The 274,275-nt window shown below is 48.2% G+C and overlaps 1 protein-coding gene across 3 annotated transcripts; it reads right to left on the reverse strand.

The window, feature by feature from the left end:
* Window positions 1-7,196: 7,196 nt before the first annotated feature.
* On the reverse strand, window positions 7,197-213,403 carry NTRK3 (neurotrophic receptor tyrosine kinase 3). 3 transcript variants are annotated; one of them, XM_066328292.1, is made up of 18 exons: window positions 212,815-213,403; window positions 180,111-180,185; window positions 178,628-178,699; window positions 160,055-160,123; window positions 152,729-152,886; window positions 150,336-150,478; window positions 149,603-149,744; window positions 147,210-147,506; window positions 143,829-143,852; window positions 142,962-143,032; window positions 141,120-141,222; window positions 99,800-99,988; window positions 48,841-48,971; window positions 44,335-44,507; window positions 39,368-39,611; window positions 28,378-28,452; window positions 10,970-11,128; window positions 7,197-8,124 (listed from the first exon to the last, which is right to left on the reverse strand). In XM_066328292.1, the coding sequence occupies exons 1-18, from the start codon at window positions 213,060-213,062 to the stop codon at window positions 7,939-7,941; spliced, it is 2,559 nt and encodes an 852-aa protein (XP_066184389.1). In that variant the 5' UTR covers window positions 213,063-213,403; the 3' UTR covers window positions 7,197-7,938. The 3 variants fall into 3 exon arrangements, with proteins under 3 accessions (XP_066184389.1, XP_066184391.1, XP_066184392.1); XM_066328294.1 differs by lacking the exon at window positions 28,378-28,452; XM_066328295.1 differs by lacking the exons at window positions 7,197-8,124; window positions 10,970-11,128; window positions 28,378-28,452; ... (1 more) ...; window positions 44,335-44,507; window positions 48,841-48,971 and adding an exon at window positions 74,271-75,736.
* Window positions 213,404-274,275: the final 60,872 nt, after the last annotated feature.

Here is a 274,275-nt window from a genome sequence, read left to right on the forward strand (position 1 = left end):
ATAACCTTGGGTAGCCTTTTCAGCTGTATTCTGATTGGGGGTAATAAATGTTAGTTTCAAGGAATCTTCCTGATGGGTCGAATTACAGAAATGTCACAATTCCTTCTGAAGATGAGGAGAAACTGAAGATGTGTCACCTCTTCACAGGATGTCCAAAATCTTTGGCAAATACAATGGCAAGCCTACTATGAAGAGCAGTGTGTGAGAGACAGGATGGGCTCTGAAAGAGATTTCTAGAAGTACTATTGGGGTTTTGACCTTAGGGTTAGTGGCTGATCTCTTCAGCACCTGATAGCTTTTCTCTTGCCTAGAACCTCCTGCAGGTGACTGCAGAGCAATGTCTGAGTAGGAAAATAAGGGTGTGAATAAGTAGGTGTGGCAAAAACACAAAAAGAAACCTTCCCTTCCTTTTCTATATTTTTCTATATGTGCTAGTGTTTTTTTTTTTTTTTTTTTCACAAAATGAATCTCAGAGATGCATCTTAAGAACCACAGACAGTATTGTCTCTGCCAGCACAAAAGTGAGGAAGCTGCTCTTTTCCTGCCTGGGAAATCCCACTGCTCAATCTCCTCTTACAGCTAAAGAGAGAAGGACTTGAAGTCAGGCCTATGCTTTCAACTTATCAGCAGGAGCATTCATTTCCAGAGCCAAGGGCCTTCTTTGGCAATGTCCTCTGAGTTGCAGTGAGTTAAGTGTGTGAACTTCTTTAATTCACGCAATTTGGTTTGGTAGGCAGCGTACATTGCGTGCCTGTGTGCTGGTGAGTAGGACTGGATGCCACCATCTCACATCAGCTGGGAGTTTGTCTGCCATTTACATCACATCTGATCAGAGCTTTGTGTTTAGGGATTGTACGTCCTGGAGTTAATCAGTGCAAGCAGCTAATTGCCACTAGTTAACTAGTGCCTTTTAATTAGGACTGTACTGCTGGCTGGATACATGAAGGGAGCTGTTTGTCACTGGCAAAAATTTCAGCCTTGTGATGTAAACCTCTTTGGGGAATTAGAAGAAAAATAAATACAGGCTGGAACTATTGTCACTTTAGCACAGCAGATAATCAGTTTCAGCAGAACTGGCCTGGATGAGGTTGGAGTCACGCTTTGCTGGGGTCAAAAATGATAGTGGCTGCTCCCCAACCCTTCCTCCTGTGCAGAAGGGTGGGACACTGTGGGCTTCAGCTGGGATTTACAGGAGATACCCCCCATGCATTACAATGAGCTTTGCTGTAAAATTCACTGCACAGAGGTTAATCTAGATGTCAACACTGCCTGACAGCAGTGAAATTACTCCGGGGCAGTGCTCCTTCTGAAGTCTTAATATAACAGTCAATTCCATCCTGCCTGCAGGAAATGAAAGTTTTCTGCTTTGTGTGCGGAATCATCCGGCGCCAATTTTCTCACTGTTTGAAGTCCAAACTGTTTGTGGTCTTGGGATTCACCTCACATTAAGACTTTCACTTCATTTAAAAACTCTGCTAGTCAAGTCCTGAGAACTGCAAGGACAGGAGCTGCACAGGGAGAAAAAGAAGAAGGCATAGAGGGAGAAATCTGATCTCACCTACCACTGGAATCAAGCAGTTTCACCAGTCCTCTGCACTCAGGAAGGGGAGGGAATATAGAAACTCAGTTATCTGAGTATCAAGAAGCAAAAACTGGAGAGGCTGGAAGCCAGCAGAGAGCAAGAGAAAGCATGCAAGAAGACATTTGGACCTCCCAGAGCTATGATTTTCTTTAGAGGCATTTCAGCCCTTCCCTGCTGGGACCTTGTCCTAAGCAGCCAGTAGTTCAGCAGTTAAACTCTCCCTCAGATCAACTGCTCCAGTTTCCAGCAGTGGGATCAGTCACTTGTGCTGGGAGGGAGAGCAGTTCCTGTGGAGGACTCCTGACAGTGTGGGAAAGCGATGGTTAGATTTGTAATGCCTCTTTTCCCCTTGAAGAGATGCTAAAATTGTGGGACTAGCAGAATAGAGGGGGAACAATGGTCATTCCTTTCGTTTGCAAAGAGCTGTAGGATTGGGTCTGTGAGAAACCCAAGGCACGAAAATGAAGCAAACCTACCAGCTTACTTAACTGTTGGGGCAAGTTGAAATATTTTGTCCTTCCTTCTCTTCAGTCTCTTGTCTCTTTACTCAGTTCAGTATTTCAAAATTGAAAGCAATAGGACTCCAATCTCTTCTCTCAGGGAGTGGTTTCATGGCTCAGTGTTGCATTGGAAAGGAAAATGAGGCACAGGAGAGATGGAATGCTTCTCCATTCCTCCCAGAGCAGCAACTGACGTCTCTGCCTGTGTCATTTATGACACTGCCAGCCAGAACAGATGTTTTGAAAACACCTACTTCCTCCAGGCTTGAAACTCAATATCTCTACTTTCAAGGACAGCAGCAAAGGGAAAGGAAATTTTAGAATTTAGCAGCTATGTAAACATTAAATGGGTGCCGATGTAAGAGATGCCTTGGTGCAGGAGTGGAGAAGGTACCTCAGAGTTCAGCAAGTCTATCTACTCCTGAAAAGCAGTGCTGAGAGGGGAATTTTCTTCTATTTTTGGTACTCATGGAGATAGCACCATTATGCCAAGGCTCCATGAGTCCACCATCCATCAGAAAGCCACTAAATGTGAATGGAGAGCAAAAACTTTTAGGTTGCACCAAGAAACACCTGTGCCTGTGAGTCTCATAGCAGAGGAGCCCTGTTTATGTCCAGAGCCTTCCAGGTATCAGGGGAGCCACCACAGCGTGGTATCACAGCCAGGATCTCATTTATTCCCCTTGCTTATTCTCATCATTGCCTTACAGCAAGGGAACACACCTAGAGCTGTTACAAAAACACCGAGTACAAGCCGTGGCTGTAGTGCTTCAGCTGATTCCTGGGCAGATCAGGAAAGGATGTAGATACTCCCTGGGGAGGGAGGAAATTAGAAAGATTTAAAAAAAACTTCTTAAGATGATATGCTGAAGAAAATACTTTCTTCACACAGACAAATGAATGCTGATCAAATGCTCCAAACTACCTCTGGGTTTGGGGGCTTGTGGTGACTGTGTCGGCATGACTGTGCAACACTGTGTCTTCAACCCATATCCTGAACTAAGGAAACCTATACATTTGAGTTCTGGGAAATAAGAGCCCTTCACATTAAAAGAAACAGCTGATACAGTATTATACCTCTGTCTGTGCCCCTGAAACAGCATAACTTTTCAGACCTTGTTTTAGTTGCATTTTCTTACAGGAAAAAAATCACAGAAAAGCACAAAGCCTAGTGATTTTGTTTCCTACTTGCATAAATGATCCCTTGACTTTATTGGTTTCTGCCTCCTTTCTAAACCAGTATTTGCCCAGCCTCATAGCTAACTTTTGCTGGAGTTGCAGTACGTTGCTATTTTCTTTTGGTTTTGCTTGTATCCATTGTGCTACTTAAACTTCTACACCACACTCCTCAACTCTTGATTTCCCAACCCAAGATACTCAGTTGCTTTTTAAAACCAGCCTTTCCCTTTCCTTGGCTCTTTTATTGCTCCACATATTTTCTTACCTTGTTCCACCCACTCCTGGGGGCAAGCAAACAGCTCAAAACTAACGATGTCTCTCAAGCAAGCAGCCTCTTTAAAGGCATTCCATAGTTTTCACATTTGTCTGGGCAGACAGTTCCCAGAGTCACCAGTCTGCAATTCAACGCTCTGCAGACCCAAGGATAGGCAGTTCAGACTTTTTCAGCCCCCAAAACCAATGCACTGAGGGACATCTAAAAAGGCCAGATGGGCAAGTCATGCAGGAGACAGGATGAACTTTCAGTCTGGCAGATCTGTGCACTTCTTCTCTTTGCTACATTTCAGCTTCTGTCTTGCAACCTGGCAGACTGGGGTGAAAGGAAAAATAATGGCAGGAGAAAACAAACCAGGTTACTGATGAGACCCTGAGGCTGGAGCCACATTCACTGCCTGCAGTTTGCAGCCCTGGCACAAAATTTCCGCCTGTACCATGCACCAAAATAGCACCTTCACTTCCAAGAAAGCATCACTTCAGTGACACCCTTGGATGACTGTTGGTGCAAACAATTTTAATTTTTAGGGAGCAACATGCAGCTCAGACAGGGAAGACCCCACAGTCCCTTCTCAGCTGTGCTCAGACTGGTGTTCCTTCCACCTCCCTCTTGAGAAAACTGCAGATGGAAGAGGATGAGTGGTGGGAAGATCTGCCTGGGATATACTGGGAATTTGCCTGGCTTGCCCCAGAGCTGGGTGAGACATGTTGGTGCTCCCAGGCAGCAGGGATAGCTCTGCTCTGTGTAGAGGCAGGACATAGGGAAGTGTCTCTCTGAGAAATAAAGAAACATGAACTCATTTTTCTTTGACTCCAAACACTCAGATGTTGATACTCTGCAAGAGTTTCCCCCAAAATCTGCTTTTCTTCCCCTCACACACAGCCCCATCACAGACCCCCTCTTCCTAAAGGGAAGATCACCAGTCCATGATGATGGGAAGCTCTCTTCTGCTCCAGGAAAGGTGCTTCTGGAAATGAGGTCTCAGGGTGTTCATCAGGAATGCAGCACAGCTGCTTTCCCTCTTCCCCTCCAAAACTGTCATGCCAAAAAGGGATGCAGCAGTTTCTATCATGTCTTTGAACACAAAACAATCTTCTCCTTGCTCCCAACAAATCTCCATCCAACAATGACAGGCCAAGGGGGCCAGAGCAGCAACAGAACAGATGTCACAGCACGGAACTGCAGCTTATCCAGCTCTTCTGAGCAACAGTTCACAACTCTAAAAAAAGGACCTTTCTCCAAGGCAGTCACTGCACGTGGTGGGGCTAACAGCAAAGCAGCCAGAGCCTGAGCATTGGTCTCAGCCACTTACCATCTTCTGGGGATCCATAAACTCCTCTTACACCTAATCCTAAGAATGCAGCGTCAAGGCTTGGTGTCACACTTGGCTCCTGAGCTCACCTCGATCTTGTGACAGTACAAAGAGGTGGTGAAAGGGACAGGGTGGTGGTGCTGGGGAGGAGGGGAAGGAGGAAAGACATGAGGAAGGGAGGATGTAACCGCTGTGCAGCTGTGATGAGGGAATCTCATCAGAACCAGTGTCTGTAGGTGTCTTCATTGTGTAAAAGCCCATGATATTGGCCAAAAAAGAAATGAGAGAACGGGAGTGAGAGAAGTGGACAAAATTGTGGCCTTGCACAACCTGGCGCAATGCCTGGGAGCCACAAGAGCCAGAAGCCACTTGGGGTAAGAGACAGGCCACCCCAGGAAAGGGTTTTCTTCTGGAGATGCTGGACAATTAATAGCCATTGCTTGTTCTCTCCCTGTGCTGAATCTCCAATTCTTTCAGCCAAAGCAGCCTGCACAAAAAGGGAGCCAGGTTGGGGTCAGCAGCCTTTTAACCAGTCTTTTCCCCTTTCAAATTGGACCTAAGTAGGCAGGATATCCTCTCCCAAAAGAGCAAGATCCTGCTATGGAGAGGCAGCATGGTACAGAGTTCCAGTATGTGGACTCCTGGTGCTGGCCCCATGGTGTCTGGCCATGCCATCCTTGGTGGTGCTGTGAGCACCTGGTGCCTGCTCAGTGGCAGTCTGTCCAGGCCCCACTGGCAGGAGTCTGTCCCACTAGCCCAGATATCTCTAACAGGCAGAGGCAAGTTGTGCCCTTACTTCCACATGGCTACTGTCACCCACCATCTCCCACTCCAGGCTCTCACTGCTCATTATGCAAGCACAGAATAAACCCACAGCTGCTGTTTCCACCACAGTCCTCCTTTAGCAGTGTCCACAGTCTCTGTCTGAAGCCATCAGACAGGTCCTGACAGTGCTATGAGTGAGAGATATTGATTGTCAGGAGATATGGGGAATGGGGAGAGGATGCAAGATTCTCCCTTTCAGTGCAAGCCAGAACCAGTTACCTAGCTCCCCTTGCATCCTGGACATGAACATTACTCTGGCCATGGGGAAGGAGCCAAGATCCCTTCTCTGTCCCCTCTTCCCCATCTGCATTGCCTTCCACAAGTGCCACATCCGAGCAGGCTATTTTTGTGCTGGCAGTTGTTGCCTTCTCAAAATTGCCTTGACAATGCCTGTGCCGCCCGCTCCCTGCCTCCTGAGAGCAGCTGCCAAGCTGAGGCTCTCCCTCATCCTCCATTATCCATATGAAAAAAAAAAAAAAAAAAAAAAAGGCCCAGAAAGGTTTTGTATTCTCAGCCCAGTCCGTTCAGGCAGGATTCAGCATCTGAGTGAGTGTTTCCCCAGGTCGGGATAATTTTCCGCTCCGGGGAGATCGGCCGCGGTGAGGATGCTGCTGTCTCTCCCTCCCTGTCCCCAGCACCCCCTGTTGCTGCCTGTCAGGCCTTTCTCCTCATTGAGATGCAAGGCTGGCCGCTGTGGCCATCCGCTGAGCCGTCTGCTCCTGAAGGCACCTTCCCCTCCTTCCCCCCTCCTCCCGGGGCTGCCTGTGGAGCTATTCTTCAGCCTCTGCATTTCACAACAGCTCAAAGGCAGATGCATCAATCCTTTCAGGGGATGGGGACGTGAGGAGAATGGCAAGGGAGCTGCAGGCAGGTGTTGGTAGGTTCCCAGCCATCTCACAAGCCTGGTCCCCCTCCCTGTCCCCCGCTGGCTTGTGCCTGAGGCTTGGGCTGAGGCATGGGGCAGGAATGGGGAAGGGGAGAGGATGAGGGGGAAGAGCTCTGGGATGCGCTGCCCGCACAGACATGCCCAGCAGGGTGGCAGGCATGTTCCCAGCTGTCTGCACCCTGTGGCCTTTCCCCCATGAGGAGAGCAAGGGTCCAACCCTGCTCACCACAAGTTTACACCGGGGGCCAATTTGGCCCTGGCGCAGACAGCTGAGGGCAGGGGAACAACCCCATGGCCACCAACAGCCACAGGGCCGGGGAGGAGCGGGGCTGTTCCTCCTTCCCAAAGCGACGCCTGCACTGGACGCCCTGGGTGAGCAGCACTCCTGTCCCACACCCTGCAATGGGCTGGGGATGACTCGGGACCGGGTGCCCAGGAGCCCCCTGGACTCTCCCAGCGCTGGCAGCAGCCGGCACGGGGCAGAGGAGCGCTGGGCAGGAGGCTGCGGCCTGCGGGAGGGCCGCCGCTTCCCGGGGTGTGTTTTACCCGTAGGTGCCACAATCCTGTGACTGTGTGTTCGAAAGCCTTGAGTCTATACATTTAAGAATCGGCAAATTAGAAAAAATTGTCCTGAAATGTTGGAGGGAGGAAAAAGACAGGAAGGCAGAAAGGGATGAGGAGGGACTAAGAGGAAGGGGTTGGTAAAAGAGAGTTCATCCAGGGGCACTGCCCTGGCTTTGTGCCCATCACCTGCGGGCTGGCAAGGAGGGAGCGAGGCAAGGACGAAAAGGGAGGACTGATTTCACACATTCAGTGCATATCATACAACCAGGGCAAGGCTTTCTTCCTGGGGCTCCTACCCAGGGTGGCATCACTGCCACAGCCAGTCTAGAGCCCTGCCCAGCAGCCCAAACCGTACTCACAGCAGGGTTACATTTCACTGCTCGATTGCTCGGGGGAAAGATACCTTCTCCTTTCTTTCTATTTTTTTTCCTTTTTAATTATATATATATTTTTAAGTACTTTTTCGCCCCTTTTTTTTTTTGTTTCTTTTTTTCTTTTTTTTTTTTTTTTTTATATATAGTCTCACAATTTTCTGTAACAGCAGCTTCTTTCTGTATTGGTGTGGAAGTTATATAGAGAGAGATATCTATAAATATATATAAGCCAAAACTGCCTTACAGGTTGTTGTTCTGTGGGATTTTTTGTTGGTTTGCTTTTTGTTTTGCTTTTCTTTTTGTTTTCAGTGTTGTATGTGTAGCAGGCACTTGAGTTTATATGAAGATGTTTGCTTGGGAGCCGAGGGACAAAGGGTTGGGGAGGGGGAGAGGGAAGGAAGGACGGGAGGAAGGAGCAGGGACTTCCAACAAGTGGCCACTGCTAGCCAAGGATGTCCAGGTAGATTGGTGTGGCCTTGCCCAGAGCATGGAGGATCTTGTAGATCTCCTTGATGTTGAGCCGTTGCTGAGGTTCCCTCTGCCAGCAGCCCAACATGATGTCATAAACCTCCTTGGGGCAGACTCGGGGCCTTTCCAAAACTCGGCCTTGGGTAATGCACTCAATGACCTAAAAGAGAGAAAGAAAAGAAACACTGAACACCAGCTGGGCAGTTTATGGAGGATGTCCTGTCCCTGATGCTGCTTTGCTGATGTGGCACCATTCAGTGAATGAGAGCACTGAGAAGCCAAATCTCAGACCTGGACAACCTCAGTGCTCACCTCTTTGTTGCTAATGATAATTTTACTGTGAAAAGTTTGTCTCCAGCTGCAGTTTTTCAGATCTCAAAAACCTTCCCTGTTTGGCACCTACCTACCTCAACACACTCTCCCAAAGAGGAGGTCACAAGCAAATGAAATAGGTTTTAATTTATGATGTCAGTTTTTCCTGCTAAATGAAGAAGGAAAAAAAGTCTTAAAATCCCTAAAGTACAGTAATATTTTGCACAGCTGAAATTATATTTTTCTTGTCTGGAAACCAGGAGTCCTTTCCACTGCAAAGCCCAGGAGAGGTTTATAAGGAAGAGTTCAAAGCATCATTTCCTACATACTGCTCCTCTTTCTGACATAGAAAAGTGACTAAAAGAATGAAATTTCATGTCAAATCACATCTGTGAAGGAGAAAAAAAATTTACAATGCTATCCCTCTGTTTTGGGTCAGATCGATGCTACTAATGAGAAAAATGTGGGGTCCTGGATAACAGTAAAGTCTCTTCGGAGTGATGCCATTGGAAAGGACTCCCCTAAGGGTCTCTTTGTGTATTGTCTACTGGAGGAATGAATGAAAAGAGAAAGGAAATATGAGTTTCCAGAGAGCTGCTATTACTGCCTGGCCTCCTTGGTTGGGGTTGATGAGTCCCAGCATTGCGGCCTGCCACGCTCTGCAGATAAACACCAGTCCCAAGCAGTGTGTTGAGGGAAGCCACCCAGCAAGAGGTGTTTGGAGTTTATCATTTATGAATAGTAATGGTCCCACCACGCAGCTCAAGGGATACTTATCACTGTGCTGTTTGCATATAAATACAGAGGGGAGAGATTAGGACCCGCTGAAAGAGAGGAGAGTGAGACACAGCATGAAGAGAAGCCTGCATTACCACAGAGCTGCTGGCTGCTCACTGTGGGGAGGAGGTGAGTTATATTCATGTCAAGACATCCTGGACATGCACAGGAGCCCTGTGCTGGGCTCTTTCTCTCCAGAGCAAAGAAAAGGCAAAGAGAGAAGTTAATGGATTGACTGAGTGGTGCCCTGCCTTGTTCCTCTTCTCAGAGACGGTTTCTCCCAGCCTTGGAAAAACCTGCTGAAAATGTTGTGGGAGTATGAAGCCATGCAGGTGGCACAGGAGGGAGTGGGCATCCCAGCCCTGCCAACACCCAGCAGGGGTGATGCTAGGCCAGCCTGCTGCTTGCTCCTGGCCCAGTCCTGGCAGCCAGGAGCCTGGCACAGCCTCATTGACCTGTCCCTCCATGGGTTCTGCCTCTCCACAGGGCTCTGGCACTGCATCTGGGCTGCCACAGGGACTTGCTCTGATGCCACACCATCCAGGAGCTGGTGGAGGTGTCAGTCCTCAGCAGCTACATGGGTTATACCCATCCCTCCACAAACTGTGAAAAATGAAACTGATGAGAGCTGATGTGGCTCCCTCCCACCAGGATACTGTGGTCAGCAGGCAGAAAGAAGTGAATACACCAATAGGTAAGGGAAGGATGATACTTTATCCCAGGGATAGTAGCAGACCAATACACCCTTAAGATTAAGGGTGGCTATTTTCAGCCCTACTGCTCCGCAAAGGAAACTGAGGTAGAATGCATGGGCAAAGCTGAGCTGTCACACTCCAGTGTGCCTACTGCCCGTGTTCAAGCTCCACGTGCTCATTTGTGTGTGTTTGTATTTACCCTCGCAGGGAAATGCAAGAGCAGCTCATTAAATAGCTTGACAAATAACTTCTGTCTCTGTCAATTCCATTGTTTGTGCCTCTAAAATGTTTGCGTGTGCTACTTTGGGATATACAGTCAGGCCCCATTGAGCACCCGAATGGGCAAGTATTAGAGCTGTAAAGCAACACCTTGGATTTGCCATCTCTGCAACTCACTTAATTAAGGGATCTGTATCCAGAAAGCAGAAAATGCACATTTTTCATTACAAAAGGTGAAATTTCTGAAATCCATTAGATGCACAGTAGGATAAAAATGTTCAAGGTTCCCACACACTGCTATGTCAATGCATCTTTTTCCTCTTCTATAATACCTCCTGCTATTCCAAGCAAAAATCTTCCAATGCGTTTCTGCTGATGTGCCTCAAACCTCAGCAGTGACACCCTGCTAATCCCAGCCAGCCTTCCCTCAACATTTTTACACTCAGCCCTGTCCTGATGGGCTGCAACTTTTGCTAGTCAAAGAAATAACAAGGGCAAACTATCTCCATGGGTTCCACTCTCACTGGACTGGGGAAAACTATATTATAGACATCCCAATGGCAAAAAACCCCAAGGAAATGTCTCACATGCAATACAACAGGCTTAAAACAATTTCTCACAAACTGGAGCCTGCAGTAAGAGCTTTAGCTACAAAAGGAGAAACCAGGGGAAATTCAAGGCATGACTTCGATCCCAGTAGTAATTTGGGTATCCCCAGTTCTGGCAGCACCCTGAGAGTTTATGAGATATGACAGATATGTCAGGAACTTAGCAGCAAGGGGCTGAGGATTAGCCAGTACATGGATTTGGCAGAACACTTCGATTCCTACAGGCCTCAGTTTTCCCAGCCCTTAAACTGAGATAATGACACTTATCCTATGGCTTCACCATGGGAGTGCCAAGGAGGGGACCATTCATGTAGGAATTTCATTGCAAACAACCTGGAAAGGAGAGAAGGCAAAAAATACAGTTTTCAGCTGAGGTGTCTCATCACTATTGTACCTCTGTGTTTGAGAGCTGGAACCAGGGCTGCTTCCCATATGTGAAGATCTCCCAGAGGATCACCCCGAAGCTCCAGACGTCACTCTCTGTTGTGAATTTCCTGTACATGATGCTCTCCGGGGGCATCCAGCGGATAGGCAGCATGGTGTGTCCTCCAACCTGGGTGAGAACAAAGGCACAGGGAAATCTGAGGGGTGATGGTCCTGAAGGGGTCATAGAGTGAGATCATTGAGTCAAGTTCTTGGCCCTATGCAGGACACCCCAATAATCACATCCTGTGCCTGAGAGCATTGTCCAAACGCTCCTTGAGCTCTGCCAGGCTCGGAGCTGTGAGAACTTCCCAGTGGATCCCATTCCAGTGCCTGAGCACCCCACACCACATCAGCCCTGACATGATGTGCACAAAATTAGGGCCTCCCTTTGAACTACAGCAACGAGGAGCTGTTCCAAAAAGCTGGGCTGCCTCCAGCCTCCCCTACCACTCACAGATTTACCACCAATCCCACCAGGTTAACGAGACACACAGGGAGTGAAATGTATCAAGATAAATTCCATCCTCTCCAACCAAAATGGGCTGGTAAGGCAATCAGATGTAAAATGCCAAGAACATACTCCAGCCCTACAGTCTGGTGAACCTGGACACAGAGCAAGAGCGGTCAGCAAAGCTTTTTAGGGCCTCAATACTCTGAGGGACCCACCAGAGATACAGTATGAGAGCTGGCAATCTTCAGAAAGGTTCTCTAAAAGCCATGCTCAGGCATCTGTGCATCACCTAATTGCATGAAAGGTCACAAAAACGTGCTACAGAGCTTTTCAGAGTGCTTTCCATATGTAAATGACTGCAGGACCACACTGCAAAAGGTAGTCAGTAGGTAAAGAACAGATTTTACAGGCAGGGATATACCCATCACTAAATGGAGGAGGGAAAGCCAGCCCCTTTGGAGAGTTTGAAACTTGAAGAGCCCACAGGTTAATAAAACTGGGGTATGCCAAGCCAGGGAAAGGCACTTCCTCATGTCAGAGTCAGCCCTTCTGTAAGGCACATGAATCCAGCAGGTACACAGGAGGCTTGCAGGATACATGCGAACAGTTCCAAAACAGATGGATTTACCTTTGGATTCACTAGAGATTCCTAAACAAGTTTCTCTGAGCAGGACAAGTTTTTTCTGTTCTGTTCTTCTGCACAAGAAACTCCATCTGTGGGGAAATAGCTAATTGCTATGACCAACCAGTGCTGGAAGCAGCAGGGCTGCAAGTCTCCACACTTGTTTCTGCTGAGGGTAAAGTGTCGGAGGCTTAGCAGTGATGAGAAAAGTGCTTTTGTGGAGCTGCTTGGAAGACTGCTTGTCTCATTAGGGACACCAAAAAAGCAGTGCTAATAACTTTGTAGCACTGCAGCTGAATCAAACAGAAATCTTTCTGGTCCTACAAAGGATGAGAGGAGAAGGTATCTGCTATGCAGGATTCCAGCATATGTGTGCCCATTCCAAATAATGAGATTGTTGTGCTCGCTCGGACGAAAACATTTCTTTTGCAAACATAAAGCTCTCCTCTGAGCTGCCAGTTTTTCCACAGGTTTCTTTGACTGATTAAAGCAGAACTAGTGTGGGGAAGGGTCAGTACAGGGACACTGCAGTGCCTGGAAGCAAGAGGGAGGTGTGTTGGAATGGAGTGTGAAAGGGGTAGGATGCTCAGCTGGCTTTCTGCACGGAGAGGTTCAGATTTCTGTGGGGTTTGACAGAATTCGGACTCAGGTTTGCAGTATTGTATTCAAAGGGCTGCAGACCAGCCCCTTCCCTTACTCTGAAACAGACCCTCCCTCAAAAAAGAGGATTTTTAAAAGTCTCAGGAAGATCTTTCTTTCCTGAGTGCAGATGCTTGAAGATAAAAAGCTCATTGCAGCTCCACACCTCCTGTTTAGAGGCAGCTTGGATGGCGTGTTCACAGCTTGCTGCTCTGAACTCCCAAGAATGTTCTGCCGAAATGGAAATGGAAATGTGCTTTTCTTTGTTTGTTCCTTCGAAACCCTGGCTGCAAATTTAGCCCTTCCCTACATTCCCATCTTTTACAAGTTGCTTCCCCTTCTTGCAAAGGGCTCTGAGGAAACGTTATAAGCAGAACAGGACATACATCAAAGTTGCTTGTTGCAAAAACTCTTTTGTGCTAATGCTTATTTTATTCTCCTTTAAGTAGCACTAACTCTTCAGTTTTCCAGCAATCTTAAAATGATTACTTGTTGAAAAGCTCTCTGCATTTGCAATATCCTGAATCTTGCAGGATCATTTGGGATTACAGGTAGTACAATGTACTAGGCACAGTTAACTCCCTTTTGAACAGGTCTTAGAGCAGTTGAGAATGTGTGAACCAGGCTCTCAGCTTACACAGACACTGTCACAGCAGCGCTGCTTGAATGGGAGGGTCCTGATTTACACCACTCCAGGATCTGGCCCTGAAAGCAAAGCAGAGAAGCCAGTGGTGCCATCTCAGTTCTAATAAGCTAAAATAAAGTCAAGGTCTTTGGTCTCCTCTAGACACATCCTCGTGAAGATCTGCCAGCAAAATGACATACACAGTCAAGAGCTCTCCCAAGGATGTGACAACACAACCTTGGCTTAGCTCATAGGTTGAAGTTCAGGAACAGCCAAAACATTCCTCCCAGCCATGTGAGACATGGCTTTTACTACAAAATAATGTGGTAATAACTAATAATCGAATTAATTTGCGAACAAAATTCAAACAACCAATACCCAGAAATTTGTAGATCCCAAAACACGGCCCAGCTATGCTCAGAGATGAAGTGTTTCTTGCAGAGGCATCCTTTGCATCTCAAACAAGGTGCCACATTTTTGACAGCAAAGATTTAGCCTTGCACTTACCAGTCATAAGCAGAACAGGCATCAGTTAAACTCTACCATAAACCCACTCCAATATCTAACCCAGCACGTAAGGCTGACTATTGCACTTTAAAGGATTGCCTTTGACTATCCCTTACTGCTTCCCTTGCAAACTGATTAGGATTAAAATTCCCATTTCACAGATGAGAAAACAGATGCAGGAAGGCAAGGAAAGGCCCTGCTCTGAAGCTGTGCAGGAAGTGAACACCAAGTCCTCCTGGTCTGCAGTCAGCCATAACCTGTTATTTGATGATGTAGCAAAATGATTTAGAGCTGAGCACAGAGGGATTGTGCAAGTGATGCCACAGGAAGCAGAGTGTGTCCAGGGTGACAGAAATCCTTTGCATAACATGTAGTGATTGTGAGCTGTGTTCTGCCACTGTAGACTGGCACGTGATTCCCACAGCCACATACTTGTTTTACAGGACCAGCCATTGCCAGAAGCATAAAAGCAAAATGATGCTATTAAATCAGGCTGAAAAATAGGGTGCTGTTTTCTTCTTTTGCAAAGCCAGCTTATAAGGCATATCCTTGGCTTTGGAAAGAATCATTATCATGCCCTTAGGGAGAAGGTGAAAGTTTATTTCTGCCTCTGCTTGCTCAGAGCTGGGTCTAGCAGGTTTCAGAAGTAAGTGTCCATGCAGGACTGGTGTTTGTTAAGAGCATGTTACTTCTGAGATGTCTCTAAAACAGCCATGTCATCTTCCCACACCATCTTCTCCATTTCTCTTGGGAGCTAGGGATGGGAGAGCCCTGCTAACAGGTAAAATCATCTTCCCCAAGGGTAAAATGCCCTGATACAGTGGCATGACAACATCTCTCCTGGAGACACTCCACAGCTTGGAAGAGGGCTCTGCTTGCAAGCAAATAAGACAAGTAAATCCTCTTCTGCTCCCCTCTTTAAATCCTATGATGCTGCCAAGCTTGCCCTTTCCCCTCGTTATTTTAATGCTTCACAGACCTGCAGACTGGCCTCTTTATCCCATTGCCATGGCTGTCTAGCTTTGTTTGACATTTTTAGCTAACTTTCTCTCCCTAGATCAGCTCCCCATACCCACACTGACATGTTATTCCCTCTGCTCTGCTCTTTTCATTCACAATGCTATCCTGGTAATAAATAGAGCAATCAGTGCACATCCTCTGAGCAGCCAAAGTTTTCTTCCTCTCCATTTCAAGATCACAGTATCACCTACTCGATTCCATCCCTTTCTAGTGGATGCTCCCAAGGGTATGATTTGATCCACAGCCCTGTGTTTCTGATACTCCAGGCCACCTGGCCCCTGCTCTAAAGCCTCATTACACATCCAAGCCCCTGGACTTCCAAGATAGCCAGCCACTCCCTCTGAGCAGCTTATTGCTGGATTAGATATGAACCTCGGGGAGCTGGGGGAGGTTCATGAAAGGCCAGCATTAATGGCCATTAGGGAGAGAGATAATTACTTAATGCTAGTACAGCACTTTGAGGATGTAAAGCTATATAAGTGCTATGTACAAGTAGTATTATAAGGCTTGAGGTTTGTCTGCTACCAAGGAAAGCTGGTGTCTGGGGGAAAAGTTCTCCTTGTCCCAGCTTTCTGAATGACATCCAGCTGATTAGGAAAGGAAAAGATGACATGTTATCCCCCGGTGAGTCTGACAGTACAGCAGCAGGTACTGAAGCAGCAGTGCTCAGTACAGACTGTAAAATAAATCCACAGTTTGGGCCACCAGCAGAGATAACCTGGAAATCAAAACCTGAGTAGGGCTGAAAATTCATGCAAATTTGGGACTGGTGGGAATACAGATACTAGCACATGAAAGGCAGCTTTTGGTGGGAAGCGCTGTTTTTCCCCTTCCCAGCTCACATACCAGCACTAGGGCTGTAGCCCAAAGCTGCATTCAAAGGGGAACCACTGAGCCATCTTTTTTATATCCACAGCTGGAAGACACCTCCATGGATCTCAGCTCAAAATGGGATTTGGTCTCCAGCATACTCTTAGGCTTTGTCTTATTTTTCTTTTTGTGCAGTTTCCTTTGCAATGTTGAAATAAAAAACAAATGAAGCAAAGAAACCCAATACAAACCAAAACAAAACAAGTAAACAAAACCAAAAAAAACCCCAAACCCAGTGTTTTTGTTTCCCTTGGTCATTTGACATTTGCTTTCCAAGGTCATTTGACATCTTTCATCCTGTTTCTGGCACACTGATGGAGCTTCTGCTCCTGACTTGGGAACACCACAAGAACCACTGTAGGTGTCTTTGTATCGTGCAGCATTGTTTGAACTTCCCGTTTTTGTGCAGAAGAGGAGACCTTTGAGTTTGTAGAGAATCACATTGCAGTAGTTGAGACCTTGGCACCACTCCTCTCCAGGAAATTCCACTCAGCACTCAATCTCCTCAATCTAGTGATAAGACACACATTCTCTGATTGTCATCTCTGTTCCTGCTGCTGTAGGGAGGGGTGACCTGGAATCTTCTTCCATTGCAGACCTAGATGCCATCCCAGGCTAGACCACACCAAATCATATATCCTTTAGAGCTCAGCACTAGGGGTGGGTGATCCAGCAATGAGCCTTCCCCTGGCAGCCAGCTGTAAGTCTCCATCAGGACATGCTGATTCCTGCTGCAGGCAGGATGTGTTGTTAATTCAGCAGCTCTGGACAGCTTTGTGTGAATAAGAGCCACAGGTGGCTCTCAGGGTCATCTGAGAGGATGTAAGGACAAAAAAAAAAAAAAAAAAAAAAAAAAAAAAAAGGCAATGAAAGCAAGAAGGAGGAAAAGCTGCTCTGTTTGGCTAAGTTGAGCTCTTGGAGAACAACAAACAAAACTGCTGTAGATTGTGAGTCAATGTTTGTCAGTTCAGGTTGGGGCACAAGGAGATGACTTCTCAGGGTGATGCAAAGAGCAGCACATGCTCCTGGCTGGGGATCCAGGAGGAGACACTCATTCCTTGCCTTCAGCCTGCATCCAGCTGCACTGAGAAATTTTTCAGATGTGCCAGTATTTTGTCCCTGTGAGTCCTGACAGATTCCTGGGCACCTTTTACAAAGCAGAGGGATTAACTCTGACATGTCAGACAGAGCTGAGCTTTGCTGCACCTTAGCTGTCCCCACTTCATGGTTTCAACTGTCACCTTAGTAGGCTCTTAAGTACCCAAGGAGTTTAGATCAGAGGTTGCTGAATTTAACTGCAAATTATGACTGGATGTGATTCCCAAGTGCTTTATCTGTAATTTCCTTTCAGCTTATCCAGGAAGAAAGGTCCTAGCTAAATCTGAGACTGCACCATTGCCAGAATTACCCTGGCCTCCAAAAATCCCCAAGGTGTTTTCCTGATGGAAAAGCACTATGAGTTATGGCTGCGCCAGCCCACGGGCTGAGCATCTTCTAAGTGATTCAAAAGCCATCACAGCCCTGTCCTTGCCTTCACCTCTTGTGCCTTTGCAGTCACTGCTGCCATAGCCAGTGCTGAACGTGAGATTAAACAGTCAGCAAACAACAAAAAAACTCCCATCAAACTTTTCAACTTGACTGTGTCCTCTCCATGCTCCACTCCCCGGGAAGAGCCGGTGTGATCCTCTCACAGTTCTCACTGGCTACACCAACCATCTCCTCCATTGCAGGCGCTGGCAGTGCCATAGCAAAAGGCTGGCTGCTTGCCTCCCTGTATGCTAGATAACCAAAGACACCTCACAGCCGTTTTCTAGGGATTTTTGAGATTTACAGAACGCACAAAGCAACCTGGAGTTGCTTCTCCTACTTGCGTGGAGCTGTGCTGGCTGTGCCAGTGTGCCCAAGGAAAGGGACATGCTCCCTGCCTGCTGCTAGAGAGGAGAAGATTGGATTTACCCAGAGAGAACATGGGAAAAGGAACCAAATGTCCCTGCCATGAGGTGATGTAAGGAGCCAGATGGACTTGTTCAGGAGCAGGAAACACTGACCAGGCAGGGTTAATGTGAAACTGAGAAAGGGGTGAGAGCTTCCTGCTGTCAGTAGGACTGTTTGGCAAGGGACTGTTTGTTCCCCCTAGATGCACATACTGTGTTTAAACATGAGTCTAAAAATAAAACCTGCCATTGACATTGTTTTTCCTTACTTCATTTAACAATCTAGTTGCTTTATGACCTGTAATTCTGAATCACGTTGAATCAAGCGGTGTAATTTGCAAGCAGGGCCAGCGGCCTTTCCCCCCCTACCCCTCATCTCTGCTCCACTGAGTGTGTTTTAATCCCACGGTTTTCAGCATTCCTAATGAGCCATTAACAACCTGCCAATTACTTATGCAAATGAGGGAGGGCAGGCATGGAGGGGTGGCTGTAGCTAGAGGTAAATTCTGCTACCTCAAAACGGTCTGAGATAAATCACTGCTGCTCTAAGAGCTGCCTGTGCCCAAGAGTCCTCTCAGCCATATTATCTACTGTCTAAAAATGCCAGAGGTAATGCAGAGGATGGCTAAGACAAGGGAAACAGAGGAGAAATTGCACATATATTTTTAATTATGTTTGCCAATAATCTGCTTGGTGTGCACCTTACTACAACTCATTCTTCACCTTTTCTTCCCAAAATTCAAAGCAGCTGCACTCCCTGCTTGGAAACATCTGCACAGTCAGCCTGCAGAGGAATGGCCAGTTCTATGTTCATCTGAGTAAAAGCTCCAGAAGCCAAGATCTCCAACACCAGGATACAAACTGTAAGGAAAACCCCACTCTTGTTCAGCTGCAGGGCTGGGGGAGCAGAGGACCTGTAGTTTCCAAAATATGTAGTAAAGAGATCAGTGAGGGCACCACCAGCTCCTAGATGTCCTAAAACTCTTCTCCTAAAGAGTGCTGCTAGACCCTTCCAAGGTGGAGGAGGGTGACCAGCCTGATTCCCTGGGCCACCTACTGAGAGCTTCTTGTGGCCCAGAAGGACACAGCCCCACACTAGGAACTCAGAGAGCAAAGTGAAGTGCTGGGGAAGGACTCCGGTCAGCTTCCCAGGAGACCTGGAGTTCCCTGCCCAGCTGTGGGTGGGCACTCGGCAGCTGTGGGTCTGTGTGTGCAGGTGGTGGCCTCTGAAGTCCTCTGCATTGTGGGAACAACATGATGGGCACACATCACAGCCAAACAAAAGCTACCTTTCTCATGGTCACTGCCCAGATAACAGCAGAGGCTGGGAATGCCACTAAATCTATTCAAACTACAGCCTCAGACAGTTTGTCAGGCACCTTAGAGATTTACCAGTTGTCTCCACAAGGCTGGAGAGCCTTCCATCAGAAAACACTTTGTTAGGAGAAGCCTGCTCAGACATGTAGTACCCATGAGACAATGCAGCTCTCTGCTGGTTCCAGCTTTAAAGGGGATCTGGAGTCTGCAAAGACTGCTTGTGCCAACAGAAACTGTCCATGAATGATCTGCATTATCATTTTTCTGGTAATGCTACAAAAGTGTTCAATAGCTCAAAGGCTAATCAGATAGAAGTTAAATTAAACCATCATGATGCAAGAAACACGTCCATCAGGATTCTGTTCTTTTGGTGATGCTGAGAATGAAAATCAACCCAGTTTCTGGCTTTGGGAAGGAGGAAAAATATTTGCCCAATAAATCTTAACCTGGCGGTATAAAAGCCAAGTCTGAAAATGGCCTGAGAATTGTAGCTTAGGAAATAGCAGCAATAAAGAACCTGCATGTGTGATCACTCCATGCCGAAATGCTTTCAGATGGGTATCTCATCATTTCCCTTTCCATCATGTCTCTCTCTCTGTCCTGCCAGTGCCTCCCCTCTGGGTTCCCAACATTCCTCTTTGTCTGCAGCCAAAGCCATTCCTGACTGAGGACTACACAAGATGTAGATAAGGCTCCATTACTTCTGGATACTGGATAATCAGTTCAACTGCCTTAGCATTAATCATGATAATATTCAAAATTCATTAGGCTAGATTGTTTGGAAATCTATTTCTTGTTAATGTCAGATTCGCTGAGCATCGGCCTGGCAGCATACAGACAGAAAACTGATACAAGCCAGGGCATGCCACCTCTCTGTGGAAGCATTCCCTTTTTTTATGTGCAGCTAGACTGTGATGAGGCAGCTCCTGCCTGCTTTGTGTTTTGTGAATCTTGTCAAGAGCTGTAGAACACCATGAGCACACCATGCTGCCAGTTTGTTGATCAAGGGACAGCTCCAAAAATATATAGCTGCATATACAGTATACAGTTAATAATATATACAACATATACATGGGAGATTTTAAGGGATAAGGCTAGACACTCAGATCTGCATCCACAAATCTTAATGATTTTGTATCTAAAACCTGGACAAGCAATCCAGAAACTTCTATGTACAAGCGTGATATGGAGGTACAAAAATAGAAAGTATTTTATAAATTAAAAACTGTTCCTTGCTTTCCTGAAAACTTACAGCACTTCAGATAAAGCATGGAGCCTTACTGCTTTACCAAGATGAAAATCTTTCAGGAATAAAACAACTGGATCATTTCTTGTAGCCAGTTTTGTGAAGCAGTTGAGAGTTCCTCCAAACAGTGCACTTCCCAATGGTCTATTTGGCCTGTTTAAGCATTTTGGGTATTGTTGCTTTCTCTCAGGTGTGGGTTCCCACCCTCTTGTTGAATAAAGGTTTCTCAGCAGGGAAACATCACAGAAATATAGGCTAACATCAGAAGATACATAGGCTTTCTCTCCTAATGAAGGCAGCGCAGGCACAGATGGCATCTCAGATAAACACGCTGAAAGCCGTGTTAGAATAAAGAGCTCATCATTGGAGGCTGCAGTGTCACACCTACTAATGATGTGATTAAACTCATCTGGGCCAGTGGGAAAGCTGTGCCAGCTCTGGCACTGCTGAATGAAACGCTGCATTTCATGGCAGGGCAAACCCCAACCTGCACCCTCACCCTCCATCAGTCAGAACACTGCGGAGACACACTGGGGATAGTGATGGTCAAGGCTAAACTTCCTGAGACCTAAACTAAGGGAAGTTGTCATGGACATTTCCTTTCTGTGCCTGCCTCAAGAATCCCTGTCCAAAGCTGGTGTGGCAAGCAGGGGAGAGGCTGCAGATGGTGACAACAGCCCAAAAGGAACAGGCACAGGAGAGAACAGTGACAGCATCTGTCTGGGCCTCACTGCCATGGGGGAGCAGCAGTGGCACCAGGAAGAGGAAGAAATAAAACCAGCAATAGCCAAAATAGTGACATGCAGATGGTGAGGCTGGGGTTGGGCTGCAGGATTCTGCTGGAAAGCAAGTTAAATTTTAAAAAATTTGAAGGAATCAAGATTTGCATTCTCTTCTCTATTTTCCAGCTAAGACTTTCTGTGCATTGAAGTTCCCTCCATTCCCTATCAAGTTGTCTGGATGCCCTTGAGTAAGACAGAGCTGCTGCAGTCCCATGAATTTCAACCACTGCGTTAAAATTCTTCCTCCCTACTTTTTATAGCCAAGAGCATAAATAAATAAGCAAACCCACAAACACAGGAACCTGGTTCCCAGATGCCATTAGAGCCCTCGAGCACTAAGTGGCCACCACAGATATCACCATTTGCCTTCTGCTCCCCTTCCTGCAGCCAGGCAGAGCCTCTACCCCAACCAGCCCCGCTGGGGCCATTGCACAAACCCAGCACCTGGTCGGACACATCTGACTGGCTTTGCCCTAAGAAAGGACTGCTCCAAGACAGTCAGCTCTCAAAACAGGCCAATTTTCCTAGAAGAATCTCTAGCCACCAGCTCTCCATTAAGGTTAGCCACAAGCGGAAGGACGGAAGGAGAAAGTGAGTCTGAAAAACCACTAATGTTCTGCAGTGTCAGGAAGGATGAATGACCCCTGCAGACATATGCTGACCAGACAGTCCTCAATTATGTCACTGCTGGAGCATCTACTTCAAGGATAAACGTGAGTACAGATGCTGGGCTTAAAGCTGTGGTGCTTTTGCTCCCCTGGATAAGCCACTCTGGGCCAGGAGCGTTAGGGGTGTGCACCGTGCAGTCTGGACCACTTCACAAGGGGAGAGAAGAGCTGAAAAAAACCCCATTAAATTTCATTCTTCTCCCTTTCCTTTGTGAGAGCAGGCCCTAAAGGATTTGCTAAGGTATTGATGGGTGCCAATCCATATATCCCAGAGAACAACCCACAGCCTCCCTCAGGAAATCACAAACAAATCTTGTCTACACGATGGAAATTTCCTGCTCACCACACTGATTTTCCCCCACTCTCATCCTCACCACATTATCCTTGTGCTAACTTCTGTATATTTCTCTCAACATTTTCTAACCTTCAAGCTCACAACTTTGTAAATATTTGCAATCAGGTAGCACATCTCCCCGCTCTGGTCATTCTTTAGACAAATTATTTACATACAGCCCTTTCTGTCCTCATTAATCAATGGCTGCACACTGTCTTTGTTTCTGCCTCACCTCTTCAGAAGCTGTTGACTGAACGGATGCTCCTTGTGGGGCTGCATTGGGGACATGTGACTATGTAATAAAAGGGTATTTAAACTGATGACTGCTGTAGAGACACATACTTTGCTGTTTAACATGAGTTCTTTACATGGAGGGCCTCAGAACAGCATTTGTTTCACTGGCGCATTGAAAGCCAGAAATTCTAGGGAGCTGCCACCAAAAAGAGACTGTGCTTGGCTTGAAGAGGACATGGTTTATAAAGACAAAATGTAACGTGGCCCGGGGCGGGCACAATCTCACTTTACAGCACTACTTGCTGTATATTGATCAGAATGGGCTTGGTGCTTTATTAGCCACTCAAGAGATGCAATGAGCTGCCACTGGAATTTGTGCTTGATAATCAAAGGCATTTATCATTCTTCCAAATGTTCTGTGAGTAGGTATTTGATTTGGGTGCACATGAGAAATGGAGGAGAGAAATCTGGAGCAAGAGGCATTGCCCTGATCCACTGCAGCATCATCTGTAGCTCCATGGACACCATCCCATGGGATGGTCAGGGACATGAACAGGGTTTCTGGCTCAGCAGAGCCCTTCACCAGTGGCAAAGCTGTCCCTAGTGACACTTGAAGAGCAAAAGCCTTTTGCCATTCAGCTGCCTGGCACATGGAGTTCCCTCACAGCCCTCCTTTCTGTTTTGGCTTTCCTGCATTTCCTAGACAAACTGGTCTGGTTTTTTTTTCGCTCCCTTTCTCTGACAGGTACAGGCGGCCTTGCTACCCTCTCATTGCACCTCCCCCAGCTTGAATTTTAAACTATTTAACAGCTTTAAATGCACCTAATGAGGCTTCAGCCTGCACTTTGCTGCCATCCCTCTGCTTGTCTGGCACCAGGAAGAAGAGAGGTTTGGAAGCCTATCGCAGACTTCTCTGCGTTGGAGGTCTAATTACACACTAACTGGTGACCTTGTAAGTACAGGGTAATCTGCTGTGTAATACCAGGGTAAATGATCCCAGTACTCCTGTCTTCTCCACTGCAGCCTTCCACAGAGATGGAAATACAGCCAGTTAAATGGTAATTAATCTTTGAACCATCTGACACTCACCCAAGGTGGTGAGGAATGCCCAGCAGAAGCCCACGGGCTCTGTGCAGGACAAGGGACTCAGGAGCCACTGCTCTGGGAGTGGCAGTGTCACCTGGCCAAAGCAGGGACTAACTTGTCACCTGGCCTGGGAATGGGCTGCTTTCTTAGAGCTGGAGGCAGCTGTCTCTTGCCTGTTAGGCAGCCGTTATTTGGAGACACAAATGCAGAATCATCTGCAGAGGGAAGGGGCACCACGGGCATGTGGATCCCTGAGGGGAGCGGGCACCTGTGCTGTCAGTGGAAGCAGGATGGAGCCAGCTCAGCCATGATGAGGATGAGCTGCCTGCAGCACTTCCCTACCCTCACTGCAAGGGAGGTGGGTGTGAAGAGCACCACCACTTTCCTCTGAAACCATCCCAACCAGCCAGGCACAGACCCAGGAATCCACCCTGCAAAACTCCACGAAAATCAGCTAAGAGATCCATTTTCTCCCTCCCCACTGTGAGATACATTTCATTCCCTCCCATGCTAACAACCTGCTGCCCTGGGGCTGGGGGCTGTCTGCCTGACCCCTGCTATCTTCATGGCAACAAAATATATTTGCATTCATTTCAGGCCCACTGACATCATTCCCTCTGAAGACCTGCAGTTTTTTATGGTAAGCACAGTAATGATTTTCAGATTATAGACTAATAAAATATTTTAATTTGTTCAGCACATTAAGGTGGGCACTATATGATTATTATGACATTTAAATAGTGCTTTAAAAAAAAAGAAAAAGGAAGGTGACAAGGTCTGCTTGTATTTCTTTTCCAAGCATGAGCACTGAAATAGAAACTTAAAATCCCACATGTGGGTACCGAGATCAGCTCTGATACCTCCCCTCTGTGCCTGTTTCACTTGAATACCTGCCAAGTTAAATAAGCAAACATGGGATTGCAGTGTCCTAGTTCCAAACCTGGTTTTGGCAAAGGAGCCCTCCTCAGTCACTCTGGCCATGCTCTGCAGCAGTGGCCTGAGGTAAGCACCATCTCCATGTGCCATCAGGTCACAGCTCGGCTGGGTCATCACACCTGATGGGTGACACTGAGCTTTTACACTTGAGCCTGTACTCACCAACTTCTCCCCTCTGTCCATTCATTGTGTATTAAGATGAACTAAGTGGACAAATCATGGGTTTAGAGCATCCCATCATTTTCATGGCATGTGACATACTCTGCAGACTGCTGCAGCCACCACTTTCCTCTGCCTGGGCAGCACTAGCATGGTCTGGAGTCAGTCAGACTGCACTGGATAATGCAGGGGCATTTTGAGGGGGGAAAGTTGCCCTTGAAGCACCATGGGTTGGTATGGCTGACAGCTCTGGAATTCCTTTCCTAATGTGCAAAACAGGATAATGACAATCTGCCTTTGAAAGTGTGAAGACCAGGCTGGATGAGGCTTTGAGCAAACTGGTCCAGTGGAAGGCATCCCTGCCCATGGCAGGGGAAGGGGACAAGATGTCTCTAATGTCCCTTTCAATCCAAACAATTCCATCATTCTGTGAATGCTTCTGTGAATTTCTCAAAAATGCTGCTCAGGTAATGGCTTTTACAGTGAAGCTATAAATGGCAGGGAAAAGCCTGTCAGCAAAAGGAAAAAAAAACAACTAGCCAAATGTTTAGCTCAGCATTAGTTATACCTGGCAAGAAAGACAGAGGGTTACACAATGAGCATGATGGCGAAGAATAGCAAAAAGTTTCCTTTGTTCTGTGAGTACTTTTGCTTTGTTCCTCACCTGGCTCGCTCAGGCTTAACGGCAGGTGATTACATGGAGTCTGTTCTACAAGGCAGGGGCAGGAGTGAGCTCAGCCTCCCCACCATCATCACCTGACCTTGCACATTCCCTTTTGCAACCTCAGCATTTTTTTGTGACGAGGATTTCTGGGTGGTTATTTTAATAAAACTGTGTTAAATTTCTTGCTCCTATGCCAGGTACCTGCTGTTTAACAAATGGGCCATGACTAAGCATAGACTGGAAATCAGAGGCAGCTACAATTTAAAGCAATGAGATTCTGGGACTGTCTTCTTCCCCTTAGGAGCACATTTGATAGTGGTGCTTGATTATGAAAAGGATAAATCTGATGTGATTGATGCAACAGGGGATTGGATTTGATAATCCAGGGAATCCCTTCCAGATCTCTTTGCTCCTAATGAAGTAATTTTTCAAAGGAGTGTTTAAGGGTGTGGTGGGGATGCAGTGCTCTGCTGATGGCAAACAGTGGTGAAGGGTGTAGGTACCTGGTGATGGTTAGTGGGTCTCCACCCCCAGATTTAACCAATTCTCATCAACAAGAGGGTGGAGCAGTTCTCTTTCCTGGTTCTACCAATCGTGAGCAAACCAGGCAGAGTGGGTGCAAGGATCCTACCTGCTTCCTTCTTTTCATTTTCCAACCACTGAGGACTCCCAAAATTCATTCCTTGTCAATCAATACCTCAGATGTCTCATCTCACAGACTCTCAACATATTCCTAAGGTACTTACCTGTTTCACAACACTGTAATGACTGTCTCCCTTAAAATCTTATTTTCACGTGAATCTCCTTGGTGAGCATGAGCGGAGATCACTCTTTAACAATGGCAAATAGAGGCACAGGAGAACTAATGGAATTTCCTATGGTGGCAGAGGACATCAGCAACAGGGAAGGGACCTGCAGCACAGTCCAGGTCTGGGATGTCACTGCTGGACTCTTCTCCCTGCACCTGGCTCTGCTCTCCCTTTCAAAATAGGCATAGCAGAGCACAAAGCAGTTTTCAGCCAAAGCATTCACTGATCTGATATTCCCATCCTTTGTCAGGCACTGGGGGCTGAGCTTGGGGTTTTTGAAGGTACAGGGCAAGGTTTTTTCAGAAGTGATGTCCAGGGAAAGTGATAATGTTCTTTTTTTCCCCTGAGTAGTTTTAATTCTTTAATTCTTACTTTCTAATAAGATAAAATGCTGTAATTTCTGCAGGATCAAATGGTGCAGGATAAGCTAAAGGAGTTTACTAATTAACAGGCTTTTAGAGCTGGGAAAAAAATAATAAAAAAGGAACAGGGTGGTAGATAATAGCTATGAATACTGCCCCAGCATCACCTGCCATGACACTGTAGCCAAGGGGAGGCTGTCATGTTTGTGCAGGGCATGGCATTCTGATAGCGAATGAAAATGATAAATGAGAGAGTTAAGGCTTTCTCTCTCCAAAATGTGGTTATTCACAGACGTGCTACATTTCTCCAGGGCCTGATCCTGCAAGTAATACCAGGTGTAGCACTTCTGTGCTCCTCTGGCTTCCCCAGGGATTGCTTGGAGCCGTGAGTGCTAGGCCCAGTGGCAAATGGTTGCAAGATCAGATTCATAGTGTGCCAAGCATTTTGAATGAAAAGAGCTATAAAGAAGTCACATATTATTATGTCACATTGCAAAGGTCAACCCCAGTATCTGTTCTGTCATAAGGACATGATTCAAAGGCAACAAAATAGTGTCAGGGCACAGGGGAAAATAATTTTTTTAAAACTGCCTTCAGGGCCAAGGATACAAAATTACATCAGTGCTTAGAACTAAATTCCCATCCACACCCCACAATTCAATTTTGGCTCAGGAAGGCATAAGCGTAACAAAATCACCTTTCAGTGGCAAATCTTATCTGCTGACATATCTCCTGCAAAATCAGCAATATCTAAACTCACACTCCCATTTGGTTCTGGCAACAGTCAGGAAGAGCCAGAACCTTGCCCTGTCACAGACCCCAGGAAGGATTTCTGTAGGGATTCTCTGGAGCAGGAGGAGTGGAGCTGACACTGGCGTGGGACAGCTCATCCTGCATTGCCTGGCCAGGAGCAAACAGCTCCCTCACAGTGCCACAGGGAGGCTGGGGAAACTGGACCCAGGGGATTTGTCACAGTCACGCCTACTTTGCAAATATTTATGCCCATCTCTGGGACTGCTGGCACAGGGAGGCTGTTGGGAAATAAGGTGTGGAAGCCATCACTTTCCTGCCTTAAACTATGAGGGATCATAGCTGCTCTGTGCAGTGTCTTAGGGTGGATTAGCTCCATCGTCTTCCAAAATGGACTCAAGCAAAGACTCCTTAACTGTCTGGATCAACAGAGCATTTCATTGTGTGCCAGCAGAAAAATCCAACAGGACAACCAAGTTAGATGTTTGCTGCTCTCTCAGGCTCCTGCAGCTCAGCCTCAGCAGCCCCGCAGCTTCCTGGAGGAGGCTTGTGACCTCTGGGGACACTGAGCTGAAGATCCTGCAGTGAGCACCACAGGATGCTGGCTTTGCTCTGGGAGGGAAGGCAGGGTGAACAGAGGTGTCACCAACCCCCGGCAGGTTCACACAGCCCACCTGGCTCCCATCAGCCACACCCTTGGCAGAACCAAACTCCTCTGCTCTGTCAGAGCTTCCAACTCACAGCAGCCCCCCAACCCCTGGCCAGGGGATGGGAGCAGCAGTGGGAAGTATTGGGTGATATCCACTCAGTCACAGCTGCAGACACTTGGTCAGACACCCAGAGTGTGTCCAGACCAGCACACAAAAGGCATCAGGGCTGGCATGTGACAATCCAACCACTGAGATGGTCTGGCCCATGCCAGTTTAACTGTGCAAGCAGCTCTTGAGAGAACAACACAGGTCAGGGACAGTCCCAGTGAGTAGTGCAAGTGCCACCCTGCTTGGAGGCATGGGGTAGTTTAGCTGCACAGACACAAACCATGACCATGCTGTCCTTGGTGCCATCAGAGGCCAAGGACAGCCCACACTGTCCACTAGTGCAGACACAGCCTGGACACCCACAGAAGAAGGTGGCACTGAGGACTTTGGCATTCATCCCATGTTATCTCACCATCCAGAGAAGCCCCAGAGAGTGGCTATAGCAGAAACGTGTGCAGTTCCCATCACAGACAAGAGCCCCTTCACTGCCAAATGCACAAGACCCGACCTATTCCCAAATCCACAGAACCCCAGGTGTCGTTTCATGCCCAAGCAGCACCAGTCCCCCGTTTCCAGCTGCCCCAGGGCTGGGGATCCACTCACTGTTGCAGCTGCCGACGGTGCCAGTCTCTGTCGCTGCCACGCTGCGCTGAGCTGGCCCTTCAGACGCGGCCCTTCCTGACAGTGAGCGGGGAAAACAAGGGGAGGAGACAAACAAAAGAGAAGGGAAGGGTGAGAGAGGGAGGGAGGAAGGGATGGGGGGGATGAAGCAAAGGGACAAGGGAAAGGGGGTGTCTTTAACTGAACCAAAAGTCTTTCGCTGGCTGCAACATCCCAACACTACACAGCCTTTGCTGTGAGGGCACGGCACAGGTGAGACCCTCTGGCCCCTGTGACCACCACCTCACACCCCACACAATCACCTGCACCAGTGCAGAGAGAGGGTGGGCTGGCAAGAGTCAAGGGGGACTCAGCCTCCTGGAACTTCTCTTTGGACTGTGATGCCACATAGAATGGTCACATAGAACGTCATCCCTTGAGGGACCCAGAATTCTTCTCCAGGTGAGAGAAATTTTAGGATGCTTGAGGACTTTCTCTGTATCTGGTACTTCAGCATCCTGCTTCTTGCCCATTGCCAGCCCTCCTGGGCACAGTGCAAGGACTCCTCTGCCTCTGCCAGCGGGGTAAGGCCCAGGCCTGATGTCCTCACTGAACAAGCTCAGGCCAGCCAGAGTTAAGGGTTTGGTATTGGCCAAATGTCCCAGTGAAGCACCTCACACATCACTCTACACTGGCCCAAAAGTCTTTGTCCCATCAATACTGTCACAGGTTGAGGAAGAAAATACCTGATCCCACAGCTTCAAATCACCCACAAACCTGCCAGCACTCAAGGTTTAGAAAGGGACAGGGGAAGCAAAATTCTGGGGCAGAAAATACTGCACTACATCTTTCTCTCCATCAAAGTAGGAAAGGTTTGGGGAATGGGAGAGAGGAAAAAGGGTTAGAGATCTCAGTGAGCATGTTAGGAGTGAATGACAGGCATAAAGTCTGCTGACTTTCCAAAGATGTTTGTGTTCCCACTGGGAAAAAATCCCAAGGTGGAAAGGCAGTTGGCAAACACAGTGGTTTGGGATACACTTCTGGCTGTGCTACTGAGGAACTCAGGCTAAGAGCTGCCTGGGGATACTCAAATACCCAAAACATGGCCTCAGGGTGTGTCCATCTGGTCATTGGCCTGGGAACCTGCCCATCCCGCACCAGCAGTGGAAACTGAGCTGCTGCATGTAGCTGGCAGTTCATTCTGCTTGGGGAATTGCCCATTGCATGACTGACTCACCTCCCTCCCCAAAAAGGTGAGGTAGGAATTGTGGGGGGAAAGACTTAGAAAATTGTTTCATGCTGTTTGTTTAAATTGCCTCTGCATTACAGTTGGGAGAAAACAAAAGAAAATTCTATGCATAAAACTGCATCCTAAAGCCAGTTGCGGCAGAGGCACGGATGTTGGAAAGAAGCAGATCAAATGAAGTCATCCAGCAGTGGGGAAAAAACATCAATATAATATAGTGCAGAACAAAGCAAATTCTACCTCAAACACAGAGCTGAAAGGGAAACATCTCCCTCTGTCAGATCTATTAGCATGCATTTATTCCAATAACAAATAACTAACCTGGAGAGTAACCCAAACCTGATTTATTTCTCCATCTAAGTAAATATGTAGAGGCAGCCGAATTTGAGCGTAAAAACCACTGATCTCGTATGGGTTTTTTTTTAAATACGTTGAAAAAAATAGGAGTGAAGTTTCTGCCTTGCTGCCAGGGGATGCTGGCAAAGCATTTGAGCTATAGATATTGTATCTTGTCACTAATGACTGCAGGGAACTAAAAGGGATTTGGATTTTTTAATGCTTCACATTAATTGATAATTTGGTCTCAGAATCCACAGTGGAACAGAGGATTTGCTATATTGGATCTGTCTAGTGGCCCATAAAATCTGGCGTCTTTCCTCAGCGATGCTCAGAAAAATTATCATCCAGCGTCTTTGCTTATAAGGCTTTTGGCCATCCCTGTAAGGAACATACAGGAGAAAGGAGCAGAAGGTCCCCCTGGCCTACACAGCAAATATCTCCAAAACCCTGAAATGTGGCTTTGGCAGAGTTCTCTCAATGTATTTGGGTTTTTGGGGTTTTCTTTTAAGCAAGAAAGAAACCCTTTAACTGTAACCATTCTCAACAGATACACTGCTGCTTTAACTCTTGGTCTCCACAATCCAAATAGAGAGGAGCTGGACTTGTGTTTTCAGAAGGCAGACAGGAGAATGGCTGAGGCCAGGGTGGGGAGATGCCTTCTGCTGAGCAGAACACTATTGATTAGGCAGTATAAAGATTTCCCTCACTAATTCCTTTAGCAATCTTATCATGTGTCGCCCACATAATTGGATGGGGAAGGGAGAGGTGGAATCACTTAAGCGTTCAAAGCTCAACACACACTGAGAAAAGATTCCCATTTCGTGTGCGTGTGTGCAATTTTGTGCATCGTTGCCCCTTGATTGTACATTGAACACGCTCTCTTTGACAGCCGAGCCCTAAACAGCCTGGGTATTAAAGCTGTTTGCAAATAGGGGCTTTTCTCCTGCCTGCTGGGGGGGAGAAGGAGCTCACTGGGGCTGTGAGAGAGGCAGGACTATGAAATTGGGGGGGATCAGGAGGAGAAAGCCTGGAGAAACTCTGACTGTGCAGGAATCAGCAGGAAAAAAGTAGCAGTTTGCTTCCATGCAAGCATCTTAATTAGAGAGGTTGATAATGATATTTGCATTTTAATTTTTTTTTTTTAGGGAGGCCTTCAGTTTGTCATGAATCAAAGCATAATTTATCTATGATCTCATTAAACTGGCTTATAACATCTTTGCCTCCAGTTTCTTTGCTGATCACACCTAGGTTTGGGGGTGCTGCCCACCCTTCCTGATCAATGTGTCACCACACAAATGATCTCTTGGCTGCACCCATGGTAAAGGAGAGCTGAGATCATGGTCCTGTGGGTGGGAAGGCAGGAGGAGGTAGTGGCCAGCTGGGCTGCAGTGAGGAAATGGGTTTATCAACCAGACACGATGAGAGGGGAGGGTTTTATATTTGCACATTCAGGTCTCAATGGACTGTAAGTGGCAGCACTCCTCCCAAAGCATGAACACGAGCTACATGAGCCACACTCCTTCTGGCCCACCTCTGCTGGAATAATGAAGCTGGAATAATATGCTGGCATGAGGTTCTCTACCTTCTCATGCTCTAGCTACAGTTTAAATCAGTTTAAATTTAAATGCAGGTTAAATTTTTACCCACCTTGGTAAAACCCAGAACCATCAGTGCCTCTGATCTACTGTGTACAAAAGCCTCCCTTGTTTCTGGTGAAACCACAGTGAAACACGTTTTGGATGGATCTCCACCATGGGAGAGTCTATCTTGCTCAAAATGAGGCATGGAGCTCTTTTCCCTGCCTGTCACAGCTTTCAGGATAATGGGATGTTCCAAGTGGGGACAGCAGGAGGAAGCGAGCACACTGCATGCAGGCAGCCTCTAGCAGGTGTTGGGAATCACACGTGGACAAAACAAATTAAAACAGGGGAAAGAAAAACAGTTTCATCATCTGGGGAGGGGAAAAACTACTCAAGCATGGATGGGGATAACAAGTTGCTTCTCTTGCCCCTCTAGATCTGTTAGCTGCAGCCAGGGAACACTGAAAATAGAAAAGAGTCCTGCCCTCCACAGTAAAGTTTTATGCAAAGGGAATTGCTTTGAAGGAAAGGGTTCCTGAACTCCCCTGCAGGAAATTTGCTGTTTCAAGTTTTTAGGGCAGAGGTAACAGGCTTGGATAGTTTGTCTGCGTTGAGAAACAACCCCAGCTTGCTGAACTGAAGTGACTCTAACATCTGGGTATGGTGTCACTACCCCAGTGATGGCTCCAGAATTTGATTGGCTACTCCCAGGATTCTCCCCAGATCCCAGGAAAGCAGAGATCAGCCTGGACAGCTTTTAACAGCAGCCAAAGTCCAGCCAGCATGGACAGGGACTGTAAGAATCATCTCGGTTGAATCCAAACTTGTCATATACATCCTCTGGTGTTTTAGGTCAGGAAATACTGAACAACAAACAATTCCTCCCTGTTTGGGTACATCTTTGGCCTCTGCAAATGGAAGGCTAAAAGCCATCAGGAAGCTAAAATGAAAGGCTTTGAACTCCCAGCCCTCTGGATCTCAGCCTTATGTTTGGGAGAAATTAAAAGCCTCAATTCAAATGCCTGGGAATAGGGGCTGAGCTTTGATTGAAAGATCCTAAGTTTGATGAGCTCTCAGTAGGTATGTGAGGGTTTGGGGGAAACACATGGATTCAGCTGGAGGTCAGTGTTTAGGTGAATATTGAGACTGTATTAAACTAAAATTCTGAGCCAAATGACTTGCAATGACAGCAGCAACATACCCCAAGCAGGAGAAGAGGTGAACGTGGAGGTCAAGTACCAGAACAGGGAGTTTTTATTTCCCAAAAACAAACCGCTCTTTTGTGCCTGTGCTTCAAAGAAGATGTCACCAGATTGTGAGAGCTCTTCACCTGCCACATCCCTCTCATTACTGGAATGAAATAAATGGCAACAGCATGAAAACAGCAACTCAAGCAGGAGAACAACAGGTAGACATTGAGAAAAAGGGGAGGGAGAAAACAGGGTGCGGATGCAGGTCTTGACAGGGTGGAGAATTAGGGCAATTACCGTTTCTGAGTAAATGCCAGGAATACAGCACAACCTAATTTCCCCAATTAATTCTTCTGCACTTGAGCTGCTTTGTGTGAAGGGCTCTTAAGGTTTCAAACAGGAGAAAAAAAAAAAAAAGAAAAAAAGGCTCAACATTTGTTTTTCCCTCAGTGTAGAAATGGGGAAGTGTTGAGGCAAAGTGTCTGGCTAAAACACAAGATGATGCTGTTACATCTTCCTTTCAGGAGATAAGGAGCTGTGCCACAAATTCAATTTGCAGAGGTTTTTATAGGAGCCACAGAGATATCAAAGACCAGCACATTCAATATCACAGTGACTTTTCCTGCACGCAGAGCACACCAGGACAGGCACAGAGACACTTCACCCACACACCCACATTGAGCCATTTCCTCATCTCCCCTCTTTCCAACCCTACTGCAGCCTGGGGGGAATCTGGTTCCTCTGCTCACAAAACCTCAGTCAGAGTAGTTGTGAGGCATCGTGGCATGAGCCATCCACACCTAAAGAGGCACACAGATGTCATCTAGGGGCAATGATGGCAACAAGGACAAGGAAAGAGATAACAAATCAGGGGCTGGGGTGATGGGATACCTGGGATAAACAGATGTTGAGAAGGGAATGTAATACTTTCAAATATAGGCTCTTGCACATAGGAAAACTGTGGCTCTGCTTGACTGGCACATCTGTATCAACCACATGTCCAGGTCACTGTGAGTCTTTTTTGTCCCTACTGTTGTAGATCTGACAAAGCAAGATATAGTTCCAGAATCCCAGCTAAGAAGGAGAAAATTAAAACACTTTTCCCTTCTAAGTCCTCTTCCTAATAGAACATTTATTTATAGATGTGAAACCTTCCCAAAACCTGAGCAGAAAGGATGGAGGGACAGCAGCGCCTCACATTTTCCACCTCAGAGAAGGGTTAGAAGAGGAAAAGTCTGTGCACAGATGCGTCTGCACAGCACTGAGGTGCTGGGAATGGAAGCTGAACATGACACACACGTTGTACCTTCTACATGAGATCCCCCACAACACCCAGCATGGCCAGGGGCTGAGCTTGCCCTGCCCCACCCATCAGCTCTGAACTGAGCCTGAGGACACTGTCAAGGGGCACAGCCTGGCTCATTCTCTGTCCAGAGCTGACTTATAGCCAGTGTATGCTGGGTCTACGACGAAACCTGAGGGTTTGTTTTCCTTCCCAAAGTGAGGCAGTACCACATCCCAGCTAGAAATTCAGAGGCAGTTTTCCTCCCCTGTGCCTGTTGGCATTTCCCTTAGCAGGTGATGATGGTTCAGAGCCCCAGCACACTCACCACAGGGCTCCATCCTGGTGCCGGCAGGGCTGGGCAGCAGTTCCCCTGTGCTGGGATCCACCTCTCATGCTGCACACACACTGCAGGAGCTGCACAGCAAAACCACACAGAGAGCACCAGGGGGCTGACGGTAGGTGTTGTGCAGCTGATGGATCCACACGAGATCTAAAGGGGCTCTGTCAAGTCTGCACAAAAAGGCAGTTGGGAGAGTAGAGCTGACTCTGCAGAGAGTTCAGAGTGGTGGGAACAGAGCAGCAGTGATGGTATGATTATTTTGGAGCCCTCCATCGAGGAGACTGTGGGTCAGACTAAATCCAGTTTCAATGCAAGGCTTGTCTGTTAGTCTTATCTTGCATGCTGGATGATCCTCCAAAGGAGCACAACCCAGGCAGCTGCTAAATCTCAGTGATCTATTGCACACACCCAAACTTCGCTGGAAAAATAAATGGCTGTATCCATGAGAAAGAAGCCAATCTTGAATGGCAGAGGGAAAGAAAAAAAAAAGGAAGAGATGGTCTAGATAGGAGGTGGTCATCAGGAAGCAACCTTAAATGGATACTGAAAATTATCAAGAATATGGAGCTTTTGCTGGCCATTTTAAAGAAAGAGAAGAAATAAAATGTTTACACAGTAAACCTTCATGCTTCAGAGGAGGAGGGATCCCACACTTTTTAAGGAACACTGACCTAAGGCCAAAGTCATAGCAGAAATGTTTTGGTTCTGATGGTCTGAGGGTGTGAGAGCCAAGGTTCATGGGAAGAGATATTAATCTTTTATTAAACCAACTGATACAACAGAAAATAACAATAAAAAAGAAGAACCCAGAGAGGGTTTGTGCACCTAAAATTCATTCTTTCTCCCCCACTTCCAACAATATCGTGTGTTCTATTAAAAGATATTGCTTCTTCCTGCAAACCTTGTTTCTCCCAATTCCAAAAAATGCTCTGGAGTGGTGAGGACACAGAAACAGGAAGCACTTTTGTCATTATGTATATCTCTGTATTGCTAGAAATAAAAACTTAAAAAACCCACCAAGAAACATTTCCAGAGCCTTTTTCAAATCCTGCATGTTTTTGGTTGCAAAAAACCCCGTTTGTTTGGGGTTTTTTGGGGGGGTTGTTTTGGTTTTGATTTTGTTTTTGTTTTTTGGTTTGGTTTGGTTTGATTTTAGTTTTGGTTTTGATTGTTTTTTTGACAAGCAGGTGTGCTCTGCACGATGAAATGACCAGGAGAACACTCAGGACTGACCTCTGGAAGGATGGAGCTAAATCCCTAGAAGGTCCCAAGCCATGCTCAGGATTTGGAGCAGGATGCCAGAAGAGTAGGACAGGGAAATATCGACAGAGGGATGTCTTAATGAGGTTTAATGTCTACATAAATCCTTCCTCTATTTGGCATGTGTTTTCACTGCTGATGTCCCACCCATGTCAGTACATCACCTTGGGAGTTATTAAGGAGTCTTGACTACAATTTAGGACCATGTTGTCATCTAAAGATGAAGAAATACCACCCTTTCCCTGGACAGCTGCCATGGGATTTTGTTTTGGAACTGAACTACACATTTTGGGGAAAAAACGGAAAATTATCTGGGTATTACTGGAGCTTGGATGGGTCCAGAACCACAGAAGGGTTCTTGGAGCAACCAAACCCCAGTGTGCAGGCTGAAAGAGCAGCTGGGGATTCTGATCTCACCCTGGTGATGCCCCCAGCTCTGGCACTGCCCCACAGCCACCATGACATCCTCCAGGACAGCGCTGGCCAGGCACCCTGTGCCTCACTTGCTGCAGTCTCCATGCCACCCTCAGCTTGGCTGCGGCACAACGTCCCTGACCTGCAGCGTCCCACCACCTGCTGTCACAGTCCTGAGTCATACCTAAAAAAAATCGCCTACTCACATGGGGTTTTTTAGAGAAAACAACAAGGCAAATGAAATCCGCCCAAACCTTTCCTCTCCAGCATGGATATATTCCGTCCCGCCTTCCCACAGAGACCCACACCAAAGATTGCACAGCACGTTACACAACACGGCACAGAAATGCTTCTTCAGCAACCACGCCTTCCCTCTTCTCCCAGGGGCTGGGCTCCTTCTCCCTGAACCCCCAGTTCCTCCACTTCCCTCCGCTTTCCACTCAGGTGCTGTTCCACTTCTCCCCGGCACTCCCACCTCCACAATCATTTTCTGTCCATCCTGCCTTCTGGAAAGGAGGTTAAAAGGTAACAGCTGATGGGATCCCTCTGTGATGCAGGAGGAAAAGGATGCATCTGTTTTTAGGCAGAGCATGGGGAGCTTGCAGAGAAGGGGAACAAGGCTCTCTGCTGTTTTTGTTACGCAAATGTTTGTTTTCTGTATCCAAATGTGTAACAGAAAATTAAGCAGCTCACCTTTGTCAAAGCAGTTTTGCATCCCACAAATGCAGGAGCCAGATGGTGTACTTTCTTTGTCTTAAGAGATTAAAAAATGGGGAAGAAAGGAAATGGCTAGGAATTAATCCCCAGCCTGGAACACGGTAATATATCCACACACTCAGTTACCCAGGCTTGCAGGGCCTGGGCAGGAGCAAACACAGAGACCCAGCAGACTGAGGCCAGTCTACTCGCAGAGAGCTCCAGTCCTGTCACTTTGTGTCAGCTTAGGGGTGGGATTTCTCCCTATTTCCAGAAGATGACAAATTACAGTTTCTCCCAGGGCTGCAGCTTGGACACACTAAGCAATATTTTCTAGAACCAGCTGAAGCAGAACTTTTCTCCAGGTCTCACTGCTGGCAATGGCAGGCTGCCTAAAGGGGAAAGCTGCCATGCACAAACACTGGGAAACAGACTGGGAAACTTCACCAGGCAGATCACAGACGTGACCAGAGACAGCAATGAAGACTTTGAAAGTTAACTCTTCAGCCAAATCTCCAGTTTTCATAGCTGAGACCAAGGAGCCTTTTGGTTCTGCCACTTGAGCTTTGCTCATGTTCTGGGAGGAGTGTGGTTGGACTGTGGCTGGAGGAGGGATGAAGGACACCTGGCTCCTGGAATTCTGCTCTTTGCTGGCCTGGGGAGGCTTCTCAGCTCTGTCACCAATTCCTGCTTTGGCCTCGGGCAAGTGATGTAAACCCTCTGCCCCTCGTGCCACCAGTGCAAATATGGGTAATTGGGACCTTATTTTGCCTGAAATCTTCTTTGGACTTTAAAAGAGATAAAGCCTCCATGAATTAACTTCATGACCAAAAGTTTTAAACATGCTGAAAAGAAGTGTAAACAAAGAAAGGAAAATCAACTAAGAACAAAAGGCTGTGATGGTCTGAAATTCAGCTCTTTCATTGGAAAGTAGGTGATAACTTATTACTGCTTTAGTGATACCTGGCAATTTGTGAATGCAGAGAAAAGTCCACTCCAGAGCCTTACAACACTGCGTGAGACAGCACGGAGCAGTCCTCAGCAAAGCACTTTGCACAGACAGGATGAGGGCTACAGGACACCACCACAGAGAAGACAAAAAACCCCATGACAATAAACTGGCCTATGGAGATCATCTCAGCCCTCCCTCAGTGTGGAGCAATTCCTCCCCTTGCACAGAGAGCCCTTGGTGCTGCAGGAGCACCAGCTGGGCTGGGATTGTCTCCAGCAGTGTGACACTGCCTGTGGTTGGGGCAGGATTAACAGGGCTGAAGGGAAGAAGGCAGGCTAGAACTTGGGTAATCATGTGCTGCTTCTCATCCTCCCTGGGCTCTTCTCTTTCTTACTCATTCCTTCCTGAAGTTTCAGGAGCTATGGGACCACATCACCTCTCTTCCCTCATCACTGCCCAGTCTGCACTCAGACCTTTTCCCAGCATAGGCTTTTCTGCTGCTCAGTAAAGGTTGGTTCCCTCAGTGGTAATTAAAGCCAGCGGCCATCCAGTGTTCTGGCCTGGGAGAGGTGATATGTCTCAGCACAAATCTGATCACGTTTTCCCTCTTCCTCAACACAATAACTGCACTGAGCAGCTATCAAATAATGAAAGCTTCCTGAATCAGATCAAGACAGTAGGCCATCCCTTTCTGGGTAGCTGGGATAAATCATCCTCAAAGCCAAACATACATGTTGTAAGCAGAAATAAATCAGCCCCAGTGCAAGCATCAGGTTAGAAACCATGGCTCCCTAAGCCTGAGAAGCCCTTCCCTGCTGGTGAATGGTCCAGAAACAAACTCTTACACTCCAGTGTGCCCCAAACACTTCTCACATCACACTTCTCCTGTAGCTGGGAAGGGAAACACTTTGTTCCCCCAGGGATGCTGCCATCAGGCAGGCAGGACAGTGCAGACAGGTACAGAGGGAGTGTGCAAGACAAGGAAACAGTGTGAGCACAAATCACAGGAGAAAACGCTGCAAAGGCATTCCTGGCTCATTGAGTCTCTCCCCAGAGACAAGTACAGGATTAGCCTCTACACTAAACCCATGTGTTTTTATCTGGTTGCTTCCTGAACTTCTTTAATGACAGGCTCTCAGCAACCTACCCCTGGCAAATTATTCCATTGTTTAAATGATGACCCTACTGGAAAAAAAAATGTTCTGAGGTCAAACCTAAATTGACTATTATTTCCTCTTCCATATTTTATGCACTTATCAGTCAGTCTTTCCATTGCCTTCTCTCTAGGTCCCTGTATTAAGTTTCTTTGATCTAACACCAGAGGTCACAGCCTGTAGTATTTGTCATCTCTCTAGATTACCTTTAATTTGTCAATGTCTTCAAAAACAAGGAATAAAAATAGGCAGTAAGGATGGAATGATTTCAGAGGCATCCAAAGGCATGTGACTGTATGCTGGGGTATCACTGAGTCTGTGTGTAGGCATTTGCATGGGTGTCTGAACTACTGACAGCATGGCCAGGACTGAACAGGATTAAGGACAGTGGTTTAGGGATGCTTGATCAACTTCTGTGCACATGTTTCAATGAGGTAATATCTACAAGTGAGCCCAAGGGCTCCAAAAAGTGATTTACTGTAACATTTCCTATCTCCCTTTGCTCTGAGCATCAGAGTGCCACTGCAGCTGCCTTACCCTGTAGTAATCAGTGCTGTAGACATCTCTTGACATCCCAAAGTCTCCAATCTTCACCAGTAGGTTGGCTCCAACCAAGCAGTTCCTGGTGGCCAGGTCTCTGTGGACAAAGTGCTGGGAGGCAAGGTACACCATCCCAGAGGCAATCTGGCTGGCAATGTGGAGCATCTGGGATAGCCCCAGCTCCCCTTTGGCTTGTCGAGGCTGCCCATCCACAAGGATCATAGCATCTGGGCCGTGTGCCCTATAGGGAGGAAAAAGCAAAAGAAAGCACAGAGTTGGGTCTCAGAAGTGACCAGGAGGCAGGAATCCCACACAGGCACTGTTCTTGCTGGATGGGGACCAGCCCCCAGCTCTGCACTGTGAGGACAGACACACAGCTCCAGTGGAAAGGAAGAGAGAAAGGTTTAAGAAACAGCAGGAGGTTGAGGGAACATTTGCTGGGTGCCATATATCCTTATTCTGTCCTTGTCTACTGCACACAACCTCTTATGGCCACAGATGGAGACAGACTGCCAGGACAGAGGGACCACTGGCTTGAGGCAGCCTGGACTCTCTGGCAAGACCTCTGCAAAAGTAACGAGCCCTCAGATATTTACGTTTTCTCCAGTTAATTCTTATACTGTTGAAAATGCCACAAAAGCAGAGATATCACCCCAAAGCTTTTTTCTTCCAAAGCTGCCATATTTCTGCTACTTAATCTCTGTATCAATCCCAAACAGCCTCCTCTCTTTTCCCCATATCACCAGCAAACCATCCCTGATCAATACAGCCAGAGATCACAGAAAATGTTTCAGAGGAACATTAGCAGCTTCATCCTTGTAAAACCCCTTTTATGTCCTGAACTGTCCCAGAGGTAACACAGGTACTGTGAACTGTGGCAGCACGAGCACAGGTGCAAAGTTTAGCCCTGGATGTCAGCAGAGCCAGAGAACACCCTGGGCAACAAAAGGAAATATTTTGCTGAGCCAAGTGCATCGTAAATGCAGGACTTTAGGTCAGTCTTATTCCTGTCCTGTCCCTTTTTTGTCTTTGCTATGTGCTGAGCTTTTCTGTCGTGCTCCTTCTGTGACGCTTCTTCCCTGGCAGAGCTCACCCTGTGGTGAAGGTGGACTAACAAAAGCCCTCATATTTAGGGAAGTGCAAGAGATGTTGCTGTGACCTTCCTCCTTGTGACTAACACACGGCACAGCAAATCCTCTGAGGCTTTCATACTGTTCACTTTGAGATGATGCTTGGTGTGTCCTATATGGTACATGTCTTTCTCTCCCTTCTTCTTTGCTTTTCTCCATCCCAAATGGTTATAATCCAGAAGAGAGAATTAGCACATTTATGAGATGAACATAGGATATTGGTACATTTAGTTATGTCAAGAAGGCTATAGAGAATATGAGAAGGGTATGCCCATCTTTTCTTGGGGAAAGGAGTTTAAACAGAGAGGCCATAACATTAGGTGGATTACCTGTTAAAGGAAAGTTGGAGTTTTTCTCCATTCTGAATTGATGGAGGCTTTGATGGGGAAAAAAAAATCACAATTCTGGCTTCCTCTTCTGAAATTCTTCTGTCCCATGACAGTCCAGCTGTGATGCTGCTTCACAGGAAGGTGAACACTAGAACTCCGCAAGTTTTCTAACAAAGCCCATTGCCTGGCTGAGCTAACAGCAAATGGAAACAACTTACTACACGCTGCAGTGGCAATGTGCTGTTGTCCCTAAACTGCTGCTGACCCATGCAGGAATCAGAGGCTGGAAAAGCAGTAACCAAAGGAAAAGGGGGAAATGATGGACACCCTTAGTGGGCAGAGAGAGATGTGGCCACTGCAGACCCCCAGGGATGTTCCCTGGGAAGACATGCCTGTATTTCTCCATGCCAAGACCTTTTCTATCAGTATTTTCTGAGGCAGGACAGCACCATTTCAGCCTGCCCTGGTGCATACAGCAGGGTCTGTTGTGGCACCACCAGCATGGTGGCTTCGGGAGGCACCAGGAGCCATCCCAGCACATGCCACCACTAACCCAGCTGTGCTGATCCTGGTGCTTCCCCTTTCCACACCAGCTAATGTTTCAGGCCACTAAAACTCTCTATTGTCTGGGAAGCACACAAAGGTCTAACAACACTGAGGGGAATTTATTTATTGTGCTTTTCTCTAGGAAACTGGGTCTAAAGTGAGCCTCTTCCATTTTACTGCTTTTCCAATTTCTGCAGTTAAACTTGGAAAAGTCCATCTGAGTGTCTTACAGACTCCCAGTGTCCCTGGCCCCCAGTGTCTGGGAGTCATTGTCTCCTGCTGTGGACTGAGTGAATTATTCCATGATAAAAACTGCTGCTTGCTGAGGGATTCCAAGCAGCTCTGCAGCATTAACCCATCCTGACCCCCTTGCAGCCCCCATTCCCCACCAGCAGATACCTTACCTGACAAAGCCCAAATTCTCTTTCCATATGACCCTTTAGGCATTTTGAGTGCCTCTTTGAAGGGCCTAAGCTCCCATGTCTCCAAAGCCATCTTCCTTTGGGACACAAAGGGGTTTTTCACTGCCTACTACATTCCAGCATGCAGAGAAAGGAGCACGTAGCTCTTTTTCCAAGGCAGCACAGGAAAGAGAAGCTGGCAGCTACATACAGCTGGAAGATGAGAAGCTGCAATCCCAGGGACCACACACCTGGAAAAGTTCCTTTTCCTTCGTGAAGGCCAAAGATAATACAACAAGCTTTCATTTCCAGTGAGACTGGAGATTAATTCCACCAGACATGAGTGTTTCTCAGACAAGTCCCAATAAAAGGTTGGGACATGGGAGTGAGAGTCCATGGCTCCAGCATGATTTCAGCCTCAGGAACACACTGCTGAGTGAAGCAATTCCATCAGGCACTGGCAGTGGGCACAAGACATCTTTCTGAGACACTGAGAGTCTTATTTTTTCCCTATACTCTTTGGGAGGTCAACTAGAGCAGTGAGAGAGGTTGTCCCTCAGCTGTAATATGTGACTCTTCTACGGGAATAAGGTTTCTGGTTCTGCCAGGAAAAAGGATAGGTCAATTTTGAGTTTTCCTTTGTGAAGCACTTGAAGAACAGTATCTCTCACCCTCTTTTTCAGACTGCCTGCCTTTGGTCACAAGGCTGAGGCACTGTCCTTAACACTGCATCACCAATCTGGTCTAAAACATCCTTTCAGCTAGCTTGTGGTTTCATGCTGGTGGCAGAGCTCAATCTGCTGCTGCTGGGAGGTTGCTGAGCCCTTCAGATACCATGAAAGAGGGTCCCAGGTAACCACGGCTGCTCCCCCTTGGATGTGGGTCTGAGGAGCTCTGTAAAGCCAACAGCCTTCACTTGTCATACCTTGACAGAGATGTCTTAGATCCATCCAGAGCTCGGGACAGGGACTGAGCTATAAAATCCTATTCAAACTACCCACAACTATACCAATATGAGGACAGAAATCAATGCAGGAATGTTCCAGCTCACTCACTGCCCTGTGAATGCCCCAAAGAAGCTGGAGTAGGTTGGCACTACTTGGCAGAAAGAAGAAATCTCTAGGATCCTTCCTTATATTCTTCTGGTGTGGGTGATAGCTTAGAACTGAAAACCTCAGGGAAAAACTTGTGTTTCCTGGTCAGAAACTGTGTTGATAGAAAAATACTCAGTGAGTGTATTCCAACCCCAGATCCAGATCTGCTGTGCATGAGATTCTTGCTCCTCCTGCAATCATATTCACACTTAGCAGTCAAAACAGGAAAATATCAAGGGTCCAATTTTCTAAATATTGGGAAATAAAACTACTAATTATTTCAAGAGGTAAGTACCACTCCACTTGCACGTAGGTTTCAGAGTGGAATTTCTGTTTTGTGGCAGAAGAGCACCATAAGCATCCTCCCACAGGTGCTCCCTGGCCCTTGCTGCTGGTGGATACAAAGCACAGAAATTATCTGCCTCAGGCTGATGAAATGGTTCAATGATGATGGGGGGCACTGGGGGCTCTGGCAATTTGCATCTCTCTAGAGACAGAGAAGTTAATTACAGCATTTCTTCAGGCCTTGCCTGACTTCATGAGTAGCCTGGTGCCACAGGTTAGGGATCAGGGATCAGGGATGGACCCCACAGGCACTACCTGAGACTCCTCCAACATTTCTCAGGTCTCTTCTGAATGCAGGAATGAGACTCAGTGACCTGTAAACACCCAGGATACAAATCCGATCAAGGACACCAACGAATTTCTCAAAGGAATATTTTGGTTCTTGTGCTGTTGAAGCAGGAGCTCAGTGGCTGAGGGAGTGATGGCAAGTGTTGTTCCTGCTTCAGCAGGGCATGGCTTTGCTGGGCATGAAGGACTTGGGCTGTTGACAGCTGTGGCTTCGAGTCCTTCCATCCCCACAGGGCAGGGAAGGATCACAGCCATGCTTCCTGAAACTTCAAACTTGCTGAGGTGGGAGAAGAAAACCCTGGTTTCCACGGCTCCTGAGATTACCAAAGAGAAAATGTTGGAATAGGGCTACTAGAGCCCTAAATCTGGTGAGTACCATCATCTCCTCCAAGCTGCCCTTGGAACAACCATCTTTTGTTGGATTATGCCCTTTTCTGACTTAGAGATGGGGTAACTGAGAAGCATTTTAAAAACTTTTATGTCATTTTTAGTCTCATGTGAAGGGTGAGACAATACAGGTGTTATCATTCACACCATTACAATCAGAAGCCAACTATTTCTTAATTACAATACATTATAAGCATTTCTTGGCCTATCAGCTTTTGCTACACAATGCTGTAAACGCCTTAAAGCCAATCATCTAAAATTACCCCTCGTGGGTCCTACTACAGTGCACCTTTCATCGTTCTCTCTACAAATCTACTTCTTACAATCTCTCACTACTCAGCCCACAGAATAACGAGACCACTGGTTCACCGCTGAGCCAGAACAAGTTTCAGCGAGGCTGTGGGGCAGCCCCACAGCTCCTCCCGTGCCCTCATTCCCACACACCTGAGGAATTTGTTGAGGTCACCGTGCTTCATGTACTCGAAGACCATGATGAGCGGGTCGCCGTCGCCGCAGACGCCGTAGAACTTGACGATGTGCTCGTGCTGCAGGTTGGTGAGCAGCTCTGCCTCCCGCTGGAAATCCTTGCGGGCTGCCAAAGTGGGGTCCTTCAGAGCCTGCAGTAAGGGATGCAGACACGCACAGAGTGGGGGAAAAGCCAGAACAAAGCATCTGCAGGGAGCTGGTGAGGAGGGAAGCGGAGAGGAACTGTGGGCCTGAGAGATTTTTCACCTGCAAGCAGCCACTAACTTTTTCCCAAGGAAAAAATCCTCAAAAAAGTTTCTTCTCAAAACAATCTTGGCAAACAACTATCCTTTCTCAAAACAATCTTTTCCCAGGTGGTGTTTTGCTGTTTCTCTAGTTTAACCAATGGGATTAGACAGGTGTCGCTCCTATTCACCGATCATGTTAAGTCTATATCAGAACACCTTATAAAAGCTAGTAAGGGTTAGAAAATAAAACCTTGTTTTTCTATGCTCTTTGCCTTCTGAAATATTTAAAGTCTTTCATGTCCTACAGCGACAAGGAACCACTGGCCCAGGGCTGGTGGCACCACGTTACTGTGTTGTTCCTGTAGTTACTGTCCCAGTGGGTTCCCCCACTCATTTCCTAGGCAGCAGCAAACATGCCTCAGAGGGTAATAGCTTCCAATTATTCCCAGCTTGGGCAGAATTTATACTGGTGACCTAGGGGTGAATGGCTTCATATCTCATTATTATTAAATTCCTGAGCCAGCCAGTCCTTGCTATCTGTCTTTTATTTTGAAATAGCTGACTACACTGCCTTTATTCAGGAGATGGATTTGCCTGGCTGTGCAGTTATTGTGTGGATTTTTCAAACTGCCTCTGAAGAAGGACACTGTCAAGTCTTTTCTCATAATTTTTAAAATCATGTTTTTATACCCTGCTGTTTATAACAGCTCCCCTGGCAGACTGATGCTGAAATCAGTATCCTTATTGAGAATATCTCATCTCCCACAATTTGAGAATGCCACTTTGCCATTGCAAGGCAGCTTGCAGGCTTCAGGTGGTGTGGACCAGCCTGACATTGGAGAGTTGCCATGAAGGTGTTGTTGTGGTTGTAGCTGATGAAACGGAGGATGCTCCAGGGCTGGGTTCTGGCTTGTCTGTGCATTATAGTGCAGTTGCATTGGAGAGTTAGTTTGAAATCAGCTTGTTGTCATTTCAGGGTATCAAGGGAGGGAACGTGATGAAAAAGTTTAAGTCCAGACCATTTGACAAGATGAAATGGCCACAAGAATCAGCACAATCTTTGCAAGCATTTATGAAAATGAAGAGGCTGGTTTTGAGTTGCTGGTTCTGCATCATATTCTCTGCCTCCTCCACATGCCAGGACTGTTTAGGACCAATCCTGGCTTTAACTGTGCAGCCTAACAGGACCTGAAAAGGACTCAAGGAAACTTGTTCCACTTATCCTGTGTTGGTCTGATGTGCACCAGTTCTCCTGTAGTGGTGGGGGACCCTGGGCAGCTCTCCCCTTACCTACACACAAATACACCTGCCACCTTTCCCTGTGCCTTGAATCCCCTCAGGCAGACAGCAGCTGTGGCCTGAGCAGCTGCAGGCTGCAATTTATGTGCAAAAAAGGCTGCTAAATATCAGAAAGCTGTGCATGGAGGATGGGGCCCAGCACTCTGTTACTGCACCCGGGCTGGCCCATGGTGCTGCTGCCTCTAGAGACTCCTGCAGAGAAGGTTCTTTTCCGCTTGGAGCAGACCTGCTGTGAGGTTTTCCCCAAGCCTTAGGACACTGCTTCACCTGATTCTGCCCCCAAACTGCTATTTACATGACATAAATCTGTTTTAATTCTTTGTCCTTTGGGATAGCTTGACTAGAAATATTTAGATGAATGTTAGTTACATGGTGCAGATGGCAAAGCATCCATCCTTATCTCAGGCACCCAATTACTTTTAGTCATTTAATATCTTCATAATGTTGATGCCACCCTATTTTTCCTGCAGGAAAATAGTCCCTTCCCCCATCACTCTTTTCTCCCCCTTTTTCCTGTGGTTGCACATAATATTTCATGCTGCAGTGAGTTTAGGTCTCATCTCCTTCACACACAATCATTTTTATAAGGTGTTAAGATTGTAAGTTTGTTGATATCACACACCAAAAAAAGCGCTATTAACTCCCTCCCCATTTCTAGGTTGCAGAGCCAAGCATTTAGAAATGAGGGAGCTGGAAGGGATAGAGCAGGGAAAGAAGGCCAGGATCAAAGAAAGAGAAGGGATGTCTCAGTAAAATGAATGGAATGCCTCCTAGGAAGATTTCAGGTGGATTTTTTTTCTGACTCCATCACACAATTCCTCCATAACTTCTGTCAAGTCCCAGAGCATCTGCATGTTGCAGCTGTCATCATTGGAAGTGCCAGTTGTTCCAATATTACCTGGAAAATCCCCTTTTATGCAGCATCAGGGCCAGGTCTTCACAAGGACCATGTGTTTATTGCTGCAGCAGGGCTCACTCTGAGTCAGGTACCTGCTGTCCATGGGGCTGGAAAGAGAGGTAGGTGACTCCATCCTTCACCTAAAGCAGATCTCTTCAGCTCAGTTTTCCTGCTTCTGCATCTGCCCTCTGCAAAAGGGGATGATACAAGCCCAGTAACTTGCTGGGAGGTTGTGAAAATGGGTACACTCACATCTAGGGAGGCTCCAGCACAGGAGTGATCCCCACAATGGAGCAGCCACAGAGAAAAGAAAAATAAGGTGTTCAGAGGACATGCCCTGAACACAGCCCCTCCAGCATTTCTAGTACTTGACTTTGTCACCTTAACACTCTGCTGGATATAGTGTTTGTGCACTTCTTAGGATGCTTTTAGAAGCAAGCTGAATAAAACAGGAAGCTTGTCCATGCCTTCACATCAAAACTCAGTTTGTCTGCAGGGCTGCAACCTTTTAAATCTGCTGAAAATCTGAGTCCATTTAAGCAAGCACAGCCCTTTCCTTTGGCCCTGGGAGAGAGTCCCTGAGAGCAGGGCAGAGGCAGGCTCTGGGCTGTAGACTCAGCTGCCCTTAACCATTGTGTCCTGCTACTGCCCTGAGCTGCAGTGACTGGGGAGGTAGTTCCCAGCCTCAGTTGGGGGCATGAGATCTTCAGGAATTGCAGCCAAATCTCAACTTAATATGTAAAGCCTTTATTCCTGTCATTTTCTTTCTTTTTCTTTTTTTTCCCCCCTCAGACTTATAACGTGGCCCAAATTAGAGGGATTTTTTTCCCTGCCACTCCCAGAGCTGGCAGAAAGCCAGATTCCAAGGCCCTGCTCCAGAGCTGGAGCTGTATGATCTTGCAGGATGAAAGGCACTCTGGAGATGTAAGCTCATAGTAGCAATTAACAGAAACAAGTTCGGATGCTCTTTCTGCCTACATACAAATGAAACTCTGAAGAGACTCAAGAGCCAGGCTTGCTGAGGAATGGCTGACACTGATGGGCAGGTACCAACCCTATAATCAAACAATTAATCATGTGGGTGTCTTCATGTCCTCGGCTTTAACCACTATCAGAGGTGAAAGGTTCAATCTTGCACTTTCCTGCTGGAACAAAAGGGGACATCTGAGGGAAAAAAAAAAAATAGGCTGGAGCTGCCAATGATTAGAAAAAGTCACAAGTAACTGGATGCCTCCAGCACTTTGGAGAGAGTGCTGGAACCTTTTTCCCTGTAGAGCATCGGTTCAAACGCAGACCTTGTTCCAAGGAGTTAGGAAGCATGGTTAAATCCAAGGGATTAAACTGTGTCTCTGCCAACTGGTGCCACTTGAGAGGAGAGCACAGTTCTGCACTGAGAGTTCTGCTCTGCCCAGAGCCACACTGATGGGGCACAGCTCCCACGAGGAATATCACAAGGATGCAAGCAGCACAGCACAAGCCAAGCTGAACTCGTGTTGGCTTAAAATACCCAAAACAGGAGCAACCTGTGGCTAGGCAAGCAGGAGCAGAGTGGAGCTGAGCCGAGTTGCTTTGCCCATCTTGCAGCAAATTGATCCCAGAAAATTGGCTCATCATGCTTAGCTTTCATTGCTCATTTTTGCTGAGGCCTTTTTATGTTTCGGCTTCTGCACGTTACACAAAAAGATCAAATCCAGAAGGAGCAGGAGGGCTGCAGTGCCTGCTGGAGGGAGGTCGGTCCACGCTGTGCTGCTGCAGCTGCATGGGAGCTCAGGGCTTCCAGAGCAGCCTCTCCTCCCTGTCTGTCTCCTGGCCGTGTCAGCAGGAAGGAAGGCTTTGGCACTGGTGAGAACAGACAACCTTGAAGCGAAACACTGAAACTTTGTGTGTGACTAAGTGGATTTACCACAATCTCCGGCATCAGATAAATCCCCACCCCTGGCCCCCAGCCCTCCCCTGCTTCCCTTTCCCACACAGGCTCATCCAGTCTTGCTTCACTGGCCAGCCCCTGCCCTACCCTCTGCCATTGCCCTTGGGATTTACCTTCACTGCCACCAGCATTTTGTCATTGGTGGGGCTGAGGTTGTAACACTCGGCCAAGAACACCTTCCCAAAGGCACCTTCTCCCAGCTCCCTCTTCAAAACGATGTCTCTCCTCTTAATATGCTGGACATCTGTTGGAGGGAGGGGAGGAAGAGGGAGAGGGTTGGGGGAAGAATGAATCAGGGTTAATTCAGTGGATGGAAAACAACTAATTCAATTTTCTTGCAAGCTGCAAGGGAACTGAAATTGCTTTGCTAAAATATCGAAAGGGATCTTTTTACCCACCCACTGAACGCAGCCATCTCTGTGATGGAGTTAGTCTCATGCAAAACACCTGCCAGGAAAGTACTTGAGGTTTATCAGTTCTCATGACAAGCTCATGGCAAGCTTGCCCTCGGGTAGAGGAATCTTCGGGGCAAATTTTGCTACAAAGACATGAATCTCTTTGGAATGATCCTGGAAATAATCCATCTCTTGTGAGGTGTAGCAAAGGTCACATCCTCCCAGTGAAAGGCCAGGTGAGATTAGAAGGCCCTGTTGAGTTTTGCATTTCATCTGGGATTAGTTTAAGCTCAAACATGACAGATTTTTGAGGCTGAAGCCTGGCAAGTCAAAGCATTCCTGGGAGGAGGAGGAGCAGTGACCCCCACGCTCCCTAGGGCATTAGCAGGAGCTGGCTGGAAGTGCTGAGTACTGCCCCTCAGCAGGACCCTGGCCCTGCAGCCTCCCCCTACACAACTGTTCCCTCAGAAAGAAGGTCATCCCAGGATACCATCACTGGCACAACAGATGAACTGAACCCATTAGTTTCAATGATCCTTTCCACTGACATTTAGGACAGCGAGGACTGACAGAGAATAGCAGCCAAGGATTCAGGAAGAATCACAGAGCAGTAGCTTTTAATTGACCAGAGGTACAGAGGACAATGAAAATTGGTTTGCTCAGCTGACAGGTCATTTCTAAGGATTAAATTTGCTCAGATACCAGGCACCTACAGGGGCAGAGAAGTGACTATGGAATATCCACTAGACTCTGTGTCATTATTAAATGCCGTGGGTTGCTGGGAGAACTTGCTCTCTTCTGAGGACACTAAGGCACGGCAAACCTCTAAGCACCTTGCTGGCATCACATCATCCCTGGAACTCCTCAGCAATTAAAATAAAGGTTTTTTTATAATTCTTGGAATGAACTGTAGAAGCAGGTAGAGATGCACAGCCACCACAGCATTTTCTGGAGGCACAGCACCCAAAACTTCATCTCTAGGAACTGTCCTTCAGTGTAGTTTTCCACCACCCTTGAGAACTGTGGCAGCACAGACCACCCCCAGCCTCAGCCTGATGGTCATGGCAGAGCAGTGGAGAGCTGTGCACTCTTTTCTAGTGCTCAGTGAGCAAAAGCTGATGTATGACTGGTCTCCGCAAGCATTATGTGGGAAAGTGTCCTCCTTCCACTACCATGGGATGTTCATAACCTTGAATCTGTTTGCTCATAAACTGGACCACTTTTGAGCCTTTTTCATCTCTTCTTTGTGCCACAGGAGCTGTAAAGATATGTGTCCCTTAGATGAGGTGCATTTCCCTTGGGGCACTGCAGATGAAGGAGGTGGAAGTGACTAATTCTGGCGTTCAGACTGGCAGCAGGGATACATGACAATGCCACCAGCTCCTGCCACACAAGCACCTGAGCAGGCACCTGTATCAGCCTGATGGGTTACAACGACATAGGTACCACTTAATGCATCAAAAAACCAATGGAAGACAAGATTCCTGATGGCTTTCATGAAATTAAGTTTTTTAATTAGGAGCTCAGAGGCAGGTTTATGGAGCTGCCATCTCTGGGCCCTTGGCTTGCTTGGGAAGATGGATGCTGCAAGATTGCACAAGCAATGGGCCTTGTAATGAAAAACATCTCTCTGGGAATTCCCCTTGACCTTTCTTAATTGTTCAATAGGCTGAAAACTGTTTCGTACCACTATTAATAATATTAGTAACATTAAGGCACAGGTTGGTATGCACATCCAAAATTACTTTGGTTTTAAACCTGCAGTGACAGCCAGGGAGAACAAATCACATGTGGACTTTACCTTCCCCAGCTGGTTTAGCTGAGTGTTTAAGGAGTACCTTGAGAAATCTCAGATGTAACGCATTGAAATGTAAAGTGACGCACTTGGGTGAGGAAACTCCTAATATAAGAAAAGCCCAAATGGCACCAATTTACTTAATAGAGTAGAGGAAAAGGGGTTTTTCCTCTTTGTCTTGGAAAGCATTTCTATAGCAATCATCACTGAATTACCTTGGTCTTACGGTACTGACACACCATGTTTTTGCATTTTTAGTCTCATGAATAGCAGCAATCAAGAAAGTTGTGAGGAGTGATCTTGTAGTAAGAGGAGCCCAAGGATATTTTTAAAAACTACGTAGCAATTCCAATCGAATTGTCTCATTTGGTGTGAGATGAAGGTAAAAAGGAAACAGTCTCAGAAAAACCAGCAATACTATTTTTACATAAAAAAAGAATTTTTACACTTCTGATGAGTAACACCATGAGAACTGAGGCAAACCTCTCTTTCTAAACTCTCCAGGGTCTTGCCCAAAACTTTCAGCTCCTAATTTTTCTTCCCAACAACATCCTAATAAATTATCAGACATTTCTGAGAATTGGCATCCAAACTGTGTGATTATGTCTACATTATTAAAATAATATCCCATCTGTCTTCAAGACCAGAATTTACAGCTAGTTGTTAAGAGTCACCTGAAAAATTTCAGGGAAAATTTATATGAAGAATTTAATGTGGTATTGTGGCAGACAGAGTCGAATTGAGGGAGAAGCAATACTTTTGCAGTAGTGGACTTGTGTAGCACTGTTGGATTTAAAGTTAACTTGGGTGGTTATAAAAATAAAAGGGTCATGAAGTTAAGTAGTTTGACAGCAACCGGACAATCTTAATGGAGAATCAGAAAAGTACATTTGCTGATCACAATTTCTCTCAACCTCAAATAGCTATAAATTTTGCTTCATAGTATTTTAGGCACAAATAGAATAGTGAGTGAGTTATAACAAATTGCTTTTTCACGTGCTAGAGGCCTAAAATAGTGAAGTTTAGACCAAATTCTTCTCTTCACAGCGAGATCAGCAGCATGATTAATTCTAACCCGCTATAAAACACAGGCTTTAACCATAAAGCAGTGACAAGCCCCCCTGGCATGGTGTGGCCAGCAGCGCTCCTGTGCTCACCTTGCACCTCTGCGCTCGCCCGTCCCGGCCATAACTCATGAGGAAGGCCAAATAGCCATGAAAGATGCTGTGCTGCAAGGGCACCTCAGAGCTTCATCTGCATAAATCTGTTTACCTCCTCCTGGAGGAAGCCGAGCCCTGTCTGATAAACAGCTGGTGTTTATTTGTTTTAGGCAGGCAGTGCTGCGCTAATCTGTCTCGGCTGTGTTGCAGTCAGCCCTGTAGACAAGGTGTATGCAAACTGCCTCTCCCTAAGTACCACTCTTCTTTGGTTTTTTTCCTCCACATGTACTATTAACTTATTAAAACAAGACAACAAGACAATTCATAAGAAGATCCTGTGCAGAAGCCACAGCAAGACCTGACAGGAAAATAAGCAGAATTGACAGCATGATGTGAACTCATTCAAAGCCATGCTGCACCTACAGGAAGGATGTGAGTGCCTGAACACTGAAGTAATTCCACTTTACAATGAAGCATCTTCCAGTCCTTGTTTTGGGATCATTACGTTTTTTCATGGCACAAAAGAAAACTTGGGCAAATTCCCCACCTTCCTTCTTGTCCATCAAGATTTAACACACAGGAAAGGTGTTTCAAACTTTTGCCTTCACTGTTGTTCTGAACAGCCCATTAACCACATCAGAAAACTCCTGACCTGCAGCTGGTTGGAAATGTCCCATAACTTTATCTCAATGATGGCAGCATGAGTTAGAGCATTAACAACAGTGAGTCTGGGACTCAGTTTTACACATGGAGTCCAAAGCAGGAGTTTTCCTTTTCTCCGGAAGAGCCAAGGCAGAAGGGTAGCAGCTTTGGATCTGCAAAAGGATCTTTACCTAACCACCTCTGTACCTTTTGCAGGACAGCTGACTTGATCTGTGCTTAAAGTAAACTTAGTCAGAAAAGTGGCTGTGTGAAACCAGAATCTTCTTCCTCCCCATCTCTTGCTCCCATGTGTCCTTAGTCATGTCTCTTCCTCTCCTTGAGACAAACACCTTCTAGTTCACTTGAACTCAGCACAGCCATGGGATACCAGGGAAGAAAAATAGGGAACAAGATTAATTCTGCTTTTCTCATACATCAATCTACCATGTTCCAATGGGTGACTTCTGCACTGGCCCTTGTGACAGAGCCTGGAAAAATCAGAACTTTTCCACTTACATCACTGATTCAATGATTCTTCTCCCATGTTTTGCTCTCATATTGCAGAGTCTCTCTATCTTATGGCAAGGTCAAGGCAAAAGGACCCCAACTCAACCTCCAAATTCCAGGTAGAGCATATGGAGCTGGTAAGAGACTGTGTGCAATGAAAACACCTTGTTTTGAATAACCACCACTTCTCAATCACATGAGCGGATGTCGGGAAGTTGTATGAGTACATTTCATGAATCTAATTTTCCAATTACTGTCTCATTTCTAAATCAGTCCTGGGCATCAGATGAAGAAGAGATGGGTTCAGTGACAGTGCAAATTCTGCATTTCAAATTCCCATCACAACCAGCATCTTTAAAACCATGGTTTGCTAATACTCTTGAAACCTGGATGCGCATGATTGTGTTTGGACACAGATAACTACAGTGGGAGGAAAATGGACAAATCAATTTCCAAACAGAGTAAACCATGAACAGCGACAGCACTTAAGTTACAGCAAACTGAAAAACTACTAATGCTGGATCATTTACACCAGGTCAATTTCATTTTTTAAATTAATTAATTTCAATTAATTCCTCACATCTTATTTCAAACTCCCAAACAGCAAGCAGTTCATTTTCTTGTATTTCTAGTGGGTTTCCTAACCCTGGATTATTAATTCACAAACAACCTGTAGCTTGGTGGTGGAATAGAGCAAAATTGTAGACATTTCCCCTTTTACTTTTGCTGCCCTCTTTATTGGAAGATTCCTCTTCTCACCTAGAAAAGACCAATATTAATTTTCTATAAATTTTTCTTCTCCCCCCACATGTGACCCTGTTTTCCCTATAGGTAAGTCCTTTCCTGCACCTCTCCATCACCTGCTCCTCCCTCCCTTTGCTTTTTCACATCATGGCATTTCTTCTCTTTTTCTCTTCTCCTCTATTTTTTGCCCCTAATGCTGTTCAAGTCTTGTTTTAAAACTGACTTATTTTAGATCTGTTTCTAGGGTATCCTGATTTGGGTCTGATCCTTTGTAGATATGGTCTTGATTTTCATAAGCTTCTAAAGCCTCATTTGCATCAACAGTGCTTTATAAATGATAACAACAGTGACATTTTTCAGCAGTGGCTGAGTCATTTGCTGTAACAACTAATTTATGCCAAAGAATTGTCTCTTTCCTTTCTACATAAGTTGTCCACAAAAAGGTAGCAAAGTTCTCACTTAGTCAATGTGATTCATTCATTTCTTCCTCGGCGCTGCTGGAATAATTCTTGTGAATAAATGCTGCACAGCTCTGCTGCTCCCCCACAATTAAAATCAAACAAACAAAGCCTACAACTTACACTGCAAATCTTGTCACCACGATATGAAAGTACCAAGCAGAGAGCCCTTCATGTCAGGCAGTCAATTGCAGCCTGGATGGGAACCAAACCTCCCCATGAGTTACCCGATGCACCTGATCAGAGCAGAGCACGTGTACTGGGCAGGACCAGATCAAAAAGTCCTGCCACTGGAGGGCTGGCAAGGCATTCTCTCACAGAGTTGTCTCATAGAGAGAGAAGATAACTCATAGACAGGCTGCACAGAGCCCGAGTCTCTCTCCTCACCTGGTGTAAATCCATCAAAGTCAATGGAGGATATTGATTTCAATCATGGACTGCTGTGAAGTACACGTAAACAAAGGGAGGATCAGTCCCACATGATTTTAAAAAATGGAGACATAAACAGTCTGTTTCTTATCTCTGCCTGGACTTCATGTAGGTAGCCCTTCACTTCTGGTGGCTTCTCTCCCAGCTCTGACATGAGCCACCTCTGGGAAAGGGCCCAGGTACACGTTCCAAAAACTCGGCACAGTGCCCAGACACTGGTTCTTTGCCAAGTTCCTCTGTAAGGCACCCTTCAAGGACTTGGACTCAAAAAAGTCATGATTATAAGCACCAAGCAGTTCTGACACAAATCATAGAGATTTATGTAAAGCATATCTGAATCTTTGGGAACTTGGTGGAGCAACCACAGCCTTCAGCTCAGCTAATGATTGTACTCCTTCATAAAGACTTCAAGAGAAAGCTATTTTATGTTTCTGCAGTTCTTTTCATTTTCTCACCATCCGCTTCATTCCTTGGGAGCAGCACAAGGCATGAGTGCAGATCCCAGGCGGGAAGGAGGCTTTATTGCTCAGCTGACCCAAGCAGACCCAGAGCTAATGCACTACATGCTGCTAAATAGACCTTGGTAAAAAATAACAGGCCTTGACGCATTTAGCTGGACAATCTTGGCAAAAAGAATTATCCAGTTATACCAATCTACACCAGGAGTTAAAGTTCACTGCAATTGAGCTCAGGAAAACAGGAGAGGAGAAACCTCTTCATGCCAGATCTCTGATGCTTTGGAAATACCTGACATACACCATTTCCAAGCATACCTCTGGCAATCAGACATCATCAGCTCCACTGGCTTTTACTGTTGCAGCAGCAGATGGAGAGGAAGCCCTGACCCAAAGAGCTGCCTTTCAGCTTCCAGCTGACTCCAGCCAGCCCTGATCTGAGGGAGAGATGCTGCAGAACAGCCCTCAAGCTCCACAGAGGGGTGTGATTTCCATTTCATCCAGTGATTAGCACCCTCTGAGCTGCAGCACCAGCTCCAAAAGCAGCCACACAGAGACCACTAACAGCAACAGTGCACATGTACTGTGCTCTTGGAGCTGAAGGGAAATAGAAAGGGAGTTTGTGTGTGTAGAAGAGCTGATAGAAAGGCAAAGAACAAGCACCCCTTAAACCAACAACTCATCAGAAGCAAGTCCAGAGCCCATTAGGCAACCTCACCAAAACATCCGGACAACCACCTGGAAGCAGGTGACATTACCTGGTGTGACATATCTGTAAAGTTTAAACCCAAACTAAAGCCAATTCTCATTTAATTCATGAAAAAAAATAGTGAAGTTAGAATGCACTTGGCACCATTCCACAATTACTTTTTAAGTAAAAGCTTCTCTCTCACCTTAAACCACCCGACATTCCTATAAAAACAAAGCCCAACTTTAAGCCCTTCTCATCCATTTCATTACCATAAATCTGAGTACAAACCACTTAGCAATTATTTTGTGAAAAGAGCAATACAAAATGTCCCACATCTACTGGGAGCTGAGCAGTCTCATGGGGAAAGCACAACACTGAATAGTCCTGCAGAACCAACAGTTATCCTGGGGAGATCTAAACAAAAGGAGATAAAGCAAGAGGGAGGATCCTGAGCATCATCCCCAGCCTGACAATGACCAACAGCAAATGAAAGAACCCTTCAGCACATCCATGCCTTATACAGAAGCGGGCTCTTGCCTTTGAGTCAGAATCCATCTCCTCCTCTTCTGCAGATTTATGACTTTCTGGAATTACTCAAGAAAGAGTTCACAGAACAAGACCTTCCCGTGCTTCAACAAGGTAAATCTCTTCACCTGAGTTATTGTCAAAGGTTAAAATGTCCTTCTGCACGGAGACCTTGAAGACTTTACCAAAAGAAACCCAGTGCTCCCAAGGGCCCCTGTGGCTGCCAAGGTTGGGGTTAGGCAGCAGGCAGCTGTAAATGGGTTCCCAGTTGTGCCCCAACCCAATCTCTGCCTCTGCTTAATCTGCTTGTGCTAAGACACATGTCAAGATCCTCTCAGGTTAAAAGATTCACTCTGGTCCCCCTTGCTATTGTCACCTCTACACAGCCTGGGGACAGGTTCACTGCATGCACCAACTCCTCAGCTGGCTCCCAGGGGAGCACAAGACATTACTGATGGGACCAAGACCTTACTAACATTCCAGGCAAAAGACTTAAAAACCATTGAGTGATGCTCAACGTTGTCTGCACTCTCTCAATTTCTGGCTGACACAGGCTGGAAGGATAAACTGCTTTTCCAGCCTCTGCAGCTTCTGTATCCTTAGACATCCAACACCAACTTCTCATCCTGAGAGAACACTTAGGCTCTGCCTTTTGTATACAAGGGACAGCAGACAGCTGGCATCTTTTGAGGATGGAGACTAAGAATATCAAGACACAGGCAGAGGGAGGAAGGCAGTGGGCTGCAGAGGTTATTGCACTGGGTGAAATGCCCAAGAGCCTCATGACAATGTAGCACAAAAGAGATCTTACACAAAGCATTGTCCTCACCAACTCACTGATACACTCCAGCAGCTCTTGGAAACGGGGACTGGGATTCTTGGCAGGGTGGGAGGAAAAGGGAAAGAGAGAGAAGAAGGGAGTCTTTCTGGAGAGCATGTTTTCCTTCCACCAGCCAGGCCCCTAGGTCCCCTGCTGCCAAAGCACTCAGAATAAAACATTAATTCAATACCACACATTTAATTACACATTATTTGAAAGTGAATTTATTTAACAGAGGAAAATAGTCTTCAGAGATCATCTGCCTCCTTCAGACTCATGCGTCTGCAGGGAGGGGGGCTTGGAGAGGAGATAGGAGGCATAATGGTTTGTTGTACATCAGCAGCTATTGCTATTCAGTTCAACCCTCAAAAGAGGAGATTTTAAGGAGATAGAGTTGTGTTTTGCAGCAACTTACCAGCTGATTTGATTTTCCAGCTAGTTTTCACTTGATTGGAAAGTGCTGCTACAGACAGATACCACTTGTCTCTCTGTTTTACTATTTTTCCAAGGGAAAGGAAGGATTACTGGTGGAAGGTTGGAGGGGGATTGGCTGGCCCTCAAGGGACCATGTGATAGTCAGATTTCAGGCTTAAGGCTTTAACAACACAGTAATCAGACACTCAACAGCATCCTATTGCTGAGATGGATAATCACAAGAAAGCGGGAAGTGACCGGGTCTCAGCAGCAGCCTGGCAGCTTGGAGAATGGCTCCCAGCAGGAGCACAGAGGCTTACCTCCCAGCCCCGAGCCACACGGGCTCAGGGCTATGGAATGCCCAACCTGGGAGCTGACTGCACAACTCTGCCTGCTGCAGCAGCCCAGGAGCCTGGCAAGACCTGCTTTCAGCAGCACTGAGCCTCATGTTTCCCCAGCCAGTGCTCCACTGCAGGGATGCCAGCAGACTCTGGGCTCACATTTCCCCAGCCGGTGCTCCAGTGCAGGGATGGCAGCAGATTCTGGGCTCACATTTCCCCAGCCAGTGCTCCACTGCAGGGATGCCAGCAGACTCTGAGCTTCACATTTCCCCAGCCAGTGCTCCACTGCAGGGATGGCAGCAGACTCTGGGCTCACATTTCCCCAGGCAGTGCTCCACTGCAGGGATGGCAGCAGACTCCTGGGCCTGGTGCAGGCAGCAGCCCCTCCATGGCTGAGCTGCTGCAGGGCCAGAAATGAGTTCCTGAGTCCTTCAAAGGAAGGAGTTTGCTCACAGTTAACTCAGCCCAAGCTTTGTCCTCTGGCAGCCCCACAGTGTCCCAGCAGGGAGATGCCACACAGGGCTGGCTTAACTGAGCCACAGGTGCCACATGAGCCTTTCTCCCAGCCCTCATGCCTGCACTGACTCTTCCTCACAGTCCTTAATTTGTAAGCAGCACTGAAAATCTCCCTCATTTATGTGACAGCCTTGATTAGCCTGCATTCCCCCTCACCCCCAGCCGACACAAAAGCGTTCCATCCACCACTGCTCCCTCCAAAACCTACCAGCCGAGCTTAGCCCAGCCAGTATTGACCCCCTACAGCAAGATATGTCTGTGACAGACATGCCGTGATCAGTCAATGCCCTTTTTGGCCTCAGCAGCCAGATCTTGCTGGTGTGATTCCCATCCCAGCCATCAAACCTCGATGCCATGCTGCAGCATGTTTGCACACCCATGCAGATATTGCAGCACAGGGTTCAGGTCACAGCGTTAAGCTTTTTCTTGTAATTTTAATACAACTGTTTCAGTATTGTTCAGTGGCTGCCCTGCTTCACAATTTGAAGGGTTTAACCCACACTATAACTGGTAAAGAATTCCAGATATATTGACCATGTTCTGGAAAATATGTGACTATTAGAAGGGTGGCACTAAAGAAAGAGGTATGGTATGGAAGTGGTTCAGACTAAAACTGTGATTCCCGTTGCAAAGTCCAGAACAAGAACTGACCTCAAAATTGGGTGCAAAATGAAGAAGTATTTTTAGACAAAGTGCAGTTTCCTCCAGATGTGGAAGTGCATAAAGACTTTCAGAAAAATTTGTTGTGACAGAATTCCTGGACCGTCTCAGAGCAGAAAACTTGGTGAAAAGGCCTTGTGTTCTGCATTTTCCAGCTACAGCTCCAGGCAGGTTGGAAATGCTTTTGACTGTTGCTGTCTTCATCATCATCACAAAGAAAAAAAGGAAAAGGACAATCTTGAAAGAAATATAGCATCATCTCTCTTTTTTTGCCTTTTTTTTTGGTGTCTGTAAACTCCAGGTAGTAATATAATTTCTTGCCCCATGCCTAGTCATTTGCCCACCAACAACTTTGCTTGGTGGTCATTAAACGAGTGGCTAATGCAGCCAAACCCATGGAACAAGAATATTCCAGAAGCGAGGCCATATGGAGCAAAAACATGAGGTGTTGAAAGACAGATCTCAGGCTGGAGTTGTGATTTTGTTAGAAAGTCTCTCTCTAGTTTGCCCAGTTTCCATCTCTGCTTCCTTCCCACCTCCTCCTCCGACTCCCTTTCTCGCAGGACCGACACAGGAGGTGTTCTTGTGTCTATGGCTTGATGAGGTGTTCCCTCAGATTCACATTTTCCTAAGACCTCAAATGGGCCTTACTCTGTCTTTGTTTCTGCCTGAGGTTTCCTTAGCTTTCTGCCTGCTTCTTCTGTCTGCACATCCCCTTTTCCATCTCACCAACTCCTCCTGCAGAAGGAAACCCCTGAAGGAGGAGTAATGTGAGACAGCTCTGCCTGCTGGGCTCTAAAATTACTGTGGTTTGGGTGATTTAGCCTATTGTTAAGAGGCAGCAAATGCAGAGAGGGATAAAGAGGAGGAGGATCATACAAAGGAATTACTAATCTGATGGGGAGAGCAGCTGGTCCTCATTTAACCCTCCAGGTCTGTGCATGATTGTGCTCCTTTGGCCTGTGACTGAGTCACAAGTAGAAATGAATTTTGTGCTGTTGCTCCTGTGAAGATGCACACCTAGATAAATCAACTTTTTCTCCAAGATTACCCTTGCTGTAGAATCAAAATGAGGGGGGTAACAGCAGAGCAGCTCTAGATGAGAGAAAGGAGCCCACAAGCACCCTGGGTACATCCTGCAGAAGAGGATCCCTAAGGGCAGCAACTCAGACCTGCATCAGCTCCAAAGCTGTTCCACGGTGGGATCCAACTTGTTCCAGGTGTTGGCTGTGCAGAGGCTCTGGCCAGCCAGCACCACCTTCCTCTCCCCAGCAGAAACAAACCTCTTTGAGCAGTGAGAGGTGAGCCAGATATAGGTCTTCCTTGGGGTAGGCTTCAAAAATCCCTCATCACCAGGAGGTCAGCACTGTTTAAGAGAGCTCTTGTTAGAGCATCCTTCCCTGGTCACTCTGCTTCACTGTGTCCCTGCTGCCTCCTGCCCTTATTGTGGTTATAAAGCAGAATCCATCTTGGGTTATTGTCCCTGACACTCCCAGCATGGGGAGAACACAAGGTGATAAAACAATAGGTATTTGTCCATTTTTCTGTCTGTCATCCTTCAGTGATGTCTCACACCGTTATGAGCCAGATGGTTGGGGTGAATTTTCACAAAATCCAGCACAAATTTCGATGAGTGCAGGAGGGAAGAAAAAAAAAAAAAAAAAAATCCTAGAATCCTCCTACAGTTTTCTCCTGTGGCCAAACATCAGTGTCTGCACCAGAGGAAATATACCCAGTTAATTCTTCCTAAAGGCCCTGGTGAGACTCGAGAAAGCATTCTGCAGTGCTGGTAGCCTCAGAAGACATGATTAATTGCAGATGGTGAAAAGGTGCATGTTCAGCTTTAACTGAACTCTGTTTGAAGACTGGATGATTGTTCAGTTGGTATTCAAGGCACATGGGGAAGGCAGCATATGAGGATCATTAGCTACAAAAGCAAGCTATATATTATGATATATATATTTACATATATCATAATAGATATATGATAATATTGCTTCACAGTCTAAATTTCAATGTGTATTATGAAGTTTTACAGCAAGAACATACTGCTGGTGGAAAGGACCAAAATCAGCAAGATTTCTGGGGAAGGTGGGAAAGAATAATACTGATTTTCAATTACCTGAGGATGCAGAGGCATAAAAAGAACCTCCCAAAACTTCAACAACAATTTGTACTTGAATATACGTGGGTGATGCTGCAGAGACCTGAGTGGGGTATAATGGTGGAAAGATCTTCCATATCTTTAGCTGTTTCTCCTCACTAGAGTAGGACAGGTTGCATTTCATCCAAAAATACCTTGAACAAGACTATGTATGTGGCTTTCCTTATTTACTACCTTAATTGAAGGGCCTGCATCAGATGTTGGGATGGTAACATGGCAAAATGAGGCCACTAATCCAATCCATCAATCTCCCTACAAATCCTGTCTCCTTATTGCAATCTGAGCTTGGACAGTGACCCCAAATTCAGCTTGTATTGAAAAGGTCACCTTGAAGTCTTTTCTTTATCAATCAAGAGTTTAAATCAAGTCTCTTAACCTTTTCTCAGGGCAGAGATTTTTTAAGTAGGTAGTGGGAAAACCTACTCAGATCAATATCTGAGTGCATATGAGGACCCAGAGTTCAAAACTTCACTCAGACTTCTTGCATTTACACAGCCAGGCTGAAATTCTCCTGCAAACAGAGCTCACATCAAGTCATCTGAGGTCTCCAAACTAGAAACTGGGATTGTAGAGAGAGAAGAAAAAAAAAAAATAATGAAGGAATGAATAATTACTGAGCTGTTAAAAATCACATCTTCATTTCTGGAAGGAGTTCAATGAACAAAAAATTCCTATGCCGCCCAGTTTGCTTCATTTATCCTTTCTTAATGCATAGTGCTGTTTCTCTGTGCCATAACTTGCAGTGTCTCTCTCTCTGCTTCTCTTCTCTCTCGAGGGATTCCTCCTTCAAACACATCCCAAATCAGGAGAGGCTCTGGGTGTGTTTGGGACCTTTGGCATAGTCAGTGCTGGTGAAAAATCCCTCAGTCCTTGATGCTACAGCAGGAAGGACTCTGGTTCCTGCCTTCAGCGTTTCCTTCCAGATCATTAGCAGACATCAAGAAAAACACAGGTGATTAACAGTGACTTCCAGAACACATTACCTTCTACCTCTTTCCAATTGGAAACACTTTTAGCAACAACCCTTTCCCGCCTCTTGCTCTTAGGGCAGATTTCTACACAAGTTCTTTGTTTTGTCGATGCATTTGTCAATGTTTTTAGCCCTAGTCATTAATTTCAGATGCTGGTCCTTGTCACATACTTGTGGAACATCTCAGTGTACCATATCCACTGCATTTCCCTCAGAGTGGCAGTGAGCTCTTCAGGAAATGACAACAGATTGGCTGAGTGTGATCTCCCACTCCTTCAAGCCACATTACTTTGGCCTTCACAGAGCATTGCTTTCCAGGTGTTTTTCCACAACATCCTGTAAGAAGATTCCCAACAATTTCCCAGAGCAAACACCAAACTCACTGGTCTGTCTCTTGTCCCCACTGTGTCCACCACTTTCCAACTCTCATCCATCTGCCCAATTTTAAACAGGCAAATTAAAATGTCAGCAAAGAGCTTGGCAAGTTGTGTGCATACCCCCAGGATGTGCCCTCCATTTGTAGAGGATGCTCACCTGGTCCTGTGCCCTTGAACAGCTGGTCACTGATATGAACTCTTCATCCTCCATAAAGTTGAATGCAATTTTGGCAGATGAAAAATATTTAATAGTCCTTCTCTCCTCTTATCACTGATTCAGGCTGGCTTTTGTTCTGTCATCAGCGTAAATTCTCCTTACATCACTCTCAAGATAAACACTTTCTCCTCCATATCCTCTGTACCAGCTCACTGTTTTCCTTAAAGTTCCAAACCCCTCCTTGACGTGAGGCCAGTTTTGTTGTCTCTGAGGTGCTTATGTGCAAAAGGACTTTCCTGCCTGAAATTCACCCTCAGCATGGGTATGGCTGCTCCTTTCCATTCCTCTGTTTTCTCCTGCATTCTTCTTCCTCCCCACCCCTTTCATTGTGATACTTCGGCGGTGCCCATTATGGTCTCAGCCTTTTCCTTAGCCAGCCTGGTGTATGTCAGTCTCATCATCCTGCCTTTTATTATCTTTATTTTTACTAGAGTGAATTTTTAGGGCAGCCTTCCCGACTGTGTCTGAAAGACCTGCATTAAAGCCCAGCCAGCTTTCTTCCACTCATTTTGCATTCCCTGTAAGCCAGCTCTCCAAAAGGCCACTAGTTTTGTGTGGCTGCCCTTTCTGCAGACCCTCCTCAGCACTTCAGCTCCACAGGGAATATAATCACTTCCATTTCAAGTGTATTTATTGCAGTTGCTCAATTTCCTTTAATCTGTCATTTCTCCTTCACCTCCCCCCACGATTGCTTTCTTTTCACTGAGCTCTGAGTGCACTGAGGAGACTTTTCCCTCTGACCCTCTCCGCCCGCTCCAGCCCATCCCTGCCTTGGCTCATGCTGGACACCTTGTGCACTGATTATTGCTCATTACCATGTGGCTTAATGAATGTGCTGGGCCCTTTGCAAACAAATGCATGTGTCACAGACAGCAGCTCCCACTGCTGACCCCTCAGGACTAATTGAGGCAGAGAAGACAACACTTTCAGGCACAAATTGCCTGTATCATCATCATCACTGAGAAGGAAAGAGACCGAGAAACTCCCCAAGGCCTGCCTGAGAGAAGGAAACCTTAACAACAGAGTGCCCATGTCTGCCTGACTCTTGTAAAACAACGTATTTCTGGGCAGGGAGAACAATGTTTTTATGTAGGGGATGCGTGTCCCTCCAGTGACAAGGCTAAGTGCAAAACCACAAGCATCCCTTCAGAGCTGGAGCTGTAACAGGCAGAGAAGCCCCAGCTGACATGAAAACCATCAACCTGCCTCCCTGTATGGAAACTGTGTGAGCACGCACACCGCCCGAGGTTTAATTGGTGTATTAATGTATTAAAGCACTGACACAAACAAACAGGGACTGCCTTCATAAGCTACAAAATCCTTGAGTACATTGTAATTAGCTGGGCTTGTTAAACCACTTAATAAGCAATAGATAGCATGTGTCGGATGCCCCTGCGTCTTGGCTCAGAGGGAAAGACAGGCAATTGCTTATTGTGAATCCTAAGAACTGTTCCCCTGGCATAGAGAACATCTGCCCAGGGCAGGCACAGCTGAGATCAACACCAGAGTCACTCAATACAGCTCCCACTCCTCCCCTCGTGTCCTCTTCCCACCAGGCAACTCCCAGGTTGTGTCAAGGAAAGGTGGGAAGGGCTGGCACTGGGAACCAGCAAGTCATCATCAAGATTCGTGCTGTGCTCACCCTTTTCCCACTCCCTGAAGAGTCCCAGGAAAGGGGAGAAGTCAGCAGGGACACAGCCAAACCAGGCAAGACAACTGTAGAGTTACCCAGCATCCCTGAATGGAAATGGGCAGGCAGTGCTTTAATTTTATCCCAGATCCCAGCTTACTCCCACAGTGCTAGCATCCGTCCATGTGCCCCTGTGCAGTCCAGCTGGCCATCCAGCTCCAAATTTAACTTCCCCCAGCACATCACCACGCACAACTGCAGCTTTCCAAGAGCGGGCAGAGAAGCTCCCTCAAACACCGCCTCCACCCAAGTCCACCACGGGGATTTGCAGCTCTGCAGCTATTCCTAGATCCCAACTGGATTCTTCTTTTCATCTTTGTTCTGCCTCCTATTCTAGTGCTGAACCCCAGGCCTGCTGCCTTGGAGCTTCCTCCGAATGCTGCATTCATCCATTTTTAAAGGTGACCTTCCAACTTTAAAGGAAGTTAGCGAGGCTCACTGTCTTCATTTGCCCTCTCTTTCTTTTCAACCTGCTCTTTATTATGAATTAAAAAGAGGCCTGAAAGGTTTTCTCTCTTAAAAAATAAAAGCTTTTGAAAGAGCACACATTTCTAAATAATTTCTCTCCCAGTTTTTGCAGCAGACATCTTGCATGGCAAGGTGTTTGCTTGCTGCAAACTATCAGCTGCCAGCCCTGATGCTCTGATTCAGCCACTTACCTGACCTTGTGGGGTGCCTGTCACCCCACCACTGGCCACTCTCTCCCTAGTTCTGTCACGGCTGTTTGGCAAAGCAGTGCCCTGAAAGGTTCTGGGTGAAAAATGACTTTTGAGTGAGCAGAGTTAAAAGTGGGGTTATTTTTAACTTGGACAATACCAGATACCCAGGCTAGACTGTGGCCTCAGAAGTTCTTGTGCTGGCACGAATGAAGGGCAGCAAATAAATTAAGTTCTCTTATTTCACTTTACTGCCAAAAGTGCATTTTATGAGTCTTGGGGCCATATAGCGATGGGAAGGGAAGGTGCCTCGAGCCCTAAGCAATAAGATTAGTCTTGCCAATGAATTGGTGACAGTAATTAAAAAGGAAATAGCAAAGCAACATGAGAGTTTCTTGCTGCTGTGGTACAACAGTTTGCCATTTAATCAGGACAAGTAGAACATGAATTTTTACTGTAATACAACTGACATAGGAAAGAAAACCATGATCTTATAAACTGAAAGCTCAACTTCCAGCCCTTCGCTTAGATTACAGAATCAAACAAACAACAACAGCAAAGGACAAAGAAAATAAACCCTTTCCACTCTTTTGGCTGTGAGTTCTGCTGCTATCCAGACATGTTGTGTTGGCTATTTCTTTTTGCCAAGAGGTCAAATCACCACCATACAGCCACACTCTGGATTTAATCATCAGCATTTGCTTCTATCCAAGAAACCAGAGACATTTTCTGAGCTAAGGACATCTGCCTGCCAGGCATGAGGCTCATACCCACAAACTCATTTCATGCTAACCACCAAGTGACCACAAATGAGCAGGAACCCTTATTCACAGCTGATTTCTGCTACACTGAGCCTGGAAGTGCTTGGCTCAGTCAGAAAACACCCAGCCTCTCTTCCCAAACCGTTCAATAATCCCTACCTGACACTTTGCCAGACTAAGTGTTAATCCTTAAACCCTGCTTGATCCCATAGCATCTCTAGGACTCTTTCATTCTCCTTCCAAGCCAACATGTCCATGCTTTTCCTGACAGCCCCACTCAGACAGCATCTGCTCTCACGTGCTCACTAGGACATACACCTCAGCTCTTCAAAAGGCAACCATCAGGCTGCACAACAAGGGAAGGAGCTGATTATGCTCTTCTTCCTGCAATTATCTACTGAAAGTAGGTGAGTAGTTCAGATTTTTAGGAGAAAAAGAGGGCTTCCCAAAGCAAAGGCATGATTTCAAGAAGGTATTGCCAGGTCAAGTTTGAGTACAATACATAATGGAACGGTCCTCGCTTGGCCTCACAGCCTCAGCGTTTCCTTGGCTCTGATGCTCAGTTTTATCTTTGGGCCATGAATGATTCATGGAGCCTTAAAATATATATAATCTATATCTCCTAGAACAAAGAGTCTTTTTTTTCGGGGGTTTTAAGGGAGCGGGGAGCAGCATGTGTTCTGCCTGCACTTGGGCTTGGGTGTCCCTTGGGAAAGGACCCTTGTGCCTCCCCACTTCTTCCCAAACCCAAGCAGCTGTACTGAGCTTGCAGCTGAGCTCTGTGGGAGACCCCAGCTCAGCCTCTACAACACAGAGATGTGCTGCTGAGGGTCTCCAGAGTTGCTGTCTGGAATCACACCCAGCTCAGAGCCAGGCTATTCTCATCCATTGCTGGGAGTCCCAGTGCATGGACACCGTCAGTGGGGCACTTAAATCATTTATACAGAGCTGCAGATGGGGAAGCTGCAGCAAAAACTTACCTCCATGTCACAGCCTAATCCCCTTAAGGCTTTACCATCCCAACCTCCAGTCCTCTGCCTTGGGCTGTGGATCACATTTCAGGAGTGTGTTTCTTCCCTTGGAAATCCAGCGCCACCTTTCCATCATGAATATCTGATTCCTACTACACATACAAACAGAAATATGCACACCCCTCTGCATCATGATCAGTGAGCATCTACTTACTTCTCCAGACAAGGATACCACTTTGGACAACTCCAAGGATGTCATGCTAAAGGCATATCCTTTCCAGCTGAAGAGATGACCATCCTCTGGTTTCTTGTTCAGGAACCTAAGCATGGGGCTGGGTGAGATCTGGTGAAAGCTCCAACCAGTGGGGCCTGTTCTTACTCAGAAGGGAGCATAGGGAAACGAGAGGTGAAGAGATTTCAGAGAGGGAGGGCTGGAGTCCTCAGTGGCTCATGTCCAGCAAGCTGTGGGATGGCTCCCTCCCTGTGCTGGCACATCAACAGCCCAGCTGGATGACAGACTGAGCATGACAGTGCTATAAACTAAAGGCACAGACATGGCCCAAAGGGTTCAACCAGCTCTTCAAGGCATTATCCAAATAGATTCCTGCGCAACCCTTTGATTTCAGTGGCCCTTTTGGATCAAAGAGCCAGGTTTCAGTCTGTGCTGAATCTACAGCTCATGATCACCACATTTCCTTGTTCTCTGAGTCTTAGAGGTCTTAGAAGGGACATTGTCAATCCTTATCTATTTGGGTGTACATGACAATATATTTTATGTTCACAAATTTTCTTTGTTTTCTAAGGATGACTCTGTCATTTTGGTGAGAGATATTTGCTTTCCCTTGTGAGATTGCTACTGATATCATTCTGCCTTTTTTTTTTTTTTTTTTTTTTTTTTTTTTTTTTAGGTTCTGATTCATGAGCATCATGAATCCAGAGAAGGAAATTTGGCAAAACATGAGATGCTTCATGCATTACAGCCATGCAGGAAAGCTTAAGGACCTACAGAAATTGTTACCCAACTCCCAAGAGTCCACGATGAGGTTAACAGGATTAAACTGAGCTCAGCCTCAGTCACAGGATGATACTTTTATCCAAGACACACTGTCAGGGATTTTGTTACCTTCTTCTGAAGCCATGGCTATAAGATCTGTTGGGATTGAGTGGCAAGCATGTCATATGGCTGCAAAAAAGGCATTTTCTCTGTGTTGGATGCGCTGCTGGCTCTGGGCAGGAGGGTTAAGGCACACCACAGACTTTTTTTGCTGATTGCTAATGAAAATGAGAAGCTGGCACTATCATCAAGTAGCCACCCTTGCAGTTCTGTGCTCTCAAGTCTTCTAAAGGAGTCAGCAGCTCTGCCAAACACCTCCCACAGCTCTGCCATACCTGCTGGTGCTCCGGCTGCACCCTCTGTTGCCACACCTGACCCGGGTGGTCAAACAGGAGCAGCCGTGGGCGTTAGCCCCGGCCTCCAGCAGCACTTGGCTCTTCTGCTTTTCCACTCCCACACAGTGCCAGACCTGCAGCATTTCCAGCCAGAAGAGCCCTTGCTTCCTCCTGAGCAGGGGCTGACAGTTTCCCACTGATACTGTCTAATGCAGTCAGTTATCATTGATGCATTTAGAACAGATCCATCAAAATAATTCCTGCTGGAGGTCTGAATCCAGCACATCACAAACAATGGCTCCCTAGAAGGAGAAAAATGAACTTACCTGTCTTTAAGTGAGGCCCTTCTCAGTCTCCTGCAATGTCTGTGCGTGGTGAGATGCGGTGGCTTGGGGGAACTCGTACCTCTGGAGTTGTTCCAGCAGGGCTGAGCATGTGACTGGAGCTTAAATACTTAAACTTCCAAACCCTCTGGGACCACCCAATAAACAAATATGTCCAGGAAGCACAAAGCAAACCTGCAGTCACCTTCAGAAGCCCACAGGAGGCTGGACCAGGCACTATCAAGGAAGAAATGACTGTGCTCAACTGCTCCTATCATCCTCACATATTGCCTGACACTGATACAGCAAACCAAAAATGCTCTGTTGATCCAGAATATCTCTAAAATTGCCAGGCAACAAGGCCTCAGTGAGGGAGCCTGAGCAGAGATATGGCTTTTCAGCCTAGCAAGACGAGCTCACATCAGTGATGTTTGAAATGTGCATTAGCATGATGTCACTGTACAAGTCTGACAGTGGCACCAGGGACTGAATCCTGGCAGGACCAGGCCTTGGATACATCAGCTTGCAAGACCAGGAGTTCCTTCTCTCTCATATCAAATGTTGCAATATACTCCACCACCTCACCAGCCTAGCCCATGGACTGCAAGCACCCCTCCTTCAATCTCCCAGTTATCTTAATAAACAGCCTGGACACATCTATGACTCACTTAAAATGAAGATGACCTGGCCAAAATAATTTTATTCAGACATCCTGGCAGTTTACTGAGCCTAATGCAGCTCCAGTCTGACTCTCCCTGACTCCTCATGAATGAGCCTTACCTCCAGCAGTGGCTGCTCTGTCATCAGTGGATGGAAACCCACACAAAAAGGTCAGACACAGGCTGCTCCCAGAATTCAGTCTGGAGCCAAGAAAGCTACTTGCTCTGAAAACAAGCTCTTAACTGTTCCAAAGGCCCAGGCAATGACAGTTTGTCTTGCCTGCAAAAAGGCCTGTTGAGATGGTACTAATCTCAACATATGAAAAAGAAACATGGGGTTAGGGACAGCCCCAAATAACAAATGATTGAAGGATATCCCTGCAAGTTACATTTCTGACTACCTGTCTGAAACATTCACTCACCCAACCCAAGAGCAAACCCAACACCCATCACACAACATGAATATTTGAAGCAAAATCTTGGAGATAAAAGGCCAAATACTCTAAAATAACAAACAAATGCTTACAGAAAGTCAACTTCTCTGCAGGAATCAGGCACAGATCACAAATGAGTCACCAACAGCAGAGCAAATCATTTAACCAGCACTTAGAACAAATCCCTCCACTTCGAAGAACCAAAATTTATTCCTGCTGATTAGTCAGCACTTACACTCATAAGTTCAAAATAATACCAAAATTCAAATGGAGCTGTCTTGCAGTGGCACTCTGCTTTACTGCTGGAGAAACTATCATCTTCTCTTTGCAAAGGAATCCTCCTGCAGTTATTTACTGGCGTGTGGGCTGGGATTTATTCTAGCTCTGTGGCATCAGACCACATGCTGGCACCACCAAGGAGCCTGCCTGTCTTAAGAAAAGTAGTAGAGACAACACTGGAGAAACCACAGAACATAAAGGCAAAGCAAAATGCACCACAACAGCAGAAGATGCATCATTGCTTCACCAGGTATAAAGCACCTTTTCCAGCTGTGAGTGGGCAGGTCTCCTACCAAACTACACCCACACCTTCAAAGCAGCTGTATGCATTTCCCCACAGTCTGTTAAATTTTCTTCCAACTGCTCAGTCTCTGGAGCCACTGGTAAATGCATGGTTAATATGGACTCTTTGACTCATTGCACAAACAGCACCAGAAGCACTTCCAAATGTTGAGGAAAAAAATGAAATCACTCAACATTGATTTCTTGTGTGCTCTCTTGCTGCTACTCCTCCAAACTCGTGGTTTTTAGCTTTACTACTGTATCTAGGCCTCTTTATCCTCTGCTAATGCCAGGCTTAACCCTGAGGATCTGCAGCTTGTTCTGGGTACAAATCAGAGCAGAGCAATGATGCACTGCTGCAGTTTGCTGAATCAGCAGAAGCGGCTTCCTCTGACTCCCCCCCCACCTCCACAGCTCCCAGGAATTCCCTGGACAGCAGGACACAGATACAGGGAAAGAACAAAGACTTGATGGTAGAAAGAAACACCAAACCACCTTCAAAACAAGCTCAAGCCTCTTGAGAGAGAAGACATGACTCCTCAAATGCACATCCAAATAAACAAAAGAGCAGCAAAGAACATCAGGACTCAGAGCAATGTGGATAAACAGCTGCAGAAACTCAATATACCCCAGTCATGACCTACAGCATCCCACACATCAGACACTGCCCTGCAGCAAGTCTGAGCCCAAGGTCCCACACAAAGACTCCACTCTGGAGAGAGCTACAGTGACAGAAACACACTGTGCCCATCGTGCTCCCTCCAAGCAGGAACTAAGAAACATGATTCCATCTTTTTAGAGTCAAAGTACAATGAGCCAAACCTTTGTTTCTCTGCTTATTCACACACGGGCTCCACACTCTACAAGACCTGAGGAGGCAAGGTTGTGATGTTCAGGAGGAGCTGATCATTCCTGACAGAGATCTGCTGCCCTCACCCTACCAGACCTGCATCCCGAGCTCCTTCAGTAATAACTCTTTATTTGAAGAGTCATTTGAAGCCAGAGTGGGGAGAGAGAGCAGCACAGCAATATCAACTCAGTCCAGCTGTCATGGAGAGCATGGAGCCTTCACATGAGTACATCAGACGACAGAGACAACCAACAAGGAAGAACAAGAAGAAACAAGTGCCCAAACCCTCTGTGATGCCTGTCAGAGCCCATAGTTAAACCAGCTCCTTTTGAACTGACAGAACCAAAAATATTGTGGGAACTCGTATGTAAGGAGTCAGTTGCCCTGAAAAACAAAGAGAAACAAAGCTGACCATAGCAGCAGCCTGAGTATTTGGCTAATCAACCACTGTTTGCAATGTTTCTGGGTTGTGAAATCTGATAACAGACCCTGCAGTAGTGGAGAAGAAAAAACAGAGCTTCCAAACCCCATATTTGTTTCCCACACCTCAGAAAGAAAAAGGAAACAGGGATGGAATCCAATGCAGCTCAGCTGCTCATCCCTTGTGTAAAGTTATGCTAGGAGACAAACATTTGTCTTGGGCACTGCAGACATTCCTGGAAAGGTGAAGGTGCCAGCCATCACCTAATCCTGTGGATCACAGTACCCCATCACTCCTAGAGACACACTCATTAGAAGGGAAGGTCATGTGGAAATTCACTCACAGCATCATTTTGAGACATTTGCTTGAAAGTCATGCCAGGAAGTTATAGGAACAGAAGGATGCTGGAAAACATGTTTTTAATTTGCTCATCAAAACTCTCACCAGGTTTTCTAAGAGGGTTCCAGCACCATCCACCAATATGTGCTCAAACACACCCCCGTCCTCATGCCCACTGTCACCTGCAGGTTGGCACAGCAGCTTTTAGCTACATCAGTGACATCTCCTGTTAACAATTCTAAGACACAACTACTAAGACACACCCCCATGCCAAGTCCCACACACTGCAGAAGGGTTCCTCTCTCTTGGAGTATCCAACCACCTGGACATGAATTTCTAATGAGGAACATGAGTATAGCGCTCACTTGTCTGTACCCCACAACAGCAAACACACCCTCGAGAGTTTAACACAAGATTAATTGTTCCTGAGGAGGGGACAACAATCCAAAACCCAACAACCAATTTTGCTGGTTTTTGTCAATTTGCACAGCCAAGCAAGGAGACTCGAAGCAACAGCATATCCTGAAACAAAAGCACTGCAGCCAGAACAATCTTTTACTGTCAAGTTTCCTGAGAGATAAGGCTTTTAATAAAACTTTTTCCACTATAGAAACTTGTCTTGGCAAATCCTGACACAATCTCCTGCAGTACCAGCTTGTCCCTGAGAATATGACCATTTTATTCTACAAAAACCAATAGGTTGTCAGCTGAGACCATTAACAGCCAAGCTCCTGTTTCAGGCAAGAAAATATCTTTGTTCCTGATGAGAGTGACAGAAACAAGAGCTACACCTGAGCCATGTTCCCATCACAATCGTAAATCCCACCCTCCGCACCCGCCAAAGAAAAAAACAAACCAAACTCCCCCACATGTGGACCATCTCACGAAGAAGTAGACTATAGGACATGTCATTCTGAACATTTATTTATTTTGTCTTCAAAGAAGAGGCCTGGTGCAGCTGTTTCGTTAGAAAATAAAGTGTTTATTAAGAAACTAGACATTGAACACCCCTATAGTCTCTGTGAAAAGGGACCGTCCCATTTCCCATTAGCACAGGATGATAGTTATGGCAAGATAAGAATGCTCAAAGATGGAGGAATCTCATTGACAGAAAATGAGGTAATGATTTACAATAATTAAAAATAAAATAAAATTTAAAAAAGAAACATCCTTAGACTTGCTACTTAAAGCCACCAATCGCAAACAGCCACGACTGGCTTTCGTTTTCAGCAGTGAGGAACCAGAGACTTTAATTGGTGTTAAACAAATTGAGACATCGATCACAGTGGGGAGAACTGCTTTTAATTATGTTGTACGGTCCAGAGGATTTCTTCTAAGCAGAGATGGACCTGAGCTGCAAAATTCAACCCCTCCTCTGCTAGGGTGTTTGGATATAGGCTTCTGGTCCAGGCCCACAGATGCATCTCTAAGACTGATACACACAGTTGAGAGCAGAGTCCCCTGAACAGTGCTAGGGAGAGGAGACAGTTCAGACGGACAAGACATCCCCAGGTCAGGTGGGCGACTTCCAGGAGATGGGGAAATTCAGTTCAGACAAGCACCCAGTGATTCACACGCTTGGCGAAGCTCCTCCTCACTCTGTGAATCTGCAGAATTGAGGTGTCAGTGGCCCACGGCCGCAGGTCCTCTCTGGCAGTGCCCCTCTGGCATTTCCAGCTCCGATGCGGGCAGGAAACGTTGTTGGGAGATTTGGTCATGGTTTCTGAAGCCATCCAACCTGAGCCAGGTCTCCTCGTGCTAACGCAGATGCCCCCTAAGACACGTCCATTAACTTAAAGCAATCTGCCACCATCTCTCCAGTACTCTTCTATTGCACTTTACCTTTTTATGCAAACAAACCAGGAGAAGCAAGAGAATGGAATATTCCCAGCGATATCCCTATGGGACAGCTGATAATAAAACCTCCTGGCAATCTCCAGGGTGGTTCATGCAGGTCACCTGTAAAGGCAGGATGAAGCAGAACATCCATTCTGAGGCTTCTGCCCAGTTCTGGTGGAGAGGGACCATAACCCTTTCCAGTGGCAGTGACCCTTGAGGGCTGGTGATTTAGAGACACCCCTGATATGATAAGGTCATCTCGGGCCACTAAGAAGGCAAGCAAAGCTGAGTGGCTGGTGAGCAAGCTCCCGGTCCAATATTCCTCTCAAAAGGATCTGGCTACACCTGAAGCTTTTGGAATATTTTTTGTCCTCTAGAGAAAAATCTGCTTTGCATCTAGGTTATCACTGATATGTGTGAGCAAATCTGTATTTCCCATACACGTGACATCACGAGAGTCCAAGGAAAGCCCTGCAAGTTGCCATGAGGGCAGCTGGCTTCTCTTGAGGACAGGATGAAAGGGTTTACTTTTCCATCTGAGAGGCTTTGGATGAAGTAAGACAAAAGTAGGTTAGGAGAGAGGGAGAGAATACAAATATTGGCCAGAACAGGATTGATACTCCTGATTTTGCCAGAGAAGAAGCAACAGAATACTTTTTTTCCTCTCCTTCAGTCAGCCAGCCTCTAGCTGATGGTTCTGGGTACACAACTGGATTACAATCAATCTCTAGTGGGGTGGGAATACAGGGCAGAGCTAAAGGGGGCTGGAAAAGGCCCAGCAATGGGCCCTGCGTGTGTCTGATATGCTTTTCCACTTTGCTTACTGCTCTAGTCCTGGCAAGGACACAGACCCTCCTGCGCAATGGATTCTCCATCCATGCGGGAAGTCCAGGCAACTCCTCAGATAAAGCTCATCATTTAAGCAGCAGGGAGAGACCAGAGTACGACAACGATATGGTCAGATCCAATGAGCTGCTCTAACACACAGACAGACAGACAGACAGACAAAAGAGGCCTCCTAGAATACGTGCACTTCAAAGATAACCACACTCTCTTCCTGTCAGAGAAGTAAGATACTTTTTTTTTTTTTTTCTTTCCATCCTCATTCCTTCCAACATTATTTTCTGTGCAAGAACTGGGAGCAGGGCTGCCTTTGTTCTTACCAAAAGTCTTCATTCTGCTTTAGTTTCTTCCAGGCTCCCCGCCTCAGCTCGCTCTGGGAGACCTCCCATGGCGGGGCCACGTAAGAGGTGATGGCAGCATTCACTGGGTGTTGCGAAGACACAAGCTTACAAGGAAAACTCCAAGCAGGGAGGACATGACTAAAGATGTCAGTTTGGTTGGCTTGGTTGGTTTTTTTTTGTTTTATTTTTTTTTTGTTTTGTGTTTTATTTTAAAGCAAAAGTACAATTATTTACTGTGTTATTAGGATGACTCCTTTCAACCGGGTTTTAATTCTCTTTATTTGCTCTCATTGCTGCTGTTGTGCCTTGCAGGAATATTTAACGAACACAGCGACCATTGGAGGAAAAGAACAACCCTGTTATCTGGTGACAGAAAACCACAGTTTCAGTTGGCTTTAACGTGCGTACAGGCAGGGCTGTAGAGTCCTATTAGGAGGAGACCTCAATCCATACAGACCACGCTTACTGCTTCCCACCATTTTGAGGGCACAGCCTATAAACTTGACATCAGAACAGGGACTTTTAAGGAGTTTTTAAAAGCCATGACGTCCTTTGCTGAAATAAACACTGACATCCTCAACATAAATGCCTTGGTTAAGAGGTTTGGAATGTCCAGGGAGGCTTATTGGATTCAACATAATTTCTCTGAAACCTAAAGGGGGAAAAAAAACAGAAAAAAGAAAAAAGCAAAATAAAGTAAACGAAAAAACAAAAAAGAGCAAAACTAGAAAAAAAGAGAGAGATATCGACACACATGTGATTATATAAAAAAGAATTAAATGAATAACTAGCAAATGGCTGCCATTAAATTAAAGCCAAAATGTCCTCTCCGGGCAGGGCTACCTCACTCTGTCTTTCCATAAAGAACAGGCAATCATTTCATGTGGAGCGTGCAGGCACAAGTGCTCTGAGGACAAGGGGCATGCAAGAGGTCTGGACAGACAACTGGGAACAACTCTTTTCCAGAGGTTCCCACTAAGTCCAAATTCCTACCTAGTCCATCTTTTCCCTAGGCAGACAGTGAGGAATAGGGAAACTCCTTCCTGTGTCTATTTTTCTTTCATGATTTATCTAAATCTGGCATAACATTCTTGAAGCCAAAAAGTACCATTGCAAGGCTGGGGAGATCTGACTCTCACAACCCCACAGACCTTTTTTCATCGCAGCTGTCCCATCTACACCGAACCTTGCATGCTGGAGGCATCTTCTCCTCACACAACCCCACCTCTCTAAAAGTCATCTGAAGGTTTAGGATTTGCCAGAAACACTGGCCAGATGAGAAAGAAAAATGAAAGGAGCAAAGATCATAGGCAAGCTCCTTCCTTCAGTCCAACAAACTTACAGGGCAAATACAATATTTTAAAGGGCTGTATCAAACATCTCTACAGAATGTACCTGCCTTGGGATGCCCCAGCCAGGGAAATTCACTTGTTTGCCATGACCAAGATGTGCATGGCAGGATCTCAAGGATTGCTCTCATCTATACCAAATTTTCATGGGTCTAAAGGGTTTTTACAAGAAAGTACTGGAATATCTTGACTACATAATTGCTCTAAGATTTAGAAAATACTCCTGCACCTCATACAGTCACAGGATCCTGAACAAATCAGCTAAGTTAACTCAAGTCTGGCATCACTAGAGCAGCATGGAGCAGCTTAGATGCCATTAAGGATTGATCTCAATATGAAGAGTACTTTCAAACAGGCTAGGAAATTTTCCCACACCAAAACTACACCAGCCAGAAGATTTTTCTTTTCTTCTTTCTATTTTGTCTTTTATATCTATTTAGATTTATCCACTGCACTATCTTACTTCATCTGCACATCAAATATATGTTTCCTTTGATGGACCTGAGGATGCAGACAAAAGCTGTTTGTTTGGTTTGGAACTGTTTAAACTTGTTTGGGGGAAACTATCTGTTATTCTCAGCGGCCCTTAAGGGCTGATCCACATGGGAGAGTAAGCCAGGCTCCACTCTGGTTCATGTGTCATAAAAAAGATTCATAGGCAAATTCCAAGTGTTGAAATATCATTAGTAAACAAAATGAGAGTGAGAAAGAGCCCAGCTCAACTCTCACGGTTTAAAGTGATCAGAGTCACTGGGACACAAACAAACACGGCATCCCTGAACGTCACTATTTATCGTGTTTTGTTTTTCATAATATAAATATATTTTATGGCTGCCAAAGGATAGCTGGGAAAGTCTATCCTCAACAATACCAAGTATCTCCAAGGAGAACTCCTGTCTGCTTTATTTTCTTTGCATTCCTTAGCTCTGCTAAATTGAGACAATTTCACTTCTGCCGGGCCACATCCAACAGACCTAAAAACCCACAGGGGACACACAGCCCCAGAGAAGGGACATGTGAAAGACCAGCAAGACTTAAGGCTGGGGACTCCAAGGGCTTTGCTGTGCATCATCAGTGCTGTGCTGTGAATCCCAGCTGCAGGGATCTCCAGTGACAGCAGGGTCTCTGCAGAAATGGGGCTGCAGTGGGGCCGAGGGACGCCGAGTAGCGTGGCAGGAGGACAGCCCACGTTTCTGGAGCTGAAGGGCTGAGCACACATCCCGCTGGCTTGGGAGAGCAATGCAGCACCGGTCCTTTTGGCATCCTCTCCTTCTGATTTATTAAAGTCCCCAAAGAATCTGAAAAAAAACATGCTTCTCTCCTGACTGGTTTTCTCTCTCTTCCTCACTTGCTGTTTCCCCTATTGTACTGCTACTTTTAACCCCGTTCTCTTGTATGGAGCAGAAACCAACAAGGCTCTTGCTAGGTTTATGTCTTTGCTGACAGATGTGAGATGGATGATGCTCACGGAGATGTCCAGGGTTAAAATGGGTGAATCTCAACAGGTTCAGAGTTTGGATGCTGCTATGACAAATGTCATCTACCATCACAGCTATTAGCTTCTGAAAAACTGGCTTGAAAATGTCTTAAAAAATGTGTGGGTTTTGCTTTACTTTTTTTTTTCTTTCTATCTTGTTAAAAGAAAAAAAAAATAGAAGGAGAAATTGAAGTGTTCAACTTCCTAGAAGGAGCTGGGGAAATTTTAAAAACAATAACTTTCGTGGAGTTTCATATTTGTCAGTGCCAGCTGGAAAATGGGAGGAAAAATACTATCTTTGACATTGTAGATTTGTAGGGAAACTCCAACATGCAAGCCTGAAAATAGTAAGGAGGTAAAAATCCCCACCCTGTAGATCAAAATCCAAAACATCTCCAAAGACCTAAAAAATTGAGAAGAGTCTGATGTACTTAAACTCTGTGCTTCTCCCAGTTCTAGTGATATCACTTTTTAAATTAAAACATGATACTCTCTCTACTAATAGCCATTGTATGGTAGTGGAATAAATGTATGGAGAGTGTTGGAGAACAGGGAAGGAGGGATGAGCTCAGATTTGCTGTGCAGCTCAAACAGCTTGAGATGGAGGGAGCAGATGGGACTTTTCTCTAAGCAGGCTGGATGGATGCGGCAATGAAAGGACAAGAAAATTGAAGGCAACCAAACCACGCAGTCAGTTTTTGTCCTCAACCCTGGCCATCCTCTTAGTCCTCCAGAGCTGTCTTGTGTTTCCCAACACCTTCACTAGTGGGTTTTGGCCACTCTGCCCCATGCTTGTACCAATCCAGCCTATGGACAGTGCCCTGCCAGAAACACACTTCCTCCACTGAGAGAGCAAAACTAAGGAGAAAAACCAGATATTTTCACCTTGCCTTCCTTGTGTGCCTTCTGATAAAATTGTCACTATTCAAATAAAGCATGCTTCTAGGGCTTTGGAGACCTGAGGCTGCTCCACATCACCTGAGAGGAGCAGCAGGGGTTGTGACATGGGGAGGTGAGGGAATGACGTAGAAAATGATGCACTACTCCTCACGGCATCCCTATCTGCCACAGCAGGAGTGGTGCAGACCAGTTTTGAAACCCAGGGATGGAAACTGCTTCTGAAACAGCAATATAAATTGCCGTGGGAACGGATGAGAAAAGCAACAGGATGCTATACAACACCTGGCAAAAATGGGTTAAACAAAAATAGCAAATTAAGGGCAACAAGCTGGCCAAACATAACTCTGCTATCCACGCAGCTCACATTAGGCAATGGAGATTTAAGCTCTCTTCTGAGTTACAGCCGAATTTATGATATAAAGGAAAAGCAGTAGGAGACTCCAACAACAGTGTACATTTTATCTCTCTCTATGCACACATATGAAGCATGAATAGCATCAAAGAAAGCATGAAAACCATCAAGCCTGGCCCACATCCTGAGCAAAGGAAATAGCCATCCCTTTGGTCAAAGTCAGCACTGCTGTGCCTATACCTGAGGGGTAAGCAACACAACAGCCCAGGTTTCCTGTCATGGATGGGTTCACCTGCCAGGCTAAGAAACAAAATCCTCTTCTTTTCCTTCCCCTCACAGCATGTAACAGAGTGAGATGCAAACCAGCCTAAGGTCTCGCTTGCCACAACAAAGCAGGTCAGCAGAAACACACTGTGAGGTTCTCCCTGATGCTCTCAGCTGCAGATTACCATATCATCTCCTCTACCTTCCAAGGTAAAGTCAAAGAGCCCAGATGTCACCTCGTTCACACCAGCCCAACAGTGTTGACCGCAATGGAGAACCTCAAGAAAATTCAGTCCACAGACGAATTTCACATTGATACACAGACCTCAAGCAGATCCTCAAGTAGATTACACCTCTTCTTAGATTATAGTCTGTGAGAGCTACAGAAATTCTTATAATCCTTCATTTTCATGTAGACAGGATCTTTGTTCCCCTCCATGGCATCTCACCTTGTATCTGTTTTCATTTTCCATGGTTAAATCTCTGGCATGGGAGTCTCCCACTTTAATCAATGAGATTGGACGTCACAGGAAACCTCTTGGGAATGTGCTAGATGGAGCTCTAGTCACAGCTTGTGCCATCTTCTTGTGCTTGTCCACAACCCAAAACCACAAACAGAAGATCACAGCGCTGTGAGTGTTTTAGAGGGCAGGGAAAGGAAGAGATGGGCTGAGAACAAGAGGAAAGCAGAAGCAAATGGACCCAGAAGATCCCATTTCCACATAAATTTCTCTAACGTTTGGCCAGAGCAGAGGAAGGGGTAAGAGAATTCTTCAGGCACTCAATGGACAAACAGCTTTTCCTTGAGGAAAGGGCAGCATTCACAGCTTTCCATGGGTAGAACTCTTGAAGATTTTGTAAGGTTCAGTAAACCTTTGGTCAGAGGAATTCCAGTATCCGTTGTGTTTCCACTGTTGCCACCACTAACGTAGGCCGTGTCCATATTAGCCAGGATCACAAGTTTGTTTTCTCTGGAACTCTTTAATGGATGGAATAGTTCCAAGATACTAAATGATGTAGCCTGATAGCTCAGGAGGCAGAGCTCCAAGATTCCCCACCAATCCCCCTTAGGAAAAGCCCCAAAGTAGGAAAGCACTTAACAGGGTATAAAATGAAAAATAAGAAGGGAAAAAAATCTATTTAAGACCAAAGATGACAGAAAAAAAAAGGCTATTTTCAGGTCTGAGATGGCCTGTGACTTGAGCCAAAGCTACCCTCTTGTCCAGAAGCACAGCCAGTGCTTTTTCTCCAGCCTGCACGGAGGTGCAGCTATTTAAAGCCACTCAGAGGCCCACTGCATGATGGAAAGGAGCCAGATCAGTTGGGCCTCATCGGTTTTGTTTTTGTTAGATTGAAGCCAGAGTATGTGAAACTACTTGTAAGAGGACCAGGGAAGGGGGAAAGGCTGGGCACCCAGCAGTCTCACCCATGCAAAGCTTGGTCTCTGCCTTATTTAAGTGGTAGTGGGTCACAGATAAGGTCCCTGAGCAAGGAGAATGGCTCTTTTGTCCCCCGAAATACCCACGGCCATGCAAAGACACATGGCACAACTCTCAGGGGTTACAGGACAGCCATGAGAACAAGCTGTGGGCAAGTGTTTGCAAAGCTGGTGGTAGCTGACACCATGGGCATAGTCCAGCTGTTCCCTGCCTCTGCCCCTCCTTGTGCTTGCACTGAAACCTCCAGCAGCCTTCTTCTCTACCATTCTCACTGCTGGGAGGTAAAAAACCTGTCTCCCTGCCTCCACAAGTCCCCACTTCTCACCACCATGCACTCTCACTGCCTCTGTGCTGCACAAAGCCCAAGGGATCTGGCATGAAAGAGCCCATCCTAGCAAGTAATACATAATTTTCATCACTTTGGTTTTCAAATATATTCTTATGTCAATTTTTAATTTTTTTTTTCAAGTCAGCCCTCGGAGTTCTGCCAATTTAAGCACAGTGCTACAAGAGCTTCTTATTTCCACTTTGCCTGACAGGTATCCGTGTCCCTGTGACACTGCCTCTGTTCCCCAGCTGCTTCAGATAGCAATAGCTACCCTAAGCATTTTACAGAGTTATTGAAACCACTGACTAATGTGCCCAGAAATGAATATCCACTGGGAAAGAATCTGGTTGGGCTCGTGTTCTTTAATTGCTGATTAATTCCAATTATGGTACAGCTGATCCACCAGTACCACAGATCACCACATCAAAGAGCCAACCAGTAAAGGAAGCCCCTGAGTTAGAACAGCAACAGCTCTGTTTCAAACTTCTTTTTCAGCTGGAAAGTGCTTCATAAACATTAATTTGTTATGCCTTGCTCATTCCCTGGGGAGGAAGGAGCTGTTATATTTATCACACAGGCGGCAAAACGGTGGCACAAAGCAGGACCACGTTTTCTCCAAGGTCTCCAAAGGAACCAGCGACAGCCCTGAACATCCAACAGGGAACAGCCCCAGCTCCAAGGCTCCCATCCTCTGCAGGAGCTCCGGGCTCTAGAAGGGGACAGAAGTGCTTAGTAAAGCCAGAGGGCTGAGATATGACAGCAGACACCAAGAAGAGACACAGATGGTGGACAGGGTTGCACACAACTGCTGCAGCCTGCAGCTGGGACCTTCCCAGCCCAGGCACTGCCAGGGATGCTCTCCTGCTCTTCAGAGGATGGGAGGAGCTGATCAAGGCCCAGAATAAATCCTTGCTTGCTCAAGTCTCTTTACTCTGCCATCTGCTCCAGCAATGCCTTATGTCATCTAGAAAGGCCAGAGCTGCCCTCCAGGAAGCCCAGGAGCTGTACAAGCCCAAGAGTCTGAAGTGTCAGTAAGGACATCCTGTGGGAAAACACGATTTTGTGGAGTTTACAAACCGAGGATGGAAACTGAGGAGCGCAGGAGATCTCAGCAGGCAAGGAGGCATTGAGCACTACAGAGGAGCTGTAAATGGGAATAGGAAGAGCTGAGGGCTAAAACATAGTGAGAGCAGCAGGGAGTTTCGAAGAACAAGGCTTTGTTGATTTTTTTTAGGCTGTTTGGATGCTGCATTGTCCGGAATTATTGTTCTTCATCTGTGTTCTCTCCAGTGCTCCTGCTCTGCTGATTGCTTTGGAAATGAAGCTGCCACGACAGCTCTTCAGCTCTTGATAATTGCCCCGGTAGATGGTTCTCAAAATAAGTTGTCTTCTGCACCAAAATATGTCAAAGGGTGTTATTACACTTCCCAAGGGAGAGCTCCCAGCTCCAGATTTTGTTTTGAGACCATGTCTTGGTATCTTTCAGCATTTCACAAGCTCTAAAACACACACCCCAGGGCACAGGGAAGGCTGTGCTCTCCCAGGGGAAGACAGAAAAACATGGGTTTATGCTGATACTATGGAGCCCCTGTGGGACTGTTTGGATAGTACCAACCAAAAGAGTGTCAGGTATTTGTGGCAGCCTTCATTCTGCAGGAGAAGGGGATTTGCTCCCACCAAACAAACATGAAACATGGTAGGTTTTTGCAAGAGAATGTATGAAATGCCTGGAAAGCTCCTTGCAGCCAGCAAAGCACCGACGAGGTGAGTGAGGAGTCCTGTGAGGGGGCTGCTGCTGTGCAAGGAAACCCTTACTCCACCCCAGAGCAGAGGGTGAGCTTTGCAGAGTGGAGAAGGTCTGGAACAGCACAGCAGGGCAGCAACTCAAGATCTAAGCCCAAAATGTGCGTCTGCTGCTGATTAGGGGTCATCATTCAAAGGAGGGAGGATGGACCAGGAGTCCCTTCTGACAAGCTTTTCCTGACAAGTGGTCTAGCTGTGAATTTTTGCTCAAGCAATCAGCTCTGAGCTTAACAAACTACACGTCTGCCAGACCCTTCTCTGCCCCAGTTTCATTCTGGGTCTCCAAATAAGTCTCCCTCTCACACAAATGCACAAGGCATTTAAAGCACTTGAGCCCAATCTTATTTCACACCACGTCACTCTGTGTAAGCCTTTGTGTGTCTGCCCCACTTGAGCCATTGGCATGTGCTGATCAAACATCAGCAGAGATGAGGGACAGTGAAGGGGCTGAGCTCACAGGGCTCTAAATGGGGAGGCACTGCAACATGGAGACTCCTGGGAACAAAGCTATCCAAAACCTGTTCTCCCTCCACTGAAGGCTTTTATTCTTGAGAAAGAGGACAACAGCTTTACTTTAAAAATAAGGAAAATAAGTATTTCCTCTTCTCCATCATCTATCAACAAAAGTCCTGCTTTCCACCACAGCTAGGACATCTCTATTTTAGCTGTTCTTTGAAGCAAGAACTCCCCACACCAAGGCAAAAATATATGCAAGGACGTACACTTCTAATAGCACCTCCATATTTGCACATGCAACTAAATGTGAGAGATCACAGTCCACAGCCCAGAATTCAACCTCACTGTCGAAACCAGCCTGTGCACAGGGGAAACCAAGCTGAGTGATGCCAAAAGTGCCAGCAGAAAGCAGGGAGGGTGTGCACACAGACCTGCTGCCTGTGGGACACGTGGGATGTCTGGGGGGGAAGCGTGAGAGGGAGGCAGAGAGTGATGCCACAGCAGGGAGCACGTGGCAGGGAGCAGAGGAGTGCAGGACAGGGGCTGAGAGCTTGAGCTCACACGTGTGGGGCTGACAGCACAACGCTGCTGAACATTTACTCTCACATTACGGATTTAATGGCTTTTAACAGGAGACTTTGTAAGCGATCAGGAATTGGAACAAAAGGAGCTGGGGGAATAATTATCCTAACCAGGGGAGCTAAAGAACATGGCAAAATCTGAGCTGAGCAATCATGCTAATTAAAGGCACCCAGAAGAATCAGGATAGAAATGCCAAATGGTTTTCACTCTGCTGCCCTAATCCACTAACAGCCTCGGCACTTTGACTCCCACCAGCTGTGGGAAGGACGGCTCTGGGTGAGTTGGTTTGTAGCAATAAATGACAGAGATAAACAAGTGACACGGGGGAGTCGGTCCCCTCTGCAGTGGAGCCTGAAGTGATGCTTGGCCCACCAAACTGAACAGTGGCTGCTTTGCACCAGCAGCCTGGGAGAGGACCAAATGCTCCCACAGCCTCCAGCTCAGCAGGAAAGATCCCAACATCCTTCCCAGATCGCAGAACAGCTGCTGGCAGCTGCCAGCATGAGGCTGAACACAGCCCACAGCCACGAGCCTGGTCCTTCAGGCTCAGCCCTGCTGTGTCATTGCCCCTGCAGGAAGCTGTGTCACAACTCAGCACACTGGTCTGTCCTGGGATGTGTTCCCAGTGCCACACCAGAGCTCTGGCAGCACTGAATAAGCTGCTCCCTCGTTTGCGTAGCTTCAGTCATCACGGGGTTGGGTCTGCTCAGATTTGGCTATCAAAGGTAAGGACATCTTCTGTGCAGGAGGCATCATCCTGACCTTTTAATGCTTAAAATTCCAGCTGGGGTTCTTGCTGTGCTAGCATCAGAAAAGCAACAGCTAACACTGCAACATGGGCACATTTTCACCCAGAAATGTGGAGATTTGACAAATGCCCATGTTGTAGAGAAAAAACATGAGCACTACTGCTCCAGCAGAGTATAAGCTTTACAGACCCAAAAAAAAACTCCTGTGCACTCAGCTAGTGTAAAACCCAATCAGACTCCTCAAGCAGCTGCTGAGCCTCGGCCTGATGGGAATTTCAGGGGGATATCTTCTTCAGATATACCTGAAGTCCAACAGGCCATCACATGCCAAGCTGGATGGGTGCAGAAACACAATTAACAGAACAAGACACAGAGTGGTGAAATCACCCACCGAGTACAGAAAAGTCTCTCTCTGCCCTTTCCAACCTCCAGGAGAAGGTTCTCCTCAGATAACTGCTTGAGTGAGATGTGAGTCTCTTCTCTCCAGCAGTGCAGACCTGTGTTTTGCTGCAGTCACCTGCATTGGCACAGAATAAGAGCTGTGCTGGGGAGGTGGAGAGGCAGAAGAACCAATGCTAACAACTGCCATCAAGTAACAGCTTTCTATTTAAAAAACAGTAGATTTTTTTGTTAATCAACAGGTCTATTAACATGGAGCAAATACCTCTGTAATGGACACCCACAGGATCACAGGCTGAACTATTTGTGTGCAGCATCTTTTGATTGATTCACCCTAAAGATCATCAAGTAAATGAGAGAGGATGTAATACTTCTGCAGGAAACATTCCACAGCGGATACATTGATTGCAACACTCATCCAGCTGCCGTGTGCCAGCCTCTTCTTAAAAAGACATCATATTTGATTCTCTGATTAAATATTTTGAAATGAGAGAAAAAAATCAGGCCTAGATTTGTGCTTCTTTCATTGAACCTGGTATTCTTCCAGGGAGATACACGCAAGTGACCATTGTCCAGTCTCCTCACCCTCTTCCTGTCCTCAAGATTTATGATTCTATTCCTTTGGTCCATAGAGACCACTGCCACTCCACTGCCTGGCCTCTTCCCACTAAATCCTTGAATCAAGACAAGAGAGCCTGTTTGGTGGCACACCTGGAGACCTGTTGATTTATTCATTCAACCCCTATGTAGATTTTGCCTGCCAGTGCCTCTCTGACCCTTCTCTCTCACCACAACAGATCCATTTTCAATCAAAAGCCCACTGAAAGCCCAACAGGACAAGAAAAGACAGGGCTGAGAATGAGGAATACCCTGAGACAAATACAGAGTCAGAGCCCAGGACCCATGAGGAAATTAGCAACGAAACCATCAGCTGAATAATTTGCCCCAGCAGCAATCCCAGCCAGCAGGGATGGCCCTGAAGCCAGAGCTGAGAGCTTGTGCACTCTGAAGCTTGCAAAAGCAGGTTCTTTTTCCACAGACCAAATCCCAGGCTGACATCTCCTTTATGAGCTGCTGAAAAACACCATTTTCTGGACGAGCTCTGCAAAAACACAGTGACACTTCCAGTTTACGAGCAAGCCCTGCCACCGCTCAGCGAGCCACGGCCTTGGAGCTGTCAAAGCCATGCTGAATGAGAGCAGCGGGGCCAGGAGGCTGCTGGCAGCTCTGCCAAAGGGACCTGCTGATTTCACATGCAAATGAGCCACACAAATTGAGACCAGACCCTCCTTCTCCCCTCGGAGCTACTGGTAAATTACGGAGGCGGAAGGCAGGTGAAGGGTCCTTGAGGCAGGTGAAACACAGTGGTACAAAGGACCGAGCATCTAATTGGAGACAAAAGGAGAAAGCTGAACACTCACCCAGGGCCCACAGGGAGACACGGGCAACCCTCCCCTCCTGAGATAAGCTCCATCAAGAGAGTGTCCAGCCTGTTGGATTAATGACTCCTTGAGGCTAATCAACGGTGCCAACATCTACAAATGAGGGCCCTTCTCTGCTGTAGCTTCCATCCTTTCTCCCCTTCAGCACAATCAGGAAAATAAATAAATAAAACAAGCCTGCAGGTCCCATCCAAGCTGAACTACACGGGACATTACAGCCAGGCAACAAGGTAAGTGCTGCAGGTATAAGCTTGGCTGTGGATTCTGGGCTCCTGCCTCCTCTTTCTTTCTTCTCAAAGAAAATAAAATTGAGTTTGCATCGACTCCTGAGAAAATGAGGCAACATTATACAGGACACGACCCTCTGCAATCAAATTAGGTCTTTGCAACACCACAGCCAGCATGGAGTATGCAGCCCTGATAGGGTATAGGATCAAGGAGAATGATTTTATGCAGTAAACATTAAAAGACAAAAGGAAAATTAATTATATTAGGACATCCATCATAAACTTGAGTAAGAAATAAGTTTGGAGTGGCACAAGAAGCAGCATTCCTGTATCAGGGCTTCCCTCCCAAGTCTTTCCTGTGCTCAAACTGGCCTGACACTCCTCACAGCTGCTCATTACATACATGGCAGAAGTTGGGAAATGTTTTTGTCCCTTGCTGCACAGCTTCCTTTCACCTAGAAGTTCTGACAGTTTTCAAAAGATTAAAGCCACTGTTCACAGAGTTTCCAGCTGTGGCCCAAGAACAACATACTCGAGGGTGCTGATTTCAGGGGTGCTCAGATCTGTATAGATACAGGACCAGGTACAGCAGCAGTGCTGTTCCTCACTGCACCAGGACTGTGGGGACGTACTTGTGGAGCCTGGGCTTTGTGCAACCTGGGAGGGGAGTTCTGCCACCCCAGGCTGGTCAAAACTCAGTTCAGCCCAATCCCCTTCATGCCTGTTTCACCACATCAGGCAGAGGAATATGCACCCAGTATATTCATCCTGCTACATGTGGGAAGGAGGACACAAACCTTCCCAAACTCATGATTTACATAGCAGTCCGTAGCAGTAGTTTCCCAACTGTATAATGAGTACATTAACTTTGGCTAAGCCAATTCTCCAGAGATGAAGAGATGGAAAAAATAATCGAAACAAACTGCGACAGAGTTTTTGATTAAGCAGCTGATGATCAATAAAAGTTATCTGCTGGGCACAGAGTGTTAATGAGCCACCATTCCCGTATCAAAGAAACACCTGAGCCCATGGTCCCTGCTCCACACAGCCCACAGAGGTCAGCAAGACCTGCTCCTCCTGGACTGACAAGGTGAAAACATGGCCTATGGAGTCCACTGGTCTCACCTGCCCTCATTCCTGTTAAAAGGGTAATGATGGAAAAAGGATGAGAAATAACCTTAAAACAGGACGTGGCTAGAAACAGAGGAATAAAAAAAGGTTAACAGCCTGACTCAGACTTGAGGTGCTATGTTTGGGGGGAAAAAATAAATTGAAAAGGCATTCATAGCCTTCTCAGACAGCTCCATTTATTTAAAGAGGCCTTGGAGCTCTGCAGCTGTAACACCAACACCTCTACAGCAGGGAGCAAGAAGGACCAGCCAGTGGGGATACCAGCTCCCTGCCAGTGATGCAAGGCACAAAGTGACCCACAGCACATCCTGTGATTGCTATCCCTTTATCCTTTCCCCCACAACATCATTGCAAAAAAAAAAGTGTTAAATCTGCGTAGTTCTTAAAATCATAAATTCATCCCCAAAGATTCTAAGGCATTAAAGAGAGGACTTTATAGAGAATTTCTCATAATAATGTGGCCACCTGTTTAACAGCACACAGCAGCAAGGCTGAACAAGGGTTTCACAGAGAGCGAGTGGAAAGGAGAGCTTCATATTAAAGCTATAGAGAAGAGACAAGGCTCAGATCAGCAGACACATAAAATATCACTACCTCCACCCGAATTTAGCTATTTCACTGTAACTAATCATTTTGCTCTTCCAGAAATGTCTGGAGAACTGTTAGTGACCACAGGGAGCTGCTAGGATCTTTGTATTACATTTCCTCCGAAAGTTGCCTCCTCTGACAGCCCAGCCCAGCCTGCCTACAAAAGGGATTTGTTTTCCCAAAACCCACTTAGCCTTCCTGTCCTTGGAGGGTCTAGGGAAAGCTGAGAAAAAATCAGCAGACAGGATACTCGTTCTGAAGTGTCCCACAGGGAGCAGAGGGGATGAACAGCACATTAGGATTTCTCCCCCAATTTCTCAATTTCTCACGGAACTGGGGTTTGCAATCGCCCTCTGCAGAGCCCATGTCAAGACAGATCATTAATACTACCCGATCTCTTGTGTTAAAAAAGCACAGCAATTACTCAGTTCAAATCTCCATATTATTCATAAGATCTGTATCTATCATGGACATGGTATTTACACTGCTATGGGGAAATGTAATAAATAAGGCAATAAGCGTTTCCTTCCTCCAGGTCAAGATGAAAGTCTGCATCTTAGAGAGCAGTGCTTTCCTTGGGCAGCCAAGCTCATATCCCAGCCTCCCTGCCTAATTCCTGCAGCCAGGAACTAAAGCCAAGTTGAAAAATGACTGCTTTTCCCCTGAGCCCAGCACTCGGGTTCCAACACACTCCAGTGAAGCTGGCCAGGAGGCAATGCCTACGTGGAAGGAGACCTGCAAGGAGAGGTCTCTTCAGAAGTAGTCAAGAGAGAAAAGCAGAACACATTAAGGCCGTAGCATGGGCCCCATGAAGGTGGAAAGGGAGGATTTGATCTAAGCTATCTGGAAAAGAGCAGGAAAAGTTCAGAATTGGCATTTTCTGGGATCATAATATGCAGCTGACAACTCCAAGGATGTGTTTATCCATCTAACCCTCTGACTCCATAAGACTGGCTATGAAAGGACTTCAGGTGGGGACTCATAAACATGCAACATGGTCCAGTGGGCTGAACATGGGCCAGGCTGCTAGCTGTCAGCAACCTGGCGTGACCTTGAGCAAATTGATGTCTTTCCAGCTGCCTCTCCTCATCCATAAAGTGGAGATGAAGATGCTTGGCAGTCCCTTGATGGGCTGGAAGGAGAGATGTCTCCTTCCAGGAAATAGTGGAGATATGACATGCCAGGTTACTTCTCCTCATTAAGATGGTGATAAAATATACCCCACCCCTCAAATTCTCAGCTGCCTGCTGTGCTCTCAGTAACATTCCCCTGACATTTGGGCTCTGCTGGGATCTGGCATAAGAGCAGAACAGTCCCACTCCACCCATCTCTGGGATTTGCCCAGAATTTATATTTAGCACAGCATCAGTGTGAACATTTGTGGTGGGATTTGTATGAATTCAGGCTGATCCCTGACTCTGAGCTCGTCTCACCCTGGCTGTGCCAATAGCCAGGGCTGTCAGGAAGACAGCACGATCTCCCCCAGCCCTCACCAGGAGCCTCGCACAAAGCACACCCAAAGCCTCCTCCCTCATTCCACAATGTAGGAAGGAATCTCTGGGCAGCCACCTCAGGTGGAGCCATTGCTGCTGTCCAGGTTAACTAACCTGTCCCAGAGCATAAGACAAGTTAAAGAGGGCCCTAAAGCTGAGCTTAAAATGACCTTTCCAAATCACACAGCCCCAGCTAAATTCTTTATTTCTCTGGTTCTGGAATGTGAGCAGTGGGATAGAGCAGAAGGCCATGTGAGAGAAGACTTGGAAGATTGGGCTGTAGCTTTCTGACACGCCAAGCCCTCAGGTACAGCCTGAAACACAAGGTCCTTGCTCTTGCACACACCTGATGGCCACCACCTCCCTTGCTCTATACTCCTCATCAATTACAGCACAGAGACATAGAATGACTGATACTTTTAATACAAGGGGCCTGTCATTTATTTATTAGCTGGCGACAGGCCCTGCAGTCCAGGATGGATGCATTATAAATCAACTGCATTTCTAACCATTAAAAATTCATCCAATTCATAATGTAGGATGCCTATAATTTCCTTATTAGTGTTGAGTGTGAAGGATTTTTCTTTCTCCTCCTTTGGCTCTTTGCTTTCCCAAGATCTTGCTCATCTGAGGATTAGCTTGGCTTAATCCTGCAAGAGGGAGGTGGAGGGGTGAGAAGGGCTGGGAGAACGGAGACAAGGACTGAAGAAATTTTGTTCCAGTGTCTCCTTCTAATTGCAATTTGACATATATACTTAGGAGACTTAGCTGTCTCCTGTCAGACTTATGGGAGCGAGGGAAAATGCTTGTCCTGAATTTAAGAGATGTTTGTAGGGGAAAACAAAAGGTCCCTTTTATCTCATAAAGGGAGAAAAGGAGTATGGTGGTTGGACAGGGAAGGATGATGTAAAACCTGTTAAAAGTACAAGATAAGAACAGGTGTCCATACATTATAAACCAGTGCATTTGAAATAGATCAAACATATGTATGAGATTTATATATAAAAATAGATAGGTAAAGTAACCTTCAGACTCAGTGCTCTGATTCAGTGAGGAAAAATAGGTTAGTAGGGCTGAAATAAAGGTGTGACATTTTTACAGACCCACAACCGTGGCAAAAAACTTCAGGTGCTGCTGTAGCATCAACAAAGGAACTTGGAACAAGCATCAGAAAAAGCTGAGTCTACATGAAACTGTAAATCAGCATTTAATTTGAGTACTGCATCTCATGTTCACCACGCTTGGCTGCAGACAGCAGGACAGCCTGATCCTTGGTGTGGTACACACAGAAATGTTCATGCTTTCACTGAGTCTCAGTTTGTTCCCATCTCTTAAAGAGATGAATCCAGGGAGGGGCAGGGAGAGAGGGCTTGAACAGATTCAAGCAAGGCTCAGCTCTAGGTAATTTGCAGCTTGTTTAGGAATGAGTGTGCAGGAATCTAAAAATGGATTATGCAATAAACCCTGCCATAATGGGAGACAAGCCCAGGCATTGAGAGCAATCCTCACACGCTGTGACTCCAATGTACTTTTCACCTCGAGACGACTGCATACAAATCTTACATCAGCTGCACATGGAAATGGGTTTGCTGAGTTCTCCAATGGGTATGTTCACTTCAGCAAATCACATCTTGTTCAACAAGGGCAGTGCTTTACTCTCAGCCACAGTGAAAACCAGCTGCTTCAGGTCAGGGCTTTGGGAGCACACCAGCAGAAGTGGTGCTTCCCTGAGCAGCAGCACCTTCCTTCATCCCATTGACCCACTCCCTGTCTGCACCCACCAACAGAAGATGGACAGACAGCAGGATGTTGAGGTGAACTGGAAGTGTCCAGCAATCAAAAATTACAATTTCTGCATTTTTGTTATGTGAAGCAATTGTGCTCTGCTCCACCTGCCCAGTGCTGCTGGGAGCCATCTCTGACTCCTGCCCCATCTCCTCAGAGCCAGCCACCACACAGCGCTGGCAAACAAAAGCCTCCTTCCACACAAGAAACTATTTAGGCAGAATATTTTTTTACATGGGTCTTTCCCCAGGTTTCAGGACTGAATGAGATGTTTTGGACTGTTTAGTCCAAAAGCAGCACGAAGCACAGGTTTGGGTTTTTTTTTAACTTCTACTGATGAGCAGATTCTCTGCTACATTCTGGGTTTTACTTCTTGTCCCACTGGGCAGCAGCACTAATAATGTTCCTGCTGTGTGTGCAGTCATGCAGAACTGCTCCAACTCCTAAACAATAGCAGCTAACTTTTAATTAGGAATCACAATTTAGCCAGACAATGAAGGAACAATGAGAACCTGCAATCTCCAAACCAGAGACATCTCCTGTCTGATCACAGTGACATCCCACACACTTCCAAGAGATTTTAAACCTGAAAAGGAGCCTGCAGAGACTGAAAAGTCACAACACAGTGTCCTTTTAAATTCTGGGAACTTCTGGTTCCTTCAGGGGTACCTCATGGCCAGGTACCACAGGCACATCCCCTTTACCCCAGGAATGCAGAGGTGCCCCAGCTGCCAGACACTTTCCCAACAGCCAAGCTTTTTAAGCCAAAAAAACTCATTTAAATACAAGACAAATGTTTAAATGAGGGCCAAAAGAAATCAGTACCACCACTCTGCCCATGCACACATACACACACCAGCTGTTTTTACAGTGACCCACAGCAAAACTCACACAATCGATGAGCCATTAGGACACTTCTGACACGCGGACTACCTGACTCTGCAGTAGCCTCAGGCTGAGCACTGTGTTGCTACCTCTTTGTCTGGCAGGGATGAAACCACACTCATGAGGAGGGCTGGCTGCTGAACAGAGCCCTGCTCTCCCTGGCACAGACACCTCCTTCAGGTTTAAGCACATCACAAGCACAAATGGATAGGGAGAAGCACCAATACCCGGACACACAGCTGGTAACAAACCTGGTTTGATCCCTATTGTGTCCCACTCCTCTTACCCTGCCACGAGGAGTCTGGACTCATGCCAGACCACGGGTGAGTGGGCAGGGAGAGTGGAGGGTGTGTGTGGAGGCCAGGGAATGCTGTGAGAGGAGAGGGAGGGTGTGAGCCCCTGTATGACATGAACAGGGGGCTGGAAATAAGGTGGAATATCAGGGTGTACATACACATCCTCCATGAGATGGTGCATTCTTGGGCGCTCCGGTCCAACCCAATTGATGCAGGGATGAGGCTGCCAGACAAAAAGAGCAGCCTGCTGAGCAAGAGCCACTCCAAATCCAGTAGGAAAACAGGTCAGGGCCTCCTCTCATCTGGCTTGTTAAGTTCTTGACAGTTCACACATCATGAGCTCCCTTCCTGAAATTGCCCCAGGCGAGCCAACCCTGCTTGCTGGCCCCACAGACATCAGGATTAAACAGCCCACTGGAGATGCTTTTAGGCAGAGGAAAAAGCAGAGTTTTGTACAAGAAAATATCTCCTTGTCTACCCCTTGATGTCTGTATCCAGCAGTATTTCCACCGCGAGAGCAGTCTCTCTGTAGTCTGGTCACCATCCACAGCCCAAATCCACACTCCTTTTGATTTAAGGGCTTCTCTTCATCATGGATCTTCATCACCAGGAACCAACGTATCACCACTCAGCTGTACTGCCAGCATCACTTCCCCACGCTGGGGCTGGAGCCTGCTAGTCCCTCTTTGATCCTGGGTGCTGCTACAAACATCTCCAGTAAACACACGTTAAAGCAGCAGAGAATGGATCTCAAATCCAAACAGCAGCAGGAGGTGATTGACCTGTGTTCAAACCAAGTCAGGTGCCCACCCCATTTGGAGCAAGCAGGGCTGCAATGCTGGCTCCAGCAGCTCCTCCTAAAGCAGGCAGGGACCAGGCAGAGCCACACTGCTCTTCTTCCTCATGGTAAAACCACGCAGAAAACATCTCCAGAGCTGGCTGAGGGGTGAGGTATAAGCAGTGGATCTTACCAGCCTTTCCAAGACATCATGAAAAAAACTCATTTCTGTAGCACCATCGCAGCAGGAAGCTGAAGACTGCAACTCAAAGTGCAGGTGCAATAGGTGGGATGGACACTCCACTTCTGCAAAAGTAGGTTGGACTTCTGGAAAATGTGGACATTTCTTCCACTTGCTCTTTCAGGGATAGAAGAATTGATGCAGAGCAGAAAATAGCCCCAAGCAGGAAAACTGAGAGCTGGAAAGGTTGGATCAAGTCCCACTCTCCATGGTATGTCCTCTCTTCAGGTCAGAGGTTGCAGCCTGGCCAAGGGGACAAGAAGGTGTTTCTGGGCACAAGGGAAGTTCAGTTCTCCTCTGATGGGGGACAGAAGCAGTAATTTTCATTGCTCACACATTTCTTCAGATACCTACAACACTGCTCTGGGAACAGCCAGCCAGAGCCCACAAGGCTTCTTCAACATCCAAATCTTTTGCAGGATGTTCATGTCAACACTTGGAGCCCAGAGCAGTTTCTATGAGAGCCAACCACAAAACATAAGGGAGGCAAAGTTGGAGGCAGAAGGTCATTGCAAAGACCCCCAACGCCTTCACCTGTTGGCAGCTGAGCTCTGAGGTCAGGGCTCTTCCACAGCCCCCAGCCACAAACCCAGCCTTTGCTAGGAACAGTGAGGAGACACAGCACAGAGTAGCAAAACACACATAAATGAGTAAGGAGCGACTCACAGGTCCTCCTTAAAACCCTTAAAATATCTCACAGGAGCTGAGTGAGAAGGACAAGGTTGTAAGACCATGAGAGCTCCAGCACAGAAGTCTTCACCCACAAATGCCTACTTCAGAAAAGTAATGGGAGCTGGGTCCTTCTGGAGAAGAGCCTGGGGACTTCATTTTAGAGGAGTCAAGAGGAAAAGAATAGTTTGGAGAAACAGCAGAGCTCTGTGTGAGGGACTGAAACCCGTAGAGCCTGGCCCCAGGCTTGGCATGGGGAAGCAGAGTGCTGCTGTCAATTCACCCTGTGCTCCACATTTTTATTACATAAAAAGAATGTTTGACAAATTCTCTTACCTCTGGAAAAAAAAAATAAAAAAAAGGAAAAGTTTTTTTTCCAGTACCAACTGTCTCAGTTTTCTTTTTTAGGCAAATAAAACTACAAGCACTTATGACTTCAGTTTTATGTTGTTGCTGTTTTTGGCCAAAATAAGACCATGAACTGACTGAAAATAGAAATGCTGCATAACTTTTTATCTTCCCATGCTCAGGATGAACAAAACACACAAGGAAAAAAAAAAATAAAAATTAACAGTGCTAAGGGTAAATATCCTTTTCAGTTTTTGCTATCTCTTGAAAATAGAGGTAAGAAAATCTGTTTAAGAAATATGATTTTTAAAATGACCATGATGTTCCCTTTAAGCTGCACTGAAATACAAGATAAAGACAGGGTACTGAGTGAAAGAGTGCTGATGGCGCTTTTATTGTGTGATTTGCCTTGTTTTTTTTCTGAAGTACTTCTTTTTAGCCGATTACCATGTATTTACAGTTAGTGTAATTATATCTAATTACTTAATTAGCATGAATACGTGTAATTACTAACTTCGAATATGTAATTATGTCAGGGCAGCCTGTAATAAATGAGGTTGAAAAAAACCCTCATTAGGACTCTAGGAAAGGACGGCTGCTCCACCCGTGTGGAGAATGCATCCCAGTCCCCAGACTGCGCCAGTCCTGGAAAACACAGCCAGCTCCAGTCGTGGCTGGCAAAAACCTCCCCCAAAATCAAAGAATTTGCCTCAAAAGTCCAGCTTCCCAGTACTTGTTGCAACTGAGTATCCACTGCTGGGATGCAGGTGAGGATCCGCCCCCCAGATCAATTTTCTCCATCAGGGTTTGGATTTTTATCTCCAGTTTGTGTCATTCTCCAGAAGACCTGTTTTGTTAGATGAGAAATACAAGGGAACTGAACAACTCCGAAACTGTGCTGTGGCATTTGAGTAAAGCTCGAGAGAGATCAGATCCAAGAACTAATCTGCATCTGATGCATTGTGCTTAGAATTAATTACCACTTAATAACTATTATTAAAGTAAAACAACCTTCCAAAATGTTTCTTCTGAAACATTACCAATATTTCACCGCAGAAATCTCCAGCTACTCAAATTACAAAACCTGAATTTTGGGAATTCAAATCCTAACTTTCAAGAAAGGGAGATAAGGTAAGAAGCTGCTGTTACTGCCAAGCCTGCCCAGAAGGACACACAGACTTCTGGCCACAAATGTGGGTAGACTGTACCACGTTTTGCATTACCTAAATCTCTGACCATAGGCTGATGTTATGTAGTCCTAAACTCTCATCCTCATCACTTTCTCTGCCCACTGTGCTTGCAACAAGTCCCATTCTTCCCCTCTGGTCTGTTTATTTCCAGACACAGAGGTGCAAACTCATCACAACCTGTTGCTCCTCTGGCTGCTCTTTGCCAAGCAGAACTTGGTTTCCCTTCCATGTATGTGCACAGGATCAGGAGAAAAAGGCAGTTTAAACCTATTCTTCTGTAATCCACTTGTGGTTGGACTGCCCACATTGCCAAACTCTTTCCTTAACCTTCCAGGAAGGGCCAAGGATGGTTGAAGCAAGGACAGGATGCAAACCCTCTGCTGCCCAGCACAGCATGGAGTTACAGATAGAGATGGGGGAGAATCTTCTCAACAGCTAAATGCTTCAACATGAGAAAACAGAGTGGTACTGGTGTCTTCCCTGGCTCTTTGAGATCCTCTCATCCAGGAAGAGAAAGATAATTATGAGTCAAGGTTGTCCCACCTCTGCACTAAGTCAGACAGTAACAAAAAGTGGGTAAGACAGCTGCAAAAATCCCAGAAAGCCAAAAGTGAGGGCTGTTTCCTGTGCCCTTCATCCCATCAACATGAGGACAGCACATTCCCAGTGAAGAGCACGTCTCTGTCTCCTTGAGGACATATTAAAAAGAAGATCCCATGGGACAGCACTGCACAGAGGGAGCAAGAGGCCTCCAGCTCCACAGGCAGGGAGCTGCTCTCCATATTTCAGCTGCAATTCCATTATGCAGAGCTAAGTGGCTGGGAATAAACATCCGTCATCCCTGCATGATAAGTGATGCTTGCAAGTATGGAGGGTGACAGAAATCTATATCACATCAATGTACTATTAATACTGCATTAAGCATATAGAGTTTGCTCCCCTCGTTGCAGCACGGCAATGGGTATGGGCATGTCCTCGACCCAGGCAGCATCCAAGAGCACAGGGATGTTTGCAGGAGGAAGGAAGGAGAAAAGCTTCATGTTGGAGAGGGAAAATGCTTGCTGAAGAGGTTGCTCTGGCAACAGCTCAGTGCAAAGGAGAGATGCTGGGTGTCACAGAACACCTTTGCTCACAGCTGGGCAGCAGCTCTGGGGGAGGTGGTGGCAGGAGTTTGTATCTGTACAGGCTCAGCCGGGCATCGAGGCACTCCTCAGCCCAGAGGAGCTCTCTTTAGAAGTGACAGCAAATAGAGAAGTGTTTGTGTCCAAGCTTTGCACAGGGAGAGAGAAAAACCCTCCAGCATGACAACCATGGGGAGACCAGGAGCAACAAATATTCTCCAGCCCAGGCTTATGTTGAGTAGAGCACATCAGATCAAACAAACCCCTTACAGCAAAAGCTCCCCAAAGCATGGTTAATTTAATAGGTGAATTATGAAACTTTCCAGCCTCAAGCGAAGCCACCAGTGAAGTCAGAAGTTTTGACCAAGTTAAGGCCTGAGGACTAAAATACAAAACACACACCAAATTCAACTCTGCCTGAGAAGTCAAGGACAGGGTTTTGTCCCATGAGTGACAAAGAAATCTAAAAAAATTGCAGGCTTTCAACCTGCATGCAACCAGCTGTAGTTTGCCTCTTATTATCCCCCAAAGGGAGTACCAGTGTTGTGGGGTTTGGTTTCAGCCCCATTGCCTTGCAGTCCTGGAAAACCTGGAGCATTCCCTCCTGTGGCACACTTCACAGGAGAAGCGCCTCCAGATGCCACCCCAAGCATCTCTGTGAACACTTCAGATCCTACTCAAAGAGCCCCGCGAAGCTCTGAGGTCAAATCCTGCTGTGAGTGACTTCCCCTGCAACACCACCCAGCTCTGGCAAGTCCCACAGGGCAAAGGCTCAGAGCAAAACTTAATCCTTGGAGGTTTAAGCTCTGCTACTGCACAGCGTCAACAGCACCCACGTCTTGCAATGGTCGGGTGCAGATTAAAGAGATTTGAGACAGCACAGGAGGGAGAGGAAGAAAAAGTAAAGCGGGGGAGCCCTCCCTCCCAAGCCATCAGCGTTTGTAAATCATTTTGAGATGAGGTGCTATAAGAAATGTAAAATATATAATTAACAGCACAGAAAAACCACGCTACATTCAGCTTCTCCACTCCTGCCTAATCACCGCCCTCCTCCTCCCCTCTCTACAAACAGACCAAATTTAGCACATTAAAATGAAAATCAAGGGGAAAGCCAGGCACGTTTTTTGGGTACATCCCATTGCTCTGGCAAGTGAAGGACGGTGCTAAGGGCTTGGGCACAAGCCAGCAGGACCCACGAGGGTGCACAGTGGAGGCTGCCCGAGGGATACCTCCATGGGAGCAGCACCTGCAGCTCCCCTCCCCTGATGGAGGAATGGAGGCCAGGAGCAGCATGCTCCTGCTGAGCACTTCATGCCACATGGCTGCCTGCAGGTTGAGAGATGGGCCTTCTCCCTGTTTGCAGGGGCTGAGTTCTGCCTCCTGCACCCGTGAGTCAGCAGCAGCCAAAGGAAGAGCAGAGGTGACATCAGCACAGCACTCCCTGCTTCTGGCTGGGCCTCAGAGACAGCCCAAGCTGAGGGCTTTTCACCTTTTGTTTTGCAGGATTTTTATTTTTCCACTTCTACCTGGAACCAAGACACACCAAAGGGATGTGCAATATAGCAAGAGAGGAATTGACCCAAACCTCCTGCATTGCTCAGCTTGCATCTCAGAGCTGGTAAGAGGCCTGAGAGAGCTCAGCTACCGCCTGTGAGCCGCATGCTGGGGAAGGCTGCATCCCACCACTTGCGTGGGAAGTGGTGCAGGACTCCCAGAAAAGCATCCTTTTACACAGCACTTTTCTCTTACGCTCAGAATTTAGAAACACAAAGTGGAGAGGGCTGCTTGATCACCTCCTGCTTGTCTAATGAGCCCAGTTCATGATCGAAATTTATACAGGAAAGATGTAGAAGCTTTACAGAAGCCCACAAAAACAAGACATCCAGCATCTAAAATTCCTGGAGACAAAGACAGCTCCAGGCATCTGCCACACCTATGCCCATGTACCCTGAGCTTCCCCCTGGCTCTTTGGGGAGCCAAAGAGGCAGCCCCATGGGTGGGAAACTGCTGGAGGAGGAAGGGGAGGCAGGTCCTTTCCCCAGCCAAGCAGGGGTCACATCCATCCCCATGCTCCCAGGGGGCTCTTGCTCACACCTGGGACCTCATGCTTGGAGCTGATGAGGAAGAGCCCGGCTTGGAATGGCACTTTCAGGCAGGGGGGGGAAGGTGACGGGTGGGTGGCGGAGGGAAGGTGAAGGGAGGTGAAAGGTGAGAGTGGAAAGTCTTTTCTGGAAGCATCTACATGTATGTTGTGATTTCTGAGACCTGAGATTCGCTTTGGTTTCTGGACCATACCAAGACCCCACTCTCCTCAAAAACCTCCTTCTCTTCTTCCTCATCCTCTTAACCTCTTCCTCCTCGCCCTCCTCCTTCCCCCAGCCCCCCCAGCCCACCGCTGAGCCCCGTCGAGGTCGGGCACTCACACGTGTCTGGCTTGTGGCAGTTGTGTCCTTGCCGGAAGTACTGCGGGTTCTCGATGACGGGGATGCGGGTCATGCCGATCACCACCGTGTCCGGGCCCGCCTCCAGCGACGACGGCGTCGTGATGCCGTGGTTGATGTGGTGGAGAGGGCTGGCTGAGTCCTCCTCTCCGCTGATCACGGCCACGGGACCTGCAAACGGCACACACCAATCCGTCAGTGGCGGCAGGGCACCGCTGAGGGCTGTGGTGGGTTGGATCACCGCCGCCCTGTACTGGCTTTCCTGCCAGCTGTCCCATCCCCTGGGCAGGGGAGGGAAGACATCCATCTCACAGGGTAGGTAAGACATCCCAAGTTTTCCTCCCTGGCTTTGAGGTACCAGACTTGTGGGCCTGAGAGATTTTTAGCCTGCTAGCAGCTGCTAACTTTTTCCCAAGGAAAAATTTCTCAAGAAAGCTTTTCCTCAAAACAATCTTGGTAAACAACTATCCCTTTTCAAAACAATCTTTGTCCAGCTGGTATTTGCTGTTTCTCTAGTTTAGCCAACGGCATTAAAGATGTGTCGTTCCTAAAGTGATGTCACCAATCATGTTAAGTCTGTACCAGAACACCTTATAAAAAGTACTAAGAATTTAGACAATAAAGCCTTCTTTTTCTATGTTCTTTGCATTCTGAAATATTTGGAGTCTTTCATCTTACAGCGACACCAAACCAACAATCCTGAGTGAGGGGTTAAGCAGCTGCAGGTGACACCACACCAGAGGTGAGTCATGCAAAAAGTCCTCTCCCAGGGTTGCCGTGAGAAAGCAGTTGCTGTGGTGCCTGTATACTCTGGCATCACAAGCTTGGCAGAAATCATAACCAGGCTTAGACTGGAGGAACATCACCCCCAAAGAGCTAGTTCACCTCAAATCCATATTTGTGATACGTCTGTTGCCCAGTCTGTTGCCCATCTTTTTGCCCTTCTGCAGCTTCACCTGGGCAAACTCCCTGAGCACTTCAGTCAGTCTGATGCCTACAGGGACCACAATGCATTGGAGCAGATTCTGCTCAGCTCAGGCTCATTCTCACCACCACCATACATGACAGCATCTTCCCCTCGCTCTCCTGACCCCCAAAAGTTCACAGCACCATCAAACAAAAGGCAAGAAAATGAAGCAAAGTAGTCAGGCATGCAAGATGGGAGCAATGGAAGGCTTCTATCCCTTATGTTTTATTTTGGTTTTAGACCCTCTAGTACTTGTTGCAGCCATTCTTGCTGCATTGGTGTTGGAGAAGGTGGGGACCATGGTGAAATCTTCCATGAGACCTTTTTAATATTTTAACATGGGAAGCAAATCCACACTCAACAACTGAACACTCCTTTTCTCCTGTCTGGATGTTACTAGGGACTACCAGAAGCTCAAGCAAAAAGGAGCAGAGACGCTGCACTTAACGCTTTGCACTTATTCAGAGAAGCCAGCCTTTTACCTACATTGCCTAAAAAATGCTCATCTCCCATCAGTAATCTGCTTCTAATTGCACAATTACTTTATTATGTAGTACTGGCAACAAAAAAGGGAGTCTTCAAGCCATTTTACTCTCCAGAGCTACTGGGAGGACGAGGCGAACACCGGCTCCACGCAGCCATTCTGCCTGCATTAATCTAGTCTAAAGGCTGCTCATTTCCAGAGCTTCAAGTATTGTTTGTTCTTCCAAGTGGGATATAATAAAGTTATTGTGTAATTAGCAGAGTCTTGGCAGCTATGACAGGTGTTTTAGTCAAGAGGAAAAAACACTCTCTCCCCTTACTGTGAATTCCTTCTGGCAGGTTCTGGCTTTTTTAACATTACTCCCTGGGCCCGCGTGACTTTCCAGCTCCTGAGGTGCAAAGGCAAAATTCAGCTCTTGATGCAAGATGTCTCTGTTGGGACTACACACAGTGTATTTCTCCAAACACAAAAAGCAAATGGGCAATTTTGGTTTGAATTACTTTTGTTCCTTCGCAGTGTCAATTCATAGCAGACAAACCAGGATGGCTCAGTTTTACACGTTACACATTCCTTCAGCCACACTCTGCACTGCTGGCCAGCCCAGCTGTGGTGGGAAGGGGAGAACTCTGCATTTCAAGGTGCAGTTCAAAAAAAAAAAAAATCACAAAAATATCAACTGGTATAGACTGGTGTAAATAATCTGAGGGAAGACCATAAAGATCTCCCTGGAAGTGAGAGAAGCCATGGAGGGCTTACTGCTTTCCTTAAGAAGACAAGGTTTTTCTCCAAAAGATGGCACCTCATCAGGCAAGGGGATGTGAAAGACCTCTCTGGTGAAAGACGGTGGATGAGGCTTTGAGCAGATTGGTCTCATGGAAGGTGTTCCTGTCCATGGCAGGGAGGTTGGATTAGCTGATGTTAAAGATCCCTTCCAACCCAAACCATCCTGTGTTTCTGTGTGAAGGAAGTTTTCATTGCCCTCTATTTTCAGAGGAGAAATCACACCTTTGTGACAAGGAGCAAAGAGGATGTCACCAGCCATGGTAGAAACACCAGGCTGGCACAGACCCTGCTGAGGATGTGCTTCTCAGGGACTCACAAAGCCCTGCCACCATCTGACCTTTGCTGCCCCTGCTTGCTCAGCACCTCCTCGTTTTTAGGGAACACAGATCATGGCAGTGCCTCCTCTAACACAGGCAGGTAAAAAGGATATGGCTACATCTCAAAGAGCAGGGGACAATAGGCATAGCAAGCATCAACTAGCCATTTGGTTATGGCCATTTCACTGACAATTAACAGAGTTTGACCTTCATTACACTCCACAGGGTGTAATCTGTAACCCATTTTTTCTGTGGTTTTCTTATTAGGAGAACTTTCTTCATTTGTTATCTCAGTTTCACACCCCAAATATATCCAAGATTTTTGAAGCAAGAGGTAACCACATCTCAGCTGATCCACAGCTGCACTCCCATTCCCCAGGGAACACTGTGATCCATGAATGGATTCAACCTCTGAGTCATCCAGCACAGGTCAATGTCACCAAGCTTATCCATTTACAAGACCTACCAACCCTCAAAAGCCTCAGAGCTGAACTTTGATTCCCCATCTCAACCCTTTCTCATTTCTGCAAAAGTGGGAAACCCCAAGAGCTGCAAAGGCAGTGGCACCATAGGGAGAACACACCATGTAAAGTATATTCTACCCCTGCAGTAATCCAGGGACAGTTTACTGCTTCCAACTGTACTTCCAGGTCTTGAAAAAAACTAAAAATAAATCACATTCTCAAGAGTCCTAAGGAACACTTGCAACAGATTACCACTGCATTAGCCTTCCAGCTTTCCAAAACATTTCTGGTGATTGTAGGCACTGATCTGACATGGCCTAGAACACATAATTCATCCCAATATCCTCCAAAGGATGCAATTTGATTAAAGGCAATTTTCAGTAGAGGCTTCTCCAAGTTTCTCCTATTAGGTTGTGGGGTTTTTTTGTGGGTCTGGTGGGGGAGTATAAATCTGGACAACATTAATTCCTACAGCCACAGTCATGCTGCTTTATCACATTAATTCTCTCATTCCCATCTCTTCTGGCTGGTCACTGCTGAGATCCAGTTCCTTCTAAGCCCATGGCCCCTCTGTTGTCACTCTGAGACTCAGACGAGTGCTGGACTCACGGTGCAAACCTGAGACAAACTTTAAAGCATCGTGGCTATCAAACAGCCACCAATCACTTTTATAGGTGTGACTATTGCCCTGACTCAAAATATACTCTGCCATTAGCAATTTCTGGAAATAAAGCAGCTACCTAGACTTCAAATTTTTAAATCTATCTTGGCAATAGATATATATTTTTGCTTTTAAGTAGGCAAACAGGTTCAGTTTTCTGATGTATAATGCTGATGAATGGGTTTATCTGGAATAATTCTCACTGTTTTCACCAGTGCATTTTCCAGGTAAGGTTAAAGAAAAAAAATGAAACAGAAAAAAAGAGTACCGATTTTAGAGATTTAGGTTTGCCTTCCATTTGACAGGGAAATGTGCAGAGAGAGATAGAAAAGAAGACAGTTTTGTACAGTAAAAATGTATAATAATAGACAAAGGGTAGCTTGGAGCTTGGAGTAATTCCTAATGTACCATCCTGTGATTTTAAAACATTATATAAAATATTTCAGAACTTTTCAGAACAGTGATGCAGTAGCTGTTTCTGTGAATAACTCAACCTACATTATCAACAAACGTACTGTGGATATTAACTATCAAAAAGGTCTATTTGTTAAAACTTTAAGAAGTCCATGTCCATTCTGAGCATTGAACTGTTTCAGCTGTACTCTGAAAGGCTCTCTCCTGGCTCTCCTTCCTTCCAAGCAGGGCTCTCACCAGCCAGCAGCATCCACACTGTCTGTGAGGAAGGAACTGAGCTCTTTTCCACACTAACCCCAGGCAGTTTTCCTGACAAGGAAGCAATACCAGCAGCAGTGTTGGAGGCATTCCTTTTCCTTGTGAGGAAAGGCTGGGGAGATATTAGGGCTCACCAGGGTTACCCCTGGGTGAAGAAGCAGCCACTGCTTCAGCCCAGCACTACAGCCACTGCCAACCTGCCCCTTCACGAGGCCAGAGGGAGAGTCAGCCACAACGACCTGGAAATCAGGACCAAATTCATCTGATGTTCACCAAAGAGCAGTGAGACAGCTGGGAAATGTTGCTTTTGGAAATGCCACAAGCAGAAATTCTGCTCTGTCTTCCCTCCCACTCTTCTCTACAGCCAACTCCTCTTTCCCAAGAAAGACACCTCACTCAAACACCACATCATCCCAGCCTCATCTCCACCCTCTGTTCTCCCCCAGCTTCCCAGTCAGGCTAAACTCCATCCATCCATCCATCCATCCCTCCCTCCATCCATACATCTATCCCTCCATTCATCCATCCATGTGATCTTCCAACTCTTCTCACTTTGCATCCACCCTGATATTATCCTCTGTAAAGACTCCTCCAGATTCTCCCAAAATCTCTGCTTTTCAGAAAACCTCTGTTCAGCACTGTTCTCTCTGGCTAAACTAGAGCTTGCCTTGGTGTTTACCTTCACCTCCCTGTTTATCTGGAAGCTCTGTGAACAAGATTTATCTTTCAGTCCATTTCTGTGAATTGCCTGGTTCATTCACAGTGTTACACAGACAGCTTGTTATTCATGAAAAATAAAGCAAATAATAATAGTAATAAATAGCTTAGGGACCCCTGCTTGCAAGATCATATCACAGTGGGAAATTATTTATCAAGGCTAAGAGCTATACTTTATGATAAAACAGGCTCAGGAATATAGGGTACTGTATAAATAACCATAGTTTAGAGAAGATAATGGTCACTTCTCACATATATGTAACAGTATTAATGCCCCAAGGCAAACAGGTGAAGAAACAACAAAAAACTCCAGCTTGGCACCACACTAACCTCTGCAAAGCAACAAAAGCAACTGAAGGTGAAGAAAATATGACCTCTAAGGGAAAACTGAAAGAATTATGCTTTGTGTTCAGAGGAGAAGACTGAAGGGACATGTGATAACAGCCTTCAAATATGTAAAAGGTTGCAGCAAAGAGAAGTATAATAGCTGTTCTCCACGTCCACTGGGGATAAAACAAGAAATAATAGGTTTAAATTGCACTGAGGGAGATTAGAGTTTGAATGTTCTCCCTGATGCCTCACGGTACGGCTGGTTGAGCACTGGAACAGATAACCCAGGGAAGCTGTGGGGGCTCAGCCACTGCCAGGCTGGGAAAGGAAAGGTTAAAGAAACTTCTTTCAAGGACAGTTTAACCACAGAGAGTGATGCTGCTCAGAGCCTTCACAGGCTGCAGCACTTTTTACCTGGAGCGAGAGCTCTCAGCATTTTCCCTTTCTGATGCTTCCAGAGAACCTCCAAGGAGGGGCCTCTCCAGTGCTGCAGACCAGGTCTGGGCAGCACCAGAGGCACCGTGGGTGTAGCGCTGGGTCAGGAGGGGGCCATGGTCCCCAGGGTGGTTTCAGAAAGGACAACTCCCTGCACATGCCAGGCCCAGTGCTCAGGACAGAAACCAAGTTTGCTGAGGCAGAGAAGAGTGATGAGAGTGCTCAGGGCCACAGGGCAATCCTCTCTCCCCATCCACACCTCTGGGAGCTGTTGTGCAGAAGACCATTTTTTGATCAAAAATGATCACTGCAAGAGCTAATTGTGCCATCTCCACTTTCCTTTGCAATATAAAGGAGACATATAATTAACCTACTTAATTAGGAACTGTATATGACCCATAACTAGAAAAAAAAAAGATCTCCTAGTAAAGTGGGTCACCATGCATTGTATAGCAAGCACTGAAGCAGACCTCATTAAATTCCAATACATGGTATATAAAATCCCTTCCTCCTCTGACTCCAAACCCCTGTTGGCACTTCCATATTTTCCCAATCATATTCCTAATTTCTATTCTTCAAAAGGTCAAATCATCAACTGGCAAGTAGATAATTCCAAGGCTGCATCTCTCAGCCCAGCTTTACAAGTCAGAGCCATACACAAGCACATAAACGAGGGTAAAAATAACCTCAAACTTCAGCTTATCAGGAAAACAAACAAGTTTAAAAAGAAACCTTAAAAAATTACCAACCTTTTGTTGGAGCTGAAATCAACCCACACCCCAGGGCTGATCTCTGCACCAGCAATGAGGGGAACTGAAACTCATAAAAGAATAAGCGAAAGCACAATAAATACAATTAAAAATCCAGCCATGCTCAGAGCAAGATTGCATTTACTGTCTCATAAAGAGAGCCTCGTCCTTTCAGGCAAACAGAAGAAAATCAATTTCTTAATTTTTATTGACAGATGTGGGCACGGGGCCAAGGCAGCACTTGGTGCCTACACGGGGCCGTTTGGAGCCAGTCTGCCACAGGCTCCACTTGTTCTCTGCCCTCCTATAATGGGAAGCAGCCACTTCTCATCCCCAGAGTCACCAATCCCAACCACAGGGTGGTCTATCATGTGGGACTTCTTCCCCTGAGCCACAGCAGACCCCTCACTTGCATAAAGCAATGGGCTTTATTCAGACCTCCCTCCTAATTCCAGCACTTGGCACCTTCTTTGTTGCCTCCTCAACCGTGTCCAAGCAGCATTTCCCACATCCCACACAGCTCCATTCCATCTCCATGCCCCAAATTCACCCCAAGTTATCCCTGCATCATGCCAATGGATCTGGAGGGGGTTGGTGCAGAGGCTGGCTGGAACAGCACAGCCCCTGCTTGAACACCACTGTGATGGCTGAGGAACTTCCAAAGGTGCAATCCCTTCTCTGCCACAGCCCAGGGCACACAAACTCTTCCATCAGCTTTTGGGAAAACAACACATATGAAAAATCAAAACCTTGAGTTTTGCAGGCAGATTAAGAGATCAAGAACATAACTGAACTCTTTAAGGGATATATTCCAAATCCTCAGCTCCCAGCCCCTTCAGTAAAAATGGCAGAAGCAAACAGCAGTCCCTTTTCCCTACTCCTCAACAACATGATAGGTTTGAGATCCTGGTGATCTCAAGAAGTTGAAGATCCCTCTGAACTTTAGGGTAAAAGGAAAGGACAAGCCTGGGATCTCTGCACCCACCAGGGCTTGGGTTGGACACGTGTCTCTTCCCTCACTTGCACTTTGCAGCCCCTTATACACTGCAGATGCATTATCATATAAAATGCTGTCAGATCCGTTGTCAGTGGGCGATCCCTACACAGGCAATCCTTAAAGCACTTTCTTTCCTGATGCAATGCTGCCAAAATACTGCCATTTACAGAAGCCCCTTTCCATCTTTACATATTGACATTTCCCTCTCTCTCTCTGATTTTTTCAGGTGATTGCAGCAAGGAGAAGGCAGCTCTTGCTGCAAGAGGGGATGCATCAGGGCAGAGGGGCTGCAGCAGCACTGTGCATTCCCCCCTTCACGCTTTCCAGCCTCCAGCCATCCTGGCAGTCCCCTTTGAGCATCACTCCATCTGGTGTAGAGGATGTCCAAACCTCCCTCACTCCTCCCATGTCCTTCCCTTACCCACTCCTTCTCAAGTTTATTTATTGAGCTTAGACACCAATTCTATAAGCACTCACACTCAGGAATGGAAACATTAAGATCAAATCATATAAAATATAAAGTCAATGCATATGACGGCACAAATGCATAAATCCAGCAGAGCAAGAAACAGAAAATGCTTACAGTAAAAATGGTAATACAATCTGATAATTAAAAAGGGGGCGGGGGGGGGGGGGGGATCTGACAAGGCAGAGCCATGCATAACAGCAAAGATAGCCAGCACTAACAGGAAGGCAAAACAGGAATTTTTACATCTAGGCTTAAACTCCAGCCCAGTGTTACCAGACATCTTCAACTTAGAAAGTGTCTGACCATCAAAGCAACTGCCAACAGGCCACAGGATAACTAGAAGAATATCTTAGAACCTGCAATGTAAGGATTTGCTGATGCCTGAGGGATTGACAAGCCAATACCTAATCCTATAATATAACATATGGGTACTGGGAAGCTGGTTCGTTTGCCAAGAGAAAAAGGTTTTCACTGCTGAGATCAGGTGAAACTAGCAAAGAGTGCAGCAACAGGAGAGGAAGAAAAGTCTGTTTTTATTCAATTGTCACTGCAGGGAGGGAGATAGTGTTTAGTCTGGCAACGCTGGTGCTGGCATTCAGACCATACCCAGTCACCTTCCACCATTCCTCCCACCTATCTTCTCCCATTTGCTGGTAACAAGCTGTTTTTCCACTGCTGGGCATGCATGTTCCCTGCAGGTTGTGAGGAGGAGCCAGCTGCAAACCAAACATCCATTCTTGCAGAGAAACCTCCTGTGATGGCATCTTGGCATGGCAGAGGCAGCAGCAGAGAAACACACACCTGGATAAGGCAGAAGGAGCAAACAGGGACACCAGGAATGGAGCATCTGTCTGTGGCCAACATCCCTGCATGGCCCTGCTGCAGCCCTTCTACCCCAGCCCCAAGGAAGGGCTGGTGAGGCAGGATGGGTGGCTGTTGGGTCCTGGATGTACTACAGTACATCAAAACAAATCCCTGTTTCCTTATTTTCAATGCACAAGGCCACCATTTCCATCCCTCTGCATGTGACGAGCTTCATTTGAAGACAAAACCTCATTTCCTGACCCCTGGTCTCCATCCAGTCCCCTCAGCTCCAGAACTGAGCAACATCCTGCCCATCTCAAATCACAGCCCTATTGCCATTCACCTTTCTCCCTGCTTTGTTCCTCTTGACTAGATTTTCTTCTTCTTTTTTTTTTTTTCCCTCCAAGCAAAGTCACCAAGCTGTCACCTCAGGGGCACCTTGAACTCCAGAGCACAGGCTTTACAAGGCAGGAGCCAGGCAGTGGCTGGGCAATGGCCTCACCAGCATCTATTAATCTTTTGGCTCACTCATCCCTATCACAGACACACCGTAAAAATGATATAAGCATTTCATTCGAACGGCGCTGCAGAGAGATTGGGAAGAGCATGGGGCCAATTGATTTCCAGTATGTCTGCTCTTTACCTCCAGGTATAAATACAACAGCAAAATCAATCGGAATAACATCATATCAGCTTTCTAATCTCTTCTGTTCGTGAGACACGCTTTATATACTGCAGCATTTCCTACAGCTTCTGCACAGGAGGCCCCAGCACCTCCATACCCCTCAATCCCTCACGTGCAGCCACTTCCTTGCTCCTGGCCCCTCCTGTGACAAGCTTCAGGAGCTGCAGGTCCAAAGCACAGGTCTGCTCTGCGTGGGAGATGTCAAGACATCTCCCAGAGAAATGTGCCATGGCTGTGTAAGAGCAGAGTCACCGGCACCTGCTGAGCCCTGGGTCACATCAGCACTTGTGAGAAGGGAGATGCTCCCCCTCTCACACTCCATTGCAATGGATGGCAACTCACTGGACACTGATGGCAGCCCAGTTCCACTGACACAGGGATGTGAGAAAGGCAGCAGCAGTATCTGCTTTCCCCACAGCCTCGGGACCCCACGGCTGGATTTACCACACCTGGCCCTGGTGGCATTTCACCTCCTCATGAGCATCCAGAGTGACACCACACAAAGACCCAAGCCTGGAGCAGGGCTGCCTGCTCAGCACTGAGCAGACACATTTTCTTTCTGCATTTCCAATTTATCATCAGCTAAGGCTTTTTATCCTCTCTCCTGGCCTCCAGCCACTGAAGAGGGGGACTGTGACAAACTGATAAACACTCCCCCCAAGCCTTTGCTTGGGTGAAAATGCAAATGCACCGTGAGAATGAGGAAAGGGCTGCCTGATGAATCAAGAGGTCATCTTAAGCAAACTGCAGCTCAGCACCAAAGTGATGCTTTGCCCCACCTCTAACCAGAACTTGACTGAATTGGTGCCAGATAGAGAAATGGTTTAGTCATAGAATCACAGAATGGTTTGGGTTGGGAGGGATCTTAAAGATTATCTACTTCTGACCTTCCACCACGGGCAGCGATACCTTCCGCTAGACCAGGTTGTTAAGGGTCTATTTATCCTGGCCTTCAACACTTCCAGGGATGAGGATAAGCTACACCTCCATCTATTCTGCAATTCAGATGGCAAAGAACGTGCACATAGTGTGCATTAAGGCTGTGACAACTGCATCACCTTCAAAACTGTGGCCAGCACTGTGTGAAAGCTTTGGTATATGTTATCTAACCCACTCAGTGTGAATCTCCCTTAGCACAACAGGGCCCTCAGTGATATTTGGCAAGGGGGCCCCTGGCAGCTCCACCACCAGCATGTCCAGCCTGGTGTTGGATCATTGACCTGGGCCAAGAGTGTGATGCTGCAGGAGCCTGACCCTGTGCCAGGAAATGCTTAAAACAGTGAGAAGCACTGAAGGCCTGAAAGTCAACAGCTGGGACCACTACTGCCCTCCTGCCCAAGGCTTTTCCTGACCTTTGCAGAGACTGATGCCCAGTGCTGCTTAATAAACACCATCCATGGAGCAAAAGCCCTGCCAGCGGTAGCTCCGCAGCACAAGCCAGGACAGCAGAATATGCCTCCCACCAGCCAGGACCACTGCAGGCTGAGGCCATGCATTAGGCATGTTTCTCATTAGCTCTGAGTCCACCAGTCACCTCCATCCCCCTCTCACCACTTCCCATGCCTTGGCCACTGCAAGATCAGTCTTGGGTCATCTTGATCCACTTGGAAAGCTCTGCCGCCATGAGAGCAAACTGCTTGTCCTCTGGCTCAAATCTCTTACTGAAATTAGTGCCAATGGAAGTGTCACTATCAATTTCATAATGTTATTGGATAAATGTAAAACTGGGCCAAGTCCCATATTCCTGACAGGCCATCAAAGAGGTGGGGATTATGGGTAAGGAGACAGGCAGCCCTGGCAGGAAAGGCGAAGGCTCCAGATCAATTAGCCTGACAAGGCTATCTTACAGCCACATCACCTCATGCTGACACCAGTTCCTTCTCCCTGGAGCCCAGCTGCCCCTGCACCAAGGTTTATTTTCTCCAGTGGTAACCAGAGTCCTTCCAAACCCAGGGAGCTGTGCATCCCCTCTCCAAATATCCAACGAATGAGACTCTCAAGACATCGGGGGATTTTGCAGCCATAAAAAGACATTAATTTTCAGGCCTCCTTATTTTGGTTTAATATTCTGTCAAGCTAAAAAAAAAAAAAAAATTTAAAAAAAGCCATTTAGAAAAGCGCCTTACTCTGCATTGCTCAGAGGTTTCAAATGGAAGGAGCGATCAAAATGTAAAGTACCTGGCACAACACATGTTTTGTCTTTGCTGTGTGTTTTTCTTCTTGGTTTTCTTTCAAGTTCCTGCTTGGACCATGAAACTAAACTGGTCAGTACCATCTGGTTCTCATGCAGTAATTAATAGTGCTTGTAATTTTTCAAACAAAAATAATCTTCAGTTGTAGCTTTCTTGGTCAACTTTTGACCTTTTTGTTTTGAAATGGAATTTTTATGAAAACATCGAGCAGCCATCAAGGCTGCAGATGCCAATGGGTTCATTTCCAGCAGACACCTCATGTGTCCATTCCCTGCCAGCAAGCAGGCAGCTGCATTTACTCAGGGTGTGAATTTGTAGACCCAAATTTAAAATCAGACTTGTGATGTTTGCTTTCAGGCCAAAAGATAAATCCTTAAATGGTCAAAAAATAATAAAAATCCTTGCACTCATAGTTTGCCTCAGTTCATGCATGAGGGCAATGAAAATTTAAAACTTATGCTTCTCAAAAAGTAAATGCGCTTTTTTTTTCCCTCCACAGCCCTCCTTGAGATGATCTCCAGCAGTGATATCAGTTTCCCAGATTTATTCTATCCCAAGATAAATAGTGTGTTGCTTACAGAATCAAAACGTATTTAACTTGTATAATGGTTTAAATCCCGAATCTGCTCCCGTAATATTATGAGACTCTTCTGGAATATGAAGCCCATGTCAGAAATATCCATGAACAAATAAACAAATCCTTTTTCCTTCATGCTGAACAACGGGGAGAGGAAGCAAGGCTGAGGTTTGGGTAGCCCTGGTGCTCCCTAGCCCATGATGCTCACATCAATAACAGTGTTGGGTGTGTTGAGCTTTGCTACAAGGCCCAGAATCAACAAGAAATGAGTTGTGGAGGTTTTTGCAAAAACCTTTGTAGACTTAAAGAGCAGAGGGAAGCCCTTGACATTCTCCAGGTAGAACTGATGGGAAAGGAACTGATACTTTTTTGGCTCAACTAATACCAGCTGCTGCATCGATGCACTGGTGTTTTCCAGGATGTCGTGCCTTCCTCCAAAATTTATAGATCTTGGTCATAAAGGTGATGGTTTTGCTTAAAAGTCACAGAAGTAGTCCCTGGAGAAAGCCTCTGAAATCACAGCTTTCTGGGGGCTGACAGCTCATGTGTAAAGTGTCACAATTTGGGGGTTTCCACTGGCCTTGCTGGGACCCTCATTAGCTTTGAGTGAGATTCTGTGAACAGGGAGATAAAACAAGCAAGGAATAAAAGGTTGGGAGATGTGGAGAAGGGTATAAAACTGCTCCCCACTCAGAGAACTTGCTGCATTGTCGATCCACCAGCCCAAACAGCCCCTCTAATAAATTAGAGAGCGATTCATTGGAATGGCTTCCTCTGTCCCCACACTGACAGTTAATCTGTAATTCAGATAGATCTGTCAGAAGGCAAGGGTCCAGCATACAAAATAATTAATTCCTCCAAGGTCTGGAGATATTTCCCTTTCTAAAGAGCACAGCACACTCCCCTCCTTGCCAGTGAGCTCCAGGCACGGATGTGGCTCCTGTTGGAGGTCAGGGAGGAACACTACATGCATTTCAATACAGATGCTCACAAATGCATCACCTGTCACCTTAACACTGGGTTGGCAGTCCTGGGGTGGAACTTGTTCCACAGACATTGCAAGGAGCTTGCCCTGTGTCTCCCAGTGCCTTTCCACCCCCTCAGTTCTCATCCAGAAACTCTTGGCCTCTTGCCCCACATCAGCCTGACACTAATGGTTTTCAAGACCCATTGTTCTGCATCAAGTATCTAAATCATCATTTAAAACAAGTGGAAATGCAGCATCCAATGATTCTGGTTTATAAAAAAGCAGCTAGTGCCCAGCATGAGTGTGGAGGTTGGGGCAGAGCACATCTCATCTCCCAGCTTCCCCAAGAGGACTCACTCCCAGATCCACCTCTGTCCTCTACATCAGGAGATAACCAGGACTGCGGCCTGTGTCTGGAAGACACCAGTGAAACAGAACAGCTTGGGAAAAGAAACAAAGGGTGGGAGTCAACCACATGGACATGCTGTTGTGGGTGGTGGGAGAATGGGGACAAGTCACATGAAGCCCCATGTGAGACAAGCAGCACCTGAATGTGGTGCCAGCCCTGGAGGCAGGGCAATAAAAACAAACATCTTGGTTTTGCCAGGAGAGAGGCACAAAGAAGGGGAAAAATGTTAAAAAGGACTCTTGAGTGGATGCGAGAGATTGTGTATCACAACAGCAATATGGTTGGCACAAGCAAAGGCCTGGCAATATTAAGTGACATTAAGAAAGGATCTACAGATTCAAATCTTTCTGATTTTGCTGATTCTTGCAGCCTTTTAAAGCATGAGTGCATAAGACACACCACCAGCCAAATCTCTGTCTCCTTACACATATTTCACATCTTTCTCTCAAGATATTTCATCAAAATCCCCTAGGCAGGTGGGAGGGAAGCTGCCTCACGTTAGCCTGTGAGCCACGAGGGCAGAGAAGGATGGGGCGTTCGGCATTTTCCTCCGTGACTAAGCGCTGTCGCCCTGCTCCACACTCTGTGCTCCCAAAACACATCCCTTGCTCAACAGCTCTGTAGCTCACGACAAGTTTCACAACAACACATCCACACTCGGAAGCCAGACCCGAAGACATGTGGAGGTCAAGTGAATTCTCCATCTGCACCACCAAGGGAGCAGAAAAGAAGTGGGATGAGCAGCATCCTCACCCACAGCGTGGTAATAAGTGGGGGGAAAACAGAAATGTGATCTTGCACAAGGCTGGTGGCTTTCAAGTTGAGGGCAACGTGTCTGCTCAGCATCAGGCCAAATGCACCTTGTACAAAGCCCGCTTCAGGTGCCCAGAGCATCCTGCAGCAGACCCTGTCAAGCCCACTCCCAAACTCACCTGCTTGGAGGCGCCCAAGGGGCTGGTGACACCCCACAGACTGTGGCTCATGTGTGCAGACAGCGCAAGCAGGCAGCTGGAAGGCAGCACAAGGCAGGGAAAGCTGTGGTGGTGGGGGCTGTTGGACCACAACCAAGTCCCTTTCTAGAAGCAGCTATCAAGTCTCTGCAGAAGTAGTGGAATGGAGCCACTTTTCATCCTACCTCTCAAGGAAATCATCGCTGCTGTTACGCAGACACAATTATGTCTCCAGAGCCTTTTAACTGCAGCTCTTTAGAGATGAGTGGGTTGATAGAAATCTATTCACAGGACTGACATCGCTTGGCTGGGTAAGGACACTGCCACTGAGTCAGTGGCTGGGGAGGGATCACAAAATAAGACTGGTGATGGGGGAAATCCTAGGCAACGCCAAGGCAGCGTCTCGTGGGGGAGCTGCCTCTAGTCCCTTGACTACAAAGGCAAGGCAAATTTCTCATTTTATTCTTCTAGAACTTTCTTTCAAAGAAAAGCAAAGTAGTAATATTGAAAAGTTGCTTCCTTTTCTTTGGTTCACGTACTCCCTCCCTGAAGGGGCCACCACTAAGAGATGGGTGGCTGCACGTGCGTGTTACAGGCAGCACGGCAGTGCAGAGCAACATAAGGCTGTCACTTCCCCAGCACCCCGACTCTCCAGGTAGCCTTCAACAATGCCAGGATTTGAGCACATGGCAAATGAGAGCACAGGAACACAGCCTGGCCACTGTCACCTTGCCAAATCTGAGTCTGGAGCAGAGGGATGCAGGAAGCTCTTATTGTGGGACCCTTGAACTGCATTGCAGAGCCCTCTGTGAGCCTGGCAGAGCGGCCGGGGGCTGCTTTATCATATCCACCATCTGCTTGTTTGCTTTGCCATCCTCTGCTCCTCCTGGCTACGCTCACAGACTCCTACCTGCTCTCCAAAAGCTTTGCTGGGTCTCAGTAAACAAACCACAGGCAGGGACAAAAATAGGGAGGGGAAAGGCAGGGAAGGGGGGAAGAGGGAAGAGAATCAAAATTTAATTAAAGACACTTTTGCTTCAGGGCCTCAGAAAGAAAATTTACAAATTCATAAATCACTTAGTAAATGCCCTGAGCAGTTGCTATGCCAGGCTGCCTACCAGTCCCACCAGGAGGGCCATAAAGCACGAGCACAGAGCTCTGCATCTCCCTCCTTCCACCTCCACCCTGCAACATCAGGCAACCTTGAGCAGCTTGTCAAGCCCGTGACAAGTGCTTCTGCAACCAGGAGCCATCAATCTGCAGCCCCATTAGCAGCAGTGCAGGGAGCTGCTCGTTTCACCTGCAGCTGTGGCACAATGAGAGCTTGGAGAAGGGTGGGAAGTGCAAGGACAAAAGTCATGGCAAGCTGGGACCAGAAGACCCCCCAAGAGATTTTGTTGAGAAAAGCACATTTTCTAATGTGAATGGCCAAAGAAGCACCATAAACAAAGAGGTGGATGCAGAGGCATTTCCGCTGACCACCAGCTATCTGAGGGCATTACAGAGAAAACCCAACTTCTGGTAATTCCCAAATAAATCAACCCAGCCTTTTCTCCCACGGCTGACAAGAATCTTCACCAGGGGATTCACTCATGCTGTCCAGCCCTGATGTACTTCTCACAAGGAGTACAAAGATAGCAAGCATCTTCTGCCAAACAGAGGCAAGAGCGAGCTGCTTCCCGCTTTCCTCGTTCGGCACGCGGCGAGGAACAGACTGAACGTCCAGCACACGGGGGTGTTGCACAGCTCTGCTATATTTAACAAAGCTCTGGGTACAGTCTCTGGTAGTGTGACGAACCAACACATCTTTGCCAGTAGCCTATCAGAGGAAGGCCTGGAAAGACAGATTCGGGAGTATTTTTCATCCTTTACTCAGAACTTTGAAGGTGGGAGTGGAGTCTTCTCAGCAGTGTGGTCAAGCCTTAGTCCTCCCTGTTAAGAAGCAAGTGGTTCGTAAAATGGTAACAAAACCTTGCTGGCTTTCCTTCAAGATGAGCATCAGTGGCTGAGAATGGAAAATTTATCACACGAGAAGAGGCTGGGATATAACAAATGCATATGCCGAGCTATATGGCTGTCTAAATTGCAACCAGAAATATAACCCACAGGTTAAGAGAAGCTTTCAGAATCACTCAACCTACCACAGGCTATTCTTTGAACTGTATGAGCTATTGACCCATCTAGTAACACCTATTTTCCAAGAGACTGAGTCAAGTGGGATAGACCAGTGTTGGTTATGCCAGAAATCTGGGACAGAGAAAGGGTCATTCTGGCAGAAAGGCAAAGACAGAACTGCACTGAAGATGCATCACCCACACCAACCTTTGCCATTTCTAAAGACAAGCTGAACAACCAAGTCTTTCTAGGAAACTGCAAGGATTTCACGTCTCCATTTAAGCAACTACAGAGCTTTTGCTTCAGGTCATGAGTAGAGGAACAAGAGCTGAAAACTGAGGCAGGAGTATCTGATGGGGAAATGCTGGGAGCCAGCCAATTCTCCAGATCTCCCTAGACAAATTCTCCAAATCAGGTTTGAAACACTCAGGACAAATATAGAATATTTGAAAAGAATTCTCAACACCCTACAAAGGAAGGTGCCAACAGTTCACTCAGAGGTTTTGCTTTGTGTTTCTAGATCATCTGCTCAAGGATGAAACCCTGCTAGGGAGAGGAGGCAGCACAACATGCCATGGCATCCATGAATACCTGAGCACTGGAGGAGCACAAACAGCCACTGGGGCTGGTTCACCCACAGCTCAACCCCCTTTGTCCTGCTGGAACAAGAACCACAGGAGCTCAACCAGAGGCAGGTCTGAGTTGGGCTGTTTTCATAAATTGATTTTCATGATTTTATTAAGCTCTTTCTTCCAAGGCTGCTCTCCAACTTGAAGATGCAATGCTTGGAAAGCTGCAGAGTATGGAGACTAGCAATCCAGCTTTCGCAAGGAAAAGCAGCTGCTCACCATGCAAATGACTCCTCTGGCAGGAGCACCAGTGAAAGGGACAAAGAGCTCAAAGCAGGATCTGGGCCACTTAACTGATGTGTCTCCAGTTCTTCAGGAGCATCCTGATAACATCCATGTCATGGACTGGTTGTGCATCCATCTGCCTACACAGTTATTTAGAGTATCTATGTATCCTTCTATTTATCTAAGCAGTCTCTCACTTCTTCTATTTCTCTTTCTGCAGAACTGTAATATTTATCTCTATTTTAAGACAATAGAGCTACTTTTTTCCACAAAATTCCCAAAGTAGGGCAGTTCTCAGGGGACATGGCTCCCTCCTCCCATGTCCTCACTGCAGTTCAGGGCAGTGGGGGTGGTGGGGTGGGATGGGCATGGGACATGTGCCCATGGGGCAGCAGTGGCTGTGGGAAGGTGGGCAGGCAGGAGGACTCATCCCTGTGTGCGTGAGGATGTTTGTGACAGCACGCAGGGTTCAGGCTTAGAAGTGTGGAATATGCTGCCACAGGGTATTTCTTTTTCAGTGTAAGTTGGGATGGCAGCTAACCCAGCTTTCTCCTTCTACCTGCCTAGTCCAATCTCTCTCTTTCCACAGCACTCTGTACACACAGGAATGCACAAACCTGGCAATGCTCTGTTCTCACTCACACTCAGATAACTTTGCTGGGGATGGCCATGCCTGGCACCTCTCAAGGTTGAGCCCCTGTTTTTCCCTACAGGCAAGCTCACACCTCCTATCATCACCCCTTATATCACCATTTCTCCAGTGGGCAGCAAGGGCAGAGCTTTAAGGAGTCGGCAGCAAAGACCAACCCCCTCACCAGCATAAACAATGAGCATACTCCCAACCCGCAGACAAGGGAGGTGGTGCTCAGCTCTGCATCCCCCCCTGCTCCTCTGCTTGTGGCAATACCTTCTGCTTTACCCTTCTCTTTTTTCCCCTTGAAGAGTGAAAAAAATGCAAATAGGAGCTTATAAATTATCAATTCTTGATTGATTTTGCTGAGAAAAGCACATAAAACAATCACACAACAGAGGAGAAGAATAATTTAGCATTTCAAGTGGGGAATGGTGATGTTGCTGAGACAGCTCTATGCAGGCAGAGCACTCTCAAGCCACCCAGCAGGATCTCCCCACTCCAGCCTCTTCCTCCTGTCCTTTGAAAACACACAAACAAAGCCATAACCTTGTCTATCAGATGCCTCAAAACACAGAAATCTGTATTTCCATTAGCAGGACAATGCCCTTTCAAGTTACCTGAGAGTACACACATGAGTGCAGCTCTGTGCAAACAGGCTTTCACCAAGAAGATCCTGTGGTTTGACAGTCCAGGATGGAGCCACAGCCTGCAAAATTGCTGCCAGCTGAGCAAGACTTATGCATGAAAGACTACAGTTTCTGCCCCAGAAGCTAGATGTTGTTGGGCAGGGCTATTAAGAGCAAGCCCCTGCAATCAGTCTGCATCAACAACTTGCCACTGCAGAGGGTTCATGCAATTGTTGTCCTCCTGATCCTGCTTGGTTGCATACTAGTAGATATTTTGGAGCTCTTTGCCACTTGTGAAGTCTTAAAAAAAATGTTCTCTCGAGTGTTGGCTGCTCCAGAGTTTCTCCAACATCTCATGAAAACTTTCTTCCCTGAGTCTGCGTGGGAAGTCGGAATCCTTCCCCAAAACTGAGTGATAGCAGCACCCCACAGTCTGCCAAAATGCTGCACGTGTCAGGTTTCAACTGTTTCATCCAGATTACAGCTGACACCATATAACGTTCCTCAGCCATACATGCAGCATTTAGCTTCTGTCTGTGGAATTAGTAAAGCATTTTAACTCCAATGCTTTCCAGGGCAGCCTATGAAACCACACAGGGATTACCTGCAAGTCAGAGGCATGAAAGAGCAAAACCAAGCACCTCACTCCACCCCACTCAAAAAGCTGGTATCTGGGGACTGAGACTCTCCAGTGCCAGTGTCTCTACCAGAGCAGAGTTAAGCAGAAGTCAGCTGTGCCTGGGAGCAATGATTTAACAGAGAGGAGGAACAGGAGCCCAAGACACCCACCAAAGGCTTTGCTCTCTACTGTAGTTCAAGGAGCTCTACAGCTGCTCAATGTCACACTTTCTGCTTATAAACCACCACCTTTTCTTGAGTTCCTCTCAAATGTCACCAACACCTGGAGCAGTGCAGAACACTGACCAAAACCTGGTGATAAAGCTCAGGCTAAACATGCACCACCAAAAGGCATTTCCTGAGTCCTAAACCATATACTGCTACAACAGCACTGGTGTTGGGGGTCGATGCATTTGGGTTTTTTTTTCAATGCATTCATTTCTTCCCATCCCTTCTGTTCCCTTTTGGCCACAGACGCCCACTGTGCTAAAGAGACAGTCCAGTACCTGGATTCTGGATGTAATGGAATATCATTTAGCTGGCAGTAAAAACTGCATCTGTCTACCTCAGAACTAAATTTCAAATCATCTGGGGTTTTTGCTGGAGTGTGGTTCTGGAGAAAGGAGCACTTTCCACACTGTCTAAACTTGACTTAGTTCTCTTCTTGCCTTTTACACAGAGTGATTTTATTTTAAATCACATGGTGGGGGGGAACGTATACACATTATTTAGAAATAAATAAAGAAGATGCTGAAAGAGGTGATGGCTTGTGGATGGGAAATTATATTCCTTCACAGCTCCAGTAATGATCTGATTAGGATCCAATTCCTCCACATCCCTCATGTGCTAAGTCATCTCTACAGAGGTGAAGTCGCCTGAGGGTGAGGGATGGAGAGAGGGGGATGTGCAGAGGGAGGCTCTGACACAATGTGGTGCCAAAAGAATTGTGCATTTGCCCTCTGGTCACCTTACAAAATGAGAAATTTCCTTCGGCACCGAAGCACCTTTTCTGCTGATTTTGGCAGCAGCATCTTTTAAAACTACAGTTTCATTGCTCAACAAACATTTATGTGCATATCTGGATCCTCTGCATGAAGCAGAAATTCATCCACCCTTTTTGGTCTGTTCTTTCCCTTCTCTCCCAGACTTTCCACCTTCCTTACAAGTCTGCCTTTCAGCTCTCTCTTGCTGCTGTTTCCAAGCTGCGTAGGAAACCAAAAAAGTGTGCCAGCGCTGCTCCACCAAGCCTCATTCCAGCTGCCTCTGGCTAGATTTTCAGCATATAGCAAGAATAGCCATTTTTTCCTCTTTTCAGAAGTTAATTTCCTCTGATCCAGATGGCACTTTTAGCCCAGACAAACTGCTGGGGAACTCCCCACCATTAGCTGTCCTCCTGAGAAAACAGTCTCCCCTCCTCATGCATCTGGGAACACCTCTGATCCACAGAGAGGGTACAAGGCTGTTACTGCTGCTGAGATGCACAATCCCTTCACCATGACAAAAATAAATTCCAGGTTTTTTTTTTCTCTTCCCTCTTACTTTCATATTGACTTTTTTGTGGCCAAGGAAATAGAGCCCTAAAGACGATACAAGGACAGAGAAAGTAGAGCAAATGAGATCAAAGATTCCAATTTACTCTCCCCCATCCCTTGTAGGAATTGAAGATCAGCTGGCAGTAAAGCTTTAATAGTAGTATTAAAAGTCAAATAAAGGGAATTATTTTACAATGAACAATGTGACAAGCATACAAAAGTCACACATGCAGGACTCTGCCTGTTGACACTCAAAAGGAGATTTCTGCAGATCTTAGACCCAAGGACAATCACTGTTCAGGCCACAATAGCACCTCCAATCCCTGGAAAACAGGAGTTTTGTAGAGGCTGTGGGTGCCCCTTGCTTCAACTCCAAATGAATGACAAGAGGGACATGGAGGGGTGAATTCAGGCCAATTCAGTCCTCCTAATCCACCAGCAGCTGCATTTGCTCAGACACGGGACTTCCCAAACCAGAGAGCTCAGCTATGCACGGCTCCCATGCTGCTGGCTGCCAAGGATGTGGGCTATCAGGACAACTCCAGCCCTTCCTCACCCCATCCCGCAGGAATATCATCCCACCAGTTCAGAAACAGTCAAAAGAGACCATTCCCCTGTTCCTGCAATTCAGGAACGGGGACACTGCACCAAAGGGAACCCCAGGCTGGGCTGCAGATTTATGCAAGCCAAAGCAGCAGAGCACAGCTGTAATTTGTCATATGCCACCTAGAACACAGCTCACACTGCCAAAATGAGTGGTTTTTAGAGGCAGTGACATAGAGTAAAACAATCTCAGGCCCAAGTGACTTCATGGCCGAAGATTATCGGGTGCACCGAAATATTCTTGGAGGGCTGTGGTTAAAGCAGCTCTGATATGAGAATAGATTCTCTGTGTGCAGTCTCCTTCATCAGAGTCGTTGTGTTCCAAGAGATCTAAAGACAGATTCAAACATCATGACTGTGGCAAACCACCAGGGAACACGGGGCAGCACAAGGCAGCAAAAGCTGCAGACTAGGAACAGCCTCGGCCCCAAAAACCTCCAAGATCTGTTTTTGTTTTCTATCAACACAGAAATAAATCACTCCCTGTCTCTCTATCCATACACACCATCTTTTTCTTTTTCTTTTTTTTTTTTTTTTTTTGCACTTGCTTGTTCAAACTCAGCCAAATTCATTAGTTTAGGTCACGTTTATGGATGACACATGCTCTACAGCCATGAAACAAAAAGCAAGCTTGGCTCTTGGGTGCAAAACATTCTTCCTGTGTCCATTGCAGCTGAGGTCACAAGCACAACAAATTCACTAGAACTTAGCTGGTGCATACTACAGCTTTGTTTCCAACCACAAAACATTCCTCAAAAACAATGTCCAAGAAAGTGCTGTTGCTCTTTAGGCATTATGTTTCCCAGGGGTAAACGCTGGGTTATTGACTGTAGGGAAGATGAGGAAAAGCTTTTGTTCCTGTTTGGGGATTCATTTGGCTGCATTTCTTTCCTCATCATAAGTTACGTATTTACTTATATTTTATTGAAGCATCTAGAGGCCTTTGGGAGTAAATGCCCAGGAATAGAAAACAAAAATTAAAATGAAATTAAAAATCCTCAGCATGATCAGGATTGCTGCCTTCTGCATGTGGATTGTTCAGACTTAAGGCAAGGCTCAGCCTGATCACCTCTCACTTACCCCTTTGCCTCGCCTTCCACCACCAAAAATCCACAAATTGGTGTCCTCACTAACCCCTCTCCTCTGAGCTGGTGGCTCTTTCCATGCCCAGCCTCTCTCTGCCCCATGCCACAGGTCTGGCTGGTGAGACAGCACAAACCCTCACGGCCAGCACAGCATCTCCTGCTCTAGCTTACATCAAAAGCTGCTTCATTACTTCAGATGCTCCTTTTCATGAAGAGATGAGGGGGGAAAAAACCCCTCCTCTCCTGCTGCTGAGCACAGCTGAGCACAGCTCCCTCCTCCTGCCCCCCGTGCAAATCACCGGGATATTGTCACTAATTATCAGGCTCAACAAGTGAAATCGTGCAATTTGCTACAGACACGCTGGAGAAGCGATGAGAAAAGTGGGGCTGGGAGGAGAGGGGAGTGTGGAGGACCCTTGGGGCAGGGAGCCCTGGGGCAGCCCATGGGGACGGCTCCTGGCACAGAGAGGGGTCCTGCTGGCAGCACTGCTGTGTTTGCATTTCAGAGTGTTTGCTTTTTTTCTCCTGCTTGATGTTTACTTCAAGCATTGCACTCTGAGGGCTTATAAAGAGGATTAAGTGGTGAGGAGGTCTCGCAGAGTTAGGAGGAATTAATCAAGCGGTAATCAGGAAGGAAATTAATCTGAAGAGTTAATTAATCAGCCAAGGCAGGGAGACTGCAGCCAGTTGTCCCTATCACACCTTCCAGGTTGCTGTTTCGTGCAGCAGCAGGGAAAGGAGAAGGCAGTCCAGCCTGCTTAGCCACCCCTCCACACTATCCAAGGAGAAAATAAAAGCCCAACAGGCCCAGGAGGTTTCCAAATTCACATCCCCCCCTGCAGGGACCTCAGTGAGGACATCTCCACCCATGTGACACGTGATGAGCACTTGTCATCTTCCCCCCTCTGCCCCCAGACCAACTGCAAACTTTCCAAAGGCTGCAGCATCCACTTCAGAGACTCTTTCCTTTGGAAAAGGGACCTAGATATGTAGCCCCCAGGTTTTTCATTGCTTAATTGATTCTATATACCCCATGTTTTCCTTCCAGCATCCTAAATAGTTCTTTTAGTTCTTCATTGTTCAACTCCTCTAAATATGCACCGCTGGGGATTGCTTCCCTTCAATCTGGTCTAGCTGCATTTTATATATTTAGTTTTTCTTTTTCCTAATCTTTTTTTACAATACATTCCCTGCAGAACCTTAATCATTTTAGTTGCTCTTCTCTGAATTCCTTCCAAAAGGCGTCAGGCAGAGTGTTTTGCAAATTTGTTCTCGTCCCTTCCGGGCTGCATTTTGACTAATGCCTGTTTCCCTTGTGATGAGACATGCCCCACGCAGGCTGCCTGATCAGAGATGCTCAACCTCCATCACAGCCTGGAGCATTTGGGGGCAGAAAACTCCCCAACTCACAGGGGCTGCAACACGATGCATCTTTGAACTCTAAAAAAACCAGGCCAGTTAGCAAAGACCTCTGAAATGTCATTCGTTTCACCATTGTTATTATTATTAGATTATTTTTATGCACTGAGTAGATATTTTAATTGCCTGGATGTGGATAGTAGTTGCGGTTGTGTAGACAGCAAGCAAATGTTCATCCCTACGTGCTGCCACAAGAGGTGTGGTGGGTTAGGAGCCAAGCTCAGGGTGCCCTAAAAAAGCTCCTTCAAAGCGGCCTCAAACCAGTTTCTTCAAAGCAGCCCCAAACCAGCTCCTTCAAAGCCCCTTCTTCAGAGGGCCCAGCCCTCCATGTGGTCACCCCATGGTCGCTGAGATTCAGGATGTGACAGAATCATTGCAATAGGCCATCAGCCTTAAGCATCATATTAGATACACAACCTTCTTCCACAAAAACTATGTCAAAATAAAGGGCAAAAAGCTGCATTTCACAGGAAAGGACCTGTGGGACTGGGAGGTGAGGAACCACAGGTGGGACCTGGGGCATGCAGTGGTGAGGGGTGACTGGAGAGAACCTAGCTGCACTGAGGATGTTGAGGGGGGTTATAACTGGCCACACTCAATGATCTTCATCAGCAGAAGGCCCCAAAAAGTGGCTAAAGCAGGCTCAGGAGAAACCACATCCACTCCACAATTTCATTAGCTACCAAAGGATTCATTCTTGTCATCCCGTTCCCTTCCCACCAATTTTACTTCCAAGGAAGGGCTACCTGCTCTCCCTGAGCAATTGCCACCCTCACACAGAAAGCTCCTACATAACCCAAGGCTGTCCCTCCCCCTAAACCATGAACTTGTCTCTTTTTCTGTTTTTATATAATGGCTATTTGTACGCATCCTCCAAAACGAAAACTGACCTCAAAAAAAAATAAACCTGAAAAGACAAAGAATCACTTTTTTGCCTAAAACAAGGCTGAGTGCCAGAGTTTGGAGGGAATGGTGAGATGCCCCTGACACACGCACATTTCTGGTTATCCTGACCCAGAGAAGCAGCTCCCCACAGATCATGTTGTACAGGGAAAATCCTGTTCTTTTCTCACCTCTCCCACACTGCCTGTCTGTAAACAGCTGGACCCATTTCATTTTAACTCACTTCTACTGTGACTGCTGATTATAGAAGATTGATTTTAATAATTTATAGCCTGCCCAGCACCACAGCACTCTGGCCACCAACAGGTATCCAAAAAGGTTCTGATCTGAAAATCTCTCCATTCAAAGCCAGAGCCTCAGACACCTCAGTAATCGATGCTTCTCGGTGTGGTACCCCAAGAGCTGAGAGAAAAAGAGATGCTGCTGCTCCTCTCCACACTAATAATGGCACAAATAGGACACATTAGCAAACAGCAGCTTCTTCCTTTGAAATCCCCTGCCCTCCTGGCTCCAACAGAGACTAAGGAGTAAAGATCTAATCCCCGAGGGGGTGCCACTGTGTATTGACTTTAAGGGGTGCAATGCTTTTTATTCTGGCTCTTCAGGTGCCAGTTTAAAGGAGAAGGCATTAAGTCCTTCCCTAGATCTAAACCCACTGCAGGAGGACCCCGAAGCATCTCGTGAAACACATCCCTGGGTCTCACAGAGAGATGTATGGGTAAAACACAGTAAACTGAAAGAATAAGCACCACGCACATACACACAAATATGTAAGCTTGGATATGCATATGCTCAGATAAATGCACACCCTCTCAGATGATGCTATCAAATACATTACTCTCCCAAATCCCTGCAGAGCAGTAGACCATCTCCAAGGTCATATTAGCGTGGAAGTAATGTAATTCCATTACCCAGGCTCCTTTTCCCGCTTCGAGTTTTCTCTGTTGATGTTTGCTCTCTTAATTTTAAACACCAGTCGTATATCTTATGGCCCAGCCTGGGACCACTTTGCTCAAGTGGTAGTAAACACATGGCTTAATTCACTCATTCTCCAGACAAAAGAGAAAAAAAAAAGAAAAGAAAAGGGAAAAAAAAAAAAAAAGAAAAAGGAAGTTTTCCTGCATGAGATACCCACATCCACCAGTGAGATGATTGGCACAGAGCGTGCTGAAAGTAACTAACTCAGGCTCAGGGAACAACCAGAGCACGCAGGGTGGTATCAGAAAATCCACACATGCTGCTCTTGTCAGGAGAAAAACATCCAAGGGGCTGTGGCTCAGCTGCCAACAACGTGCTGTGTGAGCCTCCCAGAGCAGGGATGCAGTTCAGAGCTTGCACTGAAGGGTGCTGGCCAATTCCCCGGGTGAGGAAAATTCTCCAGTGAGAAAACAGGACCAAGTGCCTGACAGCAGGGGGAAACAGGGCAGGAGGGGGGAGCAGCCAGCAAGGCAAGCTCCAAAGAGAGAGAGGATGGAGGGGAATGCAGGCAGGAGCTACCATAGCCACTCTGCCCCATGGGCAGTAGTACTGTCCCACCCAAGCCCTCTGCCTCCTTCTGCAGGGAGCTTGTCCTTCACAGCAGAGATGTTTAGAGATTTACACCTTTGGGGTCGCAGCACACAAAACCTTTTGGAAACCTGGCTTCACTTCTCCATTCACACCCTGAATTCCCCCTTGCTGGACACCATCCTTCTCTCTGCACCAAAGCCTTTCCTAACCCGCCTACAAATCTTCCTGAAGTTCAGGCCATTGCTCTCTGTCTATTCTTCTTCTGAAAACATCTCTAATCTCTCATTTTTACTTTTTATTGCCTGCAGAAGGCTCTGATAATATAACCTCCTTCACACCTCATCTCTTCTAGCTGACACCATAACAAAGTTTAATAATAACAATCTCCAACAAAGAGAGTGGTAGAGGAGCAGAGGAAGCACTTTTCACCAGAGATCTGCCAGGAACATTCATCTCCAAAGACACTTAGACTGCTTCCAAAACTCCCATGTTCCACTTTGTGGCAAGCCTGTGCTGACTGAAGGCCAGGCAGGAGGTCAGCACCCACACCTGCCCTTCAAAGGAGATGCTCAGGACAGCATTCCAGGATGCTTTCACCCTCAGTATGCCCCATCTTTGGGCTTCCCAGTCTTTTACCAGCTCTAATGGATGGTCCTGAGGCTCAGTCTGCTACCAGAGGTGGGAGAAATGCAGCTCCAAATGCTTCTGCACCCACCTAATGAGGAACCCACCCCTCCTGGGGGGCTGTGGAGGGAGTCTGCAGAGATTTGTCTTGTTAAGCCTCAGAAGCTACTCCAACATCCAACTGATGAACTGTCCAATGCAGACTTGTTAGCAGAGGATAAATAAAAATCCAGCCATGGTATTTTAACAGTCTACAAGGCATCATTTCTACCTGGCTGACCCTTAGCCCCTTGCCTGCTCCAGATGGCTCACTGGTCTGCTGGGCACAGCAAGGAGCCTGTCTCAGTCCTGAGCCTGTCTCAGTCCCAGCCTTCTCATCAAGACCATACAAACTTACCCACTGAGTTACTGTGAGTAAAGCCCTTTTTCTCCAAAGAAACACTTTATTAAGTACCATCCCCTGCTCCCATCATACACACCCCAGCACTCATTAGACATTAAACTCAGGATTGACGAAGGATGTTAGAGGAATCTCAGTAGGATTTGTCTATTAATTCCCTTTGCTACTTTTTTAAACTCCTATGCTTAGAAAAATGCTGGCACATATGTACTTCTCAACAGGTGGCCAGTAATGAAATTATCTGCCAGCTGCTTTCTCAGTAAAGCTCAGCTAATCTGGTAAGAGGAGCACCCCCAACAAAAAAAAAAAAAAAAAAAAAAAAAAAAAAAAAAAAAAAAGTACCACTGAGATGGCAGGTCTCAGAGCTGCTGTCACAGCTGATGGAGGCTGGAACACGGGTGCATCCTTGGGTCTTCATTCCTCCAGAAGTGCAGGCACAGCATCTCCCCACCTCCCAGCCCACATTTCCCACAACTGAGGCAGAAAGAAAGGCAGAGCCACAAGGAAAAGCCTGATCTGTGCATTTGTGGTACAGCCCAGAAACAGGGATAAACAACCTCGGACACATGAGAACTTGTAGTTTCTTTATCCTCCAGGAGACAATATTTACTAGAAACATTTCCCTCAGCCTACAGCTTCTAGGAAATTACAGTTTGATATCCTGAAGATTTTATGTGGTACCACAATGTGTTTGACCCCCTGCTCTTCAAAAGCTGCAGCTTGAGGCATGAGCACAGAGCCTGCAGTGCTTCTGTTCACTCAAAACACATGCAGGAGTGTGAACTCCTGTTTCCAGGCTCTAAATGTCCAAGTTTAAATTCAAATCTTCAAACTGTGATAATTCAGGAAGGTACTGTGGTGGTTTTGTTGAATCTGATCTGACTGTGATGGAGACATGAGGTTAAATAACTGTGGCCTTCCACACAGTTCTCTCTGCTCTGTTTTAGCTTAAGTTTGTATATTTTGCATCTGTTCTGCCCCTTCTTAATCAAGACAGTCATATATACCATCTCAATAATTTAACCTGACACAACTGTGCTGGACTGTGTATCAACCAAACCTCTTTATCAAGACAACATCTTTCAGTAAAACTTTCAAGGACTGCAGCTTGCACAGTGGAGCCACATCCGTGGGTAACACATCTCCCATAGCTACTGTCTTACGAGACCAATAAAAGAAATTAAAATTCAACCACCAACCTTCCATCTCCCACACCACTAACCAAAATGGGAAACACTTCCTGCTCCCTCCTCTCCTCAGCCTCCTCCTGCCTTCCCTATTCGCACCCCAAAAAAAGCCAGAAGCACTGCTTTCCCTCCTCCTCCTCCACTGATCAAGACTTGCCAGCATGCTTAGGACATCATTAGCGCAAAGTGCAGCCAAGATTATTTATCCTCACAGAGCCTGCCCAATGGCAAATGGGAGCTCCACACATTTCTGGCCTCTGAAGCTCCACGTGAACAAATAATCACTTACCACCAGCTTCATAAAACCCCTCCTCACCTGTATCTCCCCCCTCTGTGCCTGTGCTCCATGGGAGAAGAGGTAAGAGTTTCCTCCTTCTCTACCTGCTTTGGTAAGGGTGACGTGAAGAATTTCTCCAATAAGAGCTTGGACTGCTGCATTGCCTCTGCCTCCTCCTTCCACACACTCATTTCTTCACATCTCCCTGCCTGGAACTTCCCAACATCTTTGTATGTCGTGGTGCACTGCAGATACTGATGTTGCAAGGGCCATAAAACCTTCAGAATTAGCCATAGAAGAGAGTTCAGAGGTCCTGAAGCACACAGGCCCTTGGGTGTACATACCAACTTCTGATAGTAAAATACTTGGAAATGGCTCCTGGGAAAAACACTCAGGTGCTGAGTTCAAAACTTAAGATTCTCCACCAAGAACAGAGGAAGATAGAGGATCCTGAATTTGCACAAAAACCCTGATGGTTTTGAAAACCACAGACTTTGCTTTTGTAAAAAAAAAAAAAAAAAAAAAAAAAAAAAAAAAAAAAAAAAAAAAAAAAAAAAAAATTAGATGTAAAGCCTGATCCAGTGATTAAGGATACATTTTTGCCACTGTTTGGAAACCAGGATTCATCCTCAAGGTACAGTCTCAGACAGCATGTTGCCTCCCTGCCTGCATCCAGAAAGGTTTCTAAAGGCAGGTATCAAAGCACAGCAACCAGGAATTTGAACTAATGTACTTTTTGCAAAAGGAGAGCTTACACAGCTTTCTGCAAGCTGTCTAATAGCAGGTAAATAAATGCCAGGTTTTGCCTCAATGAAACAACAAAGTAAGGTATTAAAAAAAAAAGAGGCACCTGGCAGGCATTCAAAGGCCCAGTTGCACATCCTAGTAAGATAATCAACAACATTTAATAGCACCTCTCCTCTTTTAGCAGAAAAGCAGAACGCCATTCCTTTCTGGCAGATTAATGCAAACCCTGCCCATAAGGCTGGTCCCAAAACCCTCATCTGAAACTGGCAAAGCTCTGGCAGGAGCAAACCCAAGTGAGAGGCCCTTTGCTGAAGCATCCCAGAACCCAACACGGATTCCAGCTCCATTGGGATGCACTTAAGAGGAAGTGGCTTTTTTTGGTGCAACCTGATCACAGCGAGTTGAGCAGAACTTAAATCAATGCCTTTACCTATACATGTCAAAAGGCAGGAAAGTGCCTTGCTTTACCCTTATAACTTCAGCTTTAATGTGCCAGAGTGGAGCACGTGTGCTCTGCTGATGAGGGGTTTTGGCACATGCTGACATCCCATTAACTCCAATATCACGTTAACAGACAGAAGCAGCCAAGAAGAATTACTTGAAATCTTTAAGCACAGAGAATAAGCCCAAATTGCTCCTAAATATACCAGCAGCATAATGGATTTAGATAGAAAAGAAACATAGTGAAGACAACATGTTTTGTTATTAAGAACTGAATAACAATATTTAAAAAAGGAAGAAATAGCTAAAATCCAGCTGCCCTGCAGCAGTAGGGTGGAATGGGATTTCTGCACTCATTCAGAAGTAAAAGGCTGTATCTAATTTCAATTTCTGTCACAGTTCCTTAGATCAAGGGAGATTGAGAACAAACAGGATATAGAAGAATTAATACTCCTTAAATATAATTAAAGCATAAACCAAAATAAAATAATAGAAACAGAGAGAAGGAAAATAAAATAATGGTTAAACAACTAAGAAAATTATTACTGGAAAATTCAGCAATATTTCCTCTCTTTGTACCAGACAGAGGGACAGACCTGAGCAGGATACTCAGAAAAACACTCAGCAGCCCAAAAGGCATGAAGTCTCATTATCAAACGCTGCAACCAATTTAATTCCAGGCTGAGAAACTTGTTAAGAAGGCAGAAGCTCTTTAAGTCTGTAAAGACTTTTCCCTTTATATACACATATATGCATAAAACTTGTATTTGTTATCCTGGCTGGTGTGAAGAATAAATTAATAAACCTAACTTTAAATTTATAGTGAAAAATCAAAGCAAAAAATATTTAAGAATCCAAATGATAGTGGAATCAAGAGGATGAAGCAGTTGATCTATAAAAACAAATCATGCTGAACTACCTTCAATGCCTTATTTTCCCCTGATTGAATTACAAAATTAGTCAATGAAGACAGTAATATATTTGATAATGACTCAGAGAAAAACTTTCTTGAAAAATTAATTCAAACTGGCTTGGATATGAGCACTTTCATACTAATATCACAGTAAATTTGATTTACTGTGCTCTTCCTTGCTAGTGCCAGTCTGAGTGGCATCACTATGGCAGAGCTTTACCCCAGTCTATGTGGCAATATGTGTCTATTTAAAGGATCAGGTGGGACCATCATTATTTCTGAAGCCACTGCTGATGTGAGGTTCAATGACTGAGCAGACAATGTGCCCTGCCCTGCTCTTCCAGAGTCCCTTACCAGCTCCTCAGGCCTGCTGCAGCAGCCCACTGCTGTGTGCACAGGGATGGTCATGGGAATTTACCCAGAACCAAATGAAAAATTGTTAGAGAAATTAAGAAATCAATAAGGATAAATATTGATCCTAGACCATTGTTACCTCAAAATTATAGGTGTTTGTTTTGGTTTGGTTTTTTTTCATATCATTACTACAGCCACTTGGATAAAGACATGCTTTGCTTTTTGCATGGACTGTGCACCTGCTGGTTGGGGAAAACTTGGCTCTGTTTTGCTCTTTCCAAAGCAGTGGCCCAGTGGAAGCACAGGAGCCCCTGGGTCAGACTCGGGGCACTCTGGATGCCAGGAGAGGGTGCCAACAGAATCCTGAGCAAGAGATGAGGACCTGAGGCCAGCACCTCCTGAACTGCTGCACAGCCTAGGAGAAGGAGAGGCAGAAATCAGCCCATCAGGATGAGGATCTCCAGATCCAATTCCCATCTCTCCTCTGCATGGTGAGAAAAGTGTCTCAGCCCCAGGCAGCAGTGTCTTTACCTGCCTCCCTGAGTGCCAGCTCCATTTAGTGTAATGATTATTAAGCCCCGTCAGCAGATATTAAACCAATGGACACAGCTCCACAGGCGAGCGCTTCGGAAGCCGCCGTGACGACCCTGCTCACGGGTTGTCATTATCCACCTGGAAAATTGGGGATGTCACAAGAGGTTTTGGAGCACCGGCATGGAATCATCTTGTCAGCAACAAAAAGGCCAGTTCTCCCCTATCCTGCTCCCAGCAGCTGTCTCAGCACTGCAGGAGGAGGTGGAGGATAGGGATGAGCCCCTCCAGCACTGCCCACCCTGGAGCTGCTGTGGCAGTGACATCTCAGCCCCTGCCGTGTGAATGGTACTGTGAAGAAAAAAACAGAGTGAAGGAAAACAATGTTCTTCCTCTCACACTAATTCACAGCCTCTTGTCTCACTCTTGACTCCCTCAGGCTGGGAAGAGGTGGCAGTTTGCTGTGGATGGAACATGAGCTGGCGTGGGGAGGAGATGGAGGTCCTTACAGGTTGTTCACAGAGAATGAGAAGCAAGCCAAAGAGTTTTTTTAATCCAAAATCCAAGCAGATATACCCTTTTCTTTGCTGTAACTGTATGATTTTTTAACCCTCTGAAGTTTTTGAAGCTGTGCATTGCTTTAGTTTGAGTGACATTGAAGGAAGACGTGGCAAAACCCCCTGCCCAGAGACTGTGCTTCTAAATGGGCATCTGATCCAACATGGATTTCTCACATTTTTAGGAGGGAAAACCTCTTGCTGATCACAAAGTCACGTCTTTCAGCAAGATCCAAGGGCAGCCAGCAGAGCCACAAAACCTCCCCAGCACCAAAGTGCACGAGATGCTGGGCTGCAGTGTGAGAGTCCTCATGTGAAATAGCCCCTTCCAGAAGAGGCTGGTAACTCCTGCAGGTGAAGGGCCAAAGCTATGAAGTAAGGCTTTTCTGGATCTACCAGGTTCCAGCAGACAAAGGAAGCAAAGGGACTGTGAGACACAGAAGATACTCAGCTCCAAGCCCTTCTCCTGCCACAAGCCTGAGAGTAGAGCGGAGATCCTGCAACACAGCCCAAGTGTGGAGCAGAGCACACTGACAGCTGATGACCAGGCTGAGATGGGTTTTTGTGGGTGTACTGGGCATCATTCCCAGCATGCTGCCCCTCCATCACCCTGACACCACTGTGTCTCATACACAGAGTCCAAAGAAAGACCTGTGGCCAGTTGGAGTGACATCCTGAGTCCCTTTCCTGAAGCACAAGACAAGTTCAGGCTAACAGACTATCCCTCTATTCTGCTATATTATCCAAGGCCATGGCATAAATTCAAGACCACCATCCCAAAGAGAAGCTGGATTATAACCCTTGCTCCTCAGACACAAAATATGAGACTCCAAATGTGATTTATTTCTCCTGTGCACAAAATACTATCCAGCTGTTTTTGTGTACAGGCATTATCTTCTGCTCCATTGATTTTTAATAGCACGGTTGTAGATTGAAATTAGATGCCTGAGCATCCTGCTTCCATCAACAGATGCTAAATACTGGTGGTGCTGATGGAGGTTTTTGGAACTGTCCTGGACATAGACAGGCTCTCTATTGCAGCACAAGAAATAGAACTTGGAGATGGAACAAGCCCATTAGATCATCAGATGCTCCAGTGCTCTCTACAATTTGCTTCCCCAGTGCTTTTGCCAGTCAAAGCTTGAACAGCCCAGGTGACAGCTCTTATCAATTCCCTTTGGAGTTCATTCCACTGCCTCTGAATTTCTAGGCACTCTTTCAAGCACATTCATCCCAGGTTCAAAACCAAGCAGGCTTTTCTCTTGCTTCTCTCCATTTGCCTTCACAGCTGCCAAAGGTTTCCCTTGCCAGTCCTGCATTTACATCGCAGTCACCTGTCCCTTGACAAAGTGCAAAGCTCCTCTGCTCCAGGGTTTAAGGACAGAGTGACAGATCTCTGCATCCCTGGCTAAATGCCACATAAATGAACAACAATCCTACAGCAAGTCATGGGGAGGAAGAGGTGATAAACTGAACAGGGATATCCTCCCAGAGGACCATTTATCAGCATTTGCAGTAGCAAAATCTTTTTCAAAGAATTACCGGACAAGTGCAGTACAGACAAACCACAACTAAAATATTAATTAAAGTCCTCTGGGTCTTCCAACACTGCCCTGCACCTTATTAAAACCTCATCAAAGTTGGTCTTTAGTTGTCTGATCACTGGCTGCCTGCAGAGAGGCACACAAGAGTGCACGGGACACAAGGTTTGTGGAGATGGTGGGTCTTCATGAAACTAAGTCATATTGGTTAAACAAAATAGCTTATCCTGCTGCTGTATGTAGTACCTGTTCTGGAGATCAACAGAATTGTTCTGGCTCTGTGCTGTCATTGCAGCATCTTTAAATTAAGCAAATCCATGAGGGGACAGACAGACACCATCAGAACAAGCAGCAAACAGAGGCTGGAGCCATGGAGGCAAGGAAAGGTCAAGCAGGAGCATCAGTGCAGTGGAGAGGAGCCCAGTGAGGATTAGCACCTTCTGCAGGGTGGCTGCTGAGGTGCCTGAGCCTGGGCAACCTCACAACTGTGCCAAAGCTGTTGGATGAGGACTTGGGGCAATTCAGTTTCTCCTGGATGGTGAGTGGGTGAAGGACATCTCCCAACCCTGTAGTCCAAGGGAGGCAGCCATGGTTCATTCTCATCCTCCCACTCCTACAGGTTTATACAGAGGCAGAAGCCAGCATGGTGCTACAGAGAACAGCATCCCCAACTGTTAATGCTTTGCTGGTGGAAAAGCCAATGCTCTGAGGCTGGAAAAGGGACACTTCAATTTTAAAAAAATGCATAAAAAATAAATAAATGCCAATCTCTTTCCAGCACCTCAGCTGATGCAGAATCACAGGTAAGATGAGGGCCACTCGTGCAGCTTTTAACACCACAAGGTGAGAAGTGTTTGTGAAAGTCCATGAGGAGACCCTGCTGATGTTGAGCTGCACTGGGCAAAGACCAGCTCTGCCATGGGGCTCCCTCAGGGCTGAGCACCCAGCCTGGATTGGAGCTCCAGCTCCTGGGACTGGAGCAAACACGGACACCCCAAGTGAGGGAGGTCATGCACAGGGAGAAAGAGTCTGCAGGAATATGGTGTGAAGCAGCCTTGGGGCTTCTCAGGTCTCCTGGACACCACTGATCTGTTGGGTTTGGGGTTTTTTTCCTGCTTTCAGCAATGGCCTAAAAAAGACACCTGCGTTTTGTAAAAGCAACCAAAATAAATAATGGCTGATCAGTGCACTTTACATTTCCTTTATAAATAACCTATTAATACTTCTGGGAGTGGGAAAATGTTTTATTTCTAAATCGAAATAAATCCTGACCTTTTGCTAACCGTTTCTCCTGCAGGGTCATTCAATGCACCTGTCCAGCCAAGGGTGGCCCCCTGCTCCTTCAGACAGCACCATGGAACTGTGTGACCTTCCAAGCCTTCACCAGACCAACACCACCTGGGACTGAGGGACAAGGGCTGTGAGCATTTAACTGCTGGAGTGAGAGTGGGTCTGCCTTTGCAAAGAGGAGAAGCAGAAGCTTGTCACAGTCACAGCAGCTCAGGGGACAGGTGGGACCTCTCAAAGGTTTGCCAAGAGCTACATAGCAGCTGTCCCTTGCTGCCACCACACCAGTTACAGACTGCATGGCACAGCAGAGGGCAAGACACTTGTCACAGAACCATTAAAGCTGGAAAAGATCTCCAAGATCATTATGTTCAACCATTAACATAACACTTTACTTCTACCACTATACGTGTCCCTAAGTGCCACATCCACATGGTTTTTTTAATGCTTCCAGGGACAGTGATTTCACCCCTTCCTTGAGCAGCCAGTTCCAATGCACAGCCACCCTGTCAGGGAAGAATTTTTTCCTAATATCCAATCTAAACCTCCCATGGTGCAACTTGAGGCCTTGTCCTCTTGACCTTTTGCTTGTTACCTGAGAGAAGGGACTGACACTGACCCCCACCTGCCTACAGGTTACTTTCAGATAGTCACAGAATGCAATATTCAGCAGCTCAAAGAGCATTAGGCTTTATCACCTTGAAGACATTAAATAAATAAACATAAAAATAGCACAGCTTGCACTTCAGCAGAGTATAAATAGGTATTTGTAGAAGGAAGCCCCAGTGAAACCACATGCCCTTTCAATCCACTTCCCAGGCAAATAAACTCCAGTAATATTGAGGAGTAGAAGTCTATCAAGGATATTTGCAAACTGAAGGATACCAGCAAGGACAACCCCTGAATTCCACCAGCCCCATGCAGCCACTCTGCTTGGATGTTTCAGGGGGCTCAGCCCTTCAGGGCTCTGCACATCTCACACCCAGCTCAAAGAACACAGCACCAATGGGTTCCCATTTCCAGTCCTTTGCTCTGGAGAGCCATACATCCCCAAATCCATGTAATTAGCCATGGCTGCTGATGTATGGCTGCTTCTCTCCTGTAGCTGTGCCAGATTGATAGTACTTTGCTCTTTCTTCCTGCTCCCACTACATGGCATGCTCCCAGGAGGAAGGAATGAAAGGACCCTGATCACAGATTTCTCCTGAGCAGCTAACCCTTGATGTGCCAGCTCTCCAAGCTGCAGAGGGTTTGTCCATGTCTATAGACAAATAATCAGGGTGGGGGCAAATAAAATCAGTATATGATTATAGCCAGGCTTGGCCAAGGCAATATGGGACAGAATTAAGCCTTATCTGAAGGGTAGGTCATGGCTCTGAGATATATATATATATATATATATATACCCCCCTTTGAAGCTGTAGCAATAATTACATAATGGAAGGAGAAAAAAAAAAAGAAAACTAAAAAAAGAAATTAAAATCCCAAATCAACAAAAGCAAAAAGCCAGGCAACCAAGATATCCTTGCAGTAGCTGCTCCTCCTGAATTAGAACTCTGGAATTGTTCTGCAATCAACTCAGCGGACAGTAACCATCTGTTTATGGAAGAAAATGTTAATCATAATCAAATAGGCAACTGCTTTAAGTACCTTTTAACTAACACTAAATTACAATGGAACGGCTCTGCAAGTATTTCTGACATCCACATGCACATCAGCAGTGCCAGCACTTTGATCAGGGCTATTAGAGCAAATATCAAATAAACTGATAGCGATGGGATTCCTCAAACATTACAGGAAGTGTGGGCAGTGTTAGTTTACTGTTCATTCAGTTCTCCCCCACCTTCTTGCTGTTTCTGCTTATTCAGGAAGAAAACACATATATGCATGTGCACCCCACCCACCACAGCAGACCCCATGAAAGCCTGATCCCTGTGTTTTTCTGTCCAAGGCTGAGCTTCCATGGGAATTCTCCAATGCCCAGAAAGGCTTGAGGCATTTTTACCAACAGGACATCACCTGAGTTTTCATTCTCTTAAGTTCCCTTACTTCCATGATCCCTGTAAAGGCCTCTAAGTCCTTTTCCCTCTCCTCTGGGTGGATCTGGCCAGCACATCCAGAAGCTGCAGCACAGAAAGGGGAATCCAGGCAGGCAGAGCTGTGCCCACACTGTTGTGTGTGTGCAGAGAGACAGCACTATCACACGCCTTATTTCTTTAGGAAATCGGATCTAAACCAATAGATATGCCAGCTGTAACCAAGTCTGAACCATTAGCTGGCACTGGCTCCACTCGAGGAAGAAAACCTTGTCAGGACAATGGAAGGAGTTTATAATCTCAGGGCCTGGAAAACAATTAATCTCAGCAAATCTACGAGTGCTCTTGTCTCTAGATTTTCTCTTGCACCTTTCTCTGCATATCTCAGCTAACTGCATTTGGTTTTTATTGAAGTTGTGCAGCACCAGGAATACATCACAGATATGCATGAGCACACGTCCTTCATCCCGAGGCACTTCCAAATGGAACAGAAAACAAGTAAAAGGGGAATATACTTCAGTCCATCAACCTAAGTATTTACAGTCTCCATCACTGTGCCATCCAAATATTTTGTATGCCCCAGATCTTTTCTGTGCCGTTATTATTCTTTCATGAAATTTAATTTTTCTTAGTCCTGGGACTTGCATGTGGCTTTTTTATTATACTACAAAATTTCATTTCCTGTCATCTGCTGAGATTAAACTTGGATTGGAAGATACTGTTTACAAGGGCTGCAGTGACAAGCCTGACCCCAGGAGGTGAGGTGTAAAGCCCTCCACCTTGGGTGGGCACTCAGGGAACATGGGACACTGGCCCCACAGTTGGAGCAAGTAGTGACGGAGCAGGATATTGGGCTCCTTATTCCCATGTGGTCTATCCTATCCAAAAAAACACCACTCCCTTGGGACACAGAGCAAACCAAAGGACTCCAAATTTCAATTTCTTGCTTGGTAAGACCCTTTACTTTTTCCCACACTAATACAAGGCTTTAAAAAGCATCCCAGCCCCCTGTCTGGATACAACACCCTTCAGCAAGTGCCTGCATTCTGCAACTTCAACGAGCCTCACTTTTAACATTCCCTTTTCCCACTGGCCTTCCCTCCACTGCCTCTCTGTCGCTGGTGCAACACTGCTTTCAAAAAAAAAAAAAAAATTTAAAAAAAATAATTAAAAAAAAAAAAGGAGCTTTGTTTGCCATTTCCCTGCCGCCTCCACCAGCCCAGCCCCAGCGATCCCCCGGCTGCCCCTGCTGCCCCAGCCGCCTTCCCTCCCAGCTCCAGCAGCCAAAGCCGACAGGCGGCCAGAGAGGGGCTCCGTGTTAATGAATGTCCTCCCCGGAGGGGAAGGCGAGAGGGATGGCCAGGAGCCAGGCTGGGCCGGCTCGGCCGAGGAGCTCAGAGCCCCAGAGGCGCTCTCAAAGGAGCTTTTGTCGGTGCCAGCGCTCCGGTGGAGGCACGCTTTGGCACGGCTTCGCTGCTCCGGGATCAGCCACCGCGGCTGCCTCTGCCGGGACCGAGCTGCGCTGCTCCAAGGGTGTGCCACCAGCCACAGGAAAACCAAGGTGGGCACACCATCCCCTCGGAGTGCTCCCCCAGCACACGGCCCTCGAGCCACAATGACTTTCTTTCCGAAGGCAGCTGGGATGTTGGAGGCTTGGCAGCCTGGTGGGCAGTGCAGCAGGCTGGCCCAGGGAGCCTTCCAAACCCAGTGTGACATCCAACTCTGTCAGTCCACGTTCACCTCTCTCTAGGAAATAAACCATCTGCTCCGCACTAGGAGAAGCAGAAGGAAAAAGATGTACTCAGAAAGACTCATGAGGTGCTTTAGGTAACATGTCCAACACGAGCACACAATGTTCTGCATCTGACAAAATCAACAGGAAAAACCTGCTCCTGCAGGCCTGCCAAGCTGGGATTTCAACAAGTGGCAACATATCAGCTGGCAACAAACAGCTCCTGAATCAGGGATGCATTTGCCCAAAAAGACTCAGGGTTTGGATATTTTTTATTCCTTCGTAAATGATAATACACTGGGTGCTATAAAAGATGCCTCCTGCCCAAGAGTTAACTGAGCAGAGCAGAGTTTGTGCAATGTGAGTAGGCTGCGGTGGTGCCTATGACAATTGTGACTTAATAATCTCCATGGTTTTGAAGATGTATTTGTCTTCTGTCAACTCCATTTGTCCAAGCAAATCCAATAAAAATTGTAGAAACTTTGCAGGGTTGTGGTTTCATATCAGAATTGGAAGAAACACGGCATGATGAGGAGGCAAGCAGACTTTTCTAGCTAAACAATTTTCCTCTGTTAAACTTCACACACAAGGGCCCATCATGGCACTCGTCTGATTTCTGGGAATGCAGAATATCCACTGACATACTTATCCAAACACCTCTAAACACATACACACATCTGTTCATCAAGACTTGTTACTCACATTAGGCTCACTTCACTCCTCTTTGATTCTTCCACTAGAGTCAGATGTTACTTTTCCTTTTCATATTTGTATCTCAAAGCTCCATCAGTGGCACATGCCCAAGCACTTCCAAAGTGTTCTGACAAATCCCTCCAGAAAGCACATAACATCATCCCAGTTTTCCAGATGGGGAAATTAGAGCAGAGACAGAGGTTAAGACAGCTAATTGCCTATGGCCACTAAGTGAGTCATTAGAAGAGCTGGGAATTGATCCCAGGAACCATGTCTTCCATTCCTCTACTCCACCCACCAGCCAGTACACTCCACCAGATGGTTCTTATCATTGGACATATGGACTAAATATTCCTAAGTTGGTGTAGAAGAATCACCATTTAATTAAATGTCCTGTCTTCTATCTCCATAGGATGCATAGGAGAAACTCCAGCCAGGATCCCATCTGGACCCACTCAGGAAATGTCTACGTGAAGAAAACAAAGCCCTAGGCAAGTGCAGGGAACATTCCCAAACCTATCAACCTGCCCTGCAGCACAGACCACAGCAAGGCCAGGAAACAGGCAGTGACTCGGGAGCCTTGGGAGAAGCTCGTGTTTGTCAAAGCCTGGCTTCAAACAGTGCATGCATGAGCCACCAGTTAGGCTGGGAACTGCTTTGTCATGTGAGGGCTCTTCCTTCAGCCTTCACCGGGCACCACCAACGCTGCCCAGCTGGAGATACCAGCAGAGTCACAAAAAGCAGATGGCACAGCATCATCTACTTCTGGCGTTGACTCTGTCACATCACAGAGCTAGTGTCAGTAGGACAGAGACCAGTTCTGCCAGGCAAACATCAAACGCCTTCTTACTTCCCAGTCACTATCAGTGACACTTGAAATAAATTTCTGAAGTCATTATTCGTGACACAGTGGAGGAAACCTTTCATCAGAGAGTCATCAGAAAGAGCCCTTCCACACCACTGCCTTCCCAGTAAGGGCATAAAGTGACAGCAGCATCTCAGTCCCCACTCACAGAAAGGCACAGAGTGGCTGCACCTGCCTTCCCAGCAGAACTCAAACCAACTTTACATCCTTCTGTCCTCCCTGCACACCCTGTGCTCTACACCCAGTGCAGGGGGAGCCTGTGCACCACCAAGTCCATAAAACAGATTTCACCCAAGATTGTGCTGTCCTGAACACAATGCAGGGCTGGAGGGAGCAGGCTCAAAGCTCTCCTGGACAGCCTGCAGACGCAGTTATGTGCTCATGAGGAGCACAAATCCACACATCTGCCCACACAGGTGAGAACCACCAACCCACTTGTCTCCATTACTCTCAAAAAAAAGAAGAGGATTGGATTTCCTTGAGAAGGCTTTGCTTTGTAGGAATAAAGCCACAACACCTTTCCAGCTGTGCTACAAGAGCCGGGCAATCCTGGCAGGTGCCTCCTGCTAGGGCAAAGCAACTGCACCTACCTTTCATCCCAAACTTGGACCGCCGGCCATACTTGTTGATCATAATAAAGAGGACGACCAAGAGGACACAAGCAAAAGCTGCCAGCCCAACCGCTATGGAAACCTGGAAGGAAAAAGCCTTAGAGTCAACACAGAGGATTTTAGAAGCCTAAATCAGAAATACAGCACCTCCTTGCCCAGGTAACCTTTCTATAGGCTCACACTATCTCCTGCAGCCCTGTGGATATCAGCTATGGAGCAAAACACAAGCTAAAGCAGCAGGCCCCAGCACAGGTTGGAGGCATTACAGGCTTTTTGTAGGACTGGAAGGTCTGGGATCTTCCCATCAGTGCTGCTGTTCTGGCACCAGTTTTCCTCAGCCATATATATAACTCCATATATCTGCAGGGAAAAAAAAAATCTCTGCTCCAGTGCCTGGGCCCTCCATTCTCTGCATCACATCCCAAGCCTCCATTTCTGACATCACCTCTTTGCCATGGCATTACAACACTAAAGCTATTCAAAGCTCAGCTGGGAGCACAATTCTGCCTCCATCCAAACATCCCTCAGGACAGAGTGAGGGAAAATAACACAACACAAAGAGAAAATAGAAGAAATTAAGTAGAACTAAGGAGTTTTTCCCTGTAAAACATCTGAGTTGTTCAAAAGCCTCTAACAGTTGCCTATGTATTGTAATTTTACTAGTAAATATTTATACTGCAATGATGTCCAAGTCCTTCACCAGAGCTGTGGTTCCACTGTGGCAGTGTACAAGCAGGAAAGGAAAACCTCCTTGCCATAAAGGGTTTACAATCTCAGGCTTATTTTAATATCTATGAATATTTATTCCTTCAAGTCTTTGCTTGAAATACTTTTATTGCATTGATGTAAACAACAATTTCTCTGGCATGTGTCCAATTGTTCTGTACTAGGTCTTGTGATGCATTTAAACTTTGCTTCCTTTTACAAAATTGTATTCTGCTATAATAGAAAATACATCATTTAACCAAGAAGAAGTAATTTAATTTTGCAATCCTTTTCCCTGCTCTTGGTACATTTGTTATGATATTTTTAAATTTTTATTTTACCACACTCTATTTTCATCCCCAGCTTGTTTTCTATGCTTTATATTTAATAATCAGTGAGCATTATTACTCCAGCCTCATTGTTCAAAGTTTCCGCTTCAGTTAAAGGAAGTTTTCTGGTAGATGAGAACTGAAACCAGGGTGGGCTGAGTTTTGCTTATTCTGTTGACACCTCAAGGATTTCAGTATCTTAAAACTTTCACAGAATTAGAGCAATTGTGTAACATGCTAATTTTTTTCTTCTAATACTTATGCTTTTTTTTTTTTTCCTACCAGGATTCTGCAGAAGAAAGACAATGCTGAGATCTGATAAGCCCCAGAGTTACTTTCCTTTTTCATTTTAGGTATGTCCTGCACAGCAGGAGAGAGGGCAAACAGACATTGACAGAATTGAACCAAACTAAACCCAGGTCCCTCACCAGGCTAAGCTTAACAGATCAATAACAGTCCAAAACACACTATTGCCTCTTTGTTTGTTCTCTGGGTGATACTTTTTTAGAGTGAGAATTCCTGACCCTGCCAGCAGAGACTTCACAGGATGCCTTGTTTTCAAAGAGTTCCTGGTTCCACACTGCAGACCCAAGAGGATCAGATGGTTTGTGTCAGTATTTTACCTGCCTGACACAAGCCACAAAATCCTTCTGATTGCTGTCTTGAGTCATAAAGGAAGAGATTTTCCTTGCAAACATCTCAAAACAGCAGAGGAATACAAATACTGACTCATCAATGACAAGGGATGAATGCAAAGCAGTTCTGTAGAGAAGAGACCAGGACTCACCCCAAAAGTGTCCTCCTCTGGTTTGTGGGTCACAGTGATTGGTGGGGTGGGACTCACTTCATAATCACCGACTGAAACCAAAACACCAAAGACAGGAGAGTCAGCGTGGTTCCCATGGGACTCCCAAGGCACCAGCACATTCCAACAGCAGTGCCTAGCCTAATGAGATTCAGTTCACCCCTAAAAGAAGCTGCAACTTTCTGTTTCAGAAGGCACCATCAGAGAGTTCCCTGTGCACATCAGCAGAGAACACACAGACCAGCACTATGCTGATGTTGTTCCTGCCTCACAAATGAGAAACATTTGAGTGCCTAGTGTCCTGGAATAGGTTCCTACCACCCTTGAGCCCTCTTCCTAGTTTTCAGGAATCTACTGAGCTAAGTGGGGTTAAAACACAACTGACTCCAGCAAAACTTAATTTGAAGAAACAGTAAATCAAATGCTTTTTGTGGTGTGTAGTGTATGATGTGTTTTGGGGGGTGGAAGAAAGAAGTTATTGAAGAAACACGACAGAATTGAGTCCTCCTTCTCATCCCAGCCCACACCAGAGAGATGTTGTTTTTGGGGACAGCCCAGCCTGCATAAAATTATAATTTTTGCTACATCACAACCAATCATCATTTCCTTTGTAGGACTTTCTTTGGGAAACCATTAGAGACAGGTGAACATCTCGTGGTCTCATGAGATTACCGAGCTGGTCACAAGCTCCCCAACAATCTTGTTCATGCATAGGGAAACCAGGGCTTTGTGCAATCTCCACCAACCTGCTTCTGGCTTCCTCATTTTTTGTTATGTGAATCACAGAGGGGAAGGGGGAACCACAGAAACAAACCAGCCACAGTATTCAAAAGGCAAGGAGAGACTTACTTGAGACAAAGTTGTCCGTACTCTCTGTGGAAAGGACAAAGAGAGAAGCAACACAGTTAGCAGCACAGCAAAGGGAGAGGGGTCTCCTTCCCCACCCACCTCAAACATATTCCATCACCCCAAAGAGCCCAGGAAACCAACTTTTCAACCAATTTTTTCCTCTTGGGCAATTGTTCCTGGAAATTGTAGCGGGTGTACCAGCAGGACATGCTGGAGGTCAGGATGGAGAACCTTGGGCTGAAAGAGGAGGGGAGAGATACTGCTGTGAGGCCAAAACAGAGAACAACTAGCACTTGGAATGACTGGTAAACAACTCTGCTTCCAGCACGTGAGCAAAGCTCAACAGACACACAGGGCTCTGCAGGATGGAGGTGGAGGGGACAGAAACAGGTTTTTCCTTGCATGGCAGTGTGCACCCACAGATAAAATCCTTCAAGGATGAGGACCAACTCCCAAGGAGGAGAACAGAACAGATGTCCTCAGAACAAATGATGTCTTCTGAGCTGGACACAAAGGCTGTGGCTGTCCAAGAGCTGCCCCTTGCCCAAGACAAGGCCAGCAGGCCCTGCTGTCAGCAGCTGACTGCTCCAGTCTATCCAGCAAAGCTCCTCCAGCTCCAGAGGTGGCCGAAGCCCCAGACAGTGAAGTCTAAAGCCCTTGGTGACACTTAGTTTACACAGGGTGAGAATCACATCAGCTTCCAATTCACTCATCCATGTAAGACACTGAGCCCAATATTAACTGGAGTTTACACAGCTTTGCTGGCAGAGGGCTCCTGGAAGGATGCTGAAATGCTCACACAGGAACATGGGTGAGGTTTGGAAAGGGAGTGTAAAACAAACCCCAGGTGACAAACACAGCTTTCCAAGCCAGTGGAAAAAAACCTGAACAAATATTTTTAAGTCAAGCAGATGAGTAATCTTCTTCGGCTTTTTCTAACAAGAGTGGGAAAAAATAGAAAAAAAAGTATTTTATTTGGAGTATTTTTTCTCCATCAAGGCAGGGTCCAGTCATAAAATTCTTGCTGCTTCTACATTTTCCCCTTTCCATTTTTCTCTGCTAGACTAAGCAAATTCAACAGAAATGCACATAATGGGTTTTTTCCATTAAACCCTCTTTTTCCAAGCATAAAAAAATAGCCAAGAAATTTCAGCTAACTTGAGTTCTGCGAGAAGTTCCCAGAGAACTGAACACTCATCACAGCTACATTAACATTTGTGGATTAAACAAGGAGTTGGTAGCTTGTGGCAGATATACCAATGACAACACACAATGAGATTTTTACAGGAAATTACATAAATCTGTCCTGGGAGCCACTGCCCTGCAGCATCAGAGAGAAGGCAGATATGGCATGGAGCTCACATGTCCCAGATCCCAGCTGCTAACAGAACCTTGCTCCTCTCAGCCTGGAAAGAAGAGTGTGGCCTTTTACCAGTGAGAGATTTTTGACCAGGGAGTTCAAAAATACATGATCATAGGTCCTTTTCTATGCTGACAGAAAGCCTTCCTGGAACTGTGCTTTCGTTAATTAATTAAGACTAATAATCTCACCCTGGGTAGTGACAGCAAAGCCCTTGCATGTGTGAATTGCTGTGATCAACAAGGGGCTTGAATGAGCCACTCTGGGGAACCTTCAATGTGTGGCATTTTCTGAAGGAATCTACCTTCAAATGGGAAATTATAAACGTCAGCTGCAGTGAATGTATATGTCAGCCGTGGTAGTGGACGAAGCAACAAGCTCCAAGGAAAGTAAATTACATCCTGCATCGGGCTGACAGGGTCTGCCAGGGTGAGGAATGGCTTGGGACTGTGGATCAGAAGAAATAAAGGAAATGGGTCAGCTCCTGCTGAGAGATGGTTCAGGGTCAGTAAGCACCCCACACCAACAGCACATGAGGCGTGGGTGGAGCTGCATTCACAAGGGCAATATTTTTACATATATTCACAGAACCCCACTCTCCCAGAGCCTCTAACACATGATGCTCTTCAATCATCAGTGTGCTTTTCCACACTACAGTGTGGCTCAGATCCCGTTCCAAAATCATCTCTCTAGCACAGCATTTCTGCCTCCCTTTCCTGCAGGTCCAGCACCTACTTAGGAGGTGCCCCCATTTCACAGATGGGGAAATTGAGTCACAAAGGTGGGACCTGACAGAGCTGAGACTGCAAACCTGTGCACCTCTCCTCACCCACCTATATTTGGTAAGCTCTTCTGCCCTGACAGAAGGAAACATAAATAGGTCAGATAGTCAAACAGGGCAGCATCCTTGAAGTCAGAATACAAATTTTCCACTCCCATCCATATCAGCTCATTTGTTCAATTGTCAGATCTTCAAGGCAGAGATTTGGGTTTGCATTTATGATATTTGACCTGCGGGAAAACTCTGTGTACATATATGGTGTGATATAAATAATAAATGAGAGTACCGTTGGTATTTTGCTATATTTAGCAAACGCCCTATTTTGCTGGATTTTCTTGGGCTGCAGGGGCCAATTTAGAGCTGCCACTTTCTCATGGCATCGTTCCTAAAGGCAGCACAGATCTTAACTCCATGATGGCCAGTGTGGTGCTGCACTGTCAGGGAAGAGACCAAGATGCTCCTATCCCAGCAGATAGGCCACCACAAAAGTCTCTACAGTGCTTCCCAGAGATGGATCTTCATGTCCTCAAATGCTTTTTTTTTTGCACTTAAGCTGTGAATCACCAGAGAGTACAACAGGGAATTCCAAGCAATCAGTTAAGAAATCCCGACAAACTGATGCAAAGTGACTAATTGAGCTGTCGCATCTTTTGTAGCCCTGTCATCCTGGAATTGCACATATTGCATTCGGAAAGAAAACAATCCTGACGCCGCTGCATCCAGCTTTAATCATTTCACAAATGCAAGTCAGAAGTGAAAAAAAAAAACCACAAAGGAGCAGGCTGCATCACTTCAAAGGTTTTTCCTTTCTATAGCTTATGACTACCACACAGCAGAACACTTTCCCTCTAAAAAATTCAGCAACCTCTTTCGGGCAACCAAAAGGAGATCCGAAACAATTGGCCAAAACTTATATCCTATTCTCATTGAAATTCCTAAAATCTCTTAAATAAATAAATAAATAAACACACCGCAGAATGGGCTATAAAATACAATCATCTAAAGCAGTTAGAGCCTCTCCCAACATTAAAGAGTTCATATGACACCAAAGTACACTTGTATACAAAAAATCATACTGATCAGAGGAAGAGGCTGCCAGGAGTCACCTCTTCCAATGTGATGTTCAGACAAAGCCAACTTGGGTTGTCAAGGCCTTGTTGAGGTGCAAGGACTACTGGCAGGGCCATAGTAAGACCTTTGGATTGCAAGGAGCCCTGATGAGACAAACTGAACATCCTACCTGGAAAAGGCTTTTCAAGGAAGTGTCCTTTGATAGTTTGGTTGGCCGAGCCCAGCTGGTTGGTAGCCACAATCGTGTAGTTGCCATTGTTGTAGTGAGTGGGTTTGTTGAAGAGCAGGCAACCCTCAGACACTTCCCCTTGTTGGTAGAACTCCATGCGGATGATCTCTGTCTCCCGGAGCACCTGGCCATTGTGCAGCCAGTGGAGGGTGGGAGCTGGGTTCCCATGCACTGCAAATGCAATGCAGTGGTCCATGTGTAGCACCGGCTCCTCCAGGGTGAGGATGCGAGGGGGATCTAGCAGAGAGAAACATGGCAGGCTCACAGCAACCTCCACCCAACGTCACCGCTCTGTGCACCATGGAAACTAAGAGCACTGAAAACCTCCAAAATCACCTGCTCCTCCTACTCTTCCCGTGGATGTCTGTAAAGAATCAGCGCTGTCACCATTCAACCCTCCCTCAAAGGAGGGTCTGAGCCATGGCCAGGCCTCTTGGCCTTCCAAGCAGGGGTATAAATTAAAGACAGGGATGGAAATTTCACCAGCCTAGACACAATTAAGTTTGAACTGTCCTGTCCACACATTTACTGCTGCTCTCCTTCCCCCAAGGGATCCCAGGGAGACTGCCTGTCCCCATTAAGGAGGACATGGTGACGTAGCACTGTAATATTACACATGTGCAAGGTGCCTATGGGAGCTCTCCAGTCACACTGAGCAATTCTGGATTGCATAGCTGTGGAAGAAAACATCCCTCAGAGACTGTCTGTCCTTGGGGGCTTTGACTGCCTGAATATCCCAAAGGAGTTCTCACTCGCCGAACAGCCTCCAGGGGTGTTTTAATTAAAGGGAGTAGAGTGGGAGAGGGATAAGAAAAGCAGGAACTCCACCTGCAATTTATTGGATATGCACTGTCTTCCCCTTGGGACACACCAAGAATTCAAATGTTGCTCTGCTATAGCTTCTAAAACCCCATTTACAACGCCTACACGTAAGGTCCCAAACCCCAAGGCTGGCAAGGTCTGAACTAGAAGAACAAGTTTTGTGCAAAGATGCATGACATAAAGATGCATGTCTTCCCTAAGACGCTCCTTTCCTATCCAGCTGCAAAGACAATCCATTGGGCATCCACAAGGAGGAAAACCAACATACCAACTCAGACCCGTGTTTGTGAAAAAAGACAGTGAATTTTTAAGTCAGTGAAGGTGAAAGAAGAGAAGAAGGTGCAGAGCTGGTTAGAGCTCAGCAAAATTCTCCCACCAGTGCCCATCAACCCTGAACCACAGTCGTGTCCCAGCCACCCTCTTGTTCACAAGCCCAGATCTGCATGTGGCTGGTTCATATCATCCTGGCAAGAGGATTCAAAACAGGCAGCCACCTACACGCACAAACCCAGATCTTTTCAGTGTGAAATCACAGCCCCAGTGATGGCTCTGTGAAACAAGAGCAAGGGTAGCAGAATATGTCAGTAGCTTAGAAGATTTCATGGGTGAAAATAGACATGGGCATAGTGCTGTTCAAGGTGTGGAGGAACAGATGCTAAAGCACTGTGCAAAAACACCTGTCTGCTGACCAGTCAGCTGGGCTGAACTTTAATTACCTACATCCTTTAATTACCTCCATCAATAGCACTTATTGGAAGGAAGATGAAAGTAGTAAAGCATCACACAGCATGCATTGGTTTACCAAGAGTAGCCAGAATCCCACAAGGGTCTCTGGTCTACATGGCAATGTTGGGGGTGGGGGACAGATTTTCAAACTACAGAGTAAGGGCAAATATTACAGACACAGCAAAATATAGCAAATCTCAGCTGCTTGAGACCACAAAGCTGTGTAAACTTCCTTTTAAGGTCAGGGGTTTGTTTTATTAGAAAGCACAAAGAAAGTTGAGCTACTTGCAGATAAAAGTGAACAGTTCAAATTTGACACATGCACATTTATATGACATTTGCAGTTTAACTTTGCAGGATTTCACCTGAGAGGAAGCACTGACATCCCTGAAATTAGTGACAAGTTTTAAACTGTCTTTAGCAAGGGTGCCATTGAACCTCTCACATAGCATCAGGACAAGAAACTTTGCATTTGTTCAGAGATTTTTAGTCCCTCTACGGCTTTTCTTTAGTCTATTGAATCTTCCAAGACACAGACAGGAAATGCCCACCGCCACCACTGTGGCACTGCCATTCCTTCTCTGCTCTTATGCTCATTTCTGGATTAATGGAAGCATCAGGAAAGCAAAATTACTGACATTTGAGAGAGAGTTGTGTGAGGATCCACCTCCATCTCACTGTGATCAGCTCCTCCTAATCTTACTAGTAAATGGCCATGCATTCAAACAGCTCCCAGGGCAGCCCCTCGGGCTCTGTATGGACCAGGTCTCTCCACTGGTACTTACAGTAGACAGTGAGCAGCACACTGGCATTGCTCATCCCCACCACGTTCTCAGCGATGCAGGTAAGCAGGAATCCATTGTCCTCACTGGTGACATTCACCAAGGTCAGATTGATGGCATGAACGTTGGTCCAGTTGAGGTTGGTCTAAAAATCCCAGAGAGAAATACAGACAGAAATCAGTATCTGGTGGCTTCTTTCCTCCCCCCTACCACTGCCAGAAAATGAGGATCACAGTTTCCGTGTGAGGAGGTCTCTAAAATCCAAATGCAGCTGGGATCTGGGTGAAGGGAGGTATTTCCTCACCTGATCAAACATACCACAACTTGTAAGGGGAAATACTGAGATGGGGAGAGCCATGACATTGTAGCATGGATAAGCATGGCCAGTCTCTAGAAAATCTTACTTAGCTGCTACTTAGCTACAGCAAACAGGTAGTTTCACTGGAGTTCCATCAGAGGACACAGGAGTTAATTCAACCAAGGAGCCCTGAGCTCTGAAGCTCTTTCATCTTCCTTTCCAGCCATACAGAAGAAAGGCTTTGCTCCCTTCTGGGAGTCCCCATTTTCTCATGTGGATAGAGCACAGCTTCAGCTTTCCTTTGGATACGACAATTTCTCTTTTCTCATACCATCTACCCGACCCTCTGCCCTGCATGCATGGACCTGGGAAACCCTAGCAGCTGCTTTGCTCTTGCCACATGGGGCAGAGGCAGCACTGGCGTGCTGCAGCCCCTACCTGGTGGGTGTTGATGGAGTGGAGTTCAGCCACTGTCCAGTCCACGTCCGGCAGCGGCGACCCTGAGCCGTTGCAGGTGATGACGGCGTTCTCCCCTTCCCGCACCGTCAGGTTCACGTGGCTCACACTGATCTCAGGGAGGTCTAGAGGAGCCAAAAAACCTGCTCAGGTGTGGGGCAGAATTTCCTACAGCCAGCCACAGGAACTGTGTGGACCCAGACCCCACCAAGATGTTTTCCAATCAGCCTCCAGCACCCTGAGATGAGTAGCATGAGGCAACAGCATAGCCTTGCCCTACCGAGAAAAGGAGGAGTGTTGGACACAGGGGAAAATGTAGACACTGGAGATGTGCCAGCTGAGCAGACCCTCTCATCAGCTTCGAATCCAACACTTGCTGCCCAGTTCTGGCCACTCTTCCTCTCACACAACCCCTATACCCATCTCTCTACTCCCATAGAAGCTGCTCATGAGGGCAGTCACCTGGGCTGAGAAAACTGTGTGTACTGGGAGAGGATCCAAGGCATCCCCATCTCCAGGGACAAGGCACAGAGCACTCAGCATTCCAGGTAAAAAAGTGTCCCTCTAATTCATAACAATCAAGAACAGATGACCAAGGATGTGTCCTCACATTAACTGCAGCTCTCCTAATAGAAGGTGCCCTTGTTCTTCCTCAGTGGTAGCAGAGGGATTCACTGATTTATGGTGGCTCTGATTTACACCAGTTCCTTACTCAGTGCCACAGGCACCAAATATCCTTGCAATGTGAAACAAGACAGTGCTGGTTGCAAGAAGGCCAAATAGTCTTCTTGAATAGGAGAGGTTTTCAGAGAAAAATTGAGTAAAGCAGGGCTGGAGGAACTGACCAGTGGTTCCATCCCATCACAGGGAAGCAGCACCCATCATGCCAAGGCAAAGCCATGGATGGGGACACACACCCTTTGACAGCCATCAAAGAGTGACACCAGGAGGGAAGGAGCATTGTACCAACTGGGGGGATGCCAGAAGGAAGAAAGCAGCTGTCAAGACCTGGCAAAGCTGCACAGATGGCAGGAATAGTGGAGAAGGAGATGGGAACGACATGAATGGTCTTCTCCGGGATGAGCCACACCAAGCCACACCTCCCTCAGCACCAAAGGACAAGGATAAATGTGGTGTCCTTACAACATCCCTGGAGTCTTAATGCTTGAACAGAAAGAGTCTTCTGGAGAAAAGCAGACCACTGTGGCTCCCTGCCCGTCCAGGGGTTTGCGTGGTCAGAGGAGGTGTTTACCCAGGACACCAGCACATTTTTGCTCCCAAATCAGCACCCTGCTGTCCTCTGCAATCTAATGCCACCACTGATGGAGCCATCTCTCCTCCTGTCCCTGATCCCTAAGGATTTCTTTGTTGTTGTTTAATCTTTGCAGTTTATTCATCCCATGTGGGGCGGAAATTACAGCACTCTCAAATTTAGTTCATCCACATGAAGGCACACTTTGGCCAATTTCCAGAGCTTAAAGGGACAGGGTGATCTTGGAAAAAAAAGCAACTAACCAACAAAACAACAAAAAAACAAGTCATGCAAATCTAAACGTGCATGCTGTTTGTCTACTACTGCTACAAGTAACAAGCCCAAATCCCTAGTACAGAGGATGATTACAAAAAAAAAAAAAAATCTGGTTTTCCTCCTTTTTTCAGCCTGTGAGTTTGACAGCTGCTTGTGTACAGACAGTTTAATTGCTCTGTGGAAGGTACATCTTTTTTCCTTACTCTGCAAGGGATGCTTTCCAGTAATAGCAATAGCAGAGCAAAACTTGACACCAGACAGGCAGCTGATGTGTGAACAAGGTGAAGGAAAAAGGGATAACTATTGAACATGCCTTGTGTTGCTCCTGGGGCTGCTGGACTCTTTTAAACATCAGCAGGAAATAGAAAGAGATATAAAGTCACTTCTGGCTCTTCCCTACAGATAAGGGATTTCAATTGAAAAATAAAACAAAAGAAAATGAATAGAGACATGTATTTCCTAAGAGTAATTACAAAAGATTCGGTGGCAGAGTCTTTTAACAATATGCTGCTTCTAGGATTTGTTAGGCACAGGAAGATCTACATGAAAAAGCTCTTTTCAAGACATCACACAGACTCACTACAGACACTTTGTCAAGCAGCAGCATTGCAGTTCAGAAAATGCCCCAAATCACCCAGTATCTTTCATACACATTAATAGCAGCCTCACATTTACCCAGATATTCTATTTTTAATCTACAAACTATCCCAACCAGCTCCAACCTTCTTGTTCTCAACCGCATGGTGGGATCCTGCTACATCAGGTTCCCAAAATAGCTGAACCTGAGGTGCTGGATTGGACAGGGATCCCTCCCGTCCTCCCTCGTGTCCAGCCCAGGGATCCTTACCACACTGGGTGATGTTCATCTCCTTCAAAGTGATGATGGCTGCATCCATGGTCATGCAGTAGAGATCCTGGTACTGCAGGTTGGCCTCGCTCTTCTCCTGCCAGAGCTGGATCCAGCGGATGTCACAGCTGCAGTTAAAAAGGTTCCTCTCTAGTCTCCTGCAGGCAGAGAGAGGTGAGAGAGGATGGTGGGATGGGGAAGGATGAGCAGAGCTGTCACCTAGCTCTGGAGTCCCCAGTGAGGACGGCCACCATGCACGTGTAACAGCCAAAGTAGAATCTTCTCCACGTTATCTCTCCAGGGTCTTCTGGCACTTATTATTCCTGTTTTTCCCACAGTCACACATCCATGTGTTCACACAAGGTTTTACACCTCCCAGAGCAGCACACAGATGCATTCACTGTCTCTCACAACAAAATCTGCACTACTGTGGCTTGGTCCCACTGTCAGCCAGACACCCAAAAGAGTCACCCCTCAGCAAAGGAGCAGACAGCTCTCTATTGCCTTAAATATTGATTTACACCTTCAAATCCCACTTCACTTGTGGTCCTAGATTCTGCTGGGCAAAGCACCATTCAAGCCCCCACAAGCACTCAGAGAAGCTGGCAGCTCTTCTCCCAAGTTCCTTGTACAGACAAAGGCTCCTGGTGACCCAGAACACGAGCTAATGTGCAGGGGAACATGCATTTTAATCAAATCAATCAGCACTGTGCTGAGACCCTGCTGACCTGGCCAGGAGAAATGGAGAAAAGCACTGCCTTTAATGTACTTCATTTAAACCACACTTACACATAGTTTATATACCAGGAATGTTTATTATAATTGATTTTCCAACCTATTAACCATTTCATTTACATTTTAAAAGCTCTGCAGGTCTCTGTGGACATGCAGGAAGGGCAAGTCCCAGCAGGGAGAAGAGCCCAGTGCTCAGCCAAGACTGAGTTACCAAAGATGGCTGAACAATAATTTGAGCAGAACTAGGAGATACAACCTGGACAAACAAAATATCTCCCCACACAACTGTAAAGCAAAGAAAGTTGGGATCAGCAGAGCCAGCAGTGCCAAAACTGTGCTCAGTCTGCCCAAAGCAGAAGGGCATCTCCAAAGGTCAAATCATTGTTTCACGTGATATATAGATCCCCCATCATATAGGGGAAAGCTTTTTTCCTGCTCTGTTCCATGTGTTACTGCAAAATTCATGCTTGCTTTTACAAAATTAATTTTACCATCTAACAGGATTTGGAAGCAACCTTCTGAACATCTGCAGCTGCTGTTTTGTCAATACAGTGCTGCAAAAGGAGGAACTGAAGGGGTTTTCTGGTAGCACCCAAGGTTGCTAAACCTGAACCCTAATGATGCCACTTTGCATTTTCAAATATATCAAGATGTCATCTGACCTTTTTTTTTTTTTTTTTTTTAGAGCAAACACTGAGTTAAGCTTCACTCTGTGGCTTTTCATTAGTTCATTTCTTTCCCAGCAAAAGCACATAAACCTCTGTGACACAGGTACAAGGCTCAGACAAGCAACTCAAAGGCCAAAGCACTAAATTTAACAGACCAGAGCAGATTAGTGCAGTGATTTGGTGGAATTTGAGTGATGAGACATCCCCTGCATGCTCTGACGTACTGCCAGGTACTGCCAGGGCTTTGCACAGGCTTTACATCCTCTTCTACACAACCATGAATCTCCTTCTCAGGATCCTCCCAGAATCACTGATACCAACAGCACGTGGGATGGCATGTGGGTGAGGGCCACGGCAGACCAGGTAACTGGGGATGTACCCTGGCACCTGGCAGGGAGCTGGGGGAGCTCAGATCCAATGGGGGAGAAATTCTGCTCTGCTGCAAATAGCCTCACAAAACGAGGCTGCTGGGAGAGCTGCTGTCCCTGCACTTAAGGGCAGCTCTGTAAGTAACAGACAGCAGCTTTCCTGGCCCATTGCTAATTCATGAAGGGCCATGAATAATACAGGAGCCACGGGCTTCAGGGCAGAACTTGCCCACAACCTGTCCCAACACCAGCAATGTAACTGCCTCTAATCGAGACCCCCAGAGGGGCTTTTGAACAAATTAACTCCCATCACAGGCTGGATGTGCTGAGTGCCACGGGCAGCTGGCACAGCTCTGTGGGTAGAAGGGGCACCCACTGTCCCTAATATGCATTGCTAAAGCATTCTCAACATGCAGAAAATACCCTTTTCCTCCCTGCTTGGTGCCTGCCTTGCCATGCCAGCCAGCTCTCCAGAGAGGTGCATAGGGAATTCCACACTCATACTGTCCTGAACCCTACAAAAACCTGGACTTTCAATTCTCTCCTCAAACCCCCTTCTCTTGCAGGGACCATTAGGAGATGCAGTTGCTTCCAACTCTTCCCCTCACATTTCTGTAACACACCGCCACTACCTACAGCCCTCTGCTTGTGGACATAAATGCACCTTCTCTTCCTGAAGAAGGAGAAGCACCACGGGGACCACAAAGTGCCCTTTGGACAAAACACATGTTGGACCAGAGGACACTGCCTTGTGCTGCAGACCACAGGTGCAGCAGCACCCCAGTGAGAATTAAGGCAAGGAGCTCTTTGTGGGATACATCCAGCACAGCTTACTCCTGGAAGGCACAAACAAACCCAAAGGGCATTTTTTGCATGCAGGCTGCAATTGTTGCCAAAGCATCGCTTGGCTACAGGCACTCAGGAGCTGTGCACACCCCCACACCTTCTTCAGCTCTCCTTAAAAATGAAAATGCCTGTGAGAAACAGCAAATAGCACAGCTGCATGGGAGCTGGGCTCTCTGCAGAGCTGCTCTGTGACTCAAGGAGTTCATCCAAAAAGGGGCTGAACCTGCACCTGAGACAGAGCCATCCAGCAGCGCCACAAGCAGAGTGATAGTGGGGTGTACTCAGGGCACAGCCCATTCTCTAAACAGGCACACTGTGTTTGGGAAAGAGGAAAATTGTGGCAATCATGTCGAGAGCTGTTATTTGATGGGACAATGACCCATTAAAACTGAAACCCTAAAGCCATGCAGGCATCAAGTCCACTCTTCAGCAAAAGTGATGCTGCTGGTGCCTGGTTGAGCCCAGCTTTGCTCCCTGCAGAGAACTGTACCCAGTATCCCCAAAAACTGCCTGGGCAGCCTTCACCAGGGTGGACCAGTGTGGGAGACAGATGCCATCAACACTCCTGTGTGTTCTGGAACAGACAGGGACTTCACACACACAAGCCATTTTTTCCAGACTAGGCAGCTAAATGAGACACATGCCCTGTCCCATGCCTCCCCACTCACCAGCTAAAGCAAAGCTGTCTACAGCTAAAACCTCTCAGAGGGCAGCAGAGATCCTTGCCACACTTCTCCTGTCTGTTTCAATTCACATAAAATTCCTGCCAAGGTTTTATACTCTTACAATTAAAATGCTCTTCCTACCTTGGGACTGAGGCCACTTCCCTGAGCTTGAGAAGCAGGGAGCGCTCAGCAGAGACAGAACAAAATGTAATTTTTTTTGTTCCTATTAATTTCCCAGAACCAGGGTTTCTCTTGGTGGTCCCACCAAAACTGTTATTTCTGAACCTCTGCCAGAAGGCGCTGGGATGGAAAGGGAAGGACTAGGACAGGGAGTGGTGTGTTCTGTCTGGCAGCTGGCTCAGCTAATGCAGAGAGCAGGCAAGTACCCACTGTCTGGCCACAGCTCTATTACTGAGACTGCTGGCAGTGATAAGTCTCAAAGCTGGAGGCACAGACCATGTTAAGTTGGACTTATAACATTACCAGAGATGCTGCTGTGCCCCATCCCCACCAAAGCCTCTTGCTGTAGCATTGCAGAAATGTACTGCAGGGCAACTTGGCAGGGACTGCTGGTATTAGAAATGCTGATGGGTCGGGCAGAGCAGCAAGATGTTCAGGACTGCAAGGTTTTATACAACCAAAGAAGTAATTGGATCCAGAGTCTTAGGTCTTTCCGGGAAGGAATTTCTTGAAATGTCAGCTCTAAGCTCTCTGAGGACATGACAAAGGAAGCCAAGGACATGACAGAGGAAACCAGCTGTGACTTCTGGATAAGAAAGGCTCTAAGTCCAATGTTTATGAGCTGTTGCATGTGTCAGATGCTTCCCTGTGCACACTCAGCTTCAGACTTAGGAGAGTTGTGCGCTCATTAGCCTGAGCCCTGCTGGTCAAGGTCAGCCCATGCCATGGGAATTAGGGCTGGAATTACTGGAAATCATTCCAAGCCTTGTTTCTGGCCAGAAAGAGCAAGAGATAATAGTCTCTGGAAGTGTGCCTCATTTTTGCCATCCTTTCTTCAGTGAGTCAGCAGGGGAAAATCTCAGCTCTGTTGAACAAGAAATCCTTCTTTAAAGCAGTACCACGTTCATGAGGCTGAGATGCCTCAGATGCAGTCAGGCAGCAATTTCAAGCCCCAAGTTGCCATCCACCTGCCCAGCACTCTTCTGATCTTTACTCCTCATTGTTCACTGTGAGTGGCTTTGTCAGGTCTCGTGTTCCCTGGCAATCTCCATGTCACACTCAGTTGTAGTTCCTCTCCTCCCGACGCTCTCCTGGAGACAATCCTCCCACTGCCTCCCTCACCACATGCTCCACTGCTCCGAGCTGCCTCGTTCTAAGTCACGGTTTTGGCTTGGATGACTTTCCTTCCTCTGGATCCATGATGTCCTGATAGCACAGGGACACTGGAATTCAGTGTAAGGCATCTCTGGTAAGCTTTTGCACCCCTTTGTTTTGCCAACCCTCCACACAGATGTAGCCCTCTGGAGAAGAGGGGGCTCTTGCCAGTTTCTCTGTGTCTCTGGAGTCTTCTAGCCTCTCCACTGCTGTGCACAAATGCTGCTGCTCAGCCTGTCTCCCTCTGGCTAGCTGTCTCCGCATCGGCCTCTGTTGCTCACCACCTTCTTCCTTCCCAGAGAGTTTTGGCTCAGTTTCAAGTCCTTGGCTGATGTCAATCTGCAACTCCCTTTCTAGCTTTCACCAGTGTTTCACACTCACTTTATGTGGGCCATGTATTCCATCTCCTTCCCAGGTTCTGGAAGCCTCCTTGTAGCTCAGTGTGCCAAAAAACTCTCTCTTACTCACCCATCCTCTGCATTTCTAAAAAAAGAATACAGTATTTCCCACTTTTGTGGATCCATTAGTAATTTTTCCCCATCTTGGAGATCTGCTCCTCCTCACCAACAGGTCCCCTCCTTCTAGCAGTGAGGACCACAAACACCTCACAGTAGGTAACACGTCTTTACCTTAATTCCCAACATCTGCATGTGAACGATTATTCAGAGCCCATAGCTCAGGCTACACCTCTGTGCTGCCTTTTTCCCAACAATTCCAAGGTTCAGCATGGCCCCAGGAAGGACACTGCAGGCACATCCTCCTGGCCCTTAAAAACTGACATCCCAGTGGATATCAGATAAAATATCCCTCTCCTGTCATGTTTGGGGAACAGCATCACCACATTATTCTCTGTCCTAGTTGTGCTTATGTGGATGAAGAATCCTTAGTTACAAGGAACTCAGAGGGGAACATCTGGCAGGAAGCACCTAAAGCAATTCTTTAGAAAAAATGAATTTGACCAGGCTCTTACTCCAGCCCAGCCAACAGCAAGGCAGCCCCTGCGGGCAGGCACATTTGTAGGTCTAAATTGCTCACTGGAGCTGGTGCCAGAGGTTGGTTTGCCAAGACCCCTTTCACAGCCTGGAGCAGGAGAGGTTCAGCTGAGGCTTCACACAATGCCAAGCCTCCCAGTGGGACACCATGGACAACACACACCATATCAGTACTGCTTTCCCACCCCACCATGGCTTCCTACCAGCCAGCCCTATGATCTCCTACATCTTTTTGTGCATTACTTCTTTTGTGCACAGGAGTTTGTTATCTCCAAGAAAACTGCTCTGAGCACAGCTCCAACTGGAGCCAAGTAATTCAGCTCCTTCCTGCTCACCACTCTGCAGAGTGCTGGCCCCAAGTGACTCTGCTGACACCATCCAAAGCCACCCCAAGCACACCAGCTCCCTGCCAGGATCTTCATATCAGGACAACACAGATGTATTTATCAGGTGAAGTACCCTTTGCTGCCCAAAAAGTAGTTTCTCAATTCCCTTTGTGCTTGGTATTGGTCTTTTGAGCCTGGCTGGGGCTGGCAGACCTGGGACGTGCAAAAGCACATAAAAAGGAGCCCCTTTGGAAGTATTCCCATTAATCTGCAGGCTCACCATTACCCCAGGCCCTGCGAGTGCCTCCAGCTCAGGACTGCAGCCCCATTTGCTCCTCCACTCTTGGGTCTCTCTTGGGTAACAACCATCAATCTGAGTTTTGCCAGACAGTGCAATGACAATAAGTAAAGGTCTAAGAATACAAATGACTCATGCTATTAAACTTGAAACCCGAGCCAGGCTTGAAAAATATTTAGAGCTGTAATCAGCAAGGAGAAATTCTGAATTCAGCATTTTAACTCTGCAAGCCAAATTTCCCCATCAGAAGGGCGTTTCTCCATTTTCTAATATCACTATTAGTATTTTTCATTTAACAATTTGACAGAAATAAAATACGCTGCAGTAACACCGGTGATAACACACTTACTCCCACTTGAAAGACTGTCTTTATTCTTTCATAAGTCACTTCCAGCTTACAGCTCTATTGATCATTGGTGAGGATGAATGGAGCTTCCCAGGATCCTCTGGGACAAATCCTACATATATATTTTTTTTAAACCCACCAAACAACTATTTCTAAAATTCAACAAAACAGGTCATCAGGGCAACGTTCCATTGATTTCGTGTCCACTTATTCTTCAAGCACGATGCTGAATGCTCTATCAATAATTCAGCAGGCTGAAGGCCACCAGTGCCCCAGGAGACACAACTATCTCCTCATCTCCCACATCAGAGCTGGGAAGTGTCTCCATTGCTAGAGAGAAAGGGAATCAGGGGCCTAAAAAGCAGGGGTGTCTTGTAAAGCATGTGCACCAACTAAAGAAAAGCAGTTAGCCCTACCCTGCGACATATGAGAGCAAGTGTTTGAAGAGATTCACTCAAAATCTGGCCTAGTAAGTATTTCTAACGTGCTCCCAGAGTTAGTCAACCATTTACTACTCCAAGCATGACTTGTTCATCATCCTGATGTTAATTAGCCAGCTGCTGTGAAGTTAAAAGAGAAGCAGTTCTGCTCTGGTGCTCTCATACCAAGGAAAGCCTCCCAAGGATGTTGCTGCCCACTGGAGTTTTAGGTAATTATTCACTGGCTTCAAAATAGCTCTATTTGGAAATCATTCCTCCTCTCAGCCTCCTGTCTTTTCCCAGGAGATGCCCCCAGGGTGGGACTTACAGTTCAAAGAGTCGAAGTGTCTGGAAGAGCTGCCATGACAGAGTGGTGAGCCGGTTCCCGGAGAGGTCTCTGAAAATTAAGGGGAAAAAAAAAAAAAAGAAAAAAAGTAGTCACTGTAAATAATTCTTCCTGTACATGGCCCTACCACCTCCACAGAGCTCATCGTCCTCCTCGATGGGGAGGCTGTCAAGCAGTTTGGAACTCAGGTTCAGATTTCATAATGAGAGATTTTAATGAGGACAAACCCAAATGAAAGTTTCTCATCTTTTTTTTTTTTTTTTTTTTTTTTTTTTTTTTTTTTTTTTTTTTTTTCTTTAGAGGGGAAAAATGATTTATATCCTGCTGCAATGTTAAGGGAAAAAAAAATAATCCAATGTCTGATTCTTGCCCATGAATCTGGAGCTCAACCAACCAAAAGCAAAAAGAACAAGTCTAATTTCAGAACTTGAACAGAAATTAAGTACAAACCTCACGTTAAAAATAGTAACAGCCAGGTTCAAATGACAGCATGATGATTACCCAAGGTGTTATCATATGATCTGCAGTAGCTGAGCGTTCCAGGTGTCCCGGAATGGCTGCGTGCTGCTTGCACCCAGGGGTACCACAGCCAACAGCTCCCCATCCCTCTCTCCATCTGCCCAAACTCGCAAAAACATAAATCTCATCTACCTGGGAGAGCTTTGCAACCCAGCAGACATCTTCTCTTTAGCTGAAAGCCAGAGAGGATGAAAGAATGTAAAAAGGAACTGAATTAATAAAAACAAGAGGAAGAAATGTGTCTGGGGCAGGGCGAGCAGAAGGAGAAAAGCCCCTGGGTTCTAACAGCACAAAAAGATGGTAATGAAACAGGTTCTGTTCTGGCCAGCCTTCCCAGGGACGCCTGGCCAGCCTGAGAGCCACCAGTCAGTGGGGTGAGTGAGCAGAGGAACAGATGATCACAAGCTCTGGGAGAACCCCAAATGTCCAATCTCTTTGCTGGCCTCCAGAACACACAGGAGGTGCTCCCTCACCAAATCCATCCCTGCTGTGAGCCACAGGCAGGCTGGGCAGCCCCTCTGCCCCACCGGGTAGAGCAATGAAGAGCCAGAGGCATCAGTCACCTGAGGTTCATTCAGCTCTGGGCTGGCCAAAGAGGACCTATGACCCAAGGCAGTCCAGCTGTGCAGGGCTCAGCCCTCAAACCCTGTTTGATTTGCAATTTAGTGCTAAAACCGAGAAAGCAAACCCCTGAATGGCTCCTGCTGACACAGGTCTGATGCATGAGGCTTTGGGACGACAGATTGATTCCTTCCCTTCCACTGAGTTTCAGCAAGGGGAAAGAAATCCTGGTCCTGTCCCACCTGCACAGAACTCTGCAGTTAGGAGTGGGGAAGCTGCTCACACAGCAAAGCATTGTCCCAAAGGCTCTCCACGAGCCTGGCAGAAGAACCAGCCCAAACACAATGATGGCACAGTGCTGCCTTTTTTAAATTCTGGCTCTGCTTCACATCAGACTATCCCGCTGTGGGAACCACGGCAAACCACAGGTACCTCATTTCACATGACTATGATCCCACCATTCCCACGTCTGTAGACAAACTCCTTCAAGCCTCTGATAAGGGTGGCAGAAATGGCAGGTAAAGCTAAGCAGGGGGGAAGAAAAATATTACAAGACCCCCTCCTTTATCCACCCCAGAGCACTGAGCACCTGGAAATTTTGCAAAGACAGATGAAAAGTGGGAGGGGAAGGAGCAACTCACTGTTACTGAAAAGTGAGACAGTAAACTCCCTCCCCCAGCCCAGGGAGAAGGAGGAAGCGTAAAGGGGATGCATGAGAGACAGCAAGATGTGGGAGAGAGGCAGAAATGCAGAGGAGGGAGTGAATCTCGCTGGAATGTCCTTTCTCAAAGGTCATGTTTTGCTACATTAGGCAGAAATGTCAAGAGAAAATTGGATTCTGAAAGAGAAGAGAAAAAACAACAGGCTTTCCACGCAAATAAGGGAATCAAAAATAGCATGATCGTGTTATTACAATTTAGGACACAGAGAGATGGAGAAAGGATACATCCTCACTAATGCAAGGGGCTTTGCCAGGCAGATGTGCTCCACTTCTCAACCCCCACAGTGCCTGGAAACCAACTCCTACCACCTCCTCTCTCCCCCAGACAATAACCCACAGCAAGCACTTGGGAGAGAGGAGATGGGTCTTCCCTTGCACACATCTGGCAGGAAACTCTGTTCCCAAAGGGCAAAGCCAGTGTTTGATCTGACCTGACCATCAACTTCTGCAGGGCTGGTCAGGGGCACACACAGCCACAGCTCCATCTCAGATCAGCCTGGACACACACAGGGAGGAACGTGTCTGTCACTGGAAACAGACACCTGGGGTACTTCAAAACATCCCAAGGATCCTTCCTCAGGCTCAGAGACAGACCTCAGCACAGAGACCAAAAAGAGCTGCACACAAACACACGTTAAAACCACACCAATTCGGGCACAAAAACTCCAAAGGTCAGAGATGCCAGCACTGGGATTCCACATACAAAAGGGTACAGCCACAGACTTGTGCTGCAGAAGACAGAGCTCCTCCAGAGAAGCTTCACTGCACAGCAGTGGGAACAGCTGGATGGGATAGGTTTCCTGGGGAAGGGAGCATGTGATTCTGTAATTAGAGATGGAATCACAGTACATGCACGCCAGGAGATTAAATTATGGCTCCACAGGTGAGGATCTGAGCTCCAGCACTTTGTAACTCCTGTTTGGTGCTTGCGAGGTTCGCCCCAGTTACAAGCCAAGTTTCCCAGTGTTCTGTGCAGCATAAATGGGGAGGGTTGGGGAAAATCAAGGCACTCACATCCAGAACTAGTCCTCTCACAGCTCCAGATGAAGGCCTCTCAAAGGCCCATTCTGCCTTCCTGCAGCATTTCCACCTCCAAATCCCTGCCACTGGAGTGACAAGAACCCTCATCTTCCTATGCTGTGACTGGGCAGTGCCAGGTCTCTCCTTCCAATTCCCTTTTCCCTCTTGAATCAAACCACTCACTGCCCTCTAACCTCTCCCAGATATTTCTCAGCCTCAATTTCCTTATCCATGCCCAAATTTCCCATGATCTTCCCCACTTTCAAACCCTCCCACACCATCAGCAGTGTCCCAAGAAGAGCTGCTACTCCTCTCCCTTACTCATCCCTAAGCATCCTTTGCAAAACATCTCCCCTCCAACTGGCCCAAGAGCCATTGTGCTGACCTAAGATGTCCCTGAGCAAAATCAAGTCTTCCAAGCAAAACCTGCCCTTTTGATAAGATTTCTTTCCCTCCACAAAAAGAGGGTGCAAGTCTTCTGTAACAGCAGCATCACCAGCATTTTCTAGCTTGAGCAAAAGAGCTTTTTCCCAACCTCCCTTCTACCACCTCAAACATTTGAGAAAGCTCTTATGTGGAACTAGAAAGAAATAATAAAAAATAGAATCAGCCAGGAGCAGACACCCAACACAGAAAACTTCAGCCTGAGCAATTAAAATTTGGCAGAATTATAGGAAAGTGGAAGCAGCCCCATAGCAGTGCGCCAGACAACCTTTATAACAGCCTATGCATCAGCTCCACCTGTAACAAAATACAGCACATCACACGTCAAGGAAACGCAGACAGAGGGAAGCAAAATGCCTTCCCTGCATATTTCTCAGCAATGAACAGGAGCCTGTTTCTCCCAGGACAGATCTGCCACCAGCACTCTTGGAACATATTCAAACCGCTTCCTTGCCATGGGACATTTTCTCCATCACTCACAAGATGCTCTTTTCCATGGAGACAGTCTCTAGAAGTAGCTGCCAGGGTGCTTTTTGCCTCGAAAAGGAGCTGAGTAGGGAGATGGGGGTTGGATAGAGCTCACCTGGACCAGGTCCAGGGAAGAGCCACCCAACCCACCCATGACTCAGGCTCAACACCACTCCCCAACCCTCCTGCTGCAGCAGCCATGCTCCCAAGGCTCCTGCTGCTATCCGCAGCAGCACCTCACTGCACACCTCAAGGGCAGGCTGCTGCCACTGAGTGACAGCTAAACCCCAGCTCTTGCTCCCTCCCTCCATCCTCCTTCTACATTTCGGGAGGGGACGCGTCATGTCCCACACACCCTCCCACAGCCCCCACAGGCACTGCCAAGACCTTGCTGGTGATTGACAGGGAGGGAGGGTGACCTTTGCCATTTTGTCACAGCATGAGTGACAGACGGGGCCATGGGGTGCCCCATGAAGTCCTGAATGAGCTCCTGGGGGTTTAAAAAGGGATGGGTGAGGATGGAACAAAGAGGAGCCCAGATCTGCACAGACCAGAACAAGCATTTTTTTCTTTTCCCTTAATTAGCCAGCAGCCAAAAGTGTTTCCACTATTAAAGCCATTTTTATTCAGCTAAATTAAGCCAGTTGCCTCATTAATGACACCAACAAGCAGGAGCCCCTGTAATTAAACTGTAAGTTATTTTATGCAGTTCAGCTCAATGCAATGGCAGAAACGCTGCTGCTGGGGAGGGACCCTGTGCACCTGTCCCTCCTCCATGCAGCTCCATCCTCCACTTGCCCTTGTTTCCAAGCTGACACATTTATTTCTGCATGGGAGAAGTTTTTCACACGTTTTAATAACACGGTGCCACTATGAAAATCCTGACTGGGAGGGATTAACTTCCCAGAGCAGCTGGGGCTGAGGGAGCACGAGCGAGTGCCTGGCAGAAATGGGAGGAGAGATGCACATCCTCAGCTGTGGTCCCCAGTGCTGGACCTGCTGGTGGCACTGCATGTGACTCCCTTGATATTTGGGCACAACAGGTGCTTCCCATCATCTCACAGCTCACTGCAGCCTTAGCTGGGTGCTACAGGAGAGGAGAATGTCCTGGGTGGCCACGGGAGAGGAGAATGTCACAGCCTCACATGCTGCTGTAGGGGCAGCTCCGTTCAAGCGTTGTCTCTGCAGGAAGTAAGCTGCTAAAGCTTTGGGTTTGAACCAGAGAAATGCTGGAAAGTCACTCGGGGCTTGCTTACCCCTGCCAGATAACTCCAATGACCTCTAAAAGCACTGTTACACTCCCCATCACCCTCCCTGCCTTCCCCGTCCCTCTCCCTCCTCTTCCTGTTTAGTAAGCAGCTTCGCTCATTAAGGGAAAAAAACGTACTGTCCTCCCTTAATGAATGTGCTAAAATTACCCCAACAAGTCCCAGAAGCTGTGGCAGGACAGGCCTCCCCACAAATCAGGCTCTGCAAATATTAGACTCGATTGGAATCTCCAATAGCTCTGCCCCAAGTCCCACCAGGACACGTTTGAGACAGCCTGGAAAAGGGCTGGGCACTGCCAAGTGTGTGCAAGCCTCACATGCCCGGAAAGCAGAGTGAGCAGAACAGGATGTGCCATTAAACTGGTCAGCCTGAGACTTCATAGCTGCCAGGAGTTCTCCTGGATTTGCTCTCTATTCAGGCTCAGCACCAGGACACACATATCGTTGTGGAGGAGTGAGACAATCAACAGAGGTCCTCAGCCATGGTCTGGCATTACCTACAGTTCAGTTCTGCTCCTCAAGTAACACCCCAGCTACCTCCAGGGCTTTTTTGACCCCCAAACACAGCAGAACCAAAAAAAGGTCTCCAAGGTTCAATCTTCCTTTGTCCACTCAGGCAGCAAAACCATATCCCTTCTCCTGTCCACAGGTTCTGTCCTGTACCTTGCAATGCACATGTCACACAGGATGTGCCGTGGCATAATTATCTCATTCCCCACAAACTGTTTCTTATTCTAGGGCTAGAGTCAGAATCTGCAATAATTTCCCAAACTCAGAGCTTCCTGCAGCAGAGACGAGAGAGGGACCATCAGGAGTGACACACAAGAAGACACCCTGCCATTCCACATGTACACCACTGGTCCTGGAGGTGTGGTACTGGAGGAATTTCCACCAATCCCTCTGTATTTCTCAGCTGCAGGACCCTGATTTTGAAATTTGCACTGAAACAGGGCTGAAGGAGGTGGCTGGTGCTGGTCTCCTGCATTGTTCTTTAAACAGCAGCATTAAAAAACAAAAGCTGCAGAGCAAGTGGGAAGGCATTAAGGCACCACACCTCTGTCACAGGGCTCCCACAGGGCTCCCAACCAGTGCCAGCAGCACATCTGCCCCACCACTCTCCTCCCAGTGCCTCTGCAGTGCAGCAGCCTTGTCCTGCTGCTGCCTTCATCCCAGCCCAGCCTTTATTTGAAAGGCCATCTCCTACCCCAGGACACTTCCACACCCTCCAAGTCCTCTCTTCTGAGACATCTCCCAGCTGCACAAAGCTTTGTTCAGAGACAAATCACCCCTCAGAGTTTATTGCTGCTCACAGTTTGGGTTCAGCACGTGGTACAGCTGGGAAGGCGTCACCAGATGTGGGTCACACTGTCCCCTGCACTTCCAGGCAGAGCAGATGCAGGATCTGGCCCTCTGCACTACACTCATCTCGCCCTTGTTATGTGCAGCTTCCATTGCTCTTCTCCAAAGACATCTGGACTCTCAGAGGACTTGAGGAAAGGTTAAAAGCTGGGTCAGCTCTACAGTTGCTTTCTCTTTGCCTGCCAGCTTCCCTGCAGGGCAGAGTCCAAGAGCAGCCACAGAACAGGCCACTTTCTGCTCACGGAAAAGAAAAACCAACTTGCAACTTGCAAGAGCCTTCCCCCATAGCTGCCCTCCTGCAACCAAGAGGTCCTCAGGGCTGCAATGCCCCCACCTCCTCTCTTCTGTCCCAAACTGTAGCAATTCTAGATCCATTAGACCAAAATATTACAGTGCACTGGGCTCTCCTCCCGCTTTGGCATGCAGAAATAATACAGGAGACGTGTGCCGGCTGAGGACAAGGGTTGCCAGCTGCCAGCTCCAGCAAGGGGCTGGGTTTATCCAACCCTGTTTGCTTCAAACTGCATTGTTCTTCAAGCTGGGAACAGAGAATGACTGGGGAATGCCTCCTGCTCACAGATTTCCAGTGAACCCAGAGCCAACCCCACCTCCCTGTGTGTGAGAAAAGAGCTCAGAGCTGTGGCAAGGCACAGCTGGAGGAGATGGCATGGGAAGGAGAATGCCCACAGGGCATTCCTCAGTATCTCTGAGTACACAATAATTAGACTTCGATGATATTAGTGGGGTTTTTCCAACCTTTATGATTCTATGACCACCCTTGAAGCAATAGGGACAGGTGCTCATCAGAGGTACCACCCAGCTGGGAGGTCACTCCAAATGCCCAGGCAGACACTGGGAGAGCTGGACAAGGTTCACACAAGAACTTCAAAGTCAGCTCATCAAGTACAGATGTGATGGGACAGATTCTGGTTCTTCCTCTTCCTCCTGAACAAGGACAGTGATCTCAGCTGTTAGAGGGCTTGTAAATCAAATTTATATTAAGCAAAAATTTCAAATATGCCCACCTACTTGGATGCCCAGAAATCAATGAGCCTTGAATAACCCCGAAGGGGTTAGCAAAGAGAAAACTAACAGCTGGGCCTGAGCCCAAATTTTCCTGACTCAGAGAGAGGTGCCAGAGGCAGGGATGCACTGGGATGGTACCAAGAGCTCTGCAGGGCCTCTGAAGAAAGGCAGGGGTATAAATACAAAATTTTATATATATATATATCCAGCAATAGCAAAACAACAGGGCATACGGCAGGCTAAGCTCTCGGCAGACTCTGCTAAATGGTTTCCAATTAATTAACTGATTACATGATAGAACAGAAGGGGATTCAAGTGAGTGCTGTTGACCTTTAAGAATAATTAATATCATCAGGATAGCAAAACTCGTCCAAGAAAAATAATTAGGAAGATTCTAATATTGCCTCCAAAGCCACATCGAAAGGGGTGAGGAAGGTTCTGGTTAATTGAGAGGCACAGTTCCCACATATTTCCTAGCAATCCCATTTCTCCCTTACACTTGCTTCTGCCTGCAGATCTCCCACACACACGTGCTTCTGCTTCTCCCCTACCCCCAGTCAATCCTCCCTCTCCTCTCCAGATCCATTTCCCTGTCACCTCTTCTACACCCCATCCCCCTTCTGCTCACCATTTCTTCCCTAAAGACCCCTTGCTCCAATCCTTTATTGTAACCTTCTCTCTCCAGCCTGGCCCCTGTCCCTGCCACAGACTCATCCCAGCCCCTGCTCCTCTTTGGCCAGCCCAGAGTTCCACTCTGCTTTCCTGAACCTCAGGAAGAAGCCCTGGTCCCTCCACATGGCATCAATCCATGTTTTATCTCCAGTCAGCACTGGCATCTTCATAGGCTGACAGAAGGCAAGCACTACATGGCATCCCAAAAAAGTCCTTCCCTGCTTTTCCTCAGCAGTCAAATCCATCAGAGAGGCTGGTCTGGGAAGCAGATGTAAGAGATGCACAGCAACAGGAGGAAGATGGGAAACTCTGAATCCCATTACACCTCACCAAGCACATGAATGCTCCCACCTCATTCTAATTTCCTTGCTTCCCCTTTCCCAGTTTGCTTGGCCCCAGTGTCATGCGTGGGAGAAGGGTTGGAAAGCCATTTAGCCAAGCAGGAACTGTAGTGCTGAGCTTCTCAGGGAAGGTAGCCTGAATGCCCTGGGAGAGAGCTTACATGAGCAGCCAACATTTCTTGTGAGGGAAGTGTAAAAAAAAACAGTCCTGGAACGAAACCCACCTTTGCAGCAAATAAATAAATTTCCTCTGCTGCTTATTATCATTAAAACTTCTGTGGCTTGACACTTCACTAAATTATGGATAAAAGGAAAAATGGTCTTCCTGGGCTCAGAAAAGCAGGCTGCTGCCAGAGCCCTGTGTTTACAGCAGCTAATGAAAAGAAAGCCTGCCATTAGCCTGCGGCACTCGCACCACCTCGGCAGGGAACAGAGCTACCTGCACCCCCAGCATTGGGAGCAGCAGCTGGGCACCACAAGGGACCAGAGCAGGGGCAGTGGGCCAGCACGGGGAGGTGCACACGTGGGGAACAGAAGGGCCCAGGCCATCAGCCAGCAGAGATGGCAGCTGCCACCTCCCTGCTGTGCGGAGCCTCCTGGCCGCAGCAGGAGGTGAGGCTGACATGCTCCAGCTACGCCTCATCAAATGACAGGGAAAACACTCAGCCTGGGAGACAGACAGCACCAAGCAGGACCTGTCTTCCCCAGGCTGCTGCCTGCTCCCGATGTCTGTGGGGAGCAGGGAGACAGCAGGTGCCTGGGACACACCTGAGCATGGGCATAGGAGCAACCTCTGCCCAAAAACCATTTTGCAGCACCTGAGCGCACAGGGAGGAATCGTGCTCTGAGAAGAGACCTGCCTGCAGCCACACCTGAGTTGTGGCATGATGTGCCTCCTGACAGCCCAAGGCATGCTTGGCTGAGGGGGGCAGGGAACTGGTGGTGACTTAATCCAGCCAGAGCCCAGTGAAGCCTGCTTGCTGTACTCCACACTTACCATCACTCCAAAAGCAGAAACACGCTTTGCTTTTGACAGTTAACTCTGTCAAAATAAACAGGCATGTCTGCACACAAAAGTTACACTTTACCCATTCTTCTCAATGCATTATATACTTAAAAAGAAGTATCTTTTTCTGGTCACTGTGAGGAGTATTTTCAAATGAAAAGACTAATCACCACAAAGCACTGAGTGCTTCAGAGTGCAGCAGGCATTCCTTCATTATTCTGATGCAGCAAATTACCCACAATTATCAACACGCACAACTGGATACAGCAAACATTTAGCCAAAGCCCATGGATTGTGGTTGCAGCGAGGTTGGATGGCAGATGTCCTAGAGAACTACTCATGTGAGAAACCCCCAGACAGCAGCCGGGTAGTGGTGCTGCAAAACAAACCCATTCACGCTGCAGAGCACAGTCAGTGCCAGGAATCACTGCAGCTCAGAAAGTTCATATTCACAGAATCTTAGAGAAGTTTGGGTTGTAAGGCACCTTGGAGATCATTCAGTTCCAAACCCCTGCTGTGGACAGGACACCTTTCACCAGGTCAGGTTGCTCAGAGACCCATCCAGCCTGGCCTTGAACGCTTCCAGGGATATTGCAGATATTGCAGCTCTCAAACAGGCAGCTGGGCACGCTGGCTGCATAGCAGGAGAGATGGAAGAAGAAAGGCACTGCTGGCAGTGAAACCAGCCTGAGCACCCCACAGGCAAGCTCCCACCCAGTGCCTTGAGCCAGCTTGCGGCTGCAGACAGGAGAGCATCCCGAGAGCCAGGCTGGGGCTGGAAGGTGAAGGAACTTGTTCCAAGAGGAGGGCAGAAGAGGTTGGGACAAGCTGCCGGGTGGGCTGGGAGGTGTCGGTGCAGGCAGGGAGCTGGGTCGGAGGCCAGGCTGCCGCAGGGGCGGCCACCGGAGCAGGAGGGACCGCAGGAGCCCCGGCCCTGTCCGTGGTGCTGAAGCGCGGCCCCGCGGGGAGCAGGGCACGGCCCGCGGGACGCCCCGGCACCCGCACGGCTCCGGGGGACCAGTCTGGAAATGCCCAAGCCTGGCTTCAGGCTGAGGACAGCTGGCATGAAACACGGTCATCCTCAGGCAGTGGCACTGCTAAAGACAGGGTCACCCACAGCTCCCCGGGGAGACACACCTCTGGCTCTCACTGGCAGCCCTCTAAACACCCCACAGTCTCTTGCATACGATGTAATTCACAACTCATCCCTTCCCAAATACAAATAAGGGGAGTGGCTGGTGGGAAACTCCACCCTTTGACCAGTATTCTAATAAAATTTTATTATTCCAATAAAATGCACAACTGCCTAACTTATGACATTTAAATTCCTACCTTGTCACACACTATCATGAATTAATGTCCCATCATTCATGCCCTGACGTATCTTATTGCTCAAATACCATATGATTTTAATGTTTCTATTTTTTTGCCCTAGTGCTTATTGCCAGTATATCAAAAAGGGAAAATCAGCCCTGTAATCATGCTGTTAGTAAACCAGGATCATGGAAAGAAAAATCCCAGGACAGGTAACTTCCGTCACTTAACTTCCACTCATCTTGCCATGACTGTTCATTCCCCCAGCAGCTTTCAAGCAGGTTTCCATGACCTCATGGAAGGTACTCCCTCCCAGGGAGGGCTCCTCTTCCCTGTGCAGGCCCTGTCACACTGGCAGAGGCAGGTAAAAAACACTTTGCAGCACCGAGTTTGGGGAGGAAACAAGAGGGACAGAGAAATCAGAGGCTCTTTCTGGAGCCCCTCCATGCTGCAGTGATCTCACAAGACTGGAAACAAGATCCATTCCTTGTCATGCCCAAATCTCCAGTTCATTCTGTGCTAGTGCTGGTCTCAGAGATGGGGCGAGGTTTAATCAAGGTACAACCATGTCTCATTTTCAGGATCACATCCACGAGGAATGTTGTGCCTCTCTTTGAGAGAGAGCTCACCACAAAACATCCATTGGGCCATTGTTGCACAGCAAAGACTAGGTCAGAGGCTGACTCCTCCAAATCCACCAACTTGTCTGAAGTTCACATTTTACTCCAATCTTGTAAAAAAATTAAAAACAAACAACAAAACCACAAAAAACCTCAATCAAAAAAAAATTTTGAAAAATACAGAAACCAACATACAGCAAACCCTGCATGATTATAGGAACAGCTTCATTTTAAACACTCCTAGCATTGTCTGCAGACTTTTTAAAATAGTGGATGCGAAAAAACAGGACCTTTTCAGAAACCACAGCTGCTCATTTCATGTGTCAGTCAAAAGACAATTGATCAAATTTCAGAAAGGGAAACAACTCTCACAATGTAACTGAAAAGATCATTTCACCATTTCAAAGGAAGGAAGGAGAGACAAACCCACAGTAAAATCCTGAGAGGCCAGGTACCAGAGTGGTAGACATTACATAGGAATCTGAGTATGCAAAACTTATTTGTGACAGAATTAGTGTAACTCATCTTGCATTGCAACAGCATCCCACAGCTCAAGGTCAGGTTTCATTAGAAATCATACAAGGTATTATGCCTTAAATAGATCAAATAAAGGCAGAGAAAAATAAATGTTATTCCAGGTTTTAAGATGGAGAACTGAAGCAGAACAAATCGTGGCACAAAGCATGAAGTGCTTGAGTTGGAAACTCTCTCTCAGGTCCCACTAGAGTACATCAGTCACAAACTCACTGCTCCCCCTTCTATCACACTACAATAAACCCTCTCCACAGCCAAGCAAGGCAGCCTGCAGCCAGGAATTAGTTACCCAGCCCTCTGAATGCAGGTCAAATTATCTCAACCCAGTCTGAAGGGAGGCTACAGTCCTGCAGGGAACTGGTCTCTCCCCTGGCCCTGTGCACAATGGCTGGTAAAACCCAGGACCTACCTCTGCCACTGCAGCAAAAGGAGTAGCTGCAGTTAGCTCCTTATCAGTCACCTGCGGCAGTAAACTGGGAATAAACATGCCATCAAACCCCTGCTGCCAATTAGCATATCAGCAAGGACCTGCACTACACTGGCATCCAGGGGACAAAGCAGATGGGGAGCAGAACAGGAAAGTTTATGGAAGCAGAGATGTTACAGCTGTTTATTTTAGTGCCTGTGCTATAGGCATGCCCAGAATTTTATAGGGCTGGAGACATATGGGGGAAAATGCCTCCCCAGGTGAATCGCAGCACAAGATTTGATCTTGGAAAGGGGCTGGAGCAGGAACGTCCTTAGAGTACAAATGGGAATCAAAAGGTACCCAAACCACTGCTTGCCTAAAGATAATAAAAGAATATTTACCTAATAGGACTTAAAGGCTGGTTAAATCTTTCTCATACTTCTTATTTTGCCTATATTCATGGACAAATTTAACACCTATTTAGGAAGTGCAAAACAAAACACATTAAACTACCAAGAAGGTGGTTCAGGTAAATACATTTTATTCCACCTTCCCAGTGAACTAAGAGCTCCCACACTGTCATACACCGTGCCCAGCTGATACACACAGCCTCATGAGGCTGCATGGATTCAGGAGCATCAAAAACAATCAAAACACAATATTTTGGGTTAAGAGGGGCCTACCAGAGTGGGTGTGACAGCAGTTCAGTGGTGAAAGACCAAAGCAGGAAGAAACCATCGGGAGGGAGGTGGAAAGCTAATAGGACATCCAGAATCAAGTGGAGGGTTGCAGGCAGGCAGAGCCTGGAGCTGGTTATGGAATGGAGCAAGACAGAGAGAGTTTAATCCTGATTCATATCTAAGAATGACTCTTTCAGAGCAAGACAATAGATTATTAACCACTGAGCAGGGGAAAGTGACCCTCAAGGCATGACCGAGGGGAAACAGTGTTCCACTTGGAATAATTCAGCATCTGATACTTTGTTTATTTCTTTATTTAGTGTAAGATCTCAGTCAAGCTCCCAGACACACAGAGCAAAGCTTGCCAGCCTCGGAGAGGGCTGTCTGCAACCCTCTGAAAAGCCTCATTTTCTGGAGTGCTACGAGTCCTGTCCTGACACAGCGCTGAAGAGGGCAGAGGGTAACTCACCAACTTCATACTTCCTCAGACCCGTTAAATTTCAGGGGATGCAGCCTTGTGTTGTTCATATTTAAACCCAAACCTGTAACATGACTCTGGGAATCCCCATGTCAGAGCTACAAACTACATTCAAAACCAAGGTACCAGTTCATCTGACAAACCAGAACACTGAAGCCAACCTCATCCTCTGAAAACACCAAAACCTACAAAGGACATTCTGGGAAGCTCCAGATTAATCACAGCTCAAATTTGCCCACAAAAAGGAGCCCATGGATCATCCAGCTTAGTTTTCAACAGGCAAATCGGGTCCCTGCAGCATTCCTGCCAGCACCTTCCTGTTATTCCCCAACCCTTATTCTGGGAAGAAAGAGACCAATATTATCACACAGATAAAAACACCTGTGAAGCTGTGCATCTGACCACACCATACTCAAAACACATTTACACACAGCATGAGCCAGCCCAGGGTCTCCATATTTAAGACCTTTGGGTGAAGACTGGAAGTGAAAGCTTGATCTTCAACCCTGTCCTCACTCTGGCAGGCAGCACTGAGAGAGTGCTCTTTGATAGAAGCTGTGTCTGGGCTGGCCCACAAACTAATTTAGAGCATGTATAAACCTCCAGAAGACAGTTTAAGAAGAGCCTCTGATGCAGACAGAAATGGCAATTATTAATTTTCTAAATAGAAATCTGACTACTTAAGCCTTATTTAAAAGCATGCCTGTCTCTGTAATTACACAGCCTTAATTTGTTTTCTTTACTACACAATAAATAAGGTGTGCACAATTACCCTCTGCAAATACAAGGCAGTGCCTCCTGACTGGCTGGTTGAGTAGGCAGCCGCCCAGGAAAACATTCAGAGGGAAGCAGACTCTCAAGTACCTGCTCCCAGGAAAGGGTGACTCAGGCACTGCAAATATCCACTGGTGTGGCTGCAGGCACAGCCTGCTGGACCCTGCTCTCCTGCATGCACAGCTCTACTGTCCCACAGCCAGGGAAGGTCCTGTCCTCCCAGCTGTGCACCAATTCCTGGTGCACTGTGAAGCTGAATTCTCTTGTGGTCTCCCCAGTGCCTAATGAGGGACATGTTAATGCTGAGTTCTTCCCCACAAGGCGCTAAACAACTTCTCTTTACTCTGCCTAGTTTCATGATATGCATAGGAAGTTGATAATCTCCCAACTCGTAACTCCCTATCAAGTTTCAATAAACTGGCCAAAGGTTTCCAGTGTCATTGGGAGGACAGAGAGTGAGAGCATGCAAGGCTCTTTCCTCACTAAGCTATACTAAACACAGCAGCACACTAAAAATGCATTCAGATGGTTTATATCTCTCAAATTTAGGAACCACACCATCCTAGATTTTTCTTGTACCGCTTCAAGCCAAAGACTGAGGTTTTCTGTCACAAACATTTCCTCTGTTCAGCTGCATCACCTGCTTACACTAACATCCAGAAACCTTGGCTACAAAGGCTCAGTCTTCCACAGCCTAGACCTGTTGGTCCTCACATCCAGTGTGTGAGATTGTCCAGGACCTTCCCTGTAATAGCCAAAGGGCTGTCAAACATGCACAGAAATTGGACCGGGAATCTACCAGTGCAACTTCTCCCAGTGAGATGATCTCAAGTAAGGGTACCTGACACTGGAACATATCCAATTTAGATCAAACACACATCCACCCCGAGTTACCACCCAGTCAGTATTTGTTTTAGAGGGACTAAACTGTCTCAGCCCAACCACCAGCAGAAGAGGTAGATTCATGTTGCAAAATCCACTGTTATGTTTTGGATTGTCTCTGTGGCAGTGACAGGCTTCACACCAGCACTGATTAGACAGGCCATGGAGCCCTAATTGTCCTCACTCAAGGAGAAGGAAGAGGAAACCAAAGCTATTTCTAGATTCACACCTCTGGTTCACCCACAGCTCCTCCACTGATTATGTCAGCCTCAAGCCCCTTGCACTTAATACAGCTAATTTCAAACCTTAAAAGGACAGGCATGGCCCTGCCAGGCTGCACTTTGGAGCACTCTGAGGTCTACCATCTGAGCAGCTGAATGCTGAAAATACCCTTCACGGGTTTCCCACCTTTCCTCCCTGACTCTGTGATGGGGAAGCGGGGAAAAAACAAGCCAAGCTTCACCCAAACCCTCACAAACCTGAGCTCCTGCAATTAGAGCTGGGATAAGTGATCTGCTTGTGATTGCACAGCTGGGGCCTGAAGACAAGCGCGTGCACAGAGCAAGGGACAGAAATAGATGTTACTGGGAGAAGGCAGAGCTGTCTGGCCCATCTGAGAGGAGGAACCCTTGAGGAAAGGCACTGGGAAAAAAAAACAGTTCAGCCAGAAGTTTTCATCTAACCAAGGACTGGAAGGGAAGCGTGTGTGGGGTGGAAATAAGCTTTTGAGACCTCAGAAAATGTACACAAGCTTCAAGTGAAAAACTGCTCAGACCCAGCTTGTAACACCCTGCAAGGGTCCAGCCTAGGGTCTCCACCACCCTGTGCCAACCCCCCTTGGCAGTGTAGCCACTCTGTCATTTATTAAACACATTTGTCATCTTATTGATTCAGCTCCACCAGCAACCATCCAAACAACCACCAAAGGAGAAAGAAAACCAGAGTGGCAGCAAAGATGTGTAGCAGTAACTCGACAAACCTTAAGCACCTTCCCATGGCCCCAGCCCTGCATGCAGCCCCAGCGTGAGAGGATTGGGACAGTATCCTTCACTCCCATCCTCTACTGTACCTTGTACAGCAGCCCAAGTCTTACATTGTCAGCAGAGTGACATTTCCATTAATCCTTTTATCCCTAGCTCCTACGTGCAGAGGCTGCAGAAAATGTCAGGCCTTTGAGCAGAGCTCCCAGGGAGGCAGAGCAACCAAGGAGGCACCTTGATGTGCTGGCAAAGTGCTGAGGCCATGGAGGGGATCCCAGGTGGCACCAGTCACCTGCCAGAGCCTCGGGAGCCACCCTGGCTGCCCGGGAGCAGTGGCATCCTGGTCTGAGAGCCTTTGGGAAGCAGCAGGGAGTCACCAGCCCTGCAAGCACCAGGTCTCCCTCCTCGAGTGTCCAGCATCCCCCACGGGGAGCATCCACACTGCCAAGTGCCAGGAACAGCATCAAAACCCACTGGCAAACTCCAAGCAAATAATATACTTACTCGCCTCGAGCTCCAAAAGGCAAGGAAAGAAAGATGTTAAGAACATGATCAATCTTACAGGGCCCAAGCAGTAAACAAACACATATTTCATCACCACGTACCAATCCTAACTCTTGACAGAAGATGGATGTGGGGTTTTTTCCACTCACAAAAGTAATTCCAAAAGACAAAAACAAACACTTTGGGGAAAAGCAGCAACAATTGCCTGTGTACACATTAATGGCACATTCAGCCTCAAAGCAAGCACACATGGCCTTCTAAACTCCTACGACATCCAAACTAATTTCATCAGGAATCAAAAGTTATTCATTTTATCTACTAGATACATAAACAGCAACCACACAATTGACAAACAATCCTCGGAAAAAAAAATTCAATTGAGAGTGGTTCAGAGAGAACAGTTTCCCAGGAACAAACAACTACAGAAAACACAAAACAAATGCTACAAATCAAAATAACAAAGAGCAGAAATCAGGAATATCCCAGTGGTCAGCACTAACGAGGGTTTATTATGAAAATATGCAATTCTTTAAGCTCAAAAAGACTCAGTTCATGTTCACAATGCCCTCAACTATTCATGCCCTTTGGTACTGCAGATCTCCTATTTAGCAAGTACTTTACTGTCACTTAGCAACTGTAAATGGTTTTCCAAAAAGGAAGCTTTTGGGGTTTTTCAGTTCGCATCATCTCTGAGCAGACATTAAAAGACAAATCTATCCTGCTCTGCAGGTCGCATCCATCTCCTTGCCCCAGGAACAAGTCTGTATTGATGGCCCGATGCACCCACACACTCAAATGGATGCACTTTTTCACCGAAGAAGCCACGAGCACTGCTTTCCAAAAAGCAGGGATAAACACAGCCTCCAGTTCAGCCCACCAGCTCGTGCCCGAGGCCAGGGCCTCTCACCAAACCCTTTCCACCTTTCATATCTACAGTGGAGCAGAAAGAGCTTTGATCTTGGACACAGTCACTTGGACAACATATTTCAAGCCCACGGAGCGCCTTGCACACTGGCCTGAAATTCAGGCTTTGCTTTATCACCTTGGGAGAGTAAACAGACATCTAGAAAGGAAAGAAACAGGTGCCCTTGGCCTCAAGGATGTGGAAATTTCCCGGACACCACTCTCTAGCTAACAATGCCCCAGCAGCTGGACACTGGTGCGATGTCCCAGGGTAACAGGGCTCCCACCTTTCCGGCACAAAACGTCCCTACCCAACGCCCGCTGCAGACACCAGTTTAAGAAGTCAATAATTAGCAGAGCTGGCAGCCTCATGACCCGGGATTTGTGTCAGAAAAGCCGCCTTTGGTTAAAAACTAACGAGCGGGGCAGGCTCTGGCTGTGCGCTGGGGCGGCCCCGAGCTCTGCAGAAAAGGAAATGAGCGGCAGCCACCGGGCTGGTAATGATGGAGCGCTCGTTAGAGTGGCCTTCAAAGCCAGGGCACTTATTAGGAACCCAAACCCCTCCGCTTCCCAGCAGGAGCTCTCCCCATCCTGCACTGCAGCCCAATCCACTTCCCTGTGCCTTTTGCTTTTCCATCTCTTGGCCTTTCCCACCTCTGCCTCTCTTTCCCCACAGAGGGCTTTTTCTTCATCTCTTTGGACATAGATCTTTTGAGCCTCCTTTAATAAATCGTTTAGTGATCTGTCATGTCAGTCTTCCATTTTTTCTATTTTTTTTTTTTATGATATCTGGCCAGGCATGAGTAACAAAATTAACTCTTAATAAAGCTTGTCCTGAGATTGTCTTTGGGCCTATTCTGGAATATTGTTTTATATTTCTCCTAAGTCTCTCTAGCCATTCTGTTGGAGTCTCTTCTTCTTCTTGTTGTCCCTCGAAAGCATCATTCCAATCAACAGCAGCATTCCCTTCTCTCTCCTTGCTGTCCCCCACAGGCACTTTGGGGCTCAGCCATGGGAGCCACATTTCCACAGGGAGAAGAGGCAAAAGGGGACAGGAGGCACTGGCACTTACATGTAGTGCAGGTGGGGGTTCTTGGCAAAGGCTCGTGGCTGGATGTTTCGTAGTCCTGAGTTCCTGATTGTCCTGTGGAAAGATGCAGAAGGGCAGCAATGGAGTCAAGGCAGACAATTGCTCTAAAGCCCTGCTCAGCACACGAGGTGTGCTGGGAGCCCACCCCATTCCCAGGAGGAACATCTGTCCCTGGCAGCCTGGAGGAGGTATGAGTAAAGAGGAATTCAGCTTTTTATCTCCATCTGAGGAGGTAACACAGCACAGGCTCAGCACAGAGCGGCCGCTGGGCGAGGTGAGGCTCCCACATCCTTCAAGGCTGCCTGGGTGGCACAGGCCACCTCCTGCTCCTCTGCCCTCCCTCCATCTCCACAAGCAGCTCTGCACAGCAAACTTAACCACAAGCAAAGTCATCTCCCATCTTCATTCTCAAGAGGAAACCCTGCTGCTTTCAGCTCTGATAAGGAAGGGTATTTTCCATAGGGAACTCCAGATCTTGAAGGGAGAAGAATCCTCCTCTCAGCCTACTTTGGAAAAGCTCTATCAGTACTACAACCAGGGCTTGTCAACACTCTCAAACACTTTGTGTGACTATTGGGGATGGTCCTTTGCAAGACCAGGAGTTGAACTTGATGATCTTCCAGCTCAGCATGTTTCGTGATTCTGTAAATATCTGTTGTCTCTGCTGCTTTGTTAGGTGATGAGAGAGCAGCCAGCCTGCTTACAAGGGCTTCGTGTGTTAAAAGCACAGCTTGCTGGAATTTGGTTACTGAGTGCTCAGCCCCATACAGCTCCTCCAGCCCACATGGGAGCTGTACTTAATGTAAAGCTCCCAGTGAAACACATTATTAGAGTCTCTGATTAGCCCTGAGCAACACTCTGCATCTCACACATGCAGCATCCAGGGCACTCACAGATCCAGGGGATGTAGGAGGGGGAATTAAGAGACTGAGTGGCATACTTGCTTGGCCAGGCTTCCCAAGCATATGCCAAGTCCCTTCAATCCCATGGACCTCAGTTTCCCCTCCATGACGCACAAAACTGACCTCTCTCCATGCTCAGAGGGCTGTGCAGGGAGATGCAATTCCCTTATTGAGCAGCACCACCATGATGGTAAGTGCACTAAATGAGGACCAACAGCCCAGCAATGAAGGATTGGTGGAGACAGCTGGAATTTTGCATTGTGGGGCTGGAATGAGTCAGAGCAACACATAAGCCCAGAACCAGAACAGCAGGGGAGAGGAGAGGTCAGGGCTGATGTGTGTTGACAGAGCTGTCAGGAGCTAGCAATCCTCCTTCTCACAGACCCAGCCAAGACCAAAAAAGCATTTCATCTCCATTTTATGGGCTCCCAGAGCAAAACACGGCAGATCCAGCAGCTTAAACTGGCAGCATGGAGGCTGCAGAGGGAAAGAAGCCATGGCTCTGCTGGAAGGAAGGGGCTGCCCAGGCCCATTCCCCTCCCCAACGCACAGGACATACTCACAGCCTCTGGAGTCCTGTGTACAGCTCCATGTCAACGGCGTTCAGTGTCTGCAAGTTCTTCCAGTTCTCTATGTGTCTGTGGAAAAGAAGGAAAGGCTCAGCTGTGGCACAACCAGATGGTTGCTGAGCCCATGCCAAGGACAGCACACAGAGGGAGGATGTCATAGCCTACCACCCAGCCCCATTCTGTTTTCCCAGCATTTTGGAAAAGTCAGATAACATGGGTTTACCCAGTTTCAAGCATGGAATGTGCAACCAAGCCATTGAACATCCTTGCCCAAGTCATTGCCCCTCACTGCACACATCAGTGAACAAAGACACGATTGAAATGGGTCATGCAAAAAGAGTGAAAGCAAATAAAACCTCTCAACAAAAACTTAGGGCCTAAATGGAAAAAGTCATATATTTATTCTGTCTCTAACTGGGGTGGATAAACAGGGTCCTAGTCTTTGCTGGCTGGAAGGGCTGCTGGCAGAAGAGCACCAAGCTTAGTTTGGAAACATTGCCTTTATTACAAATTCCCCAGTCGCCTGGGGCAGTCTGGCAGGTATGTTACAGAGAACAAAAACAGAAATAGATCTGTCACCGCGGGATCGTTTTCAGTAAATATTAGAGGCGGGGGAAGGTGACAGATCAGCAGCCCCAGAGAACAGGGTCCCCTGTTATCAGCAGCACAGGAGTGATGCTGGCAGCAGTGTGGGTGCCTGGCTGTGACCACAGGCCCTGCTAAGAAGCTGCAGTGCTGTGTGAAAGGAGTTCAGTCCTCATCTCCAGGCAGTCTTCGGCCACTTCTGGCTTTCTCCCAGATTAAACTCAGACACACTCCCACCAGAAACACAAACATTTTCAAGAGGGTCTTTTCTGAGAAGAAGGTGGAGGTAGTCCTCTCTAAAAGTCAACTGAGAGGAGAAAAAACATCTGGCAGATCCCCTCAGACAATATGTGAAAGAAGCCCAATTTTGAAGTCTCTGAACCTGTGCACCCAAGCTCACACCTGCCTTGATGCAATAGTTGGCTTTGGACTTGACCCAGGAGAGGGGAAAAAAATCTCCAAGTGATGATGGGTTGGAGTGATGAGAAAACACTGAGAGCTATCCTGTGATTCTAGGCAAGAAGGCTGCAGGACTCCACGTGGTGGTCCAGAGGGTGAGCAAGCAGAAGAGGGATCACAGACCACTTATAGAGCAGGCACGGGGACCACAAGTCTCCCCTCCAGCACTTGCTATGTCCTATGCTTGCACAAGAATGGATGAATTAGCATGAGGGAAGTACATGGACCTACTGGAGTCACACCCCAAATAACATTCAGCTCAAAAAAAGTAAGCCTCAAAGCCTGGAATAAATCTTCTTGTATTTCTCTGCTCTCACCAGGCAGATCCAAGTAAAGCAGAGACCCACAAGGGTCACCTCTGCTTTCCACATGTTCCATAATTTGTCTGCCTGCCCAGAGGGGTTATTCTAAGGACACAGCACAAGCTCCCAAGTGCTGCTGCATGACAGGATAAGTCACAGTTCATCCCCAATGCCCTGCTCATCAGCTCGGATTGCCTGTGTCCCAGAATGAGAAACAGGACTTTATTACAGCCACTTGGTGTTCCCTGCCAATGTCTACGGCCCCTGTGAACACTTCCAGAACAAAACACAGACTGGGAGGAGTCAGTCAGGAGATCCAAGAGCTCAGTGAAGCCCCTTGGAGTCAAGGCAGGGCTGCCAGCTCAGGCCCTGGGCCATGAGATTGCAGGACTGATCAAGGCCAGAAACACAGGTTGAAAACATTTCCCATCTGCAACTTCTACAGAGCAAAGTGAGGGTCCTCCAAGAGAAAGAAAGAACATGAGAAGGAGCAATGGGATTATGTTGGTTTACCACCAGGGCAAGCTGAAGCTACAGCATCCAAGCAATGACCTTCAGGGAGGGATGGAACCATCCCAAGCCAGGAGTTATGGAGCAGCCACAGCTGGGAAGGAGGCGGCGGCCAGATTGGCTCTTGTTTTATTGATTGTGTTTGCTAAAAAAAGTCAAGGTTATTTTTGACCTGACACTCAAAGCCATGTGGGCAGCATTCTAGAAGAGACAGAAAAAGACCTGAGCTTGTTCCCAGTGCCATGCTCAAGTGTGAATTTCCTATGACTCAGCACTGATGTACGGGGGTCTTGGGGCCTCCCCATGACATAACACTAGACTGTAAATACAACTCCACAACCTTATCCCAGCCTCCCAAACAAAGCCCAAGAGCTTCCTGAGCCAGATATATTTTAGTTCATTATTTAACATAGACATACCACACCCATAGAGGGACAAGAAAAACACCAGTGGAAAAACACATGCACATATATATAGGATATTCTCCCCAAACAAGCAGCTACTTTATGTAGAATGCAATGCAGGAAAATAACAATTAGGTGCACAAGTCAGCAAGGGTCTTTGAGTCCTTTAAAATACACAAATACCTCCCTTCTCAGGGATTTGCAGAAATTACTCTTCCCCTTTTCTCTCTGGTTTTTCAACTTAGCATGAGTTGTACCCTTGCTCCTAGAAGTGACAAATCAGTTTTGGTTTACAGGCACCTCAAAGATACACCAGGAAAAATATTTTCTTTGGTTCCCTATCGCTTTAGAAAGAATAGTGTAACTTTACACTGGCTGTGTTCACCTGAACCCACTTAAAAAAACAAAACAGAAATGCATCTTATTCTGAAAGCTCTAGGAGTCAAGCTGTGATCGCAAAATTGGCAGTGGCTGCACAGGAAAGCAAGCCAACCAAGCGGAGAAACTCCACCCCAGAAACTTAAGTCCCTCTCATGTCCTTCAGTATCTCAACTAGCTCCCCCTCTTTTCCTTCCAGGGTTTTGCTTGCCCTAGAAATCTTATATCCTCCCACTCTGCAGAAGACTGAGACCTTCCCTCCTCCTCTGCCTCGGTTCATTAACCCAGCAGGAGCACGGGTGCCTGGTTCACACCAAACACAGCTGTGACAGCTCCCAGCCCTGCCCTGGTCTCCTCAGGCAGGCATTGAGGTATGAATTACAGTCAATGGACTACAGTTTATTCCTCCCTGCACATCTCTAAGTACATATTCCTGTGGCATTCCTCAGTTATTACTAAGGCAAACTGCTCTTCTGCAAGACCCAATAGCTTCAAGAACATTACCATACTTCACAAATCCTGAGGAGCTCACCACGTGCAGATCCACCTAGACTCATGTCCAGCTTCTAATCGAGACCATATGAGGTGCATCAATAACACAGATGATGCTGCTCACATATTTTCTGGGTGGAGAATGGAGGGTAGGACATGTTTGTTTAAATGCTCACTTCCTTCTCATACTTGTATGTTAGAAGGGTCCTGCCGGTCCAAGTCCCCTTGCTTGCACTGCAGAGCTGAATTATACCATGCCTTCTACAGACCAAGGAAATTTCACCTAGGCAAGAACAAGGGCTTTGCTTTCCCTACTCAGACTGAAACACTGCACCTCTCTATCCTTACCCAAATGTACTCACTTGCATTTTCTCTTGTGTCAAAACTGTCTTTGCTTAAGCAGCTCTTTTTCTTTTTTGGCACTTCTTCCTCCCTCCTTTCCAAGCAGGAGTCAAGCCCACCCAGCAATCATTTACAAGCTACATGATGCCAGGTCTTCTAAGGCAGCACATCTGTACCTGTGAAGTGCAAGGCAAATTGTCTCAAGTGCCCTGAAGAGACACTAACTCATGTCCCAGAAGTGATGCAGATATATTGCTCAGGCAGAGTCCTGGCAGCGAGGTTATTTTGCTTCTGATTTCAGACCCAGCACAACTAATGTTCACACTTGATGATCAGTGCAGGAAGAACCACTATGATAGACACATAGAAAATTGCTATTTTCTTTATCAGCCTATTTAAGTCCCTTTTCACTGAGTAAGTGAGACCAGAAACACAGAGCAGTCTCCAGGAGATCTCACTTGTGTAACAGCATGAGCAGCTCCCCAGTTACACCAAAAAAAAAACCCATAAGTTGGAGCCTGAGATCACACTGGCTTTTATCACAGCCCCATCAGCCAGGAGACTTGTGTTTACCCCATTATTAAGCATTGCAGCAAGCATTTCTATCCAGCAGGTCATTTCCAACAGACATGATTTCCTAGCTGGTAGCAAAAGCCTTGTCACACCCACCTTTCTATTCACCCCACTTGGCATTGCAGTGTCTCTTGGGTTTGTTACTGCAGCTCTTCCCATTGGCCACCCTCAACTTTTGTCCCCACAGCTCCAGCAGAAAAAGCACATGAGCACACTCCTGCCTCTTGTGCCAGCATCCTCAATAAAAGCATGAGCCAACATCACCTCCAAGGGGCCTCAGCAGTTCTCATCTTTCAACACCTCCCACCACGACTTCACCTAGCACACCTGGGCCAGACAGTGTCTCCTCCAGAAAAACAAACCACTCATGATGTAATGCAGCATCATATTAACCTCTCTTCACAAAGTCATCTCTTTGCTGAAGAAATCAGCTGCCTTCCCAAAGGAAGGCACAGGCTTAGCCTGACAAAAGCTAACCTCAGGATGCCAACCCTGCATCACATCTCACATACCCACAGACATGCTTTACAACTTGTTGAAAGCCTTGTAGGCCACTGCAGTCAGAGCAGTGGTCAATCCCCAGCTCTGTGCTGTGCCCCAGTTAGCAGCAAACCTGTGAAGCATGAATCCCTGTTTATCAGCTCAGCAGCTTGCAAGCAGCTCATCCCTCTCTCAGATCCCACGTGGAGCCAGCAAGGCAGGAGGGGGTCTTTGCCCCGGCATCACACACACAGAGATCAGTGACCTTGCTGACCAAAAGGTCACCAGCTCACAGGGTTTGAGTACCAGCAGGTCTTGAGAAGTGACAGGACCTTGCCCTGCTTGCTGGAAGGGGGCTGGTGGCCAACCAACCTGTGGGAACAGCAATTCTTTCATTCCCAGAAGGAGTGCCTGTGTCTGACAAAACGATAACAGGCTGGTGTCATTTTCTTGAGGCTTCACAGCTTCACATGCTCCCCTTACAGCCCAGGGCTAATGCAGCAAGGGAGACTGGAATATCCACTGGGATTCAGACACAGCCAGGCTCATTTCATCCCACATGCACAAGGCAGAGGTGAAGAAACAGCCTCACGCCAATTTACCAAGCGATTAACTTGAGGCTACTTAATGTGTCTGGCCTTCCTTCACCCTCCTCGTGCAACAAGGATAACATTTGTCTAATCTCTCAGCTTTTCAAGCATTGTGGTCAATAGCTAAAAAAGGCAACCAACAAGCACCAGGTATTACACAGCATGTGTGCACATGTGTTCCCCAAATCTGTGTCTATCCCAAACTGGAGGGGAGAGACTTTCCCCAAGGATGCCATCAGCTCCAATCAGTGCCTGAGCAGATGACATGTCCCTGCTGTGCAAATGCCACCACTTGTGTTCGGATGCTGGGCAGTGAATAAGCTGTGTTCCAGCAATCAGGCAGCACCCCAACACACACACAATTACATTATATATATATATATATATATATATATATATATATATATATATAGGGAAGGCAAGCAGAGCATTTGCCTCCTCTCTCTTGTAGTGCAACAGGAAAATTGATTCGTCACCCAGGCATATTAAACCTCGCAATCCAGACAGACACATTAGCTTTCAATTACCTGATATGTTTAGCATTATAAACAAACCTCCTGGCATGCCAGCTCCAGACCATGCAAATGTGAATTTGATTGCAGTGGGAATAAAGCAAAGACCTGTCTGAACCCTTGACCAGTAAGAGCTGCCTCCTCCAAGCAGAGGTGCTGCAGATGTTGATGGGAAGCCCTGAGAGTTGGTGCAGGTCCCACACAAACCCAGGGCTAAGCACAGCTATTGTGGCTACTGCCAGCTCCTTTTATCCATCCCTCACACCCTACTTGGGGCTGAGGAAGCCATAAAGAAGTCAAACATCTTTTACAGTATTATAAGGCACTTATCATGTAATTTAATAACGAGGCACAAAGGACTTGATTCCCTCAGCATAAAATTTATAAATGTAAACATTTTCTGGTAACAGAAACTTAAAGGTAAGCACAGATGAATAAAGAATTACAAGGACATTTTCTCCATTTAAGGTACAGTCTTCCCCTTCCCAAAAAGCATGGAAGGGTCACCCAGCAGTGGATCATTAAGGATAATTTGCGGTCAGTGGGAAAAGGGGGGGTAGAGAAATCAAATCCAGCTTTGTAGAAACAAATATGAGCATAACCTCAGAGTGTAATTGTGATTTGTCAAGGTAGCAATCATAAAACACCAGCGAGACACAGCTCCCTCTGCGCTGCTCTGCTGCTCCTGCCAAGGTCGTGTGGGGTACCTGGGTGAAGCACTCAGCCCCCAGCCCATGGGCCCAGCCACATCCAACCCATCAACCCAAACCAGACCCTTCCAGAAGGGCTGAGCAAAGGAGAAAGTTCCCAATCCCCAGCTGAGGAAGATGTGGGAACAGTTCAGCTCCCCCACAAGCCACTGCACAGTGGCATCTCAAAAATCTTCCTGGAGAAACCTGACTGCTAGACACAAGCAAGTCACAGGACACAAAGCATTCAGAGAGCACTCCCCCACAGAACACTTTTCACATGAGTCCAGACAAGTTTCATGTTCACTGCATGGCTCCAGGCTGGCCAGGAGCATCCACAGGGTGCAGAAAAGCTGCTACAGCTGTACTGTCTACAAAGATTGTCATATAGAGACACCCTACCATGGAAGATGCCCTGAGAAACAGCCTTAAGCTATGGTGAGCAGGTTTGGTTTCTTTTCCCAGGCTCTGCACTTATGCACTTATTCCATCCTGGATGGCACCCACAGGGACACGCAGGAGCTGGACGTAAAAAACAGGCAGCAGTTCCAGCACCACCAGAACCTCCTGCATTGCTTTTGTCCCAGGAACAGGAGATCCTCTCCATGTTTGTGCATTCACCAGTTTCATTCTGTGATCTCCTCAAGCCTCTGCACCCCTCACCAGCTCTGGCTGATGACTCATGGAGCAGGGAGCCCTCCTTTCAGGGACAGTGTGTCAGTGTTACTAGAGGACAGCAGGCTGCCTGGACACAGTGTGGACAGATGGCTGCAGCACACAGGAAGCAGTATGTTCCCATTATCACACACTGCATCCAGAGTTCTTCAGTGTAGGGAATTATTCCCAGGCACATACTTTCAGAAAGGAAAAAAAAATAGGTGAAAAATAGGATAGCAGAGCTGGAGAATTGCTGTGGGCAGCAGTACAGCTGCCACCACAACAAATACCTGCCCCAATATTCCATCACAATTACTCAGCTAGCCCTGGCTGGGAGCAGCCCTGGGGTCCCAAGCAAGGTATCCAAAATCATCCCAGTGTTGAATAAACCTCATTTTTTCAGAGACAAACAGCAGTGCAAAAGCCTCAGGAGAAAAAACACAAGGGCTGCAGCATCTCCTGCTCAGGGAGATGGGTTGAAGGGGCAGTGCCCCAAAAACCTCCCTGGGCTCCTGGTCCAGCACCAGCTCTCTGCCCACCACCTTGGCACCTCCCAGCTCCTGCCGGCTCTCTCCTTGACTCTCTCTTATTTATTCCCACGACTATCTGATCCCCTGCACAGTCCCAAACACCATCTAGAGTGAGAAAGCATGAAATGGGATGAGCAGTTTTGTCCTGCAGACATGGATACAAATACACAGAGACACCTTGGGTGAATCATCACTAAAAGTGAGAGGCCACTCCCCACCTGCAGCACTAACCAAAGCTCACTCCTCTTTTCCTCTGAGTGGAAAAACCAATTATATTTCCCTAAAAGGGCATTTCTTTCGTTACTCTCTGGCAGGAGAACCTACAAAGCCAGTCTTCTGTGCCCACACAGATGCTTCCCACCCTTGGACATGGATCTGGGGGAGACAGGAGCAGACACCCCTGGCTCAGGACGGCTAATATCAACCTGTGCATGTCTAATCATACCACAGCTCGAAAGTTTTACACCACAGAAACCTCAGGGTTAAGCAGCACCCTTTGGGCTCCTGCACTCATGCAAAGCAAAAGAGCACTTGCTTTTCAGCAGCTCTCCAAGCACCTGCCATGCTAAAGGAAAGGATGCTTTATCTACAGGATTTCATATGCAGGGAGAGCCAGCAATGTGCAGCATTTTGTGGTCTTTAAAGATCAAACGGCATTTTAGAGAGGAAGCAGCACCTTGGTCAAAATCAGCTTCAGTAATCACATTCTGCTTTATTAAACCCTCCTTGCAGCTTCAAACTGGAAGTCAAATTCCCTCACACTTCTATCTCCAAACAGGTCTGGGGCTTTTCAGAAACCAAACTGTAATATATATATATATATATATATATATGTGTGTGTGTGTGCGTGTGTGTGTGTATAAATACATATATTTATATCAATAAATATATAAACATATATATTAATATACTAATACAGGCAAAGAAAGGTTGCCAAGCTCTACTCCAAAGGCAGCTGTTCCTCCCCTGGAAAGCACAGTGCCTACTCAAATTAGCAAGACAATTAGATGTACTAAAGGTACAGGATCACTAGAGTTTGGCTTGGCAGGGATAACTCTTGGTAAAAAGCAGTGCCAAAGAGCATGTGGTAGAAAGGACACCCCCCAAAAAAGACACAGGGCCTTGGAGACGGTCAAGATAATATTCTGGTAGACTGCAGCAGCTCAGCTGGGACCCAGAAGGGAGCACTGGCAGCCACATGCACTCATTGCACTTCACGCTGTGCCTGAAGACAGGAAAATGGATGGAGGAGGAAAAGGAGAAAATAAAATCTCCCACAAACTGGCCGTTACTGTGATCGATGGCACTGGGAATGAAGAGGCTGGAACATGAGTCCAGCAAAAGCAGAGGCAGGAATGGGGCTGTACAAGTGCCGTGGCTGGAGGGGGCTGCAGGCTTTAACCCAGACCTGCTGCCACCCACCCACACAAACCCTACAAGCACACTTCCCAAGAACCACAGCCATCCTGTGAGCCTCATTTCAGGAGTTTTACATCCTCATGAGCTTCATCTCTAACCCTGTTTTGATGTAGATGCACCTTTTTGGGCACTCCTCTTGTGCCTGGATCCTGAAAGCAGCACAGAAACCAGAGCCTGGAGCTCAAACCACGGGTGCTGAAGTGTTTGCCTCAGTCTCTGCATAGTTGTGGCCATCCAGCAGCCAAATCCAGCCCCCCCCAGAGTCTTCCATCCTGCTCTGACCTCCTCTGCTCCCCCTCCAACTCTACCACCCCCAGAGTGCAGCCCATCCTGCTTCCAGCTTTCCCACACACCCCAAACACAGGGACAGCCACTGGCCAAGAAAGAGGAGGGGAGAGACAATATTTCTGGACTTGGACCCTGCTCCTGTGAGGCTGCTGGGTTGTTTTGTGGGGTTTTTTTTGTTTTTTTTTTTTGTCCCCAAACATCTCCCAAGAAGCCTGAACTTTGATCCTCCAGCATTTTGGCTCCTCAGATGTTTATGAAGCTCAAACATCAGGCAGCAATGCCCAGCTGGGCTGGCCACAGGCCAGGCTCCCAGCCTCTGCCCTCAGGACAGCCATGAGCAGGGTAACTCCAACCTGAAAGGAGATTTTCTAAGGCCCTCATTACCTCCACAGCATCACAGATCTGCCTGCTCAGCTTCCAGCTGCTCCCCATAAAGCCAAAGAACCAGATAAATTCTCCATACAGTTTATTTTTGAGCCAACTGCCGTGACCCCCCCGAGGCTTGTATCTGCACTTCAAATAAATCACAGCCAGCTCTGCCCACCCTCCCCAGCAGCAATGGAGGGGCTCCTCCATCACCCAGGAGAAGACTTCAGCCCCTTTTCCCCAGGAGAAGCCATGAAAACAACCTTCTCCCTTCCCTCCACTAAGCTTTTCCTGCAAGGGACACACACACACATACACACAGAGGCTTGGCTCTTATTGCAGAGGTGTAGGAACAGAAGCATCACTCAAGAGCAGGGGGATGTACTCATTAAGATGTGGTGACTCAGAGCTCAAGGCTTCCCAGGATAACAGGGATTTTGTGGGAAGTCAGCTGGCTCTGAAAAGGAAAAGCAAACCAGAATGCCTATAAACATGACACAGGCAGGGAGAGGCAGGGAGGGAAAGAAAGGAGAGCAGGGAGGCAACAGACATTTTAAAAGCTCCTCTCCCAGCATTCTTTGTTCCTATAAATGTGAAAAAAACACCTTGCAAAAACCTTATGGAAGACACTCTGACACCCAGAGACACTGCTAACCAGGCTGTTGTGTTAGAGCTGATCCAGCTGCACAAACAGCAAATCCTGGGACAGTTTCTATCTCCTCTCTCAGCTCCATCTGCCATTCCTCTGGATAAAGGCGTAGCTGAACTCCGGAGAAGCCTCTGCTTGCCTGGCACCTCGACTTGCAGCTTCTCAGCACGCCAAGACCAGCCCCTCTCAACCAAGCCTCAGCCCTTTGCTCACCATGGGCACCTCCTTTGCCAAAGTGAGGTGAAAGCCTTGAGCTCCCACTGCCCAAACACGCTGCTGCTGAGCTGCACTGGCCGCTACTCAGATAAGATTTGTTTCGCACCAGGAGCAAGGCAGGAGGACACAACCTGAGTCACTGCACTGTGGCCAACACATGGCAAACATTAACCCAGCACTGACATCCCCACCCTGCACTAGCAGGGTCTCCTTGCACCATTTGGAGATGTTGCTCATCACTGAGGCTTGGGGCTTTGCACAGAGGTTCGAGGCCACAGCAGTGACACGTAATGACATCCACGAGAAGAGCAAAAATATGATGAACCCGACAGCTTTGTGCTCCTGAAAATGAGCCTCCTGTTGCTGAAGGATTTCCAGGAGGCTGGCATTAAACTGACAGGTATAAAATCTCACAGGGGTGTTTGAGGAATCCAAAGGTCCTGCTAGTATTAACTGAGGAGAGGCAGGGAGCAAGGAAGTTACAACGCACCTCCTGACATTGCTTGCCCTCTCACCACTTGCTCTGAAGATGTATTTAACAGGACACATGTTTTTTTGGTGCCATTGAGGGATATGGAATGATTTTAAAGCCAGAAAGCAGATCATCAGACAAAGTCTCTCCAGGGAGATGTTGGTTTATTATTTTTTCTTTCTTTTTGCAAAGAATCAGCCAAACTTTGTTTCTACTCCTGGGCAGCTGGAGGGCCCAGAGGGTCGCAGCATCAGCCCATCCTCAAAGCCAACTACCCGAGCCCAGAGGGTAATCAGTGAAGGGAAACTCGCTCTGCACAAAGAATACAGCCATTGTCTGCCCCCAGGGCAGGCAGCCCTCCGGGGAGCGGGGCTGGCTCACTCACAGCCAGCAGCAGCTGGGCTCCAGAGCCCACAGCGTGTGCCAGGCTGGGCGTGCTGGGGACAGCAGCTGGCAGGGACAGCCCTCCTGCAGCCGGCTCCTCCTCCGGCTGTGGGGATTGCTCTGGGATGGAGAAGGGCTGTCTTTGTGCTCCCTCCCTTGCAGCTGCGGCGTTGGGACCAGGTGCCACCAACCTGCACTTTGATATCACCCCACACTGACCTCACTCACAGCCTCCCTGCACCCACCAGCCCCTCAGGTTTGCCAGGTTGGACCTGCCTAGAGCCCCCAGACTCAAGCCACCACCAAAACTACAGATATCTCCAATAGCGCTGGGACAAGCCGTGCTCTGCTCTCCTGCTGTGATGCCAAGGCTCAGAATCAGCCCCTGGAATGGGACACACACGTCTCCATGCCAGGCTTGCACCTGTCACCACATAACCAAAGTTTTCTGCCCAAAATCACAATTTATGGCCCTTCCAGATGTTTTGCTGGCTCTCAGTGAGGGCAGGAGACAGAAGTGAAGGAAGCAGGATAAGGACAGAAGGGAGAACAGAGCCTAGAGCCAAAGCAGCATTGGGATGCTCCAAGGCCAGAAGCTGTAGCCCCCTCCCCAGGACCCTGGACCCTACAGGGAAGCAGGAACAGGTGTAAAAAGAGTCCTGACTCCAAACTGAGCTGGCACAGCCTCAGCACTGCTGAAATCACCTCGCTGACAGTGAGCACAGTGATGCCACCAGCTTGGGAAATGACTCTGTGCATCAGCAGCTGCAACATCCTGCATGGATCCCCCGAGAGCAGCAGCACATGCTGCCTCCACACAGCCATCCAGGCACACTCCTGCCCCTTCCCAGCCCCAAAGCCCTGGCAGAGCTGTCCCATGAGGGTATCACGACCTTCCTCACCCGTGTAATGCAATGACCAGCTCCCCTTTCTACATTGTGGGCTGCCTGGCCCATGAGGTCCCACACAAACTCTGAGCCAGAGAATCTCTGGGTGAGAGGCAATACAAGATCTCCTGAAGCCCTCCACCTCAAACCCTGACCAACAGATTTTACCCATGGCGGTTTTAAGCTGGGTTGGTTTTGGCTTTTTCACATGTTTGCCCTAACTCCCCTCTGAAAAATCCCGTGGTTGCTATGGAAATAGTCTCATCAGTATGGGAGGAGCATAGCAACACTGCCCAAAACTCCCCATGGCTCCCAGTTGACACCAGTTCCTAGGATCTGGCAGCACTGAAGGTTACTCCAAGTTGCACAGAATACCTTGAGCTTAAAGCAATGCTCAGCACTGATGGATGAGTGAGACCCATCTGGATGTCAAGAATGCACCCAGGGATAAAGAGGTTAAAATGATAATTGAGACATTCTTACACTGGCTAAGGGATAAGAGGGTTATAAACAGCAAAAAGCTGCAATTTGCTCCAGCAGAACCTTCACTTGGAGCAGGAGGTGGCCACAGACAAGGGTAGCAGGAGCAGAGCTGAGCTTTATCACTGGCCCTGCCACCAAAGCAGCCTCCAGGGGGGTTCTCCTGCCCACTGTGCACTCCCAGCACTGACATGAAGCTGATCAGCAAGCAGGTGGGAACAGGAACCATCAAGTGCTGTGAACAGGGCTGGAAGGCAGAACAGAAATCTTTTCCGTGTGGCAGAGAGAGCAGTAGGGTGGGCAATTGCTATGTGCTCCAGTGGACCCACTTCCCACACCGTCGCCCCCTCCCACCAGCTGCACAACATTCAGGTTTGACACCACAAGTCAACTCCTTGCTGAAAACACTGGCAGAGTCCTTGCAGACAATGGATTATCCTTTACCACTGGAGCTTGGAGCAAGGTCCCCAGGCACCAGAGACCAGCTGAGTGAGAAATGCATCTTCTCCTTGGGAGTGGACAGCAGGCCAGCAGCACTCGGTGCACAGGGAGGTGCCACTGCCGTGCTGGCAGATGTACTGCAGCTGTCATCAACCCCAGATTGAGGGCAAGTGCCAGGGACCCCCACTGCCATCACCCCACCCAGCTGGGACAGAGGGAGGGTGTGATGCCTCTACCAGCAGTGTGGGCACCTCCTGCCTCTGGCCATGCTGAGTAGCTGTATTCAACCTCCTGGCATCTGTCACCTCGTCACCAGCTGCAGCCCATGACAAATGACAGCAGGAGGCTCTCCTAGCTGCAGAATGCAAAAACCAAGGTTTCAGCCACTATCAGGGCTGTTCCCAGCCATTCCCAAGCAGAGATCTCATCACTAATGGCAGTTTAACTCTGATGCAACCTGGGCTACAGCAAGGAGCTCCCAAGCTGCGTGGTGGGCTGTTACACTTGCCAGACTGCCACCAGCACTCGTGGTGGACAAGCACATGTGAAACCCCTTTCACATCATCACTGCAAGCTGGACAACCAGCAGGTTACAGATGTTTTCCCAAGCATTTGTCTCCTGGAGCAGGGATTTTCCTGCTCTCAAAGCTGATGTCACCACGCAGATCTCACAGAGTTTTACCATCCTCCCCCACCAGCCCTATACAAAGCTGCTGGAGCTGTCACCCAGCACATCCCACCCTCCCAGGCCTGCCTGCAAAGGGGGAATCACACAGGCAGCACCAGGAGCTGGCACATCCATTAGACTCACACATTCCTGGTCCCAGGGTGGATCTGAGCAGAGCACGGAGCACTGCTGGACTCTGCATTACAGGGGCACGACCCTGTTCACAGGACTAAAGAACAATTTGCACTGTCAGGCTGCAAGGTGCACATCTGCACACCTGCTTTGGGAGCATCTTGCCAGACCCCAGATGCTCTCCCAAATGCACTCAAGAGAGAAGTTTGGGCTTGAGCTGTTACTGAACCATCCATGCCTGGTCTGAGATCCTGCAAATAATAGAAACTTGCACTCCAGAAGTTGTTCTTTCTCACCCAAATTCAGCAAGCTCAAGACAAAGCAGACAACAGCAGCCAAAATACTTGCCCTTCCCCATCCCAGGCCCAAGGTATGCAGTTTCTCTTGCTCCTTTCTGGCAGAAGCCTCATTGCACCAACCCTAAACAGTTTGCTCCACAGTTTTGGGGAGATGTTTTTTAAAGAATAGGCACACAAAGCTGCCTGCAAAGCAAAGGGACTCTATAAAATCAACAGAGACCTGAATCAGCTCTGCTTGGATCAAGGACAGCAAAACCAGGCTGAAGCCAGGGGAGCAGCCAGCCACCTCGTGACTCTGTGCCACTGTCACCTCCAACTCACAACACCATGCCAGCACATATCACCAGCCCTTCTGCAATATCTCCACAGCCCTGGGTGACAGACTTTGCAGTCCCAAATCTCACAGTCCCTTTATGCCCTGTGACCCAGAGGTAACCTAAGCAACAAACGGGGACCATCCTGAAGGATTGTCCCCTAAACACAGACCAAGTAAACAACTTATCTCTCATCACACAGCAGAATTGTCACGATGCCTTAGGATGCAGTTCCTCCAATAGCCACATTTTTTCCATCTTTACCCCAACCTGGAGGTCCCCATCAAAACCTCAGCAGCAGGGATGCTTTGGTGAGGCCCAGTCAAGGCTGTGGATGCTGCTACCACAAAGATTCTGCTATAAGGCAGCAGAGCAGAATTTGGGGCTGACTCCTGGGTGGCTGCCTGGGTACACCCCAGCTGCACCCCACAGCACCCCGAGATGCCCAGCAGAGAGCTGTGCCCATTGCCTGCATAGCAGCACAGTGTCTTAAATAAAAACTCCCCACAGCCAGCACAGTGAATAAGATTACAACAAATATAAACTAATGATACAGCTGTCAAGACAGATTAGACTGCACAGTGTAAAAAATTGCAGGGCTGTTTAGTCACAACAATATAAGATTAATTTATCAATACAGCTTATGTGGCACTGGAGAGATAGCAAATTGAATAAGTGAATCTTTTCTACACCTTGCTCAAGGAGGGAGTCTCAGACCTGATGGGTGTCTGGGGCTGGATACCAGTGAGGATCTGCTGGCAGCAATACCCAACAGGGCTGGTTTGACACAGCCCAAGGGGATCTGCACCTTCATCCCAGGCTCAGGGGATGGCACATGTGCCACCCAAACTCACGGCTCTGAACCCATTTGCTCCTAAAGGTGCCCACCCTTCTGCAGTTCCAGACTGGAGAACAATGTTGCTAAACCAAGACATCCAGAAGCTGCTGCTGCAGGCAGGAACCTCCCAGAGCCTTTTCAATGAGCTCCTCCAAGTCCAGCATCACAGGACTGGAGCTGTTTGTGTAGCTTTCAGCTCTGTCCCAGTTACAGCATGGACGTGTGCTGGTGCACACAGGAACCCCGGGCAGCATCCACAGCCCTAACACAGGCAAAAATATGCACAGCCACAGCCATGCCTGGGGGGCTAAGCCCTGGCAGAACCAGGCAAGCTTGTAGCCCTGAGAACATCTCTAGTGAGTTCCCAAAAAGCAAAAACCCAATCCAGAGGTTCTCAGGAGGAGATTCCCTATTCCCTATCCCACAGCTTCTACCCAAAGACTGCAGCGTCTGCAGTGGGCCCACATCTTTTCAGATCTCTCATGTGTTGTCATCTGTGGGTTAAAAGATGTGCAAATAAGTAAATAGGTGCAGTGATAATGAGCCAAGGTTTCGATCTGTGAAGGTGAGAGCACAGCAGCATCTGCCAATACGAAGGAAGCACCCGTTTCTATAAATATTGAAATCCGGTAATTATCATCATTAGAACTAGTTGTGATTTAGCCATAGCTCAATCCCAACAAGTAAGAATGGCATTTATTTGCCACAATTAGAACAGCTAAAAATACCTCCCAAACTTTGCCTGGTTCAGCCCCATCCCAGCAGCCTCAGCTCTGGGCAGGGAGAAATGCAAAGCAGGGGAGCACTTGAAGGGCCATGCAGGGCTGAAGAAACTCTGTGGTCTCACAGGGAGACCAGGACACCAACACAAGGGCACCCCATCTTCTAGGAGCCCTTCATGGAAGCTCTGCTCCATGGCTTTCTCCCCAGCTCTGGTTCATCCCACCCAATTCCTGCTCCACCACACTAGCTCACAAGGGTGGCTGTTCCCTATGCAAGGCAACATTCCCTCTAGCAAGCTACATTAACCATACCAAAAATTTCTTTTCAGTTGTATCAAAAGGCATAGATTTGCTTTAAAAGGGCAGGCAGAAAAGCCTGGTTCAACCAAGCCATCCCACTAGCAATGGGGGGCAATAATCCCAGTAGCACATACATGATCCAAACCAGCCACTGCTGACAGCCGTCGCTGTTAAGGACACGAAAGGAAGAAGCAGGCAGCAGGAGGTCAAGCAGGAAAGCTCTCCACTTTATTTTTTCTGACTCCACATATATATATACAGTTTTACAAGCAGGCCAAGATTGGCTACACAGGTAGCCACCTCTTCGACCTCATTGGTGAACATCACCATTAATGATCTTTCTCCTCCCAGAGGAGAAATATGTAAACAAATAGATAAATTCTAAAAATATACATAGTTTACTGGAAGCTGTGTGAGAACAAAATGCAAACAGTGAAAAGCAGGCAAACTTGAGGCAACAGACAGCCAGGGGTTTCCTCACCTTGTGGGAACCTTGCAGTTATGCCAAGAGCCTCCTCACACTCAGCATCCCTCCCAGGCCCCAGCTGAGTGATAAAGGACTCCTAGAGCTCAGCATGCTGGACAGAAAACTTCATGGATGAACCTCCTGGAAGACCTCATCCTTCCCAGTTTCTACAGACAAGTCCTCACACAAAATCCTGTGAACAGCATCAAGCTGTCCTGTCCTTCCTCTGCAAAGTGAGCAGAGGGTCATCACCTTTCCAGAAGCTTTAAACATGAAGGGATTTGACCATCTTCCCTTGGAGATACATCTGCATTCCAGCTGCCACCAGCACTTTCCCAAATGATAAATAAACGCCTGTGAGGTGCAGATAAATATCACAGGAGGCAGCACCTCAAAGCAGCCACAATCAACTCTCAGCTTTCCACAATCCAGGAAAAAAAAATCCTCATCTACTGACAAATCACCCAGGGCCATCTCCTAGTGCTTGTTGCAGGGCTCAAGATTTTCCCTGAGGAAACGTGCCCAGCTCCCCCGGTCAGGGATGTTCTTTCTGACAGTCACGGTGAATCTTCTCCCTGCTGATCCGATCAGATCTGGAAAGGGCCGTGAAATGGGAGCTCAGCCAGGCTCTGCTGCTGTGTGGGGGTGGAGGAGCTGAGGTGCTGCTCCCTGCCAGGTCCCAAATGTCCCTCCCAGCCCCACTGGCCTCCACCTGCTCCTTCCTGAAATCCCTCCAACCCCGGGATTTCTCAGCTCCCTCCGCGGGTAATCCGACCCCTCTGATGCTTTTTTCCTCCATTCTGTTTGCTTCTGAACTCTCTCCAATTTGTCAATATTCCCATAATAAGATGCCTCAAACTCAGACCACATTCCTGGATTTTTTTATTTATTATTTTTATTATTATTATTATTATTATGAGGGTTTCTGTTGTTTTTCTTTGCATTTTTTTTCAGTGAGAATAGCCAGGTTGTAGCTCTGCTCCCACAGCTCCCCCTCTCCCCAAACAGAGCCCATCACTATTAGTTTAGGGCCCTAAGCCAGTTCTCAGTCCATTTGGCAGTGTCCTATCCAAGGCAAACTGAACTAATTTTGAGAGTAAGATTTGGTGAGACACTATATCAAATGCTTTGCTAAATCCAAATATATTAGGATTTCCACGTTCTGCTCAGCCACTAATTTTGTGATTCCATCAAAAAGAAAAAGCAATCAGGTTTGTCTGGCAAGATTTATTCTTTCTAAATCCCTGCTGTTATTGCTCATGCTTTCCTTATCCTCTAGTGCTTCACTTTCTTAATACTGCAGGACTGGAAGCGTTTGCTGGAAATTTATTTTTGCTATTTATACGGATTTTGAAAATCTGCCTCTGCTCTCCTCCGCTGCCCCCTGCCTTTCCCACTGCTGTTTAGCATCCCCGTGCTCCCATCGAGCACATCATCTCCTCTTCCCAAAGGCAGAGCACGGCAGCACCATAAACCCAGTCTTAATACACAGCTCAGACACAAGACACTGGAGAAAAACAAATTTAAAAAAACCCCAACTTTGGCAGCAGGAGAAAGGTCTAAAGGAAACACCCAGCTGGGTCAAGCCCAGGTCCATCACAGAGCATCACCAACAGTTAATATTAATGCCTGACTCAGCCATCCTGAGCATCTCCACGTTTTTCTTGCAAATTTTCTGGCAGCCGCACTCAGGGTGATCAGGGAGACTTGAGCCACAAGTGACACAGGTTGGTGCCTTTCCAGGGGACACACACAGTCCATGCTGGGTCAGGGCCAGCAGTTCTGTAAACCAAACCCTGAACCACTCAGGCAGTTGAGGAGCTCCTCCAGGCCTGGGACCTCCAGAGAAAGGTCAGGAAAGGCTGCACTCCCCTGCTCTAGGCTGGTACCCCAGTTTCCCATTCACACCTTGAGGACTGAGATACTCAGACAGCCACATCACAAGGCACTCAGACCTCTTGCAGCATTTTCCACCCCAGTGAGCCAAGCAGAACCCTCTAAGTCCTGTATTCACACAGCAGCTTTTCAGACAGCACCATCCCAAAACACTCCCATGGGTGACCCCATCCCAGCTCTGACTGTGCATTCACTGCTCTGTGCCCCACTGACCTCTGTGGGAGCAGGGCAGAGCTGCTCCTGCATTCCAGGGTATCACTCATTCCTGCTCATGAGGAGGAACAAGGCAGCTGTGTTGGAATGTCACTGGTTTCTGCTCACCAGGGTTTAGAAGGACTCAGTAATCTGTGCACCAAATAACCCTGCCTGGGTGCCAGCTGCCTGCACACCCTGGGGACACCCCAGCAGCCACAGCAGAGCAGCAGCACTTCCAGCCTGTACCGAGGACAAGCCATGAGCTCCAGACACTGACACCTCCGCTGGCACATCCCAGCACACCCAGGTCATGGCACTGAGCTGATATTTGGCTTCCCACACCTTCATCAAGTCAGGTCTCTGTCAGACCGTTTGCCTCAGCTCCTGTCTGCTGTTTCAGGGGAAAAAAACCCACAGCATGGTCATCCCAGCAAGTCAAGACTCAGAAACAGGGCACCAGCATCCACCAGGAGCTCAGGTGAAAATTTTCCATTACACAAGGGACCTCTGCTGCCCACAGCTCCTTCAGTGCCCACTGAAGGAAGCTAAGCTATGGCATGACCCCCAAGTACTCAAGGGATAAAAGGAGATTTTGTCTTCACTCCAGCTATTTTTACATCTCAGAAATGTGTCCTGGGGGAGCAGCCACCCCCAGGAGCCCTGCTGAGGACTGGGATACCAACACCCTCTAGTTTACAGCCAGCTGGCTGCAGCCCAGCTGAAGATGACAGCCCAGCCCTGCTTGCAGCATGAGGATGACCTTCCTGCAGGCAGCCAGGCAAAATGTCCTCCAGAAGCTCCCACTGGCAAGGAGCTGGTGGGAAAGATGGACCCATTCTGGGACAGCTGCCCTCCACTAGCCCATCCACACCCCAGCCTCACCAGGGCTCAGGATTTACAGCACGGGCAGAGCAAGGGGGTCAGCAGTGGAAAACTAATGGGGACAGAGGATTTACAAGGAAGGGGTGAATTCAGGGGAGGCAGAGCAAAGCAGAGGATGATTTACAGGGTCAGCAGCAATTTACACAGCAGGTGGAGAAGCAAGGATTTACAGGGGCAGGGGAAAAGTGCATTTTATGGGCCTTTATTAGGACGTGAGCATCTCCTTCCCCTGACCGCCGTGACCTGGGGAGGGATGTGGGAGCTGATGGAGCTCCAAGGAGCCTCCCCCTTGTTCTGGAGGTCACAGACAGGCCATCATGGGGAACCAGCCTTATCCCAGCATGGCTGCATACTGCAGCTGGTTTCTGCTTGGCCACAACAGCCTCTGGGTCATTCCAGTGTGTCCTTGTCCCACCACTGCCCCGGGGCAGGGTTCCAAGGGCAGCCTTGGTGGTCAGTGCCTCCAGGGAGGCTACAGACAAACCCTCAGACATCTCCTCCTGGAGCTGGGGGCCCTTCCACCCTCCTGGCAAGCCCCACAGTCCCTCCCTGGTTTCTCCCTCTGCCAAGGCTCCTCCTGCTGCCAGGACAGGGCTGCCAGGCTGGTGACAGGCAGGCAGGGTCACGGTCTGCTGTCCCTGCACCTCAGGGCCACCAGCACAGACACACATCAGTCACGTCACCCACCCTCCAGTCCCATTTTCCAGCTGCTTCTGGCACCCAGCAAAGGCCAGGGGTTGGGGTCAGCCCCACACGTGTGACCCTGAGCACATCTCTTTGGGCAAGCAGGCTCTTCCTTGTCCCACAGCATCTTGCCTCCGCTCCTGAATTGCAGCAGGGCTTGGTGAGGAACACACTCTTCAAGCACACAGCACAAAATGTGAGAGGTATTCGGTGTGTTTGGGCCTCCTGATATCACAAATCTCCCAGTGCTGAGCTGGCAGGTGCCAGGCTGGGCACAGAGACACAAGGATTACACCTGGCCTGCTCACACTGCACGTGAAGCAAGGAAAGGAAAGACATTTATAGAAGTTTTCCCAGCAAAGCAACTCCACCACGTTGTGACATTACCACTTCGGGGCACACCACGGCTGGTCTCTGCCAGCCCAGGAGGTGACAGCTCAACCTAATGTCCAGGAGTGAGCCAGGACACACATCCTGCTGCCTCCAGCTCTTCCCTGCCACTGCCCTGTCAGTGGTACAAGGCACAGGCTGCCCCTCCAGAAGTGACATTTGCAGCACATCATGGCCTGGGGACCAAAGCTTCAGCCATGCCAGCAGGAGGGTGACATGCCACCCACACCCTGCATGCTCCTACATTTACTCCCCAAAAAGAGGCTTGCACAACAAAAATTGGAGACATTGATCCTAAAAGAGCCAAAAAAAGGAGGAATTCACTCAGACATTTCATCTCAGTCTCGTTGTCCAGACATTTCCCTATTTTGTAACAGATAGAGGCCACATGCTAAACAAGTGCAATCCCTGCACAATTGCAAACCCCAACCTCTTGCAGCACTGGGCCGCTCAGCAAAGGGGTGCAATTAGTCTTAATGCAGAGAGAGGGATGGAGGGGAACAGCTCAAAGCACTGACCACAGACACCCATGGAAGCATCGAGCAGTGCTCAGCCCCAGCATGGCATAAAAGAGGTGAAAATAAAGTTGTGAGCAGCCTACACAAAGCAAGAGAAGTTCCTCTCTTTCAGCCTGGAGAGATGCAGTTTGCAGCCCAAACAGGTCACACCAGGCAATATCCCGAGGTGTAGGAGCCCGGATAAGATCCCATCGTTTGCAGGTGGGGACTCACTCACAGCCCAGCTGATCCCACAGACCCTCAGTGGACATACATGGGCAGCATCCCAAACAAGCTGCTCTCGTTTTCCACGTAAAACTTTCAAAGAGGAACAATTGCAACTCACATCATCACCAGAACCACATACAGCAGCAACACCATTGCCCCCCTCCTGCCCCCCCAAAGTTTGACTAAAGCTCAGGAGTATCTTTGCTTTTATAAATCTCTGCCTTTTAATGATGGCTTCAAGGCTCAGAGAAAAAAAGGCCCATTAAACTCACTGAATAAGTTAATGGGGCAGAGAGAATCCATTTCAAAGCCACCCCAGGCTATTTTCCTCTGGAGCTAAAGCCTGAATAAGCAAAAAGGAAAAATTAAAACTGTACAGTGCTTTGCCAATAAATAACCCCCAGTGTAATCTACTACCAGGCAGGCCTCCATTTGCAGAGATAATAGGATGCAGATCATCTGCAAACCACCTCCCCTTGCAGGGACCACCACCTTTTGATTGCAATTAACTGTGTTGAGGCAGGAACCTCCATCTCCTGCCCGGCCCCTTCCACCTGCTTGGGGCAGGAGAGGATGACACATCCTGCAGGAAATGCCAAAATCCAGCACTTGGCTCTGCAATTCCCCAACATCAATGCTCCAGGCACACATCCCTGCTCCTCTGTCACATTTTTCCCAAGCCCTTCTGCCCCTTCCTCCCTGTCTTCTCCCCCTCCTTCAGCAGAAGCACTGTGGGTTCATCCCTCACCCATCAGCCAGAGCCCACACACAGCTGCTCCTCCCCAAACACTTAAAAAACAAGTGCATGTCCCAGAGAGGAGGAAAAAAAAAATAAAAATCCCTGCTTGTAAATGTCGATCCCACTAGACGTAGTTTGTTTACTATTTAATATTTAAAGATGCTAATTAAGCCTCCGAATAAATAAATCTATGCTAGCCATGCCTTTTGGAAGGCAGGGATCCTTCCCTTGGGGTCAGAACATGCTGGGTGCTGGGCAGTCTGCCTGTTCTTGGGGTTGGGGACAAGCCTGGGGAATGAGGATCCCACCACCATCCCTCTTGGAAGGAAGGGCTTATTTGCAACACCAGGCACCTCAGCCACCCAGTGCTGGAGGGAAGCACGGGCAGGACAAGGCACAGAGAGGAGGATTTCCAGGCAGGGATGCCCACAGCAGTTCCTCTCAGCCCTGGGATGGGATCTCAGCTTCAAGCCAGGAGGCAAGGGCTTGTTCTCCCAGGGGCCAGAGGATGAACCCGCACAGTGCTGGGGGTTCAGACACCAACACACATCACCACAGCACACACCAGCAGCCAGGGCTGCTCCAGCCACCAGCTGCAGACATTCACATCCCTCCCAACTGCTCAGAGCCAGGACAGGCAACCCACACAGCTTCCTACCTGAGAGCATCCCTGTTCCAGCTCCTCTTCTCAAAACCAACATGCAGCATCCTGCGAGGAGCAGCGACTGCTGCCTCCCTCACACACAACCCTGACATCTCCCACAGCTCAGCTCTTCCACCTGATACCTCTTCAGCCTCCTTAGGCTCTGCCTCTCCCACATCCACTCCAGCTACACCCTGCACCTTGCCGTTAACCCCCACGGTGCCAGCCCTGCAGAGCTCCTTGTCGCCTCTCCCTGCCCAGCCATCATCCCTGCACTGTGCTGATGCCCTGTCCACACTCCTTGGGCTCAAGCTTTGCTTTGATACTCCCAAGGACACCCTTCAGCATCTGCCCAACCTGAAATGAGGGGCACAACCCTTCCCAAGTGAGCTGCTCTGATGCTGATTTAGCTCCATGCTACTCTGCCCTCTCCCCTGGAGAGTCTGGGACAGCCTGGGAGGGTGGAAGCACCAATGTGTCTGGAGCCCATGTGAGGCTCAAGAGAGGAAATAGTCCCCAGTAAGATTCAGCTTGTCTAAACAGGCACAAAGAGACCCCCAGGAGGGAAGGATGCTCTCAGCAGGCCATGGAGCTGGGAACTCACATCATCCTTGACCCTGTGTCCCACTGAACTTTGCTTGCTCCACAGGCTGCTCAGCAGCAGCCACCAAGTGACTCAGGGGCCTTCACCTTACTTTTCCTGGGATTGTATTTTGGCTAGGAGAGCACAGGCAAAGCATGAGAGAGACAAAGCCAGGATCCACCTCAGTGCCCCAGGAACGCTCATCCACGTCATGGAGGAAAGAGTTTTGTGGACAAGAGAGATTTTTCCAGCCACACAAGTCAGAGAGCTCCCCACAGGCAATCCCATCTCTACTGGGAGGGGCACAAGGGACGCTCAAGCTGGCCTTGTCTGCCTGGGTTAGGAGCAGGCAGGAGGGCAGGCAGCCCAAGGGAGCTTTTGCACAGCTGGACCAGAGGCTGGAGAGCCAGGATTCCTTGTTCCCAGCCCAGGTCACTGCACAGCATTTCCATGGAGAGCATGGGATGGGGGATGAGTCCAGAGCTGCTCCAGGAGCAGAAGGAAAGTCAGCAGCTGCAGGCATCCGAGATCTCCCCCATGTGGTTTGATGTCCTGGCAGGGTCAGGAGTTAGAGCCTGGCATTTCTGCAGCTCAGCTGAGCAGTCATATTCCTAATTTATCCTGGCAAAACCCTGAGCATGCAGGGTCCTTAGCAGCTCAGATTCCCAGCATCTGCCGGAGCATTTCCACATGAACATTTCCTAGTGGGAACCTCCTGGTGAGAACCAGTTAAGGGACAGCCTTGCACAACCCAGAAGATGGGCACTTCACCATGCTCACATCTGCTGCTACCCATTTCTCAGTCCCTCAGGGACAGTGCAGAGCTGCCAGCAAAGGCATCAGTGCCCTGTCCCCTTCCCAGCACAACTGAGCCCAGCACAGAGCTGTAGGAGAGCTGCAGGCAAGAGGCTGCATGGGGGACAGTACTTGGACTCAGTCTCTCCCTGCATCCTTCCCTGGGATCCCAAGACCATGTAGTTGTCACTTCAACAGGCACTGTAGCCAAAAATAAGCACCCTGAGTTGGACATGTGCTATCAAACTCACTTGGGAATCCTTCCTGACCTCTCTGCTCCACTGCTGGGGATTTTGTTTTTAATTAAAAAAGGCAGGTTTTATTTAGGCAGACTGAAGCTGGGGATGATGTCACATGCAGGTACAGGAAGTCACTACCAGGCTCCATCATCCACCACACCAAAACATGGGTGGCAGCTGGAGGGAAGCTGGCTGTACACATGGCTCTGGCTTCTCCTTCAGCTCCTCAACTGCTGCAGCACATGAAAACAAGCTAAAAATACAGCACATATTTTCCTGATGCCACCCTTCCAGGCAAGCCAGCTCTCACACAGAGGGGAACAGGGAAAGCCCCCCCCAGTTCCTCGAGGTCTGGAAACCAGGTAGTACATGGGGGATGTACTGCCCAAGGACACAGCACAGCAGGGCTGGTGGAGTAACCTGTGAGCAGGGCACTGATTCCAGTGCAGTGTTCCAAGGGGACTCCAGAGAGATTTTAATCCCCTTTTCTTCAACTGAAGTGAAGTCCAGGCCCTGAGCAGTATCATGGCTCTAACCCATGATCCATCACCCGCTCGCCAACACACATCCACCCAAATGTTGCCTCTGCCATGATGCTGGGGGTCCATTTGTTGTTGCATTGCAGGACCAGAGGGTGTCACAGCCTTTCCATCATGCTGGCAGCCCTTGGCAATAGCCAGCAAGGAAATAACCAGCCCCACTTTGGCCCAGCTGCCAGGGAAAATGAGATATTCCCATGGAGGATGTTACAGGGTCAAGGCCAGATTTCTGCCCTCACTCACCCTTGCTCTGTCTCACGCCAGGCTCTTCTCAGCCTTCCTCCCTTAGAGAAGGACATGTGGTCTCTTTAGCTCTCTGACCTCCATCCAGCCTCTGCAGCAGAGGTTTAATCAGAGGAGCAAAGAACATTTTACCTACTCTGAGGCCCTCAGAGACAGCTCTCAGTCTGTGCCCTCTTATCTTTGCCTCCAGGGTTTCACCACGGACTTCTCTCATGTCTGCTAAACGCAACAGGACCAATAGAACAGCCTTGTTTATGTGTCCCTCCATGCTTGGCCTCTCTCTAAACCCTGGCCAGTGCTGGGCAACGGGATCTCCACCCTCACTCTGCTTCTTGCAGGGCAGCTCCACCACTGCTCCGTGCCTCAGCTTCCCCACCAGTAAAATGGAGCTTATCAGAGGCTCTCTTGTAGGCTCACGGCCACAAGCTGCTCACAGAGGGCAGGTCACGACCCCGACCGGGCACTGCTTGACTCCTCACTGCCCCTGCTTTGGTAGGGTCAATACCGTCCAAAAACTGCAAATCACCTCAATTCACAGCCAGGCTGGGGCTGTATCTTACAGCACAGGCGGAAGAGCTCTGGGTACAGCTGGGAGGTGGGGGTGCACTGGCCACATTCCCACGCAGCAGCACAGAGAAGAAACTCGTGACCCAGCAACCCACTCGGGTCCGGGGGACCATCCGACACCAGCGGGAGCCCACACGGGGATGGGGATGCCGAGTTAGGGAGCACGTGGGAGCCCAAGAGGGGTCCAGCAGCACGGGCACCCAGAGCAAAGGCCTTTCAGTGTGACAGCGAGCAGGCGGTGACCCGGTCCCCGAGCCCCCGCAGCTCCCGGCGCTCCCGCAGCCCCGGTGCGGCTCCGAGCCGGCCGTGCCCGCGCATCCCGCATCCCGCATCCCGCACCCCGGAGCCGGGCTGTCTGCCGCTGCCGCTTGCCCTCTAGCGGCACAGCCGCCTTCAGACGGCGACAGCGGAGCGGATGAGCCGCGATGCGTCGGGCAGAGGAGCGGGGCTCCGGCGGGGCACAGGGTGCAGGCTCGGCCGGGAGTCGTGGAGCATCCCCAGGGCTGCTCTTTGCCCCTGCACCAACAGCCTCCATCCGGAGCGTCTCCTCTTTGGAGGATGGCGGGGACAGCCCCGTGCTCCTGGTGCTGCCTGCGTGATGCTCAGGAACCGGGAGAACCACGTGAGGCGAGCGAGCGGCGGGTCCTCATCTCCTCGTGTGGGCACGAAATGCTGCGATATCCAGCCACGGCACAAAGTGCAGCCTCTGAGCAAGGAACTCGCCCACAGCACCTTCTGTATGGCAGCTTCGCTGTGCCCCTCTCGGCGCAGAGGGCAGAGCAAGAGGATTTGGAGAAGGGCAGAGCCCACACGCTGCTGTTAAATACACCTGCTTAGAAAGCACCGACACAACCTGTCGAAACCCCCTCTGCAGGAAACACTGAACTACTGCCATTCCTCAGTGCCTGGTAATAGCACTCCGAGTTACAAGCGCTAGTAACACTCACTTTGGAAGCCTGGCAGGCTTGGGGCTTGGTTTATATCCCACCTGTCAGCAGCCCCCTAAATAGGATGCACCAAATCCAGACATAAACTCCTGGACAACACCAAACAGGGGCTCTTCACTGAGCAGGACAAGCCAGTGTGCCAGGGTGGCACTGGGCAGCATCACCAAGCTCAATCTACCTGCAGGGCTCCCCAAAGGTGATCCCATGGGACACCGCAGGGACTTTTTGGGGGTTCACTGAAAGGACCCAGCATTGCTGGTGACAGGGATGGTCACAGGGCTGTGGGACACCTCAAGCAGCCTCCTGCAGAAGCACATGAAAATGCTTTGCTTCACAGGGGTGAGCTAAAAGCATAAAGCAGACCCAGAAAGCTTTCCCTGGCTGAGCTCTGCAAAAGCTCTTAGAGGCAACACCTCTCAGAGTCTCCAAAGACAACAAGGCAGCTCCTTCCTCAGTCTTTTCTTCCTCCCATTAAACATCTGTCCTAGACCTGAAACACCTCTTTCTCACCTATCCAATTATAAGGAGACAAGGCATCAACCAGAACCAATTTAGACTGCCCCAAAACCTACAGGACATGAGGACTTGGGAGATGTCACATGCACCCTGAAACCATATGGGCCACCAGCTCCTCCTGCTAGGCCAGCAGCTCAGTCCCCATGTTTAGCTCAGAAAAAGTCTGGGAAGTGCTGGCAGGCACCAAAACTGTCTCTTTCCTGAAGAAATACCTGACATCACCTGTGCCCAGAAAGTGCCTCTCTCCAGGACTGGTCAGCAGAGAGAAATACAGTAAGAGCAGGGCAAGGAGCCAACAGCCAGCCCAGGAAAGGGAGAGGATACAGACCAGTGCTCCTGGCTTAAATCACCTTTAGAGCATCAAGACCATGCATCTTAGCTCAACACTTCACCCCAAATATCTCTATATCCTTCTTCTGTCCTCAAAACTTGCTGCACCCACCTTCCCCATCCTGACATTCTTCAGGATAGAGGCTCTGCATGAACAAGAGCAAATCCAAGATGGATTGAATTAGGGACTTTTTGATCATCTCTGGAGCAGCCAAAGCCTCTGGGACCAGGACATGGGAGGCTTTGGGAATGCAGAGCCTTTCATCTCTGGAGAGTAGTAGTACACGAGGCACACTGGGCACAACGTGGTTGATTCACAGAGAGGAGAAAACTTTGTGCCTGTTGTCTGAAGCAGAGCAGTCAATAATTAGAGCATCCCAGGAGCCTTTCTCACGGCTGTTTGGGTCACCAAAGCAAGTTCCGCTCCCTCCAGCCCTTCCAGGAAAAGGAGGGAGGGTCTTTCTTCCTCGCCTCCTTCCCAGACACGGGCACACAGGAGCACTGCCCGTGCCTCAGCTCTCCCCGCACCAGCAGGGAAGGGGTGCTGCTGCTGCTGCTGTGAGCACCCCCTCGCTCTCCCCCTCTCCACATGCTCCAGCTCCCGCGCAGCGAGTGGGGGCAGCGCTGCCGCTCCCCCCACGGCTCCCAGCGCTGACGTGGCTCTCCCACCCCCGGCCAGGCCCACGGCATGGAGAGGATGCTGTCACGGGCTGCTGGGACAGCCCGAGAAGGAAGGATGAAGGTGCTCTTCATCCTTCATGGAGGAGGGCAAGATGCCTCCAGTGAGACCCAAAAATCCTGCATCCCACTGTGCTCCACAGCGAGCCACCTCCTCTTGGGTTGCTCTGAATCCATCTCACCTTGTTGAAAGCAGCTACAAGCTACACAGAAAATCCACCCATCCAGCGTATTTCACCATAAGAGCCCCCATTCTCCCCTGGTGAGGCCGGGAGAAGAGAGAGGCTTTCTATACCGAGGACATCTCCCTACCTCGAGGGAGCCCAGGGGTGACACACGCAGGGCCACCACCGCCTGCCTAGCAGCATCTCCGCAGTGCCATAGCAACAGCTGAGAAGTAGGGAGGCCCAGATGGCAAACTCCTCCGTCTGTCCTTCCCCACGCACGGTGCCGGCGCACGCAGGCGCTGCCCACGCTGCCAGCGGGGTGAGTCCCCGGCCCGGCCGCCCCTGGCACGCCGAGCCCGCCGGCACACAGACGGCAGCACGGCTCCGTGTGCCTGCCAGCCCGCGGGGACAGCGCTGGGGACCCGCGGTGACAAACGCGCGGGATGCTCGGCACGCGGGGGAGGAAGGGCTTCTGTACCACAGGAGCTCCGGGATCAAAGTTCTGCCAATGCACCTGGTCTGGCAGTGAGTAAAGCCCCACGTCGCAGGGGTGAGGATGGGCTGGGGGAAGCCTGAGTGTCTCTGTAAGTCACACCAGGCTGGGGACACAGCAAAGGCCACCCAGGTGCACAGGAAAAGGGATGGCAGGGACATACCCCAAATGGTGCCCTCCCCTGAAATTGGGAGGAGGAAGTACAGAGCATGACTCCAAACTGGAGCCATGTCAGCCAGGTCCAAGCTGGCTCTCTGGCCAGACACGGCTGCTGGCAGCTCTCACAGGGGTCTGTGTGCAGGGTTGCAACCCAAAATCAGGTAAGTTTCTGGGCATGCTGGGAAAGGGCAGAGGGACACCAGCCAACACAAGTTCCTCCTCATTCATCTCAGAGCAGGAGCCTCCTGCCTTTCCACTGCCTCACTACTGACCTGTCACCACCTGGATTTGGAAGAAGGTTGGATTTTACTGTCTCCTTCAGCCCAGCCAGGGCAGGAGCCACCCAGACCTGGCTTTTACCAAAAGGAGGATGTGTGGGAAGTCAGAAACACCAGCAATTAAGGCAAGGCCATTCCTCTGAAGGGTGCAACAGGAGGCTCGATGGTGGCCTGCCCCACCATCCTCCTTGGGTAGCACTACAGGTTGGGTGTCCCCTGTTCCTCTTCTGTTGTGCTCACCTCACAGTGTCTCATCAGCCACTGAGAAGTGATATAACCCAAAGCTCCTGATGGTTCAGCCCCCAGTCCTGGGTTGGGGTGGGCTGGCATGGAGGGGTCTTGTCCCTGCTCAAGGGGGTAACATGGACAAGTCCTCCAAGATGGCTCATACTGGGTTTTTAAGCCAGCTCTCTGAATGGGCTCTGACAGTCTTTCATCAGCAACACTCAAGCCCTGATTTGGAAGCTGAGCTCTCTTTTGGACGTGAACAAGGCTCTGCCTGGTCGCAGGGTTGTTTCACCACCCCACACTCCATTTGCTTTTTTGCCAGCAACAAGATGGAGCAGCAACCACCACCTTTCTCAGGGCCTGTGGAGAGGTTCCAGCTGTGTCACTGCATCCCTCAGGCACTGGGACAGGATTGAGTCTCCCCTGCTTGCCCCCAGCCCAGTGAGAGAAGGGGCTTTTGCCCACTGGCTGCCCACAAGCTGCCTAACGAGGCCAAGTCCCCGGTGAGCATGGCAAGCAGGGGGAAAACACTTTCCCTTGCCCAGCTGAATCACACTCACATGCCAGCAGTGATTCAGCGATGACCAGGCTGGGCTTCTAGGCACCCTCACCCCAGCACCCATGATGTCAGGGCTGGCAAGGAGAGGCCTGACATCAGCCTGAAAGGGTGCAGGACCTGATGCCTCCCGCACAAGAGCGTGAACGTGGTTCAACTCTGGCTCCCAGCAGTGACCCCTTTGCTGGGAAGCATAAATCAACCCTCTGCTCCCATAAGCATCCCCTATAAACCACCACTGCTTTCCCAGTAAGCACAGACCCTTGTGGAAAGTTTTCATTCGCGCCCAGTCTCAGCCCCTGAGAGCATTTTGGGGTTCACCCCAATCCTGTGCCCCAGCCCTCCCAAGCCCATAAAGGGAGGAATGTGTCCAGCAGTGATGAAGGGGGTGAAGGAATATGCTTTGCTCAGTGTGAAGCAGAGAGGCATATGAATTCCAGCAAAAACTGGCACCTTCTCCTTCCCCAACTTAAGAGAAGCTCCTTTCCAAAAAAAATACCCGATATCTGTTTCTGGAGTTGTCCATTTGGTTTTTGGGGTTTTTTGGGGGGGTTTTTTTGGTTTTTTTTTTTTTTTTTCTCATTCCTTTTTACGGACTGCTTATCAGCATTTTTCATTTTCAAAGCAGTAAAGACATTTTCTGGGCACAAAGCACTCGTGTAATACTACCTCTCACAGCAGTTCAGATGTCTGTGCATCTGACAACACGCAGTCGCTCACGCTGGTGCCTTCCAAACCCTTCCCAGCCTTTCCTGTTGCTCCCCGGCCCTCAAAGGGTTAAAACTAAACCACAACAAACAGCGAGCACAGGGGAAAAAAATCACGAGTTTCTCCGACTTCCCCAGCATCACCCTCATCCCTCCAGCATCACAGGGAAAACACTCCAGCACCACAACGCAGGATAAATATGGGGCAATTGGAAGTGGAGTGTTGCATTAGCTCCCCCCCCCCATTTACTTTCCCCATTCCTGCTGTTTTTATGGAGGTTTGCTGGCAAGGGGGAGGCAAGGCTGGGGATTCAGGGTCAGTGACCTGCTGAAAACCTGCCTGGGCACTGCATGAACCTGTGAGCAAGCGGGGAAAGCAGCTCCCGTCATCTTTACCCAACGAAGGTGATGAGCAGAGCCGCGAGAGAGGCACTGCAATTACTCCATGGCTCTGCTGCAATTGCACTGTGACCAAATAAAACAGCCTCAGGAAGAGACCCAAAGCCCTCTCCCTCCATGCAACCGTGCCATCGAAGTGAAAAAATAAATAAATTAATAAATAACCCTCCATTACTCATTTCAAACCTTGCTGCATTTCACTGCCAGAATAAAGGATTCCACCTCTTCTTTGCTCAACTCCCACTGGCAACTTGCTCTGGGGGCTACATTTCCCTAAATGCTCACATTTCAATTAGCATTAGAATAATGAAATGGCTCAGAGTTCATCTCACCCAAAAATGTACTGGAAAATAAAGAGCAGAGATTGGAAGCAATGAGGAATTCTTTTTCTTTTTTTTTTTTTTTTTTTCACATACACACAGAGCATGATGGATTCAGGAGAAGGAAATATATTCCTTTCTCGACTCCACACTGATGAGATTAACATGGGCTTTGCTAACTGCCTCTCCAAACAAGGATAATGCAACTTCAAGTTGATTTTCCAGATAAACAAGCATGCAAACAAACGCAAAGTGCTCAACTAAAAATATCTCACTGCTCCGATGCTTCTCCCCACCGCCACCACCCCGAACCTAAAACGCACAAATCCTACCGCGGCACCACGACGAGTTACAAAATTATAACAATGTGAATCAAATAAGCTACTTAAGGGACATCTCACTGTCCTATTTTTTTTTTTCCTCCTCTTAAAAATGCGAAACCACAGATCCCCAGATACACTCAGCCAGGGCAGAGAAGGGAGCATTTTCTGATGTGGGGATGTGAAAAATAATGACATTTTAACTGGTTACAAAGTCTCAAGAAAGAAAAAAACAGCTCAGAACTTGCTTTTCTTGCCCAATTTGGGTAAATATGTGGCGGTGTGTGGCTGTGGCGTCCCCGTTCCCCTTGCAGAAGCAAACAGTTAAAGGAAGCAGCAGCTTTAGCATCTTTGCCTGCTGCTCTCTCTCCTGCTAAGGAATCAGATCTCATTTACTTTATTCCTCTTAAGCCTTGGCCAAACTGTTGCTGGGCTTTTGGTGGGGGTTTTTTTGTTTTGTTTTTTTTTTTTTGAGGGGGGGAGGTGGGGTAAAGGAAAAGCCAGATCTGCATCCTCTGCCCGGGGAGTCGGGCTGAGCCCAGACAGCGCAGCGATGCCGGGGGCACCTGAGCCCCGCACGGGCAGCCCAGCCCGCACCCTGCCGCGGGAGGGGGAGCCCGGGGGGACCCCCACTTACATGGAAGTGATGTTCCTTGAGATGTCCGTGATATTGATGCTCGTGTTGCCATTGCTGCTGCCTGAATCCTGCCCTTCCAAGAGAGGGAAGAGGTTCCCATCATCCGGCTTCTTGCAATTGATGTCTGTCTTGCTGCAAAGACAATTAGCAGGGCAAGCCAGCACCGAAAGCAGATAGTCTCCCCAAATGCTCCAGAGCAAAAATACCCTCCAGAAAGTGCACTTGGTAGGGCAAAGAGAGACATCCATCTCCGATTGCTGCTTCTAAAAAAGAGGAGGAGGAGGAAAGGGGGGATGGAGGGAGGGGAAGGGGGGGAAAGGGGGAAGGAAACAAAGACAGAGGGAGGAAAAAGAAAAAAAAAAAAAAACCAAAAAAAGGAAAAAAACCAACAACAACAACAAAACCTCAAGCGATCAGCTGCAAAAATCCTCCAGCAGATGAAATCATGCTGGCAGCTGGCTGGGAGAGGCTGTAATTCCCGCTAGGGCAGCGGCCGCGGCCGCGGGCGGGGATGGATGCATGCCGGCCCGGCCGCCCGCCGCTCCCGCAGCCGCTCCGGAGGATCGCAACGGGAGGCTGGGGAGGGATGGGAGGGGAGGGGAGGGATGGGAGGGAGAGAGAGAGAGAGAAGCAGCCGGGGGAAAATAAATAAATAACAAAACCGGTGCGAAAGTCACCAAGTCCCACCTACTGGGCAGAATTAAAATTGACACACCTGCAAAAAAAACAGACAGAGGGAGAGGAGGGGGCGATCTCCCCTTCCCAGCTCATCCCTCCCCCGGCCTGGCCAGCCCTGCTGCGGCGGGCACAAAAAGCAGGGGAGGAGGAGGAGGAGGAGGAGGAAGAGGAGGAGGAAGGCTTGCGAAGAGAACCGGGCTCCGCAATAAAAAGGATTCCCCACCCCCCTCCCTCTCCGCTAAAATCAGTGTAGGAGGAGGGGGAGTGGAGAGAGGGGAAAAACCCCACTGCTGGAGCCCAGCTCAGCCCCGGGAGCGGAGGAAAAGTTGAAGCTGGGGTTAAATTTGTGATGGGGGAGAGCAGAGGGGCTCTGGCTCGGCTCCTGCTTTCCCAAGCTCTTTTGGAGGACGATGCTGCCTTTCGCTTGGTTGTTGGGTGGGTTTCTCCCCCTCCTCCCCCAACCCGGACATAAGGGTGGAGAGGAAAGAGAGATTAAACTGAACTGGAAGAGAATAAAAGCCAGTGTGGATTACAGCAATTTAATTTATTTTCTTCTTCTTCTTTGGAGGATCCTAGCGAGAGGCAGATCAGACGGCTGGGTGTGAAAAAAGCGACTGAAGAGCACCCAGGAAGGACTTTCTAGAAAAGATGCAACCCCCCCCAAGCCCCTAAAAAATGCATTGGGGACCCAGCTGGATGCCGGGAAGTGCAGGTAGGAGCACCCAGGGTCGGGGCTCCCGTCCTCCCTCCCCTGGCTTCCCCCTTCCCTCCTGCAGCAGATTCTGCAATCAGACATGCAAAAAAAAAAAAAAAAAAAAAAAAAATCCTGAAAGAGGAAGACTGAAGTGTTGAAAAGGCTGAGCTCAGAGCGCCGAAATGGCATCAGGAGAGCAGTGAGTGCGAGCTGAACAGCAGAGCGAATTAAGATGCATGGTGCATTTTTGGCAAGCACAAACCCAAGCAGATCAGAGCTCTGCTTAATTTGCTCTGCTTTTCCACAGCGCTTTTCTGCATGCCTTTTTTTTTTTTTTTTTTTTTTCCCCAAGACTTTCATGTCTCTGCTCCTCTGCACAGAGACACAGCAATAAAGGGATGGTGCTGCAGGCAGGAGCACGGGCAAAGGGAGGAATTACAGGTGTAGGACTCCACATATTTCAAGGGTCTACTTCTGCCAGGCACAGGGCTTTGCACATGGAGGAGAGACAGCACTGGCTGAGCCAACACCTTCAGACTCTGTTACACGCCCAGAATCATCCTGCTCCAGAAGGGGCAACACGATTTGGAGGGAAAGAGAGAAAAACACTCCACCACACTGAGAGGATTTTTAACTGGGATAACTCACTCACTGCTGCCCAGCCACGTCAGAAGCCCTGGGAATGGCAGTGGTGTGCAAGGGGATGCTCATTCCAGGGCATCAGTCCTGGTCCCTCACGGTCTTCTGGGGTGCCAGGCAGCTTCACCAGGGTTGCTCCTGCCAGGACTCCCCAGGGAAAGCATCTCTATTGGGATAGAGAAGAAATATCGAGATGGGAGGGCTGTTTTCTCCTTGAGCCCCACCTCTCTGAATTACTGAAGTTAAATACCTGAAGCAAAAGAGGTCACTGGAGTGCCTGGCACGGTAAGAAAGAGGAGCACAGGGGAGAATTTTGTAGATTCCCACTCCCATGAAAAACATCTCCCATCCAGAGGCACCACAGAGGAAAACACCCAGGTGTTTTTTCTACTCCCTGCCTCAGTTTCCCCACCTGTATCAGAGGGATGCCATTCTTGTGGCTCAGCCCTGTGACCAGACTGCAGAAGACACTGATGGAGGGCACCATGTCACATTCCCCTGCCTGTGGGGAACACCAGGCACCCCACCATGCCCAGCAGCATATGGACTCCTCCCCCAGCAGCACGGGGATTAAAGGTGTTAATCTACCCCACACTACCCCAAAACCAGTGCTCAGGATGACTCAAGGGCTACCTTCATACTGGAGCTGGTGCAAGGTCACAGACTCTTCATGGCACTTGGCATCAACCACACCATCACATATAAAACCAGTGTGAGGCCATCAGCACACTCTGGCATGTCACCACAGGGTAAGTCACAGCTGGGGACACATTCAGGGGGCACACACCCTCCTTGGGGACCCACAGGAGGGCTCTCTTCCAGGCAGATCTGCACTGGGACCTGGAGGAAGCCACTGTCACCTGCAGGAAGCCACTGTCACCTGCAGGGAGCCACTGTCACCTGGAGGTGCAGGATGGCACTGCTTGGCCAGGGCTGCACACATGAGCACTCTGTCCCTCTGTCCCCCAGGGTGTGGGGTCAGCCCTTGGCCTGGAGCAGAGTACAGCTGCTAACAAAGCACAAACACAGTCAGGGGGGTTTTCAGGTCCCCTGCAATCCAGCTACCAGCTCTTTGCCCTCAGCTTGCAAAGCCAAGGTTTAACCCACAGAAAGTTGAGGAGGTCTCAGGTTGGCTGTCCTGGGTGTGGGGGACACAGCAGCCCACCCACCCCCATGACTTTCCCAGCCCACTCTGCCACCTGGTGTCAGGCAGGCCCTGCTTCAGCAGCTGATGAGAAGGATTTGTGCCAAGCCACGTATTCCTCTGCCACTAATAGATAAATGTGCTCTCGCAGAGGAAACGTGGCCAGGCAAAATGGGGGAATGGGATGAGCAGAGCATCCAGCTGGGTGCCCCAGGGCAGGCAGGAAGAAGAGGCTGCAGTGACAGCAAAGTCCCTGCCACAGAGAGCAGATGAGCCACCAGCCTTCACCCAGAAGCAGCCACTGGTCCTGCTTCCCCTGCCCACACCCAGCTCCCCTCACTCGTGCGTGGACAGAGAGGAGATGATGCCCAGCAAGGGCACTGGTACCATTGCACACCCAGAGCCAAAAGAGGACAGGTGTAGTTGGGAGCTGCCCGTGGTGAGAAGACGTCACTCCTGCTTCCAAGCTTGCCTCCATCCCTCACTCCTGTCCCTGTGGAAGAGGGAGGCAGGAGCAGGGCATGAGTGATGGGGCTGTCAGAGCATAGAGATGGTATCTCAAGCAGAGGCCTTGCCGTTATTGCTGTGAGGGATGCTGGCAAATTGCTCTTTCAAGAAGCATCTTCATGAAGAATGAAATCAGTGCTTCCTGTGAGAACTCTGCCCCACAGGGGCTCAGGGGCTGGGTTTCCTCTGGCCTTTGGGAGCCTCCAGAATTTCCATGGGATGCACTCGGCCAAAACTAATCCCAAGCTCCTCTGCAGAGAGCTCTGTCTGCCCCATCCCAGCTGTCCTCTGCATGGGGACACAAGTTGCTTTTGAAACACTCATGCCACACAAAAGAGCGGGGCTAGGCACTGCCTGAGGAGCTCCTGAGCACAGACAGAGGTGAAGGCAGCTGTTTGGGGTTTGGTTCTACTCTTCCCACCTACGGAGCTGCCTTTGACCTCTCACTCTCAGGCTGGCCATCCCCTGGGGACAATCTTTCCCCTTGCCACCCATCATCACAGGTACAGGCTGCCCAATGCACTGCTTGCCTCTGGAGGGCTGCAAACACCACAGGCCCTGGGGGCACGACCAGAGAGATCCGTGGTCCGATATGTGCTCAGTCATCACCAGCTCCGACGTCCACTCGAGCCTCTGATCTCCGTATCGATCCGGCAGGCCCGCGCTGAGGCTCGCACCGCCCGCTCCCTCTTACCAGAACACCACTCCCGCTCGCTGAAAGTGATGAGCTGACATTTTCCTAGGCCCCCTCCCGTCCAGGAGGCTCTGCGGATCTGCCGACAGCCAGGAGCACTTTGCACACCTCTGACAGGCAGCCGGCCCCGGGCGGGCAGAGCTGCTGGGCAGCGGTGCCGGGCAGGGAGCGGGGTGTCAGCTCTGACAGGAGAGGCAGGAAAAGGGCGCTGTGCTCTGCCTTGGAAATTCACCTGCAGGTTCATGTGCCCCTCTGCAGAGAGACCCCAAAAGCCACGCATTGGACAGGGTCCAGCTTGCAGAGTAAATGCCCAGGTGCTAGTGCCAGTTTCCAGGGAGGGATGTCAGGGTTGGTTTGAGGGCACAGCATCCACCACTGAGATGGACTGCAGGAGGAAAATATCAGCCCCTGCGGAGCCAAGAGGCATTTGCCTCTCACCTGAGCTGTGCAGGCACACAAACATCAAAAGTGTTGCTCCTTGAAGAAGTGCTCCTTGTACTCACCACCCCGGGGAGTGCTTGGAAGCATCTTTTGATCTGATGTCTGTATTGCTTTACAAGTGCTTGGCAGGAGGACCACTGTGCAGCAGGGAAGGTCGCATCCTGAACTTGGGTCAGCATGGCCCTGGGAACCTGCAGGAAGAGCAGTAGGAAGGGAGCCAAGGAAAGGCGTGTGGGACAATCATTTCTGGGCAGTGACAGCCGTGTGATGAAAGGTGAAGGTCTCAACTCAAGGACATTACTGGAGAACAGCCTGTGGGAGGAGACTCCAAGCTTGAGTTGACCTTGGCCATTCTGTGGACGTGTGGGCACAAGGGCAGGAGGAAGCCATCCCAGCTGATGTCCTGTCCATAAACTCTACAAGGCTGATAACAAAGTGCAGGGGAAAGCATCTGGCTGAGAACTCCTTGCTCAAATTATCAGGAACAAAAAATCAGGAGAAAACATATTCAAGTGAGGTCTAGAGAAACAGCCTTGTCACGAAGATAACAAATATTGCTGTGCTTGCATTCAGTGTTGGGACCTGAACCAGTCTCCCACCTAGGCAGCTCCTGAATTAATGTGCCGAGCCAGGGAAAAGGTCTGGTCGTGGCCGCAATGTCCAAGAGGTGGTCCAGGGAGGATGTCTGCAATTAAATTTTTTTAAAAAAGAAACTGAAACGAAGGTCTTATAAAGCCCAAGGAATAGGAAAAGGAATAACGTGGAGCAGATTATAGCTGCCATCAAGGCAGCCCTTTGATCTGGCAGCAAAGCTCGGCAGAGCCGGCCCGTCTCCAGCCGGGGGAAAGAGGAGCACTCTGACACCGGGATGGGGAAGCAGGGCCCGGGCTGCAGAGCCTGAGGGCAGCTGCTGGGAGAGGAGCTGGGGAGGGAGCTGCAAAGGAGTCCCAGGAGGCACTTGAGATGGCCATGCTGCAGGCAGATAAGGGGAATTACAGTCCCAGCATTGTTGCTCTGCTGTCCTGCCATCTGCACCTCTCTCGGGGCATTTTACAGGCTCAGAGCCACTCGCCTGGGCATCAGTCAGGAAATTCGTGATGTGAGTGGCTGGGACACGCAGTCAAAGACACAACCCTTACCAGGACAAAGGAGCAGAAGCAGCCATCATGTTCCCCCATGATTTTCCCCAAATCAATCTGTTCCTTCAAAAATCTCACATTCCTAATTGAGTCTCTTAACAGACAAGTGGAGTATTTGGGATTGCAGTGGGGTCACAGAGTTCCTGGAATATCCCACACTGCAGGACCTCGGTGTAAGAAAAATTGCTCCAGATTTTAAAATTAACCAAAATCAATTGATTAATTAGGCCACAAGCCTTCAGCTTTTTTTTTCAAGCATGTTTTTAAGAACAACAGAAAGAGCTACATCCATGCCAAGTCCTGCTCCCTTGCACTGTGAGGTTCCATCCAAGTATTCCGATCCTCCAGCCAGGCATTGTACCCCTGGGAGTGTCCCTCAAGAACCACTGCCTGGTTCATGGAAACTTAGGCTGATGCTGACATGCTGGGGAGGAAACTGTACAAAAGGAATAGAGTCCATGACACACACCTTGTCAGAGACATCACAGTGCTCGTCTCAGGCCCTTACCAAGGCTCCAGGTTGAACCACAGCTCACTGGAGAATCAATTCCTCCTTGCCCTGAGTTGTTCCCTGCACATGGGCAGAGAAACATGTTCCATATCCCCATCCACCCTTGTGAGGAAGCTAAAGTGCTGTAGAATCAGCTCCCCATCCTGTTCATGCCGCCAAGGCTGTTACTGAACTTTCTTCCTGGGGAGTTTGTTGGGTACCAGAGCAGGGTTAAGCAGAGAAGAAACCAATATGATACGACTCTTCATAAAATGATTTGCCAAAATCTTTTCGTAGGGTTCTGCTTCCCAAATAAGTCTGGTGAAGTTACTCTTATCTACAGCAGGGTAGGGAAGGCAGCTTTTGCCTGACATTCTTCCTAAGGATCAGGGGGGTGAGGGACTTGCAGCCCCCACAGCTGACTGTGGGAGATGGCTGTGGCCCCAAAGAGGCACCAGTTCAGAATTCTCTGCTATCTCTCTCAGCCCAAGGATGAGTTGGGGCAACAGCTGCTTGAAATGGTCATTTGGTCCATCAAAGGATTCAGGAAACCTTCAATCACTTTAAATGTCTCCTCATCCCATAATGGGTGCAAGTGGGACATCTGGTCCCACTCCCAACCCACCATGCAGGGAGAAGTGACCACACCAAACCCAAAGCAACCAGGACCCACAAATCCTGGCTTAGCCAGCAGCCCTGGGCTGAACAAGAAGGACTCTGTCCCAGCTACCTCATCTCACTGGAGAAAAGCAAGCAAACACAGGCTGCTCCCCCTCAGCAGCTGGTGGCATCTGTGTTTTCCTACTTTGATGCCTCTCCAGCATCACCTGAAAGCTGGAGGAGCAGAAGGTGACAGGCTGGCAGCAGCCCCAGCAGCAGGACTGTGCCTCTGAGCCCTCCTCTCTGGGCACTGCCACCCTTGTTTCTCGACATGGGTTTGCAGAGTCGGTAACAACCCCACTAATGCAGCATCTCATCTCATCTCTCTCTGCACAGGGATGACAGCAGCTCAATGGCATCATTGTGGCTTATCCCCTGTGCCAGACTTCCTGGGCGCACACTGGCAGCTGACACCACCTTACAGGAGGGGGCCTTGCTGTGGGGGAAAGAAATCTCATGAGCTGTGCTCACCTGGGGAGAAAGAGGGGCTTGGAGGGTGATTCCACAGGAAAACCCATAGGACTGGGCTAAAGAGGTTAGCCTGGGAGAGCCTCGGGCACACAGGCGTGTTGGTGGGAATGTCCTCAAGGTGGGGCAGAAGGTCCCCAGGTCATCCCCCCTGACAGTGCCCTCGGCCCCCATGAGCCACAAGGGGAACTGAGGGCAGGAGCCTGGTGTGTGAGCTGTGGCCACGTCCTGCCAAAGTATCTGCAATAAACAGATCAATAATTAAGGGAGGATGTACATTAGCCTTTGAACACGCTCCAGGTAGAGTTTATTTTAACCTTCCCAGGCAAGAGTATGGGGTGAACAAAGGTGGGGGGCCTGCAGTGAGGCTGCAGCAGGATGAGGTGTGGATTACAGAGGAAAATGGAGGATCAAGAGGAGGAGGGCAGGCAAGTTGCAGGATTAGGGACAAGTGTGGGAACCATAAGGGGCCAAGGAGAAGAGGGCTGCAGGCACTTGCAGCAGCACGCCAAATAAATGCAATGATCTCTCCTGTCATTTTGGTTGGTGACACGCACCAGCAAGGTCAAACTAGAGGTCCCTATGCTCATCGGGGACATAGATCAGGGCAGGAAATCAGCAGAGGACACCAGCAAGCCCTGAAGACATCTGGGCACCTGTGTCATACTGTTCTTCACACTGGCACCGGTATTACCCCTGCTCTGACACATCCCATAGCAGCAGGGAAAAGCCAAAGCCCAAGATCTCACAGTGCAGGTAGATCTGAAAGGGGTAAGTGCCCACACCTTTCAGCCCGTGGCTGAGCAGATCTCAGCACTGAGCAATTCCCCCATCACCCCACCAGTCTGAAAAGAGGCCTTCCACATCCTTACCCTCCATCCTACATCCTTGGATACAGGGAGCACTCCAACCCAAGAAAGGTTGACAAGATTTATGCCTAGAGCACATCCAAGCTTGCTTGCCACAAGCTTCTGCACATGGGCAAGTGTCAGAAACCACACAGGAGTGTCAGCTGACGTGAAACACAACCCACCTTCTCAGCAGGATGGGGTCCCCAGAGCCCATCTCCCCATTCTCCCCTCCTCATGCTCAGCACCCACTCCCCCTTCCAGGCCAGACTGTGGTTTGTGACAGCCAAGCTCACCAACAGTGGACCCAGCAGCAGCATTAGCCAGAGCCCTGCCAAACATGCTCCTCCCAGGGAGCTGGGGAGGCCTGGGAAAGCCCTGCAGGGCTGGAGACAGACTTCTCCCAGACAGAGCTGATTTGGTCCCCAATCTCAAACAATGGAGAGTTTCCCCCCAGCAAAGAGCTTCAACAATGAATAACTATCAGTGAAACACTTGTGATGCAGTTTAGATGAGTAAAATAAATAAAAGTGATTAATGAACTGATTAAATATTAAAGGATGGCTTTATATTTTTTTCAGATACACAGAACATTGCACACAGCTGAAATCTGGAGGTGGCGCCTGGAGGTGAAATGACCAAGGAGACCTGAAATGACACCAGGTTCCTCCTGGTGCTGTAATGAGGAGCATCTTGATGGAGACCTCTGCTTCCCACCGTGACAGAGGTGGGTGCAGCAGCCATCTCATGTGCAGATTATTCAAATGGAATTTCTACAATCAGATGAGCTGAGCCTGCAGACCAGGCTGTGCCAGTCTGACCTGTCTGTGTACAGATCTGGCTGTGCTGAGCAGGCAGATCCAGGAGCAGTTGTTTCACTGTGCTACAGGGCTCCCCTCACTCCCTCACCTCCAACAGTGATGTGTCAGAGCATCTAACCAAGTTATGATAAATATTTCCACCTATTGCTCATTAACAATGGCAAGAAGAGAGAACTCCTTCTCTCACCAGTCCTGCCACAAGAGACACCACCACATCCCAGCCAAAACAGCAGGAAAACAAGGTTTTGCATGATCCAAAGTACAAGTCCCATGGCTCAGACACAGAAGCCCCAGGCTGAGCAATCAACAAACCTCCATGCAGGGAAAACCCAGGAAGAGTGCATGGTCACTTCACAGGTGGTTTGCACTGGGATCAAAATACATATTTTGTTATGGAATAATTCCTTCAGCACCATCAGATTCTTTGCTCCATCCCCAAAATCCTGCCAGAGGCGGCTGCTCCTAAACGCAACTCCCTTTCAGGGTTATTGCAACTGAGTGAAAACATTGTTCATGGTGCTAACTTTATATATATGGTTGTTTTCTGTTTGGGTTTTTTGTTGTTGTTGTTTGGTTGGTTTTGGGTTTGTTTGTTTTTTTTTGTTTGTTTTGGTTTTTTTTTTTTTTTTTTTTTTTTTTTTTTTTTTTTTTTTTTTTTTGGTAAAGAGGAGTCCAAGAGGCAATGCAGCATCACACATTCATCAGTCCCATCTCTGGAGAAAATTACTGTCCTGCTCCTATCCCTTCCCCTGCCATCTCTGGCTGGCCACAGCCACTGCCCAAGCAAGGAGCAGGATGCTGCTCAGTTAAAATCCTGATTATTAGGAACTCCAAGGGAAAGGAATGAACGAGTGCCAAATGGCGAAGGATAAAATCAATATGGGGAGAGCTGTTATTTAAGCTTCTGAGCTCCGGGGTATTACAAACATTGGAGAGCAATGAAATAAAAATGATACATAAAGTGACAACATCATCATGTCTGTATAACTGACGCCCTTAGCAGCTGTTTGGTCTGAACAACAGAAGTAAATCCAAATCTGTGCCTGCAGCCCAGGGCTGTCTGGCATTCCTAAGGGGGCACTTCGTGATCAGAGAGAGAGGAAATTACAGGGTATTTTTTGCCAACCAGATAGTTTTTAACCTGCTTTGGCCACCATGCCCTGGAAGGCTGCAGGATCACATAGTCAGCAATCAGTCTACAGACTGCACACTGAAACTTCTGAAGGAGGTTTGGTCTTTGCTAGAGGTGGAGGGGACCCCAGGGGCATCCCAGCAGCTTCAGGGGTACAGGGTGGCAGTGGGGCTCCCTGAGGGAAGGAGCCAGCCCCCTGCCATGGCCAGGGTTTGCCCTTGCAGGACACATTCCCTTGGTCAGCCCTGAGTCAAACTGCACTGCACAGGCAATGCCGAGATCCTGCAAACCAGGAGTAAAAACACCAGGCTGGCATGTAACGTGTCCTTCCTTTGCCTCCAAGGCTTCCTGACACCCTCTTATCACCCTTTAAAACTTCTCCACACCAACACCAAGCAATAATGTCTGTTTCTCTCCGTTGGTGAAAAACCGAGATGAGGCTTTTTTTCCCAGCCTTCTATGCCTCTCCAGCATCTTTCCTCCTGTTGACCAGATCCTGGAAGCTTGTCAAGCCTCCCAAACCTGTCTTCCCCGCTGCACCCTCCTCCCTGGGGCTGTGTGGGTATCACTGTTGCCGCCGGTGGCGGGTCGCAGTGAGCAGTGTCGCGGTACCCCGGCTCCCCCAGCAGCGGCCTGGGGACAGGTGTGGCTGTGAGGTGTCACGGACGGAGCCACGAAGCAGCGCCGAGTGCTTTGGGAGGCAAGGGGACACCTCGGAGCTGGAGCAGTGGGATTGCGGGAGGATGCTGCAGTGCCGGGATTCGCACTGCCACCTTAGGGAAAGCCAAAGAAATGCTGAACCTGAGAGCGGGAAGCGTTGGCACTCTCGCCTTGGCTTGAGGAGCAGGCAGCTCCTGCGAGGCCAAGGCAGGGTTTAACCTCCCGGCAGCGAGGGGAGCCGCGGGGGGAGCGCCGTGTTAACCCCGCTCAGGGCTGCGCCTCCGGAGCTGCCGCTGCATTAACTCGGCTCTGGGAAAGCGCCGGCCCCGCTCCAGCGCGGGCAGGAAAAGGCTTTTAGCACAGCCCAGACATTACTGCACCACCGTTATGGGTGTGCTGGAGGGAGAGGAGCAGCCTCCAGCTCCCACGGCACCATTTATCCTCCCGGAGCTGCTCGGGGATGCACTGACGGGATGTGCTGGTGTAAAGAGAGACGGTACCGGGGCCAAACGAGGCACCAGAGCCGCACCCGCCGGCACCAGGGCGGTGAGGGCGATCCCAGAGTCTGTCTGGGATGAGGAATGAGATCCCAGTGTGTGTCTGGGATGAGGGGTGAGATCCCAGTGTCTGTTTGGGATGAGGAGAGAGATCCCAGTGTGTGTCTGGGATGAGGAATGGGATCCCAGTGTGTGTCTGAGGCTGGGGTGGCCAAGCTGGATGGGGACAGGGAGGTGACAGTTCTTTCCTGCTTGCCCACCTCAGCATGCTGCTGCTAAACCTGGGAAAACACAGTATGGCCTCCATCCCTTCTGTGACCAAATTGCCTTTGGGCAAAATCCCCGTGGCTTGTTCCTTGGGCTTTGCCCACCTTCTCTCACCCCTGCAGCCCCAGGATGAGCTCACAGCTGCTCTGATCTACCCCACAGGGCTATGGTTTTCTCCTACCCTCCTGCTGCACCCAGCTGCCAGGCAGGAGAGGTGGGGAAGGAAAAGGGAAACTTTTGACTGTAAGCTTTCTGAAGGAGAACTGGGATCAGTGTTGCTGTGAGAGAGGAGAAGAGACAGCAGGAACAAAGCAGGAGGGGCAGGGATGCAGGGTGTGGGATGCTGACAGGGTCACATGGGATGGGATGGGATGGGTTCAGATGCTGCAGGGCATGGCAGAGACCTGCCCTCTGGAGCATCAGGGCTGCAGCAGTCTCTTGGCAGGACAAGAAGCTGCTGACAACCACACCTGGAGAGTAAACATAGGCCACTAGAAGAGAAAAAGTCTAGAGAAACCTGAGAGCATTGCCTGCTTTCTACTGCACCTGCTGCTTGCAAGCTTTCCTGCTTTGGGAGAGAGGTGGAAGGTCTCAAATACAGCCAGAGACACTTCCGATGTCACAGGTTTCTCCCAGCCTCTCCAGAGTTCCTGGATTTTTATTCTTTCCACCTCTTCCCAAGTTCTCACACACATCTCTCCCAGTGATGCTCAGCTCCCACACCTGACCCCAGCTGAAGATGCAGCACAGAGCATCTCTGTGGTGGGTGGTTACACTGCACTTCGCCCACTGCAAGTTTGGGAGTAGGGAAGAAGAAGAAAGGAAAATGAAATAGCAGCAGAAAAACAGCCTCCAGGCTCTGCCTCCATTTCTTTGAAACTTCAACTAAGTGGCAAAAAAAATGAGGAAAGCAGGGGTTTTCCCATTCTGTTCTACACAGGCTCCATTTCCAAAGTGGGCAGCACAACAGGTTGGGAGGGCAAGGAAAAGGCAGATGTCACCTCATAGACATCTTCAAACCTTAACCCAGGAGCACTGGGAGCCGAGAGAAACTTGCCCAGCTGAAGCCTCCCTGTAAGCAGCAGGTTAAGGCAGGTTTCCTTGGATACAGGGAGCACTCCAGCTGTTTAGCAAATGGCCAAGAGAAAACTCCAGCCTTGCTTTACAAAACAAGCAGGGATTGATGCCACCCTCTTCTGGCTGCTTCGAAGCTGGGAAGAGGATGCTCCAGAGCTGGAGGCATAGCTGGGTGCTGATTGCAGTTGGAGTGTGGGGAGGATGCTGATGCCTGCTGGGCTGAGATGTAGGAAATATGGGATTGGGTTCTTGTCCTGTGTTGATTTTCACACTGGTCCCTTGCAAAGTGCCCATCTCTGGCGAGTGGATGAGGAAGATCCAGCTTTAGTACAGTGGATAATCCATCCATGATGATGAGCAAAGTTCCTTGTGGATAATTTAGAGCCTGGAGATGCTGAGGGATGCCCCCATACCTGCACTCACATCCCAAGCTGTGTGCCATGAGCAGGCATGCAGCACCTGGCAGCCTGTTGAGCTGCCTGGCCAGGAACTGTGTGCAAAGGAGACCCACCAGCAGTGTCCTCACCAGGGTGGCAGAAGGGGTTTTCCAAGTAATTAAGCAAGTAACTGGGGCTGGGAGAAATCTTTTGAAGAGACAGGACACGCAGCTCAGTTCATCACTGGAAAAATGGATTGCAAGCAGCTCCCATGGGAAACACAAGATGCAAGAAAGAAACACATGCATAGGATAAAGGAGCAGATCTTCTGTCCTTCAAAATCCACCTACAAGCCTGGCCCCCAAGTTCAGAAGATGCCAAGAGACACAGATCCAATGGGGAGTCGTTGAGACAGTGTTGGCAATCCAGATTCTCCATATCCCTGTGTATCTGTGGCAGCACAGCAGATCAAAAGGAGCTGGCTGGAGAAAGGAAAATTAAATTCAAGGAGTGTTCTATTTATCTGATATAGCCCTTTCTTCTGTTTTAAGCTGATTATTTTTTGGAGATGTCTAAACTGAGACAAGGACAATTCTTCATGGGAGATGAGACTGCCACTAGGACAACCATCCTGGAAATCACTGAAGTGAGATTTGGCCGGCCTTCAAAACAAAGCCAATGTGGCTGCTTTAATTAGAGGGAGAGGATCTACAACTGTGCATGTCCCTGATAGATGCTCAATTAATACAGTCCAGCAATTCTTGGGATGGTGACAGAGAGCCCTGTTTGGGCTCCCCCAGCCATTTTTCAATCCTGCTGCATCTTTGCCTTCGCTCCATCAAGTCATCGTTAGGCAAACGCTCGGAGATGACACCAGCAGCTACACAGGGGAGAGCAAAGCTTCCACCCCAATGCACATGACTTGACAATGCAAATAGCTCGGGATACACACTGCATGAGTATATATTATTAAGCAGCAATAAATGAACAAATTTCCCGTACTCGCCTGGTGGGTACAGGAGGGAGGATTCAGGAAAGGCCCAGGGAACTGACAGCCTGAATCACTCCCTTCCCAGCTTGTCTCTATCGAGTGGCTCGTTTGCTCTGGGTATTTGAAATCGATTCAATTAACATTCTTTATGCATTCACGTATAATAAAATAGGGACAATTAAACCTAATAAAACTCAGGTAGCTGTGTCCTACCCTCATTATGCCTTCTTGTTCCCCTTATGGCCTCCCCAGAGAGGCCAGGGCATACTCGATGGATTCACATGGGGCAGGGTCAGCCAATACAGCCCTGCTCTGTAAAGTTCCAGATGTTCAAAACCCCAGAGAGAAGAAGTGACACACACCAAGCTCCCATTCCTGCTTTGGCTCAGAAATAGCCCATGTGCAGAGGTGGCCTACAATGGATGGGTTGGACACCTGAGGAAGGTATTGAATAGGGGTCCTCCCCATTACAGATGGGCCCAAACTGAACCAACACAGCTAAATGGAAAGCAAACACTTGGCTGTATTGAAGTAACCTGGGAGCTGACCATGCCTCTGAGACCTGGATGGCACAGGGAAATCCCATAATCTCCTTTGGAAGTCTGGCCCTGATGTGAGCTGACAATAAGATGCTCCCAGTATTGTCACTAAAGAAGTGGGAGAGGCCAAGTGTGGTCAACAGGCATGGCCATGGAGAGACCCCATAGAGGTCTGGGCCATTCCACAGGTGCAAGTCCAGGGTTTTAGCAGCTGCAGTGGTGGGATGAAGGAACAGACCCTTGGAGGATCTCCTCTCAGGGTCCACCCACCGGTCTGGAGCATCTCTCACCAAGAGGGTCTGGTCTGCACACAGAGGGAGGACCAAGGCCACATCAAGTTGAAAGCAGGGTTAAGGACCCGAGAAGTTAAATGGAGAGCACTGCATTTCTCCCCCAGAACTGGATGAGGAGCGTGTGGTTATGAGCATGGCCATCAATGAACCACAAAGCCTTTTAGCATCCATTATTTGCAACTGCTGCTGAGCAAACAAATGTGACCACATCAGTCACTGAGCCCATCCCCAGATGAAAGCTGTTCACATCAGCCGATGCCTCCCCCCAGGAAAGAAGAGCTGACCCTGAGGGAGTGTGGTACAAACCCATCCCCCTTTCCCTTCTGTAGACTTGTCAGGAAGAGACAAAATGGGGTGTCTCACCCCACCCTCCTCTATCATGCCCCCTTCACAGGGGTCACCATGGTTCTTGAATGATCACCGTGGGCCAAGTTTTCCTCCCCATGTCAGATGAGTAAATCCCACTCACAGGCAGGTTTGGGGGATGTGCACATTCCCACCAAATTCCTGTTTGCAGCCTGCAGCATGGAACAACTGAGGACCCCAACGTGGGCAGCAGCTCCTAGAGATCTGTGTGAGGACTTTCTTTTCAGTTCCACACCACTTCCCTGATGTAGAGGAGGTCCAAGGCTGGGTGTCAGCCCAACGGGGGTCAAAAAGGAGGCTCTCCTGGGCAGCCAGGGGAACTTGGCTGGCAGCCTAAGGGCTGGTTTAACTGAGCAGATGCTGAGCTCCCTTGGCTGAGCAGACAGTGAAGAGCCCTGCAGGTGCCTCTTCCCAACTGCAGCCCTGCCCTGGCTTCAGAGAGAAGGCTCATGCTTTGCCAGACACTGGAATCCATGCGCCCCTCCACCTGCTTGCCTGTTTATACTCAGGCTGCCAGCCAGGATGGTTTGCTTATTTATTTTATTGGTCTTTCTTTCTTTTCTCCCCCTTCTACTCCTCTCTCTTTTCCCTTTTGTCTTCTCTTTTTTTTTTTTTTTTTTTTTTTTTTTTGAGTTGTGCCGCACTTCTTGGTAAAGCACTTTAATCCATTTTAATGCCCCAGTTCTGCTCCTCAGTGACAGCCTGGTGGTTACTCTAATGCGTCCTGCTCACCTCGGGGTTACTAATGAGGTCATGGCGTAGGCAATCTCCAAACTGAATAATTCACTAATCAGATGCTGCAGACTCCAGTGGTAAAATTTATTTCTGACACCTAAAACAGCAAATGGGCTTGTGGGGACACAGACCTGCACAGGCCCCAAGCATGCTGCTCTCCTTCTGCAGAGCTATTTTTGGTGAACTGGGGCTGTGCCATACATTTATTGGTGGGTCTCACCACAAGGAAGACTACCTCACGCCAAGCTCAAGGCAAGGAGGAACTTGGTGTGATGGACAGATCTGTTGGGCATCCCCATGGATTGTCTGACTCAGTGTGACAAGACAAAAATCTGGGGACAAAGGCACTCTTGTGCCATGTGCAGAGACTGCTGCCAGTTTTCTCCTGATCTTAGCCTTGCCTGCCCAAAAACCTGGAGAGACTCACCATTGATCCAGGCACAAAGAGCTAAGGAGTCTTTGGACTAAGGACCATTTTTAGTCTTTTTATGTCTTCATAGTTGGAAAATAGCAAAACCACTCACTGAATTTCACCACTCTCTGTGGAGGGTTTGATGCTGGCATTGCTAATCCCTGCTCCCTCTAGGACCAGAGGCCCAGATCTCCTGTCACCTCTGCCACTTAATATTACCCAAATAACACCACCTGACGTCCCTCTTATCCCTTTTCTGTATTGAAAGCAATGTCCATCAATTCTGCGTGCCACCTCCAAGTACCTTCAAGAGAGGAAATAGCAATAATCCAATTAATTAGAATTGTTAACAATAAAAGTCACAGGGTGTCATTAATAATAATTAACATTTCCTATTCCTAAAGGGCACAGTGGTCCGAGAAATTTTCCCTCTCCATTGCTAAGGCAGACAAGAGGTGGCTGGTGTTGTTACACACCTGAGGGATCCCCATCATGGGGCACATGTTGACAGAACCTCCCCCTTTTCCTTAGACCTGGATCAACACTGCCTCAGCAGACAGAGCTGGAAAACCCTCCAGAGTTTTCCCTCCAGGCTCCATTGGTGCCACGGAGGAGCTGTGTTTCCCTTGGAACTGCATGTCCCCCTCCTGAGGGTTCCTCTGCAAGAGAGAGAAAAAGGGCTGGGGATGTTTGGGTGGCAAATGGCTCTGTGGATGGGAAGTGCAAGGGCTGGAGGTGATCCAGTGCAAGCTGGATCAGCTCTGTTGAGGAGGATCTCACAAGGCACAGGAGGGTTCCACCTCTTCCAGCTGGATTTGGGCTGTGCTGGGGGGAAGAAAGGGCACAGAGCTCTTTCAGAGAATAGCAACTCCCTGTCAAAAGCTGAAGATGCTCTGAAAGGAGGTGGTGTGGAGATGGCAAGAAGCTGGACACATGGAGGGGCCCATCCAGGAGTCCAGCTGAAGGAGGAATAACTGCTGGACCTGGCTGCAACAGTGCTGAAATCTTTATCCCAGCCAAAATGTTTCTTGGAAACAAGCTGTTTTCCACAGCCAGGAAAGGTGAGAGGACACTAGGGAGAGGGTCTGCAGATGGAGCATCAGGGATATGGGATGCTGAAGTGTCCAGGAGGGAAAATATTTCAAGAAGGGAGAGGATTTGAAGCTCTGCTCCCCAGCCCTGAGCCATGCCCTGCACACCAGCCCAGCCCTCATCGCTCAGTGCCTGAAGATTTGCTTTTCCTTGGAAAAGAAACAAACAGCAAAATCTGAGAGTGGTGCTGAAATAAGCTTTCTCGTCCTGTGGCCAGCTCTGGTAATTACCCAGCTAAGTGCTCGGCTGTGAGGGGCTGTACAAATGATCTGTATGGTTTGGCACATCATCACTGTCCCAGGGATCCAGAAGATGATGTTAATGGTAAAGCCCCGCAGAGGAGAGGTGGTTCAGTGGGAATCCCGGTCCCGCGGCCAGGCGATGCAATTTCACGTGCAAACTTTTTGGATAACCCATCCCCAGTGTGAAACGCTGCCTTGCCGGACAGAACGGCGGTGAGTGCCCTGCTGGCAGCACAGGGGATCCGTGGGTTACAGGGAAGTGCAGGTCCTCCTCCAATTAGGAGAAGGAAGAGCAGGTCCTGACAGAGCCAGAGCAGCTGCAGCCAGTGGGGTTCCTGCCCCAGACACTCGGAGTTCGGCCTGAGGAAGAGCTGCCGGGTGGTCACGGAGCTCCCATCCCCTCGCAGGAAGGGTCGAGCAGGGGCAGATGAGCTCATCCTCGCCAGAAGTCACCCTTTGATGTCCAGCAGCTCCCCTGGGGTGAGGATCACATATGGCCCAAACGCCGAGCAAACCCAAGGATGCAACTTGAGCAGGGAGGGAAATTCCCTTGCTGCTGCCTTTTGGTAACGCTCTCATGCTGACCCCGTTTCAGCCACTCTCATTTTCTAGGAAGAGGGAGCAGGGAGGGATGAGGAAGCAGTAAATCCAGGTTCAAGGCGGGTGGCTAACACAGCGTGCAGCCAAAATGGCCCGGTGATGAAATGTCTCAGCATGAGCAGTGATCCGACATGGTGTCATCTTTTCTTAAAAAAGGGTCCACAGCAAAACAGCAAAACCTCCAGCCTGGCTCTGGGGAGGAGGGAAGCGTGAGGGGGACAACAGTGAGAGCAGAACAAGGCAGGTAGGTGCCACAAGCACAAGGTGGTCAGAGGGAAACCCCAAGCCTTGGAGAATCCAGGGGAAACATCTCTCACCAATTGGAGCAGGGTACCAGGGGCCAAGAGAACCTCCTCTGAGTGCCAGGCACTGCCAGGCTCCCCGCCCAACTGCTGAGCAAGATTATGTGATAAATGATTGTATTAGTCCGGACAGCTTCTCATTTTCCTCCAATCTGGCCTGTCTGCCCTCTTAGCACAGGGCTCCTGATAGCATTTCTCCCTTCACTGACTTCATTTTTCCTGTTAGGTTGTCAAGCTGTCACAGAGAAGAAAGGAGAAGCATGGACAAGGCTCTAACTGTCTGTATTCTGAGAATGTCCTGTGCCTCTGCTGTCCCCACCCTTCATGGCTCACCTTGGGCTGGTGCCTTCCCACCCTCTGCTCATCTTCCTTGGAGATACCCATGGGCATTGCACATTTCAGCCCAGGAGACAGTGGTTCCATCTGTCCCTGACCATGCCAAGGATGTCATGGAGTTTTGTAGACATTAAAGCTAGAAGGGGCTTTGCAGGCACTCTCTGGCTAAAGAGCACTGGTATCTGTTTTGGGGAAAAAGGCTCATGGCTTCTGTGTTGGGGTGCACAGCTAATGCTTAAGAGCCCTTCTGAATGAAGCAGATGCTCCTGTCCTGGTTGATTGTTGAAGGAGAGAACAAAACTGGCAGTGGGAATCACGCCAAGCTTGTTCTGGTACAGCTCTCTTCTTTTCTGTACAGCCTGCCTCATGTTTCTGCTGTGAAGACAAAATGAGAAGGTTGGGGGAAAATTAGTTTTCATCAGTCTGCTGTGTGATGTTCAGCTGAGCATCCAGGGAATTTCCCCTCCTGGCACTGGGCAGCCCTGTGGAGTGGAGATGGTGTCTCCAACAAAACTACAGCTCCAGGGTCCTCTGATCCAGACCAGGGACTCTGCTGGGGTGAAACATCCCCATCACCTGTCACATCTCCAGATCCTCCTAAGGCTTAGAGACATGCTGGAGGAGGAGGTGGGTGAGCTTGAGGCTTGACTTGATTTGGGGGAGAGACACACAGCCAGAGCTGAGCACTCGGGTCTCTCCTGGCTCCTTGAGACTAAAAAGCTAATGACCCAGACAATATTTTAGCCCTGATCCCACACATGGAGGTTTTTGAAAAAGCAAGGTTTGGAACTTGGCTCGAAGAGAACCTTGTGCCCCTACAGCAGCACTGCCAGTCAGTACCTGCCAAACAGAAGTGTCCTCAAGTCCAGGTGTGTCCCAGATGGAGATCAGCACGTGGAATAGGACTCTTGCCTCCTAATCCCAACTCTGTGAGAGATGCTCAGCAGCTCCCATGCTCTGCTTCCCTGTTTCTTCATTTGCCAAAATGCCACAGTACTAATATTTGCCCCCTGTGCATATGCTCAGCAGAGGAGTCGGGCTGGGAAATCCATGGGTGGAAGATGTCCCAAAGCTCCAATCCTCTCACCTGAGCAAAGCAGCACTGGAAGCAAAGGTGCTTGTACCTGCAGCACCTATAGCATGTTTCTCTTCTTCAAAGCACTTTGCAAACATGAAATAACTATCCTAACCCCCTGTGAGGAAGCTGGGGAAGCCCAATTATTCCTGGTAACAAGCACCTCTTGTTTTCATTTAGAACAGGGAGAGAAGGGACTTTCCTGTCTTGTTCTCCCCCATCACCCCTAGACACCATTCTTTCCCACTGATATGAGTGTTAACAGCCATTTGTAATCATTTTAGAGATGTTTAATTCCAAAGAGGCTCATTCCCTGGACTCACTGCCCTCCTCTGCATCGCAATGAGCAGATCAAACAGCCCCAGTTCCGATTTGGAGATCGATCTGGGACAAGGGGAGCACACCCATGGCCTGGGAACATAGTGGAAACAGCAGCCAGCATCCTGCTCCACGACTGGAAATCTTTGCAAATGTCATTAAAGAAGGGCTGGATTAAGATACCAGGCACCAGTGAGCAAAGGGATGGCTGCAGGCAGGGCTGCAGCGATGGGGCAGTTGGGAGGCCTGGGATGTCACCACTTTGGTGCTACTCCATGGAAAGTGCTGAGCTCAGAAAACACAGGGGATTTTGGCTTTCCAACCTCAAGGGGAAAGCTACTTCCCCCATGTGGGCTGGGAAGGGCTGTTGGGAAGTGCTGAGGCAGGGTAACAACTCCATGTGCCCATATTTCAGGTTTATTTAGGGTTTAGGAAAGAGGCCAGCATGTAAAAATAGGTTAAAAATGCTGATTTTCTCTTCAAGTACCTTCCCTCCACCCCTTCATTAGACAGCCTGTTTAGCTGTTTACCTGCTAGATGGGTCTTTTTATTGAACTTGTCAATATTTGCATTTGCACCCTTTGAAGTGGGCGAAGCTTGGATAAAGTGGCAGAAATCAGGCAGACCTGCAAAATTTCCACATGGCTCATCTCTCCAGATTCAACAGATGAAATATAATTCAGGAGGAGAAAAATCTTAGCTGGAGCAAGGGGTCAGCTCAGAAGGAAGATACAGAGACATAGAAGATGTCTGGGAGATAAATTGCCAGACGTGGGCTTCCCGTGCTTCAGTGAGGCTCTGCCAGGAGATGAAAAGGTGCTTGTGGGATGCCCTGCTCCTGCCACAAAGAGGATGCAGCTTATAAACCCTGATGCAATCACCAAAATGTGCAACCTGCAAAGCCCCCCTGCTCCTTCAAACAGAAGTTTTGCTCCTTAGCTGTCACCATTGCCTTGCCCCAGCCACACTATTCCCTTTGTTGCCTTTTTGGGAGCTGCTTTTGGGGTTTGGCTGGGCTGGGTGGCTGCAGAAAGCACCAGGCTGGGGAGGTTGGGGCACCACAAAGGAATTTCCCAACTGCTCCCTGCTCCAGCCTGCTGCTGGAAGGGGAGAGGATCCTCTGCAGAGGCAAGATCTCGTAGTTGGTGGTGCACAGTTATTTTCAGATAATTAATCTCTCAGAATAATGAGATATCAGTCACTGCAGGTACTGAAGAGGTGTCAGACTCATGCAGCAATTGCTTTGCCTCTCTCCCTCACTTGGAGAGAAACTGAGGATCCCCCAGTGGTGTCACTCCCTCCTCCCTCTGTCTCTCCTGCCTCTCTGGGGCCAGTGTGGCAGGGGCAGGACTGGGCTGGGGCAGGAGATGCTCCCCAGGCTCCTCTGCTGCCTCCTGGCAAAACTGCACTGGTTTTCCATGGGACACTTTTCCTCTCCTTGCTGCACTTCTGCGATGTGCCCTGTCCAGGCCCTATGGAGACATGGGTCTGGCTGGGGCCTGGTGGGTCACAAAGACCAGTTCTGTTACTAATGAACTACACCAGCCTCTAATTCTTATCTGCTTCCTGCATTAATTCTTTCAGGCACTGCTTTCTCCAGTTTTGTCTTCTTTCCTGGTTGAAGAGAGGCAGGGATAAGGTAGAGGAGGGATGCCAGGATCACTGTCCATGGTCTGCAGGAGCCATGCTTGGTCACAGGACCCAGCAGATTTAGTAGGACAAGAACTAGTTCTCTACAGTAATAATTTCTTCTCCTGATCTTGCCAGCTCAAGGGCCAGACATTTTCCTTGTCCACCCATGCTGTCTCCATCTTTCTTTCAATGTTTCCTCCACTCTAGAGACCTGTAAGACTCAGCACCACTGAGACCTGCAGTCCCCTGGGCACACCTGAGCTCCTCAGTGGCTTGTGAGTCCACTCCAAATTGTTTCAAACAGGGACATATCCCAGCCAGACACCGAAGAAACTCACTTTATTTCTCATCACATGCCCCAGAGTCTCTATGGGACCCCATGGAGTTGGAGTTCAAGGAAACAGAAGTTATCATTAATGAAAAAACTGTTCCTATCCATTTTCATTAAGTGCTCTATCCCACAAGGAATGGCTGATCTGCATTTTGACAGGGACACAGGCCCAGTGGACCATGTAAGTATCAATTTTCCAGAGTGGGCAGACCACGTGTAATTACAGTCCATGCCAGGGTTTGTGGCCGTGGAGAATCTCTCTAACACTAAAATGCTTATGAAGTTGCTTTGAACTTTATCCAGGAAGAAGAGATCCAGTGAGTCATTCAGCCCTCCTAACTCCTCTTTCTGCCCCTCTAAATACCAGGTCACCCCATGGTCAGGGCTAACCCCAAGTTGAAAAAACAGCTCAAGACTTTGCCTCTCTTCTCCCGAACAGTGTGAGAAGAGCAAGAGATTGAGATGAGACTCTCCACAGCTCCAAGAAAAAACTGCAGCTGCAAGGATTCCTTGGGCTGGACCATATCTATGAAGCCCTGAATATGAGCAGATTATAAAACATCTCCAGGGCCCTGGATGAGATGGATCTTAGAATCTCCTCTTTTATTTTTGCTGTACTTTCATCACCAATATTTTGTCAGGAGGAACTCAAAGAGTAACCAGGCAAGTGGAGGTTTACTCCAAGAGATGGAGATCCTCACACTGATTGCTACTGGGAGACTTGACCTCAGGTGTAACTTGAGTCAGCCTCCAGTGAGCCTGGTGCAAGCAGTGAGGAGACAGGCAGAATCATCTCCAGGAACTCAAAACCAGCCTAATGCTTTGGCTAAACTGCTGCCCCTTTGGGTACAACTCCCTGCTCACACAAGTCCTCATCTTTCATTAAAAGAACTTCTCTGTGAATTGTGAGGAATGAGCCACGTGAGACACCAGGCAGTCTCCTGAGAAACGTTCAGACTAAATCTAGGCTCTCCAGTGAGTCAGTAGCAAAGTAGGTGAGAAAAAAAAGAGAATGCTTTTTAGAAAAAAAGTGAGTTGATCTGAGAGAAGACAAAAAGCCCTCAGAGAAGATATTTAATAGCATGGCCATAAAACAGTGGAGTGAAAAAAGGACTAAATGAAACAACAGGATTGGTGCAATCCTTTCTTATTTCTGAATCATTGCCCCTTCTGGGGCCTGTAAGCACACATGGGGGAGTCCACCCAAGCCCACCTGACCTGAGTGATCAGCCAGACACACCCACACTGTTCCCTGCTCTCCCAGCTCTCCTCCAAACATCCCATCCACAAATGGTGGGACCTTTCCAAGCCCAGGATGTCTCAATGGGGGAACACTGGTCGGTGGAGCAGCCAAGGTTTCAGAGGGCCCACTTGTGTCATTCCCAAATAGTTACCTCCATGTAGACGCTCTTTGTGGGAGATGAGAGATTTCCCTTCCAGAATAATTACTCCGCTTGGAAGCACACTAATTAGCCTGGAACAAAGTGGCTTGAGTGTCCGCATGGGGAGCTATTGTGGAATAGCTTATTCTGTCAGAGCTATTCTGGGCAATTTCCTTTCACAAACAGGCCATGAGATTTAATTTTCCTTCTTCTACAAACAGATGAAAGGTCTGTGCTTACCAACCCCAAATCGTCCCAACCTTCCTTGGCAGGAGTAAGTGATTGGTGCAAATTGTCCTGAATTCTCCTGTCTTTGGGACTCCTTAAATTCCATGGGGTATTTTTTTGGTTTTTTGGGGTATTTTTTGTCTTGAGAGGGGGAGACATAAATCAAGAAGATTTACATCACCAGGACTCTGGACCCTTTCCAAAGGGTGAGGTCTAACGCAGCATAAATTAACCCGAACAATGGCAAGTCAGGACAATGTTCTGAGCATCCCACGAACATGCCAAGGATTTACGCAATACATGTTTACCATGCAAAAGAGAGAGGGACCAAAAAAACACCAATGCCAAGAGGATCTGTACACAGAAGTACCCTCTCTTAACTCAGATTGCAGCGTTTCAGTAGATGCATTGTGAGTTTCATTAGCCTGTAATTAAATTCATCTTTCCCCAGCTTACAGGACAACGATGAACAAGGCAAGGAAGATACTGGGTGAGATAAGAAGAAAAACCCATGGTGCTCATGGGGTTGGAAGGTGGAAGGACACTGGGGCTGTTTTGTGGAGCCCTCAACACTCAGGTGCCCCAGTGATGGGCAAACTGGTGAACATCAAGATAGACCCACCTCTAGTACAGGTGTAGCCTCCTCACCTGGCTTTTCTTCTTAATTAAGAAGATTAATTTTCTTCATCTCGCTTCACACGCAGCAAGTCTTACACATATGGAGAGGGAGAGCAGACTGGAAACACCAAAGCTCCACAAAGCAGAGAGAGGTGAGAAGGACCCACCTGCTGTGGGAGATGAAGCAGAGTGTGGCTTTAGCTGTGGGGCCAGAGAGCACTGGCAGCCTGGGGTAGCCAGGGACAACTGGGACATGATGTGTCAGGTCACTGCAGTGACAGAACCAAAGGGGGAGCAGAGGATGAAACCATCCACTTTCCAGTTGGTTAAAACACCACCACTTTGGTTTCACTTCTTCTCAACATCTGTCCCACTTTGTGACAGCTCCCTTACTTAAAAATAAATCCTTGGAGAAAAAAAGAAAAAAAAAATCAACTCCGCAATTTGTTCCTCCGAGCTGGACTGCCTTTCTGGCCCTGATTTTATCAGAGTGGAGACAGGCTGTCCTTGCAGAATGATTTTACCATCTTGAAAATGATTACAGAGCTGCACAATGCCTTCAGCTCACCACGAAACGATATTTTTATGTGCTGTCTCATTAGATCGCCACCCAGGTTGAGGATGTTTTCAAACATTGTCTTTTCATGGTCAGCGTAGCTCAGTACCAGGAATAGAGTGATGAATTGGAGAGAGTTCAAAGGGCAGCAGCAATAATCAGAAATCTGATTTACAAGGAGATGTTAAAAAAGCTAACTCCATTTTACTTGGCTGGAGTGGAGAACTGAGCATCCACCCACAAAAATGGGAAGGGCAAAAGGGAGGTGCTGGGGAAGGTGGTACATGGTGTAGTGAAGGTAAAAAAGTAGCAAATTAAAAAGCAATGGTGCATTCCCCAAAAAATGTTTTGTTTTCAGCGGATCTGGGACAGATTAATGGAAAGATCACTGCTGGATGGACAGGAAAACCCAGCTGGAAACATTAGGAAAAAAAATTACCCCCTGGGGAATAGTTTTGCTTAAGCAGAGATGGAGATTACAAGACTTCCCAGTCTGCTTCTCCTCCAATCTCAAGGCTTTCCAAACCACTGCTGAGCAGCAGTGACAACCAGCCATTAGTGACCTGAGTGGCCACTGAACCTGTGCTCTGAAGGTGACAGGCTCCAGAGCTCACTGTCACCCCTTGGAGTCACCTGAGCCCCCTGTTGCCTGCCCCAGAGAGATCACACCACATGCCTGAGTGAACTGACATTATCCCTGCTAAGAGAGCTCGTGGCATGTCACACAGTTTTTTCCCTTTTATAAATACATGTGCTACAGCAGGGCTGCACTCCGTGAACCAAGGGTGTGATTAGAGGAGAACACAACGCTGATTATGGGTTAATTAGTGAAGTTAATAAACTGCCTGTAGCCTTATTTAGGAGAGAAACTGTATTTCATTGCCCAGAAAACAATGAAGAACAGGGAGAAAAAGGTTTTTCTTTGAGAGGTTGAAACTCATCCTCTGGGAAGGAGGGAGAGAAAAGGATGTCCTGCATGGATGCAGAGGGATGCTGGTGACAACAGCAGGTGGAGGGTCTGAGTTCATCCTTGCTCACGCCCTACAGCCAGCCTGGAAGAGCAAACTGGGGAAGCCACAAGGGGCAGGGAAAGCCAAAATCACCCTGATGAAAAGTATTATCTCCAGACATGGTCCCCAGCCACAGCCAAAGGTTGCGACCTGGCAGGGAGAGCATCTCAAAGAGACAGGGGTGGAGAAAAACCCCAGCAGGAGCTGAGGGCAGAGCCCTTCTGATGCTGGAGAAAGGAAAGCAGCTCGGCCAGACTAGGCAGGGCAGCAGAGTGTGAGTGAGACAACAGGACAATCCTACCCAGGGGGAAGGATTAAACTGTCTACAGGACTTTCACAAAGCAGTTCTTTCCATTGCTCATTTCTCTCTGAGTTTAGAGTTCTATGTGAAGAGGTTTCTCCTTCCTTCCTTCCTTCCTTCTTTCTTTGGAGGCTTCTCCTTCCTTCCTTCTTTGCTTCTTTCTTTTATTTTCAGTGGACAAAATGGAAATCCCAGAACCAGCCTTTGTCTTCCTGGTGATTGTTTTGTTCTCAGACTTCCCCACAACCAGGTGCCAAAAAAAAAGCCAAGCAGGCTTCACCAAGCACATCCCACAGACCTGGCACCCAGCCAGCCTGGCCCACATCAGCCCCAAAGGTCTGGTACCTGTAGCTCAACACTTTTGTCCATACCTCCGCTGTGGGCAACTCCCCTTTCCCCTTCCTCCCTGTCATGGTGGCAGCATGCAAGGCTCTGGCATAAAAATAAATCCCCTCCCATTGCATTCCGGAGTATTAATAATGACATTTAATAACTTCTGCCTAATAGTCTCCATATTTGTGTGGGAATCTGTGACACATGGAGGACTGGACATGCTTTCTCAGCACACGCAGCATGGTTGCCCCATATGTCGTGCATCATTCAAAGAAAGGAGAGGGACAAACAAACAACGTTCTGGAAAAAAAAATTATGTGAATTTTAATTAAACTTCATGTTGCTGATAAAATTAGGGCTGACAGCTCTGGAGATCAGGGTCCTCTCATTCTGCAGTGGATATAAGCACCAGATGCTCATGGTTGTGGCCAAATCCTGTCCTGGATGGTCTGAGAAGACTTCTCTGTGTGCTCATGGCATCCTCATCCCTCAGGGTCTGCAGTAACCAGGAGCAGGCTGGGGTTACCCGAGGATGCTCAGCTCTTGAGGGCTGTGCCTTGGCCATGCTGAAGCCACATGTGTGGTCTGCTCCATGTACAGACAATGAACATCAGCAGGAGCCAATGTGCATCCCAGGAGGGACAGCCAAAAGACACCCTGTGAGTCTGCTGAGCCCATTAACAAGCTGGATAGCCACCAAACAACATCCTGTGCTTAGGAAAACACAGAGGGAAGGCTGAGGACAGCCCCAGAGGGCTTTTCCTCCACAAGGATGGAAGTCCTTGATGTCTCCCAAGGTGAGCACTCATGGGCTGCTGGGAGGGGGCTTCCCTGCCAGGTGCCCAGGCTGGACGGGGAAGGGGTCTCCTGAGAGGATGTAAGGTGGAGACAGTGGAAGGGAAAGTTGCTGGAAAGGCTCCTCCATGTCAGAGCCATGAGTTTCTCCTCCTTGAGCTCTTTCCCATTTGCATCTTTTCCCCTCTCAGCTGGATCTCCAGGATGGGTTACACTTCTGGCTCTGCTCACCAAGTAATTAAAAACACTCCCTTAAAAAACAGCAAAAACAAGCAAACCAGAAATCAAACCTCATCACTCAAGACTGCTCTGAAGCAACCAACTACAGCCACAGAGAGGCTCTGATTCACAGCCCACCACCTTGGGTTTGGCATGAGGGAAGATCATCTTCCCCATGCAGGAGGTTGCCATTACAAATTTTGGAGTCAAAAATCTTTTCTGGGCGGAGCCACAAAAATCCCAGGGCACTTTTTGTTGTTGACAGGAAGGAGGCACAACCCAAAGTGACTCATGGACTCCCAGGATCCGGAGGAAACCACCCCTCCAAACCATGCTGCCCACCCAACCCTAATGATGCTGGGGACAATTTTGTCACATAAACTCCACACATGGTGTTCCAACTACTGAAAACTCGTTCCTGCACCGTAAGTAGGTAAGGCAAGAAAAAACGGGGATAGAAATGGTGCCGAGAGAGGTTCAGATCTGATGATTCAGAGGTCTTCCTGCAAAATCTTTCTGATTGGGCATCTACCTAAGCTGCATTCCCTGTCACACAAAGCCGTTGCTTAAAACAGACATACAGTGAGGCAATTGCCTTTTTATTTTGCTGGTTATTATTCTTCACTCAAAAAAGGGGGGGTGTGGGGGGGGAAGCTATCACTCTGTGGTTTTTATCAGGTTTCATCCACTCTGCCTGATGTTCAATAAAAGAAAACCTATCTCTGTTAGAGATGAGTAGCCCTTTACAGAACAGTCATTGCCTGCAAAGTAACCTTTAAGCACCCGGCTGTCTCTTAAGTTAATGCAGGCAGAGGATGGAGAGGAAGTTGCAGTCACTCCTGTATGTTTGAAAATGCAGCTATTTCTCTTAAAATTCAGCAGCCAGCCAACATGCTTTGATTGCTTTCCTTGATGTTGTTGTTTGCAGTTTTCCTGAAATCACCACCTGTCACCTCTCCCCTACCCAGCTCAGCCACGTGAGTCCCCCCGCAGGCAGGAGGAGAGAAGGAGTCAGCCCACACCTGGGGACCAGTGTTGTCACCTTGTCACCACTGATGCTCAGAATGGGAAACCCCGAAACCTTCCCTGTTAGCAGCTCCTTCAGGAGAGTGCAGAGGGAGCCAGCAGTAAGGGCCTGGGCAGAAACAGGGGTTTAGAAGGGCCGGTGTTGCACTCGAAGTCCTTGGTGTGCTGGTATTCACCATGATAGCAGCTCATGCTGAGTCATTCGTGACCCTGCACATCTCTGTGTGTGATTGTGGCAGTCAGGAGTGGCCTCGGGGTGACAGACCATCCCCTGGTGCAACACACAGCACCAGACTGGCAGTCCCATCCCACCAGGAGGCTGGGATCTCTGAGTGCCTGCACCTCCAGACTCATCACACACTTTTCCTAGGGGTTGCCATGACCATCAGCTCTTCCAGCGAGGGAAGTTCACAATCAGGCTGCCAACACAGGCAAGGTTTGAGTGTTTATGGTGGGGCCATGTTAGAGCCTTTGAAGGTCTTTGGCACGCAGGTCTAGTGAAAGATGTCCCTGTCAATGGCAGGGGGTTGAAACTAGATGGTCTTTAAGGTCCCTTCAAACCCAAACTATTGTATGATTCTGTGATACTCTTTGGCAACAGAGATGGCTCCTGCTGTGCCACCCTCCTCCAGGGACAACCTCCAAACTCAGGAAGGAAAGAATTCAGGATAAGGGGCTGCAGGACGGCCAAGAAAGAAGAACACACGTGGGTCACCCACTGCCTCCCTCCAGGCAAATCCAGCCCCTCACGCCCTGAGCCACATCAGCAGGAACAAACCCCCACAGCTCTATGGAGAGGGGTGGCAGAGCCCAGCTAACAAATACACACGTGCAGGAGGAAACTTGAGACCTCCCCACAGGGTTCAGTGGCACGGCTGCATCCTGTGTTGGGAGATTCAGGATTTAGGGTACCCCTGGCACCTACTGCATAAGTGACAAGCAGCTGTCAGCAGCTTACGGGGGTCTCTGGCTGCCTGCAAATTTCTGCATTAAAGCTGTAAGCTCTCATGCCTCACTTGGGAGCAATAAAACGGGATAGGGTAGAGGCTGTCGTGATAAATGGGGCATAAATCACACCTCCCCCCACTTTTCCCCTTCCTTGGGGGGAGGTGGTGCTGCCAGAGCCTTTACCAGCCCTGCTTCAACATGCTCAGACCAGTCCTCTCCTGCCTGTGCAGTCAATTAGAACTTCATCAGAAATCAATTTGTGAGGCCCAGCTGAGATGTACCTATAGATCAGGCGATGCCAAGTGATTATTACACTAATGGAATATTCCATTGATTAATTGAATATTTAAGTCCTGAAATGTAAGCCCCACTGTCTTATCTGTGGCTTGTTATGGAACTGAGCAGCAGAGATGTTGCACCAGTGTGAGAAGCCAATTCTGAGTTGCACTCTTTTGGGGCAAAAGGCCGAAGGTTCGGTCCTGGTCACACAGGAAAGATTTCTACTTCTGTGTTAGACTCCTCAGCCACACAGAGACACTCCTCTTTCTCCTGGCAGCAAAAATAATGTCCTGTCTTTTCTAATACTGTGGGCTTGGACAATTCTCTGACTTGGATGTTGTGCAGAACTGTGTGCCCTGAGAGATGAGTGAGAATGTCCATGGGGAATAAGAAACACATCCACAAAATGCACCTGCAGTAGCTAAGGAAGTCGAGAAGTGTGGGGACCACTATCTGGGGTCGTTCCCAAGGCCCTCCAGCTGTCCACCATGGCCAGGCAGCACCCTTCACTCCCACCTCTTCCTCCCATGCAGAGGTCTGGAAAGTTCAGCCTTTCTCCAGCAGCACCAGCTTGGATGGCCCAGCCCTGTCCCGGGGTCGGCACTGCTCCCATTCCCCAAGCCCAGGGAGGAAATCCTCGGTGGTTTATTTCATTTTTTACATGCAAGCAGATGTCAGGACTGCAGACCATGCTCAGCAGGTCAGGAGAGCCACTCAAGTGTTTTCTAAGCTTCTCTACCCACAGCCCAAGAGCTTTTCCACACCATGAAAGCCCCAGGTGTCCAGAGGGCAAAGGTGGCCAGATTCCTCCCGCGTCCGGTGTCCGGATCCGCGGCGTGGAGAGGGCCAGGTTACTTGTTCCATCAAACACCTGGTTAAGTGCTTTGCTGGATGAAGGCCATAACAGCCAAGAGAGAGAAATAAGGCAGAGATGGGGAGAAGGGAGGGGTGGGAGTGCCAAGTGGAACAGAGGTGGGCTGCAGCTGCAGTAATCTCCACCAAAGGGCCCAGTGGTGGGTTAAGGAATATTATTCCCAAATGATATTGTGTGAATAACTCAACAGAGAGCCATTAACTAAATGAGCAAGAGAGGGCTTCAGTTCTCTGCACAGAGCTCCTGCTCCCACACCAGACACTGAGGTCTCCTTTTCCACCTTGAAGAGCACTGGCTGCCCATGGCCAAACCACGTTGGGTGGCCGTAGGAAGAAGGAATCACCCAAACCAGAACAGTGACCTCCATGGCAGATGTCCAAAGGCTTGGAGACTCATTTGCTTTCCTCCCAGTGGTGTTCCAGGCATCTCCTTGGAAGCTACAACAGTGGTCACTATTTTCAGAGAAATCATTGCAAGGGTGAAACTGGATACTTGTTCCTTCCTGCTGCCTCTCTTCAAGGCCTAAAGCAATGGCTGTCATAAAACCATGTGAGGCAAGATGCACATAGGCTTCCTATTGTTCCCACCGTCCTTTCTCCCTGTGTACAGCATCTTCCTGCCCCAGGACTCAGAAAGTACCATAGAGCCAGCCAGGCTGAAGGGAGCACACAAAGGACAAGGATCATGCCTCACTTCTGGCTGGAAATCATCAGATGTCCCCTCTGCACCTCAGCTTCATAGCTGCCTTTTTCACCGGCCCTGGTCAGCACTGGCCTCCAGTATTGTCCCCAAGGTGTACCGAAGGCTTTGTTCCGGCCACTGGCAGAAGAAGCTGCTTAGCTGCTGACATGGGAAGCAGCATTCTTGCCCCTCTTCGTGTATGTTTTTTTCTGAACAGGAAGGTAAAAGTAAATGGAGAGGAAAAACAAGTATTGATGGAACAGCTAGAAGGAAGAGGAGAGCTTTTCGTCTCACTGAGAGATCTGACCTTTCAGTGGCATCTTCAAGAAACCTCAAACAAATGTGCTTTGCTGGCATCTGCTTCAGGTACATCTTAGGGAGTTTTCACCCCCTCTCTCAGGGGATAATGTCTAGACATTTATTAACTTGCAGGTTTTGGGTGTCTCAAAGACCTCAGCAGTCTAGAAACCTGAAGTTGTGGTCCTCAGTGTTTTCTCAAGCAGTGGATCCCTATGGAACCAGCATTTTCCCTGCTCAGCAGCCCCTCTCACCCTGAGCAGGTTCTTCAGCAGCCTCGGGCACTACTCGTGGTCCTCACACTTTAGTTGCAAAACCCAGCAGACTTGTAAAAGCAGCACGGAAAATGGGCCTGAAATGAAACACATTCCACTGAGTTTGGGTTTGTGTTTGCAAAAGAGAAGAGGTAAGTTCATCTGTATTGGTGTAAAAAAGTCAGAGAAGGCAGTATTCCAAGGCATGCTGCTGATGCCAGGGGCCAAGGGGACACTGGAGATCAGGCAGCAAACGGGGCTGTGCTGTTCTCAGATGCACAGTGATGGAGATCCCATTTTATCCTTTTGGCCTTGAGTTCTCCTGGCCTCTCCTTGGCCAGAGGGATGGGGGAGATCCACAGCAAAGGCTTTACAGCCTTAAACACTCACAGGGGGAGGCTTTCAGTTTGTCCAGACATATTCTCCATGTGCTGCTGTGAAAGGAACAGGATCTCTTTGGCAATCCCCAGAACACAGCCCCTGGAGCAAAGGGTATCAGGAGCAGCCTGGCAGCACAGAATAGCTTGTGCAGGGTACCACAGCTGGTTAAAACAGCAGCCACTGCTGGCATGGGAAGAACAGATATCATCAGAGTGGGGTTTGCTGCCCCACAGCAGAGGGGACTCTCTTTCTGTCTGGGGAACCTCAGCTACAAACCTCAGCTAGAAAATGGAAAGAAAAAATGGAAGTATGAAACTATGGCATGAATCGCAGGGAGATTTCAGACTGATAAATATTTCAGGCTGACAACTATTCCTGTCCTTGAAAGTTCATCCATCAAATTCTCAGCAAGGCCTTCACATCCCAGGACCATAAATACTAAGACCTATTTTAACAGCTGCTTTCATCGTGGCCAATACCAAAGGATTGAAACCAGTTACAGATCAACCTATATCCTCATGTACTCTGATGTAATTTACTGCACCTATAAAGGCTATATTCAAATATCCTTCTATTTTAATTATAGCCCCTGACTGTGCAGGTTCTGAGCTGATTTTACCTTGTTTAAGTCAGATTCCATGCAATGATGACAATTCAGAAACAATGGCAGCATTAGTGATGTAAACAGCCTTGGTCTTGTGTGCAGAAAGAGTTTTACTGTCTGTCTGTGGAAGGAAAATTTGATCAAAACCTAGGAAAACCTGTTTGCTGTCAGGAGAATATAAATGCTGGCAGTTTGGATACTCTCTCCTTCTTGGCTCTGACATAGTTTCTAAGTGATGCTGCAGCTGCAATTGCCCCCTGAAATGGGTATCACAAACTCCAGTGGGCAGGTATGGGTCCTGCTCTGGTTTTCTACAAGTTCCAGACCCAGAAGAGACTAGAGGGACTAGTTTTGGGGGGATATTTGACAGTCTTCTCCTCAAAAGCCCTGAATTTTTGGGTTGCACAGATGGTACCTGCAGAATGGAGCAGAACCAGGAGGCTCTTTGCTCACAGTAGAAGGAAAGCACAGAGCCCTTCACTGTACCACATCCCTGGTAGCAACAGCCAACAAGGATAAAGGGGGAAACTTGCTCTGCTCCTTTCAGTCCCAAAAAGAAATTTCATCCCCAGACCCTTACACCAGCCCCGGACTTTGACATCCCAGTGCAGAGTAGCTGCTGGGATTCTCAGCCCCCAGCTCCAAGGACCATCTCGAAGAGGAGCTCTTTAAGCAGAGCAGTTGCCTGCCGGGCGCTCTTAAGCCCATTTCATTCATGAATTAAGTCCCTGACAGCCCATATCTCTATGATCAATATGTTTGTTTATTAGCAGCAGCTGCTGTGTTTTAGCAAAACTGGAGGGCTCCAGCAGGAGCAGAGCGCTCCAACCGCAGAGCAGGGCTTGGGATAGGGAGGAGAAGGACCTCCTGCTGGCAAATGGGAGCTGGGCTGGATAAGATTTCAAGCTAATGACCCTTTAATTGAAATCAGTGCTCAGGACAGATTGCTCAGCTTGGGGATATCTGCACTGATGGCTCCTGGTTTGGCCACTCCCGAGATGAGTCCATTAACTCGGCAGCGGTGAACAAAAGCAAGAGAAAAGGACAGCGAGGGGTCATCCATCCCCAGCAGAGCTGATCTGCACATCCAAGGAAGCCCAAATCAGCAGCTGGTGTAAATGGAGACCTGCACAAAGGGAGGAGAGGGTGTGCAGCTCATTAGGCCTTGTGGTTCTGCTTCTCTGCCTCTGCTGACCCCAGGTGGATATGGCTCCGTCTCCTCTGGACAGGATTGTCCCTACATGTTGATCTGCTGCCTAGGAAGGGAAATCAGAATATTACGAAGTCATCTCCAGCTCATGGTGTGACATCAGCCTTCACTTGGCATCTGCTCCACCTTCCCTCTCAGTGTCACTGTGTGGATGTTGCAAGGCAGTAACATCTGACTGCCCCAACACACGGTAGGCAGGAAAACGGACACAGCAGAGCAGAACAGGACCTGGAGAAAAGGGAAAATCCTGATCTCCTGTCTCCTTGTGCAAGTGGCAAAGACCCCTGAAACCCCTTTTCATTTTGCCTTCCCCTGCTGTAGTCTTAAGGCCAGCACTGCCCAGGAGCACAGACAAAGGGGGGCTGCTCCTGGCTGGGTTGGCAGCACTGTCCAGCAGCTTAGGACAAGGTGAGCTCTCCCCATGTTCAGTCCACCCATCTGAGCATGGATCTATGCCCTGTAATACTGGAGACCTTTCCCCACTGGGCAGGCTCCCAGGGAAGGGCAGAACATGGCTTTCCTCCCCACAGATCCTGGGGAGCTGCGATATAAATCTCAGGATTGGCAGAAAGTCCTGGAGAGACAGAGATGCTACATAGGCATGGCTCCTACTCTGTACATCCACCTCATTCCCAATCAGGAGGGAACATCCCTGTCCATGGGGAACTTTGGTATCACAAGGTTTATCACGGGACAGAGACTGCTAATGAAACCCAGGCTTGTTAGACGTAGGCAGATCTTTTGGGCCTGTTTTGTTAGTGAAAATGTTGATGTGTGTCTCTTGCAATGTGAAGAGATGTCTGAGTGCACAGAAAGGAGGGTTATGAACCTGCTTTGAATGCATTTATTATTCCCATTAATTACTATGCCTGCTAAAGAGGACCAGCTGTTCTAGGAGGCTGTGGTACCAATTTATCAGGAGAAGATTCCAACAGAAGTCGTAGAGAGTTTTCCTCTGAACTTGGGAGGATGGAAGATGGAGGGTTTTTAATTAGAACTTGTTATTAATGGGAACGTAGCAAATTAAAAATAGTCTCCCTCCCCCCATTCCTATTATACGAAGCTCTGATCTCAATTAGAAAGATCAGGGACTAACCATTGAATGGGAATTACTGAGATGAAAACTGATTGAAAGACAAAAAGTCACAGACAGACACATCACAGGGAGAGAATGGAGATGGGGAGCGGCAGGATGAGAGAACAATGGGCAGAGGCTGGCGGAGGCTGCTTGCAGCTGCTGGGCTCAGGATAAGAGCTGCAGGCTGTCTGCCTTCCCCTGCAGTGAGGACACCCTCCCAGGGCTGCTGCCAGCAGGGGCTGTCCCTTCTAGAGCCACGGCAGCTCATCTCCGTTTGAGCTAAGCCTTGAATGCTGGGCATCAGTGGTACCCCAGTTTTGCAACTTGGCGGAATGGAACCACAGGGTCTCTCCCATATGGGCATCACCATAGAAAAGGCAGGACACTTGGGGCCCTCTGGGGTGTTTCTGGTGGGTGCAGGCTCCTGTCTGCCTGTCATTGCACCTGCAAAATTTCCCACCTCATCTTGCCTCGTTTCCTTACCCCTCATCCTATCCCACCCCAGAACATGGTTCTTTGCCACAGGCTCTGCCCTCATGCAGGCCATGAACAAGGCTGCATACCAGTTCTAGCTCTCTGGTCTTGTCCTGCTGGTTCCCCAAATCCAACAATGTTGAGGATGCCCTGAAGCTGCTGAGTTCTCAGCAAGGGATGATCAAATCGGTCCCCAGGCTCCTCACCCCAGGAGCTGTAGCCCCACTTTGCAGGTATTGAGAGCAGGGTCAGTCCCTGCCACCTCTGGCTGGACAAGAGCAGGTGGGTTGGGAAGAGGCTTTGTGCTCCATTTTGGCCTTACCAATCAGGTTGGGGAACAGGAGATCAGGACTAAAACCTGGGATGATGCAAAGGGACATGTGGGTCTGCCCAAACCCATCTCCTGCATCCCAGTGTTGTTAAAACTTGGTTAATGACTACTTAATGGAATCTCATCTGCTCCTTTCTCTGGTCACCTGTGGATCAGAGACCCTGTCTTCCTTCCAGGAGATAATCCATGCCATATTCCAGGGCAGACAGGGACCTTAGGCTGAAATTAGAGCCTTGCTTGCTAATTGCTGCATGTTCTCTCTCCGTAGGTATATCATTGCCAGCAATTAGCACAAAATCCTTTCCCACTCTTGTTAAGTTCCTGTGCTGCAGTTAAATACTCCCAGATCCCATTTAAATGATTTCAAATGCAATTCATTCTGGCTCGTTAAATAATTCCACAGCAGTGTTTGTCGTTTTCCCTCTCTGTTTTCCAACAGACACTTTCTCCCAAGAATACAACGACTCAAGAAGGGAGAAGGAGGGGGAAGAGGAAGTGATATGAAAGCTGAGAAATTGGGGGTCCATTGTCTGTGATCATATTTTCTCTTCTTTTTTTCCCTTCCTCTCAGGCTGACACTTCTCCTGGTAGCTGGACTTTGAGATCTAATGGCCCAGGGAGAACAGGACTCTGCCTTTGGCATGCTGCACTACATAATCAACCACAGGAAGCTGCCTTGTGTTTCCTGATGCATTTCCCCAAGTCCAGGAGAGTGGATCAGCAGGAATGAGGGTCAGTGAGACAACAAGCAGGTGCTCAGGTCCAACTCAAGTTGTCTTGGAGACAACCTGCCTGTTCCATGTGTTTCTCCCAATTCCAAGCCTTATCCCTTCTTTCCTCATCTTGTTTTCCTTCCTGCACCATCCACCTTTTCCATCCTACATCTCCTTGCTGCTGGTCCAGCGCTCTACAGCACTGCCCATCTCTCCTAGAAGATGTGATCTGTACCTTAACTCCCTTGGTAAGAGCAGGGGTGGAGGGTGGAGGCCAGCCTGGGCTGAACCTACACCCCAAACACAATCCTCATGTTGTCCTCCCCACCAGAGCTGGATGGCATCATCTTTGGGTTTTGTCTCCTGGTGGCATTGCCAAGTCTCACGCATACACTGCACATTTCCCAGTACTGGATACCTCCCTTAAAGCCCCAGTTCATGGAGACACGTGGTTCAGCAAGAGTCTCAGCTTTTGGCTTACACTGAGCAAAAAAAAAATAAAAAAGGAAAAGTTCTAGTTCTTGTGGTTGGGGAAAAATAAATAAAAGCTGTGAGTGCTATTTGAGTGCAACCTACTGGTTACAGAGCCAGAAGGCAAGTGAAAAGAAAACAGCACTCAATATCTTTGTTTGAATTCAGAGACCAGACTGGCAAACTCTGAGTGTCTGGGGTCAGCAGTGCAGCATCTGTTGTGCCTCTGTGCTGGGAGCAGGTGAAGGACTCAGGCTCGTCTCCTCAGGCAGATCTTCGTGTCTCCCAGCCAGAACTCTGCTCACTACAAGGATGGACACTGTAGCAAGGCAGAATCCATCAGGAATATCCAAAGTCCTACTGCAGTTTTAGCAGCTTTCTTATTCCCTCCTGTATCTGCATGTAATGCTGCTGCCTGCTAAATTTGATGGCTAGCTCATTCCCACCCGGAGACATCACCTGATGTGAACTCCATGTGCTGCCTGGTAAGTCAGTGGCTTTCAATCCATGGTCCTTGAGACCCAGAGGTCCAGTGACTGCAGGGAGTTGTGAAAAGGTTGCAAAGAAAAGTAATTTCCTCCCTGACATTCAACAGTCCACGTCTGTGTTGCTGCCAGAAAACTTGTAGTGGCCCTTAAGCTAACAAAGCTGAAAGCCACGGTGCTAAATGCATTAGGGATCCTGTGGGATGGAAGGTGGAAGAACAAGAGAGAGTGCTGTCAACAGGATGGGAGCTGCCAGACTGCCTGTCAGGGAAGGAGGAGACAGATACGTGAAGCAGGGATCCAAAGGGTTCAAAACTTGACTTTGTGTTTATTCCTGCAGGCTTTTGTTTGTTTATGCCAGAATGAGTTTCAAGTGAGGTGCGTGGATGATCTCCTCAAGCCTTTCCAGAGTGGGAGAAGGAAACAAGGAGTGCTCACAGTTAACAGTCCTCCCGAAAGGCTTGGATGAGAAATGTGAGTTTGGTCAGAAGGGAATTACGCTGAAAGGGGTGAAAGCAAACCAAAAATGTCACAGCAGTGTTCATGCAGTAAAGTTTCCTCCTGAAAATCAATTTGGCTAGCCACAAGTCTCGGACCGGGGTGCCAGCTTATTCCCAGGCAGACATGGCATTGCAGGGATGGTACTGAAAAACACCCTCTAAAACAAATGGGGCAATGTAAGGGAAATCTCTTGAAAATGTAAAGGGAATAGCTTGGAAAATGTGTGTCCCCATCTGTTAAACAATATTCAGGTGCTCCTGCATTTACGCTTCCTCCAGATTTATGCAGCGATGGCTTTAAAGGCAGATTGTCAATGAAAAGAACAGATGGAGGGAACAATCCTCCCATCCAAGCTTTGCACCAGAACTGAAGAAGTTTGTAATCTGGTTCTTGTTTACAGAGCCAAGGCTTCAAATTAAGCCCCCTCTGGTCTGACTGAGTAGTTCAGGGAGCCGTGGAGCTGAGATACTCCTGGTTCTACTTACTTTTTTCTGCTAGTTTCCCATTAAGGGATATTTTGTAAAGGCAGCTATTGTGTCAGGGTTTTTTTTTCTTCATAGGCACACACTGAACATAGGCCAAAGATTACAGGGCAGCAGACCCAAAATTTCCTTCTTTCCCATAGACATGGCAGGAAAATTTCCAGATGTCTGAGCCAGCTTCCCAAGCTTCAAGGCCAACTGGTGAGCAAAGTCTCTCCACCACCCTGAATCTTTCATCAGCACAAAATTTGCTGCAAAATGAGAAAAAATATTTCATGGAAGCAAAATAGTACTCAGTCATATCGGCATCTCAGCTCCCAATCTCTGTTTTCTGTATCTCCATCGATATTCAAAGGAAAACAATGTGATTCTTAATTACAAACTGTTTTGAATGCATGAAAGAAAATGTTTCAGAGCCAGAGCCAGCCAGAGGCAGGAAAGCTGAGGATATGATGTGTGCCGAACTGCTTTAAAGGGCAGAAAGTCCCTTTGTAATTAAAGCTGATGCAATCATTGTAACAGACACAAGGTGGAAATATTACCTTGCTCAGCTTCCCACTTGTCTCCTCTCTGCCTGTTGGGTTTTGCTTTGGACTAGGTGGAAAAATGCTGAAATATCAAGGGACTGCTTTGCATTTCAAAGAAGTTTATGCCTAAGTGATGTTGTGATTCATTAGTCATCTATGGATATATTGGTGTTCCAGGGTCCACAGCCCTTGTTGAAAGCTGCCATTGCCCTCTCTTCATCTGTTGGCAAGTTGGAGGTGCTCAGGAAGAAAAAGGCCAGTAGGAACCTGGCAACTAAACCCTGGTGGAAAATAAAACAGAGCTGGAGTTTGGTGCAACAGCTAATCCTCAAAGCACAGTTTCTTTCCCCCACTCCAGATGATCTTTTTAATCCCACCATGATCCAGCCCACCATGGGGAAAGTAATCCCAACAGCCTGATGATGTATAGGATGAAAGCGAAGCTCACAGCTGCAAACAGAGAAATCCAGATGTAGTACATGACTAAGGTAAAATATAAATAGACACACAGTGAGGTGTGCAGAGTGTCCCGCTGAACACTGGGCAAGGCAGGAACAGGCTCTGATGCAGATACACACATATGTTATGGTTCTCAGACCCCTACAAGTGTCGTGCTTTGCCCCTGCCCTGCTTTCTCACCCACATCACTAAGCCAAACCCCACTGAGGTGCTCTGCTTTTCCCTTTCCAGTCCATCTCGTCCAGTTTTATCCATTTGACCTCATGATCACCCAAACCTAGGTCTTCCTCCCCAAAAAGGAATGCTCAGAAATGTGTTGGTGCCATTGCAGGGAAACACTCCTGTGAATCTCCCCCTCTCTTGACCTAATCCCAGACACACATCAGCAACTCCATGCATGACCCAGCCCTTCCCTCTTGAGCAGCTGCAATGCTCCCAGAGTGCTTTTTCTACTCTACAGGAGCCGTGTCAGCATCAGTGCCCTATAACAGCCTACTCAGAGTCCCCAGCCAGGCAGCTCCCCATCCCCTCTGGCGCCTGACACAAGGAGCAGGACAGTCCGCGGTGACACTGCGCCAAGCCAGGGGCTGTCCCTATCACCGCGGTCCCTCTCCACATCGTGGCTCCGCTCCTCCTCCTGCCTCCCACCTCCTCCTCCTCCTCCTCCTCCGGGAGCGGTGAGTAACGCTGCCGGCAGCGCCGCTCCGCGCACGCATCACCCCGGCGCCCGTGGGAGGGCGAGGGGCAGCGGCAGCGCACGGGGCGGGGGCAGCGCCTTCGCCACGGTGTGAGACGGCTGCAGGAGCCTGCCTGGGACCCTGGGAGACGGGGACACCCCGAGCACCTTGAGGGCATCCAGGTTGCCTCTCCGGGCACAGCAAAAGCTGGGGATGCAAAGGGATGTCGCGGTGGCACTTCCCAGTGGGACGCTGCTCTCGGGGTCCTGCTCACCCAGAGGCAGCGGGGGCACAGACCTGGAGGAGGTGGAAGCACTAGGCACGCCGGGAAGATGGGGATTGTCTTACATGAAGAACAGCAGGAGGCCAGGCTGAGAACAGCTGAGACACTTCTGGGATCTGCTCTCCCCTCAGGCTGGTACCTCGTGTCATTTCTGGCAGCCATGAACTGGTACTGCGGGCTGGTGCCACATCTGCCCGCTTTTGCCCATCCTGCCATGCTCCTGTCACCTACACATGGCCAGGACAGCGCTTGTCCCCTTTTGTTACTGCCAAACACCTCCTTGTCACTCAGCCGGCTGCGGGGAGGCTGTCCCTTGGGGGGCCAGGCAGTCCCCTACCCAGCACGGTTAAGCACGAATTCCTCTGTTTTCCAGGCTGATTTTTACAAGCCCACTTAAAAGCGGAGGAAAGGGCGAGCTGCCGACGGCCCCAAGCGCATCCCGGCCAGCCTGGAGTAATGGACGGGCTAAGGAGAGCCAGAGCAGCCCGGTAATGAGAGCCGAGCAGGCTGCGAGCGCTGCGCTCCTCCCCTCGCCACGGCCAAGCCCACAGGGGGAGCTCCGAAGGTCTGGTTTTCTCTCTCCCGTCAAGGAGACCCCAGTTCCTGAGACCCCGAGGGAGATGGAGGGTAGACAGGACCAGGATCAGGCCAGGGAAAGCCTATCCCACCCTGCATCTCACCGGTGGTTGCTCCAACAGCTCTGTTGGAGCAATCCCTGGGGCAATTCGAGCCACACTCAGAGACGAAATGTCCCACAGCAGTGAGGAGGGCAGTAGGATCAGCCTCCTCAGCCAGCCTGGAGGCTGGGAGCCACTTAATTGACTGAGGATTTTAACTACCTGTGCACTGGATAGAGCCCGTGGGGAAAAGAGTGATAGGCAGGCGGCTGGACCAGCAGGTACAGAACAGGGAAGGTCATTGCTGAAAGTTTGGGGAGCAATATTATAGAGCAAATGCCACTGAAATGCACCTAACATGGGCTATTCTGCACACTGTGCATCTACAGGCAGGTATGAACCACCAAATGGGACCCTCTTGCACCTTTCCTTCTGCAAATCTCACCAGGTAGACCCTACATGGGGCTGGAAGCACCACCTCATCCTGGCAGATTTCCTGAGGCTTTGAAGACTGGATGGGGATGCCAGAAGGCACAGCTCACTGACAGATAACATGGGCTGGAGTGGAGGAACCATTTCTGGTTGTTTGGAAGGGAATGGGAGTGGCAGCTCTGGGCAACTGAGGGCAGGAGGACACGCAGGTGTAGAGTTTAGGAACATGGCTCACTGGTGGATTTGGTAGTGCTGGGTTAACCATTGGACTTGAAGGTCTTAGAGGTCTTTTTCAACCTAAACAATTCTATAATTCAAGTTCGTGTTACCTGGCAAGTAGATTCAGTGGTATCAGCCCTGACCCTCCCATTTTTTAGAGGAACATGGTCTTCACAGGGAATGCAGATGGGGAGGGCTCGAGAGCACAGAGGGCACAGACAAGGATCCCTCAACCAAATCCTGAACAGATTTCACCAGAAATGTGTTATGGGACAACAGGGACAAATTTAGGAGTGCTGAAGGTGCTCAAGGCTTTCTTTGCAAAGATTCAAGGTGTAATAGTCAGCAAATGTCACGGCTGCAGAGCAGCATCTGTGTTAACTTAAGAGGATTTCTTGAGGCCTAAAGAATCCCCTCAAAGGCCCCCAGACCTCAAACCCCACCAGTGACACCATGACCAGCAGTGGCAGATTTCACTACCTAGCAGCAGTGGTGATTTGTCACATAAACCTCATCCATTAGCAGCAGGATGAAGTCCCAAAAACGAGCTTTTACAGAGGGCTCTAAGCAGGTTTTGGCTCCTACTTTTTGGATCAGAAACACAGTCCTCACAGGCAGCTCCAACCATAAAAATGGAGGGGAGGAGCAATTAGTGTTCCTCAGTCTTTGTCATAAAAGCACAGACAGAGGAAGAAAAGCCCCTCAGCCCAGCTGGCAAGGACAGAGCATCTACTGAATCCTCCAGCGCAGATCCCTGCGCTCACCACAACCTGTGCCCTCAGCCTCATCCCCCAGCACACACACCCACCCATCACAACGGGGACACATCTCCCAGGCAACCCTCATCTGGAAGGACCTCAGGGTTTTTGGCAGCTGCAGCAGCATGGAGCAGCGTTTTCCTTCTGTCTGTGAACGTCTCCAATCCAGGGGAGCCCAGAAACAGCCGGCAGCGGTTTCGGCGTCGGGGCGGACGCGCGCTGGAAGGCGCTGCCTGCCAACCCAGCAGTGAGACTGCCTCACAGGGGGCTGCTGCAAGCAGAGAGCTGGCCCACTCCTGCTTATCTGATGGGATCTACCAACATGCCATGCTGCTCACAGCAGTACGACTCCAGGGCTTTTTGTCAGCTGATGATATGAGGCTGAAATGAAGATAAATGAGAGTGAAAAGAAGAAGAGAAATCCCTCCTCAAAACACGTTTGAATGCAGGATAAAAAGCAACTCAGTGACAAGGGCTTCTTTTTTTCTTCTCCCCAAACTTTGGGAACTTGGATGTGGGTGTGAATATCACTTTAAGGATTTATAAAATGACACATGGCCTCACCTGTCAGCATGCCAAAATCTGAATGTCGGTTTTAATTACACCGAATATTTTACTTTCTTATGCAGAGGCATAATCAATTATCTTATTTAAAGGCATTACGATAATGTGTGTGTAAAATGGAGCCATTCCCTGTATTGCATTAGATTCTCTAATTATAGGAGAATGTTTGGAGCTAAAATGTCAGCCTGTCATCTGGCGGGTGTGTAATTCATGATCTGCATTTGCCGGCACGGATGGAGCTGACAAAAATTGCATTCATTCTCTTCCACTGCTTTGGCCTCCAATTTGCCTGGCCTGGAGGTGACAAATCCCACCCTGTCTCCTTTCTGGAGCACAGTGATCCCATCCCGCCCTGTGCCAGGGCGATGAGGCTGTGAGGAGCTAAGTTTGACAAAGTGTTTTCTGTCGGTGGGTGTTTCTTAGTTAGACCTTGATGAGCCTGGAGAGTGAGCGTGGGGTTACATACCAAGCTCTTGGGCAGTGGGGAGCTGTTTGGATGTGATCATGAGCTCAGCAAATGCTTCCTCATGTCCCACATGGCGGGAGGAGACCGAGGCATGAGAAGAGCTGGAGGCAGAAGACAGAACCCACCAGGGACTCTTCAAAACAGCCTCATCTGAATTACGAATAATGAAAGCCCTCCAACTCTCAGTTATTAAAGCAGAGGGATTAGATAAAAATAGTGTGCTTGTTTCTTGGGATCTCAGTGCTTTCTCTAAGCATTACCCAAGTGAAAGCAGCCTGGATGGCTTCAGTGCCTGTTTTGCAGGACAGTTATTGATCACATCCATGATGTCACTTCTAGATGGGCAACCACATAGAGAGAAGAGAGAAAAACCTCTTTGCCTTGGGCAGGGGCACATGGGAGATTGGGGTTTGGGAAATCATGAAACTTTATCAGTAAAAGAGAAACACTGCAGTGAGACTGCTGTGAGAGCACTGAAATAGAGACCGTGATCCCCATGGCTGAGGGACAGCAAGAAGCATCCCCTGGAGGTCACACCTCAGCAGCAGCATCCCAAAAGGAAGCTCCTGATGAAGGATATGCAGATGGTGGCTGCGGCATTAGCCAAAGGGACAAATCCCACAGGGCAATGCCATTGCTGTGTCCAGCTCCAGGCAATGCCGCTTGTCCTCCCAGTCACCCAAAAGCAGATGCTGTAGGACCAGACATGCCACCCTGTGCTGTGCCATGGGCTGTGGGCAGTGCAATTTCCTGGCCTGTCCCTGCGGCCCAGATTTCAGATCAGGCCACCCTCTGGATTCCCTGAAGTGACCTGGATCAATGCAGCAGAGCAGGACGTGGGTCACCCCAGTGCTCCCCACGTACTCATGTCTCCCCAGCCCTCAGCTCCCAGCACTGCCTTCCCTGCATGCAGGTATCCTAACACATCCACATCCCGAGGCTGCCAAGCATCTGCACGATGCCATTAAGAGGCTTATTAAAAACTGATGCACCAATTTAACACCTATTAGCCAGCACGGTGCCCTTTAACGGCACGGGGGAACCTGCAAATGGAAGCCCCAGCTCCCAGCAGAACCCTAAGAGGCTGAGTTTAACTTTATAGCTCCAATTAGAGCAACACTAAAGCAGTACGGACGCTGTGGATTTATTAACGCTGAGCCCATCACAGAGGGCTGCTGGCCAATGCCAACAGCAGGCATGAGCAGAACTTTGCCAGCTGTGTCCAGGCCACCACAATGCCCCGTCCCCCCCAAAGGGGAGATTTTTGGGAGCTTCTAGGGGACGGATGGTGTCAAACAAAGCGGGACCAGGGGGAGAACAGGCTGAACCCATCCCTAGTCATTGCTGCAATTTGAGTTTCCTATTTTAGGGGATGTCACCAGCTGGTAGGATGCTAAGGCAAAGCAGGGAAATGTCTCTCTGGGTCCCAGATCTTCCTTTGGTCTGGACGAGCAGAGCCAGAGTGGGAGGGAGAGCAGCTGCCTGCACACACGGGTTGAAGATGTTTAAAGTGCTCGGTTGTTCCGGGAGGTTTATAGGCTGCCTTTGCCTAATAAAGTAATTTTTTAGCATCTTGCGTCACCCTAATTACTTGTCACAGTAACGAGACACAGCCCTCGGGTGGTGTGCTCCCTGGGCCAGGCAGGGACAGGCACAGCCGGCGGGAGAGACAGCGGGACGGACGAGCCTGCGGGGAGGATGGAGACTTGGCGTCATGCAGCCCCACCCCTCAGCTTTGAGATCATTTCCCCATGCACCTGCTGGTTCCCATGTCCTCATCGCTGCTCCCCCAAAGCAATGCACAAACACCTCGGGAGGGCCGTTCTTGCTGGGGTTGTGTTGCTGGTGGGAGCCTTTGCCAGCTGCGGGGATGGGAGCAGTGTTTCAGCAGTGCTTCAGGAATCATAAATATCCCCTCCCTGGGACAGAGAGATGTCCCCAACCCTGAGCACTCGTGCTTGCTAAGGACGTCTGGGGAAAGGCAGGACAGCAGGAGCAAGTAGGTCCTATTTTGGATCCTCCAGCAGCACATTTTTCTCTCTGCAAACCACCCATGAGGCTGCAGTCATGCCACAGCAGCTCACACATGCCCTAGGGAGCAGCCACTGCCCACATCCCTGCCTGCACTGGCAGAGGAGGCAGCACAGCTCCCTCTGAAAGTTTCTCCCACCCTTCTCAGGCTGCTGTGAAAGCCCAGGAAGGATCTGATTGCTGCAATCTTCTCCCCGTGCCCATCACTGTCTCAGCACCCAGCGTGCCCCCAGCAGCACAGGCTGTCATTTCCTCACCATGAACCTCTAACAGCTCTTTTTTACTCTTCATTCAGACAAACAAACAAACAAATCATTCCAGGCCTTTGTAATGAGAGGAAAATTAGTAGCAGGTGAAAGCAGATTTTAATGAGACAAAGCTGTTCATTGCAGTAGGAACAGCAATTCTTTCCCCGCCCTTATGCTCTTCTGTGGTTTGAGTGGATAAAAAGCAAATTAGCATGGGGGAAGGCACAAGGTTTTCCTGAGTAAAACACAGGTCTAATAGAGAGCTTGTCCCAGGTATCTGTGGCCCCACTTGCTCCCTGCATAGATTCCCCCATCATCCATCCTCTGTCTGTTCTCCACGAACTGAATCCAGTCCTTATTCGTGTACAATGCTCACAAAGTGGGAACTTTTCAGGCTGAAAACCAAACAAACTCAAAATGAAATGTTTGATTTCATTCTCACATTACTTAACTTGTTTTTATGCCTAAAGAAAGAACAATGGCAAGCACCAAACTCCCAGCATTTGAGCACAAAGAGTCTCAAGTTTGGGTTCCGGAGAGGCTAATGAACTGCCTGGATGTGGTCACAGGCTGCCCAAGAAATGCCTCAACTTTGAGCCAAAACAGGGTGTTTGACTTGAATTCATTAGTTCCTTTTGTTCCTCTTGACACTATTTTCTCTGCATTTGTTTACATGAAGAAAATCCCCCCTTCCCATTCCCCAGCTCTCCTCACATATTAGAGGAATATTATAGGATATTTATAGCTCAGCTGAGCTTGCTAAATGCCTTCTTCTAGAAAAACAGTTAATCAAACTGTCTATTTTGACTCTTTGTTTATTCTCCCTTTTCCATCTGTTCCTCCTTCCATGGCTGGAAGCTGGGCACCACCTGGGTGAGAACGGGCAGGGGTGCACAGCTCAGTTTGGGGAGGTCACCTGGCTTAGGAAGGAGCTGCATGTGTGAACAGCAGCTCTGCCACTGGCATTGTGGACGTCCCTTCAGTGCCACTGCACACCTGGGCACAGCACGGAGCTGAACCAGGCTCCAGCCGAGCCAGGACTAGCTGAGCTGAACCCCCCACCCATGGGGCAGCTCAAACGGGAATAAAGGGACTTGCAGAGAGGTTTGCCTCGCTCCAAGGGAAATAAATCCCAGTCACGTGGAGCTCCTGGCTGGAGGACAGACAATGCACTCTCCCTGCAAGAGGGGCAGCGATGTTTTAGCTGACTGCACCCATTCATCACACGCTGGGCAGTGCAGAGAGGGGAGCCCCTGGGCACACAGGACAACGTGCTGCTGCCACCCTGCCTGGGAAAGAGCATCCCCTGGCACAGAGCACTTCACTGCATGGCTCTGATTTCACTGAAAGGCTGGAAAACTTGACAAACTTTGAAGAAAAATCCTCATGCCCTCAGGCTGCAGAGACAGCTGTAGTGTTTGCAAAGCAGGAAGGGGGATGCCTCTGAGAATCCCACAGCGACACAGTAGGAGCAACACGATGTGGGAAGCCTCCACTTTTTTCCACCAGAGATTATTCAGACAATTTCAGAAAGGTGATGGGAGTGCCAGCGTGGTCCCAGCCCCTTGCTGTCCCCAGGGTAACTCTGGAGCCACATCTGTACCAGCATATCTGGCAGGTGTTCCTCAGAGCAAGAACTGTGCTCATCACCTGAGGACAAACTCTGAGGCATCCCACCAGTCCCTCTGCACCCCCACCTACAGCCACACGGCCCAAATCTCCTCTGCTCCCCTTTCTCTTAATATATAGAAGGAAAACATCTGAGATCACTGCTGTTTTATTGTCAGATTTGGCAGCCTTTTCATATTTGCTTGGATTGAGATATAAATTGAATTTGGTTTTCTCCCGCTGACTCAGTTATTTGTTATAGGAATAAGCATGTGGTAATGGATTAGACAGGGGAAAGAGATTTCTCTTTCAGGCGTGTGCACAAGGTGGGATTTGCCATGCCCTATCCCATGTTTTCCTGGTGTGCCTTTGCATCATCAATGACTTTGCAAGCACCTTGCCCTCGTTGTCTGGCCACAGCTGGACGTGAGATTCTTTTCATGGCAGACTTGTGCTTCTTTCCCCAAATTCTGCAATGTTTTAGTCAGGAAGAAATTTAACCAACAGTGAAGTCATTTGCTAAGTCCACTCCCCACCCATATCCTTCCCTCTTCCCTAGCCCCCATCAGTCACTTTGCTGGAAACAGTGCAAAGCATTTCTGCAGCTCCTCAGCTGTGTCTGCAGCAACCTTCCTGCCTGAGGAACTGTCAAGCTCCCTTTGCCTTTCCATCTTCCATTTGTGCAGGCCAGGAATGGCACGGGATGCTCTCTGCATCCCAGGCACATCCTGCCCACCTCCCTGCTCGCAGCAGGGCCATGCTGCACCACCAGCAGCCCTGCAGGACAGTGGCAGGGAAAAGGGCAGCATATGTGGCATTAACCCCTGGATTTGCCCACCAGCTATGGCATTTCTATATTTCCCATCCCAGTACTGCTGCTTCACCCATGGCATCTCTCTTTCATGGCACCTGTGGGAAGTTGTCATGGCAAACACATAGGATCCTGCTGTCCCTGGCACTTGGCAGGTTGTGGGTCATTGCAGCATCCCTGAAGCCACAGCACACTCTTCAGGCACTCACACCACGGCACCCACCCCAAACCCTCCACCAGGTGCCTCCCCGCAAGTGTCACAGCCTCGAGCCCCTGACAATCCCCGTGTCCCCAGAGATGGTTGGTGGCACTGGGCTGCAGAGGAGTCTGTCCCCACAGCCCCACAGCAGGTGTTGGGAATGGGGCCATGAAGAGCCCATGTCCACAGACACCAGCAGGCAAAGGCACGAAACAGCGCCCATCTCATCATCCTCCCACCTTCCTCAAAAGCTCTACTGCCCCACTGCAGCCCCACTTTACAAATCACTGGGCATTCAGTGCCTGCAGCCCCCTCCTCAGCTGAGGGCAGCTGCTGCAGGGCTTTGCCCCTTCTGATGCTCATTGCAGCTGCAGGGCTCCAGCACGGCCGTGGCTCCGCTAATTCTATCAGCATAAACATGGTTTATAGTGCTGCCACTGCTGTCTGTCAGCTTTTCTAAATCACCCTGTGCAATGGTCTCCATCCCTCACCAGAGCACCAGCCCCTCTCCTGAGGTCAGTGACACTCAGAGATCCCCCTCAGCAGCAAACAGCACCGAAGGAAAGTTTGCAGCTGGCAGGGATGTGACAGGCTGGAGGCATCCAAAGCAGCCTCCAGCAAGGAAACCTCCACATCAGCCAGGGAGCAGGTCAGCCTCTCCACACCCCTGGAGCACACCCTGCAGGGAGGCATCAAGGGGAAAATAAAATCAAACAAGCAAGCAAACAAAGCCCTCAGAGGGAAGAAAATACAAGCTACATGAAGTAAAAAAGCAGAATGGTGACAGATCAAGCTCCCCACCAACCCAACTGCTGCCAGTACCCCCCACCCATGAGCATTTTGGTGGTGGTGGTTTTGAGTTGTTGTTGTTGTTGTTGTTGTTGTTGTTGTTGTTGTTGTTGTTGTTGTTGTTGTTGTTGTTGTTGTTGTTGTTGTTGTTGTTAATACTCTGCCCAGCTCCCCCAGGACATGCTCAGTACCTGCTCTCAGCTTACGGCAAACACCATTGTTTGAGCTTGAGCCCACATCAAGCTGGATATGAAGCACCAGTGGTTCCTGACCCCCACGCCAGGCCCAAAAATCCCTAACATCAGTGGCTTCATCTGCAGTGGTTTTCATCTGGCCCCAGCCCTTAGGCATCTTCCTGTCCCAGTACCACACATCCCAGTGCAGGGAAGGAGGCCAGAGCTTGCCAGCAAGCAGCAGCATTTCTGAGCAGAGCTCTTGCAGCATTCCCGTCCTTTCCCTCATGATAGGCAGCAGAAGCAGCCACGGCGTCCCCACCTCGGAGGGAAGGAGCCACGAGGCAGATGGAGTCTCTGGGCAATGAAGCACTGCAGTCAGGCTGCCAGGAGCCAACCAGGGTGCTCCTGAAGAGCATCCAGCAAGCCTCAGTAATGTGAAGCCTGGTGTGGCAGCAAAGCCCTTGGCTGTGACTCCCACTGGGAAGGCTGATGGACAGGAGAGCCTCTGGGATGTCCCAGAGCTGGACTGTCCATCAGTGGCTGCTCTGGGGTGACTCTCGATCTCTAAGGAGGCCACCCCCCCAAAACAAAAAGTGTGAGTGGTCTCAGGAGACAGTGAGGATGATGGGGGCTCTGGGGAGCTGGGCACTGGGGAAATGTGGCTCGAACAAATCCACACGGGGAAGTGTGGGATGCCAGCTCTCTGCTTGAGGGTCTGAGCCTCCAGAGACACGTGTGTGGGGGCTAAAACCCACTGCTCAGCTGGCAGAGGCACTGGGGTCCCCTGGGCTCGTGTCCTCCCTGCTGGAGTCGCACACTGATGGAGCTCAGCATCCTCCTGGATGCTCCTTGCTGCTCCCACCACAGCCTGCATCGCCCAGAGCCTGCCATCTTCACTCACAAAATCTGTCCCAGGTGTGGCAAACTAAACAGCTAAGCCAGCAAAGGGACTTGGTGGCTGCAGCAGGGCCTCTAAGCTGGCCCTGTCCACCCCTGGTGTCTTACCTGGGCTGAGCCTCCACTCAGGCACATGTGCCTCTCACAGGTATTTAAAAATAGAAATAGTAACAACCTCCTCTCTTTCCTGCCTGGTTGGACAAACAGCTTAATTAGTTAATAAGGGGTTTAATTTGCTGTGTAGCTGTGTGAAGAACTTGCAGAGGGCAAGCTAAGTCAGTAAGTCCAAACAAGCCTTAGAGGTAGGGTGGGGAGATGAAAGTGCCCCAACTGTGACCAGCCATGTCCTGCAGGGAGACCCAGCTCTGCCTCCAGCATCACAAGAATTTCCAGGCCAGGCTTGAGGATCTTCTCTTGGTGGTGAAATAGCTGTGTGCAGGGGGAATAGTTGTGGAAATCCATGGGTTTTGTTTTGCTGAACAATTTTTGCCCATGTTAGCAGTGCAGCTGGATCTTAAGCAAGCGGCTGCTGCCCCCAGACCTGGGGGTCTTCTCTTCTCTGCAGTGAGGTGTGGGGTTCCCAGCATCCCCCTGGGATTTCCCCTTTCCTGGGGAAAGGCAGGAAGGTGACCAGAGGACGGTTCTTTTATTCCCACACACTGAAACCCAACAGCAATGAAGATGCTGGCTCCTGCACACGAAGTCTCTCTCCAAATGCACTGGGCTTGTACACCTGGTGACGCTGCCCTTATCTCCTGTGCCCCTGTCCCAGCTGCGGAGGCAGGACCTGGCCACCCAGCACCCAGATCCTTTGGCCAGCAATGGTCTCAGCAAACTCCTGCCTGATCCAAAACAACCTGGCAATTGTTTATCCACAGCAATATTTACAAAGGCATAAAATGGATCTTTCCCTGGAGTCACTGCCATGCTGCAGAAGAGACTTCAGTGCTCCCCATCCCCAAACCTGGGGCAGGGGACAAGGGCCCTGTGGTGGCAGCCAGGATCCTACAGCAGTTACAGCTCTCAGGAATGTCCTCACAGTCCTGGTTTCTGCTGGATCTTGTTGAGACTGAGCTCTTACACTCTCTTGACCCCACTGAGCACCAGCTGATATCCTGCCAAGGGCAAGGGCCAGTGCTGAGCTGCTGATGGAGTCAGAGACAGGGAAGGCTCCTGGGGTCCACCAAGAGCCACATTGGGAGATACTGGAGGATCCAAAGGATTTTTCCCCAAGTATCCAATGCAAAGCCACAGCAAATTTGCCTTTGTTCCCCCATGGCAGCTTTCTGCATCCAATTTGGGTGTCATTATAGGTAATTCCCTGCTTGATGTCTCGTCAGAGGTGGGGGAGGGAGGCACCATTTCAAGAAAAGACAAAAGGGCCCTTTCTTCATCAGCATTAACCTCAGGCAGCTCTCGAGAAAAATTCTGGGCAATTAGTGGAGCATAAGAAGATTTATAATTGAAATCTAGTTTGTAGCACTACAGGCAGCTCCCTCGAAAGACATTTCTCAGAGACCAAAAATAAGGGGGAAGCAAATAATAGAGAGAGACAGAGGGGGAGAGGGAACTAGTTAAAGAATTTTAAAATCTCACTGAAAACTCCATTTAGTTTAACATTGCATGATAGCTTTCATAATTCAGAACAAAGTGCAAAGCTCTTTAATGAGGCCATTAATGACCCTTTAATTTACTCCACCAGGGCTGAATTCATAAAACATTTATGTTCCATTTACACAGGATTTTCCTGAGACTGTTCAGGGCAAGTCACCATCACAGAGCAGGTGGGATGAAACAGAGGATTCTTCTTTTCTGTCCCCACTCTTCTTAACCCCAGCACTGAAGCTCCACATGCGCCTTTTAATTCTGCCAGAGAAGCTGCAGGGACCCAGGAGGGAGGAGAGCCATTTTTGACTCTTCTGCATGGTAAACAGATGCAGAGTGCTCTCTTGGATTCTGCTCTAGGAACAGTGAAATCCTTTTTGAGCTGTGGCATCGACAGCCAGCCTTAGAAAATGTTTTTAGAAATCATTACAGCCCAGCTCCAATTCATTACTGACTTGTGATAACAGATTTGCTCTTGGGACAGCACTGTTGAGAGCATCTAGGGAGATATGACCCCCCAGCTTTCCAGGCTGCTTTCCATGCTTTGGGTGGTGATGGGGGAAGGCTCAAAGAATGCAGGTACAGAGATGAGTCTGAGGATGCTGCTGCTGACTGCTCTGCTTGCTGGTGAGGGTGGGCTGGACTGGGAGCTGCTGCCAGACTGCTGGGGATGGTCACTGAGATTGTCTCTTGCCATCTCAGCATCTCCTGTCCCTGCAGCTGTGGGAAGCTCAGAGAGCTGTCAAGGGCACAGAGGGCAGTACCCTGAGGTGAGGAGGGGCTGGTTCCTCACCTCCATTCAGCACTTCCTGAAAGCCACCTGAGCTGCAGGGCATGCTCTAGTCTGGCTGTCCCATGATCCAAACCAAGATATTTGTCTCTCCATGTTTTTTTTCTTCTGTTACAGACTGCAAGCAGGGAGAAACACCTAGGAATGCTTAATTGCTTGTATTGCCTGAAACACCTCTTAAAAAAAAAAAAAAAAAAAAAAAAGGCGAGACAACTCTTCCTAGTTTATTCTAAAGACCTTGCTCTCATTTCTTCAGTAAATGTCAGTTTCTGAACATCTTCATATAAAAAGAGCCATTAATCATTGCAACGAGGTTCACAGCATCTTAATTTGGCTTTGACCAGCCTTCTCAGCTGCTTGCACAGCTTCAGGATGTTAAACACTTCTCATCTGCTTCCCTTTGCGGTTTTGATCTAAGGAGGGTTTGCTGCACCAGCAGACAAAATATTCATGGCAAAACCAGGAGGACAGAGGTGCAAACCCACAATAATCAGCCCTTCAAAAGCCTCTGCAGAGTGAGGTGAGGAAGATGCTCCAAGGCTCTCAGCATGGTAAGAAAGTTGGAACCCATTGGAGAACATATCCAGAGTCAATGTTTCCAGCATCTATCAATAACAACAGCAGTTCACACCTCACAGTCTGTGCAGCTGGGTCTCCCTGCAGCTTGTTCCTGCTGAGGTGTGGGGACACAGGCTCAGAGGGAGATGCACTTTCCATCTCACTTGCTCCCTGCCCCTCTGATTCAGGTTCAGGTGTCATTCTCATTTCCATTCTTCACCCCTTATTTTGCTGACGCAGGTTAGAAACCTGACGGCCCATCGAGGTACTGACACTGTGTTGGTGCAGTCCATGAGTCACCCTCCTCGTTTCACAGCTAACAGGGCTGCTGACGCTGATGCCCTCAGAAAGGACACATCAGCAGGAGCATCAGGACCTCTGAAACTGTATCAACAGCAGGCTGTGTGCACACTGGTTTGTTATTGTAGGGTCTCTGGTGTGCACCGGGTTCTACACACTGGGTTTGTGGTTGTAGGGTCATTTTTTACTTCAGGGGAAAGAAGCAGAGAGGAAGATTGCTTGACCTACTTGGAGCATTCATGCAGAACTGCTTTGCAGCATAGGGTCAAGTTTGTCGGAACACTTACATCACAAGAAGAAATTATGGCCAAAAGAAACTTTAAACAAGTTCAAGGAAAAAATAACAAAACCCTCACAGACATACACTCCAATGGAGAGAAGAAAATGGACACTGTTTTTCAAGTATTTAAAAATATTTTGGAATCTCACACTCAAAAGTGATCTGAGGTCTAAAGGCACCAGGACCCTGACAGGACAAATAGGAAGCTGGTCCCACTTCAAGCCTAAAGTGTCAGCAAAGTGGTCTTGCAGGAGATCAGTGAATGAGAGGGGAGGGAACCTGCAGCAAGAAGAGGAGGCAAAATGGAAGTGGCTGCCCAAGGGACCATCTGGCAGCAGCAGGTTACTCACTCTGAAGGGATGCTCTCCATCCCAGTGCAGAGGTGGGATGCCTCTAGGTGGATGCATTTTGTGGACCACAGAGGTAAGAAAAGTCAAATTTTCTTGCTGAGATCACCCTCAAAGGGAGAGGCAGGAGTGCTAAGGGGAGCCCTTGGATGGAGCTGGCTGTCCCCAGCAGTGGGATCATTCCTGGGACGCTGTGACAGCTGACTAACAGCAGGGAAAGGACCACATCAGAGCAGAACAGGGACATCCTGCTGTCCCACAGAGCTTCCTGCAGACCTGGATGCTCCAGGGGCTCTTCACTCCCTTTGGCCCAATAAACAAACAGCTCTGGGCAGCTCCAGGAACAAGCTGCCTTAGTTCAATTGTAATTTGATTTCCAGAAACATCAATGCAGGGATCTCATCCAAACTGGACCCTGGGTTGTTTACTAAGCACAAGCTGCCATTTAGTTAGAAACACATGGGGTCTTATTATGTTTCCCTGGAAAAAAAAAACAACAATGGTTTAAACTACAGGGGAAAATATTCAGTAAAAATCAAAACTTGTACTCATACATAGAGAGGCTCTGAAATCTCATAGCCACTCAATTCCCTGCTCCTCCATCCAGGTTTCCTGCTCAGCACAACTCTGCTTACAAGGCCACCTCTAGGGAAGCTTACCGCCAAGGGCTTGGGTTTGCTAAGGTTATCCACACATTGACAGTCATGTGGGGTCAAGACTTGCAGGCTATGAAATACAAGCAGGCTCTTGAAACTTTGCACATTTAAACAAAATTCTTTCCACCTTCAGGTAGTTCATACACCTCTGGGGCTCCCAGAGGTAAGACCTGACAACTACTGTCCTTGAGGACATGCAGTACTTGAAGCCAGCAGACAGGCCACCTTTATGAGGATCTTCTGTATTTCAGCTAAAACCAGAAATGCAGTTTCAGCCATGCTGAAAGACCCCTGCATGTACATCCATGAGTGACCCAGCCTCTTCTGAGCAATCCAAGATCTCTCTCCACCCTTCCAGCTGAGTGCAGACACTTGAGGATCCTCATGCATCCGCTTTCCTGCTGCTACTTTAAAACGCACAGGACAGGGCAGCTGAAACACTAAAAGCCTCAATGTGGCCACTTTGACAGGCCCAGGAGGTGGGCCTGTGCTCACAGGGTGTCTGTCCCACTGGTGGTGTTGTTGCTGTCTGAAAATACACATTGTTTTGAGGCAAACCACGAGGTACAAACAGGAGAGGATCAGCAGGCTTGTAGGAATGCCCTGTTTTCCTTTGTACAGCTGCTGGGTCTTCTAATCAAGACTATCTGATACACTGATGTCATGCTGGTAATGGTATAACTCTATATCAGCCTAATGGCACAATGGGTTTACAAAAGGAGCAGTATATGCAGAAATACGCATTCATGCTTGCAAATCCTTCATAAGCCTGTAATCCTGATTTTCTTTTCCAAATAATAAGTGCAGATCTATTAAGACCCTATCACTAGCTGCATGCTAAATTCTCCTCTTCCTGCCTCAAACCTGTAGTGTCCCCTGCCCGTGGAGGGGCAGGGGGTGACATGCCATCCCCACCAGCTCACAGCCCCTGGGGTTTTTCCTTCACCTGTACCAGGAGAAGCAGCCACAGCTTCACTGCCATTCACCTCATTTCTGGAGGGTCTGAGGATGCCTTCTAGAGGGCATTTCTGCACCAAAATGGAATATATTTATTCACAGACATGCAAATAAGCAAGGGGATAACCAGCAGTGCTTGACAGCTTCCTCCATCCAGCCCTAGCATCCCCTTCTTGCCATTTGTGCCCAGCACTGGCAAATCCTCACCTCCACCAGCACCTCAGTCACAGACAGCTGCCTCCTGGGAGTCTTGGTATCAAACAACATTTCACAACCATCCTCCAGCCCCTTCATACAAACCACCTGGAAATAACCTTTCCAGGAGTGACAAAGTAACAGTCACTAATTATGCAATTAATTTATTCTTTGGCACTAATAAAAAAAAATTACTTTGTGTTATAAAGGAGGAGAAAAAAGAAGAATCTAAGGATTTATTCAATTAAAGCTACAGTGTATTGAAAAACCAAGTAATCGTAATGACACAGACAATGCTGAGATTGTATAATTAGTAATTAATTACCTATAGAAATGACACTTTCTTTTATTTAAAGCTATTAATTTTTCTTCTGCTTGTTTTTCTTTTTTTTTTTTTTTTTTTTTTTCATTTGCATGCAACTGTCTTCAGGGCACACCCCTGCACACAAATCATAGGAGCAAACTGGTGCATGTCACAGCAGTACCATTCTGGTTCTGTGTACATTTTTACCTGTGGACAGAGGTGCTGTATTCTCACCTTTCCCATCCTGATCCCCACTGAGCAGCAATCACAGAACTCCCTCCCTGGTTTCCTTCTGCCTCTAACAACTGCTCTCCAAACCAAAAGCCCTGAAAAAAAATGGGCAGCAGGGCAAATTGTGACTCCAGCCATGAAGAGCCACTGGGCCAGAGCTGACAGGCAGAACAGCCACAGCTTTCTGTGGAGGAAGTCAAGGCACAGACTGTTAGCCCACTGCTATACATATATATATATATATATATTATCCTTACAAGTCCTGATGTTAACCAATGTTATATATATATTTTAAGTATTCATGTATTCACAGCCATAAAGGCCTTTTCTCTACTTGAGCTAAATTGTATAACCGTGACCTATTGTCCCAGAAGGCTTTTTATTCATGTTAAATGGGTACTGAGATTAGAGCGCTCCTTGGTAGTAGGTGCAGAAGTGTTCTGGACGAGACAGGAGAAGATGAATGGTTGTATTGAGGCTCAGCACAGAAACCAAAAACAAGAGAACCAAGCAGCTCTGCAGGCCAGCTGGCTTGGGGTTGGAGTGGGGACAGTAGTGCCCAACACACACCACTCACTCACTCACTCACTCACTCACATATCCCCAGTCCTGGTAGCTCCAGCTTCCCATATGGATCCCTCACCACCCTGCAGGCCCATCTCTTCCTTGACCTCAGAGCAAGGGAGAAGGAGCCAGGTTGGGCTTTGTGGTGCTGTCCATGGTGATACCTCCTCACAAGTGCTCCATGCTGCACCTCTCTGGGGCTGTCCCACCCTGCCCTGCCCCTCAGGGACAGCATTCCTGCTTGTACTGCCCCTGGAAAACAGCATAAGTGCTACTGGAGCCTCCAGTCCCACCACTGAGCACAGATGCACCCTGGCAGCTCCCAGGTAATATTCACAGGGAAACACAACCTCCCCGGAAATAATTCTGCATGAGCATCCTGCACCCTCCTCCCTCCCTGCCAAGCCAGGAGATCACTGCGAATCACGTCAGTGAGGCTGGCAGTTCCCCTGCTCTGATCTTAACCTTTATCCAAGGCCAGGGAACCCCTCTGGCTTTGAGTCTCATGGTCACACAGGCACAAGCAGTGAAATGTTCCTCATCCGTCTGTTCACTCCCAGTGCGTGCCAAGGACGGCCTCCAGTCCCTCAGAGACACGTTACCTCCACGCTGCCTTGGGAAGAAATCAGGGCAAGGCAGGCCTGGGTGCTGGTGCCAGGGATGCAGGGTGACAGCCAGGGATGCTGGTGTCCCCTCACTGGCTGTGATACTTCAGTCACTCCGACACAGTTGGGGTGGAAGCGGCAGCGAGCTGGCTGCTGGCTGTTACGCTGGTGCCAGATGGTGGATGAGATTAAAAGAATTTGATTTTCAAATAATCCATAAACCTGGCTGAGCTAATGTCGTTTCATATGCATTATCTTGTAATCCCAGGGAAGAGAACGTCTCAGAGCAAAGAGCCTTATTCTCCCTCCCTGCAAGGACTCTAACAAGCTAAAGATAATCCCCTTTTTGTTGGAAGGTGCTTACAGAGGACCTACAACACCCAGAGTGTGGCACAGGCACTGTGGCTCTGCGCTGGTGCCTGTGAACAGGACAGCCAGGCAGCCAGCACCATGGGTGCTGTCTTGTCCTGAGCTTCATAGAGGTGAGAGCAGCACACAGCAGGGTCCAAGGACATGATGAATGGACCTCTGGTCAATAAAGAAGGAATTTTGCCACTCCCACCTCCTAATAGCGCATGGGAGCACATGCTGCTGCATCACTGGGGTAGAGGAGGGTATACATATATTCTTCTAGGTGAGTCCACTTTTATGTGTACTTTTGGGGATAATCCCCAAAGCCCAACCAAGGTAAATCAAAGGCATGCTATGCCAATCTAGAGAGAGGATCAGGCCCTTCCTAGAGACTAAGCCCCACAGAGAGAGTCTGGTGACCACCCTCCCCCTCACAAGGTGAGGGACAGCATGTGGCTGAAACCTCAACACTGCCCTCTCCAAAGCAACTGCTGCACAAGTAGGCTTATAGGAAATTCATCCTTAGGGATTTCTTGACTTCTCCTTTTCTGTGTCAAACACACACAATCATTTTTTGCCTCAACCCCTATTCCATATGGATGCACCCCTATCCCTCCCTAACCCCTGCACAGTGCCCTAGGCAGACCTCAGCACCTGCCCTCCATCCACCCTCTATCCTCAGATGCTGCCTGCCTGTTCCCTGCCTCTTTTCCCTCCTCTAGGAGCTCCTTGGACTCCTGCTACTTGTCAAGCCTCAGTGGAGCAAAGACAACCATCTGCCAATCACTGGGATCCTTCAACATGCGAGGTACAAGCTTGAACGCTGCAGTTAAAAATTGTTGATCTTTATTCCATGCTCCAGGTTCCCACGCTGCAGCATGCGAGAGCTAGAGCAGGAGGTTCTTTTAAGGGGAAAGGGAAATAAAACTCCACTGAAAGGATTTCCCAGTCACTGCCTGCCATCTAGTGCCTAGCACTGAGCTGTTTCACAGGCAGCAAGCAGCATCCACCTCCATCCTCGGGGGATTTTGGATCTTAGATTAGAGCCAGCGACATTTGAGCATCAAGCTCCCAGCACTGATAATTCCCTGCCATGCTCCTCACTCTGGGCCAGAGCCAGGGAATGGCTTTGGAGTCAAATAGCCCAAATCCTGGTGGGACCTATCAGGGAAAACAGCATGGGAGTGAGGAGAGGCAATGCTGTGTGCCTGCCTGGGCTGTGACACGATGCCCAGCTACAAGAAGCTAAGTAAATACAACACAGCTTGACTTGCTGCAAGCTGCTGCCTTCAAGGTCATGTCATCGTCGTCAGCAGCTCTGATCACAGTACTGCACACAGGCATTGTGCGAAGAGTGCCACAGACAGACTAAAAATAGGGGAGGGAAATGGAAGCATGAGGGAAAGGGTGAAGGGTGAGGCTTATCAGCTGTGCAGAAGACTGAAAACTCAGAGAAAATCAGGAAACAAACAAAAGTAATAGGTAACATCGACTTTGTGACTTGGAATATTCTGGTGTTTGGACACACCTCTGAAGTTTCCCACCCAGTTCAATCCATGGGCAACCACTGCAGCAGGAGCACAATCCCTACCAACCCCTTGTAGCTGGTAATTTTAACTTAGCCTTCAGGCAGTCTCGGGAGCTGATGCTCTCCCTTCCTTCCTTCAACAGGGATGTACCTGTTATCACCTTAGGGGGTGTCTGGCAGCTTCTTGTTCCTCTGAAAGGGCTCAGATAACTACCTACCCACAAGGGCAGGAGAGAACAGACAGAACGGGTACAGTGCACCATAATCCTGTTTGCAGGCAGAGAAAATGAAGGGATATGAAATGCAGAAAGATCTGGGACAGGTCATGCCCATCTCGCTCACTGCCTGCTGCCCCTGCTAGCCCAGGAGCCTCCAGCATTCCAGTGGAAGGCACTGTCTGCTACCACACTCCCTAAGGAGGGGCAAGACTGGACGTTGAGCTGTGAGTGCTGGTGGAGCAGAGGATGAAAAGTGGGTCCCCACCTGTCCCAGCCCCTGAAATGGGGAACTCACTGCCCCTCCACACTGCTGGGAACAGACACCCTGAACACCCGATTTCCCTCCTCTCCAAACCCCTCATGACTTGGCTACCCGCTCTCCATCAGATCCCACTTTCCTCAAGCTCACCCAACATTTGCAGTCTGTACCAGCTGGTAGTAGCACAGCTTGGGAAGCAATTGCTGTTCTGCAGAGGGGCGCTTTGGGTGTGACACAATTGGGCTGCAGCGGGCATTTGCAAAGGGCAGGCGGGGCGGGGCAGCGCCTTCCGGACACGCAGACCCTGATTTACTGATTAGCACACGGCTCCGGTTTCCTCCAATGCGTCCAGAAAAGCAATAGGCGACATTAACAAAAGGATTACTCAGAATTCAAAAGCAAATGGGATTTGTGACCCATTATATTAACTGGGGACTGGGGAAAGCTCTACAGAGAGAGAACACTGCCGGCAGGTCACCAAACCAATTATTAAGAGCTCACAGATCACGAAACTAGATATATATACACATCAAGATAAGTTTCTATTTGCCTGCAGAAGCAGAATGCTGGCTGAGCCACCCTCCAAACCCAGTGTGTTTTTTCCATGTGCCCATTAAATCTGGATTATATCTAGTTTTTTCCCCCCAATAATTCACTCACCCCACAGGTTTAATGCTAAGAAATAACATTTGGGAGGGTAAAACCTGAAAGGAGAAATGTAGTGGGTATAATTACTTTGATAGATGAGAGAGAGCAGAAAGCAGGCAGGCAGCAGCAGCGCTGGCCCATGCCTCATGGCATGATGTCCCCAGTCTCCCTCTGCCCACGTGCCTGAGAGGAAGAGCAGCCCCTCAGAAGATGATCTGCCTTCAACATCAGCTCTCACCTTAAGCTCCAACAGAGTTGAGCTTGAACTTCGAACTG

Source organism: Sylvia atricapilla, chromosome 13 (genome assembly GCF_009819655.1).
Source record: "Sylvia atricapilla isolate bSylAtr1 chromosome 13, bSylAtr1.pri, whole genome shotgun sequence".
NCBI lineage: Eukaryota > Metazoa > Chordata > Aves > Passeriformes > Sylviidae > Sylvia > Sylvia atricapilla.

Excerpts from the sequence above, each read along its gene's own strand:
- NTRK3 (XM_066328292.1), bottom strand. The coding sequence starts at position 213,062 with ATGGATGTCTCTCTTTGCCCTACCAAGTGCACTTTCTGGAGGGTATTT. Across the intron at positions 143,033-143,828 it reads TACGGACAACTTTGTCTCAA|TCGGTGATTATGAAGTGAGT; the intron begins GTAAGTCTCTCC and ends TTTTGGTTTCAG. Across the intron at positions 11,129-28,377 it reads CACCGTCGGCAGCTGCAACA|GTTGGAGGACACACCATGCT; the intron begins GTGAGTGGATCC and ends GTTCTCACCCAG.